This window comes from Colius striatus, chromosome 12, assembly GCF_028858725.1.
Source record: "Colius striatus isolate bColStr4 chromosome 12, bColStr4.1.hap1, whole genome shotgun sequence".
NCBI classification, from domain to species: domain Eukaryota; kingdom Metazoa; phylum Chordata; class Aves; order Coliiformes; family Coliidae; genus Colius; species Colius striatus.
The window spans coordinates 23933488-24218369 of record NC_084770.1 but is presented as its reverse complement, the minus strand read 5'-3'; the positions used below and the strand labels follow the sequence as shown (position 1 = coordinate 24218369).

At 42.6% G+C, this 284882-nt stretch overlaps 9 protein-coding genes and 1 long non-coding RNA gene across 18 annotated transcripts; 4 read left to right on the top strand and 6 right to left on the bottom strand.

Annotated features, from left to right (window-relative positions):
* The first annotated feature begins 1298 nt into the window (after nt 1-1298).
* Nucleotides 1299-25977, top strand: HPS3 (HPS3 biogenesis of lysosomal organelles complex 2 subunit 1). The gene is made up of 17 exons (XM_062006231.1): nt 1299-1594; nt 2305-2793; nt 3992-4178; nt 4967-5052; nt 6183-6375; nt 6636-6717; nt 7101-7255; nt 8955-9063; nt 9275-9456; nt 9815-9992; nt 10525-10755; nt 12717-12902; nt 13974-14162; nt 14699-14806; nt 15169-15375; nt 16665-16755; nt 17965-25977. Exons 1-17 carry the CDS (start codon nt 1372-1374, stop codon nt 18090-18092), a joined length of 3024 nt encoding a protein of 1007 aa, XP_061862215.1. The 5' UTR covers nt 1299-1371; the 3' UTR covers nt 18093-25977.
* On the bottom strand, nt 20859-42866 carry CP (ceruloplasmin). Of its 2 annotated transcripts, XM_062006230.1 has the most exons (20): nt 40689-42866; nt 39026-39196; nt 35099-35343; nt 33793-34005; nt 33123-33296; nt 32329-32583; nt 31032-31197; nt 30107-30246; nt 29373-29513; nt 29058-29269; nt 28384-28534; nt 27718-27930; nt 27165-27372; nt 25817-25956; nt 25347-25475; nt 24691-24797; nt 23684-23900; nt 22826-22965; nt 22202-22364; nt 20859-21157 (listed from the first exon to the last, which is right to left on the bottom strand). In XM_062006230.1, the coding sequence occupies exons 2-20, from the start codon at nt 39178-39180 to the stop codon at nt 21150-21152; spliced, it is 3177 nt and encodes a 1058-aa protein (XP_061862214.1). In that variant the 5' UTR covers nt 39181-39196; nt 40689-42866; the 3' UTR covers nt 20859-21149. The 2 variants fall into 2 exon arrangements, with proteins under 2 accessions (XP_061862214.1, XP_061862213.1); XM_062006229.1 differs by lacking the exon at nt 40689-42866 and having other exon boundaries at nt 39026-39292.
* Nucleotides 42867-42969: 103 nt separating this feature from the next.
* On the bottom strand, nt 42970-48031 carry TM4SF18 (transmembrane 4 L six family member 18). The gene is made up of 5 exons (XM_062006233.1): nt 47632-48031; nt 45926-46015; nt 45130-45272; nt 44118-44298; nt 42970-43321 (listed from the first exon to the last, which is right to left on the bottom strand). Exons 1-5 carry the CDS (start codon nt 47806-47808, stop codon nt 43307-43309), a joined length of 606 nt encoding a protein of 201 aa, XP_061862217.1. The 5' UTR covers nt 47809-48031; the 3' UTR covers nt 42970-43306.
* A 125-nt stretch (nt 48032-48156) lies between these two features.
* Nucleotides 48157-56894, bottom strand: LOC104559753 (transmembrane 4 L6 family member 1). The gene is made up of 5 exons (XM_062006234.1): nt 56718-56894; nt 54921-55010; nt 54683-54831; nt 53237-53417; nt 48157-52337 (listed from the first exon to the last, which is right to left on the bottom strand). Exons 1-5 carry the CDS (start codon nt 56892-56894, stop codon nt 52323-52325), a joined length of 612 nt encoding a protein of 203 aa, XP_061862218.1. The 3' UTR covers nt 48157-52322.
* Nucleotides 56895-87683: 30789 nt separating this feature from the next.
* Nucleotides 87684-92482, top strand: TM4SF4 (transmembrane 4 L six family member 4). The gene is made up of 5 exons (XM_010196436.2): nt 87684-87857; nt 87985-88074; nt 89608-89741; nt 92008-92188; nt 92465-92482. Exons 1-5 carry the CDS (start codon nt 87684-87686, stop codon nt 92480-92482), a joined length of 597 nt encoding a protein of 198 aa, XP_010194738.2.
* Nucleotides 92483-96601: 4119 nt separating this feature from the next.
* WWTR1 (WW domain containing transcription regulator 1) lies at nt 96602-145544 on the bottom strand. The gene is made up of 6 exons (XM_062006232.1): nt 145067-145544; nt 117160-117296; nt 106811-107010; nt 101831-101964; nt 101171-101283; nt 96602-100094 (listed from the first exon to the last, which is right to left on the bottom strand). The coding sequence occupies exons 1-6, from the start codon at nt 145456-145458 to the stop codon at nt 99910-99912; spliced, it is 1161 nt and encodes a 386-aa protein (XP_061862216.1). The 5' UTR covers nt 145459-145544; the 3' UTR covers nt 96602-99909.
* A 6993-nt stretch (nt 145545-152537) lies between these two features.
* COMMD2 (COMM domain containing 2) lies at nt 152538-157229 on the bottom strand. Of its 2 annotated transcripts, XM_062006034.1 has the most exons (5): nt 157081-157229; nt 156882-156959; nt 156294-156376; nt 154916-155089; nt 152538-154416 (listed from the first exon to the last, which is right to left on the bottom strand). In XM_062006034.1, the coding sequence occupies exons 1-5, from the start codon at nt 157142-157144 to the stop codon at nt 154219-154221; spliced, it is 597 nt and encodes a 198-aa protein (XP_061862018.1). In that variant the 5' UTR covers nt 157145-157229; the 3' UTR covers nt 152538-154218. The 2 variants fall into 2 exon arrangements, with proteins under 2 accessions (XP_061862018.1, XP_061862019.1); XM_062006035.1 differs by lacking the exon at nt 156882-156959.
* Nucleotides 157230-159582: 2353 nt separating this feature from the next.
* On the top strand, nt 159583-191522 carry RNF13 (ring finger protein 13). 4 transcript variants are annotated; one of them, XM_062005937.1, is made up of 11 exons: nt 159583-159683; nt 164461-164550; nt 165858-165985; nt 170011-170091; nt 171678-171803; nt 174533-174620; nt 176404-176494; nt 178956-179061; nt 182599-182692; nt 188263-188343; nt 190033-191522. In XM_062005937.1, the coding sequence occupies exons 3-11, from the start codon at nt 165872-165874 to the stop codon at nt 190395-190397; spliced, it is 1146 nt and encodes a 381-aa protein (XP_061861921.1). In that variant the 5' UTR covers nt 159583-159683; nt 164461-164550; nt 165858-165871; the 3' UTR covers nt 190398-191522. The 4 variants fall into 4 exon arrangements, with proteins under 4 accessions (XP_061861921.1, XP_061861919.1, XP_061861922.1 ...); XM_062005935.1 differs by having other exon boundaries at nt 164456-164550; XM_062005936.1 differs by lacking the exon at nt 159583-159683 and adding an exon at nt 159704-159959 and having other exon boundaries at nt 164456-164550.
* Nucleotides 191523-195715: 4193 nt separating this feature from the next.
* PFN2 (profilin 2) lies at nt 195716-201443 on the bottom strand. 2 transcript variants are annotated; one of them, XM_062005940.1, is made up of 3 exons: nt 201135-201443; nt 199485-199677; nt 195716-197608 (listed from the first exon to the last, which is right to left on the bottom strand). In XM_062005940.1, exons 1-3 carry the CDS (start codon nt 201264-201266, stop codon nt 197511-197513), a joined length of 423 nt encoding a protein of 140 aa, XP_061861924.1. In that variant the 5' UTR covers nt 201267-201443; the 3' UTR covers nt 195716-197510. The 2 variants fall into 2 exon arrangements, with proteins under 2 accessions (XP_061861924.1, XP_061861923.1); XM_062005939.1 differs by lacking the exon at nt 195716-197608 and adding an exon at nt 197732-197922 and having other exon boundaries at nt 201135-201441.
* An 87-nt stretch (nt 201444-201530) lies between these two features.
* Nucleotides 201531-283257, top strand: LOC133626473 (uncharacterized). 3 transcript variants are annotated; one of them, XR_009819543.1, is made up of 9 exons: nt 201531-201616; nt 218683-218830; nt 219462-219693; nt 233401-233500; nt 256035-256203; nt 257283-257396; nt 274800-275640; nt 276169-276342; nt 278462-283257. It is a non-coding gene; the product is annotated as an uncharacterized LOC133626473 (long non-coding RNA). The 3 variants fall into 3 exon arrangements; XR_009819545.1 differs by lacking the exon at nt 233401-233500; XR_009819544.1 differs by lacking the exon at nt 257283-257396.
* The last annotated feature ends 1625 nt before the right edge of the window (nt 283258-284882 follow it).

Below are 284882 nucleotides of genomic sequence, written 5' to 3'. Positions count from 1 at the left end.
ACAAGGAAATTGTGTGCACTTTCCTGTGATCTAAACATGTTCCAAGACATCCCCTCTGATTTTTTCATTTCTAACAAGCAGGAAACTGCTTCAACTTCAGGTTACTCTAGGACTAAGAACACTGCTACAACTCCCAGCCTGTCTACGCAGTAGGAAGGAACAGTGTCTTTCTTAAAGACATTTTTTTCCAGGAAGGCTCGCTTCACAGAAGACTGACGCTGCACTCTTAAAAGTTAGTTGAGTAACACTGTGCTCAAGAAATTCACCTGACTAGTTATGGCAAATGACCTTACACTTCTCACCAAAACTAGCACTTGCCACTAGATTACTTGCTAACAACATAAAACTTAAAGTCACTTTAAAAAAAAAAGGGAGGGGGGGGACACATTACCCAGAGAAAAAAGTAGAATTTTCCAATCATCACCCCACCTGCATTTAATTCAGATGAAAGTAAAAGAATGTTACCTGCTTTAGAAGAGCAATGTTATTTTTCACACTCCTACATTGTCCCAGTAAGAAAGTGTGATGGGTTTGTGAGGAGCCACTTTTGCTAGGAGGGGGCTGATCAAAAGAAAAAAAGCCAGCGTCCTTTAACATTCTGTTTACATTAATATAGCCTTGTAAACACTTGGAATTAACTCGTAGGACAGCCAGCTCAGCTGAAAACTGGTGACACGCTCAGTTTGGGGTTTTAAGTCCTGAATACTGAAAAGGAGATAAAAAACTTCGCGGTTTTGGCTTTTTTTTTTCCTTCTCTACATGTTCTGTAAAACCAGGATGGAGATAAAAGGCTGCACATGCTCAAGACCCTGGAAGTTAATTACTAGTACCTGTAACTAGTTTTAGCGCACACTGAACATGCACAATTTATGTAATTCTAAAAAAACCTGCTGTATTTTAAACCAAAAATGCCTTTGGTTTTGCATCCAAGAGACTGAAAGGCTCCCGATGCTGCTCGCGGCAACGGCTCCAGCTCCGAGCCGCCGGCACCTGCCAGCCCAAGGGACTCAATTCCGAACACACGCCACCGACCCGCCACGCTCAGCAGCACGTCCGCACACGTCCATCGCCGCCGGTCAGGAGCTCCCCGTGCACACACCGACGCGTACGGCGCCACACGCCGCCGGGGCAGATGCCTGACGGCGCCACCGCAGCAGTGAAGCCCCGCTGCCCACCCCCCGCCACTCCCACGGAGCAACCTGCACCAGGCCGGGAGGCGCTCGCCAGCTGCTCCGCCGGGCCCGCGCTGCGCCGTGCCGCGGGCTCCGGCGCCGTCCCGGGCAGGCTGCGGAACTGCAAGGCGCCGCGGCGCAGGCCCCGGCAGCGCGCCCGGCGTTGTGGCCGCCGCCGCAGCGAGGCCTTTCCGGCACCATGGTGCAGCTTTATAACTTGCACCCTTTCGGGTCGCAGCGAGTTGTGCCCTGCAAGCAAGAGCCGGCGCAGTTCTGCTGCGGCCGCGATGTTCTGTTCGTGGCCAGCGCGGCGGCCAGCTGCAGGGTGGAGGTGTTCGCCGTGCGCGACCAGGGCCGCTGCGAGCCGCTGGGCTCCTTCGCCACGCTGGGTCCCGTGCTGCGCATGGCCTACAGCCAGGCAGGTCAGTGTCGTTCGCTGCCGGCTCCGGGCGTGCTCGGCTGCCGAGGCCGGGCCGTGGCTGGAGCGCGGGGAGAGGGGCCGGTGCGGGTCAGGCGAGCGGAAGCGGAGGTTCGCCGGGACAGCGGGGGCCGGGCGCTCACCAGCGCGGCTGAGTTGGGAAGCAGAGGCCAGCGCTTTGTGAGACCAGGGCTGGGACTGCAAGGGCGAGAAGGGAGTCCGTAGGCAGCGCAGACGGCTTTCTGTAGTCTTCCTCTGTGTCGGTCGGAGTCTTTGCTCCCGCCCTCGCTTTTTGTTTTTAGTCTCAGAGGATGGGGCGAGTGGTCACTGCAGCCCATCCCACGGCTCTTCACGAGTTCGCGACTTGCCTAGATCGTTACAGAACAAAACATTTTCTCATTTGTGGGTATTCGGGGGAGGGTCGGGGGTGCGGAAGCAAAACACCGTGTCAGCAATCACAACGCACCAAGTGCATTCACTTAGGCTGGACCTAGCGTTGTAAGTCCTTTAATGGTACATAAAGCGTCTCCATCTCTGGCAAAGAAACTTGTGCTTTGGATTTCATTACAGAAAAATCGGTGAAAACTGGTTTTGGAGTTTTATGTAAGAGTTGAGATTTTAGGATGTTAGTTATAACATACTACAGCAGGTAAAGATGTCAAAATCTGTCATCTATTCCTTAATGACGTTCTGGTACCACTGCTTTCTTTTAAGGAGACTATCTGGTAACAATTGAAGAAAAAAGCAAAGTAACTTTCCTAAGAGCATACGTGAACTGGAGATGCATGTCTGCAGGGAGTTCTCGTGTTTGTGTTCGGATGGTTGGTCACAAGATGGAAGAGTCATACAGCGAAACCTTAAAAGAACAGATGTCAGTTGTGGAAATGCCACTTTCAGATCCTCCACTGTGCATTTCATGTTGTCCTGTAAATGGAGATCTTCTTGTGGGCTGCAAAAATAAACTAGTCATGTTCTGTTTGAAATACCGAGTCATAAACCAGAATTTGACTGTGTTAGACTTTGAACGCTCCTTAATTTTACACATTGGTAACTTAATTCCTGCTGACGTTGCATTTTGTGCCAGACATATAGCTATAACAACAGAGCTGGATGTTCTGGTCCTGAAACTGGTGCAGCAAAGCGCAGACAGCACAGAGCAATGTACACACAGAGGTGGTACACTAGAAAAGCCTGTGGATGGAGGTAAGTACAGAATTGTGTGTGTGTGTGTAAGAAAAATATTTTCAGATCATCTTAGGACTGTCAACTGAATATTCTAGTGCAAGAAAAGTTGTACCACGTGCAGTTAGAGGTAATATTTAAAACAAAGATGCCATAATTCCGCAGACACTCTCAGGATAGTGCAGCCTCTATGGACATAGAATTCAGTCCTTGTTTTGGGATGCCCCCATGAGCCAAATCAAAGCAGTAGTAGTGCAGCTTGCTACATTCAGATAAAATATTCTATCACCATCACAGTCTAAATAACTGTCTTTCTAAGGGGCATGTGGGAGGCCAAATGGAAGCATCATCTCATGAACCTTGAAATGGACTAGGCATAGTGGCTTACACATTTAATAATGTTTCTGTGGCAATGCAAATGAACTTCTGTAACTGTCAGTAGGCTTGGAACCTGAATAAACAAGGGGTCATCAAATTCTCCTTTTTCAGTCAGGGTCTTGCCTTAGAACCCTGAACATCCCAGAAGCAGGTTTACTCAGGTTTCATTCCTATATAGATTGCAATAAATGAATCCATATCTAATCAATTACCACCTGTCCTAAAGTATCACATGAACACCAACAAACCTTAGGAAAACCTCTCCTTTATAACTGAAGAAACATAGAAAAGATTGGTGTTTTAAAAATGGAAATGGAACCTAGAAAAAAACCCCTAAAGCTGAGTAAGACTTGTCAGATAGGGAAAACAGGAACTGGAATATTTTTCATTGAGCAAAGATGGATTTTAACTCAAGATGTGGCATCCCACCCCTAGTTGTTTTTATTACTAGAAACTAAATAGAAAATTCCAGATTTTCTTCTGAGTGCTGTTAGGATTTGCTTTCCAGAACTTAAGTTACTTTAAGAAAACATAACTTTCTATCGTAGCTGCCTTTTCTTTCCTTAAACCTCTCCAGTGAAATGGTAAATTTTTTGATGGCCAGCCATTTGCTGCACAGGTTGCCTGGGACTTGCCACAGAATAAACAGTTCACTTGTTCTTTCAGAAATCTTGACTTTTGGATGTTCAGACTGTTGAGGCTTAAATGAAAGTTTGTTCTTCTAGAAGACATGTTTTCAAAATCTCAGGCTTTAAGGAAGCCCTTGATTTGAGTATTTAATTGATACTGTGTCATAATGATGAATGGTTTGAACAATTAATACAGCATTTTCATTGTTAAGGTGTGAAAGATCAAGGCCCTTCAACACATACTTTGCAGCTTGAATTAGATGAGTTCATCATATGTCAGAAGCCAGTGGAACTGCTTGGGGAAGAAAGTAAGCTATGTGAGATACCCATCAGCCTGGAATCGATGGAGTTACCTACAGAAGACACAGAGTGCTTCCAAGTGCAGTATTTGCTTTTCAGGTATTACAAATGGATGGAACTAAAATGAGCTGTTTCTCATCTTGTTGAAAGAAAAATACCAGTATTGTACTTCCCTTTTTTTTGGTAAGGTTTGGGCTTTTTGCACTGAGGAAATAATGTGATTCCAAAGAAAGCCCGGTTTTGAGTAGAATAGAATATTTCAATTAGAAGAGGCCTGCAGTGACCATCTATTCCAACAGCCTGACCACTTCAGGGCTGACCTAATGTTAAAGCATATTATTAAGGGCATTGTCCAAATACCACTTAAACGCTGAGAGTTGCAGCTCCCTCTCCCTGTTACCAAGCAAGCACAAGCAGCTCCACACAAACACATCACAGCAGGAAAAAGTATGACATGTAATAGGAAAGAACAGCAGGATTGGAGATGGCACCATGTTACATACAGCTCAGTTGAATAGAAAGAGAAGGGGAGAAAAGAAATTGAACTGAGGTTTAAATGAATTGTGTCTGCCAGTGAACCTAAACTTTGACGTATCACAGAATCTTAAGGGTTGGAAGGGACCTCAAAAGATAACCTAGTCCAACTCCTCTGCCAGAGCAAAGACGGAAGATTTTGGTTGTGAGAACTCAACATAGTTGTCCCTAACTGTGCCACACAGCTTCTTGGAATTGCCATGCTAATTACATTAGTTGTAGGAGTGCACATTGTTGTTGAGTCTTAAAACATCAGCTGCCTATTACAGCCAGTGCTGTGTACTGGCTCTAAAGTAGCTCATTATAATTTCTCACTGAGGTCCCATGTTGCTGTTTTTTGCTTTTGTCTCTAGACATTTCACACCTGACCAGTCGCCTTTTGGGTTCTGTGAAGAGACAAATTTGCACTCTGTTCAGCTGCTTCCCATATACCAGACAGGTATTTGGATATGCATGGATGCATTATGGTGTGTGTCACAAGAAACCTGGGAAAGGAAGAAGCTTTTTTATATATTCTGTTTTGTACACTGTTTCTCTCTGATTTTTTTTTTTAATTGAGATCTTTCCTCCCTTTTAAAATGATTTAAATTGAGCTTCAATTAACAAAAAAGTCTTTCAGTTTCTCCAATTCTGTGTAAACCTTGAACCACAAAATTGGTTCAGCACACCAAAAGAGTAAATCAGATTTTATTAGTTCTCTACTGATTAATTTTATGTCACAAAACAGTCACTCTTTACATGGCATTAATAAAGTTATCCTCAAGTGTTTTAAGATACTAGGCTGTCTCTTATTAGTCAACAGCGGAAATCAGAGTAGTAAACCTTAATAATCCTTAAGATACAGGTTACCTGTCCTTAATTAAAATTGCAAGGCATGAATGCAGATTTTAGGGGTTCATGAGTGCACAGTAGCTCAATGAGCAACAGACCTATGGGGAAAAATTAATGCTGTGTGTTACCAATCAGCTTTACTGACTGCCCACCCACTTTGTAGGGGCTGTCTGTCTGCTAGGTAGCAAAGCCTCATTTATGTTGCAGCTGACTCAAGAATGAGCTACTTGCCATTTAAGTCCAGTTATGTTCTCTTGTGAGGGTCTGTAGAATCTGAACACAGCCTTTACCTGCCAAAGTGCTTTATAAGTAAAGTCTGCCCTTTGCACCCGTTCCTTCCTGGAAGCGAGGAGCTCTGCTTTTTGGTGCACTGCAGTTCCAGCTCTGGGTGAGCATCATCCCAGCTCACAAGTAGTTGTCTAGATTGGGATGATCATTCAGTCCATGGATGCTTAGTCATGATGTATCTGTTGGGAGTCTCAGATGCTTTCATATCTATAGAACTTCTTCACTCAGTGGTGCATCCACGGTTTTGTTAAAAATGCCTCCAAATGAGATAACATGGCATAGAAATTTTTGAGCTGTGCACTGATCTTCCTGTCATTCTTTTTCTCTTCACTAGCTACTAACAAAACCAGTCTGCAACCTGGGCAGGTTTGATAGTATCGGGCTTGCAAAAGAATCACCAGGATTCGATTTATGAGGTTAATAAAATGCTTTTCTTGTTGTCACATCTAGGAGGTTCTGTGACAGCTCATGAGGAAACTGAGAACAAGAGAGAACTACTGAGTCTCTTCTGCTTTTTCTCATTACCTCATGTTGGATACCTCTACTCTGTTGGGAAGTCAGTAGAACTGATTTCTACTTACCAATATTCGGAGAGGTCAGAGCAGGCGGTTCTTACTCCACAGTTCCTGCATGTCGTTACAAGGTACTACATTTATGATTTTGCTGATAGCAGCACTGCATTTCTGTATGCTGCTACCTTCCCTGCCTCTTTTCCCTGGTACATCCTTTATAGCCTCCTGGACCTCGCTGAGTAGGCTTATGTGACAGAACAGCATGCCCTCCAGCTTCAAGGCCTGTTTACTAAAAAGGAAAAAGATCTGATTCTCTCTAGTCTTGTCTGCTTGATTTTTCCAAATCCTCATTGTTTTTCTTTCACTGTTGTGTTTTCTTCTTTCCCTCTAGTGAGAACCTGCAGTGTTTCACAGTGCGCTGCAGTGCAGCAGCAGCTCGTGATGAGGATCCATATATTGATACAACTGTGAAGGTGCACCTCTTGTTACCTCACTCAAAGAAGGAGGGTAGTAGCATGGCACTTCAGTGATTTCTTTTTGAGCATGTAGATGGCAGACATAAAGAAACTGTGGGACAGCAGAAGTATTACAGAACTTGCCGTTGGCTCAGTTGTTTTGAGACACACAGCTAAAATTGTGTAATTATTTTTTTAACCCCCTGTTAAATGTTTTTTGTCATAGTTTTATGGGTATTTTTATTCTTCCTTACATGAAACACTCAAAGTTAGGAAAGCCAGTGAATGTCTTCAGTCAGATTGTTGGACAAAGGTTACTTTTTTCACCTACTGAAAGAATTTATTTAAAGATTCAAAAGTACATACTACCTGAAATGACAAAACAATCCTTTCCTTTATAGGCTTGTCCACCTGTTGCACTGGATGTCTGCACCTTAAGAATGCAGCTTTTTATAGGACCGAGAGCTCTCTGTCATTTCAAAAGCCATATAATTCTTCTGACCAAGGCAGATACAGAAGATATTACTGAAAGAAGAAAGCCTACAAGAAGGATGCTGTAAGGGTTTGTGTCTTTTGGGGAGATGGTATTTATATGTCTGTGTACAGTGCTGAATTTGTGGGTGTTGGAATTGAGGAGAGGTTCCTCTGTGGAAAAACTTTGGAAATTGTTCCCTGGTTAGTGCATGATGACAGAAGTTAAGCACTTACTTTTTTTCCTCAGTTCTGCTATCTTAACTGGCACGGAATAAATGACATCACAAATACTTGAAATCAGCAAAATACGTTACTCAAGATTGTAAAAAACTTAAACTTTTCTAAGTAACATTAAAATACCATTACTTTCAACATATTTGCTACCGAGAATCTCAGAATCACAGAATCTTAAGGGTTGGAAGGGATCTCGAAAGATCATCCAACCCCCCTTGCCAGAGCAGGACCACCTAGAATAGGTCACACAGGAACTGGTCCAGCTGCGTTTGGAATGTGTTGAGAGAAGGAGACTCCACAACCCTCTGGGCAGCCCCTTCCAGTGCTCTCTCACAGGGAAGAAGTTTTTTCTTGTGTTTCTTTGGAACCTCTTATGTTCCAGCTTATACCCATTGCCCCTTGTCCTGTCATTGGCCATCACTGGGAAAAGCCTGGCTCTATCCTCCTGACACCTGCCCTTTACAAACACAGAATCACAGAATGCTGAAGCTAAAGGCTAACAACATGTAGCACAAAATGAAAATGTCTTATGTTTGGCTAAGGGTTCTTTCCAAAAAAAGTTACAGACATGACTATACTAATCCATGACAAAAGAAGGACTGGACTTCAGCCCAAGCTACTCTTATAGTTTTTATGTAGCAAGAGGCATTTGTGACTTGTCTATTTCCATTAGAACTGCTAATTCCATACTTTTTTGAGGGCTTTTCATAAAACAGCTAAACAGCTATTCTAAAACAGTGATTCAGAAATTGCATTTATTAACGTCAGTTCAAGTCCATTAAAAGTGGGACAGCTCTAGATGATGGAAGGTTGTTTGAACCAGTATTTCTTAAAGCCTAGAACAGACATTATTCAGAAGATGAGGATAAGCCTATTGAGGAAAATAGTTACTGAAAATACTGTACTTTTCTTTTGCATAAAGCACAGTTTCTTCTGCCAAATGTGTTGTTTTAAAGATTATAGTTGGCATTTGAGGAAGATTTGCTTTTCCCTTCTGTAAAGAACATAAGTTGAACAAATACTGGTCTACTTAACACTGTCATGATTTTAAAATAAAGATGTAAATATCCCAGAAGAGTTAAAACAAAAACAAAACAGAGAGAGCCCGTGTTTTTCTAGAGTTTTTTTAACCTTAGGGCGTTACAGACCTAGCCAATGTGTTAAAAGTATTCTAATAGTTCTATGCCATGTCTTGGCTAACACTTAATGTAGCTGCAGGGGCAACGTGCAGTATGCCCTTACAGAAAGTAAGCAAACATCCTGGATAATCTGAATTCCTTAAATGCACCTAAGTATCTGATGCTACCTTGTGTTAAGCCTAGGAGAATATGTAGTACATAGTTTTTGTGGAGTTCCTGGTGTGTGAACATGTCTGTCCCTGTTTTGTTATTAGGCAATGTGACTTCAATTCACGGCTTAACTCTCAAGCATTTACTAGCCTGCCAACGTACCTATTCATGCACTTAAATTATCGAGTGAGTGGGGTTTTTGTGTCTGCATTGTGTTTACTTGAACACTGACAACTCAACTCCTTTCCTTCTCTCTAGTTCCAGAAAGGCTGACAACATCAAATCCAGAACAAATTCTGAATCAGAGCCTGGTTGGAATTTATATATTATAAACACCGTTTCAACCATTCAGCTTTACAGAGAAATGGTATTGCCCAACTCCTTTTGTTGCTTGCTTGGTGACTTAAAAATAAGTACTGTTAATTAACCTCTGAAGCATGTTATTATGGAATATAATGTGATGTATTTCTCATGAATAGCTCATGATCTTATTTCTTATGTCTGCAGCCCTCATTAGAAATGTTCCTGTATATTCTCAGGTTTTGCCACAGCCTAAGCATATGCTGCATCTGTTGTAGGTAGATTATAGCAGAACTTACGTAAATGTAAAAACTGAGAGTTGCATCCATCTTCTAAGTGAAGCTCACTTACTGGTCAGAGCAGCTATAATGGACCCTGGTTTCCTTAAGTCAGATGAGAAAGAAGAACTTCTAAGAGCATTCAGAGAAAGTTGTGCCTTCTTAGGAGACTGCTACAGCAGGTATGTTGTAGAGGTCAAAGTGACATGGGTGAGCTTTTGTTTCCAGTAACGTAACCTTAAAATACATCATTCTTTGTTGCTTTATATTAGTGTTGCATATATAATATAAATCTTTATGTTCTATGAAAACAGCTTTATCTAGTAATCTTTCCAGCATCGGGTTGTCTTTATTGTCGGGTTGACTTTATGTGTCACTGCACAGAGAACACGCTCTGTTGAATACGAGCCATGTATTTGCAGATACTGATCTGTCTGCAGATTCAGTGTGTTATTTTAGTTCTTACAAACAGCAATGGAAAAACTGTTGCCCTTAGTCATTTTATTCTTTCTTTCTTTCCTTCCTTTCTGTTGCCTTCAGGTTTGACACAAAGGATTACCATCTTGCTTTGCCATACTACAGAATGTCAGGTTTATCTGTGACTGAAGTTTTAAACAGACTAGTTTCAGAAGGTGATGAAATACAGTCGTATGAGAGAGGACTGATGTTTTACTTAACTCATTCTCTTAATGAAGACTTAAATGAAGAATTAAGTAAGGTAGGTACATGGGGTTTTTTACTTTATCTCTTTATTTAGTTCTGATTTTAAGAACTGTGTATAAAATTTTAATTAAATTCCCTTTGAAAGTGCTGAGCAGCACTTATGATCCTTTGGGTTGCTTTCAAACAATGTTTGGCCATCATGATACATGCTGCTAATCATCTGCTTCTTGCTTGCAGAGATGCTTCCATTTTCAGAAAGCTCTGCCTCAGAATTCTTTCATTTCCTATTTCTGTAACAAGACAAATTGTTTCTCTGAACACTGTTAAATTGTACAGGTTGGTAGAACCAAATCACTGTGGTGGTGGATGTTCTCCTAGCACCCCAGAATATGGACTGAATTGCTGCCAGTCAGAGATCCTTTACCAGTAGGAAGAAAGGAGCAGGAAGGGCACTGTCACTTGATATCTAAGCTGTATTTAATTGTTTTTTTTAAAAATAAATCCCAAACAACACAATACTTTCATATGCTATAGAAGACTGTGTATCTGGAAAGGTCTAAACTGTCAAATGGTTTTTATTTCAATAGGAATCAGCAAATAAAGTTCTCCAAATATTCTATCTTGCTGACCCTGAGCAGCTGCCTCATATCCTCTGCAGCCCCTGCATGAGAAATGTATGTCCTTTGACAGCTGTGAAATATCTTCAGAAAGTAGAAAGGATTATGCCATCAGTGGTCCTGACACTTACTAAGGCTTTCATGGCTCTGAAAATGGGAGACCTGGTGATGTATGAACATGAGATGGACTCCTATAAGGAGGTAAAGAATGCTGAAAGCATAAACTGTTATTGCTTTGCAAAGCCCAAGTCAGTAGGTTAGGCCTGGAGTTGTATTTTACAGTAAAATAAACTTTCAGTCACTCCTTTTCCTTCTGATATGCTTGTATAAGCTAGACTGAATGTCTACAGTAACAGTAGAATCACGGGCTGGCATATGCTGAGACTGTACTGTTTACCCTGAAGGTAGGCTAGACTTATCTTGACAAAGCACCACACTATGAGCAAAAGTTTTGAAGCTGTTAATTCTTGATAAATTAAATGCTGATGACACTTGTTTTCCTGTTGTGTCCAGTGACAGGACCAGGGGTAATGGACATGAGCTGGAACACCAAAAGTTCCACTTAAACACAAGGAAAAAGTTCTTTACTGTGTGGGTGAGGGAGCCTTGGCCAAGGCTGCCCAGGGAGGGTGTGGAGAGTCCTTCCTGGGAGGTTTCCAAACCTGCCTGGACTTGTTCCTGTGCCCCCTGATGGAGGGAAACCTGCTCTGGCAGGGGGTTGGGCTGGATGAGCAGCCGAGGTCCCTTCCAATCCCTACTATTCTATGATTCCGTGCTCAGGATGGCAGCGTGTATAGTAGCTTTTTTACATCCCTCCACCTGTAATTAATATCTGATAAGCCCATTAAAAAAACATCTGTGTGCAAAAAGCTCTTATAAAACTGCTCTTGAAGCACAATGTCCATGGTGCACACACACTGAAGTTTCTGTGTACAATCTCTCATCTTTCTTATGTGGAATCAAAGCACTTAACCCTTATTAAGATCAGATCAGAACTTACTTCACTACTATCAAAGTAAGAATTCCACATCAACAAAGGAGAAATGTTAGTGAAGCTGTCTCTGCTATAGATGTTCACATGTTGTTTTAGAATAGGATCTGTCTGTAATTTAACACTTGTTTGGCCTGATCAAGATTGTTGAATATTCAAAAAGCTTGAAATACAGACTCTCTCTGAGAATGAGATATTTGAGGTCTAAAACCTCTTAAGATATACTAGTAGTTGTTCAAAGGTAGATATCATACTTCGGTAGGAGAAGTCCTGAAGAGCTTTCAAACTTTGCAGTTTTTTAATTGCAAGATGGGAACTGTGGAGAGCAATTTCAACAGGGTTACTCAGCACCACCTACTTTCTAAGTTTGCAGCACAATCAAGTGAGCCGATATACACATTTCCCTGTATGGATGTTATTTAGAGAGTAAGGTGGCTGGGGTCTGCATGTTGGGTTGGTGGATTTTTTCCTTCTTACTCTGACCTATTAAAAATGTTCTATTGCACCTCACCTTTAAAAAGCACTTTCTTGTGAAGTAGAAAAAAATAACACTTTCAGAAAGATAAAGAAAGGAAAGATAGTTTGGAAACATAGTGGGGTGAAATTTGAATTTTCCTTCTAGGTCTGCCTTATCTTTTCTGTATAATTCATTTAATCTGCTTAGGTGTCATTTACCCACCATCTTTAAACTAGAAATAGCGTCTTGTCATGCTTACCTTCAACAGTACAGTTCTCCAGAAACAACTTGCTGTTGTACATCATACTGCAGCATGTTTTCATAGTTTATGGAGTATTTTCAAAATAAAACCCCTACTGTAGCAAAGCAGTCTGCTGAAATTTCAGACAGTGATTTTTCAAAACATCGTCTGTACTGAACGTCTTGGATTTCATAGTGAAACTCATCTTTCCTACATGTACAGTAACTCCAGTTTTCAACATGATTGCTTCCAGCGTTCAGACAAATGGTCTGTTGCTCAGGAGTCACTGCTGTACGTGTGGTTTGGAGCTTGGCCTCTGAACAGCTGTTCTAGAAACTGAAAGGATTTATTTCCTTCCCCTGACTTCATTTCATTTTGTCTGTCTAAACTTCACTGTCTGAGGAAATACTGAGTTTGCTGAGTTCAATTGTATGTGAATTCTTTCCCTGATTTGTGTCTGGCTGTTCTTGTAGACAATGCTGGCTTGTGGCTTCATTGGGCAACCAAAACTCTTGAAGCAGCATAAGGAAGGAATTGTTATACCAACTGAATTTGCCATTTACCTGAAGGAGATGCAGCCTGGCTTACTGGTGGCTGCCATGGTGGCTTTACACGAGAACAGCAAAATAGAACTGGAAGAAGCAGATACCTTTTTCAAGGTTGGCCTGTGATAATTTTTAGCTTCTATTTTTTTCACAGTGATATTGTTATGGGTGAGCAAAGGAGCCTTAGCTGCTCCTTCACTCACATTTCAGCCCTTCTTCATCAGCAAGAGAGAGATAAGTGTTAGATAAATTCTAGTCACGATAGGTGACTTCAGAGTCAGAAACTGGACCTTCTAGAAAGAAGTACTGGTTAAAGCTGGCATTTGAAAGGAGAATATCCTGATCTTGGAGATCAATGGCTTCCTAAGATAAATCACTTCCATACATTCCTTTTGAAGAAATCATTAGGATTGAAACATAATTCTAAAGAATCAGACTTAAATATGAAACATGTAATGGTTTAATGTTATGTATAAATTTCTGAAAGATGAGTGTATCTCTGCAGTTTTTGAGGAGAAAGATAAATAGCATAATTTTTCTGGTATCACTGAAGTTCACTATTTAGATTGGAAATAGACAAACATTTTTTGTTTCTCTGCAATGAATAACATTGTTTGGATTAAAAACATGTATTCTTCAATGTAGGTACGTTGCAGTATTATATCTGTTACTGCGGAAGACCTGTATCAGAAATAGCAAGTCATGAAACTCAAACTGCAACAAGTGTTGTTTAAAGCCAGCTGGAAACCAAGTAAAAGTCCTTTTCACTGATACACCAGACCTTTTGGGTCCTACCATTATACCTAGCTGAACTACACAGCATCTCTCGTCATGGCCTTTAGATTCTTCTCTCAAAGACACCTGCCTGGCTATTTATATATATATATATATATATATAAATCATCCAGATTAGCAGTCTATAAATACTTGATGACCCTGTGCTCACATTTCTGGCAGTGGAGTACATCTCGAAGACTTCAAACCTGTTGTTTAGAACCGATTACCAGAAAATCATCCAATGAACTTTTTACTTTGCCTAGCATTGTATATATATCAAGACAAAAAAGGAACTGAAATTCTGTTTCTTGTTAAAGTGAAAGACTGTTCCTGTCTCTTCTAACTTCTGCTACTAATAATTACTGTGGACTGTGCTAACTTGCTGTCTTCTAATGTTTTTGTTCTTAGATGTTGTGTAGTAACAGTGCAAACACTATTCCTCAGCTCCTGGTGGATTTTTGGGAAGCTCTTCTTGTAGTGTGCTCTCAGGAAGAAATACTTCAGAAGCTTTTATTGAGGATTATTTCTCAGTATGTTTGGAGAATATCAAAGCAGCAACTTCCTGAGAGTAAGCCTTTGAAAACAACAGAGGATCTGGTAAGTGTACTACTCAGAGGAAGTTCTATGGCTGCACTGTCCCTCCAAAATCTATCCAAACACTATCCTCATTATTTTATTCTGGACAGTTTCTCACTTAAAAGAAGCAACGCTGAAAGCAAGTAAAGTGGTGTGCAGTTACCCAATAGGCATTGCTGGCTCTGAGGAGTTCTGCTCTTTGGAGACTTTTGCAAATACACTTCCAACAAGAATCTCTCAGCTCTGGATAGAAATACAGGCTGAGCTGAAACAATGAGAGTTTTGTTAGGTGGAGTGTTTGCAGTTTTACAAAGCTGACTAAATGAGAAAAATGTATGAATGATGAATTTTAAAAGATTCTGAATGGGAAGTCTCAAATACAGAATTAAATACAAATGTACAGTTTGTTACTAAGTTGTGTGAACCAGAAGGCAGAAGCTGCTATTACAAATGATGATATTTCAGAGTAAAATTTTCTTCACTTGTGATGGGTTGCATGTGGAACTGTCACTAACGTAAATACTTATTTTCTTGCAACCCGATTTTTTCTTGTATAGATAAACTCCTGTAATCATTTTGAGTTGATTTTCCCATGGGTAACTTCCATAATGTCAGTGGGACCTCCACCTGGTAAAGATTACCATGAAGATATCTCAAAACTACAGGTATGAAATCGTTAAATCTCAGTTTACAGCTTCAGATCTGTTCTGGAAAACTTCAGGTATGTCTGAACAGCTTTCTTTAGCGGACTCCCCTCCTTCTTCTCCCCCAGGTTATCCAAGTTTAACTAAAAGGCCAATTGAAATGATGGAAGAAAAAATTCTGGATATATATCAGAAACAATGATATTTACTTTTGCAGTGCACATTAAACTTGCTTTCTCATTTTCAGTAGCATTTATTAAAGGAAGTATCATTTCAGAATTACTCCAATAAGTAAAGGCTTCTTTCTGTTGTAAGGTTATGGTTAGCAAGTTTTTGCAAGGTTGGGTCTTAAATACAAACAAATTTTTTTTCTTCTTGTCCAGTCTCTTTTATGCAGTCAGTCAATCAGTATTGCTTCAGCTCTGCCTGTCTTGGAGCCTCTGATGGAGGCTGGCAGTGTTGGCCTCACCATCCGTGTTCTCTGCAGTACTCGTCTAGGCGAGTACGAGGAAGCCATTGACCAGCTCCTGAGAACCTGCCCTGCTGCAGCTGTGTTATATGCTCAGCATGAGCTGAAAGGTGACAGTCGGGTGAGCTACTTTTGTTGAAGTTTTTCAGTATTTTTCATTTGGTGGGGTTTACTTTCCAAACCAAGATGCTCTTGTGTACAGATGGACTCTGGGTTGATCAGAGTAGCCCAGGTTTCATAGTAAATTGATTCACTTGCTTTGAACCTCTTGCTTGGCATTTAAATTCCATAACTCAGTCCCCACTATTTTTAATGGCGTGCTTTTTTCCCCCCAGTTTTTCCTGTGACTTCTTGTAATCATTCTGGTAAATGTAAAAGCATGGTATTTTCAGATGGGAGAGTGCCCCAGAAAGGGAGAGTAATACGTTCTTTTTTCCACCATAAATGAAAAGCTAGCTAGTTTCTCAGTAGTCAGTGTTCCAAATTGTTTGACAGTATTGTGTAGCATGAAACTTTAGTGATAAGCTAACTGATAAAACAACACAATCCTTCAAGTAAAACCACATTTAAATATATTCTTCCTATGTTCTAGTGACATCTTGAGACCTTGTAATACCTTGAATGGTGCTGGTGCACTATGTTCTTTTTGTCCCATTTCCCCATTAGGCCTCTATACATAGAATTTTCTAACAGATTTTTGTTACAGTGTTCCAGGACTACAAGGGATTTACATCCATTGACCATCACAGGTATTCTGAATCACACAGAGTTTTGCTAGATGGAGTCAGCAAAGGTGATCCTCTGCTGATGGGCATCCTAGAACTCTGTTCAAAACCAGATTAGTGCTTTTTATTCAGATCTGAAAATAGTTTCTTTGGTTGTTTACACATTAATTGAATGTGAGGTTGCAGTACTGAATCAATGCAGGTGTAAGGAAAGAGTTACCACGTTTAAACAAAAGGAAAGAAACCCCCTTGTCTCCATTCTTATCTACAAAGTTAGAGAGAAACCATAATTCACTACCACAGCTGTTGGACTAAGTAGACAAAGTAGGGGACAGAGTAGTATTCTCAGTGGTATTCACCATTTTGCATGGAGTTGATTGGAGGGATTACTTTTCTGATTGCATCAGTCTTGCTAATTATGTGAAGTTTTTCTCTTACAAACTTTTATCTATATAGAGGTAGTAAAGGGAACTGTGTAAAAATTTTTGAGTAGAAAAAGATGAAAATTGAGAAGTACATGTGCAAACCCACTGTATTTCAAGCCTTAAACAGAGTAATTATGGAGTTCAAACCTACTTGTGTTTGTACACATCTAAGCTTAGTTCAGTGGATTTTAGAAGGTTTTTCATGCTGTTAATTGCAGTCCGTGTTAATTTACACTTTTGCTTTGGGTTTTGTGGATTAGGCTGTGTGGTGGACCAAGCTGCTTCCTGAACTTTGCAAGAGAGCCAGACTTAATAGAAATGACTGCCCTGATCTTATTTCATCACTGAAAGGTAAATCAGTTGATTGCAACTCTTTGTACATCATCTGACATACTAAATACTCCTCCTGATGTATTTTGAGGAGGGCAAAAAAAAGGGGGGGACCTTTTTCAACAGTTAACCTATTACAGCTCAGCAGCTTTCTAGTGACTTGTGCAGCATCATGGTTTAACCCCAGCCAGCAGCTCAGCCCCACACAGCCGCTCGCTCTGTGCCCCTGACAGTGGGATGGGGAGAGAATCAGGGGGTAAAAGTGAGAAAACCCCTTGGTTTGAGAAAAGGACAATTTAATAGGGAAAGCAAAAGCTGTGCACACAAGCAAATCAAAGCAAGGGATTTGTTCCCCCCTTCTCCCCAGCCATTGGCAGGCAGGTGCTCAGCTGTCCCCAGGACAGGAGGGCTCCATCACACGGGTGGGTGACTTGGGAAATCAAATGCCATTGCTCCAAATATCCCCTCTTCCTCCTCCTTCCCCCAGCTTTATCTACTGAGTGTGATGTCACAATGTCTGGGATAGCCCTGAGGTCAGCTGGGGTCAGCTGCCCTGAATGTGTCCCCTCCCAGCTCTTTGACTCTGTGCAAGCACTGTCCAACAGTAACCAAAACATCCCTGAGTTGTCAGCACTGTTTTCAGCACCAATCCTAAACCCAGACCCATACTATCTACTGTGAAGAAAATTACTGTTATTGCAGCCAAAACCAGCACACATGTAGCGTGTTGCCTCATATAAAAACCATAGCATTAATTTTGTATTGAAAGCACTTAAATTGTTAGAATTACATTGTTTATATATACCATTTTAAAAAACCCCAATGTAATAAACAGAACTAATAGCGACTGCGATTTTTCTTCTAGACTAAGTGACCATTTGGTTAAAAGCAATGACAGCTAACAGGCTCCTGTTGATAACCCAGCTGGTGTTTAGTGGGTGTTGATGATTAGGTCATAGACTGAAAAACACACAGTTCTTACTAGAAGTAGAGAAACTATCCATAAGCATTAGTGCCAGAGGTACACTTCATGAGTCAACACAGAGGTATGGTTTTAATGTAAGACATAATTTCACTTTGCTTTTAGATTTTGTATTTGTGTGTCTCAAGTTTCATTCTAGTTGCACTATTTAGGTAAGTTGATAACTTCAGTTAGTAATTACATTGTTAATTTTTTTTTTGTTTATTTGTTCTAAAACCAAAATACCTAACCAAGATTTTCTTTATCAGAAACGTTATCAGTTGTTGCAATGGAACTGGAACTAAGGGATTTCCTTAGTCTGCTACCAGAAGATGGAACTGCAGCATTTTTCCTGCCACATCTTCTTCACTGCAGCCAAAGGAAGCTGCCAACTTAAAACAACAAAAGTATGCTGTGCACCCAAATACAAAGAATGTGCTGGAATAAAAATGTAAATGAAACAAATAATAGAACTACATCTAAGGTACTGTGGGACTCCCCTCACACAAATTACATTCTTTCTCCCTTGAAACCTTATGACAGCTCTCTAATGATAGTTAAGGCAAAGCATCTTTCTTGAAGCCAATGCTACTGCATCCTGACAAAGGTCAGCAAAGGAGAATTCCCGCCTGGTAGAACTGAAAGGTTGTTGGACTGGTAAAAACATAGCTATTGAGCCATCAGGCAGGATCACTCATCTTCTCAGCTAGGGTGAACTCATGGCCAAAGCTGTAGAAGTGCCTTACTCTTTGCCAGCTGGCAAACCTGCTCAGCTGCTTTGTCAATTACATCCCCATGCAGGTGTTAACACTGAAAATGTTTTCATTTATCAAATCACAAAGAAGCCATAAAGCGAAATGGAAGTGTTCCCAAGGGGCATGGAAGATACGGACTACTGCTTGCTTGCTATTCTTTGTTTTCCTTCTCGTCCTCTTGTACTCTCTCAGTAGACAAGAATTCACAATACTGCTAGGCCACAAATCCAGCTGAAAACTTACTTCCAGGTTTTGGTAAGCATCTCAGGTACTTGTGCTTGTATGTATTGATGTGTCTTTTGGGCAGAAAACATCCTTCTGCTCCTTCAGCTGGAATTCAATCATAATAAACTGTTACAGTGTTTATGACCTTATAAATGCAGTTTATTTTTTTGAGACTCTAGGACGAATTAGGCAATGACTCCATGAATCCATAACTGTCTCAAGGCCTGGGCAGCTGATGCTATCAAATCTGGTTTCATTTTTAAGCTGTAATATTAAACCTGTACCCAGAAAAGATCATCTACATTACAGATACAGTAAATTTAAAACGAAAAAGAATTGGTTTAACTTACTTGTGTGTGGTGTTTGTGTGGAGCCGTGAGGAGGGAGCTGCAGCGCTGGTCACCGTGAGCAGTTGTCCGCCCCTCGCCCGGTGCTCAGGCGACTCACCCGGCCGGGCCCGAGCCGTCTGGCGCCTCTGCCAGCACCGTGTGAAGGGAAACCTACAGCAGAACGGGGTACCACAGTCGGAGAAGGAGAACCGCCGCACCGGAGACCTCCCACAGCCCGCGGCGGTCCACGGAGGGTGCTGGCGGGACTGAGAGTCAGGAGCGGCTCCCGGAGAGCGCGCCCGGACGGGCAGGAGACTCTGAGGCGGCGTCCGGGCTGGAGGTCCGTGCGAAGTGCCGGCGGCCTACGGAGACACACGCAGGGGGGGAGAGGAGCTGCAGCCTCGGGATGAACGCCCGTCGGAGCGGCCCCTGCGGGACTGTCGGGCCGGTGAGGAACCCCGAGATGGGGAGAGGAGCTGCAGCCTCGGGATGAACGCCCGTCGGAGCGGCCCCTGCGGGACTGTCGGGCCGGTGAGGAACGCCGAGATGGCGCAGGGAGGCCTGGCGAGAAGTGCGTCAGCCCTGAGGCGAGCCAAGCGGCAGGAGCCACGGGGAAGGGGCTGACTGCAGCCCCCTGGTCCCACCACTGCGGAGCTGAAGGAGCAGATGACACCGGCAATGAAGATGGGAGCAGTGTGGGGGAAGATGGTCTGAAAGGGTTGGTTGTGCTCTTCATCGTTGTGTCTCTCTGTGTTGTTTTGATTGTTCTGGTTGTGGCTGGTGGTGAATGAAATTAATTTCTGTTCTCAAGTGCAGCAGTCCTGTCAGTTATGCCCAGGCCTGTAAGTGGTGAGTGAGCCCTCCCTGTCCTTTGGGGGTTCCAAAGGCCCTCAGTACTTTTCTTTTCCCTGTCCCCTTGGGAGAGAAAGCAGTGAACAAGTGGCTGATCATGGTCCTTTGCTCCTGGATAGGCCTAAGTCACGTAACATTCCTGCTACAGCCAAAATCAGCAATTAACTTAACCAGTAGGGCTTATGCTTGTTTCAATAGAGTCATTCTACTTTAAAGGCCAAAGCAATTTGGTTATAATACAGAGAAGCAACTTTGTTCTGATAACTGTAAAGCCCAAATGTTTTGTTTTGCCTGCCTATCCCCATCCATCCTTCCCCCATTTGACACAGGTGTAACCTGTGGAGTTGGGCTATTAAAACACAAGTGGATGGTGAAACAATACCAGCTCTTACTACTCTCATTTTTGACTAGCATCAGTCATGCACTAGTACTGCTGCTTCCATCTGTCCAAAAATGCTTCATTTCCCAGCACTGTACTACATAATGACTAATGACTCAGCTGCAGTTTAAGATTCACCTGAGCAAAGCTCTTGAGTAGGCCAATCACCAAATTTTGCCCTTGACCATCTGAATTTCATCAGGCTTATTTCAGCACAAGTCAGCCTTGTAATTATTTTCATAACAAAACTGAAAAGGTCATGTGCAACCATGATCCCTCAGCCATTGCATCTTTAAAAGTCACTGTCTGGAAAGATGATACTGAGTAAAAATACAAAATAATTCAAGAGAAAGAACCGTTTTGTTAGCTGTTCAATTGTACAATCACACCATTTTATGTGTGAACCTATAAAGTGATAACCAAATTCCTGTTTTCCAAGCAATAAATACTGCTATATCTGAGCAGTAAAATGTGACAGCAGATACCTAAAACAAATTTTGCTGTTAGACAGGGTCATTTACAAACTTAAAAAACCCCACCAAAACCACAAGGGAAAGTACCTTTCACTTGGTTCTTCCATGTTCCTTATCAGTTAAGTAACAGGCATTACACATCACCTGGAATATGTTCACCTTGCAATATACTGTTTTTATTTAGAGTAAAAGATAATTGTAAGCTGTTAACGTTCATTCATCTGTCTTAATCTATGGCCCTTTTGTTAGCTGTGGGCCACCAAATGAAATCTTCCAAAATACACATGGAGATGAATTGTCCAGGAGATAGTATTTCTCAATGAATACTTCACTGAAGCTAGGTAGACCTTGGAGAATCGCTTTGGTAGGATGTTTTCATCATTCTGATGTGCCTGCCATACCTTCACACTTGAACTGACAGAATAATCTTGGTAACAAAGATCATTTGTCTGTAAGGGGAAAACAGCTTTTGTTAATGCATATGTAGAAACAAACTACAAAGTCTGAAGTGAAAGCAATGGATCCCAGTACCTTCTAGATATTGTGAATTAGATTTCAGAACAGCTTTAAGGTACATAGAAGGGTACATTTTCATGGACTTTAGATGGCTGATATGAAAAATGCAACATACTGCTTTTACAAGTTGGGAGTCTGCTTCTACGTCTCTTTCTGCGTATCATAAGTCAACCTTTATATTACCAGTGCAAGTTTTGCACAATGGATTCTGTAAATCAGAATGGTTTATAAAATACAGAGGCACGAAGACTTTAAAGTCAAATTTTACTGTTTAACATTCCAGTCCGTGTTTTTAGTACAGGTATGCATGTGGCTGTGCATGTACAGATACACGTTTTGAAATGCTCCTAGTGCTCTCTTTCTGACCATTAACTGTAATGCATACCTATTGTGCTCTGTCAAAATGTTGAGCACAGGAAAGTGTGGCTTTTGAAATGTTATTAACTTTATATAAACAATAACTTTCAAAATTATTCAAGGTTGACAATTTTTCCACAGGTAATAGCAATGAAGCAAGGTAAAAGTGTCTGTAAAGCTAAAACACGTCCTGCAGACAGAAAAAGCTATTTCAGTTTTTCAGTAAAGTGTTAGGGATGATGACTTCAGCTTTATTTACTAACTGTTCTTTTTGCTTTAAATGAAGATGGAGAGGGCATCTGACACTACTGGCACTTGGGTACAGAAATACTCTGCCTTGTTAATAATTATTTTTAATTAAATATCTGCTATTTAAGTTTCATTGATGGGAAGCTGAAGCAATAGTTCACATCCAGTGCTTTAGCTACTTCTGTTTTCTGAGCAGTAGCTCTGAGGCAGCTGGGATTGGGTGTCTTGCAACATGTGGGCCTTCAGACATCAATATTAAGCCATGAGATACTGCTGGATGCCCAACTGGTTCAGAGTACACTGGGCTGTCAGAGAGCCCCGTTCTGCATCTTTAACCATGATGAGCATTACTGATAGACATAAGGTCCCACCTTTCTTTGGGAGCACTGTGTAGGTTGTTTCCATGCCCGCGTGGATGTGGTCAGTGACGTGACAGTGCAGCAGCCAGGTTCCAGGGTTCTGCGGGGTCATTTCCACAGTCTGAAATGTCCCAGGGAACAGATCAAAGACATCTGCCTGGTAAACCCCAGTTTGCTTCAGGAGAAAAAGAAGCAGTGGTTAAGCAGAATGGCATTACCAGATGGCAGTACGATAAGCTATCTTTTATGCATATTCCCACCAAACCTTTTAATCACAGTTGAGTGAAAAGACATCTGCTGTATGTCATTTTTAAGGAAGCATCGTTTAGTACATCCACTTCATGCTTCAGAGCTTAATAAACTAGCAAGTAAATGAAAATGAAGGCAAACTACAGTTGCTGTATTATCACAGCTATGAAAATTCACAGCTACCTTGCCAAAGCAGCTTTTGAGGTTACTGGTCAGCAAATGCTACTGGCAGGTATGTTCTGTCTCTTGTGTGTGGAACAAATACAGGTTTGGAGCATGAAAACTTCACAGTCAAATTACAAGTCCTGCTTAATATTCTAACAGTTGGCTATTTACCAGAGATTACTGTCATAACACAGTAAGAACTAAGTGGAAAGGCTCAGTTACCTTATACTCAAAGCTATGGCCATGGAAGTGTGCTGTGTGAATGTCTACTTCATTGCCCATCCCCATCAAATACCAGCTTACTTCATCTCCAACATGCATAGTCAGACCATGTAAATTCCCAAACACCTTTCCATTAATGGCTAAAAGGGGGGAAGAGCAAGACAGAGAAGACAAGATTTTGTTTACGTTTTTTTCTCTAAACTTTAATAGAATACAACATTTGGAAGGCAATGCCTGGCAAAAGTAGCAGCTTTGAATGGTATATAAACCCCAAACAACTGGACAGCATATTATTAATAGGTCTGATTATATTCTGTATTTAATGAGAAAGTAAGACATAGTTAAAAGTTTTCTACTGTGCACCCTTGCTATTATTGTAGTTCTTAAAGATCTGCATTTCCTGCAGCTCCCTGTAAAGGAAAAGCTTTACCAGGACATGCTTTCACAGGATGCACACTGCCACTCCAGCTTACCCAGAACTGTTTGCTGACTATTTTGATCAGTTTGGTGATCAAGATGAACCTATTTTAGCAAAGGGTTGGACTAGGTGACCTCTATAGGTCCCTTCCAACTCCTAACAGCCTGTGATTCTGTAATCAAGTCAAAACTTCACATTTAATTTTTACTCTCTGTCCTTAATGTGGGACCATTTTTGTTCAGTTGTTTAGTTTTTGGGTTTTTTTAAAAAAAGTAAGTCATTGGCATTAAATGTATTTTCAAATAGTTTCTGTGAAACTTCAGGCCTGCCCTGGAACTGGAAATTGAGAGGGGATGAGAAATGCAAACTTGTATGCAGTACTTTCAAATACATCATTTTTATGGTTGCCAGGGTTACATTAACTAAATTGGGAAACATACCATGCATTTTATTACTTTCAAGGAATTCATCATCCTCTTTGTCAACAAGGTGCGGGTTGGTAGAGTAGGTTTTAATGTTTTCATCCAAGTACCATGACTCATTTTCATCAAAAACCATAAAAAGAAGAGCAAATTGAACTTGCTTTTTGGTATGAAATGATGGCAAATAATGTCTACGACACACAACAAGTGTGCCTATTAATCCACTGTAAGTGTCCTGAAATTACAAATTAAAAATCATATAATTACAAGATGTGACTAAGCAGAAGCACTTATAAAGCCAGACCTGAATCTGGCATTATTTTTACAGCTGTCAGTATTTTCCTGGCAATATTTTCATAGCTGTCAGTATCTGGGGATAAAGGAAGCCAGTGTCAGATAAACAAGGTGATATCTTCACTGTTAGAGGCTACACATGGATCAGGTTCAATGGACTATGAAGTGTAATTGCCTCTTTTTCATCTGTTGCTAGAAGTAAACAATTTTAATTTCTTGCTTATCCTTTTGGGGTTTTTTTTTTTCCAAATTCTTTTTAGGTTTTAGGATTTTAAGCTTGGTTTCCATTCAAAATACACTTCTTGACACTTTTTCTAAGACATGAAGGAAAGAATACATTCACTTCCACTAAAAATTATAAGTCATGTTAATAGGTGCTTGTACCAAAATGGCAGATTTATGTTCCACGGTTGCAAATCAGTCTTCCTACATAACTCATTAGATATTTATTGAGCAAGCTATAAAGTTTTGGCCTTGCCTTAAGAATAAAATCTGAGCATGATCTATACAACAGCGTTAAAAACAAGAAGCAAGAACATAAAGGACTATGACTCTCACATTCTGCCCCGACTTTCTTGCCTTATTTAGGAGTCATTTAAATTAAAAGGTATGGTAATAGGGGGAATGACTTGGAAGAGAAAGCAGAGTTTCAAACTCCTCTCCTTTTTGCTGTAAGTGTATCTGTGTTGAAGTCATGAACAAAAGCCTTTAGGTTGATGTTAACAATATACCTTAATGATGTCCACTGTTGAATGGTATGCCCATGCAATACAATTTGGGTCTCCTCTCCCAGAACTAGATCTCTCTGGGATTTTCCAGATGTACACTTTTGTTTCACCTAAATTAAATAAATATTGATGAATTTCAGAAGTTTTCTATGTGCAGACCTATAAGAGGTCATCCTGAAACAGATATCTCCATTTACAGCTTAGATTTCTCTTTAGTTTCCTCTCTCCAATTGTGGCACTAGCTAGCATCTTGCTATCTGCCCTCCTGCAGATCACTCACTCTTCTTGCCAACTGTCCAGTTTACAAAAGATGCAATTATTTTTATTAAGTATGGTAAAGATCACAGAGGAACCTGTGAAAGAATAGCCAGCATAAGCTGTGCTCTCCCTGTGTAGCCAAACCTTTTTGCTTTCATGAAAGGTGCAGACATGCTGCATCAAAAATGACTGATCTGTCAATGGCTAGGATGCACAACAATAGTCAGAAGGGCCATTTTAATTGTAGAAGTATTTGTCGTAAGCACCATCAAAAATTTAAGAACCTGGGGTACAAACAAACAAACTGGAAGATTATCCTGCTATCCTAAAATGAAAGCTTGTTAAACCTTACTGGAAAAATTGATGTTAACTGCTAGAAATAAACATTGATGCTTTGGTACCTGGGTTAGTTACAGCAACAACAGAACTGTCTGTTTTCACTCCATGGGCATGTATAGAGTAAGGTCTTGATGCCAAGTTCTTAAAAACTATTTTGATTTTATCTCCAGTATTTGACATAAGCAGTGGCCCTGTTGGATTAGAAAGAAAGATTAGCTTGGTTCTAAAAAAGATCAGAGCAGAGGAAGTCTGAGCACCTACTGTGTTTTTGAAGTCAGTTTTGGTGTCGCTGCCCAGTTTTATGCTGACTTTGAAAATACTGGACTTGTGATCAGGCTGCAAACCAGACAGATTTCTTTCTTGTAAAGCAAAGTAACCTTGCAAGGAAAGCACCATAATAAAAGCAGCAAATCCATGTTGTTTTAGGCACTTTGTAAGGACAGAACTATACTCAGTATTATTCAGATAGTATCCTCATCTTGTTTCAGTGCATTTTTCCCAGTTTCAAGACTGAACTTCATGATGACTATACCTTGAATTTCCAGGTGCTGCTGCTCCTCTGCTCTGGTTTTGGGAGTACTGAATGTCTGATCAGTGTACTCCCGATATACAACCTTTCTGTATTTTGAGCCAATGAATTTGTTGTCTTTATTTAAAAATGAGTTGCCAGGACTGAAAAGAAAAAAAAACAAATATAACAACATGTTGTACATTTCTTCATGTGTTATTACATTTTTTTTTGCAGGTGTGTCAGTTAACCACTAAACACAAATCTCAGTGAAACGGTAATCGCATAGACACTGGTATCTGCAACATGAAAACATTCTTGTTAATATGAGAGGTTTCTATTGGAAAGATTAAAAATATCACTATAAATACACCAAGGCTGTATAGTATTTGAGAGAATGCTGAGTGCTTGGCCTGGCAGACATTTCAAATTGCAAGAAATCGTCCAGCAACTTGCTTACTTGAAAAAATGAGCACTCTCTGACTTTGACAGATCTGACATGAAGCCTAAAACTTGTAAAGCTTAAGTGCCTTGCTGAAATGAAGTGTGAGGGACTGATTTTCTGCTAAGACCATGGGAGCTGGACAGGGTGGGAGAAAAAAAAAAGTCTGATGACAGAATAGTCCATATTACTTGTGCTTAGAACTATGACAAACTCCACTGTGGGCAAGGAAATGTGCTATCAAGCTGAATAAAAACAAGAAAAAGCAATGAAGTCACTAAAAAAGTACAGGCAGTTACAATCTACTACTTTAACCTCCAATGTAACTATACAGGTGGAACACAGAAATTAGTCAGTTTATTGTTTAGCCTCTTCTCCTAATGAATTGTTTGATCCAATCAGTTCCCCCTAATGGAGACTCAAATACTGGGAATAGATCATCAAAGCAACAAGCTTCATGGGCAATGGATTGAGTCATGGACTTACCTTGTGGAGACTAATGAAAATGAGAGTAATAAAAACCCCCTTACTTAAGAGTGCAGATAAACATGAGACAAAAGACATCTTGCATATTGTAAGTAAGCAAATATCAGGACAAAGTAGTCATCGTATCTACAACTTACTGAACATTAAGTACCAACAGTACCAACATCAGTAAGTAATAAATATGCATGCACTGCCCAGGATTCATAAAAATCTGCAACTACCCCACCAAAGGTTTATGCTGGACTGTTTCACAAATGTCATGCTATCTGGCTCAGTTACAATGCAACACTACTGGGGAAGGACCACAAATTCAAGTGAGCACTAGAAACAGGCAAAGCAAGCATGCCTATAACACCTGGAGGAGGAGAAGGTTCAGAAGAGGAAAAGGTTCAGAGAAGCGAATTGCTCTTTTGCATTTCTCCCCTGATGTATATTCTGAAATACCTTTCCTCAAAGTGTTGATGCCGCTCAAATTCCCATGTCCTGTTGGGAGAATAGTCCCATTCAACTTCCACTGCAGCAATATAGTAAGTCTTTTCATGCACATACATAGATGGATCCACATTCCACCAGTGGCATTTTTTCACGTTGTAGTTCTGTTTCATGCCCCCTGTGTAATGATCTGTTGTCAGGCAGGATACTTCAAAAACTCCTAAAGGTCACACAAGAAACAAAGACTTGAGGACAAAAGTCTCTGACTAGTAAATCTTGAGCTTGCATTACATGTGTTCATTTGGGTTCATATAAAACCCAAATTCTTTGTGTAGTACGGCTACTTATAAAATTCAGTACACATAGAAGCTAAAAATATAAAAGCTTTAGCATTAAGAGCTTATGTCCTTTGAACACAGGTTTTCTGCCCTTTAAAACACAACTGTAGAGTTTTAGCACTCAAAGGATCAAACTATTAGCAATTTAAAGCCTGTTTCTAAGTATAAAATGTTAACAGGTAAACAGTTTCTAAACTAGTAGTGGGATTTTTTAACAAGACATTTACCTTCGGAATCAGGCTCCATAATGGCTGTAAGAAACGTATGTGGAAACAGATTTGCTGTGTCCCTTCTCGTTCCTTTTGTTACAAATGTGTTTCCTGAAAAGTATATCCCATGGACATCAACTTCTGACCCCAAGCCCATCAAATGCCAGGACACCACGCTTCCTTTACACATCTCAAGGCCAGGCTGATTTCCGTACATGTAACCGTTAACAGCTGTAGAAGATTTCAGGAACCAAAACCCACCTTGATTAACAAATTACTTAATTCTGTAATGCAGATTAAAGAAATCACCTCAGATGTAATGCAATGCCTTAGACTGACAGAAAATACTAATAAAATACTTTATCACATCAACAAAACGAGATAATCAGTTCAAGCAAAACCACGTCAAAAAGGCAGCGTTTCAAAACAATTTCTAACTCTTCTCCTTTTCAGTGTCTAAAACTCTGGGTAGCAGTCTCAATCAACTGCAGCTTCCACTGCATACCTGCATCAGGTATCCCACTTCTTACCCTGCAAGACCCTCCAGCCACACAGTGAAGAAAATTTGAAGTGGTTTTCAGTTTACTTTTTTACTTCTGTTTTTAAGAGTCACTAATCCTTTCTAGCTAATAGTAAAATCCTTAATGTAGAAATTATTATTTTGCTAACTAATCATTTCCTTACAGTGCATTTTGTTAGACTCCTGGAAGTCTTCATCATCTTTGTCAATTGCATTAGGATTTAGTGTAAACATCAAAATATTGTCATCCAAGTACCAGCTCAGATTCTCATCAAATACTGTGGCAAGTAGAAAAAACTCCATGTTCACGTTTTTCTGTTAAGAAGAAATAGCACAAAGGAAAGCAGAATTGAATTAACAGAAAAATGTCATAAGAAGAATTCTATGCACATAATACTTTATAATTCACAAAGCAGGACAGATGGATACATTAATATTTCATTCTGATCGTCTCAAAGCTCTCTAATCACTTTATCTGCTGACTGGACAACTGCTGCTAATGCTCTTTCTACCAGGGGGATCCACCTCTGGAAATGGATGTGTTTTGGTCTTTAAAGTCTCCACATTTTTCTGGTTATTCCCATCTCAGCTGAGACTTGAACGCCTGTAGTTGCTCGCTGTGATGGTGATTTCACAACACAGTGTCTATCCGGAGCCAGAATGGTTTTGCTTTCAAAAAAAAAAAGAAAGAACAAAAGAAAACCCAACAACTCACTTCATTTTATGTGTTCCCATTAATTGGTCATTAATGCAGCAGGCCCTGAGCACACAATTCAGGAGGAGAAAAGAGATTCAGCTACAATGACGCAAAGGCTTCCATTTTTCTTATCTGACTGACCTGTTTCCCAGAAGGAAGCAGAGCTCCTTTCTTGCACACCAGGAGAGGACCCACGAGGCCAGAACTGGTGTCTCTGACTGCATCCACAGCTGAGTAGTAAAGCCAGGTTAAACAGTCTGGATCTTGGTCTGTGGGGCCCACATGTTCTGGGACATTCCACTCATATGTGAACGTAGCACCAGGAAGCACACGAGAGGCTGGAGATTCAGTACCTATTCCAGAAATCACCATTAGGAATTCTGCCTGCTGCACACTGTTTTGTCACCCCCATTGTAGCACCAGGCAGGACAGCCTGTTCCTGGTGCCCAGGCACACCTCTGGGGGCCGTGTCGTACGACGCCCCCTCCTCGCTTTTGCGGTAGCTCACGCCGTGGGGCTGAATGCTGAACGGGCGGCTTGCGTTGTTTCGGAACGTCACCCTGATACTCTCACCCACTTCAGCCTTGATAACAGGTCCTAGAAAAGAAGCACATGGTCTAATTACAAGATGTTTTTAACAAGTGGTGTACAGGTCACCATTAGCTTACAGCAGTCAGCTGGTGGCTTCTCCCATTGCCTAAGGAACTGCCCTTAGGCCTATGTGGCCACAGACCAGCTCTCTGGCACACAGCCTGAAACACAGGGCAGCCCAGCAGCAATGGGACTGTTCCAGTTCCACATGGAGGCCCAGTGATGTGCAGGACCATTCCTCTCTTTGCAAAAGGATCTACAGACATAAGCACCAACTTCAAACTAAGTTCAGTGCCATGCCAGAAGCAGACAGGTTTTATAAAAAGGCCTAGACCTACGTAGCCTGGCCTTGTAATTCAGAGCCAGACCTTTCAAAACCATGGTGTATTCCCCCAAGCAAGGTGGGGACCACCACAGCTTTGCCAAGAGCCTTCTTACACTCTCAAGTGTCTCTTGGAGGAAACAACTTGCACTAGCATCTGCAGGAGGCAGGGAGAGCCAAGGGATCCTGCCACGGAGGCGGAGGGGCATGGCAGGCCAGAGGAAGTGATAGTTTACTCTCATAAATCTGTGGCATTGAATAATTTTAGATATCTTACCTAAGAGTCCAAGATGTGCTTCCTCTGAGAGTCTTTTTTTATGTTCAGTGAACGATTCGTCTGTGTATTCTTTGTAAATGGCTTTTTTATAAGAGCCACCAATTCTTGTCTCACTTTGTTCAAAAAATACGTGAGATTCACTGTGTAAAAGAAATTGCAAGAGATGCAAGGAGTTCAAGTCATAATGCTCAGCTTTACAAAGGCTGTCAGGATCTTAACCTTATTTTCTGAGCTCTGATGGGGTGAGTTTGTTTTTTTGGTCTCCTTTCAGTGATCTGGCCCCACACGGATGTGCAGAAATCCATTATCCTTCATTACCTTCTCTTAAAGAAAAAGACACTCTGCTGTGTTGCCCTTATAAAGCCAGCATGCTTAGAGACTCACCAACAATGATTTCTAGTCAACATTTTGTAACCTGAAAGTGAGAGGATTTAGTCTACACTTTTCAAAAAATGACCTTTCAAGGTATTGCACAAGCAGTATTCAGACGAGCTGTGCCTCATCCTTTGTGGAGTGGGTAAGCCTTCTTCAACTCACAGACAAAATACATAAACACAGAGCAAAGGGCAAAGCTACCTCACACAAGTTGTTTGCTAGCTGAGATGGCATTACCATGATTTTCATCGTGAATTCCTAGCTTTGTTTTCCACCTCAGGATAATCAACCATCTCAAAATGTCAGAGGTCACTGCCTACGTACGACATTTCAATTCATCTTCATCCCTGTGAAATTACTAACATTACAGCAAAATTTAAATTAGTATTCCAAGGAAAATAATAGATCTAATTTAGTCTGAAATTTATGCTCTCATTAGCAGAGGTGAGGACAATGAAAAATTCTGCTTAAAAGCCAGTTCTACCATATGGCTTATTTAGCATGTTAATATCAATTCTGCTTCTAATTAAACAAGTTTACAAGCATTTACCTATCGGTAATTAATTCTTGTCCTGTAAACTGGTTGATTCCAGATGGGCCATAATTCCAGATGATCTCTTCAGCAGCAATAAAGTACTGTCTTATCTTTACACTCTCATTGTGATCTTTTGTGGGTTTCCCACAATCTTTTATTTGAAAAAGTGCCTGCATACCACCTGGAAAAAAACAAGGTAGATAAAACTAGGGAGAAGGAACTTCCCCTGCTTCCAATAGCTCCTCTGGAAAATTCACATACCATTGATGTATATGCAAAACACAAATGGAAAGGGTGAGGAATGACTTTTAAAAGAGTGCATGCCAACTTAGGATGTAGAAACACAACCATGGTATTTATGGTAGTCACGTGGTAAAGTGCATGTAAAGCTTGCAAAGCTGCAACTGGCATGGTAGTTACAGAGATAAGGGTGGAGTGAAAACAGGTCTGTCAGCACTTCAGTCAAGGTCAGGTGCTACCAGACTGACCATCTTCCCTCCAGATCTAATCAACACTTAACTTCTGAAACTTCTCAGAAGAAAGGTCTGTTAGCAAATCTGTTTGCAGGAGATACAAATAATGTAACAAAGAGAGCCCTCTTACAGCTATGGATTAGGCCAATTTTTAAGATTTAAGCCTGCTCAGGTTGCTTTGACCTCATCAGAATGCTGCTCTGTGTAGTTGAATCTGTAGGTTAAACATGCTCCTTTGATATCAGAATTTTCAAATCTTAGAGAATGACAAAATTCTGTATTCCTTTCTTTTATGACATATTATTTCTCTGACTCACTAACTGGGATACAGATCATAGAAAACTCTGGAATCAGCTTCTAATTATTTCATATGGTTAGTAAACACTGGACACACAGGGAAGAGAAATGTGGATCATATCTGCTTATCGGCCGATGCACTTTCTAGAACACGTCTTTGTCAGCAGGCAAGTTACCCTGCCTGTCCTATGGCCCTTGCCCAAGGATGGAACGAGTTCCAAATTCTACATTGGCAAACAGAAAATTGTTATCAATTACCTTCAGTAAGAGACAAACATCATGATATTGTTTGTCTGAAGCTGAGGCCTGCAAAAGTGCAGCTGTGCCAGTTGCTGCCAACAGATAATTTCCATTACAGGTGAGAATTTCCTTGATTTCCATGGCCACCTGCTGAAGCCCATCTAATACACCTCTAGGCATTTCAATTACTATGAGTTTTGTTACCTAGAGGTAACCTCATGTTAACCAGTATCGCCAGGGTGACTCAGTAAACTATTAGCTCAAGCTAAAAGAAATCCTGATTGCTGGAATTCACTCTGTACCTTCGATATGGTCATTCACTTGGCAGCTGAGCAGCCATTCCCCAGGACTCCTTGGTATCATCACAGCATCAACAAATGTGGCTGGGAAGAGGTTGATGGTGTCAACTCGATGATGCCTTTCTATTAAGGTCTGTCCATGAAAGTAGGCTGAATGGATGTCAGCTTCATTTCCCATGCCAAAAAGATGCCATTTTACCTTATCTTCTACACACATTGTGAGGTTTGGGAGGTATCCATACATGTACCCGTTGATTGCTAAAATAAATGTCACTTATTACAGTTACTGTCATAGACCTTAGGATCTTTTCTTAAAAAGAGGGCCATACAACCCTTCCTCTATTCTTCAAAATAGAAAGAGGCTCAAAGCAAAACTCTACACCTTTGAAAGTGAGACGGTATCACACACATACTTCATGTGCACAGCTACCTGCATGACTAGCAGTTCTGGAATACATCAGAGCCAAAGGTGTCTTCTTGTTAGACATTAACAATAAAAACTGTTCTCCTGAACTATGATATTACTGTACAGACTTCAGGAGTACAACATAGAACAAAGTAATGCAAGTCTGTTTTGAGCACCTGGGTAATTATATTGGCAAAGAGGTTCTCAGCCCCTAGGAATTTTGTATCACAACTCCAAGGCAGTACTTGCCATCACTTTTCAATCTTTTTTTCTTAATCCTCCAAGAAAAAGTTCTGCTTAAAAGTAATTGATCTCACCTTTAAGAGACAACATATAAAAGTCTTACTTCACCAGATCAGTTACAAGCAACATTCATATAAATTTTTCTCACAGTGCATTTTATTGCTTTCCTGGAAGTCCTCGTCATCTTTGTCAACTTTGGAAGGCTCAGAACAGTATGTCCTGATATTGTCCTCTAGGTACCAACTCAGATTCTCATCCATCACAGAAAACATAAGGATAAATTCAGCATCAAAGTGTTTATCACTGTCCTTATTCAGTGTATCTGAAAAATAAAGCAGTATTATTCAAAGTCTTCAGCAACTGACATATTTTTATCAGTTTTAAGTGTAGTATCATTAGGACTGGTCACTGTTTGCTCCATATTTTGCCACTTTTCTTGAGAGTGAGTGTACACATAATCTTACAGACACACTCAAAATCAAAAATCTATTTTGATACTGTAAAATAAGAAAAAATCCTGCATGTGAAAAGAATACAGTAAATTTGGTTCTCATATCAGTACTCATACATCCCCTTGAATTCCTACCATGAACACATCTCACTTAGATGGACCTGTAGACAATGCATTCTGCACTGTCACACACAAAACCAATCTGCCTCCTATACTACTGAAGGCACCTGAGAAGACAAAAAGCTGCTGCTTCAAAATTAATTGTAATCCTCTCCTCTTCCAGTAACTTATTTCACTGATATTTATCAACAACCATTATCAATCACCCTGCACATGTACTTTTCTTACTTATTTATTTATGGCTTACCTTTCCTGCAAATTATTAAAGGCCCAACAAGTCCTGAGGCAACATCTCTTGGAGCATCTATGTGGGAGTGGTAAACTCTAGTGATGCAGTCTGCATCCCCCTCGGCTGGACCTTGATCTTCTGTCACATCCCACGTATAAGTGTACTGGCCCCCAGGCTCCACAGCATCATCCCTCTTTTGCAAATCTTTCGTGGCGTCAGGATAAAAAGCACCTGAAGAATGTTGTGCAGCCACCATTAACACAATACATTCACAGTGTCCTGACAGCACCTTCAAACCTGTCTACATGTTGCAGTAACACAGACAGGTGAATAGATCTCTTCAGGAGTCTCTTCATTTGCATTTTAATTCCATGGAAGTACTTTGAGTAATGGCATGTTACATTCAGTCCTTAAGTTATTAGGAGGGCACTGTGTACCTCTGCTAAAAAGACAACAATTCAAATATTTGTGAAATGTTTGTTAAATATTAATCTTGGAAACCATTTAAAAATATGTGTATGTCCTCAAAGAATAGAGGTGTGACTGGATTGAGAGCAATAGAAAGAAATTAAAACCCTGTGACATAAAGTGCATGTTCTGCAGCATAACAACATGTTCTGTTCCCACAGAACATGTCTCAAGCCACATAGCAAATGGAAAGAAAAACTTCACAGATTACTACAAGTTGGGCTGATACTTCATAAATTCATATGATGAAAAATGTTTGAAGACTCAGTTTGAGACAGTATCATATTCTCAACAAAGTACACACAGTTTAGGCCCTGTAACAAAACCTTCAACAGCCTGTTCTGGTGCTGTCTAGTGCAGAAAATGCCCCATTGCCTGAGTACAGCAAGACCAGCTATTGCAAAGGGCAGTTCCCCTACAACACATCTTAATGTGTGTCAAGACTTTTAGCTCTTGAATTTCTCCATTTCAGGAAAATCTTCTATATCTTAAATACAATACATAGAAATTTAGTGTTGGGAATTTGGAACTTTGTGTTACCATTGTTGGTAGTTTCTTCTTCACAGCAGCATCGATTTTTCCTTTTTATATCCTCAATACCTGCATCTTTTATATACCTTTGTACACTTATCCAGTTGAAATGTTGATCTAAGTCACCTTCTTTATGAATACCACTTTTAGCTTTGTATTCCACTCTTGAAAAAATTATCAAACTTCCTAGTTCCTATTTTTAATTGGCTGTGTCTTGTTTAAATTTTTTATTTACTTGACCAGTCTTCTCTTTCATGAGAGAATATCACACTCAAGAGGAATTCCTAACTTTTGATATATTTGGACACAGAACACTCAAGTTTACCTTCATTTTCCTTTGTGTATCTTACACCATGTGGATGCAGCGTGTATCTTCTGGAAGCAAAGTTTTTCAAGTGAATAATAATGGAATCTCCAACTTCTCCCTTAATGATAGGGCCTAAAAAACCCAGCCAGGAAGGTTTGTCAACTATCACATCATATAAATGGTTGGTGTACTGAGTGTAGACAGCCTTTTTGTAAGTGCTTCCTATCCTGTGTGGTCCTCTTTCGAGAAAGACTCCAGCTTTCCTGTAAAGAAAGCACACAGACATGTCTATAGTAGCCATATTTTAATTAGGAGGGTCTCAAGTGAAGAGCAGGTCATTGTAGCACTGTGCACAACTATATCTGTGTTTAGGGGCAAAAACATCAGTAAGGCACCCATAAAGAGATTCAATTCTGTGCAGCAACCTGAAGATAAAGACACTTTATATAATTCTGGGCAAATGTGAGACCACGTGAACAGTGCAAATAACGGTTCTTGCTGCTCACAACGGTTGTATTAGCGTGCTTAACCTGCTGTAAAATTTTTCATGGCCTGTTAAAAATAATTTCCATCCTCACTCTGTGATGTTGACTGCACACTGAGGATACACTGAAGATGTCTGGACAGGAGAAAAACTATAAGATTCTGCTAAAGGCCAGTGTGTGCACGAGGAGTGCAGGCATGCCAGGTGCTGAAAGGAGGGAGACTAAGCCCCCAGTTTGCTCACCAGTCACAGATGAAGAAGAATCACAGCCTCAGAGCTTGGTATGGATTTACCCTAATAAAGTCTCATTTTTACAGATTCAGCCCAAGAGGGGCTGTAATGGTGGCTTCTGTAAGAAGGTGCTTGAAATTTTCCCCCGCTCTGAGTCAGACCCACTTCTGGGGCTGAGCCAAGTGAGTGCCTCTACGATCACTTTTTAAGAAGACAGAAGAGGAGGGTTCCTTCTTTTCTAGGTAGGGGTGGAAGGAGTTGGAGGAGAGAGAAGCAACCACATGGACCTCAAAGTCAATGAGGGGAGAGAGGAGGAGGTGTGCCAGAGCAGAGACCCACAGCATGCTGTGGGGAGACAGGGGGCTGTCCCCACGCAACCCATGGAGAGGAGAGGTGGGTGAAGCTGAGATTTGGCAGCTTGTGGAGGTCCCCATGACAGGGGTGGTGACGGTGCCCAGAGGAGGTCATTGAATTTGTGGTAGGGTGGCATTGCAGCAGAGGTGTCCAGAATGCTGCTGGCAGCAGAGGAGTCCCACCCTGGAGGGGGTTGTGAACAGAAGCTGCAGCTGTTGGGAAGAACTCACACCAGAGAGGTTCCTTACAGATTCTGTATCCAGTGGGAGGGACCCCGTGTTGGAGCAGGGGAAGAATGTGAGGAATCCGCCTCCTCTGAGGGGGAGAAAGAAGTGGCAGGGACCATCTGTGAGGGACTGACCACATCCCCCATTCCCTGTTCCCCTTCACAGTTGAGGGGAGAGAAGGTAAAGATATCAGGAGCAGGGACCTGAGCCTGGGAAGAATGGAGGGGTGGAGGAAGGAGTTCTTAAAGCGCTGGTTGTATTTTTCTCATCATCCTGCTCTGGTTTTGCTTTCTGTCTGTTCTGTCTCTAGTAGGTAGAAGAATAAGTCAAGTAGTCAAGTCTGCTCTGCCTGGAACCATAATTATCGGCGAGTCCTCCCTGCCTTTGTCTTGATTCACAAGGTCCTTGGTTTTCTTTTTTCCTCCCATCTCACTGAGGCCTCTGCCATCCTAAGAAAGGTGGGAGTGTATAGGGGAGGAGATGAGCAAGAGGTTGCATGGTGCTTTGTTGCTGGCTGGGCCTGAAACACAACAGTATACAAACTGGCTATACGACAGCAGGGTACTAACAACGAGCTTCTCAATCATTTAAGTGCCTTAACTACTGGATCATTGCTCTTCTCAATCAATGACACACATTAAAAATGAGAGCTTAGTTAGTGAAGAAGCAGTATAACACATGAGCTAAAATGAGACTGATAAAGATGGTCTTTCCTATGTGTGGCACGAGTATCTCTGAACAATGCAGCTATGGCAAGTGTGATGCCCAAGCACCACCAGCCACAGGCAAGGGGCCACCACGTGTCTCTGACACCTATCAACTGTTAACAGTTTTGGAGCCAAGTTTTGCTTGCACTGAGGGTCAGGTACCTTTCATTAAACATTTTCATCTCTAAAGAAGAGTTATCTTTGTGGAAAAAGTACTTATATTTAACTACAATGATGAGAGCAGCTGCCAATGCCAGCTGTTTAAACCACTAGTGCTAGTACTGGCTCTTAGTGCTAGCCTAAACTGCAGAGCCTCTTTAACAACAAATGCCCCTCCTGCACATTTCCCTGCCCGCTTCAGGAGGACTGGCTGTGGAAGTAAATCTACCCCAGGAGGTGTCAGTCCTCACAGATAGGGTAACACTACCTGAAGTTCATCAGCCTCCTGATTTCTCATCCAACATGATCAGAAACCAAGCCAACATGGTTTCATATTCCCAGCAGGCCATACTGTGGAGAGAGTTAACGCTGCCCAAAAATGCAAAGCATTTCCCACAAGGCTGAGCATTGTTTGAGCCTGTGGGGAAAGAATTGTTTGTACCCTGACAAGCCCAGATCTGAAGTGTAATTAAAATGCTAATTCATGAAACTTGGAGAACATAAACTTAGTTGCAAAGGCCCAGTAACTGGAAGTCTGAGTGCACAGAGCTTTTTTGACACAAATTAAATTGAAGAAATATGCTAATACTCTTCTTTGACTGTTTAAACAACTGCCATTTAATTGCAGAGTATTCCTTCTAGCAGGTACACTGCGCTCTTCCTTTCATTTATAAATATCAATCTCTTTACAAGCACAACCTCAGAAGTTAAAGGGTTCAGGATCAGAGAAGCTAAAAATTGAAAGTTAAATAAAAAGGAGCAGCTCCATTGCAGGTACAAAACCACTGAAATACTGGAATTAACTCCTCATGCTGCAGGTTGTCACAGAGCAGAGAAAAACAATGAAAGTGCTCTGCAATTATAAAAGATGCCCTGCTTCTGACATTTATCAGATTTACTAGCCTGCTGAGTCACTGCCAGTGTCTCACACATCATTCCGTTTATGAGTAAAAGAAAAAGCAGATGCTTCTCTCATGCTCCATCAAGTGGCAGACTATGGCTGAGATATTATTGTCTATCACTAGAGAAAATAAGCCACAGGAAATCTTCTTCATCTACATAGGAAATGCAAGCTGTATACTCAAGACTTTCAAATTCTGTCTTCACAGTTTCTATTTCAGTATAGTCCTATTTCATTTTAAAAGCACTGGAAAAAAAACAGAAGGAACATTTTTTTTCTCTCTCTCAAATATTTTCTAATGCCTTTATAGCTGAGTTTTCTTTATTGATTATTCATATTTTCAGAGTACTTCCCTCATTCTCACCATACCTATACCTACTTACACAGTTTCACTCACACAATCTTTTTTGGCTCGTAACAAGCAGCTAAGCTCCTTCACTGTGGATGAAAGGACCCAGCTGTGCTGCTGCACTAGTGAATATGATCACTGTGGAAATGAATATCTAAAAATTGAAATCTATGCCTAGTAGTAAAGTTTTAAATTTGTCGAACTTCTGCATTTAAGTCCATAACAGCACTGGCACCTTAGCCATTCAAAATTAAAGATTCAGAGTATTCTCCTAGGATCTTCTTAGTAAACCTTTCATTGCAAAAAATTCACAAACAACTCCTATATATTCCAGTGCTTTTGATTAGCAGAGTATCAGAATGCAATTCTCAAGCAAGCAAAAAAAAATCCAAATTCCTTTATATGTCCAACAGAAAATTGATGCCAACATGATTCATTGCTCTGTCTACACCAGGTTTTTTAGTTTGGCTCCAATGTCTAAAGCAGACAATGCTGTAAAATCAGACTCAACCAGTGTAAACTGTTCTACTTACTCTTCTTCTGCAAAAAGCTGTCCTGATATGATGTTGGTATTGCCAGGTGCATAGTTCCACACTGTCTCAGTAATGCCGATGTAGTACTCCCTGTTCACTGCTCCAGCTTGGCAACAGCAAGAAACCAGCAAGCAGCTTAGGAAGAGCAGCTTCATTTTGCATTCATAAACCCTGTGGAAAATGTGAAACAAAAACATAGGTCGGGCACATGCTATTTCCCTTTATATGTTCTTGCCTCCCTGCACCTCCCTGCTCCCGGTGCCTGTTTGTGCTGGTGACCATAACAAAATGTTGCACAATGTGTGTCAGGAGTAAACAGAAGATTCTGGTAACCCGTCAGTTCAGATGACCGTCAAAGACGTGTTTTCAATTTCTGTCAGCCTACTATCACTCCAATTACCATTCAGACTGTTATCAGATCTTGTAAATCTTGCAGCTGACAATACTGTAGCTCTAAATGGAGCTTAACACAGGCTTAAGCCTAATTACATTCTTCAGTATCTCTACCGCTCTCTCTGCAGCTTGTATACTGCTGAGAAAATAACGTTTGTGATGTGCAGCACAAGAACACAGCTTTAAGTGCATAGTGAAAAGCTCTTAGTGACACCAGTTTGCCTTGGTGCATCCACCTCTGTGCTGGCCCTCTCAGTGCAGACTTTCTGCTGCCTGCTTCCCTCGCTCCTTTGGCATCTACAGCTCACTGTTGCTTCCCCTCTGCACAGCAATCACTAAACAGGGGCCACAGAGAGGCAAGGCCTGAGGTCACTGCTATCCGAGCAGAACATCACCTGATGTATACACAGATGAGCTCAGCTAACTCACCATGTTCCCTTGGAAATGTAATTTTAGCACAACTGTGGCATATATAGCTCGAGATGAAAAGGACTGTTCCTCCACAGAGGAAGGTGGGGGATGCTTGGATCTCATTTGCAAGCAGCTTCAGTATTGCCCAAATCGAAATGAAGCTCTGAAATTTCACAAAACGACCTCCTAGTTCATCTTTCTACTGGTCTGTCACCAAACAGGATAAGCAACATTCTTCAATGATTAAATCCATAAGAGATGTATAAAGCTCCAGATAATCTTAACTGTTACCATTATCTAAATGTCCCACCCAGACCAGAAGGCTCTATTTTTCCTTATTCAAATTCTCTAAACATTTTGCTTCTGTTACTCCCATTGAAAAATAGTAACAACGTTAGACCTTAAACATGAGATGTTTAAAAACACCTAACCAAAGCTGGCACTTGCTGTTATTTTTTCAAGCATACATCCCTTATATCAGTTGTGTCTGAAGCTTTAGAGATAGAAAGCCAATGTGCAAATTGTACAGACTGCTGCTAAAAGATCAAGATCTTCAGTCAGTTGGAAATTCTTAAAAATACCCTGTTCTGCCCTCTGAGCACTGACACAGATATACTTGTTCTAAATGTCACTCTTCATTGTATGGCAACTTGTAAATACCACAATTGTTGAAGCTGTTTTCTTACTGACAGAAAAAACTATGTGTATTCTGAACAGAAGACTAAGATTCAGAACATAACTGAAGTACCACAGGCTTCCTCTAATGACATACAAATCCAAACTTTATTTACCAGCACTGTGACAGAAGTCATATAGAAACATTCAGACACTGTTAGAATATTAAAGTCCATAATCTCACCTTTTGGAACCTTCTACACATCTGCATTAAATGGAGGATTCTGCTTCTAAGTGACTGTGGCCAAGGCAAGTTTGCAAAAACCTGTCTGAATCGATGACGAAATTCTGGAGTTTCCCAGCTTGGCATCACATGCTCAGAATGATTTCTGTAGGGATTCTTTCTCTTAGGCCATGGATGAAGGTCAGTGGTTTGGTGGAAAGATGAGCTTCTACAGGTTGCATGTGCCTCATCTGTAAATTAACCGAGGTAAAAATGAGAAAATGTTTACCTCCTCTTATACTACAGTTCAAAGTCATTCCTTAATACTCAGCTAACAGAGTTTTCACATATGTGTGGGCTATTTGGCTTATATTTGTTCAGATTTCCATCAGGCTGGGGAAAACAAACAAACAAAAAAACCTTACACAAGCAGTATCCTTGAAATCTCATTTATTTGGGGGTAAAAACAAGCGCTTTTCTTTGCCTTAGTTTGACTCCTAAATTACTCTTTCTTAATTTGAAAAAGAACTTCGTTTGCTTTTTATTTAAAGAAAGAACAAAACTTCTGACAGGTGAGATTTTTCCATTACCACTTTTAATCCTGCCTTACCCAAACTTTAAGTTATTTGTTTGCCTAAGCACACACCTATTTTTTTTCTCTTAATGAAGTAAAAGACTTGCCAGAGGTGACTGAGCTTCCCAGGCCTACATTATTTTTAGAGGGTGCTTGAAGAGCAGGCACATTTCTCCTCTGGTAGACAGAGCCTAAAGAGACTAAGCATCCAATTTAATTGATTCAATTATGAGTCTGCAGTTTGGTGTCGTGAATGTCCCGTTATTGTTTTAAACCACAATACCTCATTTCTCACACTGAGGAGGCCGAAGTGCTGTGACTGTTCTGAAATCCCCAAAATTGCATTGAAAATACAAAGCTGCTCCTTTTACTTCAACAATTTTCCTTGAGGGGTCAAAAAAAGGAATATTCTGATAGAAAAGGTCTCAATAAAAGCCCCCAGTGAGACTGAAGGGAAATCTCACAATTTCCTAATTCCCTAATCTGAATGGTATGTTTGTAATCTGCTGCCCCAGTGCTGCTCTGACCTCCTGCAACATCCTGCAGGCCTTTGCAGGTCAACATTCTTTGATGTTCTTGAGAGTTTGATTTGTCCTGTGCCACTCTATTCTTTTTCCATGCAGGACAAAAACCTCCATCCAAGACACGAAGGATTAGCAATCAGAGAATCATACTTTAGTGAGACTCACTATACAAGGAGTAGTATGCCCCAAAATGCAAAGTATTTTACTACAAGTATCTGCCCACAATTGTGGTCAAAATCAGGGCTCCACAGCTATTTCCAGTTGCAGTGTTTTAAACAAACGACATTGCTGTTTGAGACACAGCATCTTCACACTCTGGCAAAATGCATTGGCTGTGAGGAACAATTAATGCCAGAACTATTACTTCTAGATCTCTGCATGACTTCCTCACTTACAGTAGTTTATAAACTCAAATCTGCAGCTGCCTTCTAGGCAAGCCTGGGGTATTTGATGTATGGATTTCAGCAGGCAGCACAGACACTTCAGGTTTAGGAACACTTCTCCAGTAAAAGGTGTTTCTTTTATGCCACCATGGTGTGAGCTTTGCCCCAGCTCTGTGACCCACTTTTGTTGTAGGGGTGAGGTCTGTATTCTACAGCTTTCTTTTTCTTTGATTTAAGCCACTAGAATAGGATGTAACAGCCTGGGGTAAGGAAGAAATTTGAACTCACAAGGCACAATCACACACACACAAAAAGATCATCAAAAGACAGCCAAGCCCTGCCCATGGTTAGGGACAGTCACCAGTAACACTGGCTTTGCAAGAAAAGGTTTGAAATTTACACAGTGAGCAATTATGTAAGTCTGTATTGAGACTATGAAAAGAACCCAATCCTGCAGAAGAACAGCAGTGAAAGCTCCAAGATAAGAAAGGCTGCAAATCTGCTTTTTGGTTGCTGACTCATGACTTTGGAATGAAGATCAGATAAGAGTGAATCTCTTAAGTAATTTAATACTAAAGAATACATCCTTTTGTGATTAATGAGCATGCATCACATAATACTTGATTAAAAAAATAAACAGCTTACTTTCTTTTTATAAAGTAAAAAGAAACCCAAGACAGCTATTAATGAGCTAGAAATCATGGCTTCATCCCGTGCATCTCAAGGGAACAACCCCTTCTGACATACTGGGCTTCGAATCAGGCCCTTTCTGAAAACAAATATTCCTGTGTTCTACACAAAGAGAGGGCAATAGAAAAGCATTTATATGGCAGTTGTATAGCAGTTTATTTTATAAAAAGGTGATTTCCATATCAAAGCAGTTCCACGGTATTTCAAACCTCCCTAAAGCTGGAAGGTAAAAGACCCAGAGTCACTGCCAAGGACAATCAGGCAGGTTAGAAAAAGACTAGAACAACATAGATGCCAAACAGTTCAAATAAATTAGTCCAAAATAAAGAGGCTTGAGAGACAAAGATTCAAGACACGGGTTTCATTTGTTTTTGCAGCACCCAAATCTGTGTTTGTAAACGTTGGAGAAACCATTTCTCTCTTTTTCTGGGATGTAGGGGAGAAGCAGTGAAGTTTTCCTTGCCATTTTCAGAGAATCCCAGCCTGCAAATAAAAAGAAAGGAAGTAATTGTCCTCTTTTTTTCAATCAAGTTATTATGGAAGTCGTTGGACTGTTCAGTATCCATAGCCAATCTAAATTTTCCCTTTGCATGCCCTTGAGGGTTGTTGCTAAATCTTTCTCAAACAGGGTGTCGGCACTGAGGTTGTTGGCTACATAAAAAACCCCAAGAGCTCCTTGATCCCAGTGCAGATGGACAGAGAGGTGTAAGCATGTCTAATTTCACCCTATGAATGCCACACTAAACTACATCACTTCACACAAGTTAGTAAGCATCAGTCACTTGAGAGCTTGGGTTCCAACTAATTCTTCTGCCTGAGGCAGCGTCCTCTCAGCCACTGTTTAAACAACAAACAGTAAAAACTGATATGCAGATCATGACTGCTACATATTGCCTCTTGCATCTTCTTCTGTTTGCTGTGAAACACACACATTCCTAGTTAGGAATGACTAAAGTGAATGCTAGAATAAATGTACTCAGAAACTTCTGCTGATGTAAGAGTAACGGATTCAGCATCAGGGCTGGATTCCCAGCCACATTTTTTTTCTTCTCAATCCTGGCCTTACACATCAGAATGAGCAGTCACCAACCCTTGTACACCACAAGGAATTAGTGGATGAAGCACATACAATAGATTTATTATCAATACATATCCTCTGGTAATAATGTCATGGCATGAAGAATGCATAAACCAAAAGGGTAGATCCTCAACTGAGAGAAATTGCTGAAGCTAAACTGACTTGCAAATGCTGAAGAAATTACATCAGATATTTTGTTACCTGGACAAAAACAGAATAGGTCCCGCAGAGTGTCCGCTTCAATTCAGCAGCCACTTTGAGAGAACAGATGATCATCTGCAGACCACTAAGAGCTATTAGAATAGAAAGTAAAATAATGTTCCACTCTACGATGTTAGCAGGTTCAGTGCACCGAGACCAAGCAGGGTAATCTGTGAGGTACCTGTGAGAGACACAGGAAGCAGGTTGAGGTTAAATATACTTTTTTTTTTTAACCTATAATTAAAAAAAACCCATATTGGGGTTTACATGCCTCAAGTTTAGGAGCTGGACTCTAATACCAGCATAACTCCTGCATAGGTTTGTCACACACAGCTGAGTGAAAAGACTTATTTTCCTCAAATATACCTGCTTCATTCGTTTCCCCTTTAGATATGCAAGTTTTAGAAAGACATTGTCATTTTTTCAAATGGCAGAAGCCAAGCTTGAAATAGGAATTTTGCTTTTATTGATGTGTTTTCAGCTTTTGGTTATGACCAACTGACAACAGTACTGTGCAGACAGCAAGAACATCCCATTGCCATCATTCTAACCAATGCATGCAGCCTGAATGGCAGAGATGAGATGTCATCACACGCCATTTCCAGTTGTTCTAGAGGAGGAGTTGCACTTCAGAGGATTAAAATTAAGCTAAATTGGAGAAGGTCATATCTTAGGAACCACTCCTGCTGGATTGCTGAAGGAACTGTTTTCATAACCTTCTGACAAATTGAATAGTGCATTCAAATGCAGCTGGAAGAGTGTGGCATTATATGATGTGAAATGTTCAAGTTCTAGAATGTTTTGATGTTTTAAAAGGAGAATGTAAAATCTTGCAAAAGCAGCCTCAGGTTACAGATCTGAATCAAACTTTTCACGCCTGTAAAAGGTTAAGGTGAACAGCACTCTTTTTTGTGTTGCAGAGACTGTGCCATTTTGTGTAAAACTCTGAATCTGTCTGACTGTTGTTTTGATGAATAGTTTCTTCCAGAAGTGATATAATGATGTTTCTTACCCGCCAGCAGTGTCTTTGAAGATATAATCCCATCCACCCGATGAATTGCAGAAGGGGCCTTGGATCAATCCCAAGGTAAAAATTATGCAACTGTATCCAGAGAATGCAACCCCAAGCAGGGATAGCACAATTGAAATAAAACTCTGAAGTAAAGAAAGAAAAATATTAGTGTGTGGGGAAAGCATCCACAGCAAATACAGTCATTCAGCTTTCCTAGCTACTTCCTTGGGGTTCAATTTCACATTTCATTGGCTCAGTCTTCAAAATTCAGAAAGAAAAATCCAGGTAAAAGAATAATAAACACATAGATACAAAATAAAGATTAAAACAAATGTTAAGACAATTATACAACTGTCTGTTACATACTGCTTGGGATTTATTTTGCAAAATTGTTTCCCAAAATGTTAGAGGAACACAATATATGTTAAACATGTTTCATCCCAGATAGTGGATATTTAGTAATTACTGGAGAAAATAACTTCCAAATAACACAAGCAAGGGGATGAACCTATTTAATTGGGGCACTTCATTGAATCTCAGGGCTTCAACATTCTCATTTTGCTGTACAAGGATTTATTTCTTTGTTGTTGTTGTTTAATTTTCTGTCATCCTGTTTATGCTTCAGAAGGAAGGAGCTACACTTTCTGTGACGTCCCAGCCTGACTTAGAATCCTTCTTTGTGAAAGGAAACAGAAGCAGACCAGCGGAGAGGGCAGAAGGATGTGCTGGAAACATAGGAGGAGGAAGACATTCAGAACAAATACGTGAGATGCACAGAAATAAACCACAGACTCACCCTGTAGGTTTTGTTACAGCTCTCACTCTGGCAGCACCGATAGAACACGGTACACTCCAGTGTTATTAGAATTACCGCCAACAGAAGGATCTGTAAGGGGACATCACAAAGTCAGTGAGTGAAATGACTGCAGATATTAAACCAAAGTCTCCTTTGCCTGTGGAAGGCAGGGACTGCATCTGTTGAGATTTTAGAGTTGCTCAGTAGGACAGCATTACTCAAGACACACGGTGGAACTGGACTCTTCTAATTAGACTGTCACTGTACTTGCTTCCTCTACTTGAAAGACACGACTATGGTGTCTCCTACCACAGCAAAGCATTACTGGCATGAACACAGCTGAACCAGTGAAGCCAAAAGTATAAAACCAAGCTCACAGGTAGAAGCATCAATACCCATGAAGGGAAGGATCTTTTATTGATACAATCACATCAGTTCAATAGTTTTCTGCTGAGACAGTTACATGGATCAGGGCATTACCTTCCTTACCAGGACAGTTATTCTAGAAAAAATCAGTACTATGAGCTTTTTGTTACTTTCACCTAGACTTTTGTCAAATACTTTTGTTTCTCTGTCAAATACTGTCCATACTATTTTTCTCAGACTGTTGGATTATTTAAACTTGATACTGGAAGCATTTCTATAAATAAGATTTGCACTCCAGGATCATAAACTGCCACTCAGAGAGGCACTGGTCTGAAAAGGGAAACATGAAAAGGGAATGTTTCTGAATCACAGCACTGCTCTCTCACATGCTGCTGCCCTGTTTTTAATAGGATAGTATATATGTTTTTAATAAACTGGTAATAATCCTAAAGCTAAAAATTCTTCAAAATATGAATGTCACTGTTACAGGTGACTTTTACCCAAATTTTCAATTCCAGTTTTCTTGTTCACATTCTGTGTCTGGAAGCTTTTTCCTTCACTAGAAAAGGTGACGTTTTTGTGTGCTTCAAGAAGAATACACAATTTCAAAAGAAATGTCTCAAGTTTTAAGAACTCTCCCAGTTCAGCACCTTCATAAAAACACCTTACTTACGCAGATGAGATCTTGTTAAATACTGATCATGTGCTTTCACCTCTGTTACAAAACTGCCTTCTATCAGAATCTTTATCCCTACTCTTTATGACTAAAGTGAACAGTGTGAGCAGTGTGCAACTCTGTGTTAGTTTATTACTGCAGAACATATTGTAAATGTAATGGAGAAAATCCCACTATGTCAATCACGAGACAGCTGTCTATGCTTAGCCTAACAACAGTGGCACGATGCATTGTGAACTCTACCCAGTCCTCTAAATGCTGGACTGCACACAGATCTTAAAAACATCTGAACAGTTATGAGAAGCTTTTTTTAGTTTTTACTTCATTTTGTTGTATTAAAAGAGCTCTAATTCAACATCCAGAGAGGATTAAATCAACTTAGCACCTGTCTCCCTTAATACAAGCGTAAATTACACACAAACAAAAACCCAGCCAAAAAAAAAATCACTTACATGAAATTAAATGCTACACATTGCATGTCATTCAGTAGATTCACAGTTTGGTGGGCTTTCTCAGTTTGACAGAGTTTTTCTGCCTGCAGTGTTTTTGCCAAAGCAATCCGTAGTCTCTTCAAAAGCACAGTGCTGCCACTGCTTACAATGCACACTCAATATTATTTGCAGTAGAATGCAATTCATTAAAAATCCATGGAATCAACACTTACCATCACACCTGAGAAACAGATCCCTTCAAAATACCACACGTAGTTGGGAAGCTGGTAACTGGCGGCATGTGAGGCTTTCCCATTAGGGAAGTACAAGAGGATGTTAACAACAATACTCCAAAGCGCAAGAGGTATCAGCAGACAGCTCAAACAGCTTCCACATGTCTCTAAAGCCATCGCTCAAGAACTTTAGAGGATTTACTCTTCTAAGCTAAGAAAAGATTACGAAGATTTACGTATGATAAGTGATTTGACCTCAGCTGGATTAATTCATTTCATATTCATAGGAACCCCGTGACTAGGCTAAGATTTGAGAGACAGACAAGTGCTTAGCAGTTAGCAGAACAGATGAATATCACTGCCTAAACTGACGGTCCTTTCTAAGCAATATGTCTTTAAATAGCAGTTTCCCTTCTAAAAGATCCTCCTTTGTGGTCTTCCAAATTAAATATGTCAGAGTCAGGAAGGAACTTCAAAGACCTCATTTCCTAGTGACTGCTTAGAAATGCACTCCTCCCTAGAACATGGACTACAATGCAGATATTCTGTGACACGAGGCAGGCTCTTCAGTCTTGCTGCAGCTCAAAACTTTTTCTACCTTATGTGGGGGAGGGGACTATCAAATAATATGTCCTGTCTTTGTACCAAAGGTCACACATTGCTTCATATTAGAGAATTAAAACCAGAGCTTGGTAGATCTGGCCCTAAGGGTGAGTTGATGCCTGCTGCTAACTTAGGCAGCCCCACAAAAGCACACAGCTGAGTCTCAGCCACCTTGCATAGAGTACAGAAGCTCAAATAACACGGGTTAGAAATTGCCAGGAAGACTATTGTCACACTTTAATTAATTACTCCTTTCTGCAGCATTATATGAATTCAATCCTGAATTATTTCTCCAGTTGTTTTATTCTGTGCCTGTAGCTGAGTGTGCATAGCTATTGAGTACACATGACTTCTTGTACAGGACAAAAGGTCTAGCTGTGTTTTGAAATGCTTGCCATTTTCCTCTGTGCATAGCCAGACAGTTTCCCCTTTCTCATGTGTCATCAGTCCCTAAGCCCAAAGCAACGAAACATCGATCCCTGTAACACACAGCCAGAGCTGTTTGAATGCTCACAGCACAACTCAAAGCCTTCTTTCTATGCCCTATGCATCATCAGAAAAGTAACTCCAGAATGAGCTTAGGGTTTACTCAATAGGAAAGTTACAGTCAGAGAACAGCAACAAAAAAAAAAGGTCTCTAACAAAACTAAGGTCTGATTTTAGAAGCAACGATAACATGGAATATTTTCCTGATGTTTCCTCATGAACTGTTTTAGTCTCAGCACAATGAGGCTTCTCTCATGATCTTATAAGAGCTGTTTGGATTGCACATTGTATCTAATTCCTTCCTATTACTTAGAATGAGATCACCCTAGGAAATGGGCATGGTGATACTCATGCAATTACACCATGTTCCTACATGTTCCCTGCTGCAACTCTCCCGTTTCTCTCTTCCCTTCTTTTTCTAGGAAGTTTCATTTTGAAGTCCTCAGACTTCATTCTGATGATCTTCCCATATTTCCTGTTTTACACCCTAATCACTACAGACTCTCTGTTCAGGCTTCTAATCAAAATTAGCAGCAAACCTCCCCTTTCAGTCTCAACAGGCATGGCTAGAATTCATAGCATCAACACTGTACCTTACAGATCAAACAGCTGAATTAAAAGCAGGCACATCACATCCACAGGACTGATTTTTTGTTACAAAACTCAGAGGTCATGTAATAGGCTGAAATATTTTTTTTTAAAAGCAATAGCCAAAATTATAGTAAAATTTGCTGCTACTTCCCATAGTAATCTGCTCTGATTAGAAGAAACTTCCTTGGAAAATGACACCTGAAATGGCATTTATTCTGCAGTACAGCAGTTTGCATCAGGATCTACTTAAACTGAACTCTGCAAATACCAAATCAAAGTGGGGTTTTTGTTGGCACAATATACTGGTAGAACAGGAAGCCACCATTTTATGCCAACTATTAAGCAAACCTGACAAACAGTTTCTCAAATGCCTTACTAAGTGTTGCAAGAACTGCTTTCCTATTGCTGTCAATACCCATGAGAAGATGCCAAGTCCATTAATGAAAAACTGTGTTTACTCTGGATGAGTGACTTCTCTGCTAACTGAAATTAATATAACCAAAACCAACTGCTTTTCCATGATGTAACTAATAAAACTCCCATATCACTGTCTTGGGCATCAGGCAACGAGGTGAGTAGTAATGCTGTGCATTAATGCTATGTGGATCTGAGCTAAAGTGTTAATTCTAAACTCTAGCCTAACTATTCTGTCCCTTGGAATTTCTCAGATTGTTTCAGTTCTTTAATTAGTTGTATGTACCAGGAAGACAATTAACAATTGTGCAAGGATAAAAGGAAAAATCTGTGTATTGCATGGGAATTATACCCTATTCCATCATTTCTTCCTCATCTCACTCCACACTTAATTAAAACTTGCAGATCCTTTTTTGAACAGTGATTTTTCCCATACAAAGACTCTGTACGGCTGCAAGGAATTGTGTATGTGTGTGTACACATATGTACATGTGTACCTCCTCCCTTCCATAGCAGAGCAAGGCAGGGATAAACACAACAAGCAGAAAGGGTTTAAAGCCTGACCTCACCTACTCCTATGTGTTTAAGTATGAATAAATGGTATTGCAAGAAGCATATACGCTGAGATTCTCAACACAAGCTCTTCCCATCTGTGAGTTCTTTTGCTACTGTGGGTGTGTTTGTGTGCAATTTCATTTTCAGAGTTAATTTCTTTTTTGTTTGTTTTGTTTTTTTAAGATAATGTATTTGTACTGGGCAGACTTGACCATGAGGACTGCCTGAGATACACCTCAGGTTTTTGGCTACCTTTGAAGACCACTCTCCTAGTAAAAAAATATTACTAATGCACACTGACACCAATGCAAAATTCTTTTACTCCCAGAAACAGAAACTAACTGGTCTGTTTTCAAAGACAACATTAACTGCTAGATTCCAAAATTGAGCAATAATGGTAATTAGCCTCATTTCTTTGAAATAAATGGCATGCTACATTTTGTTTTTCTCTTGAAAAATGCCATTGCCACTAGTGTACTGACCTTGCCAGTAATACTGTTGGCAGCATATCATTCAGATTTACTTTACCTTGTGATAAAACATTCAGTGTAATATGCTACAAGGTACACTTCAGAGGTTCTTGCACAAGGTCTTAGAATATTGCCTTCAGGCTGCTCTGGTGAAGCCAAATATTTCAGATTAATTTATCACTGCTGACCTGAATTTGCACCATATTTTCTGAAAAATGCTATGCCCAGGGCCCTTCTGAATGAGGTAAAAAACAGGACCCAGACCCACATTTTGGTTTGTCCTAAGACTCTTGACTAAGCACTCAGGAGTTAAGCTCCTGCTGGGAGGGCAGCAGAAGGAGCCCAAAGCTGCAGCTCAGCTATGTGGAAATCTGCCTCTGATCCTTAGAAGGGTCATCACCAACTAACTTCTAGCCCAGGCCCAGGACTAAGACCCCACATATACAGCTGTATCTGTCATGGAGCTATTGTTAAACTATCATACTCTTATGGATGCACAATTGTGTGACTCAGCTAAACGATCTGACTCAAACCATGAGGCAGACCAGGCTATTTAGTCTAAATATTCTAGAGAAGATATTTACAAATATCTAAAGGGTGGGTGTCAGGAGGTTGGGACATCCCTTTTTTCTATGATATCTAGCAACAGGATAAGGGGTGATGGGATGAAGCTGGAACACAAAAAGTTCCATTTAAACATAAGGAAAACCTGTTTCGGTGTTTCAGTGAGGGAGCCCTGGCACAGGCTGCCCAGGGAGGGTGTGGAGGCTCCTTCCTTGGAGGGCTTCAAGACCCGCCTGGACACATTCCTATGTGACCTGATCTAGGTGGACCTGTGTCTGCAGAGGGGTTGGTCTAGATGATCTCTAAAGGTCCCTTCCAACCCCTACTATTCTATGATACTGTGATCCCACTCTGACAGAACCTGCTAGAGAGGAAAAGTAGGTTGTAACCTGGCTGCTTTGTACTAATCTTCTCATGCCACTACTGTCCTTTAAGGCCAGGAAAGCAGTGTTTCAGTATGGGCAGGGAAAGAATCACTGCTGTGTATTTTTAATACAAATCTTTATTTGTGAAATAAATTTGTGTTGAGAAAAATCCTGAAATGGTGAAGTGCATCTGTCTGCCATTGAGCATCCACAATTTATTGCAGCTTTGTTTTTGCCCCAGCTCAGTATTCATTTATATCCAGGCCAGTCTAGCGTGGGGTTGTGTTCACTCCAACATCAGAATGAAAGTGCAACTTTATTGGGAAAGCAGCATAAAGTACAGAGCTGTTGTCTCAGTAGAAAGGGGAGGAGGGGGGAAAAACATCTTTAGTGACATGTTCAGGCAGTTGCCAGAACCAAGATGAGATGAACCACAAAAATTCAGTATACATTTTGTCTTTATGTACAAGCAGGCTAGTGGAAAACCTGCATGTGACTCCAACAAAGGCTGGCCTCAAGTCAGTTAAATTGATACCAACAGCACAGCTTGACAACAAACAATTTTAGTATGCATGGAATATAAAAATAAACACCACCTCGATACACAACAAACATTCACAGATGTCAATGCGTTGTCAGGTTTCTAGCAAACGTATGGCTGTGGTGGAAAAAAAAAGAATAAAAACACATTAAGGGGAAGAATGGGAATTACATGTGCAACTGCAAGAGCTAAAATTAACCTGACCACATCTAGACAACCATAGCATGGCTCGTTTATACTGCAATTGCAGCAGGGAAGACAGGAGTGAGAAGATAGTAATAGCTTTGAAAGAGATGCAACATTCAACTAAGTCAATTACATTTGTGAAACACATCATTAACTACAATGTGTGTATGATATAACTCATGTCTGGTTCACACCTGAAGCCACTGCAATTCAAATGGTACCACTACAGTACTGATTTTACCAGCATGCTCAAACTGTTTAACAAGACTTTAAAGAAATTTGGAGGAAATTCTCCTTCCTACCTCAAAAAAACTCATCTTCAAAAAACCCTTCAGCTCTGTCTGCAGGTTTTGTTAGCTATGTGCAATTTAATTCTTTCTCTTATCTTACTTTTACTAAGCAACACCAGGATGCTGCAGTTTTCACTGCCTATGGCACATTCTCAGTGGTCTATCAGCTGCTGTGAGAACAAGCAGCTTGCCACAAAACATATTGCACTATGCAAAAGAGTTTCTGCTGTGGCAAAGACATTCACCACCAGGAGATATGTTATTTCAAATACATAATCTGTGTAGTGCTGATGACCACATGTACCATGGCACGTAAGAAAAGCCTTCCAGCTCCTATGCAGACTAAGAGGACTCAGCTGAAAGCATGTGGTCAAATACTGCATGAAAATGCTACACACAACAAGGCTATAAAAGAAGTTGTCCACTGAATTGTTGCATAAGAATACCTAACAAATAGCTGCTAAGACTCCACAGCAGGATCAGTAACAACAGTGTTTCATATTCATCTGAGAAGTATGGTTATGATTACAAATGGCTTACCTCCTCGTGACTGCAGCACAACCCACACAGTCCTCCAATAATGCCATTGATTATCTGTATGAAGCATAGAATGAACTCTATTCCTCCCAATACAAGGAGGATGGAAAAGAGGGTGACATTCCACTGCACAATGTTTTGAGGTTCTTGACATTCAGACCACTTGTTATACTCAAACAAGTACCTGTACATAGCAATTAAAAGCATATTAACATTGTGAGATTGAGATGCTTATCATACACTAGAACCAACTCTTCTCTATCTGTAGCTGCATCTAGAATAAAGACTCTAAGTGAGAATGGGAAATGCAAAGTTTACTCTGTTTTAGAACATGCTGAATATCAGCTATACATTGAGTCTTAGTTTCGTTTAAAAAAGATATCTAAGCTATAAAGGCAGAATCTTCCATTACTGATTAATGCAAGACACAAGCTCAAGAAAGTCACAAGAACAAAGCTCTTTCTCAAAACAATCACAGAACTTTTCAGGACTGGGCCTTTATTCTAAAGACAGCAATTACTGATCTGAAGCAAATGGCTTCATTTCTTGTGCTGGTCTTTGGGCCCTCCAGTGCTTTCTTTGGAAAAGCAAAACACAGCACAAATTCACAGGAGCACTGCAGTATATTCCAGTTGTTACTCTTTACCTACATCATCAGAAAATCATCCCTGACAAGTCTTCAGCAAGGACTTAACTGAGTTCTTTTATATTCAGGCACAGTTGGGGATGATGGGGGGAGGAATGCCCCCTCAAATGCAACCTCTTGGGAGAGATGCAACTGAAATGTGAAACTCTTATTTTCTGCTGCAAAGGAGCTTTAAGTGACTAATACTCAAACTGTCTCTAGTCTGGCTTTGGCCATAAACTGTTACTTAGAATCACCTTGAGGCTGTCAACCATACAGACAGTGTGTGTCATAATCCACACCAAATCCTCTTCCAGCCCACAAGATCTGTGGGGATTAATGGGGAATAGCATACAATTCAGCTACATAGGCTTGGTTTGCTGGAGAACCCTAATTAGGGATAAGTAAAAGCTTCTGGCTCTCCCCACCCTACAAGTGTACAAAGATTCTTAAAAACCTTTTCTAGTTCCATTTACAAAGGTTCTGTGGCATTGTCAGTAATGAAGGTGGCACATCAATTTACACTGATGCAAGCAACTTCAGAAGCAAGCCTCACAAAACAGATTCTTTCACAAATGATTAGACAGATTTCAGAACAATCACTATTCATAGTTTGTAAATCCCTCAGTCTTAAAACTTTACATCAGAGATGTTCATGGACATGATATATAGATATTTAGTTCTAAGAGAGCGAGAAGCATACACTTATGAACATATACTTATATACTTATCTTGGTATATGGTTTCTGGATAGTGCCGAAAGCTACTGGAATAAAGCCCATGTATACATGGGGGATGATACAGCATCTTTATGAACAACTTACCCTCCAGAGGATTGAGTGAAAGGATAGACCCAGTTTCTTTCTAGGTGAGTAAAACAATATGGTCCATGCGACAAGCCCAGTGCTGAAATGATTATGCAGTATCCAGAACCAATGACCCCAAGAAGAGCTGCCAGAACGGAGGACAGCATCTGCAGAGCAAACAGAGACATGAACTTCCAGCACAGCCATCATCTTGTCTTTGGGATGATCTGGGCCTGGAGCATAAAGGCTCACTTACCGCACAGCTTTTCCCACTGTCCTCATAGCCAAAGGACCCACAGCAGTCATCGTGGTGGAGCCCAATGAACACCGCAGCTGGAATGAGTACCTGCATGCGAAGCAAGAAAACAACACTGCTTTAGTTTCTTGCACAGGCAGAGCAGACAAAACACAGTCCTCACATGGCATTCATTTGTACAGCTTCTTGGCAGGGGAATGGCGGGTAGCCTGTATAAATCATTCAGTACATTTTACTCCTATTGAACACAGCAGGCATCTCACCGACGTCAGTAGCACCAACACTGGGATAGGTACATTTCTATTTCTGCTTTGTGTGTACACAGCACTTATATGCATAATGAGTCTGTTGGTGAAGAGCCCACTGTGGCATTGCTGCAACTTTAAGTGGTTTTGTTCACACCAAAGGCTGCATCCTGCAAATAAAATGCTTTGCAAAAAACCAGTAAGTCACTTTCTGCCAAATGAAGGTAAGCCTCTTGTAAGGATTTGTTAACAAACCAACTGCTACCAAGGTATCAGTTACTGAAGAGCAGTCATCACTGCCTGTATGACAAACCAGTCTGTCTACAGTAGAAAGTGTAAGAATATTTTGCCCAATTCAGGCCAACATGTCATTACAGACATCTAGTTTTTTCCAGGTTTTCACAACCAGGTTCCAGTGGCAGAAATGCAAAGTAACAAAGCAGAAGCTGTGAGAAACACGAATCATCCATTCTCCAGAGCTTTTAACACAAAATCAAGATGGAGCAGAGCTGATTAAACAGAATATCCTCCCCAGCAGCACTAACAGGATTTAAAAATAGTTTGCATTTATAAAGACTCCACAGTCAGGAGTACCATGGAAAACCACAAAGAGCGAGCAAACTTATCTGCAGACTGCACAGATTTACTTAACAAGACATTAAAATAAAAACTATCCAGTTGTACAGTCCCATACTTGTCAGTCCTTACTAAAACCTATTTCTGAGCCCCAGTGCTGCAGGTGCAGAAGAGGTCGTACAAACATGTTCCAGGAGCAGTTCCATTGACATAACTTGTATTACTTGTGAGTAAAGCAAAATTCCAGTCTAGCTTCCTGGGGCTGTAACACACCTGTGAACACCTTTCACAAGGTGGAGGGCTTGATTATGCAATTGTTTTCAGCCTGTGATTTGCACACACTTTGAAATCTTTAGCCTATTTCTAAGAGGACTTTTAAAAGCAAATGAAAAAGGAAGCCTGGAGTCAGGGAGTTCAACCTCGCTACAATGGCATCCACAAAACTGAAAAAGGAGAAAATAGCTTCAGAATAACAATGTCCTATAATGAACATACTCAGTTCTTCATCCTTTGCTGTTACTCAAATGGAAAGCTTTGATAACTGCCACTCTGTTCCTCTGAATAGAGAGCTAAGGCAGAGAAACAACTGTCAGCATATCAGATAATAAAATAAAGAATTTATAACTGAATGCTAGTTATCTAGGGACACTTCACAGGACAACAGTTCAATAGTATAACAAGAAGATAAGATTTAACCTTTTACATAAACTGTGACCTGCTGGGAAATTTGGTTCCAGTTTTGCATTTGGATTCTGCAATCTAGACCTGATAATTTTCTCAGCTTTAATGTTACATAATGTTGCAGATAAAATAACCCGTACTAGCTAACAATACTTACAGGGCAATACAGCTCATTTATTTTGCTAAAACTCCAGACATTCCTGGATAGTTGATCAATAAATTAATGTAACTTGTAAAGAGTAATACAAAGTAGTTCTAAAATCAACTTGAAAGAAACCACTAGCTCGTTACTTACCAAAAGGCCTCCACCTAGAATGCCATGAAGGCACTCCACGTACTTGCTGAGGTGATGCTCTGAAGCAAATCTCGTTTCGCCATTGGGAAAATAAAGTAAAATGTTGGCCACGATGCTGAGCAAGGCAAGGATGAGCAGCTTATAACCAATACATCTAGTGCACCTTGTGAAACACATGTCCTCAGCTTCACAAATCCTTCTTTCACTAGTCCGATCTATCTCATACCTGTCCACACCTAAAAGAAGATCAGCCTTTATTTTTGCCTCCTTAAATACTCTGGGTTACCTAGCCAGCTGGATGACGTTTATACCTCTTCATAACTACCATTTCCAATTGCAGAGTGAGGGCACAGGGATGGCAGGACGCCACCACCCTTTTTAAATGCAATAATTGTTGACAAACCAAATGCATCAAGGAAATACTGAATACTAGGTCATTTCACTCTAATACATGATGCTAGGAAGGATCACTGCTGAACATGAATAGACATGAACAACAGGCTTAAACCACAACACAAGCTCTGTTAGGAACCAAAGGAAAAAGGGTTTGTTTTCTTTGTTAGAAGCAGCTTTGACTTTTAGGTTTATAGACTGATTCAGAACAACCTGAAGCCAGAGAAAGACTCTGGTGACTTCAACGGTCTTGAGTCAGAGTTTTGGTTACAAATACAATCAGGTCTACAGCAATGAGGAGTATGTAGAACAACCTCTCGCTTCACTATGCTGTTGATGAAATATAAGCAAATCTCATCATGAGGTTGGAAAACAAATAACATGTACATGAGGGCTTCTAAGGAATGTTCTTGTTCTTGCCATTGTAAGAAAAACTGACTTGAGATGAACAGTCATTTGTTAAAGTGAAACCAAACAAACTCTGCTGAAAAATACTGCTTCAAAAAGAGGATTAGAAAATACAGCCCTTGCACTGAAATTTCATGTGTAGAAACAGAAAAAAGGCCCAAACAGAGAGAAATTTGTTATCTCGGGGTTTCCAAACTGTGTTACATGTACCAACAACAATAATTTGCACAGCAAATGGAGATACAAAGTGACCTGGAAAAATTAAGATCTACTCTTTTCTCTTTTCCCTCATGCAAATTTTGCTAAAATAAGCAAAAACTTTATTCTTCACACACCTGCAGCTCAACACAGAGGCACGGGCTGCCATGCCCACTGCTATCACATTGTACAAGATAACTAAGAAACGCTCCGGTCCAGACTGGATCCGGGAGGTGCTGCTGCCATTACCATAATACAATCTAATTCATTGCAAAAACAGTAGCTAGACAAACTGAGTTTGGGAAAGTACAGGATATTAGAAGGCTCTATTGAGACTTTTTCGATTATTTGAAGGAAAAAATACCCATAGAGAGTTTTGGATAGGGAGGGAGGGAAGTCACATTGCTTTTTTTTTTCTCTGACAGCTAAACAAACACTGTAAACAGAAATCCAAATAAAATCCATGGTACTCTTGCATGTGATGTGAGCAACACTTAAGCTGAGAGACAGTGAGCAAAAAGAAAGGGTGGGGGAGAGGCAAGAGAGCAGCCTTGTGCAGCTGTGGTTTGCAATGTAACTTTGCCGGGTATTGTAGACGTTGACCTTGGAGACTTCCTTCATTATGAAAAATATCCTCCAATTGTAGAAACATGAGCTTACCATTATTGTGCACTTCACCTCTGATGACTAACACAAGCATAAACATTATCCTGCAAGTTTCCTCTGCAGAAGGAGATGACTGCTCAACCGAAAACTCCCTTTATTGTGTTATGCTAAAAAAACCAAACCACTTTCCTCCTGCCCAAACGCCACCCAGCAGCCTCCATCCCTTGCCCTCCTGGCCACTGGGAAGTAGATTTAAACCTGTTCTGTTTATAATATGTATATTTCTTTTCTAAACATTTGATCTGAAATAAAATTTAACATAATCAAGAAGTTTCTATATTTAAAATCAATTCTGTAGATTATTTGAGCATGTGGGCATTGTTATTCCAGTCTGGAGTTATCACCCAATCCCCCCTCCCCCAAACAATGCAACAGTAACTCAGACCACTCTCCTATATAATCATATAGGTGGCAAAAAATCTTGAGAAGGCCAACGGCATCCTGGGATGCATCAAGCAGAGTGTGGGCAGCAGGTCAAGGGAGGTTTTGCTCCCTCTCTACTCTGCCCTGGTGAGGCCTCATCTGGAGTCCTGTGTCCAGTTCTGGGCTCCTCAGCTCAAGAGGGACAGGGAACTGCTGGAGAGAGTCCAGCACAGGGCCACCAAGATGATCAGGGGACTGGAACATCTTTCATATGAGGAAAGGCTGCAGGAACTGAGGCTGTTTAGTCTGGAGAAGAGGAGACTGAGGGGGGATCTTATTAACAAGTATCTAAAGGGTGTGTGTCAGGAGGTTGGGACATCCCTTTTTTCTCTAGTAGCCAGCAACAGGACAAGGGGTGATGGGATGAAGCTGGAACACAAAAAGTTGCACTTAAACATAAGAAAAACCTATTTCACTGTGAGGTGAGGGAGCCCTGGCACAGGCTGCCCAGAGGTGTTGTGGAGGCTCCTTCCTTGAAGGTGTTCAAGACCCACCTGGACATGTTCCTGTGTGACCTGATCTAGGTGACCCTGCTTCTGCAGGGGAGTTGGACTACATGATCTCTACAGGTCCCTTCCAACCCCACCATTCTATGATTCTATGAGTTTGTTTACTTGTTACGCTGGTTTGCCTCATAAATCCCAATTTTACTGCCAGGCAAAGTGAGCAGTGGTGGATTTTTGGAATGTATTGTGGACATGTTGTGTTTGAAATGATGAAACTGACCCATACACAGGCAGTAGCCAAACACTCATTAACCTGAGGAACAGCAAGTCTCAAACTGCAGCTTGTGACATGCTCCAGCACCATGAGACAGTAGAGTTTACACCACTGCAAAGAAAATCAGATTTGGGTTTTGAGTCTTATACAAGAACCACAGTGTTTGCACCTAAAGAGGCCAGATAATTGCTTACACACACAGAGGTCTTTCCCCATGGGAAACTACTATTGCTCTCTCCAAGAGTATTCTTGTAGCTCTGATGGCTGTCCTGGACAAAGAGCACATACTAAAAGGTAATCAATCACCCAGTGTTACTAGAGACAACAAAAATCTAACTCTAGGCTAAATCCTAACTTTAGGCTGCAGGTGTAGTTCTCGGCTTTGGCTGACAAGCACCTACTGCAGTGTGGTACAGCAATGACAAGGTAATCAAAGAGTCGGTGAAGCAGCTTTGGTAACACACTCTTTGGTCCAGCAGGTAGAACCGTTGTGAAAGACTCCCATATCCTCTCCTGGCAGAAGGGGAAGGGTTTATAAGCAATTGCAGCAGCTAGCTTGTATCCCAAATCATCATTTCTGCAAGTTTTTCGTCAGAACAGTGCACCATGCTTCATGCCAGAAAAACAGCTAAAATAGGTGCCTTGTCCAATTACTCAGGTCTCTAATACCACGCTTATTTCACAGGGGATCCAAGGATGTAGCAGCCCTTCTATAAAACAAAAAGACTCCCACCTCAATAGTCATTGTTGCTTTGGCTCTTCTATTGCAGCAGGACAGAAGCCTGCTTCTTTCACAAAATAAACATGTTAGAGACTAGTGTATCCTGATGCCAAAAAGTGGGAGATCTCATAAACAGTAGAAAACTCTCCAGATTCAAGCTCTGAAAAGCTGAGCATTCTCCATCTTTATGTATGTGTTCCTCACCCAAAACAACAGGAGTAAAAGAAATTACTTTCTCCATCTCAGCAGTGTACTGTAAACCTTTGCCATATATTTGTACAAATCCTAAGTTTACCTATGGTAAAGAGGCACAGTTTATCAAAGATTGTCAAAGTTATCACAGCTTCCAAAGTTACCAAGTACTTGCAGAGAGGGGAAAAAAACCAACCCAAACCCACAAAACTACAGAATTCTGTCAAGAAGAAGAAAGCCATCAAGTATCACATTTCTCCTACAAAAGCAATATTCTTCAACTACACTCATATCTAGCACTGGGGCCGTAACACAGATTCCCAAAGTGATCCATCATAATCAACAGAAGAAACATGGTTGCATTGGCAAAGTGCCATACAAAAAAGGAGACCTCTGGACTCCACTAATATATTTTAATGCCCACAATAGTCTTGGAAACACTAATATCCCTCTACTAAAGAAGAAATCAAGGGGAGCAGAGAGGACGAGTATTGATGAAATAAATAGAGAAGTGGCCAGATGGACCCAGGCCTATCATGTCTGAGACAACACACTGTCAAGAACAGGACCATGCAGACCAGGGTCAGTTTCCCTGGAAGGACACGGGGCACGCTGCTGTATTTACTTTGTAAGGCTCCTGGGTTATGTGCATTCCACAGAATCCTCTTTCCTGTGCTCCCTGGCACACAATCAGGATGGTCTGGCTTCTCTTCATGGCAATGAGATTTTTATGGCTCAGCACTCCCAGATCCCCAGTGTTAACCTTGCTCATCCTCACTAAACTGAATGTTGGTGGCTTTGGTTGGGTTCTTTTACTATTTTATCACCTAAAGAGCTTCTCATTTTCTGTAAGCAGAAAAAGGATAAAATATTTGCAATAAACATTTCTGCCATCAGTATTTTCTAAATCTCCTGATCTAAAGATACCAGAAAGATAGAAAGACATCACTCTACAGAAAAACATAACACGTTTCTTCCCAAGAGTTTCTTGTGCTGCTGCAAACGGTCAGTCCTACTGCTTTATACTGCCTCATAGCCACCCCTAGGCATGGTTTGATAAAAGACACAAAAGAGACCAAGACACCCAGCTGAAACAGACATGTGACAAATATCTTCCAATTACTTTGAAAGTTATCTAAAGAAAAAAATCAAAATGCCTTGAAGCAATTTTATTGGGTTTTTTTTACGTTATAAAAACTGGTGAGATGTGAAATGAAGGACGTCTGCTAACACCACTGAGGTGGGGACACCCTGTGCCACAGCCTCATAGGGTGTGCAACCACAGAACTTCTGTAGATGAGACATGGCCTGGGAAATATCAACATGGGCTGCACAGATGCGTTTGTGACGACTGGACAATACAACACGTGTATCAACACAGGTTATGAATTCACACTTGTGAATAGCTTATAAGCTGTTCTCATTTGTTCTTCTCTTACTGATTAGCAATATTAGCTCGGATGGAACGCACGATGAATACGCAGTCACCTGTTAGCTAAAGTAAAGGAAGCCTCTTGGCCAGCTCTTCAGACAGAGCTTCCAGGGGCCATGGGAACACCCAAGACTTCCCTTTAATCACATGGAGAAACACTCGTCCATGCTACCATCCATTTCCCAATGTCCAAGTCATGCATTGCTCAAGTTTTCCAGCCCTCATCCACAAAATCACTATGCTGTGGCTACAGTTGTCCTCAGGCACATTGTGTCATGAGTGCACATCAATCAGCAAACTCCACCTGGACTGTCAGGAGAGAAAACCTCTCCCCTGAAGTCCTTGGCATGTATAGTCTCCTAGCCACAGCCAGGAGAAAGTCTTCAGATTACCTTTATTAATTACATGACATCTCCTCACATGAACTAATAGGCTACTTCTGAGGAGGACCAGGCAGCTGTTCCCGTGATACATATCACTGAACATAAAAGCAATGACTCCTTGCACAGCTATAACACACAGGAATACACTTGCCCGATAACTCTGCCATCACTTTGAGACAGAAATCTGATCTGAACCATAGGAGAGGTCAGTTTAAAGCAAGTGCTTACAGTTTTATGCTGCAACACACACCGAGACACATAGAGGTGACTTATTAGCAACAATGCTGACCCAGAAGGAACCAGTAATGATGCAACAAAAGTAGTTTTGATGCTTTAACCAACCAGCTTGGAGATTCAAAAGCTTACCATCAGGACAGAACTGCCACCACATGAGTGTATTGACATTCCTCTCTGAAGGAAGCCTTACTTAAGAACAACTACTACTGATCCTAGACTTGCCACTGCCACTGTAACGTCATCCCACAATCAAACAAACCACTTCAAAAAACTGTTTTCTGGTGACAAATAAAAACCATGATGTGGCCTGCACTCATTAATTCTTGCAACAATGTTATTATGATAAAAGTAGGACATATGACAAAGAACTTCTGTTTCTATTTCTGCCACAGCTGCTGGGTGAAACCTTGGCCATGCAAACACAGGTTTGAACCCTGTATTGCTAGTCTGTCCCTAAAATTGTGACATTCTTGCAGAAGTTAAACAACTCTGAAGCATTGTTGTCACTGTACTGTATGCAGACTTTGTGCTATACTGTTTGTATTTAATGGCTGCATGAATCAGAAGACTGGGATTAGCTCAGCACACAAATCTCGGCATTAACAGCAGGATGAACAGACCGTCTTCAGGGCTTGGAGTGTGCTGTTTCTGTGACTCCCCTCCCCTGTAGCAACACACATACCAAATATTTTAGATCTGTGGGATCAAAAAAAAATAATGAAAAGAAGGCAAAGCATCAAGTTTCATTGCCTATTTTGTCCCATTAGCATATGCTTCAGGCATTGTTCATGCAGCCTTGTCTCTGGAATCAGTCATTAGTAAGTTCATGCCTGTTAAAAAAGTTATTAAGTGATTCTTGCTGAATGGTCCCACAACTACTGCTTGGCTAGCAACTGTCTATGTATTGATTCTATAGCAGTCAAATGTGAAATGTAGTGTTTAACGTGCCTTTCATGTCATTATGACTGATATGGCAGCATGCTGCATTTGCTCGCAAACCTTTCGGCATCAGCAGTAATTGGATCACAGGCATCACGATCAGAAGAACAAACTAGACATGACCACAAGACTCTTGAAAAAATTATTTCCTAAACCACACTCCCACTATTTCATCAACCTTTGCTGTCACCATTTAAATGGAAACTCTGAAGTTCACTTAACAAGATACACTCTGTGCATTGAATTTTTCCTGCCAGCTGGTCCTTAAGACGGCTGTCAACCATATATCCAGCTATTTCACAGACACGTTCCTCTACCAGGCACAAGAAGACCTCAGAAATGTTATACAGAGGTAGTGTATATTTTTAATAGCAATATGTTAATTAATTCCCTCATTCCTGATGCTGAATGAGGAGGGTACCCTGGTGATGGATGATACAGAGAAGGCAGAGCTACTGCATGCTTTCTTTGCTCCAGTCTTTACTGCTTTATCAGTGCTTGTCAATACCTAAGGGGCGGGTGTCAAGAGGATGGAGTCAGTCTTTTTTCTGTAGCACCCAGTGACAGGACAAGGGGTAACAGGCACATGCTGCAAAACAGTAAGTTCTACTTGAATGTGAGGAGAAACTTCTTTACTGTAAGGCTGAGGGAGCCCTGGCCCAGGCTGCCCAGGGAGGGTGTGGAGGCTCCTTCTTGGGAGGTTTCCAAACCCTCCTGGACATGTTCCTGGGCCCCCTGATCGAGGGAAATCTGCTTTGGCAGGGGGCTGGGCTGGAGGAGCTCTGGAGGGTCCTTCCAACCCCCACCATTCAGGGATTCTGTACTTAACCTAATTAAAAACTACAAGTAAAGAATAAATCAGTCTACAGAAATTTGCTTTTAATTTGAGCAACAATTAATAGAGAAAAACAGAAGAAAATAACTGATTATGGTTTTGTTACTTCTTAACCTTTCTTTAAGGACACATACTGGAACAATCCAACTGAGTCTATTCTGTGTAGTTATACGAAATATCTGTCTGCCATATAGTGCCTTTACCACATACACTTTACTGTGGCTGCTCCTTTCACAACATCCTTCTAACTCATATATATGGTGCCATACTAATAAACTGCAATTTGGTTTGGAGGGTGCGCAAAGACTAAGTTCCTAAATTAAGTGTTTTGTATTCCTTTTGAACTGTAATTATGGCTAAAAGTATTCATGTCACCAGTACAGCTAAACGTGGAATCAGTGCTGCAGAACTACACACACGTTCATTTCAGAGCTGCATTGTTCCATTGCAGACACCTCAGGGGTTAGATCCTGCCCACGGGGCTTTCTGCAAGTGCTTGAAAACAAAGATCCCCAAGATTTCCTCCAGCTCCCTCTAGTGATAGTCAGGCTATGACCAAACAGCCTCTGTTCTGTCCTCTCAGGAGCCACTGGCTCCAGTGACCTCTGGTGCTCAAGTTTTCTACAACAGCTCAGGAAATACCACCAAGTGATAAGAGCCACCTGCTCTCTGCCTGAGACCAGAACACTCAGTAACAGCCCCTGAGGGCACAGGAGCCAGGCACAATGCACCCTGCCATCAAAAGAACTCAACTGAGGCATCCTACTCACTGAATCAAAACCTGGAAGACATCAGTAGGACTGGATTTGGTTTGGGTGCTAGATCCAAAAAAGAGGTCTTCCAGGAAGAGCATTACTATATGGTAAGTCAAAAAATGAAGTAAACCAACTGTCTTCTTTTACAGATCTCTATAGCAGGCAACTAGTCCCATCCTTTGCCCTCCACAAGCACAAAGACGAAGGAAACAAACCAAAAATACTGGTAGTTTCCTCTAAAGGACAGGGGAAGAATGAAAATCGTAGCCCTTCCCTAGTGTCTGAGTTGAGTCAGGTGACCCTTTCCTCCAAAACTATCTTTGAGGAAATTGAAGCCACATCAACAATACAATGTGCCCATGTTACTCTCCATCATCTCCCAAGACTCTAATGTTACACTCTGCCCTAAGTTGAAGACATAAGGCTTATGATAATGATTTGGGACTACTTAGTGGTATACAAAAGGCTGAAGAAGAACTAAAATATGTCCTGTGGAACCACTCCAATCATAAAACCATTACACAGTTCTTCATATGCAGACTTTGTAAATGGGTTGCTGATTAAGCCAGACTGTGACTAATGCACAATGAATATAAAAAGAAGATCACAGCAGGAATGAGTTTCTATGCCACCTCAAATTTCAAATTACGCACTAAGCAAGCAAAATACTCCTTGACCAACAGGCCTGAGAAGAGCAGGCAAGTACTCTGCCACATACAGATAATGCTGAGAACTGCTTATTACCCTGGTCTTCACAGCCACTGAAGTCTTCACAGCTACTATGTCTGTGCTAGGACTGGAAACTCCTGGCCTAACCATTTACTTTTCAAGCATTAAATTAAGACCATATCTCTGCTAGATGGGTTCAAGCAAAGGCAGGCTGTAGCTAAGGCTTGTTGGAGGTTCATCTCTAACTCCCAACATATTTAGTAGCACCTCTAAAAACATTAAGCAAAGTTCTACAATGAGGTAGATTGTGTATAATGTAAGAAATCTCACACAACATTTCCTGACACTTGTTTTACATATAAGCTGCCTTTGTGGAAATTATTTTAAACTCAACTTCAGAGGCCTGGTATTTTTACCTTGTAAAAGTTTAAAGCAGACACCTTGGTGCTAGCAAAGCCAAGGGCTTCTCAATAACTGGATACAGGGGCTGGAAAGGTATGTGCTCATGTATGACAGACACACCAAAAGCTGTGGAAGGAAAAGGGTGTTCCTACAGCCCATGAGAGCATCACAAAGGGAAAGAAGCAGGAAGAGGATTCCTGTAGCAAAAAAAACAACTACACAAAAAGCAGACTAAGCTTAATCCAGCTCATCACCACATCTGCTTTGGCTATGTATTATTTTAAACATTTGCAAGCCTGTGTTAGCCCTCATCTTCCACCAACAGGGACTGGCAATTGGGCTACTAAACTAAAAAACGGTGTGTGACTTCCAAGAAGAGCACAAAAACCAGTGACAGAAGTGGTTATAGATTCCATCTGACAGTCTGAGCAAGGAATATAGTTCTTCAGACATCTTCAAACAGCTCCAGCTCATCACCTTCAGTATCAGTATCAGTGGTACATCCCATAGCAGTAACCAATCAGAATGAAAACATGCACAGATCACTAGAAAATACTTTCCTCCTCAAATTCCCCTTTGGAAAACATAGCTCTTAATGCTCTGGATGTGAAATTTACTTTCCCAAGTATTTTGCAATTTTTTGTAGTTCTTAGGAGATTTAGAAGCTCTTTTTTGACACCAGAAAATAAGTAAATACACCTACAAACACAGGTTGGGCAGGGGGAGCTAAATGATAAGCACAAAGACCAAAGTAGGAGGGCTTGGTGTGACTGCAGGTTTCTACATCCTGCCTGGAGAGTTAAAACACTCTGGCGCAAAAAGCAGTGAAACCTTCCATCTGCCAGTACTCTGACAAAACGAGCAAGTGTTATCTGCCCCTGTCCCTGTAGTTGCATGAATTCTCCCATTGCCCTGGAGCAGCACAGAAGTTTCTCACTGTCTGCAGCAGTTGCTAGGGTGTGATCAATGGTGTGATATGGATGGTTTCCTGGTGCAAAGCATTTTCAGTGGCTGCTAGAGAGAGAGAGAGGTTCCCTCCCCTACTCTCAAAAAGCATAATCATAATATACCTTATATAACCAAACTGATGAGGTAGCTCATGTTTGACAATGTTATTAAAAGAAAAAACAACTTAGAGTAATTGTGTGTATTACAGCCAGCAAGACAGATCTGATTGTCTAGTCTGTGATTATAATATCTGAAGTGATGCATAGTGACCCTGACTGTACTAAGAAGGGGAAAGGATCAGCAGTAACCTGCAAAACAGTCACCGGAGGATTCTCAGCACACACAGCAGTAGACAACGACGGTTAGAAGGAGACTACCAAGGCAAAGACGCCAATTGCTAACTGTCCACTTGTATCTCACCTCCTGACTCAGGCAACATACACGTCAGTCTGTCCTCTGCTGGAATCTAACCTCTGTGTTGGGGAAGAGAACATAGGCAAAAGGGGCTGGAACTCCTTTACTCCTGTTGCTCAAAGAAAGCAAGCTTCACGTAAAACAAAAATGAACTCCTTTAGTCAGATCTTAACAAGAGCTGCAAGAATAGTACAGTTTGGACTCTGTCAAAGAGTCTTCACACACACCACATCATGTTGTATTGGGAAATATTTTCTCATTACTCAGCCACCTAGAACCAGCCCTGTGCCAAAGTCCATGCAGTTGTGCTTGAAAGAGCAGCCATTGCCTCAAGAATCCATCACAGTCTCAGCAATAGTGGCAAGACATTTTCAGAACTAGACTTCCTACTGCTCTGAAATGCAGAAACTTCCTAATGTTCTACATACCTGCAAGATGTAACTCATCCTGTGAGTTATGTGAACTGGTCTGTGGGAACCAGAGCATATGTTCATACAAGCAAATGACAAAAAATATCATCTTCACCCATACTTGCTGTATTAAAGGGCTGGATTAGTCTAGATTCCTTACACTAGTACAAAACTGAAGAAAAAAAGGAGGGTAACTCCAAATTGGTAGTATAAACCATAATCAGAAAGAAATGTGGCACATCAAGTTTTGGATGGATACTGCCTTTCATACCATAACATCTGTCATTTCAAACTGTGGAGCCAAAGTCCTCTTATAGACACGTTATGGCTATATCAGTAAGTTATTTCAACTTTAATATTTGGTTAAGTTCGAACACAATCCTGCCAACAAATTAAAGCAAACACACCTATCTAAAGTACACAAAAACAGACTAACACAGCCTGGTACTCACACATGTGGGAATTTCTACCTGTGCACGAGTAACCGCTGTGCTCATAGGTTTTCCCTCATTTTCTTTCAGTAAGGCTGGCCTTGGACAAGACTTTAAGATGATGTCTAGCTACAAGACCTTGCTAAGCTTGGACCTTATTACATTTGACTAGATGCAAATCCCATCAGCTTCCAATATTTCTTTTCTACCCTTCAAACACAGTAATGAAACAAAATCATAAAGACTAGTGCTGAAGGCATCTGGCTGGGAAGCAGAGCCACGTGCAGGATGTTTGCAGAGCTTTACTGCAGCATTCACCTGCTCCTGGATTCACCTCCCACTTTCTGCAGGTGCTGTTTCTGCCTCGCTGAACTCTCAGTCACATGCAGAAACTCAGCGCCCGACCACTCACCGTGGAAAGCAGCAGAGCTTTTAGGAGAGCTGCAGTATCCTTTGATTGAAGGTAGATCCTCTGCTCTCCTGTCTGCCTGAGTGGAGGATGCTGCTGATACTGCATTTACCGCCCTGGTGTGACAGAAATCAGTACTGAAGAACCACTTGTTGAGAGACACAGACGTACAGATACATGAAGAACTCTGGGGTGTGCCATAGCATCCACATGGTTCTCTGATCACACTGGCTGAGATTTAAAGTTCAAAGCAATTTTTTCTCATTTTTTAATGTTACCTGACTGCCCAAGTAAAATTTTTAGTGCTGTTGTTTGGCAAGAGGAAAATGATTAGAAATCGTTTAAAATGAAAATTTAAAATCATTATGGAGTAATTTTTGAAACTGAACAGCTGAACAGTTTTGTTCAAACTTTGGTTAAGACATCAGTGCAGCTCTCATTTCTGTACTGTTTATTTTAAATGTTTCTAATACAGCTTTATTACAGTTTATCAGTTATTTGCACTTTTTCTACTGCCTTTCATTTTTAAGCAGCAGAAAGGAATACCTGGATTAATACTATTCAAACAAATAATTTTGAGACAAATTTTTTAGCCAAGACAGACAAACAACAGACTAAACACTGAAGGAAATCTTATGACAATCATATGTATAGAAGCAGATTAAAATCTCCAGTAACAGAGTTCTTCCTCATATCACAGAGTATACTTGCATCCCTAATCCACAACAAAGTATTTTCTCTTCCCTTGCACTTAAGTAGCTCAGAATGCTCTTTAGCATCAGATCTGGACAGGCTTTTTTTTCCAGGTACCCAAACTTTGTTGGGGTCAGTACAGACTGAGAACACACCACTGAAGCCAAGTTCCACAGCCTCAGTCAGCACATGCAGAGTGCCAGCTGCATTACGACCCACATTTGAAAGCAGCAGGAACAGAAGTACCATTGCATTAGGTTTACCACACATTTTGAAACGCCCAGTGTTAGTGCATAATAAAGAGCAGATATTATTCACATAAGGTATTAATTTAACCGTATTGTTCACAGTACTGAGCAGTAATTAGTGATGAGGAATCTGAAATGGTACAGCGTTGTTTATAAAAATCAGTTAAATCATACTAGAGAAGTTCTTTTAAGTTTATGCTGTAGCTTGTAAAACATAATTTAAAAAACAAAACAAACCAAAAAACCACTTTAATACTAAGATCCTCTCCTCCAATAAAATCTCATTTTATCTAGCAGTAGAAAACCATTCATGGTACAGTTTACTTGAAGTAGTGCCTCCTGATTGGGCTTCAACTGAACTGTAAACGGCTGAAAACTTTTACAGATTCATTCTTCTGTGTCTGAACCATACTTTCAGAGTTGGCCAGAGCTGAGAAACAAACATGTGGCTCTCAAATCTCTTACTGGACATAAAACTCCTACACTTAACATTAGAATCCTCAGAAATGTTTAAGGTCAAAGCTGTGATTCCTTCTGCACTTGGAGGTGTTTCACACACTACAGAGAGAGAAAAAGCTCTTTTCCTCTATTTTATGCAACAACAAAAAGAGAAATTTATATTAAAATCAGCATTGAGTGAAGGTAGCCCAACTTGCTGTCCAATCCAGCATAACAAAGTGATGATACTATTGTTACCACTAAATAGGAGGAAATTTTGAGCCTCCATACAGCATAGATTTAAACTGTAGGTGAGTTACAGACAGGCATTTTTCATAATGCACTTGAAGAGTCAGATTGTGGCCTTAGTTTTTGCCTAGTAGTCTCAAGGGCCAAAAAAAGCTCAGAACTTGTCTGAAGCAGAAATGTGCCAATCAAGACGGTTTGTGAGAAGCACATAAAATTATGAAAAGCCCTCTTTTGCCTTCAGAACAGGATCTGTAGACTAAAGAGTGAAAGCCTAGACCACAAACCTGCTTGCTCGTAAGAGGACAACAGTAGAAGCAAAATACCCCATAAATCCTGCTAAATTGGTGTGCACCGAAACTTCTGCTTTGTTGGACAACTGTTACCATAGTCCTGACCACCGGGATACAGCTCTCTGGGCCAGCAGAGCAGCAGCTGCAGCCCTGTGTATCTCACACCCTTACGTTATTTGAGGTCACACATAATACAGGAGGCAACACTCCCCAGGACCAGCCTGCTGACAGGGTTTCCACATGGAGCAAGAGATGTGGGTTAAAGTGTCCTCAGGCTGAGAGAAAGGCCTGTGACTTTCCTCATGTTAGGGAGACATTTTTATGACCTGTTGTTAAAAACTGGGCACCTCAACTGCTACAGCTGTGCTCCAAAAGCAGCTGTTTGCTCCCCTTTTAAAATGTGCCTCTGCACACTGATTTGTCACAACTTCCCTTAGACAGCATCAAGGCATGACCCACTCCTCTGGGGACCTCAGTAATACTTACAAGTGTTGGAAAGGTGCATGTAAGGAGGATGGGGCAACACTTTTTTCTGTAGTGTCCAGTGATAGGACAAAGGGCAATAGACAAAAGCTGGAACACAAAAAGTTCCACTCAAACTTTAGGAAAAACTTCCTTATTGTAAGGGTGAGGGAGCCCTGGCCCAGGCTGCCTAGGGAGAGTGTGGAGGCTCCTTCTCGGGAGGTTCCCAAACCTGCATGGACACGTTCCTGTGTGACCTGATCTAGGCAGGTCGGCTTGAGATGGAGGTTGGACAACATGATCTTTAGAGATACCTTCCAACTCCTACCATTCTATGATTCTGATCAACAACATGGTCCATCAGCCAGCTTTACAGTCACCTGGTACCGCAAAATCCATCCCCATGGGAGGAATACCCTCTGCTCCCGCTGCACAGCATTCATGGTACAGTGCCAGCGGCCCAGCGCCCGTCAGAAGTCAGTGCCAGTTCTGAGGCCACTTGCAGGTCTGGCCATAGACCACATCAAGACAGATTAAGTGCTTCCCATTCTTCTTCCAGCACACATCATCACACCAAGCCACACTCTGGCTCTGCAGAGCCAGTGTATCCCATGTTTCAGATGCCACATACACACCTGCTGAGCATTAAAGCAAGTACTGTAACACCAAGCGAACCCAAATTATCTTGCCAAGTCTAGGAAAATCTTGTAAAGTTTTATGCCTCTTTCCAAAGCCACGATGTATCTGGATGTTTTGGTTTCAGTATTACTCAGGACATGGATTTTCCTGCTTTAAAAATAGGAAATTCACTGGCTCCTTAGTGCTAAAGGTCTGTCCTCTGTTGCTCAACTTGGACACACGTCACATTGATGTAATCAAAAAGTTTCCTCGAGTAAAGGCTACGGGGCATAGGTGTGCACATAGTCAGGTATTTCAAAACAGTCTCTGTGAACCATGCCATGGACTTCTGTTTCTTTCCAAAAATATCTCTCAATAGGCAATGGGTGTGCCACTGAATGAGTAATTTCTTCCTCCTGTAAACCTTGGATTAGGAACACATGCTCTGGGGAGTAAAAAGCGTTATGGCATTACAGGCTACTGTGTCCAACAGGTGAGTGTGCAGAGGACGCTGAGCTACCTGTGAGACAATGCAAGTACTAACTTCTTTTATGGCAAGAATACAAACCTGTCCCTTTTCCACATATTTTGCAACCCAACTATCATTTCATTATCTAGCCTCAGTATAAAATACAACTACACAAGTTTTTGGAAGTATGAGGAATATTAGGAAGTATAACTAGGCAAAGCTCAAATATCTCATCAGCAAGAAATTAAAAATGCAGATTTGCTTTTCTCTACATAATACTTACAGGGTGTTTCTACACATATGATCATATCTATGCCTTTTGAATAGAAGCACTCCAATTGGAAAAATAATTTTAAGACCAACCCCTTTTTATCATATGCTCTAGAACATTACGTATAACTGAACATGTTACCATCTTGTTTTGGGTTTTCTTTTCATTATTGTTATGGCATTGTAATGACTGTGTGTGTGACAATGGCATGTTGTCAGGGATAATGGTTAGGACAGTCAAGAAAAGAGATAACTTTTCATCTGTCTCTACATCATTATGGATAATACAAAAAAGTACCAAGGCTAAGGAAGTTTATTTCTGTAGTTTCTCAGCAGTATTAAAAAAACTTCTTGTTTTCAAGTGGAACAAGGAGAAAATAACCACTGCATACAGGCCATCGAGACTGGCAGCAGATTTCTTATTTGAATCTATAAATCCAGTCCCAGTTCATTCCTAGTGACTGTTTTCAGCGTAACATGACTGAACAAGCACAGGAATTCCTTGGTGAATTCTGCGGCCTCCACAACGCAGAAGTATATGCAGATCTGCAACATCATCTGGCAAGTTAAAGCTTCAGACTGAAAGTCATCATCTGAGCTTGTCCTGAAGGCAGTAGGCTTCCTCAGATGAGCTGCATGTAACTTAACATGGAGGATGGTGGCTCTTTACCATAAGGTGAAAGCAGCACTGTTTTCAGAAGGAAGCAGGATGCTTTTTTGTGAATAGCACATCATAGTGACTGAACAGAAACAGGGAAGGAATACTGAGCCAGGCTAAGTACTGAGAGTTTACTAATGTAACGAAGTGCAGATGTAGTGGGGACAAGAAAAAGATTTCTGCATGAGAGCTATAGGTGTTTCTTGAAAAACATTAGTACTCCAATTGCTGTTCATATTAGAAGTTGGATTACATACAGTTTGGCTGCAGTTCACATACCAACCCCAAAGACTTCAATTAGCATTGGGATATTAGGTACCTTGAAATTGAGTTCAATCACTGTTGCATAAATAGAAATTATAGGGGACTGAAATCCAAGTTTGACAGCACTGTCCTTACATTGTGCCCAGTTACAAAGAAAGAATGCAGTCTATGTCACAGAAAGGTGGGGACATTCAATATTTACATTAGTTTGAGCTTGAGATGCTTTGACAAACATTCTATGAAGTTTACTAAAACACTAACAAAAAAACCCCCAAAACACACACATACCAGTGACTTCCATTTAAAAACAGACAAAAAACCCCCAAACCATAGAAGCATGCTACTAAAAAAAACCCAGAGTTTTGACAAAATGCAGGGGCAGATCTCCTGTGCCTGGGAGCACGTGGTTCCACCTGCAAGTGTAAGCACAGCTGCAAGTGTGTGAGTGAAAGATGAAACAGGTATGCAGCCGAGCTCCTCCTGCTCTAGAATTCTAGGGAAACGGCAATTTTATCCCATATGCATGCACATACAAAGCAGCTTAGCACATTTCAATGTTGTCAAATTTACAGAATGAACTCCACACTCAAAGAGATTGGTAGGACAGTAAAACCAGCAGAATGTAAAGAGGGAGCTGAGTATAAAGACTTCATTGTATTAAGATGATACTTCACATAGCAGGTCAGGTGACTTTGAGTTATTACAGGTAATTATATTGCAAGAATATACAATACTCATACTCAAAAAGGCAAGGGTGTGACAGCAGCTGAAGCACTTGCACAAGACCATACAGTAATGACTGTCAGAGGAGCTGAGGAGAATCGCCTGTCAGGTCAATTAAGCAGAACTCTGCACGATATTATGACACATGTTGGTGACAAGCTTTAAGAACCTACTTTGCTACAACCAAGCTACAATGTTTAATGAGCTTTTGAAATACATTCAAAAGTAAAAAAAAAACCCCACAACCCTCAAACAACTTAATCTCCCCCAAAGAAAAGAAGAGCAAGGTACTGGGTTCAATTTCAAAGCAGTTATTCCCAGCTGCTCTATATGATGCAAGGATTAACTACCAACAAGTTAACAAACATACATATAAAATAAAATCACACAGTAAAATCAATTCACACACATTGAACTTGAAACTATTACTCATTACTACACATGTAAGTGCATTCTTGGTTCCCAGATTCACCCCAGACTGCTAGTAGTCCAAAAGGGAAAACAGAAACAGAGAGATACCTGAAAAAGAATGAAACCAAAAGGACTCCTCTACATTATGAAAACCAAGGCAGGAGATATCACCACAAAAATAAACTTTCTAAAGCAATTCTCTGCTGCTGACCTACATCTCACACAAATTTTGTTAAACTCAGTGCTGATGCATATTTTAACCATGAGCAAATCCGACTATGGAACCCAAGCTGAGGTACAACCATTTGAACCATGGCTTGAGGCTGCCCAACCAGAGCTGGGAGAACCTCAGCAGACCACTGCAGCCCCAACAGGGTACAGATCAACAATAAACTCCCTACATCCACCTAGCTCTCATTCACACTCATTTTAAAGGAGCTGAATTCCTGAGGAAGCATCTTGCTAATTAGATTCAGACCTCTTGTGCAGAGCAAGCTGCAGCCAGCATTGCTTTGTTCTATCTTTAGCTCATAGAGACTAATTGAATAGGATTGGAAAAAGTTATCTCCATGAAAACACCCATCACTAAAATAATGTTAATGACTAATGCTACTGCATGGAGAGGCCCAATACCACAGCAGTTAGCTTCACAGTCTCAAGGTGCAATTGACTTAAACAGATCTAACCGCAAATTGTTGCTGGAGATACCATTCTCTATTTGCAGCTTATTTCCTAATATAGGTCCTAGCATTCATGTAGCCTTGCTTGAACCAGATCAGAGAACTAACATGGATGAAAAGTAGCCCAATGGTGGAATTAAACAGTGAACAAACAACTAGCTTTTAGCCGGATCAGTCTCTTGATTCTCTGTACAGATGAATGAGCATCGCCACCAACAAGCCAGTACCATACCTACTCCTCTTGCTGGTGATGGAAGCTCAGGTGGCCACCAGCCTGCTACCAAGATGCATTCCCAGGCACAGCAAGGACACTGAGCACTGCCAACCAGGCCACAGAAACATCTACCCTGGGGGTTGTCACTCAGACATGGAGAATGAAAATACAGCAAAGGGAGGGGGAGAGAAATCAAGGACAATCCAGTAACTGCCAAAGAGGATAAGAGTCTATAAATTATTGTGGTGGTTTTTGAGATCCCTGTTTCTGCAGCATAGAGGTGACTTCTTAAGTATTTCTCTTATCAATGTCTCTTGCTTGCAGAAAGATATGGTGTCTTGAGTAAGCACAGACATCATCCAGGGAAGCAGCAGGTGAGGCAGAGCAGTGACCAGAGATGGGGAAGCAGCAGCTGAAAGCTGCCCATCTCAGAGGCACAGCTGATCTCAGGCACTGGTGACAGGGGGAGGTAAGGAAAAAGACCACTTACAAGACAGACATAAAAAAGATGAAATATGAAATTCAGGGCTGCTACAGTCTCTTGACCTCAGACCAGCTTCAAAAAGATCAGCATATTTTTCACGAGAAAAAAATGAGAAACTAAAATGATTTATAATTTATCTTCTTTTTTTTTCTGATCTAAAGTATTTCTAACTTTTTTCCTAATCACTATGAGCAAGACCAGAATCTTAACTTTTGCACTGTTAGGCTCCACCACAACCTTTACACAAAAATGAATGCAACAGAAGCATCAGGCCTTCGAGGCCACATAGCAGGCTCTATCCCACATACATGCTATTAAGGCAGGAGATGTGTTATCTCTCAAAACAATGTGGGAGTGTTCTGAAGGTAACAAGGTACAGCCTGGTACCGTACTATTAAATATTAACACAAGAGATAACTAATCTACGCAAGGTGAGTCAACTCTGACTGCAGTTTTAACCATTTACAAATCAAGTGTAAGCACATAAATTACTGTAAGACATACTACATTATATTTTTGAGAGGAAAGGCATATGCGAAAAAGATCAGAATTTTATTTTGCTGTTTGAATTTAGAAAAATGGAAGCAACTTTGGATTTGCAGTTGTCACAGTGCTACGGAGGAACCCAGCCTCTTTCATTCACAATGGATCACTTCCATGCCTTCAGAAAAACAAAACCCTGGACACATCCGTGATATACCTCTGAAATAAATGGTATTCTGCTAAAATTCTCTCTGGGCCTTCTAACTGTAGGGTAGCCAACTTAAAATTAAAGCAGAAACAGAGCAAAAGGGGTTTTTTACACAACAGATGAACAGTCACCTAGCTCTAATCACACTACTAAACACAATAAAATTTCCCAGCAGAGAGAAAGAAAATAAAAAAGCAATGCAATATGTTTCCCACAGCTGTATGTGCTTTTAGCATGGATGAATTAGCACTATCAATAGGCTCTCACTCTCGATTACTTTCTTTTTGCTGACATTTGGTTCTCAGTAAGCTGTAACACTGCATTCCCTACACAACAAGGTTAAGTGCCTATATTTATCTGTTCATGATACGAAAATTTATTGTGGTTGCCCACTTATTACTGCACAGAAAGGCCTATTTTCCACTCACTTCGGTCTTACATTTACCGAAACAAAGTTATCCAGGAAGCAAAAAGAGTTGCCATGGAAATAAAACCAATTTAACAGAGGCTGCTGTAAAACCTCCATTAATTAACCTATGGTAAAATAATTTCTGCTCACATTAAATGATATCATTAGTATGATTTCAATGACACAACAAGAAAAATACAGATGCTCTTCTTGTATATTCCACATTTTAGTGAGAAATACATCAGCACACAGTCTTGCACCTTTTTTTAAAGTTGACAGAATTTTAACTGAAGTGGTAAAAAGGAATTCACAATCTGTGTTGACTTGGGGCACACAAGTAAAGGTCCATCTATAAAACTGAATATAACTTGTTCTTGAAAAAAAGCAATAAAGATTTGTCTTGCTTGTTTTGGAAAAAAAAAGACCTGAATTAAAGTACAAGTTTAAAATTTGCTGTCACTTCTGAAACCCAGACTGTCAATTTCCTTCAGAAAAACCTATCACGAATGTTTCCAATAACTATGTTGACAAAATGAAACGGGCTATGTCAAACCTTAGGAAATAAAAGAAACCTTATAGAGTATAATAAAAAAGACAAATCTGTGGAACAGTTAAGATGTATGAACTCTGCTCCTGACAGGATACTAGATGTACCTGAAAACCATATAGGCTGTCAATGAGGGAGTAACAGCTAACTCGGTTTCAAACTGGGGCAAGAAGGAAGTTGTAAGCAAATGAAGGAATGCCTAGAATATATTTTTCTTTAGTAACAATTCATTAACAAGGCTCTGACTAAACAGAGATTGCGTAGCGACAATGACGAGAACTATGCTATAAGAAGGGACAGAGCATACCCAGAGGTAAGATTTTCAGTGCCAAGATCATTTGAAATTTAACATGGATTCTGTTACCATCAATATAATTCCACTTCTAGCCCGGCAAATCTGATAATAACAAATCAATAATTACCATCCACAAACAGTATGTAATACAAAACAGTTTATATTCCTTAGACCATCTGGATGTGTATTTATAGAGTAATCAAATTGTTCCTGTACCTAACATAAATTTCATAACTGCAAGATGATTGGTTGAGAATGAGTGAGAAATATGAAATATGCACTGCCTCTCATGTGAATGCTCTGAAAACAGGAGCAGAGAAAGCTTCTACAGGTGCCACAGCAAAGGAAGAACTGAAGGGGCAAAGAGGTTGAGAGGAGGTGTGGGAGGTGTCCCATTCTCCCTCCAAAACTCTGGCCAGGAAATCCAAAGTAAAAAACCCAATAGTAATAGACTGATAGCAGTAATAGAATGTCATCCTTGCCTCCATGGGATTTCTCTGGGAGCTGTAAATAAACATCATATAACCCACAAAACAGACAAACTGATGGAACAGTGGCACAGGCTGCCCAGAGGGGTTGTGGAGTCTCCTTCCTTGCAGGGCTTCAAGCCCCACCTGGACATGTTCCTGTGTGACCTGATCTAAGTGAACCTGCTCCTGCAGAGGGGTTGGACTGGATGATCTCTAAAGGTCCCTTCCAACCCCTACCATTCTGTGATTCTATGAAAACACCAGGTACATTTTCAACTGGTTCATAAAGAGAAGAACATGAACTTCCATAGAACTTGTGATAAATTAGGCTTGCCATTGCATGATCTGCCTCACTTTAAACTTATTTGTTACCTGAGAAATTGATGAACTACAGTAGTGCAAAGGCAAACTGCTCAGATTCTGTTCTTCCCCACAGCAGTGACGACAGAATAAATCCACATGTTGCTCATAAGGATGAGCACCTCAAGGGTCCATAGAGCTTAATCAACAGCAAGTACAAAGATTGTAAGGTCAAGCCACTGGCAATTTTAGACACACTGAGCAAAATAACACACCATCTTAGTTATGGATGAAGAAAGACTTTGGTAAGATAACTCAGTTCTGTATTTGTTCTCCAACAAGGCTTCCCACAGAAGTCAGTGGGAATACTGGATACATACAGGGTATGTACCTAGATCCTGAACGTGTAACTAAAAATCAATGTTTTATTTATTCTGGGGAAAAAAACAAACACCCAAAGAAAAAAGTCACAACTGTGAGTTCTAGGTATAACAAAGTTAAAAACCCTAACTGGCTGCTTTCTTTAGAACTTCTTGATTCTTCCTATGTGGGGAGCTCAGTGTGGAAGAAAGTACTCTTCAGTCATGAAAATACCTCTTTTGAACAGAACTCAGAGAGTGGATAGTTCAAGAAACGAAGAGGAAATGAAGAAGTGTAAACAGGGACTCTGACCCTATTCTCAACAAATATCCCCAGTGAAATCAGCATGGGAGATGGGCTATTCAGCTGGAAGCACGTTTGTGGTTCTGAGTTCAATAAATACGAGGCATCAAGCATCTCACACCAAACAGATTAAAATGAATGCAGTACATAATGACATTGTCAGCCAACAGCTGTATAGAATCATGTTTAAGTACTTCAGACATACAGATTGGAAGACATGATCCATGGCACTTCTTAAATTTGAACAAATTCAAAACCGTAACAATCTTCCAAATTTGATCCAAAATGGACATAGGAATTAACCAGTTCAGACTTCCTGTCGTTCCTCAGTCTGTCTCCCTACACAATCAGCAATTCATGATCTGTAGTTAGAAGTGCCCTCATTTTGGACTCGTGCTCTGGATCTATATCATCCAGATATTCCTAGGTAAGGTGAGTTAATGAATTCACAGGAGGATTTTCCTCTCAATTGCACTGGCACTTAGCAAGCAATGAGAACACCTAGGCTTTATCTCTGGAACCTACCCTTCTGCTAAGGCCAAGCATGCACTAGGTGTTTGCATCCCAGTAAAGACAGAAGCAATCTCCACATGTACACCAGCACTGACAGGGTTGAAGTCTCTGAGCGCAGCAGCCACAGCAGAAGCCACAGCAGCATTGCTTCCATTCTCCCAGGTGTCTGCACCAGAGGCCAATCAAAACCCGGGCAGTCTGAAAGTCCTCTTGAAAGGAGAGTGGGAGAGAAAAAATATACAGAAAAATTGTCCAGCTACTACATGACCAGAAAATAAGGATGTGAGTGCTTACAGATGCAAAGAAAGGAATTCCAGGTTCAGAGGCTTCAGAGGTGAAAACCTCTTTCTTAGTTTAAAAATGTTTGTTGTTGCAGAAGACACAGAAATATGGTAATTTTAAAAGACAGACATAAAAAATCTGCCAGAAACAATAATACAAAGATTAAAACCTGGCTTCACTGAACCTGGTGGGAATCACATACTTCAAGGTGTAGCCAAGATTTCACTCAAGGAACAGTAATTTCAATTTCTCATGTTTTCAAAGCTGTACAGATCTTGTATAAATGTTATTTGCAACTGAAATTTTCTTGCAAAACATCAGGTGCATCGATTGCTAGAAAAAGCAACTAGAAGCCTGAAACCCACTGCCTTTGGCAGGCACAACACACATGGAGGCACATGGTACATTGCTGCCTTCAGAATACTGAGTCCAGATGAACACTACTGGGCTCTGAAGACATACAATAAGTGAGCAACAAATGGTCACTCTGAGGAAGAACTTACAGAAAACCATGAGCAGTGATAGCACTCAGTGACACTTCCCCTGGAAGGGCCTTCCAGCCCACTTATCTTAAATGCTCTTCATTAGTGTACTTTGCTTTTCTGTATTCACAATGATATCAATATGCAACTTAAAATACCCTCTAGGCCTAGCTACACCTGCCACAAACTCTCCTCTGAACAGAAATGACAAAGAAGCCTGGGAATATACATGGGAATTTCTCCAGTGTCAAAGCTGTGGATAAGGGTGTTGTGATTGCTTTTGCTTTTCACATACACATTCTCACTTTTGCAGCCCCATTCCTTTAGCATCTCACTGACAGGCATTCCATATCCCTGCATTTCACAGAGGAGTGACTCATCTGAAGTGCTAGTGATGAGCAGTGGGGTCTGTCACTGGTATCAGAGCTGTGGGGCTCTCCCGTGGAGAGCTTGTACTAATGTGATCCTTTACCACAAAGACTAGGGTGACGTGAAGGGAGACATTTTTCAGCTCATTCTTCCTTGTTCTCTCTTCAAGGCAAAGGAACTTGGTCCAGTTTACCAGCCTCTCCCTGGTCCTGAGTGGAGCAGCACAACGCAAAAGGAAACCCACCACCATGTTAAATGTGATTTTGTGCGGGACTTTCCCTCTATATTTCTTGCTTGAGATCACTGTGCCACCATATGTATAAGATATATAAAAACACACATACACACAAATTTACATGCAGCAGCACAGGTTTGAACAGACCTGGTTTCAGTCATGTGACTGAAAATCCAATCCTACCCATAAATTCATAGCAAAATCCTCCCTGGCTTCATTGGAAGCAGGATTGGTACTTCTGCAGAAGCTGATGAAGTTCCATATAATCCAAACTACATTTAGAATATGGAAGTAGCTACACAACTGCAGGAACTGGGGCTGTTTAGTCTGGAGAAGAGGAGACTGAGGGGAGATCTTATTAACATTTACAAATATCTAAAGGGTGTGTGTCAGGAGGTTGGGACATCCCTTTTTTCTATAATAGCCAGCAACAGGACGAGGGGTGATGGGATGAAGCTGGAACACAAAAAGTTCCACTTAAATATAAGAAAAAACTATTTCCCTGTGAGGTGAGGGAGCCCTGGCACAGGCTGCCCAGAGGGGTTGTGAAGGCTCCTTCCTTGGAGGTCTTCAAGCCCCACCTGGACACGTTCCTGTGTGACCTGATCTAGGTGAACCTGCTTCTGCAGGGGGGTTGGACTAGATGATCTCTAAAGGTCCCTTCCAACCCCTACCATTCTATGATTCTATGAACTTACAAGAGCAAAAACTCATGACCCTGACTCATAACTGTCTAATGAGTTCAGACATTGACACAAGAATTGACCAAGGCACACCCAGCTACAATATAAAATTAAGATACATATCAGAATACATTTAAAGCCACGTGCATTATCAAAATCTGATTACCAAGATTCACAATAAATCCATGGCAACAAGAACAAAAAAGGAACTTCTTGTCATAATAGTACTGGTGGTTTCTCAGGGAGGTAGCCCAGGTACTCAGGAAAGGATGGTTAACTAAGCTGAATCCAGGATAACTCGTCCTAATTTTTAGGTTACCATCTAATCTGCATCTTCTATTTCAGTACCATTGCTTCTGTTTATTGAACTTCCTCATTTACAGCTACCATGCAATCTGCAGCTTTACATATAGCCACAGGGCATGTAGCTGTATTTGTGTTTATCCTTTATAGCTATAAAATATCGCTTCCTGTCATTTCTCACCCTTCCTGCAGTTTGTAGATCATCGTCTGTCTGTGTTTTAAGGATCAATAAGGTATCATCACCACCTGCATCCTCCTGAAACTGACAACATGATCTGCAGTTCCTGTAATTTTTCCATAGCAGAATATGTCAGTTCACCTTTCTCTGCACAACGGGGGCTCTGTGTGACTTAGGAGGTGAGGAGGAGGAGAGGGAGGGGACACTCCCTCTCATAGCATGCCTGAAAGGAGTGCCTTCCACCATAACTCCACAATTGTTAGGAATATGCTATTGAACAGGACAGGGTGACACAATGTTCAAAGACCAGCTCCACCCCAGTTACCAGCTCTCAAAGTCTCCACAATTTATTTATTCCAGGACAAGCAGTTGTGTTGAATGCTTGACAATGGGCTCACTGGTTCTACTCCCACAGAGATAGCCTGAGTTGGAAAATGTGGGCTAGAAAGGAAGGGAAGAACCCCTTTGAGAGGAACTGAGTGTGCAACTCACTCATTTTTTCCCTGGAAAAAGAGTCAAACAGAGTTTTGTTTTCCAGCTCAGGCTGGGTGTCACTTCCCCTCAAGCCATCCCTGCTGGCAAGTGTAACTTAAACCCTCACATAAAGGTCAGCAGTAGTTTTAAAAGGCCACGTATAAATAAGAAGAGTGGAACAGCGGAGTCTGGCTAGCCTCCTGTGGTACTGACAATGTTGGTGAGTGGAGTAAGAGGGAAAAAGGGATTGTTGTGAACCTCAGCTTGAATGCTTGGCAAGAGCCTGATAGAAGCATCAGTCTTTGAGCCACTTGCAGTAAATCACGATGGCAGTGCTGGATGCAAATTAAACTTTTTCTCTCTACTGCAAGACAGGATTCACAATGACAAAAATGCCACATTCTAGTCTGATAGAGAAGGGAAAAAACACCAAGTAAGATTTATGTTCCAGCCACAGCAAATATTTTCCCTATGCCTGTTCCCAAGTCATTGTGCTGTAACAGGAGCTGAATTACAGATGCTGTCTACCCAATGGCAATGTCAGTTTTGAAAGTCTATTTAACATACCAGATAAAGTATGAGGAATTTTCAAGTTCTGAGTCTTTGCCACAGAAGCAAGAGCAGGCTATAGACAGCCATGAAAACCACTGGCATCAGCCTAACTCTGACATCCCACGTGTAGACTGTTCTGCCACTCAGGACTTCTTCCTTTGCTTCTCTGCTTTTTTGTTGCCTAATAGCTGTCCTTCTTGGAATGAAAGGTTACATTTATGAGCCTGAAACTTTAAAAATGCTCTGTCTCCTCAGTGGTCAGGCACACATTGTTTTTACAGACACAATACCAGATGCTCCTCTCTCCTTAAGGAGACAATACCAGTGGCAATACCTCCAGCAGTATCTGTTCCATGAGGAGGAGGATGGGTACACCCTGCTTCCAGGTTGGACATGACACAGCCCAAGCAGCACGTGCCTACAGCAGGCAGCTCCCAGAGCCTGACAGAGGCCATTGCTCTGGCTGAGCAGAGTGTGAGGTAAAGGGCCACGCTTGCCAAACATATACCAAACAGCTTATGTTGTTCACAGTCTCCACTACTCCTAGCAAAATGGCTGAAAGAGAAATTAGAATGAGACAACAAGAAAAACAAACACAGTATGACTTCCAGGAACTGTTCATTGAATCATCAGTTACAAGCTCCTCCTAAACCCACCTGTGCCAACAGCACCAAATGCACTGTGCTTGACAGATGTCTTCCAGTCCACTGGGAACCACCACTGCTCCTGTTGAGGCTGTTCTGCTACATCTGCTCTTCACCAAGAACCTGTGGATTTCATTTGTACTGTGTTATACACAAACTTGAGAAGCCACTCAAAGTTTCTCTTACTAAATACCTGAATGAAATTCTGGTTTTCTTAATAGCCAAAAAGAATGCACATGATTGTCTTGTCAGGTGACAATCACTTCTTGCTATCCTTCAGTGAATGAGATGAAGCATCTATGATACAAAACATTCTCCTTTTAAACAAAAAAAACTGTGTGCATTATCCTAAAATGTGGCATATGCCATAACTTCAAAGTACAGGATCTGGGAGATACATTCAGGTTTTGATTCATCTTCACCATATGACAGGGTTTCAGTGAAGAGTGCTACATAAAAATCAAAACATTTCTAATTCAGTCTTTCCTGCAAACAGTCTTGCACCATGCAGCAAAGATTCCAGACATCACAAAATAAACGCAAAACCTTCCCAAATATAGAGAAACACATACTCTGTGGACAAATTGCTGATTTCAGCATTCTGCAGTTCTGGTGATTCATAGAATCATAGAATGGTAGGGCTTGGAAGGGACCTTTAGAGATCATCTAGTCCAACCTCCCTGCAGAAGCAGGTTCACCTAGATCAGGTTGCATAGGAACATATCCAGGTGGTGCTTGAACACCTCCAAGGAAGGAGCCTCCATAACCCCTCTGGGCAGCCTGTGCCACTGCTCTGTCATCCTCACAGGGAACGAGGTTTTTCTTATATTTAAGTAGAACTTTTTGTGTTCCAGCTTCATCCCATCACCCCTTGTCCTGTTGCTGGCTACTATAGAAAAGAGGGATGTCTCAACCTCCTGACACCCACTCTTTAGATATTTATAAATGTTAATGAGATCCTCCCTCAGTCTCCTCTTCTCCAGACTAAACAGCCCCAGGTCCCACAGCCTTTCCTCATATGAAAGATGTTCCAGTCCCCTGATCATCTTGGTGTCCCTGCACTGGCCTCTCCCCAACACTTCCCTGTCCCTCTTGTGCTTAGGAGCCCAGAACTGGACACAGGACTCCAGATGAGGCCTCACCAGGGCAGAGCAGAGGGGGAGAAGAACCTCCCTTGCCCTGCTGCCCACACTCTTCTTGATGCATCCCAGGCTGCCATTGGCTTCTTGGCTACAAGGGCACATTGCTGGCTCCATCAACCAGCACTCCCAGGTCTCTCTCTGTAGAGCTGCTCTTCAGCAGTTTGACTCCCAGCCTGTCCTGGTGCATGGGATTGTTCCTTCCCAGCTGCAGGACTCTGCACTTGTCCAGTTGAACCTCAGGAGGTTCCTCTCTGCCCAACTCTCCAGTCGGTTGAGATCCCGCTGAATGGCAGCACAGCCTCTGGGGAACCAGCCAGTGCTCCCAGCTTGGTGTCATCAGCCAACTTGCTGAGGGTACACTCTTTCCCCTCATCAAGGTCGCTGACAAAGATGTTCAACAAGATTGGCCCCAGAACCGATCCCTGTGGAACTCCCCTGGCCACAGGCCTCCAATTCCAGGACTTACTGCAGTCCCCATCTGGTGCATCACTTATTTTTACAAACATTATCTCATATTTGTCCTGGGCTTTTTCAATGTCTTAGATTTTAGCTGGTGTTTTGTAATTTAAGAATTAAAAATCCAAAACCGAGCAAAAGGAGGGTAACCTCCACATGCTCCCATCTAGTTCAGATGTCTTTTTTTTTTCCTGTTCCCCACCAGCACTTTATGAACCTCCTGAACAATACTGCTACTTTCACCTCACCCTAATGGTTTTCACAGTTATCAGAGAACAGAATCAATGTCAGTGGCATCACTGCGATATCACTAATCTTTGAGAAGAGATTCGTAAATCACACAGAGTATAAACTTTCTAAGTAACGGTTTATGACTTGCACTATGGTTTTCTTAGATATTGAGGCCAAAGAAGATGAGCAGTGTATTTACTGACAACCTTGCAGCTTTTCAGTTGGTTTTCCAGAATATGGAAGCAGAACCTTCTACACAGTATAAAACAGGAAGAGAAACTAAATATAGTTACTGTACTGTGGCAAAGCAAGGCTTCCTGGTAAGAGAAGCCAAGTAACCCAGACCTGTTACTCATATTTTCATTCAGTCTTGATAGCTTGATACTTCAGACTAAGCATGGCTGCTTCCATTCATCTCAAATCATTCACAAATGACATCAAAATATTGTTCCTAAAGTATTCATACCCAGACAAGGTTAGATAAAGTTAAATGGGGAGAGCCAGATTTATTTGGCTCTACTTACCATTATGGTGAATAAATCTCATCTACCCAACATCTCCAACCAGAGATGGCCAAGGACATTGACAACACTGCTGGGCAGCCCCACTGGCTTTTCATCCTGTCTTTTCTATGAGCATCTGGGGCTCATTTGAAAAATTCAGTATCATCACACAAAAGAAGTTAGTTGCTTTTCTATTATTTGACCTCAGTCCAGATTTACCTCTTTTGGTTGTTTCTTGTAACATAATCTTCCTAACAGCCTTGTTCTGAAACACATTCTCCAGGAAGACTTCTTAACAGAGAAGTTGGCATATATTGCATAGGCATCTGAGTCACAGTATGATTTTTCCTCAGGTGTCCAGTAAAGACCGCTCTACTGACTGGTGGTGTGGAGCTCCATAAATTCTCAATAACAGAGACTTTCAGGAGTATTTCCTACTTCCCTTCATCTATACAAATACTTATTTTAATTAAAGCAATAATAGAAATATCAAAAAGCTGTGATTATCAATCAACCTATCAACCAACCTGACAGCCTTTAGCATTTTCCCAGTTGGTTCCTAGTATCTAGAGAAGAACACTTGGGAAAAATTAAGATTTCTTTGTAGAAATTGCTCTGACACACATGGTGTAACTTCAAGTGCACTTTTTTGCTGAGCACAGATGAAATCCTGGGCTTTAGGGAAACACATATCCTTAAAGGGCACAAAATGATAGCATAAGGAGCAAGTCCACTGATACTTTGATCACTAGACTTTATTCAGAGATACCAGCTGTAAAGTACCATCTCATAATAATTCACTATCTGTTGCAAATCTATTAATTGTCTAAGTGCTTCAAAATAACAAATGACTTGCTCAACTCTCCCAAAGAGAAGAAAAATCACTAAAACCTTTCCATTGCACACAGCTGTTGCTAACATCAGCTGATTCGTTCAGTATTTTCATGACAGTTTTTACAAAGAACTATTTTGTAGCATGAAGAAGGTCCGCGTGCCGTAAAAACGACGACCCAGAACTCGGAAGGGTATCTATCCATGACCTAAGCCAGATAATGAAGTGTCTTATTCACACTAGTAAAATATTAACAGAGGTCGTTGGTTGTCATAGTAAGATGAGAGGTTGCACTGAACTTAATTTCATTTACGGACGTCCAGAAAATTGACATCACGGCTGCAAGAACGTATAAATAAGCAGCACACCGCATTTCTGATCGACTGCAGCAACATCTCACGAGGGAGCATTCTACAGCCTCAGCTCCTCTATAGGCACAGAAGAAACAGGATTTTGAAAAACACACCGAGAAGCTCCATTTTATAGAACAGTTCTGAGACCGTCTGACAGATTTTTCCTCTGCCTTTAACAGTGTTTGCCATTTTGTTACAAAAGCATGTGCACGGGAGGCTGCGCCAAGTGCCTGGGAGGCACTCTCATCCCCCTGGCTGTGCTATGTATCCTCGATAATATTTTGCTGTTTTTCCCTGGAGGAAAGGTGGCTGAAGAAAATTATCACATTTCAGACGAGGTTTGGTGTTTCGGAGGGATCTTGGGATCCGGAGTGTTGGTGAGTGTGCAGATTCAGACATTCCCACCTTACTCCCCTCCCCACATGGCTTTTTTTAACTATTATATTTAAAAGCAAATGCAATTCAAATTCATCCCAATTCAAACTGTATTTCTGTTATTGGCAGATGATCTTTCCTGCCTTGGTATTTTTGGGCCTCAAGAATAATGATTGCTGTGGATGCTGTGGTAATGAGAGTTGTGGAAAGAGGTTTGCGGTAAGTGAGAGGAAACATGGCAAAAAAATTAAAAGCTAAATTGTTTCCAATATTATATCTGTATCTTCTGCTCACAGTCATTGAGAGACTAGAAAATGATGTTCTGAGCCTGGGACACAAAACCCTGTCATTTGCCCAAGTGCTAGAAAGCAGAAAGAGCAGGCTATAAACCTGTGCGATGGCTTTGATGTTGCACCACAGGTACCACAACGGTGCTGCCTCGTTGTGCTTTGCTGCCACGAGGTACTTGGTTTCTGCCACGATTACAAGTAACTTCTGAGAGATCTGCACCTTGCTTTGCAGAGCAGAGCAATTCTCTGTTGCCATTTTTTGCTGTCAGTTTTAAAAATTATTCTGGCAGTTGGGCACTACGTTCTCAACTCACTGCAGACCCACACAATGGGCTGTGAGTACCTCATTAGGTTCACTGGAAATTTCAGGTTAGAAGAGACCTCAGCAGGTCACATAATCCAACCTCCTGCTGAAAGCCGGGCACACCAGGCTCCATGTTGAATTTACAGCTTCCTTTTGCACTAGAAGGAAAAAGTTTCAGATAGATACCTTCAGAGACTAGTAAACATTTCAAGCATTTTAGTTTAAAATTGAGATTAGAGGGGAAAAAAACCCCAGTATTTCTACTAGGAAAGACTGTCCTTTTGAAATAAATGTGAAATAAATAGATCCTTGTACCAAGGCATAAGTTTTTGCATGATTTACTTACGTATTTGTATATATGAAAACGCTGTAATGGAAACCCTGCAAAAGACATCCTTTCTAATCCATTCTAATTGCACTATTAGAGATAATTATAAGTATCTCAAGGAGATAAGTATACTAATGTGAAACCTGAAGGGAAAACTCAGGAAGGAGTCTCTGGATGTGACCAAGATACCAAAGCTAGCTAGTAAAGGGTACTGTAGATTTACACTTTTTTATGCCTTGAGTGGTCCAAGACTTCTGTCTTGCTTGTAATCTCTTGAGAACACAGGAAGTTAAACACAAGGAGAAACTCCTTTGGTGCTGAGGTGAACGAGCCCTGGCCCAGGCTGCCCAGGGAGGGTGTGGAGGCTCCTTCTCAGGAGGTTTACAAACCCGCCTGGACACGTTCCTGTGTGACCTGATGGAGGGCAATCTGCTTGAGCAGGGGGTCGGGCTGGATGAGCTCCGCAGGGCCCTGCCCACCCCCACCATTTGGGGATTCTGTGAGAAAGATGTTCACTTTGGTGAAACACAGGACCTTGAACAAGCCTCTTGGATAAACACTGTCTGAAGGTGAGGAGTGCCATCTACTGTGAGTTTACACTCCTTCCGTCTTCAGGCAAATGCTGACAATTTTTTTAAAGCTTTAAAATACCAGTGCAGGGATGTGTTATGCATTTAGTATGTCATTGAAAGCTAGTATATCCGAGCTGTTAGGGAGTTGGCTATTTTGACCGTTAAGAGCTAAATATAGGGAATGGTAATTCATATTAATAGTGAACACTTAGCTGTTTGTATGAGAATAAAAACTAATGTTATTTTTCTCTCTATCAGATGTTTTCTTCTATAATATTTGCTGCAGTTGGAGTTCTAGGAGCTGGATACTGCTTTGTTTTGTCAGCAGTAGCCCTATACAGAGGCCCTAAATGTAACACTGGAACAGAGTGGACCTATCCTTTCTATGATGGGTAAGACAAAGCAATCAGACAAAATGTTTTAACTTCCAAATCCCTTGTACAGTTCTTAGATGAGCCAAGAACACATAGAAATACTAAACAAGGTTCAAGAACATGGATGTAAACATCAAGTACTGAGTTTCAAAGGAGCCATCAAAGAGAAATGCACAGGCTTCTAGTTTAGCAGCGTATGGAGAGAAATTCCACCTAAATGAATAGCAGTAACATCTCATATTGAAACTAAATGACATTAAAATAATCACAGAATAACAGAAGTTGAAGGGTTGGAATGGACCTCGAAAGCTCATCCAGTGCAACCCCCCTGCCAGAGCAGGACCACCTAGAGTAAGTCACACAGGAACTCATCCACGTGGGGTTTAAATGTCTCCAAAGAAGACTCCATACCCCATCTGGGCAGCCTCTTCCAGTGCTCCCTCACCTCAACAGGGAAGTTTTCCCGTATGTTTCTTTGGAACCTCTTCTGTTGCAGCTTGTACCTGTTGCCCCTTGTCCTATCATTGGCCATCAGTGAGAACAGCCTGGCTCCAGCCTCCTCACACCCACCCTTTACCTATTTGTAAACATGAATGAGGTCACCCCTTAGTCTCCTCTTCTCCAAGCTACAGAGCCCCAGCTCCCTCAGCCTTTCAACACAAGGGAGATGCTCCACTCCCTCATCTCTGTGGCCCTGCATTGAACTCTCTGCAGCAGCTCCCTGTCCTTCTGCAACTGAGGGGCCCAGAACCAGACACAATATTCCAGATGTGGACTCACAAGGGCAGAGTAGATGGGGAGGAGAACTTCTGACCTACTTCCCACAGCCCTGCTAATCCACCCCAGGATGCCATTGGCCTTCTTGGCCACGAGGGCACATTGCTGGCTCATGCTCATCCTGCTGCCCACCAGCATCTCCAGCTCCCTTTACCCTACACTGCTCTCTAAGAGTTCATTCTCCAGCCTGTACTGGTACATGGGGTTGTTCTTTCCCAGATGTAAGACTCTACACTTGCCCTTGTTGAGTTTCATTAGAATTCTCCCTGCCCAACTCTCCAGCCTGTCCAGGTCTGGTTGAATGGCAGCACAGCCTCTGGGTTGCCAGCCACTCCCCCCAGTTTGGTATTGTCAGCAAAGTTGCTGACAGTGCCTCTGTTCCCTCATCAAGGCCATTAATGAATAGATTGAACAGTACCAGTCCCAGCACTGACCCCTGAGGGACCCCACTAGATACAGGCCATCAAATTAGTATGTATTGTAATATTATCTTAGTTATGGTATACATCATTTGTTCATGGGCCAGTGAGGGCTGGAAACCAACTGCTCTGGTCTAACTTGGAGAGTCTTTGGGAAAACATGTCCTGTTTCAAACAGTTTTGATCACTGTCAAGGAATCACTTGACAAGAACACAGGAGACAAAACAGCATTAAGGATATGCAGAGGAAGTCTAGTACGTGGTTAAGCAGTTCACTGTTAAATCAAAATCTGACAGTGAAAATGATGGGAAGTCCTTTTACCTAACACTACTGCTTTTTAAATAAGGCATCTAGAACAGCAAAGCTTGCTCTTTCCTGCTCAGTGCGAAAGAGGAGACTTGTCTTGTACCATTTTGTGTTTTGCTAGGAAAACTGAGTCTACTCATCTTTTATCACACTGTTTTGATAATCAACTTGTTTTGCTCTTATTACAATATAGAAAAAAAAGCGCAAATATATAGGTGTACAATGCAATGTTGCTTCCTCGTTCCTAACCATGTTTTGAGGTACATGACTGAGCACCCCAGTCCAGCAACAGCCCTTGCACACACATGCAAAAATCCACGATTGTAATGAAACCAGGGTGTCTGTCAAGGAGGGGAGGAGGGGGTGGCTCCCAAGGAGAGCCTGCGGCCCCACAGGGCTGGCTGCAGTGTGGGCTGTGACATGCCCTCAGCACTGCTTCATCCAGCAGCAAACACACCTTTGGCATCGATGAACACCTACACATGCCTGGCCAAGCACCCTTCTTCCCAAAATACCAGGAACTGCTCAGCTGTATCACACACTTGTCTCTGACTGCTCCCTCTGATGCCCAGTCTTTTCAAACCTATTGCTTCAGGTGCCCTAAAACTAAACCAATACTGTATTGTAGATCTGTAGCTCCAGTATGACAGCAGAAATGCTGTGTGTCAGTCCTGCAGCTAACAGAACCTCAGCCGTGTCACAGCAGTGTCAGCCTCCTGTGACAGACCCTTCTGTGCCAGCCAACGCCACCTCCTCACAACTGCTTTGTCCCCTGCCACAGGAACTACCTCTCTAACCAAACACTGTGGGACCTGTGTAAGTCACCTGAAAACATCGTTACATGGAACCTGTCCCTGTTCTCCTTGCTGCTCGTCATGAGTGGGATCCAGACTGTGCTCTGTGGCATTCAGGTGGTGAATGGCCTGTTTGGAACAATCTGTGGGGACTGCAAATGTTGCGGGGTAAGCAACCGATGGTTTTCTTTCATTCTTCTGTGTACTGATGTAGTTATGTGTACCCTTGACTAGCTGACACTCTGAAAAAACAAACTAGCCCTCATTCAGCCCCACTGTCATGCTTTCTGAAGCACAACATTGCCAGGGGCTGAAAATATGATCCAAGTCCATATTTACTGCATTCATCTCACAGTCTCCTGCAGCCACTGGGAAATAACAAAAACCTTTGACAGTCACAGGAATGGCAGCCACTAAATGACGTCCATGTTTTTATTCTTCCAGGGAGGCTCAACTGTCTAAAGCATATGAACACTGCAGACAACCCTCCTTATCTGGGGAGGCTCCCTTTTGCAACTGCTCCATAAAGCAGCCCTCGGATGCATCACCTCTGGCTAAGAAGATGAGAATGAAGGGCACTTCCCCCTGCTAACTTTATGAAGCCCTGACTCCCCTTCCTGAAATGCCTCTTCATGGAATAAAATAAGTGAAATTCAACTTCCACACTCATATTTATTTTTGTAAAGCAACCTCCATCTAAAAAAGAGGGTACTCTCAGCCAAGATATTGTCTCACCTGAGTCAGCTTTCCAAATGCTCCTGGTACAAGCTCAGTTGTAATGCTGCTGTGCCTGTCTGGAAGTTTATCAGATGGAAATATCACAAGTCTTTATTTTTTAAGTATGTTTGCCTTACCTGGAAAACTGGAGACTTCTCTCTTCCAAACCTGCTATGATTAAAATGCTGCCTATAAAGACAGTCTCCATTACAAAACAGACTGCCAAGGTCTCTTCTCTTGACTGTGTCTATCAGATGGCTGTATCTAGCAGCAGTGCTAGGTAGGTAAATGTAGGGTCAAAGTAACAGACAAAAGAACAGAGTGCTTTGGATCCTTAGTCTGAGGTGTTAGGAGTCATCTTGGACACTGCTTCATACCAGACATTCAGTGACAGAGGCCAATTCACAGTCATTTGTTAGCACAATGGGGATCTGGCTTCTTCACTAATCCCTAATCAATTTTCCTCCAGTTGCTCTCACAAGAGGGAATGCAACAATACAGTATGACTGTGAGAGATGAAACTGAAAACACAAAGTACAAGAACATGAGAGTCTTGTAGAGAGATGACTCCATGGCCTGTGCTTCCAGAAAATGTATTTCACAGTTTCTATCTAGACTAGAGAACTGAAAAGTTTCAGGGAGCACTAAAAGCTGGCAAGCAATATGCAGAAATGTGAAATAGATTTAGGTACTAAGGGTTAGATGAATAAAAGAGAAGTGGCTTCACAGAAACACTGTGCAAGATGGTAAAAGAAATTATTAAAACTCCTCCTTACAAACAGCTGTCCCTCCCACCTGTTCTGCTGCATTGCTCAGGAACTGGAGAGTACCCTTTATATCACCACCCACTGATGCAACCCTCTTACATCTATTCTTTCATCTGTGGTCAGCAGCTGTCCTGAACCTCATCTCGCATTTGTTCTGTTTTATTTATACGAAGCCTTTGGTAACATGGAATGTTTCTCATCAGCATTCAAGAACAGGACAGGCTGCTGCATAGTGTACGATTTTGATGTATTAATAAACAGAATACATAAAACTTTGTGGGAGACTTGGGATATGAAATAACACAGGAAGCTGTGATACCTAAACCCCAAAACAACAGGTGCTTCATGAGTCAATGCTTCTGAGTCCCAACTACATGGTGGCTATCTACCATGAGCTCATATCTAGTAGATACTGAGACAAGGCACACATGCTTCCTCTGTGATCTGTACTGCACCTGTACCTTGATCCTGAAGAGTACTGTACCAGCAGAAGGGAACCATAAGCAGCAGCCCAGTTGATGAAGCATTTTGAAGTGCCAACAGCACTGTTCCTAAATCTTCTCAGTTACGGTTAAGATCTGAGGCTCTCTCCTGGCACTTGTCTTCAAGGGAATCATGCTTCTCTCCAGTGTCAGACCTGCAGTGATTGGAGACTGCTCTTTCTGTTTTTAACTGAACCAAATACCCTGTAAAACCAAGGAGAGGGACTGCCTACAGATTACTGTAACAGAAAAAGGTATAATGGGCTGGTGGTACTCCTGGGATAGAAGTCACAGTACAAGTCACAGAGTACAATGCCAGACAGGGACAGAAAGCTGATGTTAAGAGAGAAACCACAAACAGGGAGAACAAAAAGTGTTACAAACAGACCTCAGTAGTTTTGTCCAGCTTGAAAACAACACACTATTTCAGTGTGTACAAATGACAACATATACACGTACATGGATGTAGAAATCCTCATAGCCCACAGGAAAAGTACTGCTTGCAAAATCTGAGAGAGGATCATTACCTGAAGCTTTAGTGTTCACCCCCAGACACTGGCTGCTCAGTGTCTGGTTAGCTGAGGGTGCTGAGAGTATGGTAGCTTCGACACAGTGGGGCATCGCTTCCACAGCTGCGGGTGCAGGCCCTGTCCTGGCCTCCTGCCGCTGCGCTTGCTCTGCCCATCCTCACTCCTCGTATTCTAATGAAACTCTGTAAACCACGAGAAAGCTCGTTTTTGCAAGAAAATTACAGAATTGTAGAATGGTGGGGTTCGAAGGGACCTTTAGAGATCATCCAGTCCAACCCCCCTGCAGCAGCAGGTTCACCTAGATCAGGTCACACAGGAACGTGTCCAGGTGGGTCCTGAACACCTCCAAGGAAGGAGCTTCCACAACCCCTCTGGGCAGCCTGTGCCAGGGCTCCCTCACCTGAATGGTGAAATAGTTTTTTCTTATACTTAAGTGGAACTTTTTGTGTTCCAGCTTCATCCCATCACCCCTTGTCCTGTTGCTGGCTACTATAGAAAAAGTAGTACCATCATCTTGGTAGCCCTGCACTTGCCTCTCTCCAGCACTTCCCTGTCCCTCTTGAGCTGAGGAGCCCAGAACTGGACCCAGTACTCCAGATGAGGCCTCACCAGGGCAGAGTAGAGGGGGAGAAGGACCTGCTGCCCACACTCTTCTTGATGCATCCCAGGATGTCAAAACAAACAAAAAAAACCCCACCTCCCACCCTAACACAAAGTCTTAATTGTTCTGGCATATCGCCTTTGACTCTGGTCATTGTGTTTTGAAGAATTAAAAGGTACCTGTTGGGGGACGGGAGGCATATGGGTGAGACTACTGCAATTAACTGTTCCTTAGGAAAGCAGGGTATTGGCATGCTTCCTCTGAGACAAATGGGACTTTCAGTGCATCACAATCTCAGGAAATCCCTCTCTGACGAACGGCTTTATTGCAGCTCTTGGGTAACAACACTCGGGAGTGGCAATCTGCACAGAGCGCTGCTGAGCAACTTGGAAGGAAAGAGATACCTTCCCAGACGTGAGTTGGCACCACTAGGAACAAACTGAATGACCTTTATAAACAAACACACATTCAATGTTCCTGCCAAAGAAACTTGATTAATATTCCTGAGTAAATAAACCATGAATTAATAAACACATTTCTCAAAACAAAGTCAAAAGCTAACACACTTCACATTTCTGTTTGTTGAAGGTTCCAGGGCATTTTAATATTGTTAGAAGTGTTCTAATAATTAATGAGAGTAAATTATGTTAGGGAACGATTCAAGAAAGAGTATTAAAATTAACAGTAACAGTTGCACTGGATCTTAAATCAGCCATGTCATGTATTATGCCAGTAGAGACTAGATACTTGAATACAAGCCCAAGATGTTTGAGTTTCATGACTTGTTTCTAGGAAATAAGACAGATATTTTCTTAATGTAGAATTTCAGAAACTTCTTGAATAAGGAATCAGACTGAAAACAGTGCACTAAAGTCCCCTAAGCAGAACTGAGCAGCAAACACATTCAGTGCTACCTCTTCTGCTTAGAGACAATGGCACTAAACCAGTTGTAACAGAACATTTGAGTCAGTGAATTAAAAGATGCCATAAAAAGAAAACAATGGTGTTGCGGGGGACCATGTTGCAAGCATTATGAGTAAAGCTGTAACCAGCAACCATGGCCACAACAACTACTGATTCACTGAAATGTAATGATAAAATAATTCATTTCCTAAGTGCTAATCATTTAATTAAAAACATGTGCTTTCTGCGCAGAACAGCACGTCTGTGCCTTTATTCCAAGCAGCGTTATAGAGTGCTCCGGGAAGCACATACTAAAATTGTCCAAAGAAAGAAAAGAAACAAATTAATAATAAACCAGTATACATCCAAAATCTTTGAGTTCACTTATATTTGTTTGTCGTGTACAAGACCAAAGAAATAAAAAACCAGAATTGAAACATGGATACAACAGTTGAATCCGATTGCTCTTGATACATACAATCTATTGCAAGGTACTAAAAAACAAATGCCCACACGTGTTACATAAAATGAAAAAAGAAAAAGTAAATGAAAAAGTCAAAGGACTAGCATATACATGGATGTAGTGTATTAGGAAACAAATTTATTTGAACACTTATTTGTATTTAAAATAGACTTTAAAATCCTTCCCTTCCCTGAAACAGCATTTGTTCTCAAAAAGTCAAACCCAGTCCCTCCCCAAGATACATTCCAACAGTATTACCAGAATACAAACTGTAATTAACAATGTTCCATTACTGCTGTATCACCAAGACTTACGCATGCCACCCTCAGGGACAGTCAACAGTGAAACTGTCCAGCAGGCACATTTATTGTCTTCATACTACAAGTAGACAGTGTACATTTAGTAAATGTTCAAACTCTGAAATAGTACAGTAAAATATTGTCAGCAACAAATTTAGTTTCATAAGAATCACGTATGCTTTGAATACTCAGAAGTTCTGTTATCAGCCTGTTTGAAGCCAGAAACTTTTAAAAAATGAGAACTTTAAAAAACAGGTTTTGTTTTTGCTGCATTTCATCTGATAGATTCTCTCCATTACAAAAATGAAAAGCTTACCGTATAAATAACCACTTTCAACTTAACCATGGCTGAGAAAAGATCTCACTCAAGATTCTGGCAGTTGTTTTACAATGAAGTATCGTTTCACATAGCATCCTCCTGTTCAAAATCTGCTGCTGGTTTATTATAAAAGTATTACACAGTTTCTGATTTCTTTACCTCTTTTAAGGCCTTTGAACCAAGACACCTAACCACCTGAAATGCCAAAAAGAAGGACAAATCAAGTCTGCGGCTTCACGATTCCAGTAAACATCTATATATGACTTTACTAGAAAACTGCATCAGTTTTAACCGTGAGAAATTTTCACTGAAAATCAGCATAGCCAGACAAAAGTCAACACAGGTTAGCCAATTTGTGCCAGCTGAGAACCTGGTCTGCTTGCAAATATCTTTTATTATGACAAAATTGAAATTCTGGAATTCACAACAGTACAGACTTACTAGCAAATTAATAACTTGTGTCTTCTAAATCTTGTCTACTGGTGAGCAGTATCAGCTGCATCGCACTACTGCTCAGCTCTGCAGCTGCTGTGAACTGTTCTAGCACCAAGTGCTTTCAGGATGTCAGGCCACTGCTGATGAGTTGGCTTTACAAGCTGGCATCACAACCAGACGCCAAGAAACCTCCGTTGTTTTTACCCAACTCAGTCATGTCTCTAAAGAACAAAGCCTTAGGACCCTCTGTTTTTCATTTAGGCTGACAACCTGAAGAAATCCTTGAAAGAGAGATTAATTGTAACAACAGTAACATTGGTCAGCACTGCCCGGTCCCCTTTTGTTGAAAATAAGTTTCTGCTATCTCAACAGTTAGCACTAGCAAAAAAAAAATACAAAACCTCAAGAAATAACCCCTCCAAAAGAATAAAAGAAACACAATGCCCATTCAGTAACTAAATTTTGTGCAGACACAACTCTGCTGTTGCGTCTCATTTTCTATTAAAAAAAGAAACAAACAACCAAACCATAAAAAGAGCTACTTTTCCCTGTGTAATAAAACATCATCACAGACTGCAGGTCTTTGCCTTCCATCTCTTTTTAATTTCGGGGTGTGTGCTTTTCACTTTCCAACTTCTGATACCATATACACTCAGCAGTTCATCATTGATAAGGCAGTTTATTGTACCAAGTTCTTCTGCTATGTTTTCATCTGAACGCTGGTGATTTCTTTTTCTGCGCACCCCTACTTGCAGCCACCCTTCCCAGAAAGGATCTACACCCGTTACATAATCATTTGTCTTCCAAACCTACTTCATATTCCCATCACTTCACCTCTGACCCTTTCACCTACCTTCACCCAACCAGATGGAAAAAAGTCTGTAGTGATCAATATTCTGGTGCATCAGTAAGATCTCATGTTACTAGACCTGGCAAACACATTTACACAGAATGCTACATCTCCTCCTCTCTCTACATAGCCTGGATTAAGCTGAGAGAAAAGTTTTAATGCCTTTAATAAAAAGACCAATTTTTCAATATAAAAAGCTTAAATTCGTAGATTATAAATAATATAATTTCAAAATGTTTAAGAATTTCAGGACTTCATTTGCATTTCAGGGGAACTGCAAGCTTAATGTCCTTGATGCCTTCTCAGTCCCAAACCTCCTATAAAGAAGCATGTGTAGGATATACAACAGGTAAAAACACACAGAACGTGACTCTTGTCCTGTGCACCAATTACAGTAAGTGAAAGACTCAAGAACAAAGGAACTTTACCCGACAAGTTACAATGCTGTTTTAGCGTTGGCCTGATAAAGCTACCACCTTTTTTCATGTATACAACTACATGTATTTTGACATTGTCAGTTAAAAACATTACTGAAAACAGTATGACCAAGGGTTTTTTCCCCACTACATATGACATAAGTTGTGCCACATTTTTCAGACTTGATTTTAAAAGCATGTTTTTGCATTTAAGATTTGCCACAGATTTATATATATATATATAAAAAAAAACCTGTTCATGTGTTAAGATAAAAAACTGTAGTGCTCAATATAATAAACATAAAAATCTAAGATCTTTTTTAAAAATGCTTGTTTATAAAACATTGTTTTTAAAAGGAACCAGTCAGTACCAGTCTGGTTTACTTTGCAACAATATAGTGTTGTATACAACTATCATGTAGTGTAAAAACGTTGCTAAACAATTCTGGTACTTTCAGACTGGAAATATTCATTTTCCAAAAACTATACAGTAATATACTGAAAAAAAAGAAACTGCAATAGTACTGTTTGTGCCTTTACAAATATTTAATGAGAATTATTATGGCTGGTATGGATCAGATTTAATCTGCATTCCACACAGCACAGTTAGTTACTAAGAATGAAAAAAGATTCTTAAAGTAAGTTGATAAAAAAGCTTTTGAAACTATTATCATTAACATAGCAATAAACCTGCTCTCCTGGTCTGATGCTGTGTACAGTTTTTGAACTAAGTGACCTAGTAGTTAGCTTTTGTGATTCATGAAGGAGACCAGTCAGAGACATGCACAAACACCACTCACCTTCTGTCCTTAAAGTGAAACATTTCTGCCTGGTCTGAAGAGATAAAGAAGTACACAAATGTGTAAAGTAGTGTGATTTTTTTTAAAGAGGAAGAAATATATATGCATATATGTATTTTAATAGATATATGTATTTTAAATTAGTGTCAATCAAATCCAGATAGATTAAACCGACCATAAAGATGATGTAATAAAAGTCATTAATACAGTAAGTTGCATCTCTTGAGGATTTTCAGATAGTCTACCTCTACCTCAAGAGGAAAAAGAAATGTTGAATTGCATTGTAGGCCCAATTACCATTGAATGACTACAGCCAGGTAAGGAAGGGCTCATTTTTGTTGAGTACTGACTCCACATCATTGAGAATAGGGATCAAGTCTTCTGACTCAAGAGTCCCAAGATCAACATTTGTTCCTGGAAGACAGTCGAGGAAATCAGGGAAACGTGTTTGTGGTGGATTTATGTTCATTGTTGTTTGTGTTATTGATTCTCCTAAGAAAAGTAAAGAAGAACTTTAGAAACACCAAACTCTTCTTGTCAATAATTTAAAGCAAAATACTTGATATAAAAGTTAGACACTCTCTCTTCCCCAGAAGCATTTGGGAGAATTCCTGTCTTCTACAAACATTACCTCACAATTGTATTTGCTTGCCAAATGCTTTCCTTCTAAGAGCTAATTTCACATCCTTGCTTTGCTCTTGAAAGCACAAAAGGCCCTTTCCAGCAGTGTTCAAAGCGATTAGCCTCTGACCCTCCACTTGGGAAGCATGACAGCTCAAAGTTCACTAGTCTGCACAGGGAGGAACACAGCTGAGTCTTCCCTAAACCTTCTGTCCTCCTCTCTGCACAAGGGTCAACGCTGATCATGGGGCATAATTTGAAAAAGTATTTTACAGCAATTTAGCTCTGCAATATTGCATTGTTTTTTCATAAATGTAAAAAACAAGCATGAAAATCTTTAATAGAGAAACCTTTCACTCTTTGCATCATCTGGAACTTCTAATGACTTTGAAAGGAAATTTAGGTCAGGAAATGCTGAGAATTTCATTATCTGGAAAAAAAGACTTCTTAATTTACTGGCAATTTATTTCAGAACTTAAAACTTAAGGAGAACACTGATATAAAAATAAATATATACCAAAACCTAAACTAGCTAAATACATTCTATTTGAAGGCAATTTCAACTCTATATTGTAAGAGACTTACTAATGAGACTGATTTCCCAGAGTTAGGAACTCAATGATTTGTACCAAGAATGTAACCCAAGACCACATTTGTACTACCTTGGACTATGGTATGAAAACATAAAGTGAGGCTCACATTCCCAACTTTTACTTACTTTGTTTAGTATCAGTGTAAGGTAAAAGAGGAGAATTTGGACCTAAGTTAGGGCTCAGAACCTTCTTGGTGCTAAGTCCCTTTTAGGCATTTTCCCCCACCATCCCAGTCTGTTCTCTTGCACAGGAAAGTGAGAGATTATCGTTCAGTTATGCAGTTATAAAACTTTACTATTTGTAAGATGAAGTTATTATTATTGTTACAATTCAGGTTAATTCAGAGATTTCTACCTGTATCCATCTCATCTACGTTGCTGAGGAAATCTTCAGGAGTCGTTGGTATACTGTAGCATCCTAATCCCAAGCCGCTGTCCGTACTCTGTTCCCTGGAATGGTATGGCCCACTATAAATTGAAACATGAAAAGTCTCAGTAAAGATGTTCTCATAGACATAGTCCCTAATCACAGTGTTTGAAAAAAGGCAGCACAGTAAGTTAGATATTAAAAGTTAAATACTGAGTCTTTAAAGCTCCTTCTCAACTGTTGTCCACGAATGTGGTCATGTTACATCAGGTGAAATATACTGCAACTGAAGTGTGCCCACTCTTTAAATTCCAAAATACACGTGGGTATACAGAACTTTCTAGACAAGAACAGTTCTGACAGCCTAAAAAACATGGAGTTTATTTATACTAAGGCAATGTAGCTATTCTACCTAGAGTATTTTATATACACCTACAGTACAATTAAAATCCTCTGTTACCATTTGTTTTATTTTTCCAAGACTCCTCCTTGAAGTACAAACTGAAAGACTTCAGATAGCACCTCAGCTGTACCCACTGTTCACAGTAAGTACAAAAGATGATATAGGAAACTACTTGAGAGAGACAGCATTAACAGCGTAGAGAAGGCAACAGAATAGACTGTCTAAGGAAGAGGCCACGAACTTGCCTGCTCAAGAAAGGATCCGATCCATTATTTGTAATAGGCCTCATGTCTTGTGTCATGGCAGGTGTATTCACAGCAGTCTGAACTGGGACCATATTTTCTGCATCCATGGGAAGCTGTCTGCACAGAGCAGCTTCCTGAAAAGACAAATAAATATAAGGGAAGAGTTATTCCAACAGCTCAGAAGTACTGCAGCCTTGTAACGAGTGAACACATAATATTTACACACTTTTTATTCAGGAAAGTAATTCTAAACAATATAACTGATGACTACTTGTTTTCACTGGTGTGAAGAAAAATCATAATGCAGACGGACAGCACCCTTCATACTCATCTGTGCTGGCACACTGCAGAATCTTTCATTCAGTTCCCACCACAGCTGGAAGCGAATCCCACGGCTCAGCCAGTAGGTAAATGTGATTGAGGACTTTCTGATCATGTCTGCCTGATTAAACTAGCCTCGCTCTTTTTGCATGATGCAGATCATGAAGTGCTTGTACAAGTGGCTTTACTGGCAGAGTTGTCACTTTGGCTAGCGAGGGGTAGTGGCAGACAGCCAGGGGAACATCAAAGCTTGAGCAAGCATCACTTACCTGCAGAACGGCTGCACCTCTACAGCCTTGCTGGCCACAGAGATAATCCCTACAAAATCAAACTACCTACGTTATAACTCTGGACACATTGTGCACCACCTTGTCAGGCCTCCACATTAAAACTGACTATTGACAGCCTGTCTACACCTCATGGGTCAGTCATCCCCAGCTGAGGATTGTCACATGCATCCTAGAGCCATGTAACACCCAAATTACAATTTCATTTTACTGTTCAGGGACGTCAAGTTCTCTGAGAGCTGAGCAGCAACAATAAAGCAGTTTAAAGGCTACAGACTCAAACTTCATCTCCCATTTATATTTCTAACAGGTCACCTTCAGTTAAATTGCTCTCAGTTTTAAATTGCTGCAAAAGAGAGCAAAATCAGGCACTGAAACTTTGTGAGCTGCTACTAGATGATACAATTTGCTATTGGACAAAGCAGAAGAACATCACTTGCAACCATATAGTACTTAACATGTTAGAAGAAAAACACTGGAACTAAGACTTTGAGGCAATAATCTTTAGAATGAACCCTCTGCCTAATTACCTTTCTCATGTACACTGTCTTTAGGATGACAAACAAGCAATTAGGGACAAAGGGAACTTGTTTCAGAACTCAGTTCCTCAGAGATAAATTCACCCAGCACTAGCTCTGCAAAACAAACAGGACATCTAGTGGCACAGAGGCCTATACAGCGGGTATTTGGCCCCATGGGGATGTTGCAAACAGATATCCCAAGATCTTAAAATAATAAAGCTGTATATGTTTTTTCATCTAGTTTATTCAACTTTATTATTATTTTTAACTAAGTAAGCAAAGGAAACAATTCATTTAAATCCCAGAAGAAAACTTTTCTCCACTGAATCAGTCGTTCATTCTCCCAAGCACAGAAAAGGTTAACATGTTTTGAGGCTAGAATACGATGACTATGTTTTCAGTTGATTTCTTCATTGAGGAGGACCAGTCTGGTCTCCTTATGTAAAATGTAACAATTATTCCTTGGGAATAAACATATATTGGTGCCCATTAATGCAATGCTTCCTATATAACCAAATCATCAACATATTCACTAATAAATTATAATTTACGTAAGATGGTATAATTATTTAGTTAAGTAGTAATAATAAATAAGCTGAAGATTCTTAATAGCTTATGTTTGTCATTCCATTTGTCAAGTGACAACAGAATGTCACTGGTGACAGTGGTGACATTTCTGTTTACAATGATAATAATTTATAATGATAATATAGAAGTTGCTGTGTTTTGTTTTCCAAAAGTAGCTCAGAATAGACTATTAACAAAGAACAAGAGCTCAGAGGCTACATTACTCCTGTGCATCAGGCTGTTTACCTTATGGTAGTAAGATGAACAGTGAGCCATTTGAGAAGGGCTTTTGTTAAACTTGAAGGAAAGCATTGCAAAATGTTCATTCTTCCCAGGGCACTGGACTTACTGCTCCTGCACAAATTGCTGTGAATTTCACATGTATTTACAGACCTTAAGGGTGTTATTCTGTCCTGCACATAACTTAAGCAATTGGGGGATTCCGATAGCAATCTCTTTGGCAAACATAGTCACAACTACTGCTTGGTCCACATAGGGAGAGATTCATACCCAAGTTTATTAGTCATGTCCCCAGATAGAGTAATTGGCCCTCCTAACCACTAACTGCAGCAGGGCCAACAATCCATTCCAGGCTTCTTTAATCTACCACATGACTTAGGCCTTGCAAAGCAAGATGATTTGTGAACTGCAAAGAAGATGATTTGTGAACTGCAAAGCCTCCACCACCTGAAAGAAAGACTCACACTGGCATTTACAAAATTTAAGTTTCTGTCTCTTCTTCGTTGAACGAGACACTACCTTTATTAGAAAGTGTCTTGATCTACTCCCACTTGGTGAATGGAGTGGCACTTCCTGTCTTTATCTCAACATAATGCACGTTGCTTGTACTATTAACTCAATGTGTTTTGATTTCTATTCTAAGCATGACTATGAAGTTCTTAGGAAGAATATTCAGGAATCTCCTACCCTAGGTTAAAAAGTCTGTCAAAAAATACCAGAGACCTCTCTCAACCCTACAAATGGCAATATTACAGTTGCAAGCTACAAGAATAGCCTCCACTGCTCTGACCAGCTCTTAGCCTCCAGTTGGCGTGCAGAGACAATCCTTAGCATTTAGTTTCTAAAAGGACCAGATGCCCATAATGATCTGCTTGTCACTACTGCATATGCTATTTTAAAAACTCAAAGGGGATTTTCAAAATAAATAACACAACAAAATAAATCAGCTCCTCTGTCAGTATTCTGACCTCACAAACACATGTCAAAAAGCTTCAGCAGTGGTTATTTGCAAAAATCTTTAAAGGCTCCAGAGCACTGCAGTGAGTCAAACTGTTCACTGTCTCTGAATACAATTCTAATGTAAACCCCTTTCAACTGTATGCCAGACAAATAGAGAAATTCACTGTCACGTTTCCTGGAACCTTCCTTGGCAGAACTGAGCTGAGCTCCATGCTTAGTTGCCAGTCCTTTCCAGCTGGGGCAGATAAGTGAAGGAGTTTTATAATGAGTTTACATTGCTAGTCACTGCAATTCCTTTTCTGCCAGTCCTTATACTTAAGGTGAAAAGCGAGACATCTAGACCTTGCCAGTGCCATCCATAAATCAGGCTACAGGCCAATCTGTGCCATGGAAAAAAGCAGAGCTGGGCATTTCTCTGTTCAAGCCTTGGCAAGCCAGTAAGGTTCTACTCTGCAAGGACAAAACAGTGATAAATCTTCCTCTGCATCTCCAAACAGCACTCCTTCTGCCTTCTTTGAACCCCTGGAACAGAAGGAGGTGGGGATCGGAATCTCCAAGAAATGTTGCCTTTTTGTGACTGTTTTTAACCACAGAATGCTGTTGTTGAAATGGTTAAATGTTTTTAACCACAGACTGGCTTTAACCATCCTTCCAAATAAGGTTCAAGGTGGTACTTGTGCACACAGAGAACTGCTAAGACATCTTCCCTGTAAAACCCCTTCAGAGATTTCTTACTGACTTCCATTTCCAAGCTCTTGAGCAGCAAGCAGATTCTCTATTTTGGAAAGCTGACAAAGCTAAATCTTTCCAGAATGACAGAACCGAATAAGGAAACGTTTAAACAGAAGCTGTCATACTGGTTTTCTGAAATGTTGCCCTTCTTGCATGTACTCAGCCTGCAGTTCTAGAGGCTCTAGCAACTAAACAAGCAGGAGGACAAAGAAAGAAACAAACTCTGTAAGCCAAGAGCTTCCAGAACTGCATATTCCTCCCAGCTGGGTGTACTGCTCCACCCAAGCAGCTGCAGCCAGGAATGGCTGCGGAGAGCCAGCAGCTGCTGCCAGGCTGAAAGGAGGTTTGTGAGCACCAGAGGAATTCCCCCCTCTCACTGAAAGTCTCTGCACCTCCTCACAGTTGCTATCAACAGCATGCACACTTACTCAGCATTTTTCCCTTAGATACTAGAAAAGCAAAAGCAGCAGTGAAGGGTCAGGGCAGAAGCAACTGTACTTAAACACTGGTGACTCCAGAGGGATTTGTCGAATTCTTCCCAACTGCCAGGGTCGAGGAGTGCTCAGCTTACCGGCAGGAAGTTCACAAAGTTCTGTTAGGAAGGACAGATTTTGCATCTTGCTTTCCTTGTGTGAGAAATACATTGTTCCCTACGAGCTACACCACTTCTGAAAACTTTAATGATGTGAAGTGATGCTATCCTGCTTTAGGTAAGGTGGAGCTCAAACAAACCCCATAGGTGCAAGGTGGTGTTGGGCATAATAAGTTGGAGACTTTATTAAGTATGTCATGGCTGCAGAGTTATCATGTGTATTACTTTCAAAGCAAAACACAGTCAGCAAAGCATGGAAACCAGCCCTTGAGTTCATCGCACAACTGTCTTGAAGCTTAATTTGCTCTTCTCCTGAAGCAAGAACAGAACCAAAATGAGTAAGAATAGCTAAATATGTTATTGACACTGACCAAATATCCCCACTCTCTTCCTGCACTCATGTCTATTATGTTCAGAGCTTAACAGTAAAGGAGAAGGTATGCAAATAACTTGACACCACTGCTCAGGTCAGAGACCACCACTATCAACATAGTTCTGCATACACAGTGCAATTCTCCCAAAAAAAAGGGTAATGGAATGAACATAAGATGTTGGTGTCCTCACCAGTGGCCATTTTATGTTCTGTTCAATGGTTATTTAGAGACAAAAACGAAGTGTTCTATTTATGTCAACTTTTTTGTTACCTTTACCTAAAACAATGGTTAATCCTGACAAAATAACAGAGCTACTAATTGTACTTAGTAAAAATTTGGATTGAACTAAAGGCCCTGGACCAAAACAAGAGTATCCTTGGTGTTACCTGTCGCATTAACTCCTCCTGACGCATCCTAATCCGCTCCCTCTCCATCTGGATTCTCTGGAGCCGCAACTTCTGCTGCTGCTGCTGCTGCGTGGTCAGTGCATTCGGCAAGTTCAACATCCCTGGCTGCGAGGCCTGGGGAGGGCGACTCTGCTGCGACATGGCTGTGCTGGGTGTCATTTGGTGCTGGTGGTTCACGACTGGGGGAAGGAAAATAAATCGTAGCTGGTTAAGCAGAACTGTACTTTAAGCCAACACAAGGCCTAATCATTGTTACATACCATCAAGCAGCTCAGTACACCTTAACATTAGGAGTACAGAAATTACATCACAATGAATGATCTGCAAGTCAAATATGTTGTAAATATGTGACATTTCTACAGAAACAACAAAAACTCATTCTACTTCCAAAAAAAAGTTATTTACATCACCTGGGTTTCACACAGCTACAGCTATAGCAAAGTCTTACAAGTTTCAGGAGATGCACTGAAGGCAAAGAAGCAGGTAGGCACCATTCTCAGCCAATTCCATCACCTGCATTATTTAGCTCTGCTCCTCTTTCAGTCAGTGCCTAAACTCAGAGGTTTATAGGTCTAAATCTCTAGACATCGGTCCACAGAAAAACAGATCTTTCCAAAACTACCACTAATTGGAATGGCTTTTAAAGAGTCTTAGATTTGGGTCACAGAACCCACTGATACCATGCTTTTCTCCAACCATACACTGCCTCAAGGAAAACTCAGTGTGAACACTCACACATGCTTTTCTGCCCATGACTGGGGCATCACGCTACACAACATGTTTTCCAGGACACGAGAGGGGTGCAGAGGAGGCAGAGCACAAGGAAAACATTCAGAGAGAGATTGCCTGCAGAACAGCAAGCCTGCTACAGCTGTGCTAGGAAATACTCTGCAAACATAAAATCAGCAATATACAAACCTCATTTTGTATAGAGAACAGACCACAGAAGATAAAGATGAGAAAATGTTGGAGAGATTTTATTAACTCACTGGGAAAAGTGTACAAAAATGAATGGGACAATAACCAGGAATAATGCCTAAAAGTAGTACAGATGTAGTAAATACACTACAGAGATGGGAACTTATGGGTAATCCTACGTACATTAAGAGACCCTGATTCAAGACAGGAAACACTCATACAATGTGTGACGGTGGCTCTCAGGAAAACAACTGACAGCAAAATGTGTCACGGACAGCAAAAGTACCAGGGAAAACCTAACTGAAACATCCAGGGAAATGAGATAAACAGTAACAGTCAGTAATGCTGAACAAGTATATTTGCTCCAGACAAAGGAGCTGTGAATTAAGAGAGAGGCTAACTGAGAATGCAGCCTGGTAAGCACATGGTGAAAATTCCTACACTGTTCACAAGTCAAAAGACTGTGAGGAAAAGAACCACTTTTAAAATGTTTGGTGCCAGAGGTACCCTTGGGCATCTCACAGAGATGGAAATGTAATGATAGTCCATAGCAGTCATGCTCAGTGGAGCGGTCTGCAATTGCACAACCAAGTCTGGTACATGCGATATTAAGCAATACAAAGACATTGAATGGGCTCCTGATTTACCCAAGACAAAAGCTCTTCCTGTTTACATTGCTGAGGCTGGCATCTAGCAGTGATCTCCTCCAGGTAAACCAGGAGTGAAACACAGATAATTCTGAAAGTATGAAATGCATGTTTTGTTCAGAGTGCAGATTAGTTTCATTACTTATGCAGACCAACACTAGCTGCATCCAGTGGATCAAACCTGTGCTATGACAGAGCCGGTTTGGGTCTACAGGCAGTTTTGTTACCTGTAGGTGGTGCAAGGTCCACACCAATAAACTTTCTGGCCCTTGTGGAAAGCAGGCAGGCTCACCTAAACCCTCTTTGCAACATCTTGCAGATTCAGGTCTTCTGAAGAGTATTTCAGCAACATTGAAATCTGTGTTCACATTTGTCTCCCATATAATTGTGCCAACACTTACTATTCACTTAAAACTATTTCTCTTTTTTTAATTCCCTCTCTGTCCCTGTATTTTTAACTATATGTAACCAAGACTTCTCACTGCTTTTGCATTTTCCACTGTGTATATTCTTCAAATAACAATAAAAAAAATAAAGGAACAAACAATAAGTTTCTTTTCTTAAGGGCAAAGCTACAACAACATGCAGAACTGAAAAATATACTACCTGGAATACCTTTAAGCATGTTTGATACACCTGTATTTAAATTAATACTGCATCTTTAAATACACTATTTGGAATGAAAAGAATCCCAACAATGGAAAAAATTACCCCTGTGGTAATTTAAGCTTAGTTTGAAAAAAAGTCTTCTACCTGCCTGCCTGCTTTTCCTGGAACTAGTCAGCGAGCCTGAACAGGAGCTGAACTCCCATACTGAGCAGTTCAGCAACAGTGGTTTTGCATATGGCTGATAACTCTTTGTCACTGAAGGTGTGAGTAAGCCCAGTGAAGTCAAAGTCAAGTCTTGTGTCAACTCCAGCGAGCATCTTAATAACACAGTGACATTTGACAAATCTGTTCCTTATGATGTAATCAAGTGGTACATTTGTTGTACTGTTTACACTATTTTACTAATGCCTGCTATTATTTATATTGGAATTCCAAATTCGTATGAAGAACATAATGGAGTTTTTGTTAATAAACAAAAACCTGCAGTTCATCCTCCAACTAAACTACTCAATATGAATACTAATTTCAGTACAATGACACTTCTAACACGTCATTTCAGCCTGTAGTCTGGGGAGCATTAGGACCTATGGATCGTTTGTAAGAGGTCAAAAGGCAACTAAGAAAAATCAGCTGGTGTTCAGTAAGCTTAAATTCACTAGGGAGAGTTTGGCACTCCCAGTGTAATGTTTCTAAGGTTCTGCAAACAAAGGGAAAACATAAAAAGCTCAGATCTACCACTCTATGGCAGAGGACACTGGATATAACATAGCAGGTGGAAAGCACTCACCATTCTAGCAGACAGACTCAGGGTGGCCTTGAATTCAGCTCTCTTGGAGAAAATAAAACTCATTTTGCCAAATGAAGTAAGTCTCTTCAATAAACAGCCTTTGCACAATTTTCCAGCTCAGATGAAAGCAAGTAAAAATGTGGCTCTAAGTTTGGAACCTGGACTATTTGGCCACAGTTTCGTTGCAGTCCATGGAATCACAACTATCTAGTTCAAATCTTGAGTGAGACCTAGGGAATTGTCTTTTTCCAATTAGAGGGAAAAGTGAAAAAATGTTATTGCTTTTGTTTTCTTTTAAATTAATAATTCTATTGAATTAGGTTTTCTGAAATTGTCAGATCTTTCTGTGGATGCCTTTGCTGGATATATTCTAAGCAAGGATTATTTTGTGGGCAAGTTGCAGAAGCCAAAACATGCAAGTGTAAATTGTTTCTAACAGATGTGTTGAACTGATTTTACCAACTTTTATTATTTTAGTGTCAGAAGTGTCTGGATGCAACTGTGGATCTTTTTCTCAACTCTGTTTATAGGCAGCCCAGAGCCCAATTTACGTAAGATGGCCAGCCTCAGGTGTCACGCAACACAGTCTGATGAAAAACAAATGTCTACAGAGGTTAACAAGAAAAAAAATCTTAACCATATTACAGTTTTGACTTAGTCACTACATCGTGAAGAAAAAAAGACTAGGCTCCTCTCCTTTTCTCTCTCTGCTTCTGCCAACAAAGAACTGCTTGTTTCATTTATTTCCCAGAAACAGCATTAGCCTTCCAACAAGGTCAGCAAAAAATGCTGCTTTTCAGTTCTGGTGCATTTTGTTCCAAAAATCTGTAAAGTATTAAACCAAAAAGTTGTACTATCCCAGTGCACAGAGACTCCTTTATTCAGATTTCTGGGCTGAAAATAGTTATACAGAAATTTCTCAACAGTTTCAACTGTGAAGTTCTGTCATACTCATATTAAACTAATCTTTCCTGTCTTCAATGACTCAAGCTTAAAAATCCCAAATGAACAACCTGCAGGTGCAGCATCAAAGCTATGATTTAGCAGGAAGTTATTTAAAAGATTAGAGATTTACTCTGTAAGAACTTTCAACAATAAATCAGTAACAACAAATAACACTGGAGGCTGCTGGACTGGAGAGGCAGCTTTAATGTGAATGATAAATTACCGATTGCCATTTTTACTTAAAGTATATATTAAATTACTTTTACTTTTGTTTCACGCACGTTTCAGCTTTTGCGTTTCATTCACTTAACTATGAAAATGACACTCCACCCTTGCGATGACACATGTTTGGATTACTAACCTTGAAGGGAAATGCTTACACTAACAGGAACTTCTTTGTGTTAAAACCAAAAATCACTAGACTTTGAAACAATGCCAGCATCTCTTTTGAACACATCAACCTTTAACATTTCAGATTTACTAGATAGTCAGCTGCTGATTTAAAAGGTGTCTTTTGAGACGCCTGGATTTAATTTACCTGATATTGAAGTCAATTCCTTTTAGTCTCTGGGACTATTAGCTACTGTCCTTAAAATGTTAAGAGATTACTCCATTTGAAATCTGATAAATTACTTTGTAGAGGTTTTAATTGCAAATAACTCCCTCCCAAACCACATTATTTTCCAGAGATGTGTCATAAAACCCTCGTTCCCACAGAACATTCGAGTCTTCTGCAATGCTTTAAGCTCCCCTGTAAGTATTATTTCATTAACCAGAAGCAGGTGCCAAAATTATGCACATTGACTATGACTGAATTGTGTTCATTTATTTCAGGATATCCAGTAATTAAAAATTACCTGGAACAGGAAGCCTTTCCACTGTGCAGGTGGTGTGAGAGTTAGGGCTACACTGAGAGATAAACACGGTTCTCTCAATGTTACATATTTGTAGCCAAACTTCCAGACAATGCTAACCATGACTTTCAAAATCTAGACCATTTCAGGTATGTTAGTTATCACTAAAATATACACAACTTGTTTTTAAACACTTTGTGAGTTTCTGTGTTCTTATCTCCAGAGACTGACTTTGACACAGTAAAACTGCATTTTATCATCCTCAAACAGTAGGAGCTACACCTCTTTTATCATGGCAGGATATGGAAACTTTGGTTCATGTGCTTATTGCTCTTAGACAGGATTATTGCATTGTTTTATTGGTTGGATTTCCTGGCTGACTGAAAAAAAATGAAAGCAGAGTCAAAGTGCCATAACTCTCAGTTGTATCCAGACCCAATCAAATTACCATTAGCAACACGGCTGAAAGCTACACTTTTTAGATTTGTGGATGAATATCTGTAACACAAACAGTTGTCAGTGTAAAAGGCTCTTCGTGTTAACTTCTACTGTGTAATACTTAGTGTCTTTCAGGTTAATTGACCAGTGTATTACATAGTTAAAATTACCCTGCTTGTATCACTTGGGCGATGCCTACTGGTGGATCTCCGTAAGAGTAAGCTTCTAAGGTAAGGAGCTTTCTCGTCTTCAGTACAGGAAAAAAATAATCACACAGTTCTTCATCTGGAGTTTGGCACAATGAGTTAATAGGGCTGAACTCTCAGGATTAATGCATAGATTAACACTGGGCTTTCCACTGTTCTATGCATGAACTGCTTATCTATAAAATGGAGATACCTATTACCAGCTTCTACCACAGACCTGCCAAGTTGTTTCATTTTCCTTACACTCTGTATTTACACATGATCTGATCAGGTGAGAGTGCAGGTGTCAAGTGCAAACAAAAGGGTAGTGGCACCCTTCTCCCTCTGCCAGAAACTGTCTCTACTCTTAACTATCCCACATTCTGAAACTCCTCTACCTAGTGCTGACAATACAAGACCTGTTTTCTTTATGGTGCCAGTCTTGTGCCTGATGAAAGCATGAGAAATTCATCAGGACCCTCTAATCAGAGTCTGTTCTTTTCATATGAGCTTTTTAATGAACTCCCACATATGAAGTCAAGCTAATTTATATAGAAAATATAAATATTATCGGAAGGTTTTATTATTTTATGTCAAAATAAGCAGCAAACTGTTAAACTTGAAAAACATTTAAATGAAGACCAGATTGTGCTCACCAACTGGACGAACAGTATCATCACAAAAGAAATCTCTTTAAAACAGTTTGAAGGAAGCAGGATGAAAATAACAATGGCTTTGAGTGTTGCATAATGTGCAACAGAGAAAGATTACAAACAAGCAGCATTTAATTAAAATTTGTTGCAAAAGAAGCTTCTGTGGGGATCTAATTTTTTCCCCCTAAATCTTGATACACATAGCCAAAACCTATCCTCTGCAATCTTCTTACACTAGTGATTGCTCTTAAGGCAGAATAACTTCCCCAGCTTGGACTTGGGCACTTACACAGAACAATTTAGTCATTTAAGTCAGGCAGGAGTTTGACCACTGGGTGCACTGCAACTGCTCTCTCCGTCCTTTCATTCACAGGAAGTCCACAGAGCTCCATCTCCTAATTCAGGGACCTAGGTTTGATGTATAAAATAAGGGTGTACAAATACACCTTGTTTCACATATGATCTTTGGTTCTACCAAAATAATGGAATTCGTTGGCAATATTATCACTCATCTGAAAAAGACTATTTTTTCAGAATGGGCAGAAAACATGCAGATTCCAGCACCAAAGTTGGGTTTAGGGAGATGCATGAAATACACTGTTTCTGGTTTTCTTCAGTCAGAGGCTGGTCATTTTCCCTGTTGCATTCCAGCAACAAAAAATATGGTTATAAGTTTCCTGTTAACATTGTCCTTTCCTTAGAATATTCATCTATATAGTGTTTTAGATGAAGAACAAAGATAAAATAATTAGAAGCAGCAGATTGAACAAGTCTGAATGTATGCTACCCTGCAACAATATGCTTTCAACCTCTGGGACAAAATTCCCTTCTCATTCATGAAACTTCACTGAGTTTAATGGTGGGTGTAACTAAGCATGTAAACTTGCCTAGCATGTACTATTTTCTGTAAATAAAAGAAGATGCATCAAAGGAGGAAATATATCTTCAAATGTCTTTGTTATATAACATTTTAAAAGCAGTATTTTGAATGCTAGTGAGAAAGCTAACACTGCTGAAGTTACAAGAAAATCAGTACATGTAGCTCAAACAAACAAGATAAAACCACAGTAAGAAAAAAGGTAGAAAAATACAGCAGATTTTTTAACGTATGTCTACAAATTTCAACCAGCTTACACTATATCTTTCTCTGTGTTTCAAGTACAGGCATACTGTGATTTAGTATCTCTTAGTCACAGTCTGTGCTTTTGATAGGATGTTTCTAAGTGCCTTTGTACATTTACCAGAAAATATTGCTGAAAGGAGTTTATAAACCAAAACAACAAGCTGTACAGAACAGACCGTATTTTCCATCTCTTCATAAGAAACACAGCAAGGAAAGCACATGTGTTAGTAATTGAAAGTGTAGATCAGTGTGCATACTTAAATCCTTTCCTTTTCAGCAGCGTATCTTCAGAAAAAAAAAGTCTTTTAATTTCTAAAGTACCAAAAACATTAAGGCAAAAGACAGAAGCGTAGACTTCATTTGCTAAAAAGTTACCAAACTGTGTCCAGAAGAGTGGCTTACCCTGGCATCCAGTTTCCATTTCTCCTCTGATGTCTGTAACATATTGGCACAATCACTGCTGGCTTAGAGGTCTGACTGCCAGAACAACAAATTGCTCACCTCAATGTCTGAGCAGATCCAAGAAAGCAAGTTAGCAGTAACACTGTTGGCATCACAAAAGAGCAGAAAGGCCCTTCATTTTGGCCAAGACAATTAAAAATCAAGACAGTCTGCTTCAGTACTGGAAACTGCACTCTCACATGTATTTTCAACTGCCACATGAAATATTCGGTGGCTAATGTCTTCACATAACTGCAATCTTGCAATTTCTGTGTGTATATGCATGTATATATACACATACAGAGTTTCTAGGTTAAATCTTTTAAATATATTTTAAAATGAAATAGTCACGCTCGGTGTGTTTAAACAGGTGGATTGGAAAATCAGAGACTGTGATGCTGAATGTAACAATACGGTGTTGAAGGCGATTCAGATTTTCTTGCTGCCGAAGTGTCACAGCATGCCTGTCAAAAGCCACTGGAATAAGTGGCAAAATCATTCCTCAATTACACAAATATGGACACCAAAACTTTTACATGCTATTTCTACTGTTTCACATAATCGTAGAATGGTCAGGTTGGAAGGGACCTTTAGAGATCATCCAGTCCAACCCCCCTGCAGCAGCAGGTTCACCTGGATCAGGTTGCATAGGAACGTGTCCAGGTGGGTCTTGAAGACCTCCAAGGAAGGAGCCTCCACAACCCCTCTGGGCAGCCTGTTCCACTGTTCCCTCACCCTCATAGTGAAATAGTTTTTTCTTATATTTAAGTGGAACTTTTTGTGTTCCAGCTTCATCCCATCACCCCTTGTCCTGTTGCCATCTACAAAAGAAAAAAGGGATGTCCCAATCTCCTGACACTCATCATTTTTACTCATATTTGCAAGTGCTAGTAAGATCTTCCCTCAGTCTCTGCTTCTCTAGACTGAACAGCCCTAGTTCCCGCAGTCTTTCCTCATATGAAAGATGTTCCAGTCCCCTAAATTAGGCAATTCAGTCACAGATTTGAACCCCCTACTAAGCACTGTGTAAATGCCTACTGAAAAGTGGAACCTCACTCAGGAACATAAAGGATGCTGAACGAAAACATATTTGACATGACACATGTTGAAGTCTGTGGAAATGCCCCAGTTGGGCATCTGAAGTCTCTTCAAGAGATTCCTAATGAGGTGTACACCTTCATTTCCTATCCATTGTACTGTGAGAAAGACTCTCCTCTAAAATTCAGTATACAAGTATTTCAGTGCAGGACTTAGCTTTGATTCACTTCCACTGACAAACTAGGGGAAAACACTTGCCTTACACAGTCCTGATTTATGGTACTTCCTTTGTTTTTTAATTAGAGAGGATGCAACAGATGTCAACATAAGTTGAGGAGCTGGTATGAACAAAAACCATCACTGTCCTATTCATATCTGTTGGCCATTTCAGAATTACTACAAACCGACTGACCTACACGCTGTTGTTTGAAGCAACATGAGCAGAACAGTTGTTAGTTTCACCATGTAGTATGATAGGCTACAGTACATCCTAACTTTTCCAGTTTCACTCAGGTTTCTTCTTCAGGTATCAAGTCCCACAACACAATTTGCTGCTGTCCTCTAAATCATGTAACATAACCATATATTCAAGCATGCAGTTGTTGGGAGAAAGGTGGAAGAAAGAACTGAAGTTAGTTACCTCAGTGGGTAGCCTAGGTTTTTAGTGCAAATTTAAGACCAAAGTAAATACGCATATTGCATTACTAGTCCTGGTGATCATTGGCAGCCAAATGTTTATTGCTTTCTTGCTATGTGAAGAAACAACCCCGATGAACCACATTGCAAATGAATAATCATGAAATCATGAGATCAACTTACCAAATATTAACCTGAACAAGTATACGGTCTGTGTTTTTATGATTACCTATTTGACACAGTTCTGTGATCCTCAGCCTGTAAACCAACCCATCTGTTCCTCGGTTTCTTGAGTGGTAAAAAAGTTACAGCTACACAAGTGAAATATTAGGGATTATTTGTCATTCTCAATTATACCTGAATATATTTTCTTCCATTTACATATTTTCTTTTAGAATTTGCAGCTTTCATGGCTTTATTTTCACTAAGCCTCAAAAATGTCATAATCAGAGGAACGTAAATTGATGCTTGAATTTAAGCTTGAAGTGATAAACAGGAACATCAATGAAACCCTGTAATTTGTAAGAAATCTTTAGGTAATTCATACTGCAAAATAAGACTTTTTAGTATTTTGCAAATAGTTTCCAGTGAAGAACCTAATTGTATAAAAAACCCCACCACCATGAACAAACAAACAAGCAAACCAGCTACAAACTCCGACCTGAAGAAATGCAGGAAAGACTATGGACAGATTATCTAAGAGAACTTTGCATAGTGAACTCTGAAAATTACATGGTGGGCTTGTAGAAGCTGTACACTACCACCTCTGAATGAAAAAGCACTGGCAGAGCTTCTTCTGTATTCAATACTACATCAAGAATTTGTCAGAGGCTGTAAAAAGATATTAGAACTTCACCTCAAACAGTACAAATTCACGTGCTGCCAACTCTACAGAGGGAAAAATACGAACAAGAAGTGCAGAACGTTGTTAGGCCTGATAGCCGAATCAGAGCTACCCTTCTTGAAGCAAAAATTACTTTGGCACACAACCTAGTAAGAGGTATCTCCCTCTCTTTTCTGTATGTTCACCACAGAGACAACATCCAGTACTCACCGAGATTTGGCTGAGACATTGCCATAGACCTCTGTGGTATTGGTGTGGAAGTGGCTGCAGGATGGTGGCTCATGTGATTCAGCGGTTGGTTCATAGTTTTTCGCGGATCTTGCCATGTTGTAATTTTTTCTATATGACTGAAAAAGAAAAGACAAAACACAGGCTTAAGACAAGATACCTGACTATACTATACACATATTTAGGTATAACATCATGAAAACCCTATTTGCTTTTCTTATCCCACATTTTTCTACCCTTCTCATCTCACCCTAACACACCTGACATTATCTATTATCTTGTAATTTTTTTTTTCTGATCTTCTCCCCTTGCCATTCTAAGTTTTTTACGCACTACTACTGAATAATTACTTTTACTTCAATCACTGGTGAATTCTATTATGATAATGAAAATCTTCCAGATCAATTAATTGTATAAATCTTATTCAGTCTTGTCATGCCAGTATTTTTTCACATACTCAAATACACAGTCATTTTTCATTCACCCTTATATAGTAATTTTGCTGAGTTTTGAAAAGACAAGTGTTTGTCTTGCCAAATCCAGCTGCTTTGTTCCTTACAACACCATGAAAACTAATCTGTCTGTTTCCAAGAATATCAGATGTGAATCTGTGATACACTCATTACCACAAAGGACTGACCATGTCCTCATGACTCAAGCGTAATCACCAATTTCTCTGTAAAGCTACTAACAGTTTTTATTGCAGTATAGTCAATGTAGATCAACAATGTATCTACACTCTGGTACACAAACCCTCATGTACCTATATTACTCCAAAAATGAGGCAGTAGTGTATGATGTTTAACATTCAGATAACTATAAAGTGTGATCTCTTTAAAATACTTTTTGCCACAGAATAGTGGTGAAGGAACTGTGGTTTGGTTGCAACTGAAGGTTTCCACCGAAATGCATCAGTTTTAAAAGAAACTTACAATGACAAACATTTTGAGGATTGACATGTGATTCTACTTGAAAGAACGACAGAAAAAGGAACTATCTTAAAGCAATTCATAGTCTGGTACCTACCTAGGGACTGCCTGGTTCCAGGTCCAACTTTTGTGCAACTGACTAACCAGGCTACTGATCATTGGCTGGACCTGGTTGGGTTTTCCTCTATGTGATTTCTATTAGAAAATTTTAAAAGAAGGAAGTCTTTAAGAAGAGCATGCAAAGGAAGATAAGAATGTGCCTGGAAAACCATTCCATTATCCCTTTCATAAAAGCATTATCCTCAGTGCTCTCCATCTTGAACTTGTCATTGCTGCCTCCACCCATGCCATTAGCATTGCCCTCCCTGCTGTGACCATTCCATACCTTCAGACTCAGCTGACCATCAGTACTATCTCACAAAAAACAATTCAATCCACTGTGATGTTACCATGTCCAAAGTCTTTACAGTCAGTCTCCGATATTTCAAAAATAATGTGAATTACAAGCAGGAAAAATATTCAACAACCTGAACCAGTTTTCTAAAGAATGAAAAAAAGTGACACTGTCTTTGGTTTAATGTACAGTTCCAAAACTGTAACTAAAGATCACACTTTCACTTTGCTGCTTGTCTAAAACTCAACCTCTAAGCTGTTGAGTCATCTCCTCTCCTCATTGCTCCTGGAGTACTTGTTTGTCATCGTTTACCATGAAATCACCCACCAATGCCTTAACATACTTTATTCTCCCTTCATGGTAAAAATTTATTATGTTTTAGCTTTTCTTCTTTTTGCTCTTGCTTTTCAGGGTTAAGAATTCTGGTATTCAGTTCAGTTAAATGATCTTCCAAAATTAAGGAATGGCATTCTGAATAAAAATGCTGCTATAGCAATAAATTGGGCAATGTCTTCTGGTAAGTCCTAAGTGTGCCTAAATGAGATGAAAAGCTTTTTTTTATTTTAAGCTCCATTGGTTTGTTTCTCTTGCACTGTAATTCAAATAAAGAAGCTACACTTAATGAAAGCTATGACTTCTAGAATACCAACATAATACAGAAAAGATTTATTTCCCCAAGTAATGAGCAACATGTTTCCAAGCATGAGCTCTAGTGATTAAATAAATACTGCCTTGATGTTCTTATATTAAAACACATTTCTCACTTTAAAATTCTTTTTTTTTTAACATATGAACATATTTAAAATTTAAACAAAACTGTTAAAATTAAATAGGAATTTTTTTCCTGTAACATTAATCTCTCAAACTCAAAGAACAAATTCCTGTTAGGAAAACTTGAAGCATAAGTTAAAAGTATTTCTGAAGTCAGTTGCATTATGCAATCTGTAACTTTTTTGAACACATTCCTTGCTCTACATACAAATCTGAAACCTTCAACTACAACTGCCAGTTACATACAATAAGCAAAGCAAGGAAGTTCTCTTAAAAAACTACACCTGAATACCAACATGGTCAATTTCAAAGTTCTGTTATCACAGCTCCTTTTGGCAGTACCCTTCTCATATTTGTGGGCATTAAAAGACAAGAAAATAAGTTCATCTTTATTTTTTTGAGTGAGGTCTATGAAGATTAAGAGTCTGTACTTAAAATCTTGAGGATCCTTCCATTTTAAATATTTGGGAAAAGAGAACAATTTTACCTAGTATGCTGCTCAGTCACAGTCACAGCAAAACAGTGTTTTCTGATGTTCACAGGGAACTTCCTGTATGTCAGTTCGTGCTCATGGCCTCTATCCTCATCCACTACGGAGTTTCTATGTAATATCATTCAATAAGCCAAGCAAGTAAGTATTTTCTAAGCTAATTATTTCAAGAATCTGTCTAGGATGTATTTTTATTGCCCTACAGATTGTCTTTTAAATTTTAAATCAGATGCATATTAAGCATATTGAATCAAGTTTTCGTAATGTCATAAAGCATCTTCTCACACAGAAGACAAAAATGTTCTGCAAATAACTGTGCAAAGCAACCAGTCATGAAACTGTAGCTGAAAAATAATGTTCTTTTATCTTTTTTGCAGAGAAAACAAACTGTACTTTAAGTACACATGTGAGAAGCTTAAAAAATGCAATCATTTAGCAATACTACTTGAGAAGAAGTGAAAAGTTGATTGAAAAATGTAAGGATCATAGATCTTAAAGAATCCAACTACATTTAAAACACAACAAAACACGGGAATTTTCTGTGTAAACATGGTAACTTCCCAGCAGCCATACCCAGGATCCATGGGTGGCCTTGCACACCCATCTTGGTGACATCTTGGCAGTGTACAAACATTTCTTATTCATTAAAAACATGCAGACAGAGTGTCTGAAACAGAGCCCTCAAATCTGGCATTGATGATATGATTCAAGATCAAGTAACGGCTGGTTGTTACTAGACCTTATTACTATGTCCACTAAACTGATTCAGTTTTATCCAGTGATTAAAGGCTGTTAAACATTAGACAATGCTTGTTTAACAAAAAACAAACTAGTAGGACTGAAAGCCCAGCAATTCACTAAAATCAGCTCTGGATCATCCATAGGACTGGGTTTATTTTTTAAAAGTATGATGCAGTCCAATGTTAGAGTAAGCCAGAATGAAGCTGTGACTTCATGACTAGCTGAGGACAACCCAAGTCCATGCTGCGGCTGAGCGAGGAAGCCCCATACCCTCAGTCATGTACTGTCAGTCATCCTTTTTCTCAGGCTGACAGCAGTGATCCCACAGTTGTGCAGTCTGCCAGATCAGGCTAAGCAGACCCCGTGGCTAACACTGATCCTTCATTCTCTTCTGGGACTCTCACCCAAGGAGAGATATGGTTGCATGAGGAAGGGAGAGGCAGTTCAGGGCCTTAGTGGTGGAAGAGCAGCATTTCTGATTGAGAAACTCCACCCTTTGACCATTGTTTATTTCAACTCTGGAAAAAATTATTTTTGCTCATACGTGTGAAAACTCATTGTAATGAAGACCATCTATTCAGCTCTGAAATGTGTATCTGTACACTAGAAAGAAAAACACTATGGAGAAAACATCCAAATATCCTTATCTGGGATTATACCAATATGTTTGTTCCCTGTTTTATTACTTTCAGAACTACTAATCCCAGAAGGATTTTTTTTCTTGGCATACATCACACAGCCCACAACAATGAGACAGAAAACAAAACTTCAGACAAAGGCAAGTAACAGGTTAGAAATCTTGCCTTCACTGCTGAACTGCATGGCAGGCATGATCTGCTTGTACATGTTTGCAACATTTACAACATTTCAGCTTTATGGATGAAGCATTTGACATTCAGGATCACTGAGGCAATTAAATACCACTGTGTGAAACCCCTCATCATTTCTTTGCTAGAAATTTTGAAGATAAGTGTCTCCATTACACGTGTATGAATCCAAAGAGGAGGGGGCCCACATTTTAAAGCTATCTTGCCTAATCTAGAATACTGAAGCTTCACTATGAAGTAGAGATAACTGCTATTTAGAAACGTAACAAACTTTTAAGACTTGTGTTCTGTATGATTCTTATTTGAGGAATACTCAAACGAGTGACAAGAAGTTCCAAACCACACATTCAAATTCTCACTTTCAAATTTTTCAGAAGACATCTTTGCACCTGCTATTATTATAAATCCTAGTATCAGAGCAGACTATTTCTCAACAAGGTCTTCATTCATAAATAAGCAGGGTAGGAAAGAAGAGACATGTATTTTAACTTCTATTTCTGCATAACAGATGAAACTGATGAGGGGTCTTCAGAGGCAAACGAGGTTTCGATGTTCCCACCGAAATCTGGGAAAGTTAAGTATTTACAATTAAAACGAGATACACTGAGTATCTTTTAAATATGACACAGAACACATTGATATAAATGCTGCTCCGAAGCACCCAAACCACAGCACTCACATCCATAAAATCCTATGATGCACAAGCTCAGTATGTGGTAAATTGTATCCTTACAGTGGCCCTTCATCAGAGAAAAATGAAAGCAAAGCTCAGATCCAAACAAGTTAGTATTTTACTAGGCCTTTTTGATTCTTTTCCACCTGTTTTACCTTGTCCTTTTGTTAAATGCTTCCTGTTTGGGTGTCTGCTTCCCACTTTGAAATGTCAATGTTCTTCAGAATTTTTGTGGCTGCTGTGTACTGCATTTTTTAACTGCTAGGCTCTAATCCTCGACTTCCACTGCTGCTTTGCCAAGTCAGCTCAGTTAGTTTAAATCAGCAAGCAGCAGTATGAAGTATACTAATTCTCTTTCTGCTTTTACCAACTCTGACAACAAATGTATCCCAGTAGATTCTATTTTCAGAACATTTTTTTTCCCTGGTATTAGGAAGTTCAGCTCTACTCATCTAAGAAAGTTTAGGGGTAACTGGGGAGAAAGCACTGATCTGACATACGTTATTCAGTAAACACATTCTCACCTGAAATGGCTCAAAGGTGGAGTCTGGCTAACCCTGTAGTACTTGCATGGGGTCCTTTATCAGGGCACATGGACCCAGAGACTGGATTTTGTGACCCAGCCACATCAAAGTAAAGCTGCTCTAGGGTCAGTGGGAAGCTGATGACTCATCAGGACGAACGGCTCTCATGTTCTGAGTCATTAATTGCTCCCAACAAGGCCACAGCTCACACTGCACTGGAGCATGTCCAGTCACCCGCTTCCGGCTACACCACTGCTAAACATTGGGAAATCTGTTTACATCTCTGCAAGCAGAGCCAAATCATTGCCCAACTTTTTCTCTTTGTCCCTCTGTTCTTTGTAAATAAAAAAGGGACAAAAAGGAAGCTTGTTTCAAGTAAGAATCCACTCACAGTCCTCTGACACTGCACGATGTGGCATATACACTGTTATGCAGATGCAAAGGCTTTTAAACTTTAGAAAGTTACCTTGGGGCCATAACATCCCAATTTACCATGTGAGCTTGCTCATAGTACTACATTGCAATGCCTGGTAAAACTACAGCCAGAGACAAGCTGCACAGTATTCCAATAGCCACTATCATGCAAGATCTAGCAGCAAACAAGAAATGGTATATAAGCTTTCAGACCACGCTCCGTGAAAGGAAAGACCATACAACCAATATTCTTGGTCATTAGAGAATTCAGAAAAACATCACTTGCACCTAAAGAAATCAAAGCTACTTAGTTCAGTCTTTGTGTACTAAAAAAAAGAAAAAGCCAGTAAGTCACAAGATTTCAACTGAACCCGCAGAAATCTACATAAACCTTTGATCTCGTTTCCCTCACACACTTCAAGATGATTTCCAGGGCTAGTGTCTGTTCCTAGGAAAGTGCAGTAGCGAAGGGTGAGACCCACCGTGTAAAGAAAAATGCAAATACTGGTTTGGGTAGAAAAGTAACTCACAAATGACTATTTTTGAAAGCTTACCAACCGCAATTACGTTTATCTGCACGTTTTGAAACCTCCAAACCTACAGTTTACTAGGAAAACACCAACAACTCCTGAAGAATCATAGCAGCATTGGTGTGACTGTAATGTCACCATAAATGGCTCACCTTAAGGTGTTTAGTTTGATCAAGCGTGGGGCCAGGAATCTCCGAGATGAAGAGGATCAAGGAAATGCTATATTTAAGCAATATTTTCCAGCAGCTTATGGCAGCTGTTGGGACCAGTGGGAGGACTGGCAGGGGGTGCCACAACAACTAGCAAAACTCTTCCTCATCAGCCTATCGCTCTTACCAGAGTCCCTGCCTCACATCTTGCCAAGGTCACCTTATACCAACATATATTGGTTTTGCAGCTATGGGGATGCCTTCAGCTATTGCTGTCATCTTTCTAATCCTGAAAGGAGGAGAAATTTACTGGTCATTAAAAAAAGTGAGCAGCATTTTATATTGTTTCTAGTAAAAAACCTGTACATGTGCTGTGTGCTCCCTTGGACAGTAAAAGAGCATTTGTGAGTGCTTCTTTGTAAGAATCCTCCATTAAGCACTCTTCTTCACTCTTAGCAAAATACTAATGAGCTATTGAATTCTCAACTTCAAGTAGCTTTAGTTTCAAAAGATGAACCTTTAGTAATGACATATTGCAATTTATAGCTACAAATATTCTATATTTATTTGCAGATAATTCTGGCTTCTCCGTGGCCACTATATGCACAGAAGAAGAGTGGGATGTGGTTCAGTAACTGTATGAGAATACACTGTTCTGTCTGTAGGATGTAGTGGGATTCTTCTTCCTTTGCCACGTATCTTTTCCCCTTCTCTCACCACGTATCTTTTCCCCTTCTCTCACCACAGACTGGAAAATTTCAGAAACCAAGCTCTGCTTCTCATCACACAAAAACGCTTTACAAAAACTACAGCATCTGCCACAATGAGGGAACTACCTTCCAAACAGCAGAAGAGACAGTCACTTCTCTTAGAAATTTCAAGCTTGAAGATCATGTAATAATTTCAGTGGGACAGCCCAATTTTTCTGGCTTGTCACTTGTTCACAGCTCTGTTAAATGCAAACTTAAGTGGAAATGGGAGTGAGTTAAATTATTATCTGAATCACGTCTTGACAGTGAGCACTCTGGCATGAGTCCACACGGAACATGTTCAGAGGAAAACATTGGCATGGGCAGCTTACAAACCAGACTGTGCAGGCAAAGCATCGACTGCATTAGTTTTGCAGTTACCTTAGGTTTTTATTTTGAATTACATTTACATCGCACACATAAAGGACTGTGAAAGTTTAATGCAATGAACCAAAATAATACACTCAGTGTTGGCTGCTTTTGGTCCTCTCATAGCTGTGCATTGTGATACCATTGTTAATCACATAATTACACACTATTTTTCCAGAGACTGCCTGCTTTACTTCCTAAGTGCATTTGATTATCCAAAGGCTCAGTTACTGACGTAGTGTTATATATTGTCTTTATCTAGCACACAGCTTCACCCCATGTTCACTGCAAAATTCTCAGACTCATCATCATCACAGGGCAAACTCAAAGATTTCCATTCAGTTTTGAAAGTTCACAAGACTGTCCCCATTTTACAGAACTGGAGTACAATGTATGTACAAGTGTATCCATGAACTTCAGGGAGCACTTTGAAACATCTAGGCCCTGACCATACAAAATAGGTATCGCTTTTGTGTTCAAAGCACAGAATCCAGCTACTTCAGCTATCCACTGTGAGCACCTGGCATATTTAGGAATCATGAGGGGAGTTGGTATAGGTCAAGGGGTTCTTCCTCTCAAACACACCCTTTCATGCACTTAAACAGATTTTTAAAAAATCCCATTATCATACATTGAGCACTAAAACAGATGAACAGAAGATGAAGGGGCAGAACCTTTCTTTAGGTTATCTTGTGAAGACACAGTAATTCACAGAAGAATTTTTAGAAAATAATGGGTAAAAATAGCATTCCCCACAGACAACATTTATTATATCCTTCTCTTGTAGCTTTATCACCTGTAGCCTCTAAAAACGAATATTATCTGTAGGACAAGTATTTCTCCATTAGTCTGACATTTTCCAACAACATATGAAAATAAAGTTCATAGGTCTGGTTCTTTTCCTGGTACTCAAAGAGATGTACTATTGCCCTTCCTTCTCATACACATAAGTGGAACAAACATTTACTTTCAGATGGATCCCATCTCCTGTAAGAAGATATGTGAGAAATAATCAGTTCTTTTTAAAAATCCATAGTGATGGTATCAGATAAGAACCTAGAAAAGATGAGTTGGACTATTGGTTTATGCATGGGTCACAAAGTACAGACATAAGTATTTGTCTGCAACTTGCCTACGTCCAAGGTCACGTTGCAGGCACATGGTACAGAGTGCTGGCAAACTTGACAAATGTGTAAGATGCTCCTTTCATGGGGCAATACTTCAAGGTAGAAAGATCAGACAGTTGCAGTACAATTCCTGCTATCTAGCACAGGTGACTTGACTAATATCAACGCTCCTTGATGTTTCCAAGCCTCTGGGGCAGACCATGGGACACCCAGGCTGTTGCAAATAAAACAAAAATCTATTTAAAGTCTGTTCTATTTTTCTGTGATTCTAAATTGCAAACACGAGGCAGTTTAAGGTCATAATGCAAACCCAGTAAATGGCATTAAAATAACCCAAGCAGGTAGCCCTGTGTTTCATGCCCACAGCACTGCTGAAGAGCGGTGGCCCACCGGGCAATGGCACCACCTCATTTATGCCCATCCCAGTAGCCATGCGATGGCAGGGTCAAACGAATGAACACTTCTTGAACCTAAAGAAGCAAATCTTGCTAATTATTTCATCTGGATTAACAGATTGATCTGAGTGATGCTGCAGCCCCATGACTGCTAGTCAAAAAAAAGCTTTGGAAACACAAGAACAGGGCCAAGCCATTCCTTCCAGCAGCACCTTGCAGCCAGGAGGCCTTCAACGATGAGGAGGCTGGGACAGTTTCAGTCTATTTCATAGGCAGCTGTGGTTTAGTGATTCCTGACAGAGGAGGAAGGAAAGGGAAAGATTAATGGAAATCTACAGTGAGATTTTAATTTTATACCAAAACCAGACATCAGTGAACAAAGACTTTACTCAAATTTTAGTATGAGGAACTTTTACGAGTTCCCTCTCTTACATGGAAGATATCTGCCCATCCTTAGGGCACTCTCAGAGCACTCACTGGCACTACAGAGCAAGCTAAGGTAGCTAGTTCACTCACAGCTGCTGCAAAGCACGCCGGGTGGCCCCTACCAACATCCTTGAAACAACTGGTGGGAGGCAGCCAGAACAGCTGCAAAGGATTATTTTCTGGCTTCAGCATTTTAATTATCTGCTGATATTATTCACTGTTAATCAGGAAAGCAAAAAAGTTTCCCTTATTCGCAGCCAAAATGATAATAATATTTTTCAGAAGATCATACACATGATATATACATACGAAAATACTTACTGAGCAGAAGAGCTTAAAGCTGCACGCTGTTGATTTCATTTACATTGTTCAACAATGGGAAAGAGTAAGATTTTATCATTTGTTGTATCACTAAAAGCACACAAACAAAAACTGGTATCTCTCAATCACGTTTCCTTTGGAAGTACAGAAATTAATAACTAACATTCAATAGTTCAACTATTCACTACTGTGGCAGGGTCAAGTGACAGACTGCAGTATTTCAACCTGCAGGTTTAGTTAATAAAATTCATGGCACTTGCTTTTTCAGACACTACTAGTGTTTCATGAAAGTTTCATGAAGCTTTAACAAGGAGACACAATGTAATTATTAAACGGAATGAACCCTGGACTTTGTTCTCCTACTGCATGTTCATCACAATTTCTAATCTTGATGCTGGAACATTACATAAGTATTTGAATATTTATTATCCTATGTTAAGTACTAATTACAGTAACTTCTTCAGCAAAAAGAGTTGCTCTTTTCCTGAATTAGTTTCAGCATTATTTGCTGCTGTGAAGAGAACTTGAAGAATGTCCCGCTAAGCCTCCCTGTAGCTGACTGATTCCATTGTTGGTACACGCAGAGGGCTTAAAAACCATTAAACTAGTTACACAAATGGAGACAAAGCACCCTTTGAGTTCTGTTGACAACTTAACCTTTAGAATTTGGAGGAAATCCCAATTCTTGAGAGAAAGAAAAAAGGACAGTGAAGAAAACTATTATATAGAACTTTCTCATAGGATTTTTGAACCTATACAATATATAATGGCATGAATGCATTTGTTTACTTGATGAGTGACATTCATATTTAAAGAGACATATTAATGATTCTATTAAAACCATGTTTATTATATTTTGGGGGAAAATCTAGTATTCTGAAGACAAAAATATTCCTTTGTGAGAAATATAAGACACTTTCAGATTAATGAAGTTACAGAAATTGTTAAATAGGTTACAGAATGAAAACTAATGATATCTCCTCCCTTTGAGCTAGGGGGCTACAATCAGGTTTCATTGTGAATGCCTCTATTTACCAATATAAAAGCCACGTGAATAGTGACCATATTAATGAATTACCAGGGTTTATATACATGAAATACAAAAAATAGTGCTGTCTTAACAAGAAAGGGAGAAGCAGCCCAATCTAACAAATATACCACCAAGCTGGCATTTCTAGACAAACTGTTATTATTTTAACACATTTTGCATTCCAGTAAAAATAAACAAAAGCAAAAAATCAGCTACACATATTCCTGTCATAGGGAAATAATCAAAATCTTCCCTGGACAAGAACAGATAGTAGGACAGACAAACAACCGAGGACAAAACACAACATAAAATCCCTACAAAGTCATAGAAGAATTCTCTTTCAAGTTGCATCCCACTGCATTGGCCAGAGGCAGAGATTTGGACTCACAATTCTCTTTGGTAGCCTAGACTTTTACCTCATGTTTTGCTTTCTGAGTCTGTCAAGAAAATGGACATTAATTTTTCCAGATCATTGTACATTTTGCATGTATACAAATGTTGGTTTTTCTAGTACTGGTACCCTTTAGACTAGAGAATAAATGGGATTGAATTCATTGTCATAACACCGATAAAACTTGTCTATTTATGCTATTTAGTAACAGTCATGTATTCTCTAATTTGAAGAGTAATTGTCAAGAGATCCAGATCACTGCAATATATTCAAGCACACTTCTGTAAAAGGGGGTTTTTTTTGCAGTAATAAATTACTTTCTACTTCAAATACAGGCATATCTGCAATCCTGTCTACCTGACAGTTTTTATGTCAGACAGGGACAAGTATTTCTTAAAAAGACAACAAAATGGTGTTACCAGTGTCTCCAGAATTCCTTTCCACAAAGGCACAGCAGTTGTTCTAACTTTTTCCTATGACAAGCTCTTTTTCCTGTTCTGCTTAGTCAGAATTTCCAAACGACAACAGGAATTCGCTGGAGGAATACATTTCCCAAACAGATGATTCTCCTTTACTGAAAAATGAGTGCTCTGCCTCAGATGACACAGATTTGTGTAAAGCAACTCCTGGTACTGCAACTGTCATTCAGAGAACATTCTCACAACCTCAGCTTTCAGGTCAGTACATTTACTAAGCTCCAAAGCAAGTCAAAATAGTTTCTTCTCTCTGAAACTATCAAGATATTTTAATACAAATGACAATGGCTACAGCACAACAGACATGTAGAGCCAAACAAGAGCCTAAAATGTATTTTTTGGTTTTCCTCAAAGTCTCAAATCCTTAATTCTTCAGACCACCTTCTTTCCATCTCATCAACACGACTTTAATGAGTTTGCCAAAATTACCCTGGCAAAAGCATCTTCATCTTCAATTTAGTTACGAAACAAGCAATTAAAAATCACATTTGGGCAACAAGCTTCATTCATTATATCATGTACCTAATTAGTCACATGCATAAAGGTACTTTGGATGTATATTTAATCTACCAGAATAGTGGACATGTGATAGCAGGAATTATTTCCAATTTCAAACGCCTCAAATCTCTCATTATTTTAGAAAACTATTTTTTGTTCTGCAAAAATTTTAGGAACAACTTTGTGTCTGTTAACTTCAAGTGTTGAAGTTCTAGCAGCTTGCCAGTGTTGAAATGCATCACACTTCTATTTTGCAGATTTATTTAATGAAATAAGCAGACACTGAAAAAAGGGCAGACCATGGTTGCATAACAAGAGTGCCTGCTGTTTGTGGATGGAAATCTGTTTATTTTGCTGGGAATAATGCTTGTGCAAAAGCATGGAATTGCTTAGAGAGAGAGAAGACAGAATCTGTGCTTCATGCTGCTTACTTAACTACCACACTCCATTTTTCAGTCCTTGCTCTCCTTTCAGTGCTACATGGTGTAGAATAAGAAGCATTCTTTCAAACCTATGTCCCTGGAGTATAATAAACACTTCTAAATGTCTTTTATACTGTGTATTATCTCTATAAGGATGTGGATGTGTGGTTACTTCAAAGAGCTGTACTGGCAAGGCACTTTTGCAAGGTTTGAGAGCCCTGCCCTCCTACACCCAGCCCTGTACTAACCAGCCTGCTCGTCAGTGGTAACTACACACAGATAACATCCTTGCAGACATCATAGCCAAAAGAGTGGAGGATCCACACATATTTAACAAGTAAAAATCCATTATGTACTCCTGATATTCAAAAAACACACTCAGTTTTGGACCTGAAGAAACATCTGCTGGATTCTATGAAAATAATAACAAAAACCTCTCATCAACATCACCTCTATTATTTCATTTATTATTACCCCATTTATGGAGTTCCCTCAGAATATGGGAAAATTTCAAAGGGTTCAGTCTCTTATGTGGCATACGCATACAGGTGAAATTCTGCCACTTCTAGTGAATTGACTCACAACAAACAAACTATAAGTTGGTCAAATTTCTCACAGTATCTGTTTTTATTACTCCCTTGCTTTTTATTTTGAACATCAGCTTAGAAAATTTTAAAAAGTTTAACAAGGAAACGTTTTTCTTCATAGTCATCACTGCCTCCTGCTCATACACCTTCAATTCACAGGTCAGTACACCTCACTCTACTACACAAAAATGGAATCAAGTTAGAAATAATTTTGTCAGGAGTTTCTTACAGAATTTTGACACTCAAAGTATTGATTCCAGCTCTTCAAAAAGTTTTAGTAGATAAAGGCTGAGGGTGTCCTATTTCTTTTTTCTTTCTTTCTTTATGATTCATGGTGGAGGTGATTAGCTAGCAGATTAATTTTTCTTGGATGCTATTTCTACTTTCCATATGATAAACTGTTTAGGTCCCATGGAAGAAAAGGCAGTACAAATAACCATACTAATCACTGCAGTTCTGAAAGCGAGCCTTTTACAATCTCAAACTACTGTGTATCCAGGAAATCCTGCCAGACAGTCACTGTTTGCAAATAGTTGGGAAATGTGATCGTTTGCCATGAAAAACAGATGAAAAGCAGGATCTGGTTAAAAGATCAAGTCATTGACCAAACAAAACCTTTCCAAAATAAAGAAACAATGTCTGGTAGCTGACAGTTGACCTCGGCTGAGGAAGGGTGACAGTCTTACACTGGGGCTTTCTGGATGTAATTTGAGGATTTTAAAGAGGGGCTAGAATTTCTAATAAAATTTAGCTGAAGGTAAGGAACTGCTGTCACTCCTGTCACTGTACGAATCCAATCAAATGTAGTCTATTTGAAAGGAAAACCCTTTCAAAAACTTAAGGACAAGTGTGGACAAGCAAGACTTCCCTTAAGCTGAGGATGATGTGTAAAAATATCAGACATTTTGACAATGAAGGTGCATCTCACCGGTTTACAATGGGGTGCACTGTTCAATGCAAAGTGCATGCTTTTTGAGGCTTACTGGTATGAGAAGTTCTGCATGCTTCAAACAAACATACTCTGCTGTATTCTAAAGGAATAAGGCCATAACATTGAAACAGCACATAGTAACTACATTATTAGCAGTTTAGATGCCGGCCCAAAGCCTATTTAGAGAGTGACTGAGCAGGTAATGTTTAAACCATGCATTAAACTTGGCTAAGAAATACAATTTCAGGGCAGAGAGACTAGAAAGAAGCTTGCTATGCTAAGAGAGATGTGACTATATTTTAAATATTGGAATCTCACACCATAGCTACAAAAAATTCTGACAATGACTGGAAAAAGATTTTAAAAGTAGTGTCATAAAATGCTGTAAAATTTCCAAGTAAACCATTTAAAATCTAGTATCTAAAGTCTGTTCTTTTAAACCTTGTAGGAATGTAATTTAGACCATCTTCTTACCTTGAAAACAATCTCTCTATGTTTCAGTTGGACTTCTTATTAAATAAATGTAGATTTCATCATGGAAGCATTGAATATCCTGAGTTGGAAGGGATCCATGAAAATCAAGGTTTTTTAACAGTCACAAACAAAAACGACTAACCTCTCTTGTAATTTGCTTACATGAAAAAAACTTAACCCTCAAAGGCTTTTTGCAAACCTTTAGTTTAAACTCTGGAGGGAAGCTGTAAAGCACACAACTACTCACTTAAAGTTGGATCATACTTTCCATCTCATTGCAGTAAACTCAGCTTTAAATCTCTTATTGGCTTAACCCTGCCTTCAGTGCCTGGTGAATGCTCCCCTCCCCGCAAAAAAACAAACCAGGAGAGCACACAGCTGTATGTCATAATTTCTAATATGTGCTAATTTAAAAGATGGAATGTTTACAGGCCTTCTTAATTTTCATTATTTCTATTCAAAAGCAGCTGTCTTTTAGCCAGAGAGCTCTCAGTTAAAAAGCCCTTATGGGTCAGTAATTTTACAACACTTACAGAATTTAAATGGGAAAGACAACAACATGGTCATGATGTGGATGATTAATCTCCAGGTCAGCAATTCAAGCTGTTAACTTGCTACTGAAGCACTCTGGTTCTTATTATTTTTAATTAAAGCACTACAGTAGCCTATATTTTGAGAATTTTCAAGTTTTCTGCACCCAAAAGTAGCATGACGTGTAGCCTTACAACCTGCAAGCACACTTCCAAGGTGATGCACGCTCCAAGCCCACGGTCAGCTATAAAACCCTCCACATTCCTCAAATAGAGCATGTTTTCCTATGATGTACCTCTTATCATGCTATTTACTGAATACATTTAGGAAATTGACCATAAGAGTCCCCTTTCAGTAGCCTAAATCAACTACATTAATAGTGTCAGTTCCATCTTATCGAGCACTTTGCATATACTAAAATAAGGATTACTGTTCTGACAGAGAGAGATACTCCAAAACACAAACTACACATTTGTTGCTTGTATCCTTCTTGTGTTTGTGTATATTTGTGTTTATGTGTTCCACCTCTGAAATAATTCCACTGGAAATCTGAAGAAGAATAAGAAATGCCATAAAAGTCAAATTTTGTGGCAAGAACTACAGCATGCGAAACAATTCTTGTGTCTCATAACAAGACAGAATTCAGGAGGGGAAAAAAAGGCAACTACATTCTAGCCATTGTTGAAAAGGAGTTATCTAACAATATGCTGTGGCTGGGTAAGACAAATGGAGGCATCAGTGAACAAAATCAGCTTATTCATCATGTCAATAGAGTTATTTTAATTAACACAAAAGCCAAGTACATCTGGTGAAAGTCCCAGCTAAGAGGTCTCCGTGCTGGGACAGCTACTGAACACATCCATCACAGATCTCCTTACTTCAGCCGTTTGCAGGAAAAAATAATCATTATTGTCAGTACTAAAAATAGAAAGTCCAAAGGGAAAAACCTTGAAAAGTAAACTTTTGCCTCATCCTGGTAAGTGTTCAGCATTTAAAACAAACTGTTGCTTGCAGAGGTTACAGAGTTTGTCACCTCTCAGGTCATTAATGACAACCTAAACTTAGAAACATTTACTGCTTTTGAGAGCCTTGTTTCGATAACTGAGGAAAACTTGCAAGATCAGATAGTAAGAAATTTAAATAAACGCTTGAAACAATATTTGGATTGTTTAAAAAATACAATACTCTGATTAATTCTCTGTATCTAAAGGAGAAAAATTTTCACACGATCCATAAAACTGATAAACCATGAAGACAGAACAAAGGTATCACAGCTTGCAAAACAATTTTTTTTTAAGCCAGACATAAAGCAATGCATAAAATGCATTGTGGGTGGCATCTCCCATACTACAGCACGTCAGCTTTTTCTCAGGGAACCAACAGGCTGGAATAGGGAATACAAATTCTCCAGGGGCATTCCTGACTTTCACACTATCCCCTCACTACTTTGCCATGGGGACCAAAATGCAACCACAGTCACTGGATACCAACTAAGAGGCAAACTGTTCTGTCAAGAGTGAAAAAAGGTACTCTGAGAACAAAATCCCACAAGTGAATGACTATGGTTCTCCATATCTACTCAGGATCTGCTTGGTTTGAAGTATGGTCATATGGTTCTTCTTGAGTACAGACACAAGAGAAGAATGAACCCATTATCCTGAATTTAAAGTTCTGGCACTGTCTCTTTGAGAAGTCAAGAGAAGAATTCTATCCATTCAGCTTCATTGAAAGACATATTCTCACCAACTCTTACTCTCCAAGCATGAGCTGCAGCATACACCAGAGGAGCCTTGACACAGGCCCTGCTGTCCCCAGCCACTCGGGCACCTGCTCAGCAAGGCACTGTCATCCTGAGACCTTTGCATACCAGATGCAGGCAGCCCAGCTGCCTCATCTACCAGCCTTTAGTCATCATGAGACCCGGGAGAAACAGGCAGCTGAACATTTATGCTGCAGTCAGAAGCCTCTCTTCAACAGGACCGCACTCTGAACAGAGCACCATCGGGTCTAGTGATCTCCTGCTGCTGCCTTGCACTGCAGCCTGCCCCAATCACATCACTGTCACAGACAAACCCCTGACAGGGAACAATGAATGTCTTTCAAGTCTTACATTTCATACCTCTATGAAGCAGGGAGGTCTGTTGTCTCTGCTTCTGGATTCTGGTTCAAAGTAATTCCCACTCACAAGAGGAATCCATCTCAAGTATGGATTTGTGAGATCGAAATTTCCACTTGGAGCAGCAACAAATCACTGTAACCATCGTCTATCCCATTTTGCAAAGCACTTTTTCCAAAATATATCTTTTGTTATGCCAGGAAATTATCTAAGTTTTGCTATACTTCTTTGAGACTGTAGAGGTGATAAAGATGTTTGTAAAAGCTATGAAAACAGCTAAGTTTGTACCTTCCCATTATACCACCTAGTCTTTTTCTGCTGACTTATAAAAACAGTCATAGAAAAACAAGTCCAACAGCACTTTTCAAACAAAAATGTCCTACGACATTGGTAAATAAAAATTAAAACCAAGATCCCCAAACCCTCAAGTGAACTATTAATTCACAATTAAAAATTCTCCAATTAGGTATGTCTGAGTGTGACACTGAAAAAAAAAATCAACTGTCATCTGCTGTCTCTTGACTTCCCAGAGAACCTTATTTTCCCTTTCCAGACATAAATTAAAACAAAGAATAATAACAAGCGTTCCTAAAGTGGGAAAACAGAAAGAATTTTGGATGGTGACTTTCAGCAGAAGCCCTACTACAACTGATCACATCCACAATCTTTGTACCAACAACTGTCTACAGAGGCCTTCAGGAGGCTATCACAGGATAACTTTGAAACTGAGCTTTTTATATTCCTAATGTATTTTTGAAGGAATTTAGAGTAAAATATATTTTAAAAAAATAAACATACACAGAAAAATTAAAAGACTTGTGAAATCAGAAGCTTCAGAAATTTTCACAAATAGCTGCTTTTTTCAGTGGAATTTTGCCTTTTTTTCTTTTAGTATGATGACTGATTCAATATTTTTCTGCTTTCAAGTTTGGTGTAACTTTAAAATGATGCTTTTTTAACCCTAGGAATCTCATAAATTGAAGCCACAATCCTCTTTTATAACATACATATTTTTGCTCACTAATCTCAGTGCTGAATCCCTGGCAAAACTTAATTTCTCCTAAATATCAAACCTTTCATGTTCCACTTTCAACAAGTTGTAAACAGTCTCACTAGAAATCTCTTTAGTTATTTTATTTCATATTGTCCATTCTCTTGCAGTGGTATAATTTCATTGATTCTCCACTGCCATAAAACCTTTCAGTAACAGATAAAAATCAAAATACTAAATATAAAACATGAATGAAGAAGCAGAACCCTCTGCTATCTCTTAATAAAAATGAGTTTTGTCTAAAATTATAATCTGCCATTTGGGTGACGTGTCAGGGTTGAGAGACAGTGATGGCAACATCTGTGAAAAGGTCATCCCATGACTGGATAAGTCTTCATTAAAGGAATGGCTGTCAAAAAATTATACTATGCATATCCTCTGCAGCCTGAAGAGATGGTAGGAATCACTGGCATCACTACACTCCTCCTGCTACCAAGACTGCCATGTCAGTTAGAGAAGTTGTCAATTGCATACACACACCATTTATTCAACATTAAAATTTGGTTCACAGCTTTCATATTATCTTTACACCACGTCATATCCTCACTTTTGACATACATCTATGCAATTAAGCCACGTACATTTGCAAAAAACATTTTTTCCCCTTACCTCTCATGACAAAGGCACCTACATCTCTGTTTATACATACACAGTAGAATGAGCAAAATTACAAACATGACAACGAAAATGTAGTATCAAACCCAAACGTGAAACAAAATAGCCCTTCTGTGAATAACTCCCAGACTAAATTCTGCTCTTGTAAGCTCAATTATTGTGACCTTTTACTATATTCCCCACAAAGCTGTACAATCATGACCATCCAGTGCAGGCTGTACTCATTCAGATTCAAAGCCTGCTCTGCTTGAGTCTCCAAATACCTAATCTAGGTAAAAATTGGACTGGCAGAAGGCTGCAGTGAAGTGTATCCACATACAGCAACCTCCAAAAAAAATCATCCAGAATGGACGTTAAGATTAGAAAAATTACTTTGTTCAAACTATCCAGGGAAACAGACAAACCAAAGCTTTTGGAGCGTAGTGCTTTACTTACATTATTTTATATTACAAAAGCAATAATTACTTTTATTTCTGAAGTTTTGGAAGATACCACATTTTGAGAAAACTCTGAGAGATGCTGATCAGTTCTTACAATGCATATGCCCCATGTTGTCAATATCACTCCAGACACTTCTGAATTTCACGCTAGTGCCTTGATCCATAACATGCTATCTCACAGGAGCTACTAGAAAGTGCAAAGACATGTTATTCTAGTTTTACATAGCACAAACGAAGGCACAGAGAGATTACAAGACTTCCTAAGAGTCTCGCTCTGCAGCACAACAGGAACCGCACTGCTGTTTCCTCCAACCTAGGTCAGCTTCCCAACAACTGGTGCTTCCTCCATCTCTGATGGTGCTGTATTTAGGGGCTTCATAGTGAAGCCTGAGGAAACATGTCAATCTGATACCCTTAAAACAATTTTAAATAAACCTTTAAAAACTGAAAAAAACCCAAACCCACATAGAATAGAATGCTTGTGGCCGTAAAGAACCTCACATAAACAGAAAACTTACAGTTCAAATACTATGTCTGATTTCAGAAACACAATACACTCCAATGCAGCTTTTAGGCATTTGCTGAGAGAAGAGCATTCCTTCATTTTGTGATGCTTACATCACTGCTCACCAATCAATCACTGAAAAAATAGAAACACAGAACATTTAACAAAAAAACACCAACAGTAAATAGACCAGGAAAATTGATCACAGGTGAGAAAGATTCAATTGTGGTAAAGAAAAAAACCTCAAATGTACTGAGGAAGTGTCTTCACAAACCAGAAAGACTTAGAATTCTGAACCCAAGAAGGATTAGAATAGATCAATACCACTGAACAAAAAAGGAGCATTCTGACCAAGTAAACAACGAGGAGCCAGCAGACACTGGGGTAGTTTATGGGCAGACAAACAAGTTACTGCAGGAAAAGCTGTGTCTGCAGCTCTACTGTTGCTGTGCTTAGGCTTTAATTGTCTATGTGCATGCCAGTAGCTGTGAGAAAATGGAAGGGAGATAACTCCCCTTTCACACCTCCCCGTATATTGTAGCAATTTGTGGTGACTCCAAGCAATTGTTTGGGTTTTAACACAACATAGTCTGTTGAGTTCTCTGAGCACGCCTGTCTTTGTCTCTTCAGTGCAGCTCCAGTCACATCTGCCTTAAATATAGTCATAAGTGGGGAAATACTGCATCACAATGCAATGTTCTCAAGTTTTATTTCGTGAAGAGTTCATTCAGCAGTGACACTCATATTCATGCTAGGTCTGGACTTGGATTTAATCACTGTAAAAAAATTGCCCCAAAGAAACCTACCTCCACCTCAGCCCATGCCCATCTGTCTCTCTTGTGGAAAATGCCACAAGTCTGTCTGTTGAAATTCAGCACACATGACGTTTCCTTTGGATTTAATTGCTTCCATACAATTTATCTTTGCTAGTCACGCAAGGCCCCAGAGCACTAAATATACTGCTACAAAGAAGCTCTTGTACTGTAATTCAAGAGATAGAACTATCGGTAAAACTAATTTTCAACTTCATCCAAAGCATGCAAACAAGTAAAAAATCCAGCCACTGACTCTTCCAATACAATCTGAAGGAGTGAACAGGAAAAAGCTGGAAAGGACAGACTTTATCAATTCTGTGTTGCCAAGTCTGTTCAAAGACAGACACAGCCATCAACTTAAGAGGCAGATGGTTGTGTGTAACCATCATCTTTTTACCAGTTATGGAGTAAAGATGGTCAGGCAGATCATCTTTTAACACGCCGAACACACACTCGCAAAAATAACAAAAACAAACCTACTGCTAATTTTTCTTTCTTTGAGTAATCCAAGTACCATTAGCACAGCCAAAACCCTTTCAGACAGTCCCAGAAAATAATTTTCATGGTAGCATTCTTAATTATCACCTGTATCTATTCTAGACACATCTTTCTAAAGATATCCTAACCATATTCTTCTCTAATGATTAATCCATAAAGCCATTGTATTCTCAGCTCATATCATGAGACAGATGCATGATAGTTGTCCTCAATTAATGCACAAATACTCCTGGACTTCGGGTTTAACACTTAGACTAAAGGAATAATTAAAGACAAATTTCATTAAACCAACACAATTCTCTGCATAAACATTATTCATCTACCGTCTTAGAAGTGTGCATCAGTCCATTACATCTGATTTTATATCAACACACTAGTGCATATAGCAGAGTTGTCCTTGATTTCCTTAAACCATTCAGCAGTGCACACAAGTAACTGTTAGTTAACTAGTACACTTCCATGCAACTTTTTTGTCTAGACAGAATTTTACAATAAGTTTCTTAAATACTTCCTCAAAGGAAATGCTTCTTGGTAAAACTTCTACAGTCACTGTAGCCTTGCTTAAAGCTTTCTTTACTGACACTTTACAGCTAAGTAAAAAACGTAGCTTGTATCCTAACTCAGAAAACCCAACAAGAGAGGGAACCAGATCACATCCTCTAAATCAAACATGTCCTCAAAGTAATTTTGTTCCAGATCTGCTTTCATCCTTGGGTTTTATCAAGTGCCACATTTTAAGTGCCAAATTTACTACCAAATTTTATTAAGCACCACAGGTGACATGATTATAGATTCTAAAAAATAGTTTATTGATCATGAAAATACACTGTCTTGGTCCAGAAAATGAATAATTATTAGCTTTCATTGAAAACTGTGTAGCTGTTCCTGCTACCAAATTCAGAGGGGAAAATGTAGCTCGTAGATCCTTGGTGGGTTTTTTTTAAAGTTTTTAAGAGTGAATCCAACAGCAGTGTAGAAATCAGCTTAAGTTTTCATCTATGCTTTATAAATTTACATCAAAATAAGTTATTTCTCTACCCAGGTCAATATGTCCCCCACTGAAACAGTCTGATCTTAATGTAATCTACTCCAAATATTTATCATTGTCAATAGGAAGAAATTTCCACAAAGAAACATGAATCTCTTTTTTTCACCTCACTGTAATTTGCAAGCTTAAGCCTATCAGACCTTTCTGTTACTACTCAAAGCAGACTTCGTTGAATAGCCCATTTACAATCAGCATAAATAAACATGATCCATGGCTCTGGCTGCAACAGATCTGTAGCATCAGTCCATAGTGCCATAACTTAGAACACTGTGTTCTGCTCTCTTCACCAGCTCTCTTCCATCAAGATCTAAACCAGATACCTACCAGTCAGCAAGACAGAACCCAGCTCCGAACAGGAACATCCAAAGACCTTAGAAATAGCTGATTTCTGCTATAAGGCCATTGTTATTGTATGTCAAGTTGCAGGCTTGACATATTCATGTGCCCTTGGCAAGAAACAGAGTTACCTCTAAAAAAACCTAAAAATATTTTCTGACGTTCTGATTTTTTTTTAAAATGTGTATTAAATTACACAACTCTTACCACAAACTACTAGGCCACCGGTGTCTCACCATTTAGTTTGAAAGTGTGAAGTTTTAAAGCAGTGGAAGAGGCTGCCCAGTGAGGTTGGGAGTGCCTCACCACTGGAAGAGACCAAGGCCAAGCTGGATGTGCTTTGAACAGCCTGACCTAGTGCAATGTGGAGGATGCAATGTGTCCATTTAAAGGTCTCTTCCTTCTCAAATCATTCTGCGATTCTATGAAAATTAATCTGACGATAGTATTTGTAAACCTCTGTTGGCAAATAAATGCATAAACTTAGGTCTTTCTTAGGCAGCAGATATACTGTGTTTAAATGGACTTGTAAGAGAGACCTCTAAATTATGAAATTAACAGTCTTCAAAGTCAAAACAATCAGTGTAGCCTTTCAGGCAATCACACTATCTCCACTGTTTGCTCTGTGTGAACATTCCCATCAAGGTAGACATTCATATCAAGCTGGATACAACTGTAAGAATTTACTCATTATTTAGCAGAAAAAAAAATATATAAATCAAAAAGGTACCTAAAAACTACCAGGAAACAGCATTTTCTTCATATCACGGTAAAAGAAAATATTTTAACTTTGTATGCAGATAACTAAGAAATATTTACTTTCATAGTTTGTCAGTGTTTAGCATTTAATGCATTTGTCAAGTACAGCAATTAAGTTCATACAGAAGTATCTGAAATAAGGTTGCATTCTGTACATACATAGTAAACTGAGAAACTTTTGAAGTTGTGATAACTGAAATACAGTTCTAACTGCAGCCATAGCTTTGTAATGGTAATGAAGCAGAACAGCCTGCAAAGTATGGAACAGCAGGGACATGGACTAGGGTCTAGCCTTGTATTAGTAGGTCCCAATAGTAACTTTCAATATCAATAATTCTTGAATAAAACTTAAATACTCGTGTGATTACTGATTGTGTTGTATTTACACATCTGATTTTGGAAGCATATTCAAATTTATCTATGTAACTGTTCCTTGCCAGAAGTTTAGACAATATTTAGATAATATTGTACTGAAATAAAACAGGTCTTCCTGAACAACCTATACAGTCAATTTCTTTAATTCTTATTCTGTCCACAGAATAGGGAGAAACACCCTATTGCAATAAACTAGCACACTAAAATAACTCTCTGTTTTGAGAGACAGCTTTGAAATTCCACTATTATTCTTGCTTATAGACAGTAACAGAGAACATTACATCAAGAGACTAGAACAATTTCTTTCTAATCCTAAAATTATTTTACCTATTTTTCTATTCCATATTTCCACTTGTAGGAATCAAATGACCTGTGTATGCCTGAGGAGTTCATGTTCTGATCCTCTCTCCTACTTGATCACATCAGAGGTCCCTTAGACAAAGCCCAATCTCTTGGATTCTGTCAAAGTGAGATCTGGCACAATCTCAGAATCAAGAGGCTGAAATTACTCCACACATCACAAGGGGAACAAAAGAAATTCCTTAAAGCGTGGAATAAATGCTCCAAAAGCCATGTGCTTTTTGAAAATGTCCCTTTGCAATGTATGACATCAAAAACAGTGAGCATACACGGCCGCTTTGCACCATATTTCTACAGGGACCAAAGAAAGCCACACTGCTGTAAGGCCCACCTTACAGGGCACACCCCTCATCCATGAGTAAATGTGGTCACAACTGCAGAAGTGTCACACAAAGGTGTTGTGTTTGCCACATCTTTATCAGAACTTTGCAGAGTAACTGTCTCTTGCATTGCCCATCTCCTCCCCCATGTCTAGTTGTGCAACTGCATTCCTGAGGTGGATAAGTAACTCTTTTATGAGTACTGTACAGCACCAAGCACTGTATCAATAGAAAACAATTAAAATCCCTACAGAATTAACACAAATTCCCTTACAGGGAAAGGCTATATTTGGAAATTATTTGAGCACTTCCACTGTCTTAGTATTCCTTGTTTTGGCATTTTCAGGAAAAAAAAGTATTTTTCATAGTATTTACATCACTTTTTTTTCTCCTGATGAACATCCTCAGTAATGTAAAACTGGTCCTGTATTTTAAGTCAAGCTTCTCCACCAACAGACATCAGTAGGAAAAGATCTGAACAAGTCAAGTAAATCAGGTATTGACAGTAATTAGCGTTCTTTCCCCTTGAACAGGATTTACAGCAAACACGTCCTGATTTGGCAAAAGCTCACTGTAACATCAAAAAACACATGCTGTGTTAAAGGGAACAGCAGCAACAGTTTCACCAATCTGTATAATGCAAAGGCTGTGTTCTCTGTGTTCTGTTTCCTTTCTGAAACAAAATCAGAGCCTGACCGAGAAGCATTGCACACAGTGAGGAAACATTGAAAATCTTAGTCTTCCCTTGAACTGTGAGGCTGTACCACCTAAAAACAAATCAGTGGAAAGTAATACTTGAAAAATTCTTTCTACAGAACATGTGTACACAGCTCAGCATGTGAATTGATATGCAACTGATATTCCCACTTACCAGCCTAAGAGCCAAGAATGGCGGTTTGCCTCTCTTTCCCTTTATCAGAAATAAATCACACTTATTTATTTTCCACACATGCACCCGAAGAAAAATGCTTTAGATAACGCTGCTGTAAGTGGGTGCTCATTAGTCTGTTTTCCACCCCCCACTCCTGTGGTTTGGTATTTAATTGCAGGGTGGAGTGGTCCCCAGGCTACTTAAGTTTCTTCCAGTCACAGCCAGAAAATTTCTGCAGGAACGGACATGCAGGAGTGTGATTGCTTCAAGTTATAGCTGGTTCCCAGTCAACAAGGTTAACTCACTGGAAGTCCTGTCACTGCATTTGTTTAATAACTCTTGAAAATACGTTTAAATTCAACAAATGGCATTCTACACTTCAACAGACAATAAAAGGCTTTAACAGGATCTAATTTGGCTATTTGCTCTTAATTTACTTCTCAATTTTCTTTTGCTAAGGACTATAAACAAATCTATATTATTAAGCTAGAAAGAAATAGTACTTTTTTTTTTTTAATGTAGGAAAATGTAGCCTTGTATGCCTGCTTTGACCAAACAAGATTTTCAAGAACATCATCTGATTGAACCTACATATTATTGCACACAGTTTTAAACTACACTTTCCATAAACAATCTTAAATATCTGCAGAAAATTCCAGTTTCACCTGAAAAAAAATACACTACTTGCGAAATACTGTAATTTATATGGGATTATGTTATAGCTAAGTATTACTCCCCAAAGCATTGAGGTATAAAGAAATACATTATAGGTAGAAATGCATTCTTCCAAATATTTTTTATGGAAATGAGAAAAGTTCTATTGGATAAGTAAAACTGGGAAAGTGAAACAAAAGACTAACCTAGGTGATAAATTGCATACACAATGAAAACTTCACTTTATATTTTTTAAAGGACGTTGTTAATCAGCTGTTAAACACTGTGGGGTTCTATCTGAAAACACCTGCTAGCCAAGCCCTAGCAATAACTTATATAAAATACTTATTTATTAATGATCTGTTACAGTGTTTATATCAGTCAATGGCTTGTTCTCTGTCCTGTTCTATTGAGAGAAATGTATGCAAAGTGCAGAGCAAAAAGATCTTCTTGTTCAGGTAAACACAACAGATTAATAAAAAAACCTCCTAATTTGGACCCTGGCACATGTTCACCTGGTGTTACAGTCCACACACAGTAACATACAGAATGGCAGAACGAAAGCAAACCTTGTTTCATGCTTTCCAAGTAGCCCAGAGTATGACAAGAGGCAAAAATCTGAACTCTGTACAGAGTAATTTGAAGATTGGTCTCTTGAGTAAACCTTTGGAGATTCCAGAGCCACAAGGCAAATAAGTAATTACAGAATCACGCATATTATGTATTTATTTTTTCCTAACAGTTAACATTCCTGATCTTTCCCCAGTCTCATCACGCATTGCCTATATCCTATGATGGCTGAATAAACACACACACACGCGCGCGGTTGAACATGAACTCAAGATGCTACCTGCTCTCCTGACTGAGAAGGCTGCAGTAAACAAGTAAATGATCTCCCGTAATCCCAAAACTTTTGACTCCCCCAATATCCTTAGGCAGATGTTTCATCAGTAAATGTTTTATTTCATTAGGAAACACTTTGCCACTGCATATTTACCAGCTTAATACAATGCCGCTTCGTAATGAATCTGGAACACAGATACAGAACCTATAGTGAACTGCTGTTTCACCATATATTAAAATCATTACATGTTTGCTGGCCTATTAAACCCTTTGAACCAAATCCCAAACGTCAGAAATAAAACTCTGGCCAAAGTTACTGGCCAGGAGGGACAGGCAGTCATGTTACCACACTCCTAAAAATCTGTCACTAAAATAAGGAAGCCTCCTCCTGTGCCCCTAAAGATATGGATGCTATAAATATAATCCACACCACTTGCACTGCAGCAGTGCATTCCATCAGGGAAAAGCCACACATGATACCAACAGGGTGGTTTCACAGCCAAAGCTTGGACTACAGACCCGTGCGCCCGGGTGATGCAGTTCCCCCATCCATAGCCTGCTTCATCTCCAATAGGCCACAGACACAGAGTGTCCCGTCCTATATTCTGGAAAATGCCCTGAACAACCGCTATTACCATTATTTTTTAAAAAATAGTATCTGAGCCTCCAATCAGCAGGAAAGAAATACGAGAACGGGCTGCTCACAGGTAGGGCTTTTCCCCCGGCACTGGAAGCAGCCCTCCAGCCTGCGCCCCGCTTCACCTCCATCATCTTCCTCTGCCACTGGTGAAGCGGGAGTCTCCTCGCATCCACCTCAGCCTTGGAGCTCTTCGCCCCCGCGCACCCTCCGCCCACCCCGCTGCTCCCACATCGCTCACCCCGCGCGTTCTCCCCTCACGGCGCAGCTCTCGGCCGGCCGGCCCGGCGACCCGCTCCCACCCCAGCCTGGCTCCTCTGAGCCGACCCCGTGAAACTCGGCTAACCCTCCCCCGGTGTGGACTGGGCCGTGGCAGCCCGCCCGCCGACCCGGCACCCCGCACCCGTCGCGGGGCTGCAGCCGCCGCCGAGCTCCAGCCGCGCTCCGAGGCAGCGCCGGCGCCTCCGCGCCACTCACTTGAGGAAGTACCGCTGTCCCGTGTGCGTGAGCGCCATCTCCCAGCCGGGCGGCAGCGGCAGCTCGTCCGTCACGTCGTAGGAGCGCTGGCGGAGGTGCGCGTGCTGCGGCGCCGCGCCCGAGCCCACGAGCGAGGCGGGCGAGGAGTGCGAGCGGACGTGCTGCGCGGCGACGGGCCGCGGCGGGGGGCCGCCCGAGTCCGTGCTCGACTGCCGCGAGTGCGAGCCCGAGTCGGGCTCCTTGAAGAAGGACTCGGGCAGGATCTTCTTCCTCCAGGAGCTGGGCTTGGGGTTCATCACCGCGTTGAAGAGCGCCTCCAGCTCCGTGTCCAGATCCTGCGTTACGTGGATCACCTGCTGCCCCGGCGGCGGAGGCGCGGGAGCGGGGTTCATTTTTCAGCCGTCGGCGCCGACGGCGGGCGCAGACGGCCCCGCGGGCAGGAAGTCGCCGGGGCCGGCCCAGTTGCTGGTCGCCGCCGCCGAGGACGTGCCCTTCGGAGCCGGCCGGGCGGCTCTCCGGGCTCAGCGCCGCGCTGCCGCAGCGGGCGGGCGGCGGGACGGGCAGCGCGGGCACTGCCTCGGCACCCCCGCCAGCAGGGTCGGTGTCGCGGGCCGCCGGCGGAGGGGCGGGCGGGTCAGCCCCCGGGCCGGGCCGCGGCGGGCTGCGGCGGGATGAGGGCAGCGCCAGCCCCTCCTGCCCGCCCCTCGGCGGCCCGGGCCCGGCCCCCGCCCCGCCCCGCCCGCAGTTATGCAACTGCCGCGCAAAGTTTGGTACTCGGAGCTGTGGGACGGGGGCGGCCTGGCCTTGCGGCAGGGGAACCCTGCGGATGGCGGGGCTGTGGGCAGGGCCCACCGGGATGTCCCTCAGGGCCTGCCGGGGTCTGTCACGCTTCCCTACTGCCCGACTGCTGGGGCCACCGCTCCGCTCGTCCCGCACGAAGTTAGCGGAGGCCGGGGGAAGGCGGAGCCGCGGACGCCGGGCGGGGCAGTGCGGGTGATTCCCGCTGGCCGTCGGCCTGGAGCCCTGCGCGCTGCCGCGGGGCACAGGCGTCCCGCGGGGCCCCGGCCGGCTCGCTGTCGGGAGCAGCTGTCCCGGCACGGCCTTCGCCCCGGGCCCGCAGCAGGCGCAGCAGATGCACCTTCCTGTCACGCAGCGCGCTGCTGTCGTGTTCGGGGAAGCTTACAGCGTCTTCTCTCCTGATGCACCTGAATTTGTCAACCTAATCCAGCTTTGTTTTAAAACCATTATTCAGGAGGTTCGTGGGTGGTACCAATATCTGGGAGCAAAGCGATGCTTCAATTATCTCACATTCACACTTCATAGCCTGGTTTGGTAATATTAAGGCAGTGGCAGCGTTCATCCTGACTCGGGCTACCACGACTTCGTTGTGGTTTACGTGCGGCTTAACCCTTTGCCGATGGGTACTAATTCAGTGATAAATTCTGTTATAAATCTTTCCAACTCACCATCCATAGGTGGTATTTCAAATAGAGCTGCAGTGCTGTGTGGATTTCTCCTGACTGCTTGTTCATAATCACTTGTCCTCTATTCTAGAAGTGACTAGAAGTCACAGCTGTCATCAAAACGCATTCCTGAGGCTTTCTGTAAAGTAAATGTAATACACACTGTAAATAAGATAAAATAAAATCTTGTCTCACTTTTGGTGCACTTGGAACATTTTTTGAATGGTGATGTGACCAGCATTTGCTTAAATTCAGTAGCTGCATCTAGAAAGAATAATACTGTTTACCTTCCAAATTCAGTGGTGTTTTTTGTTACTGCACACGTATAGATATCACACATTGGCTAAACAGAGACACAGCTTCACTTTATTTCTGCATTTTGGACAGACTCCAGGCTATGCTGACTGATCAGACTACATCCTCAGCAGTCAGAATGTACATTACAAAAGCCTTAGATTAATTTTTTTCTGAACTTTTTTCTTATTTTTACTTCTTTCTTGAGAAGCATCATCAACGATTTTCAACTTCATTTGGCTTCTTCAGCTTAGAAGTTGGACCTGACTCTTGAACCAAACTTTGTCCCTTGATCAGTGTTACACTTCCTACCAGAAACGCGGACTCTGAGATTCACAGTTTGCGCCTGTACGTGATCGCTGGATTAGGATCAGCTAGCTCTGTGGAACAGGTCATGCTTGTGCATTTCCTGATTTCCTTGCTTCAATAAATATTCCCTGACATATTTTTTCCTTAGATTTCCTGGTCATGTTTCCATTAGCTAGGCAGATCTCCTCCTTGGGTTTTTTTTGTGTTTGTAGGAGGGTTTTTTTCCACATCTGATATATTTCTGGTCAGGAAACCCAGCACTCCTGAGACTTGTTTATGCTTCCTTTCCCTGAGAATTTTCCATGCTATCTTTTGTACCATTCTTCTAGGGTTTCCTCACTGGGCCACTTGCTAGCAATTTTACTAGCTCAGACAGCTGTGCTAATTACAGCACCTGCTCCAGGGTTGTGCAGATATTATGGATCTTTTTTCTTTCCCTGGAATTTCTTTGTTTAAAACCTTTGGATATTACATGGTTATTGTACCAATAGTGATCTGAAGACCAGTGAGTTTTTTTACACAGCCTTTACAAGGGCTTTTTTGCTTCCTCCAGGCTTTTGGTTGCTTGCATAAAGACACACCCACCTCCCTATTGCATTCCTTTCCAGAGTACTGTTTGAGGCAAGGCTCAACTCAGTCTCATTCATGGTGGCACCTCAACACAGTATCTTTCTGCAAGTCAAATTAGTTATGCTAGAGAAGGTACTTCTCGTACTGACATAAGTGTGGCATCTTCTTTCTTTGCTAATCTGAAAGTGATTAAGACTGTAACAGTAAATTCTTATAGTATTGCTATTTTTCTCTGTTTAGAAAATAGTAACTTCCTTCTTTGGACACAAAAATAGGATATGACTACCAGCATTTATAGAAAACGATTCAATGTGTCCGTGGAAGACAATGACCCTTCCGTCACAATGGGATTGGGTTAAGTGCTAATGGAACCAAACCACAAATGTGACATGGAAAGCCTCTTTATCATTAATTCTTTCTGGTAATTACAAGATCATACATTATAAAAAATAAGACAATAACATTATTTTACCTCAATTCCATGTGCTGTTCAAATGTTTTTGATTAGTACAGGCTTATTTTGTTCAATTGAAGGATTTATAAAAGTACAGTACTTTGAGTATACCCTATAGTACATTTAGCAAATTTAATCTCTAGTTCAGTGGAAAGCCAAGAAAATAGATCAGAAGAAATAAGTGCACTTTCAAATGTACCCTTAGGCAATGAGCATCTAATGATTTAAAGAAACAATACCACATGTTGTAATTTTTAGTCTAGATTCATCGCTGCCTTGTATCAAAGCCCTACATAGATTAAGATTTTTCTGAGAAAGCCTGCATAGGTGAAGATGCAGGTGTGATGGCTATTATGAAATCAAACATTCAGACTTCACTGCAAAAATCTCATGCTCTCTGGGTAACTGAGTAGCAAGTACACAGTTCAGGAATTGTGTGCACAGTTCCTGCCTTCTCTTTGGGTATGCACTGTACAGAGAGATGTTAGCAGTCATCAACTACATCTGATTGCTTTCATATACTTCAGTGAAGAAGAGCCATCCACAAAACCTAAGATTCCATTCCTCCAAAATAAATCAAGGAGAGCAAAGGATGCAATGGAACAGTAAATACGTTACATGAAGTTTCACTGTGAAAAGGTGTATGATACACCACACCATACACACACATCTACACTTTAAAAACATACAGCTTGTCGTGCACATTAATAATTTTCATCTACACGTGTGGCAAGTGGGTATCTGTGTGCATTTCACAGCTCTTTGTTTCCCAGGTAGCTAGCAGCTTTTAGAGTTTGGTTGATACTTTTAGAACAGACACAAAGAACCTAGATAGCCAGCTGCAGTGTGCTTAATACAAAGACTTGATGTATGTTACAAAGTTTCCCCAAAACAGCTAGGTCAGCACACCTCCCCAGCCAACCTCTCTGCACCAGCCAAACTTCTCATGTAGACACAGTCAGACAGAAAAAAAAAACAACAAAAAAATTCTTTCAGCTTAGTTCATGTTGTTTTGTAAGTTGATGCAATTTTACTGGCAAGAAAGCTGTGTGAACATCTATTGTAGATGACTGCTCAGACATTCATTTCAGAAATAGCCGTGCTAACCAAGAAACTGGACCAATATTTGTGTCTCAGAGGTTATTCCCCTTGCAGCAAAGCCAATGGAACAGGACATACCAATACTGTTCATCCACATCACTACACAGTCAGATTACTCTTCAACAGTTTGTAACAGTGATTTGGGAAAAACTGTAGTGTCTGGTTTGCAAACTGCTGAGTTCCTGTCAAAAGTCATCCAGCTACAGCTGCTGCTTTGAAGATAGTGGAACAAAATACATGGGCACACCCTCATCAGTTTGCCTGAGGGGCCTTAAACTGCTGGTGGGAAGGAGGCTTCCTGATAGATCTGACTTTACACATAAACGAGTTATGAAACAAATTCACTTCTGTGGAAATGGTGGTGATGTGGCTAAAAAAACCAGCTAGTCTTTAAGACTTTCAGTTACTTGAAACAGATTTGGAAGATGATTTTTGGCCAAATTCTGTGGGATAAACAAGTCCTAAAAGAGTCATGTAAAATAAAGAGATCTGATCTTCTCTGGTGTTTTACAATGAAAGACCAGATTTGCAATAATAAAATATTGCTTACTATACTATGATCTTACTGGCAAGAGTTCTGGAGGAGAACTACCAGAATAATTACCCAGCTCACAAGACTAAAATACACAGAAATAGCTATGGAGAAAAAAATATTCTGGAATGGCTCTACAAACTCTAGCAGCAGAGGAGCAAAGAACAGAGTTGAGAGTCCCATCAGCACAAGAAGTATTTTCTCTAGCATAACTAGTTTGACTTGCAGAAAGACACTGTAAGTTACAGTTTTATTTTTAGTTAATAAAAGCTGCATGTACACAGGGAGGGTTTTCTGATCATGATTTTTCCATTAAACAAAGCTAATAATTTAATTACAAACAGGTTTGCTATTTTGGGAGAGCCTTCCAGTTTTAATTTCCTGTGTCCAATATAGAGGGTGTGATTTGCTCAAGCTCAGCAGGGCAATTTCAAACAGGGACAAATTATTCCAACATCCTGATGCTGCTGTTAGCATAAGACATACCAGTTGTCATCTAATAAATACAAATAAATACATATAAATAAGAAAGAAATGTTCTTACATATTTTACGATGGGGGAAATATATTTAACGTGTTTTGCAGCATATTTGGTCACTATGGTGTGTGCCTTAAGACTGAATATTGCCTGCATTTTGAGACAATTGCGATGCAAATATTTAGAGTGTTGTTCCTCTTATGTGACAGATGGACTGAAGGATTACTTGTCCTTATATATTAAAATTGTCACAAAGAATCTAGAATAAGCAAGTCACAAAGCTGACATTGTGGTAACTCCTAAAATGCATTCTAAAACTCTGTTACACACAGTAAAAACTGCACTTTCAGGCAGGTAAAAGCAGTCTGCTCACTCCTCCATCTTCAGTATGTGATGTTTAAAATGTAAAAATCTGCTACATTTAATCAAAACCCATAACCCTAAATGAAATAATAATGTTTTCTGCTGCTACAGATAATCCAACGGGTGAGTGAAATTTCAGATTTTGAGATACAACTGCAGTAATCAAACTGCCACACTTTATACTTATCTTGAAAAAACAATCAAGAGTATTTAACAAAAGAGACTGTGCTGTGATATACCTGACCCTGACTACAAAGCCAACCACAGAATGACAGGAGACTTCCTTCCCTTTATTTAGAGAAGTAAGGAACCATGGAGCTTTACTCATGGAGTTTTGCCAGGTTACGCTTAGTCTTGGACTTCCTTCCCTACACATCATCTATTGTTTGTGTTACACAGCCCCAGTATAGGAAACAGGTATTCCAACAAAATCTGGAACTGACACAGAACCACCATTCATACCTTTGAGCCTGTACATGGGCACACTTCATAAACAGCACCATATGTAAAACACGTCTAATACATTTAACATTAAATTAAAAATATAATATTAAGACAAAATCTTAGTTCAGTAGGTTTTCTGTTAAATGAGAACTGCAGGCCTAATCCAAACTTCAGCTACTGAGTGTATTTATATCTGTGTATATCTGAACTAGTATGAATTAGTATGAGAGTCTAAATATATGTCAGAGATGGAGACTTCATTACAGCTTGGATCAAAATGGTAAAAAATAGATTTCACATAATGGACAGTGATCAAAGAGAAAAAAAAGACGGAAAAAAAGAGAAAAAAAGGCATTGCACGTGGAGTTTACTTGATGCTTAAAATAATGTAAATATTTTACAGCATCCAAGAAATTATATCATCCCGAGCTTTAACAATTGGACTGTATTATGTTCTTAGCAAATTAATTAGCAGATTCAAGAAATGTTTTACAGTGGTTGAAAACTGGAAGTTTTATTTCTTCCAGTTTAAAATTAATCACAAATTTGGAAAAAATAAGGTGAAATACATTCCAAGCTAAGTCTTGAGATTCTGAATTGGAAGAAAACCACTGAAAATGATTGTGTAGCAAAACTTCTCCTTTCCAGATCATACAACTTTCTGCCCCCTGCTGTTTAGCCCAGGAAAAAATAAACTGGGACACATCTGTTGAGAAGCATCTAGCTACAGGCTGAATTCAAGTCTGCTTTTAAGAAAATTATCTATTTTAGGCTTAAACTAGTTGCATTTTTAGTTTTTCTGTGCACTTGGACTCTGCACTGGCAGGAAGCTCACCTGAACACACTGTTCTATCAAAGAGGTATAAGGGGAGTGAGCGAGGAGCTGTGCTTAGTTGCCCTCTGTGGTTAAACTATGACAGAGTCATTCCCAAGTTGCTTACTTCATAAAACCAAAGTTACTTGACATCCACAGGAAGGGCAGCTCTGCAAAACATACAGGATTTCTGCACTGAGCATAACAGATTATGTTCCATACTTGAATAGACTTCTAAAGATGCAACAGTAATACACTCAGCTTCCTCACAGATTATTCAGAAGTTAATTAATGATTGAAAATCACCTCAAGATGAAAATGCTGCACCGGCTACAAATCAATTTGATTAGTCACTTTGAACAAAAAGTTACCTAAGTTTTTTTAGGAGGGTAGTTGAAAGTCACTTTTTCTGTTATAAAATCAGTTCTTTCAGACTTGCAAAAAATAGCAGAAAAATGGCCTCAAATTGAAGTGTGCTTTTAGTGCCTAGATACCAAAGCACATTTTTAAAAGCCTATTAAAAACTCAATGGGTTAGACGTAGCAACATTACTTCTTTATTTTAATAGCTTGTGAATAATGCTTTGCACTCTACATGTCTTGGTCAAGGGTTTCTAGAAAGCAGTTGCAAATTCATGAGAGGAAACAAGTTATATTAAATACAGCTTTATTTTGGATAGAGTTTGCTCCCATGAGTTCTAGACTACAGTTATAATAAGAAGAGGTGGAATAAAGAGAAAATGCTGGCCTACATACAAGCTGTTGTTGTATTTCACTTGAAAATGTGGTCTCGTTCCATAAAAAATACTAATTAGAAACTTCAAGTAGGAACATTGGATCACATTTAGTTACCACATATGCTATGTGAAGAAAATTCTCTGATTCTGTTAAGAAAGTCATCACATATGGATGGTAAATTAAACTTACTGCTGATTTATTTAAGGAAGAAGAAATGAAGTTTCTTCACACCATAGCCACACTATATAAAGCAACTGGAGAATAAGCAATTACGTATTCTAAAACATTGATTTTTCAAGTGGTATTAAGTGTTAATAACTAAAGCACTTCTGCCATGCAGGGTTCATTTGAAATAGTACCTCTACAATGTACAAAAATTCAAAACAATAAGAAAATAATGCACTTGTCAATGTAGGAACAAAGTAAGATACAGATAATAAAACAATAATTTATGGTGTTGCTATGGAAGACAGTAAACAGGGAGTTACTGCCAGAATCTGTATGTTAGTGTTCTTTCTTGCCTATTTGTCTTCTCCAATGTGCTTTAAGTGCTTTATGATGCACCCTCACTAGTGACAGTAAAACATTAATTAGTAAAACTGATTAATCCTAGTCCTGAAAGTCGCAAAATATTGTATTAGAATGCAACTAAACAGGGACTTTCTACATAACTTGTTAGACATTTTTCTTAAAAATAGAAAGGCTTTATGTTGCAACACTTAGCTTGTCTTTCCTTTATGAGTACATCATCCAGAGAGGGGAACAAAAACTGATGCATCACAACATGAAGATCAGATGCAGTAGAAGTTAACACTATCCTTCATCTGCCTCCTAGCCCATGGCTTTGGTGATTCTTCAGATCACCTTTACATACAATGAATGTGTCAACTTACGTTCAGGCCATGGTGTTTTCTATCATCACTGCTCCCTACAGAAAGTGTGAGACTGCCTGGTAGAGGTCATAGCCTCAGCTTTGTTAACACGTGACTGTTACCTTGACTATACTTTCCTTCATCATGCAAGACAAGCAGAAGAATCAGTGTGACATTCAGCCTCTGAGCTGACTAGATCCTTTGGAGGAAGAGGGCAGTGGTCCCACATATATACTTACACATACACAAGTCCAGATGGAAGAAAGGCTCCTGTAAAGTATCATTCCCACCAGGACATTTTTTTTTTCACAAAATTTCAAAACAATCAAAACCAAAGCAAAAAGCTACTTGATGAATGTGAAAATGAATGTGCAGCTTCATACAATACTGAGACAGCTCAGTAGGAAAGCTCTTCACATAGAACTACACTAATTTAGAGCTAAAGGAACTCTCAGCATGCCATGCTGAATTCAGCATGGCATGCTGAATTTCTACCTTTGCAAATAAAGCAAGACCAGTCACCTATCTCCCATCAGGCAGGTGTGCAAATTCAGCACTAGCAGATATTCAGCCTGTAACTACCGGCTCGAGATCCTGGCGCAGGAAAGCATTTCATCTGATCCAGACATTTTATTTTTCCTCAAAATGTATTTGAGAACATTGTCTTTAGTTGTCTCACGAACTGCTTGCATAGCAAGGCCACAGCCCCCATGAATCAATGCTACTTCATATTGCGCACTATTCTCCGGCAATGGTTTGTTTTCATTTCTCCCAACGCTTGTTCCAGTTGCTGAATTAGGTGGAGGAGGGTAGAAGGGTCGGTTTGCAACACCTGGGCAGTTCGATCTTCATTCTGATTAAGATGTAGCTTTAGTGTCACCATAGGCTTAATCTGTTGTCTCAAACTTCTGCTTGCAAGCTGTGTGAGGGAGTGCAGATGAAAGCGAACAGAGGAACAAACAAACAACTGTTATCAGCTTCCACATATGCAATTCACCACAGGTTTGCAGGATCTGCTTGAAGGACTGTGTAAAAATCCCTCTCATCTATGTTAAAGGCACGAACAATCTATTCTTCAGTTTTATCATTAGGTGACACTAATCCATCTTGATCAATGTTTTCACAATACTTCTAAAAATTAGGTGACCGTTAAGACCAAATATATTTACTATATGCTCAGTTGTTAAAACACTAATGAGCTACAAATTCAGTTGTCACAAAGCCACAAATACTTTCCATCATTACATCCCTTGTTCATCTTAAAACCAGCTATCTGGTGCAATGATAAAACTATGTCTGTTTAACATACATGAAAACCTGCTACCTCAACTACTTTGAAATAATATAAATTCATTGTTTAGTAGTTATGACATTTAAAAGTGTAAATTACAGAATACTGAGAATACAACAGAAGTTACCTGCACATCCAGTCTCCATTCGAGGCTGTGGTAACTGGGAAGCTTTGGTGTCAGCTCACCTAGAACATTTCTGATCTCCTTCCTGTGATCAAGGTACAGCTGGAGCAGTGATTTGTTCAGTTCATCGGAGAATCCCAGAACATTAATGGAATCTTGGAAGTCGATCTCAGAAATCTAGAACAACAATTTAGGCCTTACTAAAGAACTGTGTAATAACCATTATTTGGTGAGAAACAAATAAAAATGTAAGTAAATATTCCATATGGTACAGGGCAGTTACTTTCCTGCAGGAACATGTGAGGACAATTCTACAGACAGGGCAGACCAAAACATTCTGGTTTTAATTGATTTACATGTAAGTAATTTAGGTGATTTACACGTTAGTGCCAATTTGCACGAAAGTCAGGAACAGTTTTAGATCAGTTTTAAAAGAGAGAATCACTCAACATCCCCACATTTAAGGAACACAAAAAAGCACCTAAGTTTTGTCACGATGTTAACATAACATTGATACTCCAGTTACAAATACCCTTCAAACTATCTGAACCTCTGCAGGTAAGGAAACACTGGCTACAAAATTAAGGCTCATGCTAGCTACTGAAAGCCAGTTCCCACAGGTCAGTGCCTTTGTGATAAACTGGAGAGGAGTGGCTTACCGCTGTGGAACCACTTACCTCAACAGACATCATCACACTTTTCCAATACATTCATACATAAACACAGTCTATAAACTATACTATAACTCAGTGCAATTTATCTGCCAGTCAAGTTACTTCAGGGGAAGATTCTGCAACATTTCAATCCCTTGGCCACCCATCCTTCAGACCATGACCTGCTTGAAGTTAATTTAGAATTACTGGTCTCCGTGTCCCTTCTCCATGTCCTTGTTGTTCCAATATTCTACAGTATCAACAGTAAAAAAGGTTTCCAAGAGAAACAGTAATTATCCAACTATTATTCTTTGAGTATCTGCTTAACCCATCCAAACTTCTGGCATCAGGAGCTGAAAAAGCTCTCAACAGTCTGCATCGAGCAGACATATGTCATGCTTCACAGGGGGGAGTGCAGCACATCCTGTGTGGTGGCTGAGAGATCGATCCTTAAGCACACTTCTCCACACAGACTAACTTCCTGCCTGTCCTTGCTATATGCTATTAAAATGTCAGGTTTTTGCTTCAGACACTGAATACTCAGTTACTCATACAGATAGTGTTCTGCTAAGACAACCATAAACAGTCTTCTTTTCAAATTAAAAGAATACATGTCATCAGAATGTTGAAGTTGTTTTTTCCCATTCATAACTATTTTCAGAGCTGTAAGTGTTCAGAAGACATTTCATGAGCATATGCTTGAGCTCATTACTCTAAGGTGTCCTTACCATAAGCTTGGAGCTTTCAGAGAGAAGATAGGATAGTCCTTCTACCCCATGCTGAATGGTGTCAACACCAAGGTTCAGTTTTCCTTTAAAGGAAGCACAAAATACCTTTTACTGCCACAGCAGCAGTACAGAAACCTGCAAATTTACCCAAAGCTAACTTGCAAAATATGCGCAGGGAAAAAAAAAGTAGAGGGTTGTACACCCCTCAAAAGACAACGTGAAGTAATCAGCTCACGAACTACAAACAAGTGGCGAATACAACGGCACAGAAGTGGGCAATTTGCAGTCTGTCTCGGGAAAGAAGGACTCTGCCGCCTCCCCATGAGGGCGGGCTCTGACCGGCAGCCGCCGGTGGCACCGCGGCGTCCGGCACTGTCGCCCCCGAGCGCCGCTCCGCCCCCCTCCCTCCCTCCCGCGGCAGTGCCGGGCAGGGCCTCCCCCAAGCAGCCCCGCACCGGGGCTCGGGGAGGCCTTCTGCTGGGCCACTGCGTTTTCCCCTCCCTCGCTTCCGCGACGGAGCGGGTCCTGCGGCCGCCCCGCGCCCCAGCCCGCGGTGGGTGACGGTCTCCGCGCCGCCCCGGCTCTTACTAGCGGCTGCCTCGCAGGCCCGCGGCGCCGCGCCCCGCCGCAGCAGCTCCACTGCCAGGCGCCCCAGATCGCCGACAGCTGAAACGAAAGAAGGCGACAACGCTGCAGGCGCGGCCTGGCCCGCGCACCCCCCGGCTGCCCCCACCCCCCGGCTGCCCCCACCCCCGCGGCCCGGCGCCGGCGGGTAGCGCTGCCGGACCTGCGCCCGCCCGCGGAAGACAACCCAGGTGTGCCTTCTGCTCCTCCGACAGCACCAGCAGCATCTCGGCACCGCCGCTGCCTGCCCGAGAACGGAAAGGAAGGGAAGCGCAGGACGAGGCAGTCCCGCCCGGCCGGAGCTCGGCGGCCGCGATGCGCCTGCGCGAGGCCTCCGCCGCGGGGGGCGGGAGCAGCGGCACCCGGCGCCGCGGCCGCTACTGACCGGCCCGGGCGGGGCCTTGCCGGGAAGGCGCCGGCGCCGCTGCACGGAGCGTTCCGCCAGCGACCGGGCGGCTCTGGCGCTCGGCGGTGGTAGGGGAGCGGACACTGCGGTAGTGCAGTGGCAAAGAAACCCTACAAGGTTCCAAATTACCACAATGACGCCTAACTTCTTATCATCAATCTTTTTTTTTCTCTTAGGAAAGAGATAGAAAGGATGGTCAACTTTTGAACCCAGCCTTGGACACTTCCAGAGATGGGGCAGCCCCAGCCTCTCTGAGCAGCCTGTGCCAGGGTCTCACCACTCTCACAGTATACTCCTTCCCAGTATCCAGCCTAAATCTGCCTACTGCTCCACTCAGGACGGACTCTTCACCGATACTGCTGAACTGTAATTGAAGTCTGTATTTTTTATTAAACCAGTTTCTGACTGGTATAACATGAAGGTAAATCAAACAGTGAAAAAAAAAAACAGTCCAGAAACTTAACTGCCCCTCTCAGTTGCTGATTCCTCACTCAAATCAGTAATTCATCGGAATTCCTTCTGTCCTTTGCCAGTTTTAACTCTTGCTCAAGACCTCTTTTCTGCCCAGCTGAGGAATTTATTCACCTCAGCTATTTTCAGTGTCCTGCCTATATTTCCTCTCTTACCCAGCATCATCCACTGGAAGATTATCTTTCATAACACTTCATAACACTTTTCATTTGAACAACACAAAAGATCCTAAAATATTTTAAGTTTGAAGTAAGAAATAATATGATCCCCAGTTATAGATGGGAGTATCAAAGCAAGGAGAAATGTATGCATACTGCAGAGTCAATTAACCAAGATGCAGTTAGACCACACTACTGTGGTTAGACCAGTCTAGTTTTAGGACTTGAACTATAAAGTCTTAAAAGCGCAGGCAGACTGATGTGGTTTAGATAAGGCCATGAGCAGTACTCTCACTGCACTGGAAATTCTGATTCAAAGGCATCCTCTCCCGTTTCCCAAAGAGAATTCAACCCCTACCACAGAATATGTTACAATTTGCAAAAGAGAAGCTGGTTTTGTAACGTAACTCCCTTCCTAGGAAGAATAAAATGTATTTTTAGAGCTTCTGCTACCGTGATCTATTTCACCTATGATTACTATTCCTTCCAGCTATTGATGTATCATGTTTTACTCTCCATTTAGTTTGTGATTTCTGGGCTGAAGGATACTTTACACTGACAAATCATCTTTGGATTACAACTTTTTGTATTTTAAAAGAAAACCAAGGACTTGTACTTCGAAAGCATATCGTAAATCACACATTTTCCTGCTGTCTCCAGGTCAATATCAAGTAAAGCTACAGGTTCTAGAAGAAGATATTCCCTTCAAAACTACTGTAAATAAAATGGAAGTTCACAGAATATTCTTCCTAGGAATTCTGCTCAGAAAGTTTTCAACCTTGCCTCCCATTTTGCAGCCACAATCAAATGCAAACAACTTTGGAAGACCAGAGCCAGGATTTGAACATGGGTGGATCTCTAATTAGTTGACAAACCATCAGAACAGCTTTTAACACAGAACAATTCTTTCATGGGAACACGAAAAAGATTAGGTCTATTAGGATCTCTATACTTGTTTCACCAAGATTTGTGAGGAAACTCTCCAAATACCAACGTTCAGTGCATCAGTACGAAGTTTTGGGCAGGAAACTGCCGTCTTCCTCTTGCACATATTTAAGATCAAGTGCCTGCCTTTGAACATGGAGTTGGGCTAAAGTTAGCAGAAGAGGGGAAAGGCCCCTGTCTCCCACACAGCACTAGTCATGGATGTCTGCTCGAAGCCCACTTGGCTGAGCGCGGCCCTCAGCTCTCCTCCCGCCCACAGTCGCCCTCAGGGCCGCGCGGCGGGCGGGAAACGCCTTCCCGCGCGGGCCTCCAGTTTCCCCGGGCGCCCCGGGCCCGGGAACCGCCGGCAGTACAACAGGCTTACGCTGACCGCTGACACTTGTTTCCTCACGTACCTCCGCGGCACTGCTCTGCTGCCACTTAGGCTGGCCCGCCCCGCCCGCTCGGCCTGAGGCGGCCGCTGAGGCGCAGCTGCCCCGCCCCGGGCCCTGCCCAGCCGCAGCGCGCGCCCCCTGGTGGCGCGGCAGCAGCCGCCGCCAACCTCGGGCAGTGGGCGGGGCCACGGCGAGGCCTCGCCCCGCCCCTTCCGCCAGGCCCGCCCCGCGTCCCGCGCCCGCGCTGAGTGGCAGCCCGCGAGGCCAATGGGCTGCGCCGCGCTCGAGCGTCTCCTTCCGCAGCGGCGGGCGGGACTTCCGGCCTGACGGCTCAGCGGACTTTAGCGCGCCATGGAGTCGGCCTAGGCGCGGTTTTCGGCTCTCTGCGCCGGGCCTTGTGCCGGGCCCGCAGGTGAGGCTCGCCGGGGCGGGGGGTGCAACCGCCGGCTCCCCTGGGGCTTCTTCTCTGCTGCCGCGTGCCTCGGCTTCGTGGCGGTGGAGGAGGTACTGGGCCCGTCGCTGCGTTGCGCAGCGCTTATTTACCCACACCGTGGGAGCGGCGAGACGGGGCTGCCCGCCCGTGCGGCTCAGGCGGAGCTGCGGCCTGTTCTTGTAGGCTGTCTCGGTGGAAGGGAGGGAAAGGATGAGATGGACCCGAGAAGCGCTTTAGCGTTTTACAGCCTGCCTGGTATGTATCTTGTCTGAGGCAGTGCTTGCACTTGGGAAGGCAGGAGTAGCTTGGAGTCTGTATGACTGACAACCAAACTGCTGGTAAAAAGATGGAAGCGAACTGTGAGGGACGGTTCCTCCATCTTGCCGAATTTGATTGCTGAACTTTATGTACGTTAGTTTTCAGTTCCGTGAATAGGCTTTACATGGAGATTCAGGTCAGTAAAGATACAGTGACGTTAACATGCAAGAGGCTGGAGACATTTGGGCTTTTGCAGCTACCTGTGTGTGAAAATTACTGATGTTATTCGTGTCACTTTTGCTCAGTTTTGGCTTATGGTGTTTTGGAAGGTGCAGCCCAGTCTACCAAAACACATAGAATGTTGTCACCGAGTTTGTGGCAGGGCAGAGTTTTGGTATGCTCACATGATTTCTGTGAGTCCAGTAAGCGTTGTAATCCTATTTGGCACTAAAACAGAGTTTAAGTTTGTTTGATGCAGATGTGTAAGGGATTTTTTCACTAGCAGGAGTAGAAAGAGCTGTTTTTTTGAGAGAGTTGAAGCATAGGCATCACCACGTGGCCAAGGGATTGTGTAGTGTTGTGTTCTGCTGTGAAATAAATTTTTAGTTGCCAGAGATCCAAACTTCTGAAGACCAGATGTTGATATGTAGTTTACAGTGCTTGCTTGCTGAATATTTGCCAAAACCTCTGAGTATTCTTATCTGTGTCCCAAGCCATGTAGTTTGTGCACGACACTTGCCTTAAATGTGCTCCCAAGGCTTGTTCACATCAGCAGCAATGAAACTAGTGTTTTTGGCAAAATGCAGGGACTCTATCCAGAAGAATGTTTTCCAGTCAAGTTGCCTGTTCTTATCTGGGAGTCATTATCTTGGTGTTAAAAACACTGTGTGTTTTGTAACCTCTTAGTAATACAAACAGTACCGGTTTTTAAGGTGTTCTTGGTTCCCAATACAGCAGATAGATGTATTTATTATGTGTTGTCAGTGTATCAAACCTGTTTAGGCACCTTTACCTTCATGTGAGAAGGGACATTCTGCCCTCCTCTTCCTTCGTAAGTATAGCTAAAAATATATTTTCTGTTATACATACACCAATACCACTGCCCGCTTTATCTTTGCAGAGAATACTTTGTCTGACATGTTCTAAATTAGTGTATTTACTTAATTGTTATCTTGCTGTTTGCTGACATGTTGTGATACAGCACATCCCACGTTGTCCCCTCCTCGGTTCTGACCTGCTGCTCCTCCTGTTCAGTCCAGTGATGGAGAAGTACAGCTCTTCAGGATGTTTTTGTGAGTTCTAGGAGGTAGAGTGGGAAGGAAAAAAACCAAATCACACAGTGCTCAAAGTTACTTGATAACTTTGTTTATAGAGACTAGAAAATCAGGTGTAAAAGCGCTGGAGATTAATGCAGAGACAAGTTTAACCTCTTTTGTGTGGTTTATAATATAGTCTTTAATTATATACTTGTATATTTCTGTATGCCTCATTCAATTAAGAGTATAGTCTACAAATGAGCTGTGGAATTCCAGTTGTAAGGCACTTTTGTTTGCATTTGAGGTAGCAGTTCTCAGTCTCAGAAGAATCTGTATGTGTCTTAACTTTTTGACAGAGAAGGTTGCTGTACATATGTGTTGTTTGCAAGGACAACTTTAATTCTGGTATTTTTCTAACTTAGATCAATACTATTTCCATGCTTTCTCTGTACTGTAAGGTGAATTTACTGTAGTGGTTCAAGTACAGTGATAGCTTCAAGGATGATTGCTTTTGTCAAAGTAAAAATGGTTGTATTTTTTTTGAACAATTATCCTTCCACTTTCAGCTACATCCCCTTTTTTAGGACAGATTGATGAAAGAGTCTAGTAGTTCTTAATTTAGAAGTAAAAATTTGTGAATTTTGTAATTCGTTACAGGTTCCTGTGATGGTTACTTCTGTTCTGCTAACCAGTTCAGTTTCACAAAGCATCATATGTCTGAATGACCAAGTCAGAATCATGAGAACTGGTTTTGAAAATGTCATGTTTCCTCTTGTGATTTATAGTGATTTATAATTATTGTCATACTAGTGTCAGTTTAAGTAAAATCAAACTCTCCAGAATTTGCTTCAATTAATGTGGAGGATTTCAGATCATGGAGTGAGGCTTTCTGCCTAAAAAACCCACAGAGGACAGGAAAGGAATTCTTAGGAAGAGCATGTAGTAGTCTTGGCTGTGATTGCTTAAGTTGGCGAAGTTACAAGTTTCAGAAAAAATATCTACAATCAAATGAATACAAATTCACGTGGAACTGTTTAAATAAGAAGCCTCCATTTGGAGATCTTCAATAATGACACAAACCATTTGGATGACCTGATTGAGTTTGTTTGTGACGTACTTTTAATTCCTCCAATTAAAAAAAGGTACTGTAGATCTGGATGTTCTGGTAATGATATCATTAAGCATGTACCATCTACTTTTAAAAGTTGTCCCTAAATTATTTTAACTATTATAGCAATACTGGGTCCAAGGATTTGCTATTGTTTTGTGTTACTTCTAAGTTAATTTTGTGTAACTTCAAGTAATTTCTTACCATGAGTCTGGATAAATTGCTAGAGAGATTTAGTCATCCATTTGTGGAACAAGCAATTTCTTTAAATTCAGCAATGAAAGTGGTCTGATTTCATGCTGAATGCAGTACTTGATTGTTGCTTGTTTTGTACTTGGAAGTAGGTGGTGTAATCAGTCATGTGTTTTTTGTTGCATGTGTTGTAATTTTGAATGTCATTTTTCAGCTTGATCACATTTAGATGTGAGTTTTTGTAAGGGGAATATTTTGTATTTCTGTGTTCTTAAGACATTGCCTACACGTAGACATGTTTATAGCTAAGCCTGAGAGGAGTCTGACATTCCTCTGTATACAGTTAATCATGTTTTGTCTTAAGACTGGTTGATGGGTGTGGCAACAATATAAAAAGAAATTAAGGAATTATCGATTGTAATTTTCCAGTGGAAAACAGAAGTCCTGACCATTGGCACAAGGCTGTTTTTGCTGTGAGAGGCAGTTAAAAGTGAGAGCTCGGGAAGTTCCTCCTGGCTCCTGCTCTTTAATGATGACTACCACTCTTCTCATGGGGCTACTCCTGATGCCAAAGATTTTCTGGGAATTAATGATGATCCTTCTTACTGCATCCCATGTAAAAGGCTGTTGTGGGACACTCAGGGTAATTCTCCATTACTGTTCCTTGCTAGTTTTTCTAGCAAGAGTTTTTCTTGCTAGGACAATCCTCTTCAAAGAAAAACAAAGAAGTGTTGAAGTACTAAAATGTATTGCCTCACTTAGTTCTGTTTGGAATAAACTTCATATGAGAGTTCTTTGTCATTTGTTTTAGGACCATGTCCAGCAGAAAATCTGTCGTCCAGGTGTATCAGAAGGCAGAATCCCACTGAGGCTTTCCCCTCTAAGCCTGTGTGCTTGTAGCTATCCCACCACACCTGTGGAGTGCAGTCAGATTGTGAGAGCATGATGCACAGAAAGGAGTGATAGTTGTTGTCCCTCTAGTTCTCTGTATGGAACTGCTGCTTTTAAATGATCCAAGTTATTACATAGCTAAAATGCATTCTTTCAAAATGCACTTTTAGAAAACATCTTCAGTGTCAGTGTGCTTGTAAAGGCTTGTGATATTCATATAGATTAAGCTTGTTTTACGATGCGTAGAGAATTGATGCAGAACGTGTTATACTGTACATTGTTGAATTCTATTTTAATAAAATTAAGTTGATAGAATATAATGTCTGAGAAGTGAAAGACTGAAGTTGGTAAAGTAGAGAAAACAAACACTGATTTTTTTTCTAGAGAGGCATGGCAGTAACTCATCCTGTGTAACATGTTGTAACAGGTACCATTTATGTGGAAATTCAAGGACTCAGAACTGAAGAAATGCTACTTTTGCAGCTACTTGTGCAACTTCAGTTTCTCTGCTTGCCCTTCTGTGTAGAAATTACTACATAGTTGAATGCATCATATTCTCACATTTTTCCACTACAGAATCTTGCTTCATTTGATACATGAGTGTCATGCACTAGGAGACAGAATTCAGAGGAAAGTTGAATCTTCTTCCTGTCTCTTGCCCACTCCAAGTTTTTGAATGCTTGATTTATCAATTTAGCTAGTAGAATTTTTTACCTTCATATAAGTATGTATTAGGGAATTGCCTCTTGTTGATATCAAAAGACCTGCCTTGGATCAAGTGCCCATGAGCATTTACTGTTGGGCATTTTAGTCTAAAACTTTGCAGAGGTACTATTTCTTACTAGATAAACGTGATATTTAGTGAATGTTGCAGATTGGTACCATGTTGTTCATATGTTGTGGATTTTGAGAGTGTAAGTTTGAGGGCCCTGTAATACGTGTGGAGAAAGTTTGTCTTTCACGGTCATTTAATTCTGTAATACTAAGGAACAGTTTTTATCAGTCATGGTAATGATATTTCAACCTGAATCATGTTTGTTGTCTAGACTAGGACTCTCATTGCTACCAGGAAAATAATTATTTGGATGAGACAAGTGGAAAGTAATAGATAACACATTACAAAGAATACCGAGTTTCCAAGGTAAGCCGTTTTGTGGATTATTAGGATTATTATCTTAAGTGTTAGCTTTCATCTTTGCTGCCAATAACTGAAATGTTCAAAAGTTAAACGTTACATCTTTAACATTTGTGTTTTATTTGATGGACCAAATTTTGTGTTTCCAAGATAAGTATGATTATAAAATTGGCCAGTATTTGACATGAAGTATGTTACCATAGCAGTTAATGTATTTGTTAAATTTGAGAGGGGGTTCTGTTCATACAAGTGTTTGTTTTGTTTGGGATGTTTTTTTGGTTCTTTGGGAGGTGGGAAGATACTTTTGTATGTGTTCTGTGGTGGGTTTTTTTTTTTTGAGTAGTTGAGGGTAACATGAAGCTCTCATAATTCAGTAATGCTCCAGGTACCACTGCTTACACAGAGAAGACATTTGGACCCTGAATTTCTCTTTCTAATATTTGAATTCTAATGTTTTAAAAAAACCTCTTTGTATAGCAAAGGAAAAGTATAAACATAACTCTTGCTTCCTCCTAACCCTTCTCACTTCCCCCCCACCCCGATTAATGATGAATCAGCGGTTTTAAAGAATGTTTTGTTAGAAGATGTGCCCCTCTATTTCCAGACATGAGATGATGATTTTTGCTCTAGATTTTGATTAAAAAAAAATAATAACAAAGCAGAATTTAATTAGTGTCATAAGCTTGTGAAATGCATTCAAGCATCCTTCACAGGGTACTCGTGGTCTTTTTTTTAAAGGTCTTGAAAATGCACGCACTTCACAGGAGGGTAAATCTGCTCTGCAGACCATGAGTCTTACTGGAGTGTTTGTGCATTTCACTGAAGTCTGTAGAACTAGTTTGTTACCTACTGGTATTGTGCTGGTTTTGTAAGTGTGTGTTTAGAATAAGTGCTTTTAGTAGGGTTACTCCAGGTACGTGAGGAATTTTGTTAATTTGGACTTATGCTAGAAGAAGGGAAGATTAAAATGAAGACTGTCTAAGGATGATTCATGTCATGTTAATGTTCATTCCTGTGTACTGTTGCCTTACTTTGTGTTGCCTAAAGCTTTTAGAAGTGGGATTTTTTTAATTGTTTTATGCATACATTGCCATGGAGCTCACATGCTCTTAGCAAAAGGGACTTCTTTATCTAAAACTATAGTATAAATTCTTGCTTATTTCTCAAAAGTAAATGTAGAACAGCATTTTGCATGCTTCTTTAGAATAAAAGTTTTAACTGACCAATAGAGCCCAGTAAAATGACAGGTGAAGATATTTGCTACATATCTTGACTCTCTGTTGTTTGGTGTGGTTTTTTTTTCTTTGTTGCAGGCATTAAATAAAATATGCTGTTGTCAATAGGAATGCTGATGTTGTCTGCCACTCAGATATACACAATTTTTACTGTCCAGTTCTTTGCTTTCCTGAATCTTTTACCTGTGGAAGCAGATATTCTAGCAGTAAGTATAAGAATATTTCTCTACTTTGATGAAACTTCTATAAAATGGAATCTTCTTTCAAACAGTTGTATTAATAAAGCAATTAGTACAACAAATATTATATTAGGTTGTTTGAAATGGAATTGCTGTAACCATTTAGTGATAGTATGAGAGTGAAAGCACTTTCTTCCCTAAGTCATTTAAAAAGTTCCAATCTGACCAGGTTTCCTGTAACATTTTATAATGCTGTTAAAAGAGTTTCATTAATATTTGGTTTAGACAGCAGTTAGTTTTGGTGATGGATGCTTTTGTAGGGTAAATTTTTATATGTGTTCTACCTAGGTAATTTTTTTAAAATAGCTGATATTCTCTGTTCTCATGGTCAGTGGTAAAAGCAGTTGCTCTGCTGTGTTACAAATCTTATATATCCAGTAATCTTCTGAAGGAAGTTATATGTGTCTGTAGGATAGAGCTTAAGCCACTGATATAATTACATGTAAGTACTATAGTCTTTCTCTGCTAATTACAGTGATATCCAGGAAAGTTGTCAATACCATATGAATAAATTTAGGAGAACAGAGTGAAAAACCCTTGAAGATAAATGTTAAAATAAAAATACTTGAAAATTTGTGGTAATGTGGGGTTGATGAGTACTGGATTATGTTATTTGGATCTTTGAGTTGTTACATTTTTTGGAGATAAGAATTTTAAGAAACAATTAATGCAACTGACTTTCTGATTTCCCCTCCTCACTTTCCTCTCTCACCAAGCCCATACTTCCACTTTTCATGCATGCTACTTCCCCTCTTAGAACATATATTTAACGAAAACAATACCCAAAAGGGATAAAAACCCTTGTCAACCACAAACAAACAAACAAAAAAGGGGCACTCTTGAAGTTTAGTTACTTTTCTTCTGTTTCACTGAATCCCAGATGAGGGTTGGAAGGGACTTCTAAAGATCACTGAGTCCAACGCTCTACTAAAGCAGGTATGTCTACATCAGGTCACACAGGAACGTGTCCAAGCAGGTTTGGAAACCTCCCGAGAGGGAGCCTCCACACCCTCCCTGGGCAGCCTGGGCCAGGGCTCACTCAACCTTATAATAAAATTTTTCCTTAAGTGGAATGTTTTGTGCTCCAGCTTTTGTCCATTACCTCCAGTCCTATCAATAGGCACTACTGAAAAAAATGATGCCCCATCCTCCTGACATGCACCTTTTAAAAACTTGTAGGTATTAATGAGGTTCCCTCTCAGTCTTCTCCGGGCTGAACAGCTGCAGATCCTGCAGCCTTTCCTCGTATGAAAGATGCTCCTCTGATAATCTTGATGGCCCTGTGATGGACTGTCTCTAGAAATTCCTTGTCCCTCTTGAGCTGAGGAGTCCAGAACTGGACACAGGACTCCAGATGAGGTCTCACCAGGTCAGAGTAGATGAGAGGAGAATCTCCCTATTGAGCACACTCTTCTTGATGCATCCCAGGATGCCATTGGCCTTCTTGGCCATGAGGGCACATTGATGGCTCATGATTGGTTTATTATCAATGAGAACTCCCAGGTTCTCTCTGCAGAGCTGCTCTCCAGCAGGTCAATTCCCAGCCTGTGCATGAGGCTGTTCTTCCCCAGTTGCAGGACTCTGCACTTGTCCTTGTTGAACCTCAAGTTCCTCTCTGCCCAACTCTCAGGCCAGTTGAGATCTCGCTGAATGGCAGCACAGCCTTCTGGTGAGTCAGCCAGTCCTCCCAATTGAACTTGCTGAGGGTCACTCTATCCCCTCATCCAGGTCATTGATGAAGATGTTGAATAAGACTGGCCCCAGAACTGATCCCTGTGGAAGTCCACTGACCATGGGCCTCTAACTTGAGTTTGTTGATCACCACCCTCTTGGCTCTGTCATTCAGCCAGATCTCTGTCCACTCATCCAAGCTACACTGAGCTTTTCGATGAGGATGTTATGGGACATGGTGCCACAAAGATGAAAGGAGTGGAGCATGTGCCTTATGATGAAAGGCCGAAGGAGCTGGGACTCTTTATCTGGGAGGAAACTGAGGGGTGACCTCATGAATGTTTACAAATACGTAAAGGACGCATGTCAGGAGGATGAAGTCCAGGCTGTTCTCAGGGATGTCCAATAGTAGGACAAGGGGCAGCAGGTACAAGCTGGAATATAAGAGGTTCCAAAGAAACACGAGGAAAAACTTCTTCTCTATTCAGGTGAAGGAGCCCTGGAAGAGCTTGCCCAGATGGGCTGTGGAGTCTTCTTCTCTGGGGACATTCAAAACCCATCTGGATGAGTTCCTGTGTGACCTACTCTAGCTGGTCCTGCTGAGGTAGGGGGTTGGACTGGGGTGATCTTTCGAGGTCCCTTCCAACCCTCCAGATTCTGTGATACACATCCTCAAACAGATCTTCTTTATTTGTTAGCATGAAACTTATTTAAGCTTCTGTGTACAGTATTCTAAATTAATTCCATTGAAAAAGGAAATGTCTTTTATTCTTGGATATTGGAAGTTACAGATCTATTCTGAGAAATGTCTCTGAAGTAGGAAACAGAGAGATGAACTAGACAGTAAAACTTTGCAGTGAAAAAGAGGCAGGGGCATGTTTCAGTGATTCTTGGAAGAAGGGATGTTTGCACACTATGTCACATGCAATTGAAGACATACAGTTAGTTGATAATCTTGAGAGATTTCATGGTTTAGTGATTGCTCATTAGGAGACCAAAATTCCACTCAATTTTTAGTTTCACCAACAAGGTGTATTCTTCTTTTCCCTACTGAGTTCGGTGTATTTTTATACTTCTGTCTTCTCCAATAGTTACAGCCTTAGATTATTTTTTAAATAAGAGATGAAAAGAAATAGGATTGTGACTAACTCCTAACGTAAGCTGTGGATTGCTGAGTGATTCAAGGGAAAATGTGCAGTAACACAAGCTCAGGAAGGCCATTTTGAAGAAGGTAGATGAGTGAGCAGTGAGGATGGAGGAAGACAGGAGGAGAGGTGATATGGAGCAAATTGACACAGAACAAAAATGCTTCCTTGAAATTTAACTCGATTCCTACGTGTTTCCTCTTAATTTTATTGAAGTCTCTGAGTGGGAAGCTCCTTTGAAATGTCTTTTCTGATAGAGTTAGCATATGTCATGGTAGTGTCTGTCTTTGAACTGTAGTTCGAGTTCTCCTGTCAAAGTCTGACTAAACATCTGAAATAAACATCATCATTGTTTGACAATTCTGTAGGGTAATTGGATGATACAATGACTAGACAAATATTTGAATTGCCAAATTATTTAATAAAACCACCTGCTGTGCATTGGAGCAAGTTACTGTATAATTCACAACTTCAGCAGTGAACTACTAAGAAAAGAAATTGAACATACAGACAATTTGCACTTTTTATTGTATGGATTCTGCATTAGTTTGGCATATATTGCTACAAATGATGAACAAGGAAAGGGGAGACCGAGCTTCTACAGATTTAAGGTGTTGTGCTGTTTTAAAGTGGAAGTTCATAGTATAAAACAAAACTGTAGAGGTGTTTTTCAGCTACTAACCTGAATAAGTAGCAGGGAGTTGAGGAGTGATACATATGGAGACTGCTCTTTGTCTACAATTAAAGCATCTGCTAAAACTTGTTTTTCCCTGTACAGAAGTGAATATAAAGCAGAAACCTCACTACCATACCAAAAAAAGTATCCTCACACCCCAAAAGCCCAGATTTTTGCTTTGTTGGGGTGTTTGTAGTTTCTCCTCTGCAAATAATGATGGCATTTGGATTGTAGACAGTAGAAAGAAAGATTTAACATACAGCTGATATAATGAAAAGAACTATTACTCTCTTGTTTGGACAGCTAAATAAGAATGATGTTGCCATGTGAGTGAAAGACGAGTGGAAGAAGCATTTTTGTGATTTTGTTGACATGGTCACATGATCTGATGTCTGATAAATATCATAGTCTAAAAAATGCAGTGTTGTTTCTGTTTATAGTTGTTACCTATTTTTCTGTTGTTGTAAACCTAAATTTCCTTTAAAATTTATTTATTTCAGTATAACCTTGAAAATGGAACGCAGACCTTTGATGATCTACCTGCTAGATTTGGCTACAGACTGCCAGCAGAAGGCTTGAAGGTAAAATAAGAAAATAGTAGTGCTGAGTATAGATAGGACCATCTCTGCTGAATAGTTCTGTAAGCTAAAAAAAGTAAAAGCCAAATCAATGTAGTGCTGTAGAAAAATAAATAGAGAGCTAATTACACTCCTTAAAGAGTTTCCTTTCAATTGCAATTTACAGCTCATAGCAGAAGTTTCCAATTCTCCCAGTACTTCTCTCAGGCACATGTTGCATTGATGCTGTTTTACCTTGCTTGATTTCTTTAAGTGGGGAAGAATGCAGATAGCACAAATATACCTGTTGATGTCTGGTACTCCAAATAAAATTACACTGGGATAGGAATACTGGGCCATGACTTAAACTGGTCATAGTATTATTACCAGAAGGCACTATTAAGTGGTAATTTATTGAATTAGCAGAAAAAGTACTCATGACTTCAATTTTTTTTTTCAGTTTTGTTAATCCAGTGTTCTTTGATATAAACTATTTCACCGTTCAGGTGAGGGAGCAGTGGAACAGGTTGCCCAGAGGGGTTGCGGAGGCTCCTTCCTTGGAGATCTTCAAGACTCGCCTGGACATGTTCCTATGCGACCTGATCTAGGTTGACCTGCTTCTGAAGGGGGGTTGGACTAGGTGATCTCTGGAGGTCCCTTCCAACCCCTACCATTCTATGAATGTCTAAATATTATACCATATTAAGTTGTAAAATGCACCTGGTCTTAGAGAAAAGAGAGGTAAGGTGTGAAGATTTACAAGTGTTAATGGAAGTGGAAAGAGAGATGTCTTATTTACATGTTATGCAAAGTGATTAATGCACAAAAAATGTCAAATATAGCTACAGCCTATACACCTAGCTACAATGTATAGGACTTCATTGTTATTTTGCACTAGATTGGAGAGGGACTAGTCAGTGCATTCAGTATTGAGGTCAGTGTATTTCCTCTGAGTGAAGCTGTGGAATTTTTAAGCAGTTGTTGGGAGAGCTTCTACTCCAAACACTTTCAGTGTTGGAGTAATAACTCATTCACCTAAAAACAATCCAAGATGAGTAGATGATTCAAGATGAGTATTGCCAGGACTTCCTACTCTGTGACTCTTTCAACTCTAGCTGGTATGATCATCTATAGTCTTGCTATAGCAAACCAGCTGTCTTGTATGTTAGCTAGTTCAGTGTTGATATGGCCCACTTAACTTTCTTTGGTTTCCCCTTTTAATTGCCAAACAGTAAGTTTGTATTGGTGCTTCTTAGGCTATTATGTGTTGATGAGTCACCATATGTTTTAGGATAACAATTCCACAGCATTAATATGGAATACGCAGTCCTCTTCATGCTGAATTATACTGCAGAGTCTGAGTTGTGAACTTCAGATGATGCAGATGGAAAAAATGTGTTTTCTTTCTAACTAATTCCTTACAGATGTAAAGATTCTGATGAATTGAAATAACTTAGGGATGCAGCAGAACTCTGACTATGATATAGGGCTAAGTTGATCATAAGAATTTATTTAGCTCTTGTATTGAAAATGTACATTTTTCCTTATACTTGTCTGCCATCCTTTTTATTAAGACAACGAGAAACGAAGTTTGTATTCCTGTTTTGTAGGGGTTCCTGATAAATTCAAAACCAGAGAATGCATGTGAGCCTATAGCCCCACCTCCACTGAAGGACAATTCCTCTGGTGCTTTTATTGTGTTAATTCGAAGGCTTGAGTGCAACTTTGATGTTAAGGTGAGATTTTAATTTTACCCTTCTATGTTTGCAGGTCTTAAAGAATTTAGTGGTGCTTCATAAAAAAATATATGTAGTTAACAGCAGCATCGATGCTGATGTGGCAGGAAGGGAGAGTTTTATCTTATAGGCAGATAATGCGGTATTGTGATATGATTCTGTTTAGGGTTACCTGTTTGTGAGCCAACCTACATGACACGTAAGGATGACTGATGCTGCAGTGTCAAAACAGAAGGCATTCAGTAGCAGTATAAGCTTTTCTTACAAGCTAGTCTCTTTGCTGCCAGGCGTTGCAGGGGAGATTAGGGCAAGGAGATAACAAAAGCACATGAAATCTACAAGCCTGTTTCCTGATTTGTTTTTAATAGCTGGATCATGTGGCTCACCCTGAGACCCCATGAACAATGGTAGCGTCACAGCTGGTCAATAGGGAGAGGAGAGCACTGCCAGGCAGAAACAGGCACAAGTGGCAGGATGGGAATGTTGTTACGTGGGTACAGCAGCTAGATGTTCTACTATGAAATAAATTTATTAATAATATAAATACTTCAAAGTCCCATCTCTCCTGTTTTATGTTGAAAATCACAAGTACTGCTTACCTGTTTCTTGATTTGCGTTGTGTGTGAATGTTTACTAGGCTGGAAACTGTCTCCTTTTCCTTTCCAAGTCTTAGTATGATTTCTTACTGAAAAAATTGGGTGACAGTACAAGAAGGATAGAGGCTGGAAGCAAGTGGAAGGAGTTCAAAGCCTTTTGGAATATGTCTTCTCACTTGTTACAACTGATTTTTTACTGCTGCTGGTGTTGGTGACCAGTGTCAAGAGACTGTGCTTTCAACTCCTGCATAATTACAAAATTTTTCTCTTGAGCCTGCATTTAGAGTGTGGTCATCAGTGGCTCTGAGCCTGTGCTCACTCATGGTAGCTTGTGTGGAAGGTGCCTGGCTACGATGATTGTGTTTGTGTCGCTCTTTCCCAAGTAACTGTGTCAACTGAACACCTTGTAGGCATATTTGTGTGGCTTACACAAACACCATCATTTTATCATCTGGTAATTAAACAAAGGGCCTATGTTGTAAGTAAGGGGCAAAAGTGTGTAGGGAACTAAAACATTTCCTGAAGTAAAATAGATTATTTACTTCTTGGCCCAAGGGACATAATTGGGTGTATAATGAATGGTTAATAGATACTTATTCAGGACATGAGGTTAAAGGAATAAAGCAAGCAAACAAAATTATGCTATAGAAACTGTCACTAATTACCATAGCACATGTATGTGGATATGAAGATTAAGACTCTGATAACCAGGGAGCTTTAAACGTGAGATCGCTCAACGACCTTTTGTATTCCTTTCTTCTGTTTGTGGTGTGTTACCTGTGATGACTCCATTACTGCTGTACATGTCACAAGCTCAGATATGTAGCTATTCAGTGCTTAATCCTTCTTACTTTTGACTATTTTATTTAAAATTCTCATACCTTTTTACTTTCATAGCATGTTTTTACTGATGTGCAGCATGTAAGAATGCTTCGTTTCAAGCTTGGCCTAGAGAACCTGTTTTTTAGAATAATCAGTGTCAATTTTCCAGCTTTACCACAGACACACACACACACTTTCCCCTCTCTTAACTTTGACAGTAGAGGTCTTGAAAAAGAGCACCAGAGTTTTCCCCTAGGTTTCTGGTGGTGATAGTCTATAAAGAGTGATGCTGGTGAATTAGTGTAGAACAGGACTCCTTAAGTCTTGTTTCTATGTATGTGTGTTTGTAAGAATCATGCTATAGGTGTTGTTTGTTGGCTGCTTAATAAAGCTGTTGTGAAGCCTTCTGTCTTCTCAGGTATTTAAGTTATGATCATTTGCTTGATTGTACTTATTGGTTTGTTGGCTGCCCATTAAATAAATAACGGATATGCATTACAGACTCTTTAAATACACGCATCTAAGTGGAAATAAAAGCTATCACCGTGTCCCTTGCTTGCTCTATTCAGAGCAAGTGTATCCAGCTTAAAGCCAAGCTTTTTACATAGTTTTAAATGGGAGTTGAATATAGAATGAAACCCAAATGTTCCCGAAGGTTCTCTAGTGCTACTTGCAGTTTGTGATGAGTTTTTGTACTTTTCTGGATGCACTGGAAGCAATATCTGAGATTAATAGTTGTGACTTGTGTTTAAATTAATGATAGTTACTGCAGCAAATGCCATTGACATGTACCTTAGGGTTTGCTATATTGACAGAATAGACAGTATCAGAAATGTAACTGGTACACAACCTGCTTGGAGTTTTGTAACTGTATTTACAATTTTGTACTTTTCTGTGTGAGAGCGTCTGATAAGTAAGATATTTCCACATATCTAAAGGCACTAAAAAGATACTACTTATGTGACTTCGTGAGAAGTCAAGCAGCAATTTCTAGTTTATCATCATAAATTACTGCCTTTATTTTCAATTGTGGTTAAACATTATTTTTGCCTACCAATAGGAAGTTTTAATTCTGTTGTTAGTATCTGTGAAAGCTGTCTGCAGACAATATTAAACAGTTTTTTAAACAAAACATGATTACATGACTAAGACAAATACCTATTTTGAAAGGTGAAACTTGTTTTATAAGAGCAAATGATGTGCTAATACCTATAATTTCATGAAAGTGTATGTTGTCATAGAGAGAACAGACTGGTTACTTTATTTCGAAGCAGTAACCTTTCTAATGTAAGTATTTTGTATGGCATATAGGTTTTAAATGCACAGCGAGCTGGATACAAGGCAGCTATAGTTCACAATGTTGATTCTGATGACCTCATAAGCATGGGATCCAACGACAGTAAGTACAGGTATCACTTCTTCTCTCCTGTTTGAAAATCATTTCACCCACTAGAATGCACAGTGTTAAAACCAATGTGAAGTATTATGATGAACTCTCACTTAAAAAAAGGAAAGACCCAAAAAACCAAACCAAAAACACTCTCCCCCAACAAAACAAAAACCCCCAAACAAGCTAACAAAACCACCACCACCACTAAAAAACCCAGAAAAATACCCACTCCACCCTGAAATGCTTCTGCTTTCAGCATTTTTAAATGGGAGATATTTGTGTAAGAGCACATATGTGTCTTGTGTATTATTTGTGGCACTGTTTATATATTCCCTCATTGTTTCTCTTGTTTTTCCTTTAAATTTTAGTTCAGCTGTTCTGGGTTAAATGGTTAAATCTATGACATTTATATGTCAGGTGTGGAAAATAGGTGATGTGTTGTTAATTAAGTAGAAATGTAGGAAAAGCAAGGAACCCTACTATTTTGGAAGGAAAGCTTGAAAATATGACCTTTTAATATTTGTTGCTGTCTTTTACTGTTGCACTGTTGTGTACTTTTTTCTGTTCCTTATGAAGTTTCATGTGAATGTGTATCACATGTATATGTTTTCAGTTCTTAGTTGGAAAAAGCATGTTTAGAGAACAGTAGGCCATTTTCTGATCAAGTCTGATGCTAACTGTTCCAATTTAACCTTTTGTGAAATTAATATGTTCAGAACATCTTGTAATATAATCTAAATGTTTACTTTGTTTTATGGTATGTGTATTTTGTCTGTAGTGCTGCTGTGGCTTTCTTTATGGCCTGCCTTTATTTTGTCCATTTTTTGAGCCTGTTAAATATGAAACAAAAACATAAATGAGAATGAAAAAAATCTTTCCAAGTGGAAACGCCATTGAGTAAACGAACTTTCAGCACACTGAATGGCAGCTGAGTAGCCTAGAAGGCTATGTGAAAGTGGCTTTAATGAATTGAAAACCTCTGTGACTCTTGTGCACAACAAATGCAGGCTTGGATGGTGTGAGGTGCCCATAAGCCACTTAGGTTTCTGTCCTGGGAACCCCGAATGCTTTGATATTGACTAAACTTAAGATGATTTGACCCTTAAATGTGCCAGGGTGCAAATCAGTGTGAAGTGAAGCTGAGGAGAAGGTTTTGGAGATTATAGGATTTATCTTTCAATAATCTTTCGTTTGTGCTGCATCTTTTAAGCTTGTTACTACCTTCACTAGTAAGAGAAGAGGAAGACAGTTCTACCCAGTTTGTTGAGTCTGAAATAAAGGTGTAGGATTTGTTCATTCTCATATTTCTTCATTTTGACCTTTTCTAGCCGAAGCTGTTTCCAGCATGTTCACTTATGTTTAGGGTGAGAAGAAAGGTTAATTAAAATTTACAGTACCAGATCAAAAAATCATAAAAGTTGCCAGAAGTTCTGGAAATCAATGGAACTGTGTGCCTTGATAAAGTTTCTTACTAAAAACGATGTTCTGGTTAAACTTGCTCTGATGATGCATCTTTTTTGTCAAAGTATTTTGATTTTTATGCTACTTTTAAATGGTCCATTAAAAGTCTTGATTCCTAGACCTGAATAAAGGCCTGAGATACTTAATAGGATAAATAATACTCCTTCTTTTGTGACATAAATATGTAGCAGGCCGTGTACATCAGTCGATGTCTTCATGTTGAAATATGTCTTCATGTTATGACAGTCTCATAATAATTAATTCTTATGTTTCAAGAGTGCCCATAAAATAGTGCATAATAATAGTCTTATTTTCCTGCCTTTTTATGCAGTTGAGGTTTTAAAGAAGATTGACATTCCTTCTGTATTTATTGGTGAAACATCAGCTAATTCTCTTAAAGAAGAATTTACTTACGAGAAGGGGTGAGTTACCTTACGTGCAGCTGTGTTACTTCTTGCATTAAGTCATTGCCTCTTAATATTTATGGTTGTAAAATGGGATATTGTGTTGACAGAGCTATAGATATTCTAGGTAAAACCTGGTATCTGAGAGCAATGGGCAGAAAGCATTTTAAAAATTAATACAAATTACCTTCCTGCAAGAGGGCTACCATGTTTTTGTCAAATGTTACTCCTCTTGTTTTCATGTAGCATTAAACATGAGTATAGCTACTGATCTAAGAATCACGGAAATGTTTATGAGAGTATGTGTAGGTCACATCTTAGGATGTTCTTTTTACAACATATGTCAGTTCCTATTGAAGTCAGATGTTGATCTTTAAGAAAAAAAACCAATCTTTATTAATACTTTATTAATACTTGGAAGAGGAAGAGGTTAAAGACTTGTTGGCCAAGCTTAAGGCTCATAAGTCAATGGGTCCTGGTGAGATGCATCCTAGAGAGCTGAGGGAGCTGGCTGATGAAATTGCTAAGCCTCTCTCTATCATTTTTGAACAATCATGGAGGACAGGTGAGGTGCCTGAGGACTGGAGAAAGGCCAATGTCACACCAGCCTTCAAAAAGGGCAAGAAGGACGGCCCAGGAAACTACAGGCCAGTCAGCCTGACCTCCATCCCTGGAAAAGTGATGGAACAACTCATCCTGAATGTTGTCACTGAACACATGAAGGATAAGATGGTTATCAGGGCTTCATGGCTTCACCAAGGGGAAATCCTGTTTGACCAACCTGATAGCCTTCTATGAGTGCATAACCAGCTAGCTAGATGAGGGGAGAGCAGCAGATGTCATCTACCTTGACTTCAGCAAGGCTTTTGACACTGTCTCCCATAACATCCTCATCAGAAAGTTCAGGCAGTGTGGCTGGGATGAGTGGACAGTGAGGTGGATGGAGAGCTGGCTGAATGACAGAGCCCAGAGGGTGGGGATCAATGGCACAGAGTCGAGCTGGAGGCCTGTGGCCAGGGGAGTTCCACAGGGATGGGTTCTGGGGCCAGTCAGGTTCAACATTTTCATCAACGACCTGGCTGAGGGGACAGAGGGACCCTCAGCAAGTTGGCTGATGACACCAAACTGGGAGCACTGGCTGATTCCCCAGAGGCTGTGCTGCCATTCAGCGGGATCTCGACCGGCTGGAGAGTTGGGCAGAGAGGAACCTCATGAGGTTCAACAAGGACAAGTGCAGAGTCCTGCAGCTGGGAAGGAACAACCCCATACACCATCAGTACAGGCTGGGGATCGAAGTGCTGAAGATCAGCTCTGCAGAGAGAGACCTGGGAGTTCTGGTTGATAATAAGCTAAATATGAGCCAGCAATGTGCCCTCATGGCCAAGAAGGCCAATGACATCCTGGGATACATCAAGAAGAGTGTGGCCAGCAGGTCAAGGGAGGTTCTGCTCCCTCTCTACTCTGCCCTGGTGGGGCCTCATCTGGAGTCCTGTGTCTAGTTCTGGGCTCCTCAGCTCAAGAGGGACAAGGAATTTCTAGAGAGAGTCCAGCACAGGGCCATCAAGATTATCAGAGGGACTGGAGCATCTTTCATACGAGGAAAGGCTGCAGGATCTGCAGCTGTTCAGCCTGGAGAAGACTGAGAGGGAACCTCATTAATACAGGGAAGTGCTGGATAGAGGCCAGTGCAGGGACATCAAGGTGATCAAGGGACTGGAACATCTTTCATACGAGGAAAGGCTGCAGGAACTGAGGCTGTTTAGTCTGGAGAAGAGGAGACTGAGGGGAGATCTTACTAACATGTACAAATATCTAAAGGGTGGGTGTCAGGAGGTTGGGACATCCCTTTTTTTTCTATAGTAGCCAGCAACAGTACAAGGGGTGATGGGATGAAGCTGAAACACAAAAGTTCCACTTAAACATAAGAAAAAACTATTTTACTGTTCAGGTGAGGGAGCCCTGGCCCAGGCTGCCCAGAGGGGTTGTGGAGGCTCCTTCCTTGGAGGTGTTCAAGACCCACCTGGATATGTTCCTGTGAGACCTGATCTAGGTGACCCTGCTTCTGCAGGGGGATGGACTAGATGATCTCTAAAGGTCCTTTCCAATCCCTACCATTCTAAGATTCTATGGTTTTAGAACAGATCAGAAACTTCCTATCCTGGGTGAATCTGCAGGATGCATTGGAGACGATTCTAACAGGATGCATGTTTAGTTTTACTTTAGTTTCATTTGTAATTTAAGTCATTAAGTAGTTTTAACTCCAGAAGTATTTTAAGAAACGTTTTATCCTTTTGTTTAATTGGCTTTGCATTATGTGGATATCAGCTGAATTTTCTATGTTGTTGGGCACAGGTAGGTAATCCCTTAGTATGTCTAGCAAAAACGTTTTATTTCAAGGGGTTTTCTTCATTGCATTTATTCTTTAATTCACTGCTCATTAAATTTAACCTCTTTAAAAAGTGTTGTCTTTTCCCCACAGTGGTCATGTTGTCTTAATCCCAGAGTTCAGTCTTCCTTTGGAGTACTACTTAATCCCTTTCCTAATAATAGTAGGAATCTGTCTTATTCTCATCGTCATATTTATGGTAAGTTCATTATTTTAATAATGTCACTCTAGTGAGGTTAAACAGAGAGATACAGTAAAGGCACAGCAAAAGTTTTGTGCACTGTGCACACCTGTACCATGCTTACCTGTAATCTTGGGATTTTTTTCAGTAAAAAAGAGCAGGTGCAGAATTTTAGCAAAGGGATATCAGGAGCCTTTATCATGTTCTACCTGCCATGTAATTACTTAAAAAGAATTGTCCTCTCTGCAACTCTTTGCATGAGTGGTTTCTCTTTCACCCTGTTAAGAATAACATACACTTTTGGTCTGGTATGCTAAGAGTATGTCCCACCTTATCAAACTTGTACTACTTAATAAACATTATTCCCACTGTTCCACACTGCAGGGCTTGGCTGGTTTTCGCTGCAGCTATAGCAATCAGTCAGCAAGCTCAGAACCTGTGACAGTGGGTAGCGTATGCCTTGTAGCATACACATTACCTGTAGAGGTTCTCAGTTGGGCACATCTCCTAAAAGAGATAACATAGCACAGCTTTGTGTTATTTCAGAATAACTAGCATTTTTCTTTTTGGAATCTCTGGTGGTCTCTGAACAATTTCTTATTTCAGCTTTTGATAAAAATCAAGTAATGTATCAACTGTTCTGCAGTATTTTTTGTGTTACTATTTCTTGCACTCCAAGTTATGTATTTCATTGGCAATCCTGGGCACATTTTGGCACAAACAGAATTGAGGCAGCTCTCTGATAACAAAGCGGGAAGAATCAACTGGAGATGATGTAAAACTCACCGATGCTTTGTCTGATCTTCTGGTAATAGCCTTAATCATAGAGGACTTTGAGTTGTTTAGGTGAATGTACACCCTTATCATTGTAGGGCAGCAGCATGAGGTAAGGGGAGGTGGTATTTCTAAAGGAGAGCAATCAGTAGGGATAATATTCTGTGAACATCTGTTGTGAAATCATCGGTATTCCAACTCAAGCTTTGCTGATCTGCTTGGAGTGCACTTAAGTTGAAGATTCAGTCAAAATATTGCTTATCTAAGAAATTGAATGAAGAAGGCCATGAAGGGAAATGTGTCATTTACATTTAGAGGGATTTGTGAGGTTACCACTGGAGGGAGAAGTAGTGAAGGACTGGGGACATGTGAAAACTGAGTCATGAGTGTGAGCTTGGTTTTTTATCACCAACAACGTGGAAATTCACAAATCAAAGAGAAGGTTTTTACGCAAGATATTTCTTGATATTTTGCTTCATAGTTTTTCAGAAGTTCATCTGGTTTTGGATAAGGTAGCTGTGAAAATTCCTTATAGACTTTGGTGCTGTCATCTTCAGGTCAAGAAATGAACTGCAGGCTAATTTGCACCATTCACTTAATCAAGGAACTAGAGTTATGCAACAAACACAAGGCTAGTCCCTCTGAAAGGCCACCTCCTGTGAAATGCAGATGTTTTTCTCACCATGAAAACAGCAGTTCTCTGTGTTGAAAGTGGCATTGTAAATGTTACAGGAGTGAGCTAAACAAATTTGTGCAGTGTTTGTCCTTAGGGCATAAGTGAGTTCTCTTAGCAAGAGCCATAGGATCACATAATGGTTTAGGTCTGAAGAGACCTTTAAAGACCCCTCGGTCCGACCCCGTGCCATGGGCAGGGACACCTTCCACTGGGTCAGACTGCTCAAAGTCCTGTCAGCCTGTCCTTGGATACTGACGGTGGTGGGACACCTGCAGCCTCACTGTGCAACTTCTTCTAGTGTTTCACCACCTGCATCATAAAAACTTGGGAATTTGGTTGGATCCCTGTTTATAGGAACCAAGCAAATGTCATTTGCCCCACTTTCAGGAAAATGAACAATTAAGGTCCTGGTAATTACAGGCCCATCAGTCTCACTTAATTGCCAGGTAAAATTATGGAGAAGATTATTCTGGGAGATGCTGAAAAAACACTTGAAGGACAATGTGCTCACCAGCCAAAGCTAGCATGGATTCATCAAGGGAAAGTCAGTCCTTACTAACCCAGTGTCCTTTTATACCAAAGTTACCTGCCTAGTGGGCCAGGGGAATGCCGTGGCTGTGTGGGGTTGTGGTTTGTTGGGTTTGTTTAGCAGACTGGGTTCTTTTAAGCAAAGCTTTTGAAACTACTTTACAGTATCCTAGAAAAAAATGTCCACTATAAAGCTAGACATGTACACAATACAATGGGTGAACAATGGCTGAAGGGTTAGGCTCAGAGTTGTAAATGGGGTAAGATCTGGCAGACGGCCAGTTGTTAGTGGTGTTCATCAGGGTTAAATTTCATGGTTGGTTCTTTTCAGTGTTTCTGTCAATGACTGACAGGAGTTGAGAGCATGCTAAGTTTGCCAAGGATCCTAAATTAGGAGATATTGTTTCCCTTGAGTGTAGAGGGGCCTTAACAGAGCACTGGACAATAATTGGTGCAGCGAGCCTTATCCCAGCTCAGGATCAAGCAGGAGGTTCCAGGTTGGATTTGATCCTCATTCATTTGTGCTTTTGGCCCTGCTTCTTTCAGGAAATCTTGTTTTTAACTAAGACATGAATGTAAGAGGCTTACTGATTGTAAGTAAGTATCTGAATTACAGCAGAAAAACTGCAGTTTATGCACACAGCTGATTGTTTAGCTGGGATGAAAACAGTCTGAACAGTTTAAATACAAATATGCTTAACAGGTGAAGCCAGGTGTGATGTGAAAGGTAAATTTTATTTTTACAAAGCCAATTACAATTTCAAATGGTCCTGATAATATTTGTGCATCATACACATACAGTATTATTTTTAAAATAATCTATTGTGAAGTATATCAGTGGTTTTTAGGGATTTCTGAAGTGAGACACGTTAGTGCTGTTTGTAATACCAGCACTGTTTCGGTGCTTATGCACAGTGTAGGTAGGCATAGAGCGCCTCTGTGAAATCCAATAAACTTTTTAGTGTGTATATTTTGGTTATGGCCATTGTTTTTGTTTGGCATCGTACTTGAAAAATAATGTCATGTCACAGATGCTAGAATTAGAAACTGGATAGAAATAGCATTAAGGACAATTAAGAAAATGGAATCTTTATATAGTATAGTTGAGGATGACAGTAACTATATGGTGAAGCAACCCCTTTAGTCCTCCCTGAGGTAGGTAATATGAAACGAGTTCTAATGAGCATGGGAATAATCCTCTAAAAGAGCTGTAATAATCTAAAACCATAAGCAAAACCAGTCAAATGTAGTGAGTTGTGCTTTGTTCTGAGGTGTGCCTTCCTTCCCATGTACATGGGCCTCAGTAGACGATTGCAGCAATGGCTATTACTTTGTATAGTATGGACAATCATTTTTTTTCCCCTCATTTCCAAAAGAAGCTTGTGTTTTCAGTTTCAAGTGCAGTGGCCATTGAGAACATTCTTTAGGCTTGTTTGACTTCATCCTTGAGTCCAAAGAGGTGATTGAGATGGATTTCACTTTTGATAAACTTACTGTGAAGGCTCATCAAAACTTTTATTGTTCTTTTTTTTTCTTTAGCTTACAGTTCATATTGTTTTGCTTACATCTGTTTCCAGATCACAAAATTCGTGCAAGACAGACATAGAGCAAGAAGGAATCGGCTTAGGAAGGATCAGCTCAAGAAACTTCCTGTACATAAGTTTAAGAAAGGCAAGTGGATCATTCTTTGGCCAACTAATTAGATCCCATTGTTTTTAACACCAAAAACCCTCTAAATTCAGGAGGGCCGTATACTTGGAGATAATTTTGAAGTGAATAGCAGAGTTTGGAGTGAATGCATACAAAAAGTTGACTTGACCCTGTTCTTTTACTGTTCTCACTGAAACAGAGGAGTTCTAACATTTCTTTAGTGGAAGCAGTGCAGACACTGTATGAAGAGTTGAATATGAGAATGGAAATGTTGCTTAATAGGCCACAAAATCAGAACAGAAATTGTACACAGCCTCTTTGTTGCACTCATTGACAGTGACCAGAGCAGTCAGTCACTGCAATGCATTGTTTCCATGGTTTGGAACTCTTCCCTTCAGTGCTGCGTCCGTCTCTGGAGTCCTCAGTGCAAGACATGGACCTGCTGGAGCAGGTCCGGAGGAGGCTGCAAAACTTATCAGAAGAATGGAACACCTAAGGCCAAGAGAGTTGGGATTGTTCGGCCTAGAGAAGTCTCCAGGGAGACCTTAGTGCAGCTCTTCAATACTTAAAGAAGGCTTAAAAGAATGATGGGGACAGACTTATCAGTAGGGCCCATTGCAATAAGAAAAGGAATCATGTTTTTAAACTAAACAAGGAGACATTCAGACCAGGTGGGAGGGAACTTTTTTACAGTGAGGGTTGAGAAATTCTGGAACAAGTTGCCCAGAGAGGTGGTAGATGCCTTGTCTGTGGCAACATTCGAGGTCAGGTGTGACAGGGCTCTGATCTCCTTTAAAACGTCCCTGTTCATTGCAGAGAGATTGGATTAGGTGACCTTTAGAGGACCCTTCCAACCCAATCATATTCTGTAGTAGTGTCCAGAAACTGATAAATATTAGCAACACATAAGCTGTCTGACATTGTAGAGGCTATAAAAAGAAAACTGTCTTGTAGATATAATCACTGTCCACTTTTTCCCATGCTTATAAAGTAGGATTGAGAATATCTGTGACTTTGCAATGCTTTTGCAGAAACTGAGTACTTAATGTTCCAATGCTCTGTCAATACTATGTTTATTTTTTTTATTCATTAACCTTCCTCTTTATTACCTTTCTGGTATTAAATGTGTAATGAAAGCAATGTAATTTCTGCATATATACTAATCTCTGTAATTTACCTTTGCTTATAGAGAAGCACATTGCAGATGTGCTCCTTCACTTATCTCTGCAGTCTTGCCTCCCTTCTTTTTTCCGTGTCAAACCACTGGCTTCAGCAAACCTGTAATTTAAACAGTTTGCAGTGTCTTTGTTAATTGTACTCATGCTGCTGACTGCTTTATTTAGTGTGACTTACAACAATGCAGAAGTCAGGTAGTAGGTAATACAAGACCATGCTGCATTAGAAATCAGTCTGTTGTTACATAGGTATGAATAGTGTTTAGCATCTGTCTTACACTCATAAACAGAGAAATTCTTTTAATAATGTGAAGGACTTACTTTCTAAGGGTATCTAAAGTGCCTTGGGTTAGTATGTGCTGTATAATTGAGTACTATTTAAAATACTTTTTTGGTTTAAGGGAGGAAGATTAGAAGCTTTTGTTCATTTTTTTTGGTTGGTTTGGGTTCTTTGTTTTGTGGATTTTGTGAGTCTGTTGGTTTTCCTTTTGAAGTGGTAGGCACAGGCAAAAGAGATTCAGTAGAAATTCTGTCGTGGCCATAATAAAATATGAGAAATCAAGTGTAACCAGTATCTTAGTAAAGTGAGAGGGCTCATTTTGCATTCATTTGCTTATTTGGGGAGTTTTAAGTTGCACAGGGAATACAAGAGCAAGCCTTATGAGTGGGACAAGAAAAGAATTGTATGCAAGTAGGCTTCCCTTACCACCTTCTAGATATAAACCTACTACAACAGTGGATAACCCTTCACATACTCTATGTTCCTTGTGTTTTCATCTCTTGGAGGTGCCAGGCTTCAGTGTTGTCGATAAGACTTTTGAAATACTGAAGTCCTTAAAAAAAAAAGTTAAAAAAATAGGCAGAACACCAACACATAACAGTCATGATCCTGCATGAGATCCTGTTCTGTATTTTCCACACTGTGGAAGAGAGTCTAGATAGACAAGGTGAAGTGGTGTACGTGTTGTTTTCAGAAATTGCCAGCACCTTTAGAAAACTCCAGAATAAAACTATTTTGATAAGTGTGCTTTACCCTGAAAATTCTTAGCTCTATGGAATGATATTTGCTACATACTTCAGAATTGTGTGCACCACAATATGGGATTCTATAGTAAAGTAATCCTCTGAATTTCCAAAAAAAACATCCTGCATGTTTCTGATTTTTGTCAGTGGTATTTTGACGTTGCAGTGGTGCAAAAGGCATCTGCTAATAATGCAGCTGAACAGAAATTCAGATACATTAACCAGCCCTATTAATGAACTGTCTCAGTTCTTAGTTCCCTTTGGTTAACACCTGAAAAGGAAGGCTTTCAAAAGTCCTGAATGGAGGGAGAGTACTTGCTTTGTGGTGGTGTAGCCACAACCAGCAGCTCAGTTCCCTCAGCCACCCACTCACCTTTCTTTATGCCCCATGGGCAGGAGGTGAGTCAGAACAAAAAGGTGAAACTCATGTGTTGAGGTAGGAGCAGTCTAATAACTACAATGAGAGGAAATGTAACAACAATAATCATGAATAACAGAGAGAGAACCAAAACCCAGGGTGCGGAGGAACCCAAAGCAACATTTATACCATCATTATCTGCCTGGTGAATACTTACCTGATTGGGCCCTGAGAGGGACTTAAGCAGTGAAAGGGTCCCTTGTCACTGTTTGGAGCCCTTGTTTTGACATGAACTGAGTTGAGCATTTGCTCATCTCTGACAAGGTTGGAGAAGTTCCAGCCATGTGCACAAAGCCACTGAATCTGTAAAAGTTGGTGAACTTGTCTTCATACACCTTTTGCAACTTAAGACACATCCAGTGCTGCTACTCAATGCTTTCAGATGGTACTTCTGTTTTGCCATTAGTGCTTTGTTTAGACAACTGAATCTTCCTGACTTAACGCTGTCTGGTGCTGCACCATCTCTTCGTGAGCAGCTGCTTGTTAGGGCTGTACACTCTCGTGACCATTAAGTGTTCTTTAGATGCCCAAAGTACAATGTACCAGGAAAAAAAATAGTGTGTCTCAGTTTGCCTATGAAGTCCTCTCTGTCACACAGCTGGAAGCAACACATGCCAGCAGACTAAACTGCAAGCTTTCCTATCACTTGACTACCACATGGTTGGTTGAGGGATTGGACAGTTACAGGGTCAAATGATCCAATGTGTGTACATCCTTTCATAAGGGCAGTCATCTGCTCAGTGTGGGGTGCCTCCATCCTGGTTACACGCACCCTGACAAGGCACTAACAATGCCACCTCAGCAAAATGGATTGTATGGCCCACCTTGTCCCCAGGATGGATGCCTGGGATACAGCTTGCACTATCCAAAGAACTATGTCACTCTCTTGGCATATTTTGGATAAAGATTTGTGATAGCAGCCCTAGCCCACAAAGTCTGCCTGTTCCCAGCCTGTACTGCCTTCACAGCTGCTTATTCATTGGCCAGCATGGAGCAGTTCATGTTCTGACCATCTTCAGGGCTAGTTAAGATCCTGGGTTTTACTACACAGCAGAGGAGTTAGGGGACAAATGCCTAATAGCATTCATATTTACATGTGCAAATAACTGTAGCTTTGTCTGTTAAATAAGGACTTGGCTCATGTTGCACACTGCAGAATTGAAGACTGTCCTGACTTCAGCTGGGTTCAGGTTAAATTTTCTCCCTTGTAGGTGGTACAGTGCTGTGTTTTGGATTTAGTGTGAGAAGAATACTGGTAACACACTGATAGTTTGGTTGCTGCTAATCAACGCTCATCTTGGAGGGGTTTCTCAGACTCTGACAGCAAGCATGTGCTCAAAAAGCTGGAATTCTTAGCTAGAATTTTGTCAGTTGTAAATAATGGAGGAGGAGTGTGCAGGTTGATCACCCCAGTTGTTCCTGCTGTGATACAACTGGGGAAAAAAGAAAAATGGAACTGCAACAAGCATGAAGAGGAGCCTGTCCAGAAGCAATTGAGTGCTGTTCTGGAGTCTGTTACGTGACCATGTTCAAAAGATTAATTCAGACAAACAAAGAATGTTACGATCATAGAACAACTCCTCGTGCAAGAAAAAAAATAGTCTGTTAACAATCTGAAGGTTGAAAGGGAATTCAGCTTTCTTTGTAAGTGACACAAAGGAGCAATACCATGGACAGAGAGGAGACAGAAACTGAGGGAAAAGAGCTGTTGTCCAGCCAGGAATCATTGGGTTTGTTATAGTTTAATGCCAGCCAGCAGCTGAGCAACATGAAGCTACTTACTTGCTTCTCACCTCCCAGGTGGACAGGGAAGAGAATTATGGACAAAGATTTTTGTTTGAAATAAAAACAGATTAGGAACTAAAATGGGTATGTAAGAATAACAAAGAATCACATAAAATATGTGATGATAGTAACTCAAAGGAATATAACAAAACAGATATAAATAAACCTCAAGGGGCACCCCCCCCCAAAAAAAATAAAAAAAGACAAAAACCCCCAAACCTGTAAGTGCTGCCCAGAGCAACTGCTGACCAGCCGCTGACAGGCCCAGCAGCCAGCCTCCCCCCTGCCCTGGGTTGGGGCATCTGCCTTCCCAGTCACTGCTGTGTGTGTTGGAGCCCTCCTGTCCTGGCCTGAGTACCTGTCTGCCATGGGAAGTGGGGATTGCATCCCTTGTTCTGCTTTGCTTGTGCCTGAAGCTTTTGCTGTACCTTTTAAGTTGTCCTTATCTCAACCCATGAGCTTTGTCCTGTTTACCCTTCTCATTCTCTGCCTGTCCCACTGGGGATGGGAGGTGTGAGTGAGCAGCTCTGTGGGGCTGAGCTGCCCACCGAGATTAAACAGCAGCTTGTGTCCTTGCTGTGGGGGTAACTGCTGGCTTGAGACCAGTGTCTCCCAGGGGACTGGAAAGAACCACGTTGTAAAGCCCTTGATAGAAACAAAACAGGAATACATGGATTTCCAAAAAGTGTTTATATTTTGGTCATACAGTGTATTACAACAGTGTGCCTAATGTCACTAATGTATGTCTTATTTTAGGGTTTAACTACACAACGATGTAAGCCTTCCTGTGTGACTAGGCTATCATTCTTGATCATCACTGTTTTTTTAAACAGTTGCCTTTGTTGCCGTTTTTCTGAGTTTTCTCAATAACATACCTAATACCTGTGCAGTAAAACAAATCCCATGTTTTAAAATCCTCTTATCATCCATTTAGTCTGAACGATAGGATTTTATAGAGATAGCACCTCACACAGCTTAAAACATTTTTGTTAACCTGAAGAGAAAGTGAATGGGCTACAGTCCCAATAAGCGGAGAAATACAAGTCAGCCATATAGTGTCAAAGAACCTGCCTTTCATATGGACAGGGAGGAGAAGTAGTTTCTTCAGAATGTGAAACCAGACAAGAAAACCTGTATGGAAAAAAACAGGTTGAAAGTCTTTTAAACTGATTCTCAATTGTGTGTGGTAGGAGATGAATACGATGTATGTGCCATTTGTCTGGATGAATATGAGGATGGAGACAAGCTCAGAATCCTTCCCTGCTCTCATGGTAAGCACCTGTATTTTAGTTTTGGTATTTGTATTAAAACAGCTCTCTAAAAACACCACGTCTAAAATCCACAGTCAATATGTTTATTGATTGATTTATAGAAGTTACTTTTGAGAATATGCAAGAGTGCCTGTACAAACCTGGGAAAAGAACAAACTTTTCTCTTTCTAAAAGGAAAAGAGGCTGGTGTTCCCACCTGGCATTCTTCTTTCGATGTACATATAAAAAAAAACATGGGGTTGTTGCTGTCCTCTAAATGTCTGTATTTAATAGGGAAACACATTCCAGAGTGCTTTTTACAGGTTCGAAAGAACAGACTCACTTTTTCCAAGACAAACCATAAAACAATTCAGCTGTTGGTGATAGACATGAGTGAAGGGGTGTGGTCTGTCCCATAGCCTGAAGCCTCTACTGCACTTGGAAGTCAATGTTGTCAGTGCAAAAAGCAGTAGGATATTTTTACTAAGACAAGTGGTGCACTGTCTGAACAACCTTTCTCAAATGCAGCCCACTGCAAAAGGTGTGTCTTGTACCATTCACAAGACAAGGCTGCCCTTAACTGCCTGCAAGTGCAGGAAGCATTTAAAGAGCTTATATCTAGAAATCTGGAAGAGGCCTGGATACAAGAGCATCTCTAAATTGAAACATTTTTTTCGTAAAAGCCATGTAAAATCTGTCAAGAAAGGTGGGATTTGCACTTGCTAGCTTGAGATCCTCTCTCTGCCTCCCAGTACATTTGAGTATATTACAGGTATTTTAGTTGAGTGTAGTTTTACCCACCTCTTTCGTCATGAAATTCCTTCTCTGACCAGGAACTGCAACAGCAAATACCACATCACTAAGAGATTGTAAAAAAAACCCCAGACATCCACAGTGGACATGGCAGGTGTAACAGACTGAACTTCGTAGATCCTCGATCATAAAACCCAGTTTCAAAACAGGCTGACAAACAGAGTTCTCACTAGAAGGAATAGGCTCATAGCATCTGCCCCAGCTGGGGACTGCAAAGTTGATGAAACTTGATTGTCAATATCAAAAATTGCTGACAAATTTGTTAAAAAAGGCAAACAAAACAACTACTGTCAGTTCTCAAGGCTGCTACCATGCTTGAGCAGGCACTAGACACAATGTGCTTGCCCTTGTAAATACATGGCTCTTTGCTGGATGGAAATATCTGTTAATAAGCAAAGCTAATACTATAAGTCAGACATTTTCAAACACTTTTTTAAATGTGGCCAGTATAATTGCCGTGCCAACTGTACACCTAATTTAAAATCTGCAGAATCATGTGGTAATTGTGTTTAATAACCAGCTGCTTCAAGGCATCTTGATGAAGGTTGGAGGCACTATGAGGGTAACGATGGGGGGCACGTTTGCTGCAAGGTGCTTATCATTCCTTAAGAAGTGTTTAAAGTTGATTTCATCAAACGTGTCCCATTGCAGGACTGCTCTCAGTTTGTTCAGTAGGGCAAATAGGTATTTATTGCACATACCCACATGGCCAAGATCCTGAGCTGTTAGGTGTTTTGTACATGAGGATAAACAGTCTGGATGACAACAAACCTGTGACTGAAATCCTCCACGTGACTTAGGTTCTAAAATTCTCCTATGTTACTGACGATAAACACAACTTAGCAGGTTCCTTGTCCTTTGCACTTAATGATGTACTTGTGTTTTGTTTTCTAACAGCGTATCACTGCAAGTGTGTGGACCCGTGGCTGACAAAAACAAAAAAAACATGTCCTGTGTGTAAGCAGAAAGTGGTCCCTTCTCAGGGGGACTCTGACTCTGAAACAGACAGTAGCCAAGAAGAGAACGAAGTGTCTGAAAATACTCCTTTGCTGAGACCATTAGCCTCAGTTAGTACTCAGTCGTTTGGGGCTCTGTCAGAATCTCACTCCCATCAGAACATGACCGAGTCCTCTGACTATGAGGAGGATGACAATGACAATGTTGATAGCAGTGATGCAGAAAATGGAGTAAATGAAGAAAGTGTAGTGGTTCAACTCCAGCCCAATGATGACAGGGAGTACAGAGTGGCAAATACTGTTTGAGACTACTAATGATAAGTAGTGTACAAACAAAAGAGTTCTTAAGGCTATACTTTACAAACCTTTACGTAGGGAATTTCTTTTAACCTGTAATCCGTTCGGTTTCTTTGATAGGAGCAGCAGTTCATGTAGTAGTACTATGGTTAAATCGTTACAGATAGATTTATTTTTGATTCAGGTATTCAGTCACATGTTCTGTCTTCTCAGAATGAACAGTTAACTGGACTTCACAATGCTAATGAATAATGTTCGTAGTTTATATCAATAGAATTATCACACAGGCTCTAAAATGTATCTTGTTGAAATGGGACTTATCTGGAAGTATTTTTTTCCATTTTGTAGCCACAACTGGGTCATCCTGATAGCAATATTTATTACATGTATGGTGTGTGTCACCCCGTAAGCCCGACAGAAAACGCGTTTGCATGTTTGTGTAGAGTTTTCCTAAAAACTGTCACCACTACTGAAAGAAGAACATAGAACAGGTCAAATTCTGTATGCTGGTGTATCAAAACAAAGCAGAGGAAATTCCACTTCTATCTCTATGCAGTGATTCCAAACCATCCTTTGGAGTTTGCCCCAGTAGCTGAGTTTAAGCAGTTCCATGGAGCAATTCCTAGGATAAGGAGACTTGTATGTTTAGTTTTGAGCAGTTCACAAGGTAAGATCCACCATAAACACGTTAATTATCCCCACTTACTACTAGGACGTAGTTTGGTTTCCAGTGATGATGTGGGAGTTTTCCGGGGGGGAGGGTGTTTGCCCAAAACAGAGGTTTTGTTCCACAAAGAAAAGTAATTTTAGGTAAGTATACTATTGATCCTCAACTCATATACCTCTTACTAAAGAGCATTTTATGCTGCATTAGTCTGCTAAACTATGTATATAGAAAAATTGTTCTTTTCAAAGACCTGATTTGAAAACATGTGCTTACAACTGTTTAACAGAACTCAGTACTTACCAGTGTATTATGAAAAAAAGCAAATGCTATATAATACCTCTGTAACTATGTAGAAAGTAAAAACATACATATAATCAAAATGCAGAGTTTTTTTTATATGGCCTTGAATAAGGAAAGCTTGAAAGAATGTTAATAAACATGTTTTCCACTTTAAGTATCAAAAGGAATTTATTGAGCTTTTGCATGATTTGCTTCATTGTGTACTCTTCAACATCTACTACTCAGGTTAAAGTACCATTAAGGATCCAGAACACACAAGTATTAAGACCTCTTAGTAAGCAGTGACTGTGTTGTGCACCCGTGCCAGCGTGACGTGCAGAGTCTTGGCTGCGAAGAAAACCTTCCTTTTTTTTTCACTTTTGGTTTGAGGAGAAGTTTGGATCAATCTGAATCTATATGTCTCTTGTATGGGGGAGGGGGAAGGAAGAGCAGAGCACTGTTAGTATTTCCTGCCCAGGTGCCAGCACGGCTGGAGCTGTTGTCTGTGAGCCTGTGAACCCCCAGTCCTGGGTGAGGCTTCTGTGCATCAGTGCTGACCCATCACTGTGCAGCTCTGCCCTCCATGCTCCAGCCTGGCAATGGGGACCAGTGCTCTGGGGCTGACTGCAGCCAGAGAAGGGTTATTTTGCAGAATGAGGCACGGTGAGTAGGTAATAATGAAATAATGGTTCATCTTCAGATCACTGCCCTCAGCAGTCCACAGGGTTAATGATACTGTATTACCATATTTGCTTGTGAGGTTCCACCCCTTGCATGTCTAGCTAAGTCCAAGTCTGAAAACTGATTTCTGAAAACTTAATAAGCTGAAAGATGTTTCTTAAAATAGGTTCCTGCCTTTGGTGTGTTGTGTTTTATTCATAGTTGTATTTCAGGCACCCCGAAACCTGAAGAGATCAAGTGCCATGAACTGAGATAGACTTTGTAACATATGCTATATGTAACACTGGTTGCACTATTTGCTGCAGTAACAGGAAGTAAAACCATACTCTTGACCAGTTTCTTATCTACTATTCTTCATGCTACACAGAGAGAGCTTGTTCAGTGAAGGACATTCTGTTTCCCAAACATACTCTATGGAGTTTTTTTAAACTGTTCCATTTTCTTACTTTCCTAGTGGTATGAATGTAAATTTCATTTCAGCATTAAACAGTATAGTGATGCTTCCCCTTCCTTACTGCCCTTATGCCACAGAAGTTACTTGTCACTTGCCATTGCCAGTGGGAATGAGAAGGAGGAATAGCACATTGTTATTAGAAATGCTTCAGAAGGTTAAGTGTCTCTCAGCATTTCTAAGTAGAACTTGTGTATTTCATTAAAACTTGATGGATACATTTTCTGTTTCATAAGGTAGGACCCCCAGGAACAGATAAATAGATATTTTTCTCTGGGCTGTGATCTCCTGTGCTGTCCACAGGAAGGAGCACTGTTCCTGCATTGCATGCCACCAACAGCTGCCTCACAGGGATTTTCGCTTGTGTGAAGTCTTGATCTAACTTCAGTCTGTAGCTGTCTTCCAGAATAGGATGTTGGTGCTTCAGGGAGGTTCATACTTCACTGCCTAGCTGGAAAAAAAATTTTCTACTTCACATTTTTAACTACTGTCTGAGGTTGAAAGTGTTTCACGGGCCCTGTGAAGCAGGTTCTCTCTCTGCACATAGCAGCACAGGCGTCGCTGGCAGTTACCAGTTGTTGCCAGTGTAAATAGCTCCTTACAAAACAAGCTTGCAACAAACCTGTTGTTATATAATGAGAACAAACTACCTGGCAAAGGAGATGAAAAAGGACCCAAATTGAAAGATTTACCCTCAAAGGGGGAGGTAAGCTTTTGTTTGTGTGGGGGTGGGAACACAGGGTGGGAAGAATCCAGTAAAAAGCTGGAAGAGAGTGATGGGTCTGACAAATGTTTTTTCTGGACAGGTCCATAACTGAGGAATGGAGAAGACTCAAGAAGCAAGACAAATGCCTCTGCTTGCCACTCTTTAACGATGCACAGTGTTGGGAGAGTTCCAGGGCCAGTATTTGAACAAACAGCCAGTAACGGGTACCTACTTGTGAAATAACACAGTTTCTATAGATGTGTGATGCCAGCAGCAGTGCAGAATAGTTCAATGGTTCTACTGAATTCTAGGGGTTCTTAATAACAGTGTTCATTATAGAAGTGTAGGACCAGCTGAAAGGCTGAGTACTAACAGCTGGTATAATTAAAGTCTGAGAATTATTACGGTGCAGAAGATAAGTACCCTGGCAATTAACTTCATAAATGTATTTCAGAGAAAGGAAGGGGCTGATGAGAGTGGCCTGGAAGTCGGCATTAAAAACCTGCAAAACCCTGCACATAAACTGCCCTTACTGCCTTCCACTGTGTGCCATGCAATGCAAGAGTCATAAGGAACTGTAGAAAGAGGTAAACCTTCATGAAGTGAAGCAATTCAGTCACTAGTGAATTACTTTCCAGAGTTTGAAGAGGGACTGAACAGCTGGAGACCTACCCTTAAAAAAGACCCTTTGAAGCAATTCTGCCTCTTCTCTCCATTGGTCTTAGTTTGCACATCTTTGCTACTCCTTTCTCCTCACCTGTTTTTTGTTTGAAAGACTAAGGTCAGTTCTGTTCTTTTCCTCAAGCCTTAAATAAGAAATTTTGCTACCAAGGAAGAGAAAGGAGGGAGAGGAGTAGAAAGTGGGGAGATGATTGTGGGGTGGGTGCTTCGCTTCCTTATCGTTGGGAACTGACGATGTAAGGAGGATGCAATGCTGTTGAAGCACATCAGCAACTGGAGAGCTGCTTTATAAAATGGCAGAGGCTGAAAGCCACAGGGAATGAGTTTGGGAGTGTGAGAGCTCTGCTGGAAGTTGAGGAGCCAGCAGGTTTGAGGACAGCTGTCTGCTGTTTCTTTGTATGGAGTAGCAAGAGGGTTAAAAAGGAACAAACCATGAGCACAAAACCCACAAGAACTGTACAGATCGGGCATCTTGCTGCCACCACATATGAAGCCTTTTGCCGAATCGTGAGTGGGAAGAGGGCAGGAAGGGACAGAGTCTGTTAATGTCTCTGAGTGCTGAAGCAGCTGGAGCTGCAGGAATGATGTGATGGGCAGGTGAACTCTTGCGGTGTGATCCTGCCCAGCACAGCCAGAGGATGATGGACCGAGTAAGGTTTTGGTGCAGCAGATGAAATGATCTCTATACTAGGTCAGTATTGAGATTTGGAGCCTTTAATACAGGAACATAAGCCTTTGTATTGTCTACAAATTGGGAAATCAGAGTTAAATGTGAAATTTGCTGAGTCCAGGTCCTCTGAGAAAGGCATTTCTGGGCAGACCCTAGCAACCAAGGGGCACAGGCAGTGCTCTGCTGTGGCAATCCAACAGATGTATTTGAAAAAGTAATTTGAGCCCTGCTTACTTCTTACCAAGAAGAGTACAGAGGTGGCATGGAGCTACCTGCTCAAGAGAGGGGAACTGAGGAGAAAGGAACAATGTTCAAATAAGTAATGGGATGAAAAGTGCTTTGTGTATGCTGCAGATGGCCATTCCTGTCTCCAGGATGCCATGACAGCTATGGCATTTCTACTTACAGGAAAATCTTTGGGGATGGATGCACAGCCCCAAAAGCGGGAGAAAAGAATAAAGACAAATCCTGCAGCGGGAAGGTGAGAGGAGTTTTACAGTTTTTAGTTGGATTTAGAGATGTAGCAAAATGTGGATTCACACACAACAATTGTTGGGACAAAATGAGAGGTTTGCATCCCCTGCTACTAGATGTGAACTTGCATAGTGCTGCAGGCTTGTTCTAGTCCGTTTTAGCTTTGGCACCAAGAGCGGGAATATGCAGTTCAGGTACTGACCAACTCAAGTAGTCAGGAAGATCAACGCGTTGCACGGTCAGGTTTTAATTAGACTGGGATCTAGTGACAGGTGAAGCAGAGGGTGCACTGCTTCCCTGAAGATGAAGCTGTAGGGGAACCTGGGGAGAACAAAAGCATTGCCACAGCCGTGGCCCAGCAGCACGTGTCCAGCAGGGTTGGGAATGAGAGGCATGGCCTTAACAAAAAGGGAACCTCCTGTGGGTTGAGCTTTTCTTTCTTTCCCTGTTCCCCCAGCTCCCAGTGGTCACTATCCCATCTCACCGGTGCCAGTTGCTTGCAGGGCCTGTGTTTTCAGAGTACTTGGGCAGCAGAAGTACCAAAAGCCAGGTAGTTCTTCAGGGGTGGCAAAGACTGCCCAACCTTTGACTAAAGTCACACTACTGCTGTGCTACAACATTGGAACTGCACCTGTATCTGTCCTTAGTGTAGGCAGCCACGCAAGGAAGAGGCGGCCTCTCGGGATCCTGTGGGGGTAAAAAATTACCAACAGTCCAATTGTGTTTGGTTGGAATAAATTTATTTCATCTGTCTGTAAACAAGGTGTTTTTAATAGTTATGGCATTTTTTGAAATGCATATTAAATCAGATGAGTTAGACTGTATCCCAGATGTAACAAAGTGCAGGGAAAGAAATGGACAAATCAGCAACAAGAATTTGTTTAAATCTGTACATTATCCACAAGGCCCAACAACAGAAGCAAATACTAGAATGTCCCTAAAGTAGTGCCAGTCGAAAGAAACCCTCGTAGTCAGTTAAAATCCATCTCACAATAGCAACAGTTCATTTGGTTTTTTTAACAATAGTATGGCACAGAATACATATTAAAAAATTCATCACAAGACAGCCAAGTCAGTTATTCCAACCAATACCATCTCCCATTTATTCTTTTGTATACAGAGTTCTGCAGTTCTCTAAATGGACATAGGAGTCAGTACCGTGCCTGAACTGGGAGTTTGGTTACAGACATTTCAGATGACTAGTGCACAGGGCAGTTCACTCCATGGTGTCTGCAGCAAGGGTGTGACAGGCCGAATGAGGATTTTAAATTTGAAATGGCATCATTTTGACAGTTTTTAGCTTTCAAACTACCGACCTTCCTCTTTACCAGCAAGTGATCTGGCAGAAAGACTGGAGTCAGAGCTCCCAGTGTAGCTGAAGGTGGCAGTTTCCCACAATGACATTTGAGTTTCGTATTAAAACCCAGAAACAACAACAAAAAAACAACCCCCCACGACCCCCCAGGCTGCAAATTAAAATTGGTCCTAAGAAAACCTGAAACCAGACACACTCCAGATGGTTATGGTGGGACAGCTAATGTCCACGATGGCCTTTTACAGTTCAACTACAGAACAGGAGCTGGCAAAAAAAAAAAAAAAAAAAAAGTGCCTGAGCTGCTGCGGTGACGGAATGTGGGGGCACAGGGGGCACAGGGGGCACGGGGGGCACGGGGGGCACTGGGGGCACGGGGGCTGCAAGGTGGCGGAACAGGGGGGCACAGGGGCTGCAAGGTGACGGAATGTGGGGGCACGGGGGCTGCAAGGTGATAGAATAGGGGGGCACAGGGGCTGCAAGGTGACGGAATGTGGGGGCAGGGGGGCTGCAAGGTGACGGAATAGGGGGGCACAGGGGCTGCAAGGTGATGGCAGGAAGTGCAGCTGTACCCTGTCATAGTTTTGTGATTGCACTCGTTAAGCGGTACAAGCTTCGCATGTCACGAAGGAAAAATCACTGACTTAAGCCAACGGTGAAGTGCAACGACAAAACTAATGCAACATCAATAGCTGTTGAGTGGCAAATCGGTTAAACAATCCAGGCACTATAAAAATGGGTGTAAGCAAACACATGAAGAAAAAAAAAAGGGGGGGGAACAGGACTGGAGATATGCATGCACTTATTTCCTCCCAACCGTGCTGTGTGAAAGGAAGACTCGTGAGCTGTGTAGTTGCTCAAAGTGCTGAAGAGGCATTGATCAAATTAGATTGTACAGTCGGCACCTTGTTTAGTATTTCAGTTGGTTTAGTTGTCACACTAATCGCTACGACAAAGCAAAGCCTGGGCTTGGTGTGTTCCCCTTGGTATCATGCATATTGCCTCTGTGATGCAGTAATGGTGCCAGACAGGGGGCTGGGTTACATACGGCGGTTAACATACGGATGAACAAAGGGTAACTGGAATTATGACGTTAGGACATGGGTAAATAAAAAACACAAACTACCATCTACAGTCTGGTAGCACTGAACACAACTGGGTGGTGGTGAAGACAGTTGCTAGGTGGATGGGGAGAGGCTGCTCAGATGTCAGACCTCCTCAGGTATAAAGCCAGTTCATATGCTTTCTTGTTCAGTGTCCCTCCATGGACACCTTCCTTTCCCATGACTATAACCAATGCTGGAGTACACAAGGAAACAAAACAGAAATGAACAGAATTAAAGAAAAAAAAAGAAAAACACCTTTCCCCACCAACAAAGGGATACAAAGGAGACACAGGTTCATACCCCATCACCCTGCATTGCTAATAAAGTTTCCAGAATGTAAGGTTTAAAGCTCACCGCCAGGAAAGTTTAATAGCAATCTTCCCCTAATACTTAACAGTCTGCCTAGCAACTAGAACCCAGAGTCTCTCAAGTATTTTGCCATTGAGTATGCCTTCTTATTCAATCCGCCTCCATGGACCCCTTCTTTGCCCATTACAAAGACCAAGACTGAAAGAGAAAAGAAAAAAAGTTTCAAGAGTGTGTTAGACAAAGAAACAACACAAGCCTTAATGCAATACACACCCTCACATGCAAAACATACTATTGGGTACGAAGCTAGTTTTGTAAAAACACAGGTAGACAGGGCCAGAAGTTACCCCCAGGGATACTGTAACCTGGTAAGTCACAAGGGTTCACTGCTGAGAAAAATGCCACCAGCTATCTCAGACAAGCACCACAGTGCTTTTCCACCAGCAGCACCATCCATCATCACCCAGCAAGGGAGCCCTGGCTGCATCTTAAGAAAACAAGTGCTCACAGGGACAAAAGTAGTGGTGTCTCTACAAGAATGGTGACTCTGAAGGGCAGAGGAGGGAATATTCTTAGTGGTCACCACTGGAGTAAGAACCACAGTAACTGTCTTGGCACCAGCAATAAAAGCTGCAGGGTCAGACTTGGATCGAGACTTTTCATGCAACAATATGATTATACAATGTGCTTTTTGCATGGGACAAAATTCAGGAGAGGTTTTAATGCCAGCCTTCTTGCTACTCCCACAGGTTGGTGAAGTGTCCTGACTGCCTGGTGAAGGAGAACAGCTCAGGCTGCTCACCCAGTGCCCCCCGTGCTGTGTCCCAGCAGGGAGGGACGCGGCGCCGAGGGCTCCCCAGCTGGGCCTGCCCACAGCTGCCTCTGCATCTCCACACCAAGCTGTTCACACAAAAAGCACTGAAGACAGCTCTCGTGGGTATTTCACAACTGCAGTGGTCAGAACGCCACTGGTTTCCCTTCAGCACTGAAAACGTTCTTCCCCCTTGAACCGTGGCTGCTCCAGAGGCTTTAGCCCACAGGCATGTTTGGCTCTAGGTTTGGTTTTATACTTGTAAGCAACGGTGGCTTGCTCACCAGTTTGTCCCACCGCTGGCCAAACACCCGCTAGGCTAGGGTAGGTGTCTGAATGCAAGGCATGCTGCTCGCAGCCAGAGGTCTGAGTCACATTTTCTGTATCCCAACCTCGTGCCTTCCCCTGAGTTGGTTTTCTTGGAAGCTAAACAAGGCGCACAAGGTAGGAGTGTAAAGCAAGTGTCTCAGTGACACCAAACTGGATGGGGTGTTGGCCTCACAGTGAGCAAGTACGAGGGTCAGCGTAGAACTGGTTAAGAGGCAAGTAGGAGTAGCTCATACAAGGAATTTCTGTGTTTGCAGAGTAAACTTTCTGTTGGGAAGCTTCCAGCAAAAATGCTACTTTCACTGCCAGTGACTTAACAGATCCCTACCAAAAGCCATAGGTACCAAGTCACCGGATGCTGGCAAGGTTACTGCCAGCCACTCTCTGCTCTCTCCTGCTTGGCATTTCACAGCCTGGCACCAGGCTGCTATCAGAGCTGGGAAAAGGGACAGGGGGGATTTCCCAGGCAGAAGCCCAGGCCGTCAGATAGACCACTGCCACCCACCCCCTTTTACCAAATCAACCATTAAATACAGGAGTCTAGGTTTTTAAATAGCGGGTGTCTACGCTTGGGGTCACAATTTTAATTCAGTGATCTGGAAGTGAAGGAAATCATGCTTACCTCGGCCAGCTCTGCCTACAGCAACATTGTATGTTGGCTCACCACCTTGACTCTTTGTCCTGATGTCCATTGTGCAGTCTCCATCAACATACAGGCTATCTCTGATCACAGAGCACTTCTTTGCACCAAGGGTCAGACCATTGGTGAAGAAACCCTCTCGGTCTTTTCCTACTATCATATCTATTTCTACTGGCTGTCAAAGAAAAAAGTCCAGAGTTAGCACGGCGGCATGTTATTGTTAACGTCTCTTTAGAAAGCATCCTGTCTTGCAGTGATGACTAGACAGGAAATTTCGCCGCCCCACTCCTGCTCCCACCAGGAAGTGCTCCAGAACACAGGGCTTTGTTAGCCACGCTCTGTGCTGCACCGGTTTATTGTGCTGCGAGCAGTGCAAGCGCTGCCCCACAGTCATTCACAGCCCGAGTCCGCAGAAGCAAGTCCTCACTGGCGGAGGTGCTGCTGAGCAAAGGGCACGTGTGTCCCGGCGCCCGGGCACCCCCCAGCACCTGTCCGCGGCCGATCAGCCGCCGCCCGCCTCTACCGGCAGCGCCGGCGCTTTGGCTCGGCCCCGGCGGAGCCGCTGCGGCGGCCTCCGCAGCGCCGGGGCCGCTCCCCGCCCGCGGCGACCGAGCCGCCCGCTGCGGCAGCGGCCCCGTCCGCCGCATGGCCCCGCGCCGCGGCGCTGGGCCGGGGTTCCCCCTGCGGAGCGGGGGCACCCGCGCCGCCATCCGCCGCCCGGGGAGGGACCGAGCGAGGCCACGCGGCGGGAGCGCGGTCGCGGGGGTCGGGCGGAGGCGCGGCCCGGTCAGGCGGGGGGCGGGGGCGGAGCGGGCCCGGCCGCGGCGGCCTCAAAGTGCAGCGTCACGGCGGGCCCGGCCTCCCCAATCACGGCCCGGCACTGCCGCACCCGCCGCCGCGGCCCCGCTCGGCCCCGGCCCCGCGCTCGGGCCGCCGCCGCGCCCGGGGTGGGGCTCGGCCCCGGAGCCGCGGGCCGGCCGGGGCAGATCGGGGCCGCGCCGCGGCGCGCCGCCGGGCCCGCACGATCCTTACGTAACGGCGGCGCGGGTCCCGCAGCGCCGGGCGGGCGGCGGGCGCGGGGCGGCGGCGGGGGCGAAGGACGGGCAGGGGCGGGGGAGGGGAGGGAGGAATCAATGGCAGTGCGCCATCTTGGCGGTGAAAAACATGGAGCCAGCGGCGAGGTGGGCATTCACGAACGCCTCCTACGCCGCGCACGTAAAGCCCCGCCGCAGCGCCGGGCCCGGGCGGCCCTACGCAAGCCCCGCGCGCGCGCCCCGAGCGGCCTCTCCCGCCGCCCCGGCGGCTCCCGCGGCCCCCGCGCGGCGGCACCGGCGGCCCCGCGGGCGGGCCCCGCCGCATCGGGCCGCGGCCCCCGCCCCCGCCGGCGGAAGGGCCCCGCTCCCGCGGCGCCGACGGTCGCCGCAGACAAAAAGCCGGCGCGGGCGGCCCGGGCCCCGGGGCGGTGGGGAGCGAGCCCGCCGCCTCCCGGCGCCGCCCCGCAAGGTGCCCCCGTCCCCCGGGCGCCGCCGCCTCGCCCCGCCGCGCTCCCGCGGGGCCGGCCCGGCGCTGCAGGCGGGCTCGCCCTTTCCCGCTCCTGCCCCCCCCCCTCCTTGCCCCGGCCGCCGCCCTCACCGTGATGCTCTGGAAGATGCCGCCGGCCGTGGCTGCCCAGACGTACTTGGCGTCGCAGTAGCCCACAATGGCGGCCTCCTGGCAGCAGCCATCGCACATCAGGTTGTCCACGTAGCTCTGCCAGCCGGCCATCTTCGCGCGGGCGGCGGTGCGGGCGAGCGGCGAGGCGCGGGCCGGGCGGCGGGCGGCGGGGCTGGGCGAGGCGGTCCCGTCCCTCTCCTCTCTCTCCTCTCCCTCCTCGACGGCGGAGCGGAGCCGAGCGCTGCAGCGAGCGGCGCGGCCCAGCCCAGCCCTCCGCGCTGCCGGCGCCGAGGGGCGGAGGGGAGGAGGGGCGCGGCCCGGCACCGCCCCCCGCGCCGCCCGGCGCCGCGCGGCTGAGGGGGGAACGGCGGGGCCGCGGCGCCTTCGGCCGGGCAGCGGAGCGCGGCGCGGAGCCGGGCGGCGGCGGCGGCTCGGTCCCGGTCCTTCCCGGCCCTCGGCAGGTAGGTGCAGCGGGGCCGCGGCGGCAGCGGGCAGGCCCGGCCCGGAATGGCCTGGTGGGAGAGCCGAGCGCTCCCCGCACGGGCTCGGCGCCGCCGGGGTGAGCGCAGTGGGCGCCCGTGGCCGCACGGCAGAGCACAGCCGGACCGGCCCGGGCCGCCTTCCTCAGCCCCGCGGCGGCCGTCGGCGCTGCCGCCCGGCCGATCCCTGATGCCTTTGCCCGGAGCGCCGGGAGCCGGTGAGTAGCGGCTGCGGTGCCGCTTCTCCCGCCCGCCCTTCGACGGGGAAAACGTGAGCGTTGCTCTGGGAAACTGCGCTGTGCTCCCTTCTGGAAGCGTGGTCGCTGCCTGAGCAAACCCGTGTGGTGTTTCGAGGCCGCTGAGGCAGGTTGGTAGTTGCAGTTTGCTGGAGCGGAGCGGAGCCGGCTCCTGATGTGCCCTGGAGACCCTGCTCCTCTGCCCCGCTGAGAACCCCTATGCAGAGACATCTCTCTCCAAGCCCCTCCCTTGGGAGACAATGTTAGCTCAGCAGGCTGCAGTTATGTTTTATTTCTATACGTTTCATGTCTTATGTTGCATAACTCGGTGGTTCTGAGCATCCTTTGGGAAAGGGCCGCTGATGGCACTGTTGGTAGTTGTCCTTACTCAGCTGCCTCTCCTCACCTGGGTGAACTGAACCAATGTCCCAGACAGGTAACAAGAAGCCTCCTGTGTCCCATGGCTGGGCTTGTGTTGAGCTGATAGGCTCCCTGTTTCACACACACATCTGCTACATGGCTTTGTAAGTGATGATTTCAGGTTTTGTTCTTCACAGTTCTACCAAGTTTCTATTGAAATAATTGAATTAATTTAGTTTCCATGTTCCATTATAGGATTTCCAGGTCTGCTAGCAGTGTTTTGCTGCAGGAATGTTCACCTGCTACTTCAAGAGCATGTTTTAGGGCAATGGCTCAGTCTTGATAAACACTATAACTGGGAGAGTCACCTTCCATTTGAGCAGGGTGGTTTTGCCTTGCTTGGTACCTGCTGGGATCTCTGGGAGATGGAGGCAGGTGGGATGTGAGGTGTCTGTCCGTCTAATTAACTATGAAGCTTTGATTCAAGAAGTTATAGATCTTGTACCTGAATATGCTAAGGTGTAGTACACAATAATAGAGCAATCTTTTCCTGAGGTTGCATTCCCTGGGAAGAATATTCACCAGTGTTTATCACGAACATCCCCACAACATGCTTCAGGGTATTAGCCCTTTTCAAGCTTCGTTGGGTTTTCACGGGATTGAGTGTTGTTTAGATGACTGGATACCTTAAAAAAAGCTTATTTGCATCTTTTAGCTTAACTCCATAAGCATTTTCTCTGTTTTATTTTCACAGTGCAAAGGCCTTCTCTGAATTTGGACAGCACCAGAACTTTACTTTGCCCTTTTCCAGCCCTCTGTGTGTGCCAAAAGCCGCCTCGCATCGTTGTGTCTAGCAAATGAGTTACAGGCTTTACATTTGCTTTCAGCTTTTTAGGTAGCTAAAGCCTTTTGTGAATTTGGGATTGCCTTTGTCATCTTCCCTCAACAGATTCCTTCCACAGGAGGAGAAAAAGTTCTCTTCTGTCTGAAGTTGCTGTTGAGGGCCACTTCTCTGTTGTGATGCTCGTCTGTAGGAGGTCCAAGTGTAATGCTGTTACTTGCACAGAACGGAATGCATCCAACTGAAAGGAATAGGAGGTCGATGAGCCCATTATTTTTAGAGTTCAACCAAAGTGTGTTTCATTTTTCTCTGTCTGGGGTTTGGATTTTTTGTGGTTTTTGCAAGTTGAAATAAGGATTCCAAATTGTTTCCCTTTAGTAGGTGCATTTAATAACTATGGAGTCAGATATCACCCTGAACCTAGGGGCAGGCCTTGAGAATTTAGGAGCTGCCTGTTTGCTGGCATAATTTTTGTTTGACTCACAAGAGGCTGGTGGGCTGCTTGGTGCAAGTGTGGAACTGCATGGAAGTCTGGGATCTCCTGAACGTAAATGATAGACAAGAGTAGGGGATTTGCCACCTGCTTGGGAGCTTGGCTTTTAGTTGTGTTATTTGCAAAGTAACTCCAGTAATAGATTTAGAAAGCCTAGTCCAAACTGGGTTACGATTACTTAACATTAGCAAACTACCAGGTAGCTTGTAGGACTTGCAGATTCAGCAGCCACCGATGGTTTCTCTCAATGTCATAAGCCTGTAGTTGTATTGTTGCTGTTAAATGCTTCACTGGGCTGTGTTCTGTGTTATACACTCGATATGGTGTTATTTGTGTAGATACTACTGCAACAGCACCTTTGGGACTGTTTGATGTAAGAAAAATGAGGAGGCTCTGGATGTTAAAGAGTGTAAGAGAGGGGAGTTCCAGCTTCATTTTTTGTTACAAGTCTTCATTGGACACATCTTAACTGGAGCCTGAGACGCTTGTTAAATGAAGGATTTGTATACAAACAAAAACATGATTATTAAAACTGGCAGCATCAGTGGGTCGTTCTGGTGTTGGTACCTGCCCTGATGCATGAAATGGTGCTGTCTGAGCATCAGCTACACAGGCACAAGCAGCAGTTGCTCAATCACGAGTATTTTTTTTCCTTTATTTTAGTCTCTTTCTATGTCCTGCCTGGTAGTTCTTCTTTCTGGAAGGTATTTTCACACTACAGCCACAGTTTGGGTTTTTTTAATGCAGCTTGTAACAATTATTAGTCTTTTTGCTTCAGTTCAAATCTTTGTCTGAAATTTATGTTGGCTCACATCTAAGAAAAATAACCATCTGAACAAATTCTGAAGTACTGTCTGTGCTTAGCCAGAGTGTGCTATTTATAGCTTTGTGAGAAACTTGACTGCTTTTATGTTAGTAACATAGAAGTTGAAATTGGCCAAAGGCTTGGAGGAGGCCTTATATTTTGTTAGTAAAATCACTTGCAGGTTTTGGTGAGGCTTTGTAACTAACAGAGCAGCTGCTGTGCTCAAAACGGTTGGACAGCCAAAGGTGGGATTTCTTATCATGTCCCTGCCAGGTTCTTCACCAAATTGTTTTCCACCAAATTGGCCCATTTGGAGATAACTTTAACCAGCATCTGTGTGTAGAGGGGAAGGCCAAGTTACCATCAAGAGAACTCAGCCTGGCTTCTCTGTGGAAATCAAGCTTTAGAGAGCCAAAGCTCCCTCAGTGCATTGTTTGCCGCCAGCATTGCCGCTGCTCACGTCAGCTCGTGGCGCTGCCCCGGTGACTTCCCCTCCAGGCTAGACTGGGTTTCCTGTTGCAGTCTTTCTGGTTACCAGAAGTGCTTTTGGAAGTGCAGAGGGTAAAACAGATTCAGAAGCGTGACAAGTTTGCAGATTAACTTCTGCTGGTTAAAAGCCATGCAGCAAGGAGCAGTCTGTCTCGTGGTGGTGACTAGGAAACAGCGTTTGCAGGGTCCCACTACAGCTACTAAAATGAGTTGGCTGGAAAACTAGGAAGCCACCAAAGGCTGGGATGAACGTTAGCTAGAAATAAATCATAAAAATGACATAGTAGTGAGCTGAGAAGTTGAAACTAGATGTAAAAAATACAGAGATACAAAGTACAGCTATCAGTAGATTAAGAGCACAACACGCAGTCTCATTGTGTAGCTCCACCTGGGCATGGAAAGGTCCTGCCCAGTGATAGCAGAACTATGGCTGTACTACAAACAGCCCTGCACAACAGCACTTGTAACCACACAGGAAGTTTTGAGAAAAGGTGCATTTCTGGTGTGTCTGACATAGTTTGGAAAGGTGGTATAACTCCATATGTAGATGAGAGTGTCCCCTCCATTGAGCAGGTTTGCCTGGTATGGTTGAACTAGTATAGGTGGCTCAGCAAAACGTTTGTCTTTCTAAGGATTAATTAGGTAAGCAGTTCAGAAGGATTTCCCCTTCCTTATCCTTTATTTAACCATCAAATGAAACATAGCAAACATAAAATGAAACTTTTAAAACCAGGTGCAAGCTCAGGGATGTTGCTAAGTCAGATGATGAGGGTGTGAGGCTCCTTCTGTTCGGTGGCTTCCAGAAATGCTTTAAGGACAGTTCTTTGTGGATGTACAGTCTGATTTACAGACTGGCCAAAGCATTAAATAAGATGTTTGAAATCATGGAACTTTGCTGCTTGGCTTTTGGATTTTTAAGGTAAGTTCTTGATCTCACCAGTGGCCAACAAAAAATAAACCTTAATCCTAGAAATCAAAGTGTATTATAGGTAAATTCTTACCTGGATGGGCAGGCTTTGGTGCATAACGGTGCCTTCAGTGACAGTCCCTGTGTGAGACGTGCAAAACTGGGCCTATATGACCCAGCTTTCTGTGTATTCAGATTTATCAAACACTCAGGCTCCTCTTTTTGCTTGGATTCTGCAGTATTTTGGGTTCCTTTAAATAAAACAAACAATCCAAAATAGGCCTCTGTTAACTCTTCAGTTACAAAACAAGGGTATGTGCTGTGCAAGTCAGTAAGCTTGTAGGTAGCTTGGCAGAGTGGAGGGAGGGTGGTAGTGTCTTCAAGCTCTTTTATTTATTTTATTTTGCCCAAGCTCAGAGGTGACTCATTACATACCTTTGTTAACTGATTATTTCTGTGGGTGAAAGGTTGTATTGAAGTTAATCTGAAAGGCAAAAACCGAGGGTAAGAAATGTGCTAAGGGAGCTGGAGAAGCACAAAGTTAGAGGCAGAGAAAGCAGAAAGACAGAAAACAAAGCAGAGCAAGCAGGGGCTCTCTCCACAATCATTTCTGAGGGATATTTGTGCTGTGTGGTAAACGAGCTCCCAGTCCCATGACTGCATGCAGTCTGCTTCTCTGATCCCCAGCAGGCTTCGCTGACCGCACTGAGACGCCAGGCTGCATGAAAAGCAACAGTATTCAACTTTCCTCTAACTTCCTCTGTTGCTTGGGGGGTGTTCTTCCTCCCTGTCAAAGTGGACTGGTGTATCACTGGGCCTTTCCAACAGCTGATCTGCTGTGCTGGCATCGATGAGAGCACCCCCGGCTCTCGCTGCAGGCTGCAGTGGCAGCCGCAGCCTCTGGTGTGAGCGTGGCCGCGGCGGCTCTGGCAGCCCCTGTATGTGCCGTGCTCTGTCCCCAGTTCCTGGCTGCCTGTGCCTGCTCCTCTCCCGGTGCTTGGGCTCACAGGCCTGGATGTTTTTCTTGCACATGGATTCTTTAGGTGGTTGTTTTTGCACCACTTTCTGCTGCTTGTTCAGCCCGCCACATGGTTTAGCCAGGGAACTCTGGAGCTTTGTTCAGTGCGTTGCTTCCTCCATTAGACATTCTTTCAGGGACAAGGTCTGGGTGATATTTCCTTCTCTGAACAAAGATGTTTTTGTAATTTCTACCCAAAACATTCACCATCTACAAAAGCATTTGATGGTAGTTCTGAGGTGTAAAAATGCTTATTTTCCCAGAGAAGTGTTACAATTCTAACCTTACAACGCTCTGTAAGTTGGGGGTGTTTGTGGTTTTTTGAATGGAGCAGAAATGGCTAAAGGTTTTTCTTTTTTTAAATTCTTTTTAAACTTTGGTACCAAATTTTGACTTGATTCTAGCTATGGGTAGTAGTCAAATTGCCTGCTGTCAGCTCACCAAAGGGCCAGGATAGGTATATTTCACATTTAGAATGTTTTTCTGAGGATTTTTGATAGTTGATGTACTACTTGGTTTCATCACCCAGGGAATTATTCCTGGTGTGGCTGTAGTGCTTTTTCTCTCAATGACATCCAGTCAAATAAATATCACATTTTTGAGAAACAAAATATATGAAAATTATTCTGCTCAAATTTGTCTCCATAGTCACAAAAGAAGATGAAAGACTTTTAATATACATGAACTATGTGCTTAGAAAAGCTGCATTCAGTCTGAAGGTGCTGCTGAACTGTAGAGCAGCCACTCTGGTATGGATGAAAGCAAACATGAAGAATCTAAAAATGGGAGGAACAGGGAAAAGCAGAATTGAGTAAAGGGGAAGATAGTCTAAAAATGGCGTGGTTTAATTTAGAACATTTTCTCTTCTTTTTAAATACCTCACTGAAGGAAACAAGTAATACCATATCCTGACCAAACAGCTATTGCTATGAAAAGTAAACACGCTGGAGATGTGTTGGAGGCTGCATTGTGGGGCTGGGCAGGGCTGCTGGGGCCCAGCGAGCTGCCTGCACAGAGCCCCAGGCGCTGGCATGGGGGACTCCGGCTGCAGGGGCTGTGCTGGGTTGTGCCCCCACCAGCCATCGCTGGTTTGACAGTTGGTGCCGATGGCAGGGAGCACCTGACCCTCACACTGTTTGCTGTTTGTAACCAGGTGCTGGGGTTTGTTGTTAATTGCAGAGCAGAGTGGCGGTGGTGTTGCTGGGAAGAAGAGGAGTGCAGTCTGTGCTGGGTGACTCCGTGCTCTCCCGTCTGTCTCTGCGGTGTCCTGGTCCAGCGCCGCCCCGTCAGGCTGCACCCTGAGCGTCTGCAGTCCTCACCTGCCTTTTGGTCATAGGTTTTCCCAGGGCGTGCTTAGGTTATTAGCTTCTGATACAGCTTGCCTGCACCCTTGATGAGGTTAAATGCCAAGCTGGCAAAGTGCCTTTTAAAGGTTTAGAGCTTGGATAAGTTTATCTAGAAGGGTGAAAGGGCTCCTCCTATTTCAGTTTTCTTTGAAACTCAAACATAAAGTGCAGAATGAGGATCACTCTTCGTAGTCAAAAATACACAAGTGCTTTTTAAAAAAGTACCTCACATGTTCCTGCCTTGAACAGCTGGAATAACTGTCCTTTGCTGTACAACCTGTGCTCATTGTTTGGCTGGAATCGTGTGCATAAGGCAGTTGTGATGTGTAGTTGTGGAAACAGCTGCAGGTTTAGCAGTTGCCCTCGCAAAAACACCAGCAGAAAAACAGAAGGGAACATTAGCACCAGCTAGACTTGTGTGTTTGTTTTAATAGATGCCCATTTTCTTGTGTTACCATTGGTAGATGTCTGTGGATAAGATAATGGTGAGCTGCTGGCAGGTGGTTGGGCTGAGTGCTAAACAGTGAGGCCATCAGACTCCCCAAACCGTGGGTAGCCTGTTTTTAGGCACAGGTTAGCTGAGTGGATGGGGATTGGAAGGAATTGGAGCCCTTGTACTGAAACAGGAGAGCTTGGAGGCAGCGTTTAAGCAAAGGTATGCTTGTTTTTCAGAACCTGCTGTCGGCATGGGCTGGGGGGTGGTCATCAGCCAAATAATGGCTGCAGCAGACACTTGTTCCCCATGACAGATTGTCCACTTTTCCACTTCATCCGTTTATAACACCTTTCTGTTGGACTCAGACATAACTGTTTCTCCTTCTTCTTTACATATCTTACAATTATTTAAGAGTAGTTTGTACAAAAAATAAGGTTGTGCTTTACTCTCCTCACTTAAGGCATTGTTGGTGGTAGCTTCTGCTATTCAGTAGCGTGAGAGGATAAATATCCCTGTCAGATCCTTGATAAGGGGGGAAAAAAAGGGCTTGTTTTTAATGTAAACAACCACATATTTTTGTTTCTGTTTTTGCTGGTTTAGAAACTATGGGCTGTAACAGGAAAAGAAATAGCACAAAAGGAGTTCAGTTTATAACTGCAGTACAATCACCTTACAGCATGCAAAATGGTACTCTGAGCTCAGAGATGGAGGGCTTCTGCCCTCCCTATGGCAGCTGCCTTCTCTCTCTGCCCACCTTCCTGTCCCCTCTCTGTTCTCTGTCCTTCCTTCAGAGTCTCAGCCTGATGTGTGAAAAAAGATTGGTTGCTTGGTTTCCAGGTAGTCTCAAGGTAGTTTTTTGGAAGAGTATAAAAAGAAATAAATGTCCCAGGTAGTTTTCAAAATATAATTAAATTATGGTTAAAGTTAATCCACTCTTAGGTGTTTTCAGTATTAATCAGGAATACCTTTTTTTGTTACAGTGATACTATTAAATCCCATTGCAGTAAGTTCCTTTCCAGAATTATACCACTGACCTTATTGACACATTGCTTCAAGGGTGGCAGCTGCTGTTGTAAACCATCAGCTGCCAAAAGGAAACAGAACGTAGCTGGGGCATAGTTCCAAAATACGGAATTTAAGTGCTTAAATCAAAAATTTCAGTCCTGAAGCTGTCCTGAAGTGTGCTTTGTTTCTGGCTAATCTTTAGGTGGCCAGAGCTGCTGCAGGCATGGAGCCTGGCGAGAGGTCCCTGGCCTGGAGCCACGGGCAGCTGCTGAGGAAAGGCTGGGCAGGGCTGGGGCTTGGGCAGGATGTGCCTGCAGCACCCACAGCTCCAGCAGCTTGCCTCGGGGCTGGCTCCTGGCAGAGCTGGTAGGAAAAGGGAAGGGGCACCAGGTTCTGGGGGTGTCACAGTGCTGTTGCCCTTTCCACACAGCCCTTTGATAGCAAGAAAAGTGAAGCCCAGGATTCGAATCCTTTCTTTTCTTTAGAAGTTAAAAGTTTTCCACTTCTCTTGAGTGTCCCGGGGAGTGGCTCCTGGGGGACATGTGCTGCCTTCTGCCTCCCTCCCTGCCCTGTGACCCATTCCCGGTCCCAAAGGGCAGTGCCCTGCAGCAGGCTGTGGTGATGGCCAGAGGCTGTGCTGAGGAGAGGCCCAGGGCTTTCCGTGGCTGCAGGTGCAGGACTGTCCCTATCCAGGCTGCACCATCTTCTCTGGCCCCAGATACAACAGCTTTAAAATTGAGCTCTTATACACTGTAAGAGTAACTACAACAGACTTCTCATCATGTGTGTGTGGCAGCTTTGAGATGCTGGGCTTGCTGCTTCTTGATAGTTTTGCTATTTTTGGACTGAAAATCTCTCAGTAACTTCCAAGACCCTGGCACTAGATGGAGCTTTAATGTACTTGCACTTAGAGGTCTATTAGTTTAACCAGCAGTTAGGGAAGGATAAATGAAGAGATGTATGCCTGCTGCTACCTTTACAGTGCCCTTTTTCCCTTTTATTAGCAGAGTAGTGTAAATTATAATTTAAATCTAATTTAAATTAAAATATGGCAGCAGAAGCTCCTTGATCTAGTAGGTGCTTTATAATCACTCTTGCTAGCACCCTTTAACGTACTCTCAGGCTCATGGGAGAAGTTGGTGTAAGTTACCTATGCTGAAAATGTGCAACATATTTAAGCTTCTAACTGGGCTGTGCTGAATAAAAGTAATGCCTTTTCTGAGCAAAGTTCTTGTTTATATTTCAGGATGGGTGGGAGTGACCAAGCCTTCTGTTTGCTCTGATCATTCAGTAGTGCAATTTGCATTTTCACTTCATGCTACCAAAGCAAATAGTTCAGAATCATCTGTTATCAGTCACTTCATTTTCTTTTGCCATGTGTTACCCTTGAAAATATTGAACAAATAGAAACAAACAAAAAACAGCTTTGAAACTGTAGTGCTTAATACTTCTCATCTAGCAAGCACCGTGTCTCACAGGCTGCACAGCATGTATCAGGAATTTAAGACCATCTCTGCCTTCCCCAGAAATAACTGGAAATAGATTCAGTTTTGTTCTTGAGTGTCTGTGTTCTTATCAGCAAGAGACTGGTTCAGGCCAAACCATTGTCCAAACACGGTAGCAGCAAATATGTAATCAGTTCCTATTCACAGCCACTCTACTATTTTATTAAATGGTTTAATATAGTAAGCCAGGAGATACATACTTGGGAAAAACTCCCCAGGCACACTGTGCTCAGAACACCAGTGGTGATAAGAAGGTTGTGTGTTGCATCTCACTCCCATCACTTTCCCAAAGTCTGGTCCTTCAGCATCTGTTGCCTTTTATCAGCAGGGCTGAGGGACTCACGTCCATGCAATGAAAAACCTTTGTAGAAGACTTTACAGGAATGCAGTATTGCCAATCAGAGCAAAAGTTTGTACTTCTGGAATATTTCTGCTCTACCACATAACTGTCAAGGAACCACACGATATCCAGAGAGGACCTGCAGCATTGCAGAGGGCAGGGTTTGCGCCAGGCAGCCTGATTGCAGGGTTGGTTGTACTCAGTGGGGAGGTGGCACAAGCAGCTTTCACAAAAAGACATGGTGAAGAAAGTGATTGTGGGAGGGTGTTTCATAGCTGACTTGGCAAAATTTTAGTTGCTACTTGTGACCAAATGAAGTGTATCCAAAGCCATAATCCCCATATGAATCAATGGAAGCTCAGAGTTAAAGTATCTTCTAAGAATGTTCTGAAGTTGTCGTCAGTTGCAATCAGACAATTAAATTTCATTAGTACTGATTTTGAGGGAAGCAGTTTGCCACCGCTTGGAGACAGTAGTAGGAGTGAATACATCGAGCCCCAATCCCTCAAATGCACTTGGAGTGGGTACAGGCCATAAAAAGATGTTAAACGTTGTGATTTCTCTACACTTGCGTTTTACAAAAGTAGCTTGTAAAGTTAGTGAGGATCAAAGCATGCTGGAGCATTCTTTGTTATGTTTGGCAGCTCCTCTGCTGCTGTGTGTGTGTGGATGCTTTCATTAAAGGGGCAAGTGTTGTTGCTAAGCTGCTCGTCCACCACCACCATTCTGTAGAGAACATCTACAGCAATAAGAGTCATAAAATCTGCACAGGGCATAGACTGAACTTTATTTCATTTTTTAATGCTCTTTATCTCATTATCCTGTACACCAAAGTGTCTAGACAAGTCTCTCTTTGCAGGAGGAAAAGAAGATATATATGCTACATGTTGAAAGATGGACACAGGATTATACCCAAGAAGCTGCTTCTGACCTAAAGATTTGCAAAGGCTTCATGGTTACATTGTAGGTTAGATGTAAATGTTCAGATAAATAACTGTAACCTCTGAAGTCTGGATAATGTCTTGTCAAGTAAACTAAGCAGCTTCAGGGAATGCAGAGCAAAGGAATCTGTGCTGGCTAAGGATGGATTAGTTTATAGAGAACAGGACAGCCAGACCATATATTTTTTAGATGCATGTGTCCACTGCTTTGCTGTTCTGCATTTAGTTATTACTCAAGGTGTAGTTTCTGCCCTTGCTTTGAGAAATTCTTGACAAGCAAACTCTGTCTGCGTGGCTGACTTTTTTAATGTCCCCTTTCAATATGGATGTACAACACAGCAGACACAGCTCCAGCCTAATTCATACCCACACCCTAAGCAGAGCTGAAGTCACCTCCTTGTTCCTTCCTACTACACTGCACTTGCTCTGGCACAGCCAGTTGCTAGAGAGCAATAGGTCAAACTGAGATGACACATTGGGGTCTGTTGTGCTTGGAGGGACTCGGCTGCGCTATTTCTTTATCCATGTGTGTCCTTTTGTGCACGAGATAAATCTAGAGTTAATGTAAAAGTTGATTGGGAAAGAAATCCCTCTCTCTTTTCTGCAGCCTGCTGGGCAAATACTCCTGTGTAGTTAATGGGGTTCTCGTTAGGGTTTTTTCACCATTAAGGACTGCTTTGCACTGTTGCACTCCTGATTTGTTGTGGTTTAACCCCAGCCAGCAACCAGAGCACCAGAGGACAAGTGGGAAAAAACCCCCTGAACTCGTGGGTTGAGACAGGAGTAGTTTAATAACTGAGATAAAATATGATAATAACAATAAACTAAATAATAATAACAGTGGAATATAGCAGAGAGAGAGAAATTAAACAGAAGGAAAAAAGACAACTAAAAGCCTCCACAAGTGCTGCCCAGTGCAGTTGCTCACCAGCACTGACCGCTGCCCCAGCAGCAATCTGCCCCTCCCAACCAGCCCCCATTTCTGTACTGGGCATGATGTTCACAGGTGTGGAGCAGCCCCATGGCTGCTTCGGGTCGCCTGTCCTGTTTGTGCTCCCTCCCAGCTTCTCAGGCAGCTCCGTGGCAGAGCATGGGAAACGAAAAGGTCCTTCATGTAGGATAAGCACTGCTTATAAACACCCAAACCATCAGTGTGTTATCAACATGATTCTCACACCAAATTCAAAACACAGCCCTGTACCACCTACTAGGAAAAAAAAATGACTCTGTCCCAGGCAAACCCAGGCTAATTGCACATTCTGACTGGTGACAGAGGGAAAGGAAAACAAATCACTTATGTACTCAGAATTATCCTTACTGCTTGCAGGGATCAGGCTAATGAACGAAATCAAGCAAGGAAGCAGCAAACATACCCTTACCTCTATTGATTTACACCAAAGTAATACTACCACCTGTAATGGAGTGAGCCTGGAGCAGTGTGTATTAGCATACTCTGGGAAGGAAGCTCTGCCTTCCTGATAATTATTATTAAAATCTGATTGGTTTAATGTTTTGTTTACCTCCTGCAGCAGATGCTTTTAGGGTTGAATGCTTCAGGCACTTGAGGGCAATGTGCTCTATGAATACTGCCTCAGAAAAGGTTGTATGGAGTTCTTTCCTTGTTGTGTTGCCAGCCTGGCAGGACAGCACTGTAAAGGAAAAGTGGAAAGGGCAGAGACATGTTTTGTAGCCACTCGGGGCCTGAACCTGAATCTCCTGTCCTCTCCCTTATGATGTTAGCACTCCCAGTCTTCCTGTTATTCCCAGTTCAGCAGAATTGGGAATAGTAACTGTGGCAACTCAGACCATAGAAAGCAGCTTATGACCTAAAGCTGAGGTTGCTCCTCTTTTGAGTGTTAATGGGGTGGGATTTTTCCCTCCTAGCAAGCTATGCTAATTGGCCAAGAAGAGAAAGCAAAGCAACTGTTCTTTGCTTATGGCAGTGCTTTGCTGTTTGTGTTTTACCCTGACCCAGTCTCAGTGATAGGAAATAAACAGAAGCTGGGAACTGAAATGATGACACTGAAAACAAATTTTGTTATTAAAGCACTGAGTGGTTTTTTGTTGATTCATTACAAAATCTGACCTTGAATTTCAGTTTTCTTACAGGCCTGTCCTTCCAGAGGCTTTGCTTTGACCAGCAGAGTGTTTGAACAGGACAGGCAGGGTTCCTGGGAGCCCTCAGCAAGGCATGCAGATGTTTGCAGCGTGCAGTTAGACATGACCTGCAAAGAATGCACAAGAGATTGTCATTGTGTTCTCATCTTCTTTTTGATATGAAAGGAAATCTTTCCTTGTTTCTTTAAATTATTCTGTTACTTGTCTCGGAAGTGCCTGTGGTGCTCAGTCTCTGACATTCGAGTAAAGCTTTTGAAATCTCACATGCCAACTTCACAGGTTTATTCTATCATTTACCATGGCACTGGTCATCCTGCAGCCTTCCAGTGAAGCAGGCATTCCATTTCTATCTTAAAACAATTTAAAAACAACATGTTTGATGGTTTGAGTTCATCTTCATTTGTCCTCAGTGAGCAAATGAGGGCATGAGCTAAAATCTTTTGTCTCTGTCACAGCTGAATATTAATAGGGATCGGGAAAGAATTTTATCATATTGCTCCTCTCTGGAAGAGACACAAACACTTCTTGAATGTTAGAGGCTTAGGCACAAAATAGATGCCAAGAGACTGATGTGTTTCCCACATCTGAGTGAGAAACCTTTTTCTGGCTCTCTGGAAACTGTAACTTCCAAAATGCAAATGTTAGTGGGCTTTGGCAGATGGTAATCAGGAATGTCAGAGCTTTGGGTCCCCAAAGTAGCCAGACCCTTCAGAAGGCTGTTGTGAGAAAGAGGACATCCAGAGCACGAGTTGGACTCAGAAGTGAGCCTAGTCTTCCAACTGCCACTTGCTGTTCTCTCTGTGGCAGCAGATTTGTCTCTGTGTCTTCTCACATCTGCTTGTGCTTGAGTTGGTTTCCAGAACAGCTGGCACAAGGCAGCCTGACAGAAATGGGAAGCCCTGTGCTGTGAGTAGCTCCCAACATCACCTTCTGTGCTGAGCCAGTGACCAGCAGCTGGGATAGGTCAAATCATCATAGCTTTCTCTCCTTAGTGGAGGAATGCATCTGCTTTTAACGGTTTGCTGGCCAAGCCAGGTGTGTTGGGTGGCATTCCGAATGGCAGGGCTGTAGCAGGCATCCCGTCAGGCCTCCTGCAGTTGTGAGGTGGGGTCTCCTTTGGGTTTTCTGGGCTGGGGCATTTGGGGGACGGGAGGTGGTGAGCTCTGCAGCTGCTGGGCTCCCAAGGCTTTCCTGGTGCCTTGTGGCACTACACGACGTGGCTGCTTTTGCCTCCTGCCACGTGAATGGAGTGTCAGATTCAGGGCAGAGCCAGGGGAGAGCAGCAGCTCCTTTATTCTTTAAAGGCCATTTGTAAAGATAAAGGGCTAAAAACTGTTTTAGTGAGGCAGTTGCTATTCTGGTGGTATCCAGACAAACCCATTTAAATAATTAAAGTATTTCTCCATATTTCCTTTACCTGATGTTTTTTACAGACCAAGGGGCAGCATTAACTGGCTGCCATTGCCATATATCCCAGATACAGCCGGGCATCTGAGTCTTACGTAGTGATGCTGACACTGAAGAGCTGTTTTGTTTCTGCCCAGAGGAGCTCTGTGTTGCTGTGATTACCTTACCTTGACTGAAGAACATTGGCTTTTGGTTCTTGTTGCAAGTAAAAAGTATCAATTCATTGAGTAAAATTATTTTGCTTTACTACCAAAGTGTTACTTCTCCCAAAGGAACAGCATGTGCTAGGATGCAGAGACACTGTCATCCCAGCACCTAGCTCTGGGCAGGCCCTTGTGACAGAGAAGATCCTTTGTCCTTGATTGCATCAATGAGAAATTCCTTTCCACTTTCAGTTCTGGTAATGGCAACTCTTAACACTTGCTCTAGTAGCTAATGTGTCTAAGGGAGCAATTCTTTCATGTGTTTCTTGGAGGCTGATGCTGTGCTACCACTAAATCTGTACAGCTCTGTCATATTAATGCCAAAAAAGAGTATTTGATTGTCTTAAAAAACCAAACAAACTGACCACAGACCTTGCTTTTTGTGGTCAGCCCCTCACAAATGCCCTGGGCGCCCGTTTGGTTCTTCCTAGTGAATAATTCCAGCATAAGGCCCTTGTAAAGTTGGCTCAAAAATGGATTCAGTCCAAACTTTTTGTTTCTCAGTAAAGAACAAGTTACAGACAGACAGTAGGTCTTCCTTTCTCGTTTAATATGTATAAGCTCCTTTTATAAGCTCTATCCAAAGAACGTTCAGTTAATTACTCACGGCCGCTTGCTATTTGGAGCCCCTGTTCTTGAGAAAGCGCAAGCAGCTCTTTGTGACTGTTTTGTTCTGCATTGTATGGCCTAGCAGAGCACTGCGTGTTCTGCTCTTGCTGAGGGGAGATCCTTGCTGTGCCTGATTCTCTTGGTGCTCCAGCACAAAGCAGGAATAACTCATGTTAGGCAAACCGCATCTAGGACCAAAACTGAGGAGCATGAGAGGGAAAGTTTGGGTGGATGCCAGGGTAAGGGGAGTTGAACTGACTTCTCTGCTTCCCCATCTGGCCAGTCCACGCTGGAGCAGAGCTCGGTAGGGATGCAGAGGTGGTGCTGGCTCTCGCAGGACACTACGTGCCTGTTTCTTCCAAAGCAGGTGACTGGTATTTTCAGAGAAGTGCTGTAAGCTGGTGATGACTCTGCCCTTCTGTCAGTCCTGTTCTTGCTCTGCTGCCACAGACTGGGAATTTCTGTGCTGCAAGAGCACCATTTGCTCGTCAGGTTCTGTCATCTGCTGGCACTGGGCACGGCGAGCGGGATGGCGCTGCCCTGGCCCTCAGGCACGTGGGTGTCTGACCAGCCTGGCCACGTGCCCTGGGTGTGAGAGGTGGGAACTGCTTTTCCTGACATGCCATGTTATACAAAGGGCAGGTTTAATGGCTGTCCCCTGAGAGCTGCTGAGGAGCTGCCTGTTGGGACTGTGGCACAGGAGTCAGACCCCAGTGATTATCATGGGAGCACTGTGGCTCAGCCCTGGCAGATGGGGAGAGCACGCTCTCCCATGGAACAAGCGGAGCTGGGCCCAGGCACGAGTCTTGTCTTTGGGCTGAGGCACAAGCCAGAGGAGTGATCTGGATTTCCCCTGAGGAGACAGCACCCAGCACTCAGGCATGGGACGGGGCCCTGTGTGCCACAACGTTGCGCTGCCAATCACCACAGTCCTTGCTCCTTCCAGTGCATGCACAGGACAGAGCCACAGCGTGTGTGGTGGCAGCGAGGTGTGCCCGGCAGCTCTGCCCTCCTACAGCAGCTCTTTCACATCAGAAAGAAGGAAACATCCAGCCTCTCCATAAATAGCAAACCAAGTGACCTAATTCAGCGCAGCAGCAGCTCTGGGGAGGTGTCCCTCAGCAGGCTCCGTGGCAGGCCGTGCTGGAGCTGACTCATCACTTCCAGCATGGCAGGGATTGGAGCTTTCAGGCCCTGAGGATTTTGCTGCTTCTTTATTAATTTTAAATTGATTAAAATGAATTTTTAAAATACCAGGAGAGACTTGGCTAAAGAAATGGTTATAAAAAAAGAAGGAAATAGGCAGTTTGTGAGAGTTAACCATGTGCTTAACAGTCCTTGGCTCATACAGCTGTGAGCATCCATTGCACCTTGAAGGAGTCTGATGTCAGATACTCTGTCCTGGTGGATTAGCAGAGACAGGATTAATCCATCATTATTACAAAAAAGTGAGAATTATAAACCATCCTTGCTTATACCCAGTACAAACCCACCAGCATCCCTATGCACAACAGCACGGTCTTACAGGCTTCTGCTCTCAGCTACAAGGCTTTGTCTGAAAGTCAAGGTCTCCTGAGGAAGTGCATCGCAGCAGGAGCCTCCTGTTCTCTCCTGGCATCACCCAGTGCCTGACAAATCTCTTCCGCTGGTCCAGGGACTCCCTGGGGCAGCCTGTGGGTTGTCCTGTACCGGAACAGGCTGTTGGGTCCTCTGCTCAGCCTCCAGGCAGGGCTGCCGTGGCGAGTGTAGGCAGTAGCAGATGGGTGGAGGATCCTTTTTCCCGCTGTCAGAGGGCAGTTACAAGTGAGCTTTTCCCCTGGGCCATTCTCACTTGCCATTTGTGCTCCCACTCTACTGGGTGGAAGCTGCCTTACGCTGTGAAGCAAGAGGATTATTGTCCCTTATGACTTCCATCTGCTCCAAAGTAACTCTAAAGTCAAGCTTACGTAGATGTTTAAAGCTTTTCCCTCTGCCTCTCTCCTTTCACAGTGATGGAGAGGTGGGTGCAGTCTATCATGCAGCCAGCAGCCCAAGGATGCCTGTGGGCTCACCCGAGCCAGCATCAATAAGGACCCTTCCATGCCACGGTGGACTCCAGAGACATAGGACTTCCTTTCTTGGAGGCTACAGAAACAAGGTCAGAGCCCTCTCCACACGAGGAATGCTCCCTGAAGGTTCATCCTGGGGACACCATCCCTCAGCATCTCACCTGCTGCTTTGGAGGGGGAAGGTGGGCAACACCACTCACCTCCATGGTGCTGCACTGGGGGAAGCAGCGCAGGGTCCAGCCCCGAGTTGTTGATAGGCATTATGCTCCATTTGATGAAGGTCAGGGCTTGCTCAGACAGTATAAGCTGTAGGTTAATTGATAAAGCACTTCTTTCTTTTTCCTGTAAATACATGCCAACAAAATATTAAGAAAAAAGGTGAGTGGAAAGCTTTCTGGTACTTTGGAGACGAGAGAGCAGGAGGCTAAGAGGAGCAAGAGTGCAGAATAGGGAATTCACCTGGAGGTAGTGTGAAGCAGCAGGTTTTGTCAGCCCCTTTTATGTCTATCCAAAAAAAAAGAGACTTGCTATTTCAGTGAAACTAAAGAACAAAAATAAGAAAAAAACCCAGAAAACTTCTGCAAAAACAGTTTGACACTTGCTGTTGACTGAAGTGATGGAGTTCTAAGAAGTTGCATAAAAGCATCTAGTCTGCTTTAACAATCCCTCCAGAAGATACAGTGATGTGCTGTTCACCTATCTGTCTCTTCTCATCTCCAGGTCTCAAAAGCTGAACTGCTCTAAATTCACATGCCAGAGCAGAAACTGTTTCTCCTGACTCCATGCCCTGCACTCAGCTATCAGTCTTGCCTGCAATGCTGTAAAGCAAATGTTACCATAGAAGAGCCTGGCTGATGGGAGACACAGTTCCCATTCACCTCCTTGAGCATCAAGTGGTGCTAACTGGGATGACTGCAGAAGCCCAGCTCTTTCCCTCGTCCTCTAAGATCAGGTAGGATGGGTTCGTTCTTAGGCCTTAATGACCCATACTCAGTGGGAGAGCTTTGTCCCGAGTGGATCACCTCTTCTGCGATATGCTCCCTTTGGCTTCACCTCAGAGACCTGTGGAAGATGGCAAAGGACAGATATATCTTGCATGGTGTGTGGATTGAGGTTTTATCTGGGAGTGGCGTATGTGTGGGTTTAACATTTTATTTTTCTGTGTGATGAGGTGCTAAACAATACTGACAAATGCCTTCCTGTGCTTAAACAGACTCAGATTTAGTGTTTTACTTGGAAATTATTAAGTAGGATAAGAGGAACACTGGATTACACACTGTTCTTGCTTCATTCATTTTGTCAATTGCAGTTTTAGTGTTAATTATTTATTGCACACCATAATGTACTGGTTAATTTACAGTAGCACATTTCTGTACAGTAATTAAATTGGTGTTGTGAGACTTACCACAGCACTTGCTGTTTACCCTTTGCTGAGTAATACACACATTAATTATGTGCATATTAGAATAGCTTTTAAGTAGATATAGACTCAACTGGAGGATTAAGGTGTTTTACACTTGCTTGTTCTTCATGCAGTTAAAAATAGCGTCATCTAAGACCTGATCCTAAAGAAGTGCATGAAATCAGTGTGACTATTTGTGGAGGGAAGGTTCTGGTAACATGGAACTCTTTCTGTATGGCCAAGCCTCAGGCAGCAGACATGAAAGAGCACATTTCAGATTTTTAAGGGCAATATTATTGTGTAAGGTTATCTTGCTCCTATTTCCTTCTAGTTAGGAGATAAGGAAGCAGGCTGCTTTCTGTCCTGCGTGGACTGCTGCAAAGTCTGTTTGAGCTTCTCTGCTGTTAGTGATGAGCATGGTGCAAAGGCTGGAGAAGAGCTGGCCCTGTGGGCCTGGAACGTGACTGACTAAACAAGATGCTGTCAGATTCTCAGGGCAAACAGACTTGAAAATAGAGATTTTTTGTTTTTTCACATTTTTATCACTCTGCTGTGCTATTTGTAGTAGTAGTAAACATAGTATTTGCAGAAAGAAATGTGACAGATCTATTCAGCTGGCAATGCTAAGTTTCTGTGTACTAATACCACATCTTGCCAGCCATTCCTATCCCGTGGTGAAAGTTGTGTGTAGTTACCTACCAAGACAACTGTGTGTTTCCATTTCTTCGAACCGGAGATAAGACATGCCCAGCTATGCCAGGAATTAAAACAACCCAACATGTCCATTCTTGTCTGGTGAAGATGCTACTCTGTATTCTTGGAGCAAAACAATTATATTGTCACAGGTTCTGCTACATAGAGGCAACAGATGTCAAGCATCAAAAAAACCAGCAAAACAAAGAAACCCCAACTGAGGATATTCCTCCTAGCAAGTGCCCTGCCTTACTCCTTATTTTGTTTCTTTTAGCTCCAGGCTAAGGATACTGCTTCTGAAATAAGAGTGATTCAGACCCCTCCAGCTATACTAGCAGCTTGCCTCCTAGGGTTTGGTTTTCCTATTCACCCCAGTTACAATGGCTTGCTATGAAACATGCATCAGTGCTTTCTTGCAGTCCCCACACAGCCTTGTGAAAGCAAGGACTGGCTGGATGAGTAGAACCTGAGGGGCTTTCCCCCTCAAAATCCAGTGTATGTGAATGGGTCACATCACATGATTGAGCTGCATGTTCTTTCTCCCCAAGGCTCTTTGGAGGAACTGCCATCGCATTGCTGGGAGGCCGAAGCTATGAGGTGCAGCCCCTGGGGCCTTGGGGGAGGCCCTGCCCAGTGGTGGGGAGGAGCAGAGTGCAGGAGGTGGAGGGATCAGAGGCTTCTCATGGGACAGCAGCTTTTTTTTGTCACACAGTCACTCACAGATGAGGGCATGTGCCCATCATGGACATGATCCTTCACCAAGAAGACTTTAGAAAGACACAATATGCATTTGCTTAAGTCTCCTCAGAATTAATGGCCAGGGTAAAATTTGGCCCATGGTATTTTGCGGCAGCAACTTGTAAGTAATTTTGCTACAGAGCATAAAGGTTTGGGGAAATAAAGAATTCCAGTGATTCAGACAGAGCAGAGCTAGATCCCCCCATTGTCATATGTGCCCTGCAGTGTGAGACATGACGGTGATGAACTGCTGTTGTTGTTGAAGCAGAACATATTCAGACTGGAACACAGTTTCCAAGTGGCTGGTGCAAATTATTTTTACAGTGGTACCTCTATTTCATGCACGTCCATCCAGATAAACAAGATTCTTTGTTGTTCAGTCAGTTACAGATTCTTTGTGGTTTAGTCTTTTTGATTTTAAAAAAAGTGTTAGCATCAAAATGCTCATGGCCTGTGGTTCCTTGTCCTTCCTTGTGCACCACAACCACTTAGTACTGGGTTGGGTACAGTAACCTGTGCCTAAAAATCTGGCTACCCAAGCTCTGCCTGCCATCCTGACCTCAGTCCAGTGACAGTGCCACTCACTAGCAGTAGTGGGAGTCTCTGGGCTTGCACTAGAGACATGAGGAAGCAGCCAGCAACAACTGTATGGATGGAATAGTAATTGGACAGTATTGTCCTCGCTGTCCTATTAAGGAGAAAACTGCAACAGTTGTCTGTGTAAACCATTCAACACAAACTAAGGCAGGGTTTTGTTAATCCATGTTGGGAGACACAGTAGTGGTTGGTTTCTCGCATTTCTTTAAAGAGTGTACGTGTGTGTGTATTGCAGAAAGGCAGAAAATAATGGAGTTTGGCTTTGAATTTACTTGTTAGGGATTTATTAGAAGGAAACCTAGACAATAAAAAAGTAAGGAAATCTCTCCAGGAGCAACACCTACACACGGGTGCCTGCATGCACCTGAATTCAGTTGATGCAAAGAAGCTGAATTTAAAATGTGCTACAGAACAAGACAGAGCCAGCTGGAGGATTTCTTGTCAGAGAAAAGCAAAGCCTGAGGGAGCAGCAGGCAGAAACACTGGGGCTGTGACACATTCCTCCTGCCTGTGAGTAGTGTATCTGGAAGGAGGGGGATGGAAGTGGCTTGGTTTGGTCATTTGGCCTTGTGAACTCTTACATACCTTACTCTTTTTATCTAACCTACAAATGTGGATTTTTGTATTTTTATATATTTTTGAAATATATGAGGTGAAGCTGAGGAAGTATTCATTAGAAAAAGCTCCAGAATGAATTAGAAGAGGCTCCAGAAACACTCTGCTTCTGTCTCTCAGCATAAAAAGAAGCAACAGAAGATACAGAAAAACTTATCAAGGTTACTGAGAGATAAATGACTTACAGCTGTGTAAATTGTGTTGGTATTTGATTTGAGAACAGTTTTTTTGTTAGTGAGTGCTGATGCCACACATTTCAGGCTGTTGTTGGAGTGCTGCAGAGAGCTGGGTGCTCACCTGCCTGCGGTATCTCCCCTCTGTGCCAGGGGAGTGGGGCTGGGGCTGCTGGGAAGGAAAAGATGGCCTTGGGGAAACCACCACAAGGGTCCCAGTAAACAGGGGGCTGGAGGAGCCAAAGGTGTCTGCAGAGGCTCTCGACTGGAGTCCTTGCTGCTGGGACGTGCTGCTGGCAGCCACGCGAGGGTCACGGTGCGGCTGCTGCCCTGCCTTACCCTGTGCTCGCCTCATCCTCCTGGGTCAGCAGCTCAGAGCTGGGGGTGCCTGGCTACAGCAGCACAGGGAGTGAGACCCACCATGCCATCCTTGCCCCAGGCAGCTCCCGAGCTCTGTCACCTCTGGCTTTCCTACAGCAGCAATGTTGGCAGGTGGCACTCACAGTTCTGTAAAACACCTTTGTAGGTTTGACTGCTTCACAGCCTTTTAGAGTTGCTAGGTTTCCAGTATTTCCTTTACCAGGCATTAATTAAAAAGCTTCTTTAAGGCAAGTAAAAATGCATTTAATTCAGTACTTTTCTTGCAGTCTCAATCTCGTCATACCTCTAATTTTAACCTAGGCTGAGTCATTTTCATCCTACTGCTTTAAAATCAGGCTATGGAGCATGGTCTTGTTCTGGTGTGTTTGGGAAGTAGAACAATTTCTCTCTCCCTCTTAGTCATATCTGTTCTGCCAAGCTTCTATCACTCTGTGCTCTTAGATATAAAAATAACATATAGCCAGGGCTGATTTGCAGAGTTAGTTTTATTACTGTAAGCAAAACTGAAACATGAGGGATGCCAGCTTATGTTATGCAGATTGATTTATAAAAATAAATTAAATGAAAGTATTAGTACCAGTGAAATATTTAACCTTGTTTTGACATATTTCCTTGGAGAAGAATTTACATTGTATGTGCAGTACAGTAGTTACATGGTACTTGGTTTCTCTGTTTTGTTTATCTGTGGGATACTGATTCCTCTCTCTTTTCCATGCAGTCTCCCACACCATCCTTCTGGAGAAACTGCCTGCCCATGGCTTAGGTATACATGTTGTTTTCATACTGTAAAGCATCTTGCAATGGCAAAGAAACGCAATACATTACTCAGTAGAGGGGGATTGTTTGTTTTGTGTATAAATCACTATGTGTTATCTGCTTTAAAAGTTGAGTTAGTTGAAAAAATTGTAACAATATTATGTATAATTCTGTGGTTTCCACACTTATGACATGCAAGCAACAACAACAGAAAGACAATGGTAGCAGACTTTTTGTTGCCTCACAGGAAGCCACATGAGTTTGTAGTGTAAAGGGAAGGCATGTTATGCCTTTTCGAGGCTTCTTGCCTGCTCTTCAAGGACCAAGGCCTTAGTAGAAATCGAAAGCAAGCTCCATGTGTTCACCAAGGAGAGTAAGGTATGTTACCTTGCACCTCTTAGGCACGAGCTTTGTGTCCTCTCTGCTGGTAAGTCGAGCAGGATTTACAGTGCAGCCCTGCTCCCACAGGGCTTTCCAAAATCCCCATTTCGTGGTGCCGCCACGAGGACCTGTGAGGGCCTCACATATACATTCCATGCCCATTTCACGGTCCAAGGAGATAAATAAGCCTCTTAGCTGTTTGCCCTGATGCTCAGCCTGCCAGCAAGACTGGCAGTGGTGATCTCTGGTAGTTATTTGTGCTTCTGAAAGGCTGCAGAATCTGCCCCAAAGACCAGACCTGTTGGACCAGACGCTGGACAAATGCAAAGCAGGAGACAAATGCAGGTGTGGGAGGTGTATCATCTGCTGCTGACTGAGAACTAGGCTGGGATTATCAGTCTTCTGCAATAGCTGTATCAGCTGGCCATGCCTTTCAGTCGAGTACAAGCAGGTGTCAGCCACTGAAACAGGCTGTGTGGTGTTGCCAGTTCCCCAAAAGCTGCCACCTGCAAAAGAGAGTTTTCCATTTGTAGCCATGGGTTTACCTGCTGCTTGTCTGTGTTAACCTTGCACAAATGGATCTCCAACCAGCTAGGCAGATACAAGCTTGCATGTTAATTTAATCTCCTTCCCTAGTGACTGCTGCCCTATTGTATCCCGTACTGTGCTAGTTTTTCCCCAAAACTAGCCTGTTACTTCTTGCTCGATGCTGGGAAGAAGAATCATGGATCTCTGTCGTCAAAAGAATCCATTATGCCTGCCCTCAGCTTTCTTTTTCTAGTCTCTCAGAAACTCCCTGTATATTGTGTGCTTGTATCCCTTCATCATCCTCATGGCCCTTTGTTGTATTCCCAGTCTCTCTGGTGTTAAGTGATGTTTAATATTCCTAAATCTTGAGATTACACCAGTCTCAACTGCTGTTCTATTCCCCAAGAAGAGTATATACACAGACACAGTTCCTTCTGGGTGTTTTGCAGGATGTTTTTCTTTCAGTAAAATGCTCTGTAAGTCACTTCAGTCTCCATATAAACTCTTATGTAAGCCTCTTCCTGGTTGGTGACTATGAAATGAGGTGTCTTGAACTGCAGCTGAAGAATGAAAAATGAGATTTCTTCTCTCCCTGGTACCAGCATTTTGGTCACTTCAATCTCCCTTCATGAACATGGACTTTAAAAAGTAGAATTTCAGATCTCAGAGGTAGAAGATTAAAAGATTTAGGAAATCCTAGGAAAATAATCCTGCTTCTCGCTGTGGTGGAGAGATTGGAATCCATTTGATCCATCTGTAGATAGAGGACTCCTGTCTCACAAGTTACCGTGGATTTGGAGAAACTACAGTGTGTGCTTGACAAGGAAGCGTCTCTAAATGGGAGAAGTAATGAGACTAAAATGGTGTTTGCATGTGATGGCCAGATCTGTGTAGTGTAAATCAGAAGGATTTGAGTCCTTGTCTCAGACTGTCCCTTGCTCATTGGTCTAGACTAGATTTCAGCAAGCGTGGTTCTATTCTGGGCAGTTGTTTTGTGATGAGGGCCCAGTGAGGACCCACATGTGTTGCCTTTTGATGCCTGCCATGTATGTGTTAGCAAGCTGGTGGGGCAGGCAACTGGAGAAGGGAACAGGAAGGCAGGAGCCAGCTTGGCTGTGCAGAGGCCATGTTGCGCTGTGAGGCAAAATTACAATCTCTTGGTAATAGGGTAAGGGGCTTCTGGGAAGGCCCTGGTTGGATCCACCAGCCCGGGCCAATCCACGACTTGAGAAGGGAAACCTGCAGTGGGAGGAGGAGGAGGAAAGAGGGTCAAGATGGAGGCAACCGTGCAGACCCTCAGGGCAGTGAGGGAGGCGGGCTGGAGCCGTGCCTGACCAGAGCCCTCTGGCCTGGGTGAGATGGTGGCTGTGCCCTGCACCCACTGTGAGCACTGGCAGGCCTGGCGCCCGCGCTGCAGCTCCAGGAGAACCACCACAGTAGAGGGGCGACTGCGTCTGGAGTGGCCACAGCTGCAGGAGGCGGCCATGGAGCAGGCCAGGCCAGGGGAAAGAGCCACACAGAAGGAGCCAGGGAGGAGCTGCAGCCTCGGGACAGGCCCGTGACTGAGCCCTGTGCAGGGCTGCCTGTGTGAGGGACCCGTGCTGGAGCCAGGCAGTGGCGAGGAGCCCTCCTGCACTGAGCGGCGGGAGGCACTGGTGAGGGACTGACAGGCCCCATTCCCACCCGTGGCGGTACCAGGGTGGGGATGTGAGTGTGGGGAGAGAGGAGGGGAGAAGGGCATCTGAAAGGGTTGCTCATGCTCCTCGTTGTGTCCCACTGTGTTGCTTTCTGTTTATTGTGCTTTTGGTTAGTGGTGTGATAACAGAGTTATTACCAGAACTTTGTTTTCCTCGCCCAGTCAAGCAGAGCTCTCAGTTTTCTCCAGGACCTGATGTTGAGATGCCCTCACCATGTTGTCCATGGGGATCAACATGAGGCCTCGGTACCTTTTCTCTACCCTATCCTGCCTTGGCAGGGAGAGTGAGCAAGCGGCTGTGAGGGCCTTGTGCCTGGCTGGGCTGAAACCCTCAGCAGTGGTAAATGCAGGGCAAACACAAGTGGTTGTCAGCATTCACAAGCAGCCGATCTGATCACTCAGAAAGTGCCATTGTGTATCCTTGTCTTCAGGGGGAGGAGGGAGCTTATTTTCCTGCCTGTAAAATGGGAATGACAGCCCCTGTCCGGAAGCCTCGCTGTACCATGTGTGAGCAGTTACAGAGCTGCTGTCACTGTCTGAAGTGGTTTGTCACAATTCCTGTCTTTGCAATTGCGGTATTTCTGTTCGGCAAAGGTGCAGCTAACCTAGAAGCAAAGGAGTGAAAACAGGAAGGATGAGATTGTGGTGCACTGGAAGAGGAGACAGCTTGTCCCAATAAACCATGAGGTGGCATGTTGAGGTGGAGCTGTGAATCCAGTCTGCGGGATGCAATCTAGGATCTGTCTGAGCTTTGGAAGTGTATGTGGTCATGTTTTCTGCTGCCATGGCTATCGGTATTTTGGAAAAGGGCTTTGGCACAGGCACATGTATCTAATGACAATGGGTTCATGAACATGGTTAAAAGAACAGCCACCTCCCTACCCCCACACAGCAGATAAATAAATACTCTTGTTCCTCCTCTGTGGAGTTCCCTATTTATTGCAGTGAGGGCTGAGGCTTGCATTTCGAAGAGAGTGATCCCACGAGGCCTGCTGTGCTTTGGGGGATGTTGATGCAGAGCCTTTTTGTGGGCTCAGGGCTGCCTCCCTGCCTTGATTACCCCAGCTGCGTCAGAAGTTTCTTTTGGTGGTTTTGGGACATTTGCTGCTTTGGAAACCTCAGGAGAGTAAACATGAAGGTTTCTGATGCTCGTGGTTTATGCAGCCTTTTACTTTTAACTTTCTCCTTCCACAGACTATCCAGTAGTCCTTTAACGTTTCTGTGCAACCTCTTCTTTTACAAAGGCTTTAAACTTGTGTTCCCTGACATTTTCCACATACTTTCATGCTCTAATTCTATCTTTTACTTATTAGTTTGTTTTCTAACCATCTCCTTTTCTGACTGTCTGCCTTCTCCACGTTTCTGAGTCTCAGGCTCTGGCATGTGGGTGGACAGTGGCCAGCAAAGCACATGGTGTGTCTAGCAGAGAAGAGTGGATGTTTCTTACCTGAGTCAGCGCTGGAGGATGGCCACAGCAAAAAAACGCTTCCAGATTTGGTCTGCAGTGTATTCTGATACTGAAGCATGGGTGTTTTGGAGTAAGCTATGCACACTGGAGCCTTCTGTTAAGGAGGAACAAAATCCTGCTGCAGCACAGCAGCAGAACTAGTAGCTGCCTGACCTCAGTCTCCTGTGGAACTGGACAGAAGCTGGGAGAAAGTAAGACTGTTGTAGGTACCCGTTGCTGGTGTTTGACTGGGGTGGAAGAGGTGCAGGCATTGTTAACAGCCCTGTCTGCTCTTGCAGCTATGCAAAAGAATCGTCTGCCATGGTTATCTGCTGGAGATGTGTGTGAACCAAGGGCCTTTTGGGTTTCAGCATTCATCCGGTGCTCCCTGACGAGGGCTGCTGCGTGTCCACAGCACAGATTACCGCAGGCCGACATGGGGTGTGCCGGATCGAATGACGTGCTGTCTGGCACAGCTGAGACACAGTTTCAGTGAAACTCCTGTTGCTGAGACACTTCAGGTGACATCACTCAGTGCCATGGGCTGGCTGATAGGGCTGCTGGCAAAGGCTGTGTCAGCACCCACGTGCCCGGGGCTGCTGCCTGCGGCGTGTTGTAACATCAGTTGTGAGTGGGAGTTTCTCTCTGCCACTGGTAGGTTGCATCCTGTGCTGTTACCAGGCGGAGCTGCTTTAAAAAAATCACTGGCATACATCACCAGATTCAGCAACATGGCTTATCTTTAATTGTGGGAGTAGTCTTCTATAACCATCTCCACACCAGATAGCACTCGGCATCCTATTTCCCTCACATAGGCGTGCTGTGAGGATGAATCTAGTCAGATATATCAGAGACATCTACTTCCACAGCATCCAGGCACCTCACAGGCATTTGATGATAGTAACGTCTGCCTCTTCAAACACCCAGAGGGACAAAATAATTGTAAGGGGATGCTCTTCCTTTTTTAACAATTTCTCTAACCCATGTAACAAAAGAGCCCTTGTTCCAAACACAGTCCAAACTGCCTTTGAAATCACAGTTGTGTCTGCACTCCGATGCACCACATCATTTCATTCGTTTTTCAGATAGTCTAATTATTTTTCTTCCTTTCTTCTCAAAGCAAGCAGCCTCTGCTGTTTTGCAGTACTACTGATGTTTAGCATGAAGAGGCTGAGAAACTGATGTGTGCAATGATTAAGTCACTTTCACAAGGTCGCGTGGCAAATCACTGGAAACGCCGAGAATAGCACCCCAAGTGTCTTGGCTCTCTCTAGCCCACCCTGAACACCACAGTGTGCCTTTTCCTGGTGAGCATGGTCTGATTCATAATGCAGCAGTTCTGCTGTAAGGCTAGGTACCTCTGAGATCTGGCTGCTGCTGCAGAGAAAAGCAGTTGGTCTCAGGAAGCAGCAGAGATTGCACGTGTCTGTAGCAAAAAGTCTAAACCCTGGAAAATGGTATTTAGCAACTTATCTACTAAGCTCGTAAAATGAACTGACTGATGGAAAAATAGGTTTTAAAGTTCTTGGCAAACACCTTGAACTTTATATTCTTTGGTTTTTATTGCAGTGCAAAAATGCCATTTCAATGACTGATTCATATTGGATTTTTCTGATCTTTCTGGAAAAGTACCAATTTATCGATGGGTGTCGTTTGCTTTTAATTGTGCTCTTGAGTGCTAAACCTATTCCAGCTATTTGCCTGCAGTGTGCTTAGGCTATGTTTAGGCAAAGGCAAGTGTAAGTGGTTATTCAGTGTCTTTGGCACTCTGAACAGAATGTACTAAGCTCCCAGGGCTTGTTACAAAGCCTCAGCCTCCAGCACTAACAAAGCCTGTGCAGGCAATAGCTAAAATATGTGAACTACCTGGGCTTGACAGAGTTCAGAGGATCTCGGGAGATCATGTGTCATGAACTTGCACCCAGATATTGTCCTGTGAATTGGGCAAATGCAGTAAGGGGACTCCTGCCTGGCAAAGGATGCTCTTGAGAGGCTAACCCTGCTGCCTGTAATGCTGGGACTGGGTCGGTTTAATGCCATGGTCCATGGATCCTTTTGCAGTGTGTAGTTTACTGATGAAGTTCTTGTCTGGCTGTATCAATGCTCAGTGTGTTCCTGAATCATAACGGAGGCTTTCCTTCTGCAAACACCACAGTTGTTGGAAGTGAAGTGAAACAGTGTGATGCTGCTGCCTGCTGCATGTCTCTTGGCAGCAGCTTGGGATTTTTACAGTTGTTTGCCTTGTTACTCAACCTATTTTAAGCTCTGATGGAATAAGGATGGCATTTGATCACAGTACTGGGCACAACTGTTTGACTTTTATAACCCATGTTTTAAACTGGAAGCTTTTTCCATATATGCTTGTGTCTTCAAATAACTTTAAACTTGTGGCTTTAGCCTTGTGTGCTCTTTTGCTGGCCTCTGCTGTTGCCTCTTACAAAAGAGCTCCTGACTTTCACTCAGGTGGTTGGTGTTTCCATAGGTGAGAACCCCTCAGTGGAAGGGACATTGTGATGACTGGAAGGGCATATACACTGAGCAGAGCACTTCTAGCCTCCATCCTTGGTCTAGTTCTCATGATGGGAGTTAAAGATGTCTTTGTATCTCTTTTTATGGAATTTTCTTTATCATCTCTACCCTTGTGCTAATGTCTTCAGCTCTTGGGTTTACTGAGCAGGTAGCACACTATGTAAAAGCTTTAATAGCTAATGCTACAGGATAAATCTCTCCCATTGTGGAAATGATCAACTGTTAATGCTGGTTCCTTGCCCATCTACTTCTAGAATGAGCACCCTCTGTCTACCACATAAAATGCTCCTTAAAACTAGTGCTCTGTGTTGTACCCACAGGACTGCTTCAGCTGCTTCTGACAGCAGCTTGTACTGCAAGCTTGGTCCCTCAGCTTTTTGGTTGATTGCATGCATTTATGGTTAGCAGTGAAGTTTGCTTCATGTCAGTTGTTTTAATACTATGCAGAGCAAAGCAGAAGGCTTGTTTCTTCTTGCAAGTGAATGTATCCAGGAGATGACTGTTTGTCATCTAGGAGGAAAACAAGGACTGGCTGGAACATGAAGCAGGGAGACAAAGATAAAGGAAGCACTCAGTTGAGAGAGGGCCAGAGTGCTGAGGAGGAAAGGCAGGTAGTGAGGAGTAAAGGCAGGTAGTGAGGAGTAAAGGCAGGTAGTGAGATGTCCACTGTGGTTGTCTCTCATCTCCTTATGTAATAATTTAAAGAACTTGAGAGCAGCTCCCTTCTGTTGAAGGGCTGAGAGAGCTGGAGCTCTTCAGCTTGGAGAAGAAGAAACTGAGGGGTGACCTCATGAATGTTTACAAATACATAAAGGGCAGGTGTCAGAAGGATGGAGCCAGGCTGTTCTCAGTGATGGCCAATGACAGGACAAGGGGCAACAGGTACAAGCTGGAACAGAAGAGATTCCAAAGAAATACAAGGAGGAACTTCTTCACTCTGAGGGTGACAGAGCACTGGAACAGGCTGCCCAGATGGGCTGTGGAGTCTCCTTCTCTGGGGACATTCAAAACCCACCTGGACAAGTTCCTGTGTGACCTGCTCTAGCTGGTCCTGCTCTGGCAGGGGGCTTGGACTGGATGAGCTTTTGAGATCCCTTCCAACCCTTAAGATTCTGTGAAAGTAATTCACTGAAGCTCTTGTTTTATACTGTCTTTGGGGGGTAAGGAAAACCATAGGGCCTTTTAGGTGCTTTATTCCAAGCATGTGTTTTTCAAAGCCCACGCAGAAAGCTAATGTCTATAAAACTAACATGCATTTAATGTGACTTGAAATTAGATTTCTGCCTGTATATTCTCCTACTTTTGTGTTTTGATGGCCAAATTTTTATCAAATCTCTGTCTTTTGTTTCCAAGCTACACATGCATATACCAACTTTGAGGTAATTGTGCACCACATTCATACCCACAGTTGTGGGACTGCTGGGTTATTGTGCAAGCTGGTGCCTGATACGTGAAAGACAATCACATTCTGCATGAAGTAAAATTATAGCTGTTGAAACTTCCATGCTATATATAATGTAGGTTAGAAAGAAATCTGGAACAGCTGGTATGTTACAGTAAACTAGAGTTGGTGCTGTTGGGGCTCAAGGGACAGCTTGTTGCTGCAAATGCTGTTTCCCCCTGGAAAACCTTCACTTGCAGTAAAGAGGCAAACTAGAGCAATTCAGCCAAACACAGGTACAGAACACTCCAAAAGCCATGTATGCAGCCACTAAAGGCAATGATGTTTGAGCTGTGTTTTACTGAGGAGAAAGAGTTTGATCATTAAAAAACACAAAAAGAAGCAAGTTCAAGTTGTTGGTGGAAAGGGAAGTGGCCTTAGCTGACACCTCTTTCTTAATATTTCCAGTAGCATCAAGGACTTGAGTGTGTCATGCACCTGGGAAAAAAATGAATATTCCAGTCCTTAACAAAGGCTTTAAGCTGGAGCATGAACTGCTCAGCTCATGTGAGGTGGAGAGAAGCAGGCCACTGACTGTGCTGGCAAAGCATTCTTATTGATTTAAGCTGCCCTGCTTTCTCCCAGGCCTGTCTTGGGCCAGGACATCAGCCCCCTTGGGGAGCTGAGGCTGGTGTGATGGCCCAGCCATGGCAGCAGGCCCCTTGTTCCCATTCACTCTTTGTAACCGAACCCATGATGCCTGAGAGTGTGCCCCAGGGATCATCTCATGAATTGGGCTCAGTTAGGCATGATGGTGGGGAACCATCCCTGTCTCAGTGCCCGTGCAGGACTGACCAGGGCAAAGGGCTGCAGGTGTGCCTGGCCACGGCCTTGCTCCTGCTCCTCAGGTCTGGGGCTCTGCACAGGGGTGGAGGCCAGCAGCCTGCTGCATGGGCCTGTCCTCTGGGCTCAGCACCATGGTGTTGGGGAGTCTGCTGCAACCTGGGACCAGAAGATTGGTTATCTTATTTTTTCCCAGGACAGTGGTGAGGAGCACAGTGCTGCTGTTGTGTGTGCTCTGCAGTGTGTTGGAGGCTGCAGGCAGGGGGTTTGGGCACCACCTGGCCTCCCTCTCAGAGTCTCTGGGCAGCAGTGCTTCAGGGCAGTCCGCAGTGCAAAGTAGGTAGGCCACCTGGGAGCAAAAAGGGCTTTACAGCTCAGAACCACTGGAGACAGGGCTAAAGTTGGGTCCTGTCCTGGTTACACTAAATCAATTTTTTCTCCCACAATGGGTCTTTTTCTTGCACATGCTTCATTGCTGTGTCCTTTCTCTTATTTTCAGGATTGTGAACCTTTCTGCAGCAAGATTTGAAACAGCCAGATTCCAGCTTTGACCAAAGTCCCTAGGATTCACTTGTGATTTCCATTAAGTCTTCTTTAAGGTATTCCCGATTAACATCATGAAGTCGTATACTTAACTTTGTGTGTCTGAAATGCCATAGGAATTTTCTGGTGAGAGTACCTTTCAAAAAACTGTATGCTTTAGTGCCTTTTGTTTATCATTTCCAAAATGACCCATGTCCTGTAAAAACAGCTTTTCACAAAGCATTGAGCATGTTTTCCAGGACTTTCTGGGGATGTTCCTCATCCAGACTCTGGTTTGGTGTGAATGCATAAGAAGCTAAAAGAGGAAATGATTGCTTTTGCATCTTAGCTCCATTTTTCTTCATATGCAAGGGGCCATAAAGCATAGAAGTAATTGAAAAATGGTAGCTTAAGACAAAGTTGTATGTGTAATTGTGAGAGCTGGTTACCTTTCCTCCTTCTTGCCTCTTTACTCAGCTGTTAATAGATTTGGATAGAAAACAGGAGATTTCTGTTTCTCTGAGGCAGGCTGGCTGACAGCTCCTCTTGGCTGTGTCACTGGCAGCCACTGCTGGCCCCAGACGGGCTGCCTGTCCTGCAGCCACTGCAGCAGCTGACTGCTGGGTGACCAGTTTGCTTTACTTAGAAGGCTGGTACATCCATAGGCTGTAACGTGATAAAATGGTGAGCAGCTGAATGCTGTGGAGTTTGTAAAGAACAACAAAGGTTGGGTTTTATTGCATTTTGAGCTGTTTCTCAGAAAGCAAAAGGAAGACTGTGGTTTTCCATATTTGTGTGGTTCTGATACAGAGTACTGCGAGTTGCAAAGAGTGATTGAAGCAGACAATGTTTGTGCTGCTAATAGGACTTGAAATGTTTCCTGTCATGGAAAAGATGAACAAGCCGATTCCACATCACCTTTCTTTTCTGAGACCTCTGAGTCTGTCAGTGTTGCTGCTATTTTAATGTATGAATTGCTGCCCTGTGTGGTATCAACACCATTGCTATGTGGTCAGGTGTCGCCTTCCCAGGAGTGGCATGAAGGCAGTGAGAGCGCACAAGCTCTCCCTGTACTCCCCTCCGCTTGTCTCCTGCTCTTCTCGTTTTGCTGTATTGCACACTGCTTGAGCCAAAGCAGGGGTAGGAGAGCCAAAAGTGACAGCAGCCCTGAAGAAATCCATCCCAGGTCTGTCCCTTGTAGTCAGCACTGCAGGAGTCAAACCTCCTGCTCTGTCAGATCCAAAGGGATGTTAGCGAAAGGCTGAGCAATAAACTCAGCTGATGCAGCTCTGAGCTTTTTGAAGCTCATGGTATAAAAGCCTTATTCTGCTGATAGATGATGCAGTACTGATAGCTGAAGTGTCTATAAGGGTGAAATTGTCAGCTAAATTCTGCAGTGAGGGACCTTATACATGTGGCAGACAGCAGCTATATTTGCTGTAAGCAACTGGAAGACACTGAACTGTCAGACACCTCTCGGCTTCTGATCTGAACAGCTCTGACCAGGAAGCACTGAAACATTAAACAGAACTTTTGTGGACCCTTTCTGAGGGTTTTCTCACTGCATTTGCAGGCAAAGAGGACTGGATTTTTCTGGAGCCTGTACATACAGTGAAAAGCCCTGGGCGCATTTGCCATCATTACAGGTAATTGGTATCAGGCGTGACTGAAGAGCAGCTTATATTTGCACCAGGTGTTTATGCACAAGCTCAGAAAACAAGCTGCTGATGGCTCCTAAGGCTGTTGTTTTTGCAGGTCTTCTGAAAGGACAGTTGGACAGAAATCCCCTTTAGTGAATCTGAGACATTTGAGTCTTTTTTTCTGTCAAAGAGCAAAAACAGTCTGTTTATTTCTTCTGTAGTTGTCACCCAAATTGATGGTGCATCATCCTGAGCCAGCAAGTACCCCTTGCAGTGGAGGACAGTGGGTATGGAACCAGAAAGCCAATAAACTTGGAGTTTCCTTTCCTTTTGCTTCCTTAGGAGCAGAAGCTTCTCTCTGCCACCCTCAGCAACCAGATGCTCTTCCTTAGACTGATAGGTCCTTGACATAAGCACAGTTTCTCTGTCTCCACATGGTTTGCCCCTTATTATCCAGATTGCTCTGTAGTAATGCTGCCAAAAGCTTTCTATGGCTTGGTACCTTCAGTCTCCTAGAGTACATGGGCCAGATACTTTAGGAAGTGAAGCAGTGACTTGGTGCTGAAGCTGGCAGAGCCTGCCTGTACTTTTTATTAGAGCTTGTTCCTCTGTGTGTGTGTGCACTCATGCATATCTCCTCTTTAGCACTTTATCTCCCTCTTCTCTTTAGTGCTTTATCTCACTTCTGCTCTTTAGTGCCCATTATCTCTTGTCAGCTATCTGCATTACAGAGTGTAGGACACTATTTAGGAGGAGTGCTGTGAGTCAACTTTGTCTATCATCTCTGAGAGCTATACATATGTGGGTGATCCATGTGTCACATGAGAGTGCTTCTCATCCTAGGGCAGTATGATACAGATCCAGGCTGGATAGAGAATGAATTGAGAGCAGCCCGGAGGAGAAGGACTTGGGGGTGTTGGTTGATACAGGACCCAGTAATGTGTGCTTGCAGTCCAGAGAGCCAACTGTATCCTGGGCTGCATCAAAAGAAGTGTGACCAGCAGGTCGAGGGAGGTGATTCTCCCCGTCTGCTCTGCTCTGGTGAGATCCCCCCCTGCAGTACTGCATCTGTCTCTGGAGTCCTCAGCATGAGACAGACATGGACCTGCTGGAGCAGGCCCCAAGGAGGCCACAAAACTTATTACAGGAATGGAACACCTCTCATATCAGTACAGGCTGAGAAAGTTGGGATTGTTCAGCCTGGAGAAGACAAGGCTTTGCTGGGACCTTATAGCAGCCTTCTTGTACCTAAAAAGGCGCCTACAAGAGACCTGGAGAGGGACTTTTTAAAGGGCCTGTAAGTGGTAGGACAAGGGATCATGGCTCCAAACTGAAAGAGAGTAGGTTTAGATGAAATGTAAGGAAGAAGCTCTTCTCTTTGAGGTTGGTGAGCGCCTGGGACAGATCACCGAGAGGGGCTGTGGCAGCCCCATCCCTGGAATTATCCCAGGCCAGGCTGGACAGGGCTGGGAGCAACTGCTGTTGTGAGAGGTGCCCCTGCCTGTGGCAGGGGTGTGGAATGAGATGCGCTTTAAGGCCTTTTCCAAACCAAACCCTTCTGTGATTCTATGAATAGATACATGACCTTGCTGCTGGCTATGGTTGCACATCACATACTTTGGTCTTCCCATCTCTGCTTGGATTGTTTTTTGTAGACAACCAAAGGTAAGCAGCCTGGCTGCTGGTTGTCTGCAGTTCCACCATCCTGACTTGCTTTCCTCTGTCATTCATTAACAGGTAAATACCTTATGCAAGCACTACTGATTAGCTTTATAACCACCTGTCTGTAAATCATTTTCCATCTCTGGATGTGAGTAATATCTGCACACTTTGTTCATCCATGTAATGATCCTGGTTCTCCTCCCGTTTCTCAGCAGCATGGCTCCACTGCACACAAGGAAATTCTGCAGGCGCGAGGCTGCAGTGAGTGAGCAACAGTCTGTTCTCTGACTGCTTTTATGTTCTTCATAGATACCTGAAATAACCAGAGAAAGCGTCTGGTGTTCAGGATAGGCAAATGCAAGTGTGTGGCAAACAATGCAGTTGTCTATTTTTTGGTGAATTAAGTAAAACAGTAGTCCTTAGCCAGGCAATGTGCTGGTGAAGGACCCGCCCGTGCTCAGTGCCTACAGGAAACTTGTCTGCTAAAATGGGAGCCTAGTGGGCAGAGCTCAATCTGGTTTTAGTCCCCAGTGCCGCATTATTGCTTGTGGACTGCTGCCCTCGGCCTGTGGTTGCAGAAGATGAATAGCTGGCAGGAAGGTAGCAAGTATGTGCTACTTAAACATACATTGCCTCATGGCTGTCTTCCCAGTGTCCAGATGTATGGCTTGCTCTAGGACACTGGGACCTCCCTCTCTGCTGCGGTAGACACTTCTATTATTAGCTCAGTGGCAGCTTTCCATATGCCAACACTCGTGACTGCAGGACTGTTTAATTTTCACTTCTCTGAAGTATTTAATTTGTCAGCTGTTGGCTTCTATTCATTAAAGACCAACTGCCTAAGTCCTTACATAGATTTGTGCCCTGTTAGGGCTGAAGCACAGATCCTGTCTGAACAGACCGTCCATCATATCTGTGCAGAAGCAGAGGCCTTTAATCCAGAAAGTCAGTCCCTACGAGGCTAATCGGTAGAAAACCACAGCCTTCTGAGATGAAAGGAGACTGGACACCCTTCTGGTAACTTCTGTTTGGAGAAATGAAAAATCAGTTCTGCTAAAAGTAGTGTCCGCTTGTGTTTCAGAGCGTGACTGTGGAGGTGTGGTGCGCAGTTGCCAGTGCCTGTCTGCAGGTGCTGGCACTTCTCTGGTGGCTGAGGATAGCTGCTGCTGTGAGATAATCGCCCAGCAATTCACTGCTGGGGGCCTCTCTTTAATTATTGAATGTCAGAATAGATGGATATTGAATTACCTTGCTGGCAAATATCATCTCCAGCATCTCATGTAACTGCGATATTCTCAGTTTTCCTACTTGCATAACAGAAAATCTTCTTCAAAGAATCTAAAAAACCAAAAACACCAATATATGTTTTTATAAGTTGCTTATGTAGCAGTATGTATTTCCAGAGAATAACAGGTTGTACACTGGCTTTGACAACAGCCTTTCTGTCAGTCAGTAGCATGTGATTACTCCTTTTTTAAAGCCAAGCCTGAACTTGGATGTGCAGCAGAAGGATGTGCATGGTGCACTATCAGACCAACCAACCTCATTTCTCTGATGTATTTAATTTGTCAGTCGTTGTGGCAGAAGATCTGGCTGACATGTCTTGAAGAAACTGCAACCTGTAGTTCTGGTCCTGTGGTGTATGACGTTAGGAAAGCTGCCTGTGTTCTGCAGAGCCATGCTGTAGTCACTTGCAGTAGCACATTGAATGGGTGGGGGCAAAGAGAGACAATCAATATATGCATTTGTGATTTTTCCCAGCTTGCAGAGATCCAAGTAAATATCTGTGTTCCCCCCACCCCTCCTCTGTTCTGCTGCTACATACAGATTGCAGGCAACAGATTTGCAAGCAGTGTTTGAAAAATTGGACACAGATCCCTTGACCTTTAGTTCCTGTAAAGCCCTCAGGATAATGTAGTCTTCAATGCTCGTGGACACGACACAGTGTTATATTCTTCCTCTATAAATGTGGCAAGCAAAATCTGCCATTCCTTATTTTGCAAGAGAAACAAAACATGTTTTCGAGCCTACCAAACTGTGCTGAATCCCCTGCAATCCTGGTAACGATTTACAAAAAAGCAAGAGCATGACACAATGCTGAGCTGGAAGGAAAGGCAATGCTGTGGTTAATCAGCGTCTGTCATTTACAAGTTTTGGGGAATTTCTTGCTGCTGAGTGATGCCAAGCAGGCAGCCGTGGAGCCCGAGATCCCTCCTTTGTAAGCAGCGCCGGAGCTGCCACATGCAGCAGCCCCAGCAGGTGCTGACAGAATAATGACAGTGCCCGAGCCTGCGGTGCTGCAGGCAGCCTGGAGCCGGTGAGAGGCGAGCTCCATCTACTGCTGGACGGAGAGAAGGCAAAGCCAGCTGGAAAGGCCTTCCCCACACACTGAAAACCTACCGGACACCAAGTACTGTTGAGTGCCTTATTTCCTTTTTTTGTTTTTTTTTTTTCCCTTCCTGTGGCTTTTGGAGCCTTCCACTCGAAATCCAGCTCCCTGCCTCGGATACTGTGCAGGTATGTAGCTGGGGATTGTGTCTCTACTTGGCCATTGCTAAACAGGCAAGGCAGACAAAGGATTTGAGAACAGCAGCAAGGAAACGTATGTGAATTTTACATGTACCTACTGAATCAGGAACAGAACCAGAAACTGACCCTGATTTCTAGTCCATTTCCCTGACAGGAGGATGTTCATTCTCCAGAATGTGTTGAATACAGAGGTTTCTCAGAGGGCTGCTTTCTCAGAGGCAATGCTTGCTTTAGAGCTGCAGAAACAGAGAAAAGCTCTAGATAGCACATGGATCTGTGGCTTTTTGCATGATTTGCCACTGCACTATTCCTGAGCTCACTGTATCTTCCATAGCTAGAGAAACATTTCTTACTCTATGTGTAAGTATACGTAAGCCTTTATATAAGAATTGGGCCCTGCACAGTGTAGTTCCGTCTTCTATCCAGCTTGGGGATGCAGTGAGGCATATGAGCCCTGAGCCAAGGTCTGGGTGTGAATTCTGAAGTAAATCCTGTCCTCAGTGCTTTCAGGTAATTCCTACTCTCTGCCCTTTGCACTATGCTTTTAATGGCAGTGCCTGTTCAAACCTGAGTATTTTCCACTGAACTTTGTAGCAGACTGAATTAAGACCTACTGTTCAAATGCCAATTGTGCTGGACTGTGATATGTGTTATATATGTTGCTGGCCAGTTTGAGTAGCTCCTAAAGGACAATGTGTACAAGTTAGCTCTAGAAAAAAACAAAGATTTGGGGATTCAGAATACTTACTAAAAGTGCTAGTTTTTCTCTGCAAGTGATTTGCTGGTAGTGAAAACATCAGACATGTCTGGATCCTTGGATTTCCACAAAAAACTTGGCTGATAGTCATTCTGCACTGATGTCAGGAAGAGTTTGTGCTTATGTTACTTGACTGTGTAAACTCACCTCAAGTTATATGTGAACAGATGTTTCAAATTCGAGTTCAGCCTGGCAGAAAAGAGAGAACAGTCTAGTCCCCAGCATTTTGCATCTTTCATACTGTTACCACACCGTCACGTCTCCTAAATGCACTCGGTTACCACAACTTCTGCAGATATTTGCAGGCTTTCTTCTGCTTGGGGAAAAAAAAAATCACAGTGACTCTGTTTTAAACTGGGTTTCACTTTACCAGTGAAAAAGTGAAATGCAAACTACTTGAAAGGAAAAGGAGAGATTCACTTTTATCCAGCCTAGTACTTCTCATGTGGCACTGTACAGAGTGAAATGTGTGGGTAGAGGGTGCTGAGCATGCCAAGGGTGCTGAGGTGGGGACCTGAGCATTAATAAAATGTTTATTAATGCTGGCTTTTGTTATACATATGGAGCTTTTTGCGTCTAGGTATGTGCCTGCCTGCCTTGGAGTGTGACTTTCTGTGGATACAAGATGTGTCAAGGACCACACAAGTCACGACACAATTGGGCTTTAGGTCAAAGAGGCACAGATGCTGCCTGTGCTGGGCTCTCTAGGCTAGAAATATAGCTGTGTCCCCTTTCTTCTCCTTGTGCTAGTTGGGTGCAAGCAGAGGTTCTGTGGCCTGACTTGGCCTGTCCCTGATAACCAGCCTGCTGTTGTCTTGTTCACAGCCAGCATAGGGCAGGTGTCTTTATCAGAGAGATGGACGCTGCTGGTCCTCAGAGCTTGAGCAGGAAAATACAACTTTGCAGGTTTTCATACATCTGACACCTGTTACTGTCATTGCATTTTCCTTTGTGAAATGACAAGTAGCTGTTGGAGCATACAGTCATTATGCTGATTAACTCTGTATTTAGTTATCAATAATCTGTGACTTCAAAACTTCACACCTGTTTGCTCAAATACTTCTTACTTGTCGTTACTTTAATGTATGGAGCTGCAACTGTCTCTGTAAAACTGTACCAAACAACTACACCTCCCAATAACCCACTCTCAGAGGACATTGTCTGCTTTCAATATCCTGGTGCGTGTTGCTGGAACAACAAAAGACATAAAATACCGCTCATGATACAGCTGTCAACAATTAAACTGTGTGAGGCATCACTAGCAGAGGTTATGAAGAAGCCTGTGGAAATCTGAAACAGCTTTCAAAAGAAAGCACTGAAGATACGCGCCAGAAACTGGGGAATAGATTGCAGATGGCAAATACATGTTCCTGCCGACTGTGAGGGAACAGTTTGGTTTGACAAATGGCTGTGATCTACCATGGAGCTGTGCAGAAGATGAACTGTCAAGCTGCAGAGCTGCGGTGTACAAAAATAATTAAGCACCATTAAGCACGCCTGATACCAATTTTTACCCACGTATTCAATGCCCAGATCCCACAGACTACAGGGAGATAGAGGACCCTCCACTGCTGACAAAAAAATGGCTATTGAATGGTTTTTTTACCTTGCCTGTCATCTGTAAACCCCCAGGACCCATTTTCAGAATGAAGACACAGTGATGTTCAGTCAGAGACTGGGGCAGGACAGTGAAATGGTCTGTGAGGGGCTGGAGAGCTGTGAGTGGTGGTACTGGAAAGACACATCAAAGCCTCCCAGCCCTTGATGTTGTCCCTGCAGGGCTGGAGGAATTCAGGTCTATCTAAGCAGTGAATGAAGAGAGAAACTGTTAGGGGACTGCTCACAGCAGCTCTGGTCCTAGCACACCCTTGAGCTGCGTGGGGTGGCAGTGCTTGTTTCCTTGGGACTGCAGAAGCTGGGCTAGCCAACCACATAGCTTGGACAGAAATAAACTCCCATTGTTTAGGGTTTTGCCATTGCCCCCCCCACTCCCCAGCTGATTGACTGACTAAACACAGCTGTAAACAGTATCTCCAAGTCATGAAAACATTGGGACTGGAGGAAGCAGAGACTGATAGCTGTAGGTGTTCCCTGAAGATGCTGTGGCTGGTGTGGCAGAGCTGTCCCCATCCTCGGAAGGACGTTGTCTTGGATGGGAGCTCTCAGCAGCAAAGGAGCACAGAGGGCATGAACTGGTTGTAGGCCTTTGTATAGCAGTGCACACAAGCCATAGGTGTGACACAGTCCCTGGCACTTTGCTCCCGTAGCAGTGTTTGTAGCTGAGTCCTGAGCTTCCCAGGGCTGTCAGTGTTGTGCAGCATGGAGGGCAGCTCACCCTTTCCGTGGTCACCCACTCACAAAGTGTCTGCTGGATTCTCCTGAATTAACAATTTGCTCAGCTCTAATGCTGCAGGCGAAATTTTGTCCACGGTAATGCAGCTCCTTTATGACAGGGTTTGAGTAAGACTGGAAGTTTCCCAGGTCCTGAGACAAGACTCTGGATTTGGCCACATTGCTGTGGTTGGGAAGAGCTCAAGGGTGGTGGGAGAGGGGGATCTGCAGGGCTGCAGCAAGTAGTTCTGAATTACATCCAAAATAGCTGAACTATGTCGTTTTCTCTTGACAGAAATGGCAAGGGAGGCCACAGACACTTCCTTTCTGTGATTCAGAAACTTGCAAATCTTCTTTGATTCTCACCTTATAAGTAGAATTAGTCTGTGCCTGGCTGTTGCCAAACCTTTTCAAAGCAAAGATATTTGTACAAAGGAATTCATCAACAGAAATGGAATTCACTCGTGGATCAGATTACTGTTATTTCTGGCTGGAAGCAGCAACAGAAATTCTTGCAGGGGTTTCCACTTTGCCTCGGGAAAGCTGTTGTGCATATTGTTGATAGAAAAGTAGCTATTTGGAGCGCAATTCATATATGTTAAGAGACAGGAAGGGAAAAAAGCCCCACAAGGCTGTCACAGCCATGAATGCGAGTGTTTAGCTTTGCATTATAACATTCAGTCACTTTTGAAAGAGGGATCTTCAGCTGTTGTTGTTGAGAATGTTGTGACATGAACTGCAATTACTGCTGCTCAGAAGATGATTCCAGCCCAAAGTCTGAGCTTTCATTCAAAGTGCAGTTCATTATGCTGATGATGCCTTGGAGTTGTGTCAGACATCTTCCTGCATTTGAGGACTCTGCAGATGGTACTTAACAAAGGGAAATACTTTAATGATGTTTAAAGCAGTGGTGGTTTGGTGCACTGATGAATGTGATGTTGCCTTAAAACATAAACTTACCCATCAGGTGGGCGCAGCACTCAGAAGCAGCTCGATGTTTACAATACATGCTGATCGGTGGTCTATATTTGCCGGCTTTAAGTAAAGCCTCAGCCCTCTTGACATGCTCTATTCAGGGACAGATGCATTTGAAGAGCTGAGCTCTGGGGCCAACAGACCCACAGAGTTCCTGGAGGGAGAGGGGGCTTTGGGGGAGTTACAGGCCCCTGCCAGTCTGCCTGTTGGCAGCAAAAGGGCAATGTCACGTTCCCCTCTGGCTCCCAGGATGGAGCAGACGTCTCCAACAGCATAACTGCCTGGGGTAGTCAGGGACAGCCATAGACTGGAGGCTTTCAATACAGGTACCTCATGGCTCATAACACACAGAGGTCATTTTTAGAATAAAGTCAGGGTCGTCTGATTGTAGCCCTAAAGGCTGATAGAAATGATGGAACAAGCAGATGTCTGTAGTATAACAGAGAAGAATGTTTTTGTTCCTGCAAGCTGAGAATTTTGAAGCAAAATTTATGTAAGAAAAAGAAGTCTTGCTAAGCAATGACATGGTTTTGTGTCCACCTTGATGGAGTTTCATCATTCTGCTGGGCAGACTGTGCACAGAGGTGTGTGTATCTCCAAGCAGTGAATTTTTTGGCTTTTTGTAAATGCATGTGAAAGGGGACAGCAACATACGGACTTGGCACACCCCAGGGGATGACTGTGGGAGCCTGGGAACATTTCATGCCTGCAGCAAGTGTAGGAAGAAGGGAGGAGGGGAGAGCACCAACCAGCTGCAGTGAGTGTGTGGTGATTGCACTGAATCACACTGCTGCTTGTAGGTGCAGGAGCAGCACTGGAAGGTACCAGCCATGCCCAGGTCTTTATCACAGTTGAGATGAAGAAAAGTCTTGTACCATACTCCTTCCTTGCACATGGATCACAGAGGAATTGTGAGATTACTGCACTGAGCCACGGGTAGTATCTGGACCAGAGGGTGCAAATAAAATGGTTGGTCAGGCCAAATAGCAAGCCAGATGCTGAGGAAAGAAGGGAAGAGGGACTGGTTTGAAAGCTCCATGCTGTCAGAGATCAGAGGCTTTGGGTGTGAGTGGAGGCGAGAGCACCCTGTAGCTTTTCCAAATGTAGCACCATGAGGAGATGTATTTACAGATCAGAAACTCCAAATGCTGTACAGAACAATGAACTAAAAATAAACCTGTAGCAATCGTGCACAAATTACAGGTGAGCACGCTGCGGGCAGAGGGGCATGCACACACTGCCGGCACTGAAAGCCTGCGAGAGTCTGTGGGTTGCCATATACTTCACAGCAGGTCTGCAACACATTTTCCCTGAGATAGAAGCAGAGCAATTGCTTCAGTGCTATGACTTTGCAGCTGTAATGGCAATGTGTTAGGTCTCTCATTCTGGATCTTAAAGAACAACCTGCTCAACTTGTAAATAACATGTACAATTAAATAGGGTGCATTTTCCTCTGCCTAAAATGGGTGACACACCCTAATGAGGCCAATTGGAAGGTTCATGTTCCTTTTAGTAGCTTTTGCTGCATAACTGAATAGATCTGATTTATTTACAATATATGCTCATAGATGCAGGACCTATTTTTCTCTCTGACACTCTGACCTGATATTCAACAGGAGATGCTTTCACTTGCGTACTTTTTAATATTAGCATCTCTCTATGTTGCTAGGAGCAGCAGCAGCACAAGCCTGACATCCAGACTTCAGCTGCATGTAGGACCAAGTGACACTGCCCAATTCCATCCCACGATCAGGTCCCTGCTGCTCTTTCCCTGCAGCTGTGGACGCCATGTGAGAAAGTGGTGGCAACTAAACAGGAAACCTGCCTAGATCTAGGCATGACTCACTTCTTGGGAAGGAAGGAAGTAGTTTTGACTATAATATGAATGTAAATCTATTATCATTATCTTTCAGACTATATACTAATTAATTTAGTTATCATACAAATAATTAATTACATAAAATTATCCAAGAACTACAGAAATCTGAAATTTTTCTTCACTTTTCACTTGTCTCCATTGAGCCAGAGCTGCAGCTCAGAAATATTAATACAAAAAAGGAAGTGACTTCTAGAGCTAGCATATGAACCAAGTTGCTGCTTGAGGAATAACATGTAGCACTGATGTCCTGCAGAGCAGAGGACTGTGAGTGCGAATCCCTTCTCAGCCATGGCAGCAGGGCAGCTGATGAGCTGCTTCTAGTACACACCTAATGTGTGTGCTCACGGGTGTGCATCCTGCAACCTTGTCCTTCTCCCTAATTCTTGAATTCTCATTTTTGAATGGCCCAAATAAATGAACAAATAGCTCTTTCCATCTCAAATGATGAGGCAAACTCGTAATAGCATCCCTCTTGCCTCCAGCACAGTGGAGATTCAGCATGTAACTGACAGTCCGACTTCTGTTTCTGTCTTATCTGTCCTTCTGTCATATCCTGCCTGTGTCTTTGTTTGTCCATTTCTAAAGTACTGTGTCTTGCACATATTCATGCAATGGTGAGGGTTAATGATGGTTCCCGTGCCCTGGCATTGAATATAGCACTCCATTTTGTAAAGTGGTGGTGATTTGCAGACAGACAACCTCCTTCCAGGTCTGTTCCTGCCACAGTAACTCCCCGGAGCAGCAAGAGTCCTGGCAGAGATGTCAGACAGGCTCCTCATGTGTGCCAGGCTACCAGAGCTTTTCCTTGTGGGGCAGGGATAGGTTTGAACAGGAGATGATTTTATGATTACTTCAGTCAAGAAAAATCAGGGATATGAATCGCTGAACTGTCATCAATTTCAGTGACTGCAGAGCTCAATTAAGCCTCTAATTTTAGTTTCATGCTAATGCTATTGTCAGCTCTCTCTCTGAAGCAGGTGGTGCAGTTTTAGACACAGCTCCACGGCTGCTTTGAGTGGATTGTCTAGTTCCTGGAACCTGACACCCAGCAGGAGTATTAGGACAGCATTTAGAAATGCTTTAAAAGGTCTTGGGTTTTTTGCACTCTTTCTGGGTGGTCACCCCACCATTGCCCCACTGCAGCCCCACCACAACCCATGTAGACACCAGCCCTGGTCATGGAACAATTTCACCTTGACCAACTCCCTCGTAAAGTTTGCTTAGCACAGTTATATTGGAGCTCACTAACTTATAAATCTGAAGGAGAGAGGTTGTGAGTTTCCAGAGATACATGCTGCTCTGGGCCCTACCAGTGAGAGGAAGGACAAAAGTGTTCCTGGCATAGCAACCGCCTGTGGGTCTGCAGTGTGTCCCAGGGACATGCCAGGATGGGAGGTGTCAGAGCAGAGGACAGCAGGTTCAGCTCTGTCCCACTGCTGCTGTGTACCCAGCACAGAGTGGTGCTCCAGTGGCACAACATGCCATGCAGCCCTGCTGCAGACTGCAGCGCCAGCCCAGCCTGCCAGAGAGCCACCGCCACTGCCAGGGTGGGAATCGCACCTGCGCTGTGCTTCACAGCAGTGCATCTGCTCACAGGTATTTCTGCTTGGCTTTGTCTCCCCTGTGTTAACCCTTATTGATCTTAAACTAGCATAGAAGTGCTGCCTGGCAGGGTAACCTAGGCCCTCTAGAAAACACCTGGATACAACTGGGCTTCAGAACACAGTGGGGAGGTTTGTTCTTTTCTGGAAGATGCTGAACATGTAGTTGGGAATGCATGGGAGATGTGCCCAGCATCCCTGCCAGGAGTGTTCAGCACCAGTATCCTTCAGAGCTGTGGGGTGGGAAAACTTCCATAAAACAGAGATGTTTATTTAAACATTTGTATTTAATGTTAATGAGCTCTACCCACAGTGTAGATTTTCTGACTTCAAAGACTGGTTGCTGAGGTAGCGCAGCTGAGGTTTATTTGCAGAGAATTGTTATTCTCTAGTGAATTTACAGGTATGAACACAGCATCATGTTAACTGTTAACACTGGTTTTGGCTTCCCCATTATACTCTCAGCCATCCTGGAGGCTGCACACACAGGCCACAATTGCCTGTGGACATGAATTGCCGTAACAGGTTTTTGAAGCTTCATAAATTTCCACTGGCTTACGCTGTTTCTGAGATGAGTCCAAGATGGTGGCCACATATAAGTCCTCACAGCTCCTTTTGAAGGTCTGAAGGCTTTACTTTCCAGGAGAAAAGCTTATCTGAGCATTATTTGTGCTGGACTGAACTTCAAACAAAATTGCTGCTAGGAACTGATGGTAGACTATGTATAACACTAGTGGTATGTAGTTCAGCCCTGTCAAGGAGAGAATAATCCCCCATCCTTAAATATACTTTCTATTTATGTTGGCAGTGTGCAGACTTCTAGGGATTTTACCAGTTATCCCCGGCATGACACTTCAAAAGCGCCACCGAGGAAACATCTCTGCAAATCTCTGTGTCAGAACTCAAAAAACAATGTGAGTGGCCAAATACATGTCAGCCTGTTGGGGCTCTCAGTAGAAGAGTGTTTAACAGGAAAATATTTAGAAAGTATTTTTTTACTGTCACACAGACCTAGAAATTGTGTCAGCTGAGGGGATGTACCAATTGTTCTTGCAGCTTAATCTTCCCTGCTTAATTTATTTGTCATGTTTATGGGAATTCCCAGGTGCCAAACCAAAACTTTTCCTAATGTTTCTCTAAGCTTGAACTAACAGTTTAGCTGTCAAAGAATGGTCAGCACTTGAACAAAAAACATCACCTGGTTTTCATTTCAGGGTGACAAGCCCACTGTGTGATGAGAGGAGCTGACAGGCTGGGGCTGTGCTCCCACACAACGGCTCTGCTCCCGGAGCAACTGCTGTAGGTGGCACTGCTGGTACAACCCCCATGTTCAGCTCCCACATTCAGCCCCCGCATTCAGTCCCCCAGGGTCTGCACTACTGTCATCACAGTCACACCTTCCTCAGATTTGGCCTCGAGTTCTGGTTCTGGCGCCGTTCCTCAAACACGAGCGAGCCGCATCTGCACCAGCGCCGGCAGCAGCGTCACGTTTCCTCCTCCTCTGCACAGTTGTTTGCAAAAAGCAGCTCATGGTGTTAGTGGAATCAGATGTTTTGTAAGTTTTGGAAAGGAGAGACCTGGTGTTACATACCCTCAGTTTGGTAACTGTATATTGGACACTATTTACATTTTCTGTTTTCTTCTGAAGAAATTTCCTTGAAATGAAATCAAACTTCTGTCTGATGAGAAATTCATATCGATTCCATTTGTTTTCATCTCAAAACCAAAGGATTTTTTGTGTGTTTTTGTTTGAATAAAACTCCAAACAAGAGTCAGGAACATCTTTTTTATTTAAGTGAAACATATAGCCATTCCTAGACTCAGTAGTGTGTGGTTTGTGAACCGGCTTCAAAGTCAGTTTGTATTTGAAGTCTTTTCCCTGTTAAGCTGCATTTTTCAGCTAATACCTCAGGAACCCGACTCTCTCCAAGTGTCAGGGTCTCCGGGGAGAGGTCAGCAGCTCCCAGGGTGGTTGAGCAGATTGGCCATGAAGGCATCTGTATTGCATTAGAGGAAACGTGATCTTCCTGGATGCTGTACAGCCCTAGCACAGCGTAGGGAGATGCAGGGTAACGCTTGCTTGAACTGAAACATAACAGAGTGTTTCAGAATAAATTAAGAAAAATACAGTGGAGTTGGTTGCTTCCAGTTTCTCAGAGAAAAAATGAACAGTTTCAGAAAAACATTGTTTTTCCACACCATTTTGTAGAAGCTGTTGAGGATGCTGGGCCACTCAGTAACAGCAGGGAAGGCTGCTGGTGACTGTGCCAGGAAGGGACGGTGGAGACCTCCATGGAGACCCCCATGGGGTTTTTAACGTTGGAATCCAGGGATCTGGCTTCTGGCATTCTCTTACTTTGTCTGGTGCAATCACCACAGGCCTGGTTGGAGTTAATTGAATTAAAATGGGAAACTTGCCAGGGACTCCAGTTATCTTGGTTCAGTCATTAGCACAAAACCAGTGTAAGGATTAACTGTTTACTGGCTCGGGTGTTAGTAGTGATGCCAGCCAACAAGTTACTGTCTTGTTAGAAGCAGAAGAGACAGCAGCCTTTCTGACTGATAATATACATAACTTTTTTGTTAAATGCAAGTATTCCTCAATGGAATAATTCTGTTCTCTTCCTCACTTTGAGTAATTTGATGTGTTTCATATCTTCTCAGTTGGCAACCTGCACTTGCATTTTCAGGGGTTGTGCAAACCTATGAGACAGATTTACTCCTCTTTCTGACTGATAGTGTCTCTGAAAGTGACTTTTCAGCCCTCCATGGCTGGTGGATGGTGCAGGGCTTAATGCTGCAGCTGCCAGCCTGAGTCACTGGTCCTGCCCTTTCGCTGGTGTCACAGGAACTTTGCAGGGAGAGGAGGGAGGAGTTGGGATTTTTCATTCTGAGAATTATTGCTTCAATAAATTTAAAAAAAAAAGATTTAACTACTGCAGGGAAGTGTGAGGTTTTGCTGGTTTGCATCCTAGATGAGAAACTCTGGTCTTCAAAGTCTATACAATCGCTGAGGAAGCAATGGAGAAAGTAACACCCTTGCAGGCCCCAAGAGACCCTCTGTCAAATCAGGGCAGACTGAGCATTCCTTAAATGTTTCTTGAACTAGGGGAAAAAAACCCAGACTTGTTCCTTCTCCTGCTCCCCAGCATTTCAGGCTTTTATTCTGTTTGATAAATAAGCATACAGGAGACAAGGCCAGTTCATGCAGGATGCCTTCCTGGGAGGCTGTTTGCCTGGCACAGAGCTGTCCCAGTCTCTGGGGACTGCGTGTGTGTTGCCGGGCTCAGGGCTGTGGCGCCCGTGGCAGTGTCCACATCCCATCCCACCCGCAGTGCTCGCTTCCTCTGGCCCTCCTGGCAGTGAAGCACAACTGCTTTCTCGTGATAGGCAGCATTAATTGCAAGCAGAACTGATGGCTGTATTATACAAACTGCTGAACTCAACCATTTCCCTATTTCAGGGTTTATGGGGGATGGCTGCAGCCAGGCTGTCAAAGGGGGGTTGGGAAGAGTCTCAGAAGCAGGCCAGCTGTCCCCACAGCTGGAGCATATTCTAGTCCTGCTGCATGTTGCACATAAGGTCCCTGTAGTGGTGACTTGGTAGACATCAGGCTAAAGCACCACAGTCCCTCTGGGTGAGTCTGAGCCCTGTGTCTCTCTGATGGTGAAGTCCTGCCAGGAGCCACGGAAACTGTGGCTCCTGTGCATGGAAGCTTGGTGAGAATAGCATGGAGTGGCTCCACATCAAGCCCTCGACCTGGGTTTCTTAATACATTCATTCTTTCATGAAACACTTGTTAAAAAGCAGTCCTTGGTGCAACAGGCTTTGCAGTTAGCTGAGTCCACGATTTGCAATAGTAGTTGCAGTGTGTTCTGAGTGTTGTGAAAGGCCCTTGCCTTACGGAGTAATTTCAAATTCTTCTTCACGGGTCTTAAACAATTTGGAACTTTTAAACTAAATTCTTGTGATTTAATATTTATTGTTGAACTCAGCATGAGATCTAGAACAAAGCCTAAATCCAGGGATGCTCTTGACTTTAGCAGTAAACACTGACAGTATTTTTAATATATACTGTATTTTAGTGGTAAATGCTTAAAATTCTTCTTGTGTTTTGCATCATCAGCTCTTTCTCTCTCAGCTGTGGTTAGCCCTGGATTCTGCATTGGAAGGAGCAACATACAGAGATCTAAGATTTATGATAAGGGTGGCCTGGCCTGGTCTCATATGTGTTTTGTAGAAAAGTATAGAGATTTTCTGGCAATGTCATAGGCTTTTCTGTTCTGCCCAGTTCCATCTGCGTGTTAAAAAAACAAAGGATAAAGACCACAACAGTCAGTGGCGTAAGTCTAACACATGTAGCAAACAAAGAAACCTGTCTGTGGTTGTACTGTATACCCCACTGCTCTGGGAAGGCCGTGCCAGTGCAGCCTCACACAACATGCAGCATCCTGGGAGGCAGCAACTGTAGGCACAGCAGTGATGTTCTGACACACCAGCCTCAGTTACACCAGCCTGTGAGCCCCAGAGGCAAAGCTGCCCTGGGACATGAGCCTATGGGGACCATTGTCTTGAGTCCCTTCCACACGGGACTGATACAGCGGAGCGACTCTGTCTGTGCAGAAGGCATGTGAGAGGCTGAAGGTGGGTCTCAGTCCCACTGGGAGCTCCTCAGTGCAGCAGATCAGCTTTGCCCTTGTGGGAGGCTTCTCACTACTGACTTCAGGGGCTGTAGCTGGAGCCAGGTTGGCCACAACCTCCATGATGGAGAAAAAGTGGCTGCCTCTTTCATTTGTGCTTGCAAGACTTTAAAAGGACTCAGTTCTCACCTTGTTGGAACCTACCTGTCCAAGAGGACCAATTTCAGTCCCTTCTGGTGTTGGAAAGTAGTTTATTCTCATGGATAAGTCAGAATTAACGTTCTCCGTGAGTTCTGTGGTGGTGGGAATGTGGTTCAGTACAGGATCATCGTGGTGCTAACTGCCAGCCTAAGGCTATGGGCCTTTACCTGGGGTCCAGCCTGCAAGGGTTAGTGCAGCTTCCAAGGCACAGTTGTTAATTTCTCTATACACTGGAGTATTACCAAGACATGTACAGGACTTGGGCAAATTCAAAGATCCACAAAATGCCTTTTGTACTGTTTGACAAAATCACATAAATGTTTCTGTTGTGTGAAAGATCCCTGGTGTTCTGCAGATTCCAAAGAGAAGTGCGCTCAAAGCAGTAACTGCAGTAACTGCTAAACAGAGTTATAACTGCTTACTGAGAGAACACACTACACATTACACACTGTAATGATATAAGGACAGAGCTAGTACAAAAAATAATCAAAATGAGACAGATGAGAAACATTATGCTAGGATTTCCTCAAGGGTAGCACTTAGTAGTTCTTTGCTTACAGAAATGTATCACAGAAGGTTTGTATCAACGTAACGTTAGTCTCAGTTATTTGTGCAAGAGGAGATAGCCATCTCTTTTTGGAATTTCACAGAGAAGCTGATCAGATATGAGAAATATGGCACAGAAGTAATGAGAGCCTTCAAAAGATGCTCTTTGTCCCCAGACCTTTCTCTGGAGAATGCAATGTCCTGAGGCGACACTGAAACAACGGTTGTCTGTATGAAGTGGAAAAGCAGATACGTTCAAATTACAGTACTAAGGAAGGTGCAGAGCTCACTGTGGTGCACACTATGACCAGCACCTTACAGTGGGTAATGAACAGCGACCTCTCACACAGACAGCAGCCCAATGCTGTTGGGATTCCCGTGCCAAAGCGTTCCAGCTCTTTCTAGCTTTTGGTTTTAATATTGCCCTGTGACACATCCAAGTATTTTAACACCAAAAGTTATCAGCTGGGGGTAAAACACCTGCTTTTATTTCTAAGCAAGAAATCAGTGATCAAGACAGGACTGGAAGAAGATAGAACTGGATTTCAGAGGAATGAAAAGGCCGTCAGTGATAGAGCTGTCTTGGAGGCAAAGAAGTCACAATGTCTTGGAGGTACCATAGAAGCAGCCTGAGAGTGCCCATAACTTTCCAAAGCTCGGTGTGTTTGCCTTTGTCCCATTGTCACAACTCTAGGCTGTAAGGAAAGCTGAAGTGTGTCTGCAAGGGAGTTCTGGTAGAGAATGAGTTAAATGTTTAGACTGCACAGGAATTGGACTGTTACAGTAAAGAAATTAAGAAAAGGTGAAATTTAGTAGCTATCCTTTTCCTTTTAGCAGAAGTGATTCTTCAGGTTAAGCCACTGCTTTGGCATCCAGGAAAAAAGCTTCCCAGTAATCTCACTTGGGTAGCACAAGTAATCCTTCCACATCTCATCCTTTATATAAAACACAAACTTCCCTTCTCCTGAGCAGACTTGTTTGGGTCGAGGACTGCATCCAAGTGTACAAAACCCACACCCAGCAGCATAAAGCCCTGTTTCAGCTGGGCTCTGTGAGTGCTGCTGCAGCACAGGCAAGGCAGCGCAGCACTCGCTCGCAGCCAGCACAGGGAGCCCAACTACCTGCCCTCAGAGCCTAGCTCTGAGCCCTTCTGTAAACAATGTGCTCAGAAGCCTGCTGTTGTACATTAATACATATGTATAAGAAACATTAAGCTCTAGGTATTAACCATGATTCTGTTAGGCTTCAAATTAGAAATGCTTTGAGTTTTCATTTGTATTCCAAGTCTTTTCTGAAAGCTGTAAAAGTTTCCCATAAAAGGGCTGTTTTCAGCTGTAGTGCCTGGTCTTCCCGGAGGGTGCAGTGACGGGACGGTTGGATGTGCCGTCATACCTAGCTGGTCATGTTAGCAAATTCTTGTCTGAGAAGAGGTGGCAGATTATTCAGCCATCTGAAGTAATCCAGTTGGCAGGAGAGCAACTTAATTCAATACACAGAATTTAAAAACAGTTGTTCTTTGTGAACTGCCAGATTCTACAAAATTAGCTCCAGCTCTGAAGGAATTCATCTCCCTGTACTACCCCCGTTCTGTCCTGCATGTCACTGCCTCTCCTCACTGCCGTGTTTTGTCCGGCTCTGGTTGGCACTGGAGTCATTCTGCATGTCGCCTGTGGCCATCGGCTCAGCCCTGAGCTGAGCCAGGGCACCTACACGCCCGACTGAAGCTCAGGGAGCGAGGTGGCTGCACAGGGCACGGGCAGCTCGGTGTCCAGAGCCCCTGCCCTGCCGTGCCTGCCCCATGAAGTAATTCACTTCCCTCTGGAGGGAGTGCCAGGTGTCGAAAATAAATCCTCGGCAGGAATGCACGACTCGTGCAGGCAGATGACAGAGGTCGATCTAAATCTGTCTGTAGGCAGGGCCAGGCAGGGAGGATGCGTGTCCCTTCCAGCACCGGGAGGGAAGAGCTTACACCCACAGCACTCTGCTGGGTTTTACACTGAGCAGCTTTTGCAGCGGGTTGAGCTCAGTTACCAGGAACAGGGAGCGTGCTTTGACCTGTTGTTGCTGTCATGCTGTGAGCACCAGTGACCAACAAACCCAGTGGAAGTCAAAAACACTTGGGACCTGCAGACACCTTTGCAGGGAAAGGGAAACTCTCTGTGCTGCAGTCCTAAGTCTGCTGTACTGCTGCTCCTTGCTCCCAGGAAAATGCTTGTTCCCTGTTTTTTTCCAGATCTCTTGTTTTCCCTTGTCTATTGAGGTGGATGTGAATGCAAGATGCCAGCCTGCTGCTGCTGGCAGTCACTGGCAGGGTCAGGTGGCTTCACCACTGCTCAGAGATGCTTCTTAATCTTTTCTTTTTTTCTTTTTTCTCTGTGTCTTTGCAGAGTGCTGTTTGTCTAGGCACTGACCAGGTGACCAGGTTCAAGGTTGTGCATTTCGTATCACCAGCAGCCCTGAAGCTTTTTTCCAAAGATATTTCCTCCTTTTTCCTTGCTTATGCAACTCTTTATACCTTTCCTGCTTTGAGAAAAGCATTGTTGTTGACTAGTGGATTCCTCATCAGTGGGAAATGTCACTTTGATCTATATGACCTGAAACCATCCAAAGTTTGCCCCAAAGCATATCCTGCAGAGAAAGGGCTCCTGGACTACTTACTGATCACAGTGGGTAAGGCCTGAATCTCTCAGACGTTTTCCCTCCACCCTGCTGTGCTGGCTTTCCTTTCCTGCCATATGTGTGCAAGAGATGGCAAGGGAAGGTAGTGGACAACATGCCACTCCGTACTGGAGGTCCCTACACAGTGGGCAGCTCTTGACTTCTCCAGGTCTGTGGTGCAAACCTGCCCACAAGATGCTGTTGGAGGAGCATCCCAGGAGAGCACCAGGGAAGGGGAGGAACAATGCAGAGCCCTGTGCTGTCTGGGAGGGAGAGGGCTCTGGGACTGCTTGCACAGCTGTTCTTTCTTTAAAGGCACCTTTTTTTCTTACTTTTGTCACATCAGTGGTCAAAAAGAAGGGAATCTTCCTGGTGCTGCCTGTCCTGTCAAGGCTGGCAGGGGAGAGCATCATGCACATTTCCACTGTGTTTGGGTACACAAAGCAGGAGAGCTGGAGGAAACAAAAAATGTTCTGCCCAGATCAAGTTCCTTCTGAGCAGAACTGAAGGAAGTGGGGTGAATGGACAGGCCCAGGGCAGGAGTGGTCCAGCAGCAACACGCAGTCGGAGGAAAGCACCCTGTGCCCTGCAGCAGCCTCAGCTCCTTCCCCAGCAGCATCTGAGCTGCTGTGTTGTTGTGGTGGGGAAGCAGCCAGCGAGGCTCAGCCCCATCAGGAGGAAAGCACCTCCAGCTGCTCCTGTGGACTTCTGTTCAGATTGATGAATAATGCAGACCAATGCTCCTGAAGGTCATACTAATGGAAAATAACACTTTTCCTGTTAGGCCTTGTTTCAAACTGTGTAGAGATGAGACGGTCAGAAATAACACCAATTTAAAACGAGAAGTACGAGTCTGGTTTATATATGTGGTGCCAGGTTTTACCTCCCTTTTTATGGTGTGAGCCATTTTCCCAACTGAAGGTGGTACCATTGACTGTGAGTATGGCAGAGTCTGGCTGATGGAGGACAAAGGTACACAGCGAGCATTGCTCCTGTCTCAGTGTGGCAACTGTGCTGTTATGATGTACGTCTGTCATCCACAAATCCTTTGCTTTCTTTTTCAAAGGCATCTTCATGATCTTAAATGAGCACAGATGCCACTGAAATTCTAGGCAAAATTGCTCTACAAATGTTACCTGTTTCCTTCTTTTCTGCTAATGCCATTTGATTTGTCATTTGCTCTCCATTTCAGGTCAGCTGTTCTCTGGTTGGAGTATTTTTATAGTCCACATTGTTAGAAAACCCATACATGAAGAAAAGAAAAAAGAAGTGAAACAAACTAGAGGCGTGGCCATTAATTCTTCCAGGGAAAAGATGGCCTGCCTTCTTCAAGCATCCAGACCTGCTGCAGAATGTGTGAGGTAAAAATAGAAACCAGACTTCTAAAATAAAGAGGGGGTAAAGGTTAACACAGGGGACTTTGAGGCCTAAATATAAACCATTCTGCCCCTTTCCAGTGACTTACAGTAATAGAATATTCTGCACCCGGCATGTTTTGGCCAATACCCAAAATATAATACAGATATCTGACAGCAGCTAGAAAATGTGGCATTCTCTTTGGCACAGCTGTTATATTATCCTAAGCTAGTTGCTTCCCTTTAATCCTAATTAATACTGTCTCTTTCCGTGCTGAGCCAGGTTCTCTGGTCAGCAGTGATGCCGGGGGAGCTGCTGCAGCTCTCCCCACAGGAGCCCTCTGTCCCCAGCATCCTGCTCCTTTGTGCTCCTTCTATGAGGGAGCAGCTGAGATCATGAATGAAATTCCTGGCTTCCACCCCAGCAGAAGAGATGAACATATCGTTCACTGGAGATATCCATCCTGGTACAGGGAACACGTGCTTGCCAGGCGGTGCCAGGTCAGGGCTGCCATCAGAGCGTGAGGGAGAGGCCCTTCTGCTGAATACAAACTCCTGACCTGCCTGCCAGAGCCATCCCAGCCCCTGTGCTGCCCCAAAGGCTCTTGCTCATCTCCTCTGAAGGCTGGGAGAGACACCACCAGACCTCTTCCAGCTTGGGCTGCGTTTTTGCCCAAACCACTAATGAAGGTACAAAACAGGTACCTTTTGTGGGAGGGAGAGATGCAAGCTGAGATCGTGTGTCTAGATGCCATGTTCTTTCAGGTAGCACTAATAAGGCAGCACTAATACTCAAAAACAGCACTTTATTCCCAGCATTCTTCAAATTGGGTGTTCTACAGATTTGCAAATACACACAGTGTAATAACCAGAAGTGATTAAATAATTAACTGATTTTAAAGGGCAATGTGTCTTAGACAAATGCTATATATGTGTTCCATAAACATTGCAGGTGTTATACAATATATTTTATAGTTTTAGACTGCTATTAATGGGGACAAACAACATGTTTGTAGTCTGAGGACTGAAATTATTTGCTCTTTGTTTTTTTTCTAATGATGGAATTTAATATTTACTCAAAATAGATTTCCCTGTGCATGTTATGAAATACTTAATTCCAAATGCAAGTAGAAGAGAAATGCAGCTGAAGTGGATCTTGCACCAAGAAATTAAGGCAGGCACAAAGAGAAGCGAGTGAGGTATGTCAAACAGCAGTTGTTTAACCATGCAGAAAGGACTGGCTAAAAGGTGATGTACATGCATCTCTATATGGATGTCTGACCACAACAGCCATTGTATTTGAGTGTGAATAATGATTCCTGTCCAGAGTTTGGAAATAGAATGGAGTAGAAGGGAATAGAGTCTGGAAATACTTCTGTGTGTTCACAGATATGTACAGGAAAGGAACCCTGTGTGTGCAGTGCAAACTCTGCATAACCTCTTCTAGTGTCTGGACCAAAAGTAAAGAATTTGGGATTGGGAACTCATGGCATTGTTATTTATGGGTGTTGCATTCCTAAGAGGACAGACCAGGGCTGTGGTGTGCTAGGTTTTGCAATTTAAAGAAGCCCTTGCTGTAATGAATTAGGCATTGGTCTGTTCTCCATTACGAGTTGTTTTTCAGAAAACAAGACCAGTTTATTAAATTTAAATCTCTCCTGAAATAGAAATTTTATCTAGAAAAGTCCCTCTGTGCTTTTATTCTTGGTATAAACCAAATTTGTTTACTTCTATAGTTGAACATATTAGAGCAGAATGTAAAGTTTCTTCACTATTTTAATATTCTTTGTCTAGCTTTCTATGCAGGTTGGGACTGTGTGACCACCCGTGGCTGTAACAGTTGTCAGTTCATTTAAATCAATGTTTTAGTTCCTTGTTATCCCAAAGTTTACAGGTTTGTTAGGGGTAACACCCAAATTTACAATGCCTGGAAGGAAAAGCTGCAGTACGTGCCCACCTATAGTGCTTGGTATAGGAGAAGCCCCACATAGGAGAAAGCAACCACAGATGACCAGGTTCACAAGCACTTCTGTTTGTCTGTGTCTGTCTATGTCAGAGATGATGGTTAGATTGTCGTTCATGTCATGATGCAAACATAAAGTCAGCCTTTTTTTGCAAAAGCTCTGAAGTGACTTAGAAGTGTAGGAATCTACTGAGAAGAGTATTTGGAAATCTCAGCCATTCTCAAGGCACTGGGGAGCAATCCAAATTTTGCACCTGCAGGTGTCTGGTGAAGATGGGCATCCTGGAAAGAAGGTATAGAAGGAAATCATGCAGGGATGTGGGGCAGGCAGACTCCCTGGGCCAGGGAATTAGACACTTTTACAAAGCCACCTTGTTTGTTTCCTGGTTTCAGTGGGCTTTCACTTAACAAGGAAAGTAGCTGGAAAAATTACACAGAAATATTTGACCTTCAAAAAAGGCCTCTAAGGCACAATTACCTGATGTTCACTGAGCTGGTTCACATGGTTTCCAGCCTAAGTGGTTTTCTAGATTCACCCATGTGTGAAAAGGGGTCTGGTGATGTGGAGGAGGGCAAATGGGAAAAGAAACTCCAGAGGAGGAGAGTAATTTGACGGGGGACTTTACTGGTTGTATTTTCAGCCAGGGAAGGAAGGGGCAAATAAATGTAACCAACAAAGTAGGTTTTTGCCTTTGAACTGTGAAAGAAACACACAAGAGGCCTGAAGTACCATCAGCACTGGATGCAAGCTGTTGTGTGGAGTTGGGTAGGAACTGTAGGCCACATCCTTCTGAGCTCTCTTAGCCAGGTGACACATTCTTTTTTTGTTCCAAGCACAATAATAATACTACAACAATTCTGTTTTCCCCCAATGCCTTCTCTTTCCTTCTGCCCTTGGTTATCCTGCATGCAGGAGGTCACTCTGCTGTCCAGCTGCCAGGGTTGATGCCAGAGCTTGGCCATGCTTTCTCTGCAGAGCTTCTGTGGTTTCCACTGCATGCTCCTGACCTCAGAGGGTTTAGGGCTGCAATCTCTATTAGGCTTTAGAGAAAATATTTTGTTAAGGAACTAATTCCACAGTTGGTACAAAAGTGCATCTGCTTTGCACTCTTTTCAGTGGAATGCATGTTACAGGTGGATATAACAGTATGACTTCAATAGTTTAGTCTTGGCAGAGACACGGAGCAGCATTTGTGTGCTGTCCCTGTGCTCTGAGCTGCCAGCAGCATTGCCTGGGTGCACAGCCAGACGGGCATCGTACGGCCTGAGGTAGCAACACCTGGAACATGAAGCCTTCTTGAAACTAGGGAACTGGATTTCCATCTTTGGTGGGAGAGCACGGTGCACAATTGGAAGTGCATGGTATGGAAGAAAGTTACTTCAAATAACCTTGGAACTTGAATACATTCATGAACAAGAGGTGGTCAGTACCCTTTCCATCTGCATTAGCTAACAAAAGGAACAAATCCTCTGGGACAGGATAGAAACACAAGAACATCAACACATTCATTGTACCACTGAAGCAATTTTTAATGATTTGATCAAATATCTTTGTCAAGAAAAAATATTGAGATTTCACATTTGAAATAGTGTCTTGAAAACTGAAACTCTAAATTCAGACAGATAGCAATCAAAATCTTGGAGTCCTCTCCTGATGGTGCTCCCACGGGGCACTGGAGCCACTGCTGAGGGGTGGACAGAGCCAGATGGGCTGTTGGAGCAGATGTCTGAGCACAGCTGTCCCAAAAGGCAGGAGATACTGCACCTTTCTTGATGATATGAGATGCAAAGTTTGATTTTGGATGCAAAGCATTAGACTCATGTTTCTATGGAATTTGGGAGCTTGGGAAGTGCTGTTATTTTTCAGCACGAGCTCATGAACTTGGAATAAAATTGTCCTTCGGGGACAAAATGAAACAGATGAAAAATAAATGCTCGTGGAAGGTCTCGAGTCTAAAGCAGTTTCAAAGTGGTGGTTTTTCATCTGTTTTCCATCAAGTTTAGGAACAACTGTGAGCAGGATTTTCTCCAGTTTAGAGAGGCAGAAAAAAATGGTATATTACAAATGTAAGAACCCTGGATAAGAAGATTTTTTCAAAAAGCCATTACTTTTCCTAAACAAGACATCCAGGTCAGAAGTGGTGATTTGGGAAAGTGCTCAGGGACATGGTTACAAGCTCCTGCTGACAGCATCTCCAATGGAAGACCAGTTTAGTTTCAGCTCATAGCAGCATGAATATGGGATAACGTGGAGTTTGTCAGGCTCATGTCTCCTCCTTTTGCAGGCTGAACAACATGCACACATCCATGCTCCTGAATTCATGCCCATTCTGGCACTTTGCTTGCCTGGTCCTTGAATTCATGTGTTCATCTTGGTCTGTACGAAGTGTACCAAGCTCTCCCAGGCCTACAGCAGGTAGCTGTGAGCCACAGATGGATGCCTCAACTTGCTGGAGAGACTGTACAGTCTTTTGCCTTCCTGCAGTGTCTGCTGCTTGTTAACAGCTGATCCTGAAAAGGAGCTGACATAAGGGCACTGAGGAGTGTGGCTTTACAGAAATGCACTCCCTGCATTTCTGACTCAAGAGTATGTGCTGAGTAGTTAAAACTATGGCAGAGGGACAGAAATATTTGAGAAGTTTCTACTGGAGCCTGCTTTTAACTCTCTGTAGTCCTGTGTGGAAAAGGGCTGAGGTTAGTACATGCTTTTAGCTTGAATTTGTACTTCTTCAGTCTGGGAGGAAGAATGGAAGAAATGTTCGAGAGCAAATTCCATATACGTCTTTGGCCATCTGCTAATAGCATGTGTGAGCAGCTCTGCTACCAGAAGCCAAGGAACAAAGACAGCATCATTGTGGAGAAAATTGCAGGGCTCTTACTGTGGATGGATTAGTAGCTCAGCATCCACTGAGGCTGCATCTGGGGACAAGTTCTGCTCACCAGCAGATGCGTAGACCCAAGGTAACATCACTGAAAATAGTGTGAGCCCTTGCAGGGCAGCATTGTTCCTGCTGAGCCTAAAGAGCAAGTAAGTTTCATATTCCATTTAGTGTAATGGCCTTGTTGGAATCCCAGAAACTAAATCATTTAGGGCGGGAGGAAGGACAAAATCTGAAGAGCTTCTCCACTGTAACCACATGCAGGCAGCTTCAAGGCTGCAGCAGTGGTGACAGGATTGGAGCTGCCCCAGCCCTCGAGTGCAGGTCCCTGTGGATGTGCAGCACACAGAGTACCCGTGGAAAGTGACATGTACAGGTGTGAATCCTGACTCTGACACAGTTCCTCTCCTCACCACACAGCTGGCACAGTGGAGTCGGCAATGCACAGGGAAATTCTTCACAGTATTGTTCTTCAGACCCCTGTGTTGTGCACTGGTTTGTAACAGCTGGGTTGCAGATGGGACTGGTTATCAGGAAGGAAAGTGATGAAGCATATATTGTGGCATGTGCACGTAACATGGCAAAAAAGGTCTAAAAGTGACAAGAGGATTTTTGTTTCTTTGGCATGGCCTCTTAGAAAAGACCCTGGTAAATAACACTGTCTGTAACTCTGCTTGCAGACAGCTCAGTTTTATCCTTCTCCAAGACCTGGCCCGTGATACTGCAGAAAAATGTTGTTAGTAAATCTCAGAAGTTTTATATTTCAGTGTGAAGCTGGTACAAGGACAGTTTGGTTGCTCTTGAAGCAGCCCTCACGAAGGCAGAACAAAGAGGAAAGGGAGGGTGCTGCTGGAGCAGGAGTGGACATGAAATGCAAGGAGGGTTCCTGCACAACTCACACTTTTTTATAGCCCTCTTTTCTGCTTGGAAAGCTTCCTCTGTTTGTCAGTGGCATCTGTAGCTCTGGAAACTGGCACTGAATTTCCTGCCTGATGTTACATTCTGAAGCAACTAATAACATATTTAGGAAGGGAGGGAAGCTGTTCATAAGCAGGTTTTGCATCTTTCCCATTTGTGCATTTGTGACAGTGCTGGTGAGTGTGGGAGCAGCACAGGCTGCAGTAACATGGCTGCTGCAGGTCTCCATGCTGTGATCTAACACATCGACCCTGGCTCTGTGCTCCCTGGGCACCCAAATCTCTGGGTGACTCAAGCAGCGATGATGTATGTACAAGGAATGCAAGAAGATTCTACCAAAGATGTGTGAGCTCCTGTTTCTTGCATCACTCCTAAAAACCCCACTACAATAAAATAATAAAATCAGAGATTCTTGGGAAAGTTCTTGCATGTGTTATTACATGCACTGAAGAACCACACGTTCCTTCTGGACCTACAAAAACCCCTCTGGCTGAAATTCGCTTTGTCAGAGACACAAATTCATCATTCACAAATGGTGGCATGCTCATGTCATCAAAACCAAATGAGCTGGTGACAAGAAGGCACTAAGCAAGTCCTCCAGATGTCTTTAGTTTTTGATTCAAGGCAAGCGGTCACACCCCAGGAGAGGTGAAAGCTTGTGTCTGTTCTCCACCCTCTTAGTGCTGAGAAGTTGTCTTTTTGAAGGACGCTGGCCCCTTATCCCACCTTGCCCCAGCCTGCTGTGAGCGAGGGCCAGGGGCATGCAGGAGGGGCACGGTGGGGCGATCACAGTGAGCAGCTGCCGCTATGGGGGAAACTCAGGAGGGCAGCCTCAATGGCAGGGGCAAAGTGAGAAGGCAAGAAACAGCACGGTAAGGAGAAAGAGAGGAAGGAGCATGTAGTTTTGGGGAGGGGAGAGGCACCAAGGAAGGGAACATAGTCATCATGATACGAGTGCTGTCCTTTGTTGATGCCATCCAACCTTTCAGGCATCACCACTCCTTTTTGTGCCAAGGCTTCCCCATTCCTCTTCTCCTAGAAGCTGTTCCCAGTCCTCCTGAGCTTCCTTACCAGAGCTGAACATGCTGTGTCACCAGTTAAATGCACGTCAGGCTTTTCTGCATCTAGCTACAGCCTAATGGGTACAGGCAAAAGCAAGGGAGGCTAAAGGATATTAACAACTCTCAAACTGCCAGGTAAATCTGCTATTTTAGAAACAGAGTACACCAGGTGTGCAGCTCTTCAGCAGTAGACTTCAGGATCATAAAAATCTTTGAGGCACTGACAGCAAGTTGCCTGTGGCTTTCCACCCCTCTATCTCTAGAAGCTGTTGCTCAATGAGAGAGTTTGTGGTGGTTTGTCTGAACCGAGGGGTGATTGTGAGCAGCTACTCAAATAGCTCTAATTATGTTTAGAGAAGACTGTTCCCTGAAAGCAGCTAGAATCTGTGAATAAACATATTGCCACAGGTGATCACCTGATCTGTGCATATGGACCAAAAAAAGGCCAGCTTGCTAAGTTTAAATACCTCAAAATAATGCTGAGCAGACAGCAGACGCCACCCAAGGCAGCACGGCACAGGGGCTTTGCAGTGGAGCAGAGTGCAGCCCAGGTCCTTGTGGCATTGCAGGCGACCACAGAATGTTGAGCCAGCTCGTAGTGTACTCCTGAGGGGACAGGAGGGCTTAAAATACAGGCCCTGAAATACCACAGGGACAAAGGACGGTGAAGCAGTGACGAGGCCTCATGACCAGGGAGACAGAGAAACCCAAAGGCTTATTTTGCTTAATCCTTTAGCAAACACGCTCGGTATCTGCTGGAGGCCAGCAGCAGCCCCTGCCTGCTCCGAAGCTGCTGCGGATGGTGGGCACCTGCTGACGGGGCTGAAGGGCGCAGCCTCAGCCCCAGATACCCACTCATGAGTAATCCCAGAAGCTGTAAGACCTGGTGGAGTGCCTGGAGACACCCTGACATGTACCAGCAGGCTGGGTCTGTCCCTCGGGGAGGGCTGGGGCTGCTGGGCTGTGCTGAGCCTGCCGCCTGGCCGGAGGAGCTGGAGAGCCGCAGAGGGCCCGGGGCAGGGAGCTGGCGAGCAGGGGCAGCCCCAGGCCCATCATCCAACTTGGCTGCAGCCTGGGCTGCCAGGATTTTAAGGGAAGGTCCGTGTCAGAGGGACAGGCGTGAAGCTGTTCAGTGTCTGTGAGGGTTGAAGAGTTCACTGTGACAGCTGAGATAACGCCAGGCCTGTGGCAGGGCCGTCCTCCCTCCCTGCACCGCCAGCCCTCCCCAGCTGCCTCTCCCCACCAGTAACCACATGTGGCTTCAGCCTGACTTAAAATTAACAGCCATGAGTAAAACCGGTACATAATTATTATATATTATGACATGGGAGTACATTCAGTCTAGAAATAAACTCTCTGCTTTTCTGAATCAACCTGAAGGTTTCCTGAACAGCTAGGAAAAGATTCCTAATACTGGCGGGAGAGGAGAGGAGGCAGAGGAGATGTGAGACCTTCAGCTCCCACCAAAATGGGGAGGAGCAGAAGCTGCCCCGGCCCGACACGCAGCCTCCGCCAGGCCATTGCTGTGCACACAGAAAGGGCAGAATTTGGGCACCTTTCAGATCTTTTGTTTTCTTTAACGCTTGTAAAATAAATCCTTAGGAATGCAACTTAAAACACACTAAACACAAAACATTTTGGTAGCAAACTTTTAAAAGAGATTTTAGAGAATTGTTTTACAGCAATAATGGAATTGCAGCGAAGGTAACTTAGGAAAGATGTAGCTAGAAGGCAAAAACACTATATTCAAATAATAATAAGGTGGGAATGAGGAAGAAGGTACATTTCAGAGAGATGAATAATGTGTGCCACAAGTTCTTTGGATGATCACAGTGTGTCAAGGTCTTTGGGGCAGACCTGGGAAGGCCAAAGGCTGTGGCAGCAGGTGGGGTGGGTGCAGAGCTGTCTGTTCCAGGGTCACAGCCCTGCTATCTCCTGCTCGTGGCTTCCAGCAACGCCAGTGTCACCTCAGGCTGTAGGGAGAAAAAGCCCATTGAACCACATTGCCTCTTTGCTAGGCAAAACCCAGAAAGATGGCTCACAGCTGGAAGGTGAGGGTTTCCCTGACACCGTCCAGACAATTGCTGGACAGTCACATCTGCACACCAACCACTGAATTTCCAAGGTAATAGGTAAAGACATATAATTATGAATCAAAATGCCTGTAAGGGAGATCTGCATCAAGGGAGATGCAGATGTGAACCCAACAGGCTAAGGTAGTCACTGCTTAAAGAAGGACACTGTTAAAGAAGGGCATCTTTCCTGATGCTGTTCCTGAGAGCAGAGACCCACAACGCTGGAGTCAGCAATGAAAGCAGATCTGTCTCCCTGCTTGTTTACACAGACTCTCACATCCATGGACGTCAGTGATCACTTGAAGCAGGGGCTCTAAATATCCACAGCCAACACTACATCTGTCTTTCAGACTGGTGTTTTGAAACACTTGTCCAGCCTTTGCAGCAAGGAGCGACAATTGTCAGAAGGGAAATAACAACACAAAATGAGAAGAAAGGCAAACCCCAGAGGAAGGGGTAGGCTGCTGAAATGCTGAGATTTATTGTGCTCTCGACGGAGTCTCAGTTGCATTTCTGCAGGCAGAAGGCCTAGAGACTGGATGCGTTTCAGTGCCATGTACTTAGAGGTTTAGTCTTGGGGCAGCAACTGTAGCTATCTCAGCAATGGCAAAGCCACATGGTGAAGACCGGGATGTTTCTAACATGCTGCTTCTTTCTTCATACATACTTTGAACATAGCTCAGAGACACTTTTTGCTGCCTTGATGCTCAGTGGGTCCCTGCTAGCGCTCAGTCTTGTTTTTCTTTCCTGGCTTCTCTATAATTATAGAGCACGAAGCCAATAAACAGGACAGAGGATTGCTGCTGGCCAATTCCCTGTGCTGAAGACATGTAGGCAGAGGCAGGGCTGTTCATCCTGACTCTTATGAAGGATGGTATTCAGGTCCTCAGTAAATCCATCAGGGTACAGTTGGATGATGATTCATGTGCAGCAGTGGACCGATCTGCATGCCCAAAGCTCTCATGACCACAGGCTGCCTTCCACATCACTGTCATGGAGGCTGCTGGCCCTAAAGCAGGAACAGATGAGTGGGACAGAGAGCAGCCTTGGAAAAGCCACACTTTTTAGTCTGCTGTGTGATGTAACCCAGACCATACTGCATCAGACCAAGCCCCTGATGGTCCAGTGTCCTCTCCCAACCCAGCTGCAAGCAGATACCTACAACAGTAAGAAAATGGTGAACAGATCCTCTACTAATCTCCCAGCCTTTAAAATTTTAAGTTCAGGAGATTTTTTTGAGCTGTTTATGGTCTCTTTGGTAATTCCCATTGGCTCTGTTCCGTGTACTTGTCCATTTTTCCCCTTGAGCCCCTGAGAAATCTGCACATGTTTCTGCAAATGCCCTTTGCAAAGCATTCTGCAGGGCAAGTGCTGCTGTAAGAGAAATGACCTCCTCTGATTTGCTTTGAACCTGGCTGTTCTGATCCTTTGCTCTTTGTGGACACTCTTTCCCAGCCTGCTCAGTGGTTTGTAGCATGTTGCCTTGCTCTGAATTGTTTCTAGTTCTAATGTATCTGTTGGAGCTGAGGCAACAAGAACTGCAGACTGCTCAAGGGATATCTAAACCCTGGATTTGTACCCTACCATCATTATGTCTTCTGTTTTGGTGTCCTTTTCATCCCCTGGTAATTCCCACTGTTAAATCTGCCGGGTTGTTTGACCACTGCAGAGTGCTGAGACGACATTTTCACACTGCCTAGCACAAGTTTCAGACCTCACTCCTGCCTGTGGTCTGCTCACTCCTGAGTGGTCAGCTCTTCTTTTATAGGTGAAGCTGTATTTTTTCCAGTTCCGTCACTTTACATCTATATATATGAAATATAACTTGCTGTTGTATTGCCCAGTTTTGTTAGGGTCATACACATTTCCTGGTAGTCAGCTCTTCCTGCTGCAGTACATTGAAGTAAGTGCTGGTAACCTTTGGTGTGCTGGGCCGTAAACTGCGCTGAGTCAGGAGCTGCTGCAAGCCCCGCTCAGCGTTTCCCCTCCAGCATTACCAACATCCAAGAGAGCCAAGGCAGGAAACTGGAGCTGGTTACAGCATCACTCAGTTTAATTTACCACCAGATGAAAACCAATGCCTTAATCCCACCGTGATAAAAGCCTGTGTGATTTTGGCAGTGGATAGAGCTCTTTGGTCAGGATGAGTAGCCAGTCTTAAACCAGTCTCAGTAATCCCTTTTTTGCCAAAGCTGGTGGTTTTGTAATCACTGTGTATACTAGATCCCACCAGAAAATCATTGTTCTGCCACCTTAGCTGCAACACTGAATTATGCTTCACTAGATTATGTGATGGAGTTGCTAGTTTGCATTGTTCTCACATCACAAACTGCACTGACACATAACATACAAAGCTCAGTTTCTTTGCACTGTTAACATGAACAAAAAAAAGATAGAGAAGCATCTTTTCCAAGAATGATGAGCAAGCATCTTTAGTTAGATGAAGACAGGAAGTCTTGTGGTTAGACACCACTTGGGAGCCACAGAGCTTGGCTTGTTTCCAGTACTGAACAGATTATTTTGCATTGTCTTTGAGCCCCGGCTTCCCCATTCAGGAATTCTGTGAAGTGCAAGTGATTCATATTTCCTAAATTGATTTCTCTTCCTCCAGTAACCATTTTTATCTGACTAGGTTTGTTGTTCTTCTCTTGCAACAATTAGATTTAAATGTGAGTCAACCAGGAAGGGGTCAGTGGCACAGGACATACCAGCTTGTACCAGAGAGTACCCCACAGTGCACACTTTGAGGAGTGAATTGCAGTGTTAGGCCACTGTCCACTCTTCTCAGCTGACAGCAATCTGTTCAGCTCAGAAGAGCCAGGGATGTGGCAGACAGCTGCAGTGAGGACATCCTTTTTCCCCTTGGGTAGGTATATGCAAAGGAAGGACTAAGATGCTGTTCTCCTGGTGCGTTACAGCCGCTTTCCAAGGAACTCGTGAGACAAACGCCAGGAGCCTCGAGACCCCTCACATACTGCCAGGAAACCGTATTGCTGACACACATAGTGGTGAGAACCTCCTTTGCATTCCTTCTGGCACATCTGCTAAAGGATATGATTCAGAGGTGGCCTCTGGACAGGATGGCATTTCTTAGCTTTCACAATAACCAACATTAAGACATGGGTGACTGTACCAGAGCAGCCCTTTATTTTTGTGACATTTGGCACATACCTCACGTTTGCAACAAAAAGCCCATGTTGCATTCTCTCAGAACAGACCATGGCATGTGCTTCCCCCTCCTCCTGACGTGCCCATTTCCCACCACACTGTGCAGTGCAGGGCAGGTGCTTACGGTGACTCCGGGTGCTGCAGGGGGGATACATCCCAGGAGGCTGTTGGCACCATATATTCAATCCCTCCACATCAGCAGGCTGGGTTAGTGTCAAGACAGAGAAAAGAATAAGGCCCAAAGTCAGCAGGCAGCCAGTGCAGCCACTGAAGGTGTCTGCTTTCAGTAGCTGACTCTGTCTGCCTCTCTTAGGGAACTAAAAATCCTGCCAAGTACTAAACATCTTAAGTTACGACACAACAAAACCCCAGCACCAATCACCTGGACAAGTCTTTGGGATGGAAGATGTCAGAAATCCAGATGAGATGGACACAGCATGTCTCCTGCCTGGAGCAGCTGGGAGTGTTTGCCAGGAGCGTGTGTGATCGTGTGCTGCTGGTGGGACACTGGCCCAAGCCCACGGCCGCCCGCCCATCTGCGGCACGTCCCCATCCCCCCCGGGCTGTGGGAGACACAGGTGACGTGGTGCTGGGACAGCTGCCAGGTGCTGGGAGAGGCCCCTGGCACCTCTGGTTCCTTTCCCAGGGTCAGACACCTCATGCCCAGGCCCAGAGCACCGGTGGTGGGCGGCGTGGCCAGCACGGCACTGCTGCTGCTCCCAGAGCGTGCCACAGCCTCGCAGCAGCCTGGGCACACTCACAGGGCCACTGGAGCAATAAGGTGAATGACACCAAACTTTCAGAAGGGGAAGCAATTTTGGTGTGATGTTGACCACCTCTCTAGCAGGGCAATAGGGGCGGGCAGAGCAATGTTCACCTGTGGATTGTGTGGGTCTGTTTGGTATGCCACAGCTGAAGCACATGAAATGAGGAGAGAGACACTTGCAACTCAGTCACAGGACTGAAGAGGCAGGTTCAGACCCTGACACAGCTTTGAGACACAATCTGATGGACTCCATACATTTTGAGTTACACAACTTAATCCCTTCATATTTCAACTTTACAAATGCTAGACAACGTTTTTGCTACATTTCATCTGGAGGGTTTCTCAGTTTATCCCCTTTCCATCTGAGTACGTTCAACCCCTGGTTTTGCTGCTGTTCCTCGTGTGAGAGGGTCAGCTTCAGAGAGGCCCTGTGAAGAGGATGGTAACAGCTGTGAAGTGCCTTGTCCAGTAAAGTCTCAAATGAAAGACAGGATGGCCATGCAAAGCATTATGAAGTTTTTGAAATCTAAGCTGATAAGATGGCAGGCTCATATCTGCTGGCGTGTGAGATTCAGAATCACTGCTGATGAGCAGCATTTCCATGCCAGGAACCTGCACCAGCGGCTAGAGGCACAGATCAGTCCCTCAGCTGATACCCAAGTATGGTTCGTGCTCCAGTTCTTGGACTCCTTCACCTCTGTATCACCAGGATTTCTCCAGCACAGTCATTAACAGCTTACACATACCTGCCACACCTTCCAGCACACGCCTCTGCGTTCCTTGCCCCGCTCCCTGACTCCTTCATGGGCTTGTGCTTTCGGAGCTCACAGTCACTGTCATACGATTCATATGAGATCAAGTAGCCCTGTAAAGTGCTGTTAGGTTGCAGTCATGATGAATTCAGCCCTACCTTGCAAGAGCAAAGCAAAGGCAGATTATCTTGTCACCTAACCAGTACTTCTGGGAAGCATTTTACAACTTACTTAAAGAAAATAAGTGCTGGCAATACGTGATGTGTAGTGACAACCTCTGGACGTTACTGCACACAGAACACTAGATAATGTCCATCATGTGGTGCATTTTTGCCTGTTCTCTGAGCTGTGGGCTGATTTGCAGGCTTTCTTCCAGCCTTTTCTCGCCTTACCAAGCTTTCCTTGCCATCTCTTAGGTTTATCAAGTCTGCAGTTCCCAAGTGCTGTGGATATTTCCAGCTCTCAGGGTTTCTGTGAAAGAGACAGCTCTGTCTCCTAGGGCATGCAGTACCTGGCAGCTCTGACAGAACAGCCTTGGGGTCACAGTGCCTGACCCTGCAGGGACCTGACCTTGGCACAATCCGGCTGACAAATGATCCCACCTTCCCCCTTTCTTACATGGCAGAGCAAATCAAACCCAGGCTGACACAACTCCTACTGCTGCTTGATTTGCAGTCTAGAAAAAATCAGTAAAATCAGGCTCCTCATTTCCATACAGCAAGTGGGAACCAGCAGTGGTTGGCAACTTTCTAGCTTGGCCAGAGCAAAGGAAATAGCTAATCTTTCACTCCTTGACTAACATAAAACATTAAGCTTAGACTGATTTAACTTCCTGTTTTTCTGTTCCTGTCACAAATGTTACTCCTTGAACTTCAGTTTCATCTTTTATTTTGAAGCTTTACCTGCCATCAGCTGCTTTTCAAAACCACCCATCTTGTCCATCAATTAGACTCACTAGCTGTTTAGCTAACATGTTACCTGATTAGAACTAAAATGGTGTTCTGGAAAATAACATCCAAGTGGCGACATCTCAAGAAGAGTTTGTTAGATTTGTACAGCACAAAAGGTGTTCCCGGGCTCTGGGTGGCACAGATGTCTCGCTGATCACCTGCGTTTTCTTCCAGTCAGCTTTCTGCACGTGTAGGTCCTGCTGACCATTAGATGGGAGGGTCATGACAGGTCAAGCTATGTATTTTGAGAACTTGTTGATGGGAAATAAGATGTTGCTGACAGATTCGCTTCAGGCCCTTCCCAAAAGAGCTTTATTTATAGGAGAGATTCCTGGGGAGAGGGGTGGACACACACTCGGCAGTTGTGGGCTCTTCTGGCAGAGAAGCCCCTGTTGTGAAGGTTTGCAGTCCTGCTGCAGGGCAGGTGCTCTGCCAGCCCTCCCAAGGGAAGAACGAGCTGGTACTGGGAAAAGGCCTTTCTCCAGGACTGATCCCAGCCCACGCCTGCTTTGAGGCTGTGGATTTCCTTTGTTGATTCACTGCAATACTGTTTTGGTTTAGGAAGCTTACACACCTTGAGATGTGATAGCATTTGTCTGATTACAGCAGAAACTTTGGACCACATGCCAGTGCAAGGCTTGCCTGCTTTCTCAGTTTCATTTTCTACCCTGAGCATTGCAGTCTTATGTCCATGCTCTACTGGCACACACAAAACTGTGCTTTAAAGGTGCCTGGTCTGTTTTAGTTGAAGATAAAAATCCCTCCTGCTATTTTTGCAAGCATCAGTCCCCAGAACACCATCCCTAACACAGGGAACATGTTCCCCAGTGATGTGCCAGACAAAAGTTCATGGCTTTGTCTTACTGAAAATGAAGCCATGGTTATTCATGCAGTTCCCAATGAGTCACTCCACACCCTTGAATTATTTCTGACAGATGTAAAATGCCTTCTGCTGAATTCCAACTCCAAAGAGGCTTTTGCATGACCAGTTTATCAGTGAATGTGAGCAGACTCATGATTTACAATGCTTCATCATCATGGCATGTGTAATGCTAAACATGATGACTAGGGAAACCAGACACACCTATTTTTTGCCATAGGCTCACAGCCTCCAAAATCTCCCAGCAGTCGCACAAGAGGTGTTCATGCAGGGCAGGTGTGTGTGCAGACAGACCCTATGTGACCCTGGGGATCTCAGCTGTGCAGATGAAGGAAAATTGGTCTGCTGAGGTTGTATGAATTCACTTGCAGGGATGATATGGAGACTGAAGTACTAACCTGAAGGCCTATTTCTGTCATTTTTTTCACTTTCTTGCTTTCTCTTCACTGCCAAGGGTGTGCAGCTCAGTACTCAGCTGTGGTGCAAGTCATGCACGGTCACTGTCCGTGTGTGAGCAGTGGAGACCAGACCTTTTTAGCTGGGAGCTGAAGCCCAGTGCTGCTCCCTCAGCCTGCTGTGCTGACCTTGCCTCCTTGAAGCTGGAAGTGCACTTTGCTGTGTTTGCCCACAAACACAGTCAGGACACATCACTCAGTACACTCAGGAGGCACAAACTTTTGTCCCCAGCCTGCAGAAGAGGCTGTTTCACAAAGGCTCTGTGGCTTCTTCCTGAAATGAAGGATCCCCAGGCTGACTTGAGGGGTTTTCACAGATCTGCATTCTCCTGCAATTAAAAGCTCTTTTAGGGACTTTAACACTGAGGTGACCCTGCACACAAGAACCTCCTCCAAAGCAAGAGGGCAGTTGCAGTAGGGATGCACTGAGGGGTACAAACAGCTCAGAGCTCCCTCTGTGCCCCAACACTGCTCTCAGGTGCAACTCTGCTGTGCAGCTCCACGATGAAGCAGCAACATCCCCACGGTAGATCAGCTTCCAGCTTTGAGATGTGATGGTGTTTGTCTGACTACAGCAGAAACTTCTGACCACACGCCGTGAGAGTGCTGATGCCGCCAGGTTTAGTCTGGTCAGACACAGTCATCACCCTGTACATGACACTGCATCTGTCTCACAAGAAACTCTGTGGTTTCTTATGAAACAGAGCTCTGCTGAGCATTCACTGTCAGAGAAGATCAGGTAGAGATCCCTGCAGTCAGTGAAAGGGGCTGATGGGCTCTCACTGGCGGCTGCAAGCGTTTCAGCAGCATTCGCTGCCAGGAGCCAGCTCTGACACACTCTGAGGCTGAAGACTTTGCCTCTGCTACCTGAGATTTTAGGCTGGAGCTCCGCATTCTTCTCCTGTGGAAATTTCTGTGTCCGCAGGGTGAAACAACAGCACTCAAACCCATGTGAAGTGGTCATGTCAGCAATTGTGAAATCTGTTGTTCATCTGGCCAATTAAAATACCAACAGCACATTAGAGCTTAGGACTGTGAATGTTAAATTTTCAGTGGTGACCCAGCCTCCTTTTTATTCACAGATGGTCATGATGATACCTTTTTGTTCAGTAGTTAATCATCTTTATGTCAGGTTTGACTTGTTTCAGGGAGTTAAATTGTCTCGAGGAAATCTGTACTTGAGATAGAAATCTGGGCATCTGTGAAAGACTGCAAGATTTGTGCAGACAACTAAGTGCATGTTTTTGAACATTTCTTTTACTACCTTAAAGGCATCTGCACAGGATCTTAGTGGAGGCTGATCTGTCATCTCTCTCTCTTGTTGGTAAATCCACCGGATTCGAACAGCTAAGTGGAGGCAACTAAGACTGTGAGATTTTGTCAGGCTGTTGTGCTCCCTGGATGGTTCAGCCTCGAGCATTTCAACCAGCTTCAGTGGGAACATGACCAAACGTTTTAATTTCCCCCCTACATTCTGTGCCTCTCTAAGAAAGAGGATTTATTCCTGTGGTGTAACCCTTTGCATTTTGGGGGGGTCAGTGTCTCAGTGCTGTGTTAGGAGCACCAGGTTCCTGCTGGCTCCTGGGGAGGGCAGCCCCGGGCAGGCAGCCTGGGACCGGCTGTGCAAAGGTCCTGGCATCAACTCCCCACCATCCTGAAGGTTACAGAGGATAATGCCACAAGTTTTGCAGGAATAAAGAGCCATTTTCTTGCTTTTCTAAGGAGGATCTATGCTGAAATAAGCAACCAAAAATTGCAATGGATTTCCCTCTGCTCCCACACCTCTCTTCACTGCAGGCAGGAACTGCTCCTGCAGACCCAGGACACAGCTTAGTGACTCTTAGCTGTTCAGTCTTAAAGGAGAAGTGTTATTTTTGTGTGTAACTAGAACTTATTTTTTAGTTCTGCTGTATATACAGATTTACTCTTCGTGGCACATCTGTGAATCGTTTGAAATGTGTCTGATGCAGAGCAACGGAACACACCTTAGAGACAGGTTTAGCAAATGCCAGTTTTGTTTAATTTACATGTTTATAATGGTCTCTGTCCATATCATTGTTGATGATTTTCCACAGTAGCTTTCAAAGTGATTTTGGTTTATCTGGATATCCAACATCACCTACTTAAAATGCCAAATGCAACAACAGTTGTTTGCCTTTTCTCAGGAGTATGGTGCAGCACAGGTGTGAACCATGAGCTGTCTTGTTACAGCATCCAGCGTTGAAGTGAAGTTGGATAATTTATAGCACAGGGCAGACACATCCTGTAAAGACACAGAAGTATCTTTCATGAATGCACAGCACACAAACGGATGGCCCCAATAATGCTTTCTCATTGTTTCAAAAGGCATTGGCAAATAAAATTGTTTGTGTTGAGAGATTGCTCTGGGATGAGATGATAACCTGTAGTTGTAATGGACAGGTTTTTTATTATGCTGCTTGCTTTCCAAATTATCCTCAGCAGAAGTTTTCCTTAAGCATCTAGTTATCTCTGCTCCTCTCCGCTCCCTGGACTTCTCTAGTCAGCAGGGACTTAACTGGGTTAGTAAGTGGATTCTCGTGGAAGTACAAAGACTGTTGCTGCCTTTCCTGCCCTGAAGCTGTACCGTAGCAAGTGTAGAAATTCTAGTTTTCTGTAAGAGATTATTTTGTTTATTGTAGCTGCAGTAACACTAATAAAGAATCAATATTTAAGCACAATGCATGCACATTATAATTCTGTTTATTTGCTTGCAGAATGTTTTTCCCAGTCTCACTGGAAGAATCCAGAATGAGATATTGTTTCAACTGGAAAATAATAATGGGGAGCACATCATCACCAAGCTGCAACAACCCATCCTGAGCCAGGCTGCTCCACCAGGCTCAGCCCAGCAGGGACCATACAGCCCAGCACGAGGCCAGCCCAGACCCTGTGTGCTCATGCAGGAGGTGGTGCAACAGACCTGACCTTCCCATCTGCCTCCCCTGCCTTATCCCATCCTGGAACGTCCTCTGCGCACCAGTGGCAGGGAGCTCTCTCTGGCATATTCTTGGTGGAAGCTCTCTCTGCACATTAGAATTAATACGATTAATGATATTAATTAATAGGATTATTGAAGGATCACAGTCTTTTGACAGGAGTGGTTGCCACAAGGGACGCTGAACCTAAATGTCCCTCCGCTAAATGCTGTTGAAGGTATCATTTGAGCACACTGGGACCCTCAGCATGCTGCTCTCAGCTACTTCTGCTGCAAAGAACTAGAATTAGACAAGCCAGAGTCAAACCAATTCTGTCTTTCAAGTACAGTTTATGCTGCCTGAGCACCCGATTTTATAGGAGAAATCAAGGATATAAGATTAGAGGTTAATACTGACTCATCACCACCCTGGACTGCCGTGGCAGTTATTTTATATGGACAGCTTGTTCCTTCCATGTACAGCTCAGAGATGGATCCTCTTCAGAAACCTATTCCCTGCCCAAACAGAGCAAAGGGCTCTGCAGACTTCATCAGGAGTAACCCCTGCAGCTGGGATGCCACAGACTGGCCTCTGGGAGCCAACCTGATCTGCAGTAGAGCACGGAGAAGGCTGCTTTCAGGTAAGACAGCACGTGCCATCTGCACACCAGTGAGCTTGTTGACTGCAGACTTCATTGTAGAAGTCACATCAGGAAGGAGTGTGTTCCAAAGGGAATTCACGTGGCACCTTCCACAAGGAGGCAGCTGTGGAGGCAGTAACTGGTGTCATAGAAGATGTTGAAGAGGATTTTCCCACAGCTCACCTGGATTCAGCTGGTAGCCTCTAGAGACATAGTTACCTGTCACACTTTTTCCTCTGAGTTGTCCTCTGCAGTAACTAACGTGGCCCCTTCTCATGGGCCTGCCTAGGGAATGAGGCACTCAGATCCACCTTTGGGCTGCCCCTCATGTCAGGGCCAGCCCACCCAAGGAGCTTGCTTTTACCCTTGACACAATGGTGGCATCTTGTAAAACCATTTGCTGTTAATTTCTGCACTGCATGATGCAGGGTAAGGGCTAAGTATAATGTTGGATTATAAAGTGGTATGAATAAGTGCATCTGCTAAAGTCTGCATATATATAAGGTCACTGGGTTTGCATTCCTTCAGGTCAGAAAACAGAACAAGGGTGATCTCATCCCTGTGCCAGTTTCTCCACATTACAAAGTCACCGCAAGACATGACGACACATTGTTCCTGCTCCAGGAGGATGGGACTGAGGGCTTGTCTGCACCACTTGGAAGAATGAACTGGAAGGAACAAACATGCACAAGCAATCTCAAGGTAAGAATGCAGCAGAGAACAAGCACACCCATTTTCCCACAGTGGGAAACAGCTGAGCTCACAGTATGTGCCTCCAAAAAGCTTAAATGCCCGGTCTTTACTTCTGCCATAGTCATTCATGCTCCTTAGTGAAACCATACCGGTATGTATGAGGGACTATGAGATCTTTCTGACCACATTTGCTTGGTGTTTGCCCATCTGGTGTGCAAAACTGATCTGCCACTTGGAAGTGACATGTACAACCTTGTGTCCAGCCCTGATGGTCAGTGAGAGAGAGGAAATCAGGATAGTGGGAGGCAGGAATGCAAAGCCTCCACAGAGGAGTCGTATTTTCCCACCCCTCATTTCCTATTCTGTGTGGTAATGTATTAATTCCTTAGCTAAACTCTCTTGATTGTTTTTATAACCCTTACTGATGTCACTCAGAATATTACTGTTATCCTTACAAATACACAGTCCTCTTTCCCAAGAAATTTTAGCCATCCAGTTAACTTGCCCTATGACTTTGAAATCAGTGCAGTAAATTGATCAATGGAATTGAAAATAAGGTTAAGCTTTGGATGAAAGCCTACACTAGGTACCCCCACAGTTTATAAATTTGGTCTGGTCCGAGGTATAAGCAGGTGTCCCCAAAATGAATATCATTCTGATGGGTTTCATATGTTTCATGGACAGAAATAGGCAATTTCAGAGGCATACATATGTGTGCTAACCAAAGCTATGCTCATAAAGGCATGCCCTGGGTTAAGGAAACAAAAGTTGTATCACACAGAGGTTTGCATTAAGGATGGGAGTTGCTCAGGATCAGTATGGCTAAAGCATACCTTTACACTTTACTCACTTTGACAGTATCCAGAGGATCCGACTCTGTCTTGCAAACCTTTGCTCTCTGTAAGCAAGATCGCTGCAACATTGTCTGGAGTGGAAACAGCCCTACACCTGGCTCTGAGTCTGGCCGGGGTGTATCCAGCTCCGACAGGCAGCAAACAGGCAGGCTGAGGTTGGCACAGGGCTGGTCCCCAGCAGCAGGCAGCCATGCTGGGAAAGATAATGGAGGAGTTCTCCAGTGCAAGCACAGTCAGGCCACCACATGCACCGTATGTCTGTCAGAGGTGAGAGGAGGCAGCAGCCAAGAGGAGCTGACACTGGCACAGTCGGGGCTGAGTTGCTGCCTTTACTGGAGTGTGCAACCACGGGACAGTGTCCTAAAGGCCTGGATGAGCTTGATTCTAGAAACCAGAATGCATTCATTCTCCTCCAATTTAATGCAAAAACATTGGCCTCTCCCTGGGCACTCACATGTGACAGTTGAAGTTAATGCTGTGAATGGCAAACATGCCTCTGGCACCCATTGGATCACATTCCATTGCAGAAGGTTTGTCTTCATAGAGACTGCCACTGACTGTCTATGTTAGGACCTATTTTCTGTGCTCAAAGACAAAGTTTCCTACTTTTGTTCAGAAGCTACAGAACTTCAACAAACTTGCTACCTTTGAGCCCAGCCCTGTAAATCTTGCTCCCATGAATAAGTCTTATTCATGAACATTCTCATGTCATGGGAAAAGGCTTTTATGGAATCATGTTTTGTAAGTGCTAGTGAAAAGCTAAGCTAGATAGAACCTAGATAAGACAGTGATTAATACGTGATAATCATTTTTTTTGTATTTATGGCCAGACTCCACCACCCACAAAATGACCATATGTATTGAGTAACAAACAAATGAAGAAGTCAATTTCTGAAGAGGGTTGTGGTCGAAACCAGGACGAGACCTACTTGGCTAACACAATTACCCTTTTCAATGCATAAAACTTGAATAGGGCTCTGGGAATTAGCAACATAAAAATAGTGATGATGGTGATGAATTTAACATGCTCTCCAAACAAGAAAAGGAGGAAGTCTTTAGAGAGGTCTTATGGTGAACCTGATAAATCTTTCCACAGGTTTTAATTCTGAGTTTTCATTATTTCATCATCTGCAGTGCTTACTTAGCAACTGCTACAGGCTACTGAATAAACCATCCTGGCAACACACAGCTTTTGCCACAGGCCAGGATCATGAAACTGCATGTGGATCATTTGTCATCCTGAACCTGCCTCTGCTGTTGTTTTGTAACTGCAGATATCACACAATTAACAGCGCTGGATATTCATCAGCCTGATTTCGAAAATGGAGCAACTGTGACGTGATGAGATGAAGAAATTTGCTAGATATCATGGAATGAATTGGCCCCCATACAAGTATTAGAACACCTTTCCTTATTCCTGGTGCCATTCGTCATCCACACAAGAACACCAAAGCCACTTCTTGTTGCCATTCCCCACATTTCAGCAGACTGGAGCCCACAAGGACTGGGCATTCAGCCTCTTCACATTTTTGGGTAAGAAGCTGTTGTGACTGAGAAGAGCCACGAGTCCAGACAAACATTATGGCCTGCAGTGACATTGCTATGGCAGATTTATGCAGTTCCTGACCCTCACAGGGACATGTAGCCAACACGGCTGTGAGACCAGGCATTTCTCTGCCTCTCAGACCTATGAGGTCCCTGTGAGAACTCAATTTGTTCTGTGTAACCTTACCTGCACTGCTATTGCTTTTGCCACCACCACAGGCACCAGTCAGAGCAATGCCTGGCATTATTCTGATCTGTACACAGGGACATAGGAAATACAAACAAACTGGCTGACCACAGTGGCACGAAGTGAGAGATCAGTGTTCTAGGAACATAGGGTGGCTCAGGTTGGAAGGGACTTCAGGAGGCCATCTAGTATTGCTACTTGAAGTAGGGTCAGCTGTGGGGACAGAAGGGAGAACTCAGGGCTTCATCTGATCTGGACTTGAAAACCTGGAAGGTGGTGACTGCAAATGGTCCACCTGCTCCACTGCTTGGCTGTCCTTGAGATTCAAGTTTCTCCTTATATCCAGTCCAGATCTCTGTTGTTTCAGCCTATGCCTGTTGTCTCCCACCTTCCCACCACTCAGCACTGAAGAACTTGGTGCCATCTCGTCTGTACTGGAGAGCTGCTGTTATGTCCTTCAGCAAGCCCTGGTCTCTCAGCCTGTCCCCACACTGCAAGTGCTCCAGTCCCATGATTATCTTGGTGGCCTTCTGCTGAACTCCCTCCAGTTTGTTCGTGTCTTTTCCATACTGGGGGAGGCCAAAAGGAGAGCTGAGCAGAGAGGGACAGCGGCGTCCTTTGATGGGCTGCTGTGCTGCTGCCGACAGAGCCCAGGCAGCTGCTGGCACTCACTGCCCACAGACCCCAGGGCCTCTCCAGCAGAGCTTCTCCCTGGGCAGCCAGTCCCAGCAAGCACCACCGATGGGCTTCTTCCCTTCCAGGTGCAGGATCTTGCATTTGTCCCTGTTGAATTTCATGAGTTCACACCGCTGCAGCCTCAGTATTTCTGAGCGGCAGCTCTGCACACTTTCCCCAGTGTCAACCATTCAGATTGTGGCTCACTGCAACAGGAATCCTTCAAGCTGGGAGTCCTGATTGATAATAAGCTAAATATGAACCAGCAATGTGCCCTCATGGCCAAGAAGGCCAATGGCAGCCTGGGATGCATCAGGAAGAGTGCGGGCAGCAGGTCGAGGGAGGTTCTTCTCCCCCTCTACTCTGCCCTGGTGAGGCCTCATCTGGAGTCCCGTGTCCAGTTCTGGGCTCCTCAGCTCAAGAGGGACAGGGAAGTGCTGGAGAGAGGCCAGTGCAGGGACACCAAGGTGATCAAGGGTATAGAACATCTTTCTTATGAGGAAAGGCTGTGGGAACTGGGGCTGTTTAGTCTGGAGGAGACTGAGGGGGGATCTTATTAACATTTATAAATATCTAAAGGATGGGTGTCAGGAGGTTGGGACATCCCTCTTTTCTATAGTAGCCAGCAACAGGACAAGGGGTGATGGGATGAAGCTGGAACAAAAAGTTCCACTTAAACATAAGAAAAGACTATTTCAGTGTGAGGTGAGGGAGCCCTGGCACAGGCTGCCCAGGGAGGGTGTGGAGGCTCCTTCCTTGGAGGGCTTCAAGACCCACCTGAACATGTTCCTATGTGACCTGATCTAGGTGACCCTGCTTCTGCAGGGGGGTTGGACTGGATGATCTCTAAAGGTCCCTCCCAACCTCACCATTCTATGATTCTATGATTCTAAGCACAAAGACAGTGCCTTGTTTAAGAGTGGCTTGGCTTGAGTAAGGACTGTTGCTATTTAGCTAGAACTGTCATGGCTTTCTGGGGGCTGAAGTTCAGGTTCTTCAGAAGCTCGTACAGGTTCAACACAAGGATCCCATTTACACTGAGGTAATTTTATACATAGAAATGTCCTTTTAAACTTCAGGAAGCCACTGAGGAGAGTAAAATAAGAATATACAGCCATGGTATTTTATGACGTCTCCTTTCTTGGGCCTTTTTTGGGGTGAGAAATCAAATCTTTGGTGGGTAGCTGGCATATAGTTAAAAAAAGAGGTAGAAACATAAATGTAGGAAATGGAAGCAACTGATGCAGAAATCCAACAACTTTCGTGGCTATCCACTGGGCACTTCTGAGGTCCTTTGTTGTTACAGTCAGGCTGTACACAGCTCCTGTATTACTCCCACTTGGTAGTGCAGTTGTTCCAGATAGGTACCAGCACGATTAAGAACAAGGTTTGTCTTGCATTATATTTAGTGAATTTGGAAGCAAACCTGACATCAAATTTCTTTGCCTCTGTTGTTTCCTTTTAAGCACCTCTGCAAGGCACTCAGAACTTTTTCTAAAACCTCTAATATTCTTAAAATATATGAAGAGAAACGTTGCTGAATTACCCTTTTCCTCTTGTTTTATAACCTGTGAAAATATGCTCATAGAACTCCAACACATCTTTAACTTCCATATCTTCCAAGACATTCTGATGTTGTTCTTTGCCAGCCAGCACAGAGGCCACCATGGACAAGGGCTTTAGTGTCCTTATCAGAGCTGTGATATGTGCTTGTAATTCAAGTTCTGTGCTGTCTGAGAGAAAACGTAGCACACTCATCTCTGCCCTTGCACCCACCCAGGTGTGGTATCAGCTTCTGAGTGCTTTAATCAGTAAAACTTTTAGGTTTATTTGAGCTAGCTTTCTGTCCAGATGCATTACAGACCAGCATGATGCTATACATTACCTGGCTTTTTCTGCTCTGTATTGTCAATCCTTGAAGGGCTTCATTTATCATGTTTTGCTCCCTATAAACATCACTTAAAAATTAAAGAAGGATTGTCCTGTAGTCCTGATCCTACCATCAGCACTCTGTCATAAAGCTGCTTCTTTCCCAGTCGAGTGACCCTGTGCCTCTAAGCACTGCAGAGGGGAGTTTGTCCAGGCTGGAATTGAGTACCAATGGGGACTGCAAGGGTGTGGCTCTTCATTTTAGCATTTCAGCAAGAAGAGGCTGAAAGGTATTATGTCTAATGATTTACAAAGTGACAACAGAGTTGCAGGGTTCCTATCTGCATGCAACTATATATGAGTCATGGAAGGAAGTAATACAGGTTACACGTTCTGCAGGGTAAAGTCATGTGAACTTGTCACCTGAGACTTCTGCATAATGCCTGTCCGGTTCCTGTTCCTGGCTTATTCCACGTCCCACAGCTTGTCTTTGTGAGTCCTTGCCAAAGCAAAATGCCACAGCTACTGTTTTCAGTTATGCTGTTGTGACTTAAGTGCACATTCTTATGTAAAATCTCTGGCAAATCAGCTGGACAGACAGAAGACTTTGGCTTGCAGTCCTCAAAGGGCTGTGCTCGAGAACGCTGATGTAGACCACCAGCTCTGGGAAGCCACTGCCACTCCATGGAAGCCAGCAGCACAGACTGCCCCTGGACAATCCTGCACTGTGAACCTCGCAGATGTCCTCCTGCTGCCATACATGCAAAGGAGAAGCAAGAATGAGAAAGCAAATGCAATAGGGGGAGATGTTAACAGAAAAAGTGGGAGGGAACTGAAAGCATTACCCTTCTCCTTGCACAACTTTATCTCCAGCTTCCCAAGATTTTGCTCTGTATCACCTCTGTTGTAAGCAGAACCTTGTTTCTCATGTTGTCTGAGAACACAGAAGAAATTGTAGACTCAAAACTCCTTCAATAAATTAACACTCAGAATCACTTCCCACCATGTCCTGTGTGGGGTCAATGCACCTGCAGAAAAGTAGCTGCAGAAACAACAGACTAGTGCAACCTGGGGTACACAAGGTACACACATGCTCTAGGTGGTTTACACAAGGCACTGTTTATTGTTCCTAGTGGTGGGCAGGAGATCAAGAACCCCCAGATTTTGGTTGTACTTTGGGCACTCATTTGGTCTGCAGCTTTGTGCGAATAATTTACAATTTGGGTTTCAGGTTTATTACCTGAAAATTGGGGAGGTATTATTTATAAACCTTGTAGGCTTCCAGGAAGTTCCCCCAAAATCCATCTGATAATTACATTCAACAGCAGCTGAAATGTCTCTGCACACCGTGCACAGAGGCAGCACTGTGGAAACAGACAGAACAGGGTACAGAAGATATGGCTTACTTCTGGTAACAGCTGGGTGTACGATGGTGCTGAAGGCCTGGCTCTGTGGAGTACAGTGGAAGAAAAGTGGGTATTTTCTTAGGCATTGACCTATAGACTAAGAAATTTGAATGTGTTAGCATCCTTGAAGAGAGCAGTTTCAAAAGCAGGGTGTGCTCATTTGCACAGCATGCCTGTGTGCACATTGGAACTGCAGAAAAGATCTGAACCCCTTTTCTGCTACAGTGATATTGCTTAACTTTCATATTCCTACAGAGCTCGCCATGAACCTTCCCACATGCTAAATCTATCATACTAGGTATATTTACTTACCATTAAAAAAGTCTTTTACCACATGAGTAAATACTGAAATATGTACACAGGTTAACCATGATACTGGAGAATAAAAATACAGCTACAGTGCACTGTTGTGTATTTCAGCATCATACCTCCACCATCGTCTTTGTCTCCTCCAGTTTGTTCTGACCTATGTTTACCTGTAAAGGCTTTGATGATACAATGATCTTCCCACCAGAGCAGGCTGTGGCTGGACAGAGTGTCCCCCTCCCCAGTATCACCTTTGGAAGAAACTGGTTTGCTGCAGCACAACACAGTCATCACACCAAGAGCAGCACCCTGTGTACCTCTCGCTGAGAGGACCTGCTTGCCATGCTCAACCCCAGCCAGGATAGAAGAGAGCAGGAGCATGCCCACCATCTCCCTGTCACTGCTGGCACGGCAAGCCCCCCAGCCAAAACAGCACAAGGGCCACTCACACTCTGATGGGGACGTTTTCTCATAGCCTACATCCTTTCCTTAAGAAACCTATTTGTATTTCACATCTAGTGCTCAGCTTGTTTTGCATTGCTTTACTTGTACCAGCATTCCATTGGCACCTCTGGACAGTAAGGACCATTGGGCAAGGGACAGGCAGCTTGCAGGCAGACTTTCCCTTCAGGGTCTTTGAGATCTGGAGGACTGATGCAGACCTCCTTTCAGATTTCTGTTTGATGCACTGTATAGTGTTGTGCAACCTGCATCTCTGTAAAGAGAACAGTATTGATCTCACTTATCATCTCTGCCCTTTGTTATTGATACCAGATGAGAAGAAAAAAACCCAGCTCTGAGATAATTAGATGGAGAAATGTCCTAAAACTTAAAAAAACAGGTGATCTTTGATCTCAACAGTGTCCAGTTCATGGTAAGATACATAGTGAGTGCCTCACAGGGGAAAAAAAGTGATCAACTAGTTGGCTTTTATGCAGTTATCCCAATGCAAACTGAAAGTGCTCATGCTGAAAGACCAGGAAATCCAGGAAAAAACAGAGTTCCCTTCTCCTTCAACTGATCATCTCCTTCTGTGACTATACAATCTAAAAATCGTGTATGACTTAATGCTGAGAAAAAGACAAAAGCCCCTCTACTTGAAAGACCATGATAAAACTGTTTACAAGCTGAATTAGTCACCGTGTACTTTACTGTGTGCTGTTGAAGTGAGTTATCTGGAGCGTGAGTATGAGGCAGTACAAACAGGATTGTCCCAGGAGGGAAATCTGCATCACTCTTGGTATTCGATATCAGATCTTGTCTGTCTGCTGCTGAGGTAGAGCAGATGTGAGGGTTTGAGCATTTTCAAATGTTACATAAAAAACTGAAATGAAAAATGTGGGGCAAACGTGTGCTGCCCTGGAACAGGGTTATCCGAGTGGTACAGGAACTCCTAACGCTTTGTAGAACCATTCTCAAGGTTCTCACCCTTCTGTGAGTGGGCAGTTATCACTGCCTTCACACAGGAAAGGTGGAAAAACCAAAAAAAAGCAGTGACTAGACAAGTATAAGGTTTACTAATTCAGAGAGAAATAGTCCATATATTCCCACATAAATCTCCCTGGAGACACTGGATAATCTGTGGCATGACAATTGCCAAATACCCCGTGATTCGGGTGGCGTGTTCTTAAGTGAGTGCACATTATCCTTACAGCTTTGTGATGCATGTGGAAGTCGGAGGAACTCTGGCACTTCACTTTGGGTGGG

Coding starts and splice junctions, on each gene's coding strand:
- COMMD2 (XM_062006034.1), bottom strand. CDS start 157,144: ATGCTGCTGGTGCTGTCGGAGGAGCAGAAGGCACACCTGGGTTGTCTT. Junction 156,960..157,080: donor TCTTCCGCGGGCGGGCGCAG/GTCCGGCAGCGC, acceptor CTTTCGTTTCAG/CTGTCGGCGATCTGGGGCGC. Junction 154,417..154,915: donor AATGGAGACTGGATGTGCAG/GTAACTTCTGTT, acceptor TCCCTCACACAG/CTTGCAAGCAGAAGTTTGAG.
- PFN2 (XM_062005940.1), bottom strand. CDS start 201,266: ATGGCCGGCTGGCAGAGCTACGTGGACAACCTGATGTGCGATGGCTGC. Junction 199,678..201,134: donor GCATCTTCCAGAGCATCACG/GTGAGGGCGGCG, acceptor TTTCTTTGACAG/CCAGTAGAAATAGATATGAT. Junction 197,609..199,484: donor TGTAGGCAGAGCTGGCCGAG/GTAAGCATGATT, acceptor TGTGTACTCCAG/CATTGGTTATAGTCATGGGA.
- TM4SF18 (XM_062006233.1), bottom strand. CDS start 47,808: ATGGCTTTAGAGACATGTGGAAGCTGTTTGAGCTGTCTGCTGATACCT. Junction 45,273..45,925: donor GCTGTAACAAAACCTACAGG/GTGAGTCTGTGG, acceptor TCTTTACTTCAG/AGTTTTATTTCAATTGTGCT. Junction 44,299..45,129: donor TTCAAAGACACTGCTGGCGG/GTAAGAAACATC, acceptor TGTCTCTCACAG/GTACCTCACAGATTACCCTG.
- WWTR1 (XM_062006232.1), bottom strand. CDS start 145,458: ATGAACCCCGCTCCCGCGCCTCCGCCGCCGGGGCAGCAGGTGATCCAC. Junction 101,965..106,810: donor AGGAGGAGTTAATGCGACAG/GTAACACCAAGG, acceptor TTGTCTTTTCAG/GAAGCTGCTCTGTGCAGACA. Junction 100,095..101,170: donor CGTAGATGAGATGGATACAG/GTAGAAATCTCT, acceptor TACTTTTCTTAG/GAGAATCAATAACACAAACA.
- LOC104559753 (XM_062006234.1), bottom strand. CDS start 56,894: ATGTGTTTCACAAGGTGCACTAGATGTATTGGTTATAAGCTGCTCATC. Junction 55,011..56,717: donor TTCTAGGTGGAGGCCTTTTG/GTAAGTAACGAG, acceptor CTTCGCATGCAG/GTACTCATTCCAGCTGCGGT. Junction 53,418..54,682: donor TTCACTCAATCCTCTGGAGG/GTAAGTTGTTCA, acceptor TGCTATGTACAG/GTACTTGTTTGAGTATAACA.
- CP (XM_062006229.1), bottom strand. CDS start 39,222: ATGTTTTTGTTTCACATTTTCCACAGGGTTTATGAATGCAAAATGAAG. Junction 32,584..33,122: donor GGAAAGCAATAAAATGCACT/GTGAGAAAAATT, acceptor CATTTATTTTAG/CAATCAACGGGTACATGTAT. Junction 22,966..23,683: donor TGAAAGTAATAAAATGCATG/GTATGTTTCCCA, acceptor CCCCCCTTTTAG/CCATTAATGGAAAGGTGTTT.
- TM4SF4 (XM_010196436.2), top strand. CDS start 87,684: ATGTGCACGGGAGGCTGCGCCAAGTGCCTGGGAGGCACTCTCATCCCC. Junction 87,858..87,984: donor TCTTGGGATCCGGAGTGTTG/GTGAGTGTGCAG, acceptor TGTTATTGGCAG/ATGATCTTTCCTGCCTTGGT. Junction 89,742..92,007: donor ACCTATCCTTTCTATGATGG/GTAAGACAAAGC, acceptor CCCCTGCCACAG/GAACTACCTCTCTAACCAAA.
- RNF13 (XM_062005938.1), top strand. CDS start 165,872: ATGCTGTTGTCAATAGGAATGCTGATGTTGTCTGCCACTCAGATATAC. Junction 176,495..178,955: donor GAATTTACTTACGAGAAGGG/GTGAGTTACCTT, acceptor TTTTCCCCACAG/TGGTCATGTTGTCTTAATCC. Junction 188,344..190,032: donor AATCCTTCCCTGCTCTCATG/GTAAGCACCTGT, acceptor GTTTTCTAACAG/CGTATCACTGCAAGTGTGTG.
- HPS3 (XM_062006231.1), top strand. CDS start 1,372: ATGGTGCAGCTTTATAACTTGCACCCTTTCGGGTCGCAGCGAGTTGTG. Junction 5,053..6,182: donor GCTTCCCATATACCAGACAG/GTATTTGGATAT, acceptor TGTCACATCTAG/GAGGTTCTGTGACAGCTCAT. Junction 14,807..15,168: donor AAGATATCTCAAAACTACAG/GTATGAAATCGT, acceptor CTTCTTGTCCAG/TCTCTTTTATGCAGTCAGTC.